At 41.2% G+C, this 243,408-nt stretch overlaps 2 protein-coding genes across 3 annotated transcripts; one reads left to right on the top strand and one right to left on the bottom strand.

Moving 5' to 3' along the window:
- Nucleotides 1-43,516: 43,516 nt before the first annotated feature.
- On the top strand, nucleotides 43,517-74,949 carry CHST7 (carbohydrate sulfotransferase 7). Of its 2 annotated transcripts, none has more exons than XM_081222944.1 (2): nucleotides 43,517-45,140; nucleotides 69,481-74,949. In XM_081222944.1, the coding sequence occupies exon 1, from the start codon at nucleotides 43,646-43,648 to the stop codon at nucleotides 45,107-45,109; it is 1,464 nt and encodes a 487-aa protein (XP_081079070.1). In that variant the 5' UTR covers nucleotides 43,517-43,645; the 3' UTR covers nucleotides 45,110-45,140; nucleotides 69,481-74,949. The 2 variants fall into 2 exon arrangements, with proteins under 2 accessions (XP_081079070.1, XP_081079071.1); XM_081222945.1 differs by lacking the exon at nucleotides 69,481-74,949 and adding an exon at nucleotides 46,706-47,239.
- On the bottom strand, nucleotides 70,457-214,016 carry SLC9A7 (solute carrier family 9 member A7). Its single transcript, XM_081222946.1, has 17 exons — nucleotides 213,615-214,016; nucleotides 143,927-144,126; nucleotides 142,110-142,187; nucleotides 136,503-136,579; nucleotides 133,407-133,519; nucleotides 120,805-120,910; nucleotides 120,320-120,472; nucleotides 119,270-119,394; nucleotides 117,935-118,023; nucleotides 117,729-117,842; nucleotides 115,357-115,468; nucleotides 112,320-112,473; nucleotides 104,167-104,226; nucleotides 97,107-97,170; nucleotides 87,805-87,887; nucleotides 80,075-80,180; nucleotides 70,457-76,369 (listed from the first exon to the last, which is right to left on the bottom strand). The coding sequence occupies exons 1-17, from the start codon at nucleotides 213,940-213,942 to the stop codon at nucleotides 76,148-76,150; spliced, it is 2,184 nt and encodes a 727-aa protein (XP_081079072.1). The 5' UTR covers nucleotides 213,943-214,016; the 3' UTR covers nucleotides 70,457-76,147.
- Nucleotides 214,017-243,408: the final 29,392 nt, after the last annotated feature.

Raw genomic sequence — 243,408 nt, 5'->3', positions numbered from 1 at the left:
CACAGCAGGAGAAGCCACCACAATGAGAAGCCCGTGCACCGCAACGAAGAGTAGCCCCCACTCACCGCAACTAGAGAAAGCCTGTGTGCAACAACAATGACCCAATGCAGCCAAAAATAAAATAAAGTAAATTTTTAAAATAATAACAATAAGATGGGGGAATTCCCTTAAAAAATGCTTGATTCTTTAAGAAACAAAGGATAACCTATAAATTACAATTATTTAGATTTTATTAAATTATCTGTTGATGAATAAAGTATGAGGTATGCTTAAAAGAGTATAGAGGAGATTCATATTTCTATTTTATATGAGTTTTCTGAGTAAGAACACATCCCTCCCATCCACATTCACTATATTCACAGGGTTTCTGAAGTATGAATTCTCTCATGCTTGGTAGTGGCAACAGTGCAGCCACATCTAAAGGATTTCCCAGATTTAATACATTTGTAGGATTCTCTCCAGCAAGAATTCTCATATCTCAGCAACGTAGAGGTCATGTCTGCAGGCATTCCCTCATTCATGTCATTTACAGAGTTTCACTTAAGTATGAATGCTACGATGTTGAGTAAGATATGGGGATTGGCTAATTCAACACATTTGCAGGATTTCTCTCTGATATGAATTCTCTAATGTTGAGTAAGAAGTGCATATTGGCTAAGGTCTTTCCATGTTCCTTACTTTAATAAGGTTTCTATTCAGTAGAAAGTTTATAGTGCTGAATAAGTTGTGATCCAGAACTAAATGCATTTGCAAATTGATTTGAATTGTACATTTTCTCTACACCATGTTTTCTCTGATGTTTACGCTGAGCATTAACTAAGTCTTTGCCATTTCTCAAGTTTATAGGATTTTACTCAAAATAAATCTTTGTCCTTGAGCACAAGAGTAGAATTCTCTCTTTTTTTAAACATGCTGGGTTCTTTTTTAAAATTATTCATTTATTTATTTTTGGCCACACCACACGGGCATCTGGGATCTTAGTTCACTGACTGGGGATGGAAGCCAGGCCCATGGCTGTGGAAGTGCAGAGCCCTAACCACTGGACCGCCAGGGAATTCCCAAGAGTAGACTTCTCTTCACGCTCATTATATTTCAAGGGTTTTTCTTTAGCATAAGCAACTTTGTTTTATTGGGAGTAAATTTATTTGGGTAAAAATTAATACAGTATTAATATATAATACATATATATATCATATATATCACATATATAATATTGTTTTATTGGGAATAAATTTATATGGGAATTTTTTTATCATATATATAATACTGAGTTTCTCTAATTCCTTTTGTGAAAATGCTCTTGAATCACTGGCTTCAAATGGAAACCTTTACCAGGTTTGTTACATTTGCCTCTTTTTTCCCCAGTTTTTTCTTTAGCATAGATAACTTTTACCTGAAATGCCTCCCTTTTCCCCTGTGCATCTCAAATTAACCTTTGCATTGTCACTTTTTTTCTGAAATGAAAATTGTATCATTGTTAATATGCACAGATACCCTAGCTAGATACCAACTAGGGACTTTGTAGAATCAAGATTAGCCATCATGTACATGTCAATGATAACTAGTAAAATATATGTACTAGGAAGAATGATGCACATCAAAAAGCAAGAATTCAACTATAAATAAACCTAAGAAGATTGTATGTCATCTATATAAAAGAGAATAAATAAACTGTATTCATGAATGCAGACTCAATACTGTAAAACCCCAATTGTCCATAAACCTAATCCATGAATTTCAGGCAATTTGAATCAATATTCTAAATAGGATCAGGGGCCTTTGGTACAATTCTTCATTTTAATTGGCAGGAAAAAATATATATGAAAGCAGCCAAGGGTATTTTGAGGATAGTTATAATAAGGGAAGACATATAAGATATTATACTCCATTATAAGCTACAGTAAATAAAACATGTAGCATAGAGCAGAATTAAAGAAATCACTGAAACAGAATAAAAAATCCAGAATCAGTGTCAAGTATATGAAATACTAAATGAAGTTTAGCTAACAATAGTGTGAAAAAACTAAGAAATTGAGAGGGGACTTTGCCTTACTGTATATAAAGTTATAAATCTAGTTAAACTAGGTTATGATGGTTGATGAAAAAGTCAGTGGAAGGCAGAGGTCCAATGCATAGCCATGCATATATGGAAAATAACATGACAAATGCGTTGTTCCAAGTTTGTGGAAACTGATAGTGCTGATATGATGTAAATCTATTTGTAAGGGAAAAAAATTCTGGACCCCTAAATCATATCGTATACAATGACAAACTCCAGATGGATTAAAATTAAATATGACAAAATAATAAAATGTCATAATGAAATATAGGAAAATATCATGAAACATTGTGATGGAGGATAAATAGGAACAACTCAGAAGCCATAAAGTAAATCCTAGACCTCATTAAAACATCTTTAAAACCAAAAAAAAAAATTAAAAGGTAAGATGTACATTGGGGGGACTTCCCTCGTGGTGCAGTGGTTAAGAATCTGCCTGCCAATGCAGGGGACACAGCCCTAGCCTGGGAAGATCCCACATGCCGCGGAGCAACTAAGCCCGTGCGGCACAACTACTGAGCCTGCGCTCTAGAGCTGGTGAGCCACAACTACTGAAGCCTGCGTGCCTAAAGCCTGTGCTTTGCAACAAGAGGCCACCACAATGAGAAGCCCGTGCGCCACAACAAAGAGTAGCCCCCGCTCGTCACAACTAGAGAAACCCCAGGCACAGCAACAAAGACCCAACACAGCCAAAAATAATAAATAAATAAATAAATAAATTTTTTTAAAAAGATGTACATTGGGGAAAATATTTGCAACACTTACAACAGAGCTACTATTCCTAATAAAAATATCCCCACAAACTGTTGTAAGAGAGAATAGAAAAATAGAAAATTGGACAAAGAATATGAAGAAGCTAGTCACAGAATAAGAAAAAAGTTGTAACTATTTTGAATTAGTTTTTCTTTTGGATGGTATACCATGTGGATATAATCTTCAAAGGAATAAAGTTCATATTTATGAGGGGGAGGTGTGCTCAATCTCATATTTGCATCTCTGACTCCGAATTCTTTCTAAACTATAATCTTACATTTCCTACTGCACATAATGCTTGGGAATCTAATTCACACCTCAAACCTATTAAAAGCCAAACAACTCATCATATTTTTAATCAGAGTAACATGCAATCATTGTATTAAATTAATGAGAAGAAACTGGAACTCGCCTACTTTTCTGGTGGGAATATATTGAATAAAAAGATACAGCCACTTGGGAAGACAGTTTGGCAGTCCCTCAAAAGATTAAACAGAGTTACCATATGGCCCAGCAATTTCACTCCTAGGTGTATACCCAAGGAAACTGAAAAATATGTTCACCAAAAAAACTTGTTGTACATAAACGTTCAGAGCAACATCATTCCTAATAACCAAAAAGTGGAAACAAACCAAATGTCAATCAACTGATAAATGGATAAACAAAATGTGTATCCATACAATGAAATATTACTTAACCATAAAAAGGAATGAAGTACTGATACAATGTGCAATGTGTATGAACCATTATAAGTTAAAGAAGTCAAATACTACTCAGCCATGAAAAAGAATGAAATTCTGCCATTTGCAACAACATGGATGGACTTGGAGGGTATTATGCTAAGTGAAATAAATCAGAGAAAGATAAATACTATATGAAATCACTTATATGTGGATTCTAAAAAATTAATGAATATAACAAAACAGAAACAGATATAGACAACAAAATACCAGTGGGGAAAGGGAATGGGGTAGGGGCAAGATAAGGGTAGAGGATTAAGAGGCACAAGCTACTATGTATAAAATCAATAAGCTACAAGGATGTATGGTACATCACAGGGAATATAGCCAACATTTTATAATAACTATACATGAAATATAACCTTTAAAAATCGAATCACTGTGTTGTACACCTGAAACATATACTATTGTACATCAACTATACCTCAGTTAAAAAAAGAAGACAGACACAAAAAGCCACCTATTCTATGATTCCATTGATACGAAATATCCAGAATAGACAAGTCCCTAGAGACAAAAGTAGATTAGTTTCCAGTGGCTGAGGGGAGGGGGAAGTGGAGAGTGGCTATTAATGGTTTATTAATTTACTAGGGCTGCCATAACAAAGTACCACAACTGGGTGGCTTAAACAACAGAAATTCATTGTCTCATAATTCTGGAAACTAGAGGTCTGAGATCAAGGTGTTGGCAGTGCCCATGTTCCCCGTGGAGGCACTAGAGAAGTGTCTGCCCCAGGCCTTTCTCCCAACTTCTGGTAGTTCCTTGGCTTGTGGCAGCATAATACTAATCTTCACGTGGTGTTCTCCCTGTGTGTGTGTCTTTTTGTGTCCAAATTTCCCCTTTTTATAAGGACATCAGTCACATTGGATTAGGGACCCACCCTACTCCAGTATGATTTCATATTAACTAATTCCATCTGCAATTACCCTATTTCCAAATAAGGACACTTTCTGAAGTAGGGCTTCAACATGAAATTTGGAGAACAAACACAATTCAACCTGTAACAAATGGGTATGGAGTTTCTTTTGGGGATGATGGAAGTGTTCTGGGAATTACTGAGTGGTGGTAGTTGCACAACATTGTGAACATACTATAAACCACTGAATTGAACATTGTAATGGTGAATTTTGTGTTATGTGAATTAAATTTCAATTAAAAATTGCTCCCCAAAAAAACCTTAACCCTCTGGCAAGGTTGTCTTTTTCAAGCCTGGGTGCAATGTTATTCCTCACAATTTACGTAGAATATAAGCTCCTGTGAGGACAAGGATTTTTGTGTAATCTGTATCTTAGTGCCTAGTATACTGCTGGAAACATCATAGATGATGAATAAATATTTGTTGAATTAATAGATAAATAAATGAGTGTTTTATACCATGTCTTAAAATTGTGCATCCGAGAGGTAAAATATCTTAAATATGTAACCTTTAAAATTAATCTGGTTTTAAATACGACAGTCAAACAGTGCCTTAATAGTCTTCTCATTGCAGAAATCTTGTTGCAGCCTTAGTAGAGAGGGATGGCAAAGTCTAATTCAGGGTCATCACTGCTCAAAGAGCTTTTTAGCTGAAAATAGAGAAAAGTAGCAAAACTCATCATCTCTAAAAAATTTCTCTCAAATGGATCATCTCCCTTGTTCCTACTCTGTTAATACTTGCTTTGTGGGACTTCCCTGGTGGCACAGTGGATAAGACTCCATGCTCCCAGCGCAGGGGGCCCAGGTTCAATCCCTGGTCAGGGAACTAGACCCCACATGCATGCCGCAACTAAGAGTTCACATGCCACTACTAAGGAGCCCACATGTTGCAACTAAGGAGCCCACAAGCCGCAACTAAGGAGCCCACCTGCCACAACTAAGACCCTAAATAAAATATTTTTAAAAAAAGACTTGCTTTGTGATTCCCATTTTCTCAGCTAGAAGCCAGAAGGCTAGGGAGCCTGGTGGATGCAGAGGAGAGGCTCCTAAGACACACAAAGCAGGGTAGAGAAGGTTGGTGAGTGAAACTGTAGAAGAAAAGGGGATTATTCAGCACAGACATGATTTAGTAGAGTTGTTAACATTTGGAACCCTATGTTGATTGGTGAATTGTACTAAGTCTTCATGGAGTTGGAAAGGCCCTTCAGTGTTATCCCTAATTGAAGCAAAGGTGCCAGGCCTTGAAACAGTTGTTGGATGTGGAGATGGGGCATGACTTTCCATTAGATGACTTTCTTGAGCCAAGGGCAAGTCCTGAGAGAGACTCAGCTGAGAGTTATTGGCTGCTGAGTCTCTAAGCAGCTGAGAGAATGAGTAACTTAGTCCTAAAGGGGGAGACATCTGAGAGGTACACTACTGCATACACTACAGTATATTACATTTCCTATCAAGGCCATGTGATTCTTCTGAGATGGAGGGAGTGGATGATGGTTGGAAGTAATGAAACTGGAGCCAGAATGAGAGCCAAGGAATGATAGAAAGGGAAGGCAAGGAGAATTAAAGGCTGAAGAACAAGTGATTGGTTCTTTAGATTTTCAGTGATTGATGAGCTCTTTCCCTTATAGTGGCCTCCTATGAGTGAAAATGGGTGACTTCATATCCTCCACCGGAGTTCTGCTGTGAACCCAGATAGGCAGACAAGAAGAAAAGCCTGTCAAAAGAATCTGGAGGAAGAAAATTTTCCTAAGGCAGATTTTATTTGGTTTGGTTTTGTTCTCATCAGTCCCTATTATGCCATTGTCAAATGCCTACTTCATCTAACACAAGTCAAGCCCTGGTCAAAAGGATGAATTCCTAGTTTGCTAAGGATTTTTATTGTGAATGGGTGTCAAATATTTTTTGAATTGTTTTTCATCAATTGATCTTATCAGGTCATCTTTTTCTTTAAATTGTTAATATGATACATTACATTGATTTTCAAATGTCAAACCTTCCTTGCATACCTGGAATAAACCCATACAGTCATGGTAATTATTATTTTTTTATATATTGCTGGATTCAATTTGTTAGTATTATGTTGGGGATTTTTGCATCCCTTGCTCATGAGAGATATTGGTATATACTTTATTTGTAATTGATTCTGTTGCCTGGGTTAGAGCACTCAAGTCTTACATTTCCTTTCCAGGAGCTTCCAACATCCTTGCGGTCTAACCTTAAAGTGACTGCATATCTCTTGCCCAATTCCAAAGCTCTTACATCAACATGCTGTACCTATCACTAGATTTACATAGCAACTAGACTCTTGAAAAGGGAATACTAATCAAATGCTTTACTCAAAATGAATTTTTTTCAAAGCCAATACATAAGAAGTAATAAACACTTTCGACTGTATAAAAAAGAGCTAAGTGACCTACACCCTGTTTTCTCCCCATCACATTTATATAATCAATAAATAAAGCATTTATAAGGAAATGTGAACATATTAACAATGCTTAGTCATGACACTGACAATGCCTAGTCCAACTATCAGCCTCACAGGCATATAGCCTATGGTTGTATTCATCTTCTTCTCCTTGGCATCACAATCTCTGTATTTCTCAGACCCGGGGCCATTCTTCCATCTTGGTGACCTGGTCTTGTCTTGGTCAGACTGCAGTGAGTCCCTTGTCTTCCCAAGAGTCACCATGGAACAGTGATTAAAAGCATGTTGTGTGGAGCCAAACTGCCTGAGTTTGAAGCCTGGCTCGGCCACTTACTAGCAGCATGGTCTTAGGCAAGTTACCTAAACTCTCTGTGCCTCAGTTTTCTCATCTATATTATTATGACAATAGTAAGTGTACCTACTTCTTAGGGCTATTGTGGAAACTAAATGGAGTTAATATCCATAAAGTATTTAGAACAGTGTCTGATATACAGTAAACACCATTATAAGTGTTAGCTATTAATGTCATTGGGGGACAGGCAATATTATCAGGCAGTCTTTTGACCCCCATTTGGCCATATAAGAATGGGCCTTGGGCTTGGAACACTTCCTTACCAAGAGATAAAGAGCCCATACAACCTCTGCTTGAGTGAATATCTTTCCCTGTTGCCAGCTCAATGTATGCTCCTTTGTACCACTTAAGCATGTGTGTCATATGGCACCTGGCCAACCCCACTGCTGTATCTGTCCAATGAGGGGAGGGGACAGGGCCTTTTACTAAGGTACAAGAGAGGTGTGCAAAGGCAAATTGCCCTGAGTCAGCTGTGGAGAGAGACCCAGTGGCCATGGGGGACCAACACCCACTACTGAAGCTGATCTTGCTGTCTCTTCTCTATGTAAGTAAAGTACTGTTGCATACAGTACTTGACTGCATTGTATTTTCCTTGGTGACTCCAATACCAAGATGCAGTGAGCAGAAGTGTTTGGAATCCTCACCTGGGACTGGTAACCAGTACACAGTGTTCTGCTCAACAAAAACAAAACAAAACAAAAAATTCTACTCAGGGGAATTCCCTGGTGATCCATAGGTTAGATCTCTGTGCTTTCACTGCCGAGGGCATGGGTTCAATCCCTGGTCAGGGAACTAAGGTCCCACAAGCCAGGGCAGCCAAAAAAATTTTCCACTCAGGAAGTTCATTTGCAAGAATGACAGGTAAGCCTGGGAGGCTCTAGTGTCATGAACTCCTGGCTTCAGTTCTAGCTCAAGCCAGTAGGAACTAAGTCACCCTGACTCAGCCACTAACTCCTCACAAGGTGTCTCCCCAGCATGAGAAAACCAAATGAGCAAGGGTATGAACACATGTCTCAAAGCCTGAACAAATGTTAACTCAAAAAACAAGCAAAGAGCCTCACATCCATGTCCTTTCTGAGAATGTTCCTTTGGTAATGAGGCTTTTCTGCAGAGTTGTTGAGAGTCCCCTGTCTGGTATCTTGAATCCAGCCAGAGTCCTAGTAGGATTGACACTCACAAGTGCAGTAGGAGGAGGGGAACTTTGCTGTATTTTTTTGGTGGGTAGTTCAGGGTAATGAATTAATATTTGTTGAGTGAGCATCCACCTCTACTACACTACTGTGTGAGGTCCTATAACAAGTATAGAACAGACAATGAGTTGTTAAACATAAGATAATTGAGCATAAGACAAAGCTCTTGGCATAGAGAGTCTTCCAGTAGGGCTGGAACCTGTCTAACAATGCTACATCTACAGGAGAATAATAAATGCCTTAAGGGGGACTTAAGGGGGAAGAACAAAAGAGCTTCAACAGAAAATTGGGGAAGCCTCCATAGAAGAAGTGATATTTGAGCAGGGCCTTGAAAAATGGCCAGGGTTTAGCATGCAGAGATGGGAATGGGAGTGAGAGGAAAGAAGGGTATTACAGGCAAAGGAAAGATTGGGTTGGCCAAGAAGTTCGTTCAGGTTTTTCCATACCACGTTATGGAAAAACAAGAACTTGTTGGCCAACCCAATAGCTTGAATAAACTACAGAGGTGAAAATGAGTGAAGGGCGTTTGTGTAGGAAACCCAGAGTTGGTATGAAAGGAATGGGGAGAGTTAGGCTGAAAAGATGACTTTGACCAGACTTGATAGTACTTAAATGCTAGACTAAGTTAGATTTCGGGTTTTAGACATTGGATACAACTGAAGGATTAAGAGAGAGGGCAGGCCTGGATGAGAGTTACACTTTAGAAAGTTAACCCGCTGAGGGGGACCTTCAAGATGGCAGAGGAGTAAGACATGGAGACCACCTTCCTCCCCACAAATACATCAGAAATACATCTACGTGTGGAACAACTCCTACAGAACACCTACTGAACGCTGGCAGAAGACCTCAGACCTCCCAAAAGGCAAGAAACTCCCCACATACCTGGGTAGGGCAACAGAAAAAAGAAAAAACAGAGACAAAAGAATAGGGATGGGACCTGCACCTCTGGGAGGGAGCTGTGAAGGAGGAAAGGTTTCCACACACTAGGAAGACCCTTCACTGGTGGAGCTGGGGGGTGGGTAGGGGGGAAACTTCGGAGCCACGGAGGAGAGCACAGCAATAGGGTGCAGAGGGCAAAGTGGAGAGATTCCCACAGACAGGATCAGTGCCAACCAGCACTCACCAGCCTGACGGGCTTGTCTGCTCACCCGCCGGGGGTGGGGTGCGGGCTGGGAGCTGAGGCTCGGGCTTCGGCAGAGGTCAGATCCCAGGGAGAGGACTGGGGTTGGCTGCGTGAACACAGCCTGAAGGGGGCTAGTGTACCACAGCTAGCTGGGAGGGAGTCCGGGAAAAAGTCTGGAACTGCCTAAGAGGCAAGAGACCATTGTTTTGGGGTGCGCGAGGAGAGGGGATTCCTTCCCTGTGTGCCCACAGAAGGCAGAGCACCACTTAAGCAAGCTCCAGAGACGGGGGCGAGCCGCGGCTATCACCTCAGACCCCAGAGACAGTCATGAAATGCTAAGGCTGCTGCTGCAGCCACCAAGAAGCCTGTGCGCAAGCACAGGTCACTCTCCACACCTCCCCTCCCGGGAGCCTGTGCAGCCCGCCACTGCCAGGGTCCCGGGATCCAGGGACAACTTCCCCGGGAGAACCCATGGCACGCCTCAGGCTGTTGCAATGTCATGCTGGCCTCTGCTGCTGCAGGCTCGCCCCGCATTCAAATTATGACTACCATACCCCTTCCTCTCCCTGGCCTGAGAGAGCAGCAGAGCCCTAATCAGCCGCTGCTTTAACCCCGTCCTGTCTGGGCAGGGAACAGACACCTGAGGGCACCTACACAGAGAGGCAGGGCCAAAACCAAAGCTGAACCCCAGGAGGTGTGCAGACAAAAAAGAGAAAGGGCAATTTCTCCGTGCAGCCTCAGGAGCAGTGGATGAAATCCCCAAAATCAACTTGATGAACCCGGCATCCATATCACTAATCAGGTTAATACAAATCAAAACAACAATGAGATACCACTTTTACCCATTAGGATGGCTATTATTAAAAAAAAATAGACAAACAGAAAATAACAAGTGTTGGCCAAAGATGTGGACAAATCAGAACCCTTGTGCATTGCTAGTGGGAATATAAAGCGATGCAGATGTTGTGGAAAACATTATGGCTATTTCTCAAGAAAAAAATAAGTTAAGTGTAGAATTACCATACGATCCAGTAATCCCACTTATGGGTATCTACACAAAAGAACTGAAAGCAAGGACTCAAACAGATATTTGTACACCATTGTTCATAACAACATTATTCACAATAGCCAAAAGGTAGAAACAACCCAAAGGTCCATCAGTGGATGAATAGGTAACCAAAATGTGGTATATATATACAGTAGAATATCCTTCAGCATTAAAAAGGAATGAACCTTGAGAATATTATCAGTTGAACAAGCCAGACACAAAAGGATGAATACTGTATGATTCCACTTATACGAAGTACATAGAATAGTCATATTCATAGAGACAGAAAGTTGAAAGGTGGCTTCCAGGTTTGGGTAGGGGGTAGAGATGAGAAATTATTGTCTAAGGGGTACATAGTTGCAGTTTGAGAAGATGAAAAAGTTCTGGAGATGGATAGTGGTGATGGTTGTATAGCAATGTGAATGTACTTAATGCCACTGAACAGCACACTTAAAAAGAGTTAAAATGGCAAATTTTATGTTATGTATATCTTACCACATTAAAAAAAAACAACGTTAAGCTGGCAATAGTGTGGAGAGAAAATTGAGGCAAGGAGTTCTGCCAGGAGGAAATGGCCAGGCTCCAGATTTGACACAATGAAACCTGGACCACAACTCTCCGAATGCAGAGAGGAGCCCCCTGGGCCTTTCTCAATTTGCAAACACTTGGAGGTTGGCATTTAGACATGAACTATTTGTTCGCTGTTATCTAGTGAAGAAATAGTCTACAGTCAACACATGATTACTTGTGCTTCCTGGACTGTATCTATTTTTGATTGAAACAACTGACTTAAAATTCTAAGTGTTATCATTGCAGTAGCAAAGTTTTTTAAACAACTCTATTGAGGTATAATTACCATACTACAAAATTCACCTCTTTTAAGTGTACTTCTTCTTTTCAAATCACCATTTATTTATTTTCTTGTCTAATTGCCCTGGCTAAAACATCTGCTACCATGCGGAACAGAAGTGGTGAGAGCAAACATCTTGTCTTGCTCCTGCTTAGGGAGAAAACTTCCAGTCTCACCATTAATATGATGTTAGCTGTGCATTTTTCATTGATATCTTTTATCAGTTTGAGGAAGATTCCTTCTATTCTTAGTGTGTTGAGTGGTTTTACCATGAAAGGGTGTTAGCTATTGTCAATTTTTATCTACATCTAGGGAGATAATCATGTGGTTTGGGCTTTATTCTGTTAATACGTTGTGTTACACTGATTGATTGATTGATTTTTTGTTTGTTAAATCACAACCTTGCATTTCTAGGATAAATTCCACTTGGTCATGGCATGTAATCCTTCTTACACATTGCTGGATTTGGTTTGTTAGTATTTTGTTTCAGAGGTTTTTGTGTGTCTGTATTTATAAATGATAATTGGTCTGGAGTTTTCTTGCCTGGTTTTGGTATCATAAAATAAGTTGGGATGTATACCCTACTCTTCTATTTTTTGAAAGTTTGTGAGTGTTAATTCTGTAAATGTTTGGTAGAATTCACCAGAGAAGTCATCTGGTCCTGCGCTTTTCTTTGTGAGAAGCTTTTTGAAAATTACTGATTCAATATCCTTACTTTTTATTGGTCCATTCACATTTTCTATTTCTTCTTGAGAAAGTGTCAGAAGTTTGTGTCTTTCTAAGAATTTGTCTATTTTATATTGGTTATCTAATTTGTTGGCATACAATTGTTCAAGTATTCCTTTATAATCCTCTTTATTTCTGTAAGGTCAATAGTAAAGTCCCCTCTTTCATTCCTGATTCAATAATTTGAGTTTGGTCTCTTTTTTTCTACCTAAAGGTTTATCAGTTTTGTTGATCGTTTCAACAAAGTAACTTTTAGTTTTGTTGATTTTCTGTGGTGTTTTTCTAATCTCTATTTTATTTATCTCCTCATTAATATTATTTCCTTTCTCCTGCTTTCTTTGGGTTTTTGTGTGCTCTTCTTTTTTTCTAGTTTCTTAAAGTGGAAGGTTAGGTTGTTGGTTTGACATTTCTCTAGGGACTTCTTCTGAGACCCATGTGTTATTTGCAAGTGTGTAATTTTATCTTCAAACATTTGGGGATTTCCCAGCTACCTCTGTTATTGGTTTCTAGTTTAAATCTATTGTAGTCAGAAAGCATACTTTGTATGATTTGTATTCTTCCAATTATGTTACAGTGTGTCTGTGGCCCGGTATGTAGTCTATCCTGGTGAATGTTCCATGTGAGCTTGAGAAGAAAGTATATTCTGCTGCTGCTGGATGAAGTATTCTGTAAGTGTCAGTTAGATTCAGTTGATTGATGGTGCCTTTCATTTCAACCATATCCTTACTGATTTTCTTGTGGCTGGACCTGTCGATTATTGATACAGGAATGTTGGAGTTGATGACGTATTTAAGATCATTTAAAAATCAAAATGGAGTAACTATAGTCATAGTCCAGGCATCCAAAATGGAGCCAGGTGGCCATTGTGGATGCGGTTTCAGACACAGTCCTGTATCACTAAGAACTTGAATTTTCTGAACTGTACCAAATTCAAGGACACCACCAGCCATTTTCAAAACAATATCTGCTAGGAAATGTCATCTGTGAGTACAGATAGTTATACTTTTTCCTTTCCAATTTGGATGCCTTTTATTTCTTTTTCTTGCCTAATTGCTCTGGCTAGAATTTCCAGAACAATGTTGAATAGCAGTGGCAAAAGCAGACATCCTTGTCTTGTTCCTGACTGTAGGTGGAAAGCTTTTAGTATTTCACCTTGGAATATGATATTAGCTGTGGTTTTTCAAAAATGTCCTTTATTTATTTTTTTAATAAATTTATTTATTTTATGTATTTTTTATTTTTGGCTGCATTGGGTCTTTGTTGCTGTGCGTGGGCTTTCTCTAGTTGCGGTGAGCAGTGGCTACTCTTCATTGCGGTGTGCGGGCTTCTCATTGTGGTTGCTTCTCTTGTTGTGGAGCACAGGCTCTAGGTGCACAGGCTTCAGTAGTTGTGGCTCGCGGGTTCTAGAGCACAGGCTCAGTAGTTGTGGCGCATGGGCTTAGTTGCTCTGCGGCATGTGGGATCTTCCCGGACCAGGGCTCGAACCCGTGTCCCCTGCATTGGCAGATGGATTCTTAACCACTGTGCCACCAGGGAAGCCCCAAATGCCCTTTATTATGTTAAGGAAATTTCCTTCTATTCCTAGTTTACTGATGATTTTTTATCATAAGAGGGTGTTGGGTTATGTCAAATGCTTTTTCTGCATCCACTGAGATTATCATGTGTTTTTTTCCTTTATTCTGTGAACACATTTTTGACTGGAGACATATTACGGCCACAGGCCTTAGTTTCTGCAAAAATCCCCTGGTCAATAATGTGTTAATATGGCATATTACATTGATTGATTTTCATATGTTGAACCACCCTAACATCCCTCGAATAAATCCTGCTTAGTCATGGTGTATAACCCTTTTAATATGCTGCTGGATTTGATTTGCTACTATTTTGTTGAGGATTTTTTCATCTATATTCATAAAAGATAATCATCTGTAATTTTCCTTTCTTGGACTTCCTTTGTGTGGGATTGATATCAGAGTGAAATAGGAAGTGTTACCTCATAGAGTGAGTTAGGAAGTGTTACCTCCTCTTCTATTTTTTAAACAGTTGGAGAAGTATTGGTGTTAATTCTTTAAATGTTTGGTAGAAGTCACCAATGAAGCCATCTGGTCCTGGACTTTTCTTTTCTTTGGTTTTTTGGGGGTTTCTTTGGGGTTTTTTTGCTTTTGCTTTTTTTTGTTTTCTTGTTTTTAATATCCATATCCATATATATATATGTATATATATATATATATATACATATATATATATATAATATATATATATATATATATATATATTTACAAACCCTTGTGTCAAGGGCTGACCTTCAATAGATACCAGTGAGGGAGCTGATCTGCTACATTTGAAACCCTGATCCAGAAGAGGTCATCTACTAATGGTTTAGCACCAGGTTCCCCACAAACAGTGCAATTGTGTGATGGGTGAGGGGGCAGCTTCCTTTCTGGCTGCATCCTGTTTCCCAGGACAAAGGGCTCTCCACACTGGACACCTGATGGGCCAAATGGGGACAGTGGGGGGCCAGCTGTCTGAGGCCAACCAAGGCTCTGGACTTTTCTTTGATGGAAGTTTTGGACTACTGATTCAATCACTTTACTTGTTACATACCTGTTGAGATTTTTAATTTCTTCTTGAAACAGTTTTGGTAATTTTTGTGTCTCTAGGAATTTGTTTGTTTCACCTAGGTTACCTAATTTTTTGCTGTACAGTTTTCCATAGTATACTCTTATAATATTTTTTATTTCTGTAAGGTCAGTAATGATGTCCTCACTTTCATTTCTGATTTTAGTTATTTTCATCTTTTCTCCCTTTTTTCTTAAAGTCTAGCTACAGGTTTGTCAACTTTGTTGGTATTTTCAATGAATCAATTTTTAGTTTAGTTGATTTCTTTACTGTTTTTCTATTCTCTATTTTATTTATCTCTGCTCTAATCATTATTATTTCCTTCCTTCTACTAGTTTTGGATTTAGCTTGCTTTTCCTTTTCTAGTTTCTCAAGGTGTGAAGTTACGTTATTAATTTGAGATCTTTATTTTTTACTGTAGTCATTTACAGGTATTAATTTTCCTCTGAGCACTGCTTTTGCTGCATCCCTTTAGGGTTGATATGCCATGTTTTTATTCTCATTCAGTTCAAAGTATTTTTCAATTTCTCGTTATTTCTTCTTTGACCAATTGGTTGTTTAATTTCCACATATTTGTGAATTTTTTGGTTTTCCTTGTTATTAATTTTTAGTTTCATTTCATTGTGGTTGCAAAAGATACCTTGTATGATTTTAATCTTTTTAAAATTTATTAAGACTTGTTTTGTGGCCTAGCATGCTGCCTATCTTAGAAAATGTTCCCTGTAAACTTTAGAAGAACATGTACTCTGTTGTTGGTGGTGGGCTGTTCTATATGTGTCTGTTAGTTTTAGTTGCTTGATAGTGTTATTCAGTCTTCTATTTCCTGGCTGAACTTCTGTCTAGTTGTTCCATCCATTATTGAAAGTGAGGTATTGAAGTCTAGAACTATTATTTCTCCTTTCAAAAAATGTCTATTTCTCCTATCAATGCTCTCAATTTTTTAAATATATTTTTGGGTCCTGTTTTCGAGCGTGAATATGTTTATAATTTTGTATTATCTTGATTGATTGACATTTTATCAATATGTAATATCCTTCTTTTTCTCTTGTAACAAATTTTGACTTAAAGTCTATTTTGTCTGATATTAGTATAGCCACCTCATACCTTTTGGTTACTATTATCAAGGGATGTTGTTTTCTATCCTTTCACTTTACCCCATATGTAGGTTTGGTTTTTTTTAATCTAAATCAAGTCTCCTTAAATAAGGAGCTTGGGATTAACATATACACACCACTATATATAAAATAGATAACCAACAAGGACCTACTGTATAACACAGGGAACTATACTCAATATTCTGTAATAACCTATATGGGTAAAGAATCTGAAAAAGAATGAATATATGTATATGTATAACTGAATCACTTTGCTATACACCTGAAACTAACACAACATTGTAAATCAACTATACTCCAATAAAATTTTAAAAAATAAATAAATTGAGGGAGTTCGCTGGTGGCCTAGGGGTTAGGATTCCAGGCCTTCACTGGCAGTGCCCAGGTTCAATCCCTGGTTGGGGAACTGAGATTCCCTACAAACCATGTGGTGTGAGAAAGAAAGGGAGAGAGGGAGGGAGGGAGGGAGGGAAGGAGGAAGGAAGGAAAGAAGAAAATTGAGTGTCCTGTAGACAGTATATTGTTAGGTCATGTTCTTGGGTTTTTAAAAAATACATTCTACCAATGTCTGCCTTGTAATTGGATAGTTTAATCCATTTATTTCTAAAGTAATTACTGATGAGGAAGGACTTCCTTCTGTCATTTTACTACTTGTTTTCTATATATCATTTTTGTTCCTCAGTTCATTCATTTCTGCTTTCTTTTGTATTTCACTGATATTTTTCTCCTAGGCTACTGTTTTGATTACTTCCTCATTTCCTTTTCTGTATATTTTAAAGTTATTTTCCTAATGGTTATCTTGGTGAGTGCAATTAACATCCTAAATTTGTAACAATATTGTTTGAATTGATAACAACTTAGCTTCAATAGCATATTAAACTCTACATATATATAGCTCTATTCCATCCCACTTTGTTGTCATTGTCACAAATTGCATCTTTAAACACTGTGTGCCCATTCACACAGACTTATATTTATTTCTTATGCATTTGTCTTTTAAATCATACGGTAAAACTAAGAGGAGTTCCATACCAAGCATACAATCATACTGGCTTTTGTGTATGTGTGTGTGTGTGTGTGTGTATTTTTGCCACACCATGCAGCTTGTGGGATCCTAGTTCACTGACCAGGGATTGAACCTGGGCCCTCAGCAGTGAAAGCACAGGGTTCCAACCACTGGACCACCAGGGAACTCCCCAGACTTTTATATCCACCTAGGTAGTTACCTGTACTGGTATTCTTCATGTGGCTCTTTTTTTTTTTTTTTTTTTTTTTGGCTGCATTGGGTCTTCATTGCTGCACGCAGGCTTTCTCTAGTTGTGGACAGTGGGGGCTACTCTTCATTTCCGTATGTGGGCTTCTCATAGTGGTGGCTTCTCTTGTTGCGGAGCATGGGCTCTAGACATGTGGGCTCAGTAATTGTGGCATGCAGGCCCTAGAGTGTGTGGGCTTCAGTAATTGTGGTGCATGGGCTTAGTTGCTCTGTGGCATGTGGAATCTTCCCAGACCAGGGATTGAACCATGTCCCCTGCGTTGGCAGGCAGATTCTTAACCATTGTACCACCAGGGAAGTCCTTCTTCATATGGTTTTAAGTTACTGTCTAGGGCCCTTTCATGACATCCTGAAAGACTCTTTCAGTACTTTTTTTAGGGCAGGTCTACTAGCAACAAACTTCTTCAGCTTTTGTTTACCAGGGAATCTTTTGATTTCTCTTTGGATACTTTTGCCAGATATAGCGTTATTGTTTTTTTTTTTCTTTCAACATTTTAAATATGTCATCCCAATGCATTATGACCTCCATATTTTTTATGAGAAATTGGCTCTTAACCTTATTAAGCATCCCTTTTACATGACATGTCACTTATCTCTTGCTGTTTTGTTGATTTTCTCTGTGCTCTTCAACATTTTGATTATAATGTTTCAGTGTGGATCTCTTTGAGTCTATCTTACTTGGGCAAACTCTCCCCAGGACTTTTTCTTGTGTTTTGTGGGCTGCAGTCATTTACTCATTTAGTGACTTTTCCACTTTTTTATTTTATTTATTATTATTATTATTTTTGCAAAGACTGTATTCTTAATCATGTGTGGTCACTGGAGTCTCCATTCCATTATCTCAGCAGTCAGCCAGCAAAATTGAAGAGACATCTTTAGATGCATGGAGCTTTAAAAAAAATCTCTTGGTCTTTGCAGACTGACTCTGAGCTAGGACACAACTTTAACATTTAGTCAAGCTACTTATACTCTACCTTAGCTCTCACCTCCTGCTACATGGAGACCAAAGTTCAGTCAGATATAAAAGCCTGTTGTCCTCTCAGGTCTTTTCTAAGCATGTGTCCAATCCTGGGCATGTGTGTGGCCCTCCAGATTCACTGGTATATGCAAGAGCCCTTCAAAGCCCTTATTCTCCTATGTATCTTCTCTAAGGCTTTTAAGTCTGAATGCTGCTTGCCCCTTGCACTGTCCTTTGCCTCAGGTAGCTGTGAGGAGGATGTACTTTTAAGTGCTTTTGACAAATGCCACCCAGGAGTCACTCCAGCCCTGAAAAATCTCCAAGGGAGGTGAAACAAAAGGAAGACTTTAAGCTGAACCCTCAGGGAAACACCAGATAGGTAAAAATACACAACCACTGTTCTTTAAGAACACTTGTACTATCCCCTCTGGTACCAGAAATCCACAGCAGTAAGGCCACTGTCTCCACAACCACTTCCAAGCTGGGGCATGGGGGATGGTAGGTGAGTAAACAAAAATGCCACAATGATCTCTTACCAAAATTTAGCAGCCTCTTTTCCCATTAATCGCTCCTATGGTTGTTGTAAGTTTTTTAGATTCCAGAGTTCCAAATGAGTTGATTTGGATCATTTTTGTCAGCTTAATCATCGCTTCTGTGGAGGGATGAATCCTTGGAGCTCCCTTCTCCACTGTTTCAATGATGTTACTCTCTCTAGCATTAAAAAATATGCTTTTAGTTTTAATCTCTGTTGTGACATTACATATCACATATCTAGTCTTGCTGTTGTGCAGTTTTTCCATTAGAGCCTTTACCATCATAACTTTTTTTTTTTTTTTTGGCCACGCCACATGGCTTGTGAGATCTTTGTTCCCTGACCAGGGATCGAACCTGGGCCCCAGCAGTGAAAGTGCCAAGTCCTAACCATAGGACCACCAGGGAATTCCTTATCATAACTTTTAATCATACTTCTTTTTTGATAATAGCTTTATTGAGATCTAATTTATATACCATACAATTCATACATTTAAAGTGTACAACTCAATGGTTTCTAGTAAGTTCACAGAGTTGTGCAACTATCACCCACAATCAACTTTAGAACATTGTTATAAACACAAAAAGAAATCTTGTACCCTTTAGCTGTAACTCTCCCACAACCCCACTACCCTCCCCAGCCCTAGGCAACCACTAACCTGCTTTATGTCTCTATAGATTTGCCAATTCTGGAGATTTCATAAAAATGGAATAATATACTATGTGGTCTTTTGTGACTGGCTTCTTTAACTTAGCATGAAGTTTTCAAAGTTCATCCAAGTTGTAGCATGTATCAACAATTAATCTCTTTTTATGGCTGAGTAATATTCCATTGTATGGATATACCATATTTGTCCATTCATCAATTGATGGACACTTGGGTTGTTTCCACTGTGGGCCAGTATGAATATTGCTGCCATGAATATTCATGTACAAGTTTTTGTGTTGACATGTGTCTTTATTATACTTAAAGGTGGAATGGCTGAGTCAAATATTAATTCTATGTTTAACTTTTTGAGGAACTGCCAGAATGTTTTCCAAAGTGGGTACATCATTTTACATTCCCACCAGCAGTGTATGTAGCTTCTGATTTCTGCATATCCTTGCCAACACTTGTTCCTATCTGACTTTGACAATGGCTATCCTAGGCAGTGTGAATTGATATCTCATTGTGATTTTTATTTGCATTTCCCTGAAGGGTAATGATGTTGAGCATATTTTCATGTACTTATGGGACATTTCTATACCTTCTTTGGAGATATGTCTATTCAGATCCTTTACCCATTGCCTTTATTTTTGAAATATGGTTTTGCTGGATATAGAATTCTGGCTAACATACTTTTTCTCCTGCCACTTTAAATACATCATACCACCACCTTCTGGCCTCCATTGTTGCTGATGAGAAGTCACTGTGATTCCCTTATATGTGATGTGGTTCCCTTGTACCTGATGAGTCATTTTTCTCTTGTGGCTTTCAGGATTTTTTCTTTGACTTTTAACAGTTTAAATATGATATGTTTAGGTATAGAGTTCTTTCTGTTTATCCTACAGCGAATTCATTAATGTTATTGTATGTGTAGATTAATGTTTTTCATCAAATTTGGGATAGTTTTAGCCATTACTTCTGAAACATTTTTTCTGCCCCTTTCTTTCCTCCCCTTCTGGCCAACTTCCAGAGTCCCAAAGAAGTTGGTGCATTTTTTCATTTGTTTATTTTTGTTTTTGTTTTTCTGCAATTTTGTTAGTTTTATCATCGCTTTTTGAGGAACGGATTTGTTGAGCTTCTCACTAACCTATTTTGGAAGTCCCACCTCTAGAGGAGCTCATTTTAATACCTAATATACTTCCATGTCAAGTGGAAGTCAAACAGCTGAAAACAGAAGGCAAGTGGTCCTGAGAAATAACTGCTTGTTAAAACATTTTAAAGGATACTTGAATTGAATTGCCCATTGAAGAAAACCTATTTTCAAACAAACCAGAGTGGTGAGTAATATTTATTAATACTTGTGTGATTTGGTAATTATTCACCAGCTGAACTAGTGTAATCATCTTACTAAAAGTTCTATAGTTCAAAGTAGTTAATCATGTTGACTAGAAATAACACTTCACACAACAAAGTTGAATTGACATATTTTCTTCCTCCAGCAGATGGTGACATTTTATAGATTATGGATAAATTGTCCAGAAGGACCAGCAAGCTAAGTGACTAAAATAGACTTGCATCTATTTCATTTCTTCTTTATCTACATCTTGAATTCATTTACAAAAAAGCATTCCTCAAGAAGCTACATCTATCAAAGTAGTCTAAGAACAATAAAAAATCATGACTAATATATACAGTAAAAATTTCAACTGCTTCAGTGCTGAGTTACATAGCGTTTTTAATCAGCTATTTTCTCATTTGGCATCAGGGCACATCAGCCTGCCTATATACAAAAATAGATCAGCAAGGACAGAATGTTCAAGTGGGTAAATTTGTCTTTAAATAATGTCCACCTCTGATTTATCTTTGTTTCTTTCTTCCATGGAGGTCCCTCGTTCCTCTCAGTCTCCCAAATTAGTTCTTTAGAATCAATTCTCCCTTCCTTTAAACTCAACACATTAATGTTTACTTCCCTAGTTTCTAACCTACAGTATAGAATCTAATTAAAATTAATTCTTAGGTGTATGTAATTAGTTGTCACAGCTTAATGTGCTAACTATACTGAGGATTTTAAATACACTAGTTCAAACCAAACATCAATTGAACATATATTTCAAGGTTTCTTGTGGAGCTCAGAGTCCATCTAGTAAGGGAAACAAACTCAAACAGTAGGTAAGAGGTATTTTAATGCACGTGTGCACAAGATTCCATGGGAACCCAGAATGTGAATCGTTAATTCTGTTGAAGGAACTTTATATGTGAGTTTCAAACCTCAGTGCCATACCATAGACTGAGATGGGCAAAGGGCATTTCAGGCAGAGGGAACAACTTGAACTCAGATTTAGAAGCATCAAACTACTTGGCATTTTTGCTAAACCCAGAACAGTCTTGTTTGAATACACAGCATAAAACACAGTGTGCCAACAGAACTGGAATGGTGGATGGGAGAGGAAGAGGAAGGAAATGGGGGAAAGTGAGACTGTAGAGGTAGGTTGGTGCCAGACTGTGAAACCCTTAGAAGGCATGCTAAAGAGTAATGACAGCTCTATGAAAAACCTTATGAGGTGTACTAAGGAGTGTGGACTTGACCTTGTGAGCCTCAGAGAGCTGTATTTTAAAAGCAGTGAGGGATGGAAGCAGAGAGACCAATTGAAAGGTGACAAATCGCACAAAGCCTGAGAGAAATAACACAGTGTGGATTGATGAGTGGTGACATCTTTCAGTGAAAAGTGTCAATGATGAAGGCAAGTGTAAGAGACATTAACATGGTAGACTTCTGGGCTGAGGCGAATGGCTGGATGTGGTGCCTGAGAAAAGGGGAGGCATGCCCAAAGATGACTGTGAGGTTTCTAATTCTGCCATCTTGGTGCCTAATGATAGCATTATTCAAAACACGAAATTCATGAAGAATAGCAAATTCGTAGAGGGCTGCAGAGGATTTGGTTGGGGACAAAATGAATTTGAGATGCTTGCAGGCATCCAGGTGGAGGTGCTGAGACAGAAGTGGAAATATGAGTCTCATTGGAGTTCAAGAGAGAAACCTGGAAATGGCATTTGAGTGAACACTGTAAACTTGCTGGGAGAGGCCATGGTAATGGAGTCTCAGGTGGTTGAGTGCAATGAGAAGAGGGGTCCGAGGAGATTAAGAAGGAGGAGCTTGAGCGGTAGCAAGGAATAGAGTTGTGTTTGAAGAGGAAAGATGGTAACTAACCCTCCTCTCACAGTGTAACCTCCATATTTGTGGGAGATGGAGTGGTATACAGTGATATCCTAACAATATTTCTAGAATAATCCCTGCCTCACTTTGGCCAGAGCTTGGAAGACTGTCCATGCCAGAAAGTCAACATCTTAAGAATGTGAAGTGAGAGTATTATGAAAGATGCCCTGACCTACACTGTGTACTTAATTAATTTTTCTTTTCTGATGAGAAAAAAATTAACAAACTTAACTAAGTTCCATTAAAATCTATGTTTTCCTCCTCACAAGATAAATTACACATATTACAACAAGGAAGGAAAATGTGTAAAATTGGGAAAATTCCTGTGAGAAGACACTCTTCACCCAGAAAATACATTTATTTGCTGATTTAAGTTTCTATCAGAACATACAGAGGGACCTGGGAAATGAGTTGTAATTGGATTTCAACAGGAATCCACCCTTTCTGCCTTTGTCGATGTCAGAGCGTGTGGTGGATGCTGTCCAGATTCTCCTTCAGGAATAAAGAAAATGTTCCCCAGCTGCTGGGAGTGGTGCCCACAGAGAGCCCTCAGCTGCCAGCCCCTTCAGAGATTGCCTTGGCTGAAGAGAACTGTCTCACCCAAAGTCAGAGCCTTCTATGGATCGGCCTGAAACTAATAACCGAATGACAGGGGACCTGTTCCCTCAACTTGGGACAACTCTCAATAGCCATTCCATCTTCAAAGGTCACCATGTGGTACACCAAAAGAGTCGTTGGGCTCCTATTGTAAGCCAGCTTCTCCCTCTTTCCAATCCTGCATCCTTCCATTCCGTTCAATAGACGTTGATGCCTCTGATAAATCTCCTGCATGCTAATCTCTATCTCAGAGTCTGCGTCAACAGAAGACTCAACCTATAACAGGGGTGAACTCATAGAGCATACACATGGGTTGCAGGCAAACCCTAGGCCCACCTTTTCATCCATTTGAGCTTGGTCATTGGGAGAATGCAGGGCTAGAAATACCTGGATTTCTTAATTTTATTTTTAAATTAACCTACAGTAAAACTTACTCTTTGGGGCATACAGTTTTATGAGTTTTGACAAATGCACCAAGTCATGTAACCACAACCAAGATACAGAATAGTTATAATTACCACCACGCCCCAAACTCCCTCATCTGTCACTTTATAATCAGTTCCTCTACTCTGTCCTTAATCCCTGACAACCACTAATCTCTTCTATCAATATACTTATGCATATTCCGGAATGTAATATAAATGGAATCATACAGAATGTAGACTTTTGAGCCTGGTTTCCTTCACACAGAATAATGCATTTGAGATTCATCCATGTTGTGTATTATCAACAGTGTATTCTTTTTTATTGTTGAGTAGTATTTCATTGTATAGATCACCACACTTTGTTTCTCCATCCACCAACTGAAGGACATTTAGGTTGTTTCCAATTTTTAGCAACTATTACAAAAACTGCTATATTCACGTAGAGGATTTGGTTTGAACATCAGTTTTCATTTCTTTTGGGTAAATATGTTGCCGTGGAATTGATGGGTCATGTAGTAAGTGTATTTTTAACTTTATAAGAAACTGCCAAACTGTTTTTCCAAACTGTTTGAACCACTTTTACACTCCTGCCAGCAATGTGTTAGAGTTCTAATTGTGCTACAACCTTGCCAGCTGCTGTTATTGCCAGGTTTTTTTTAAGCCATTATAATAGGCATTCAGTGGCATTTCATTGTGGTTTTAATTTGCATTTTACTATCAATGTTGAGCATCTTTTCTTACAGGAAATGCAGTGGAATATCTTCCTTGGTGCAGTGTCTGTTCAAATCTTTTGTGCATTTTCATATTGGGCTTTTTGTTTCCTTACTGTTGAACTTCGAGAGTTCTTTGTATATTCTAGTTATGTCTTTTGTCAAAGATGTTACTTATAAATATTTTCTCCCAATATATAGCTTTTAGTTTTACCCTCTTAACAGCATCTTTTGTTGAGCAAAAATTTTTACCTTTCATGAAGTCCAACGTATCAAATTTTAATTTTATAGATGGTGCTTTTGGTGTCATATCTAAGAATTCTTGTGCCCAGGGCACAAAGATTTTTTCTATGTTTTCTTCTAAAAGTTTTACATCTTACATTTAGGTCTACGATTGATTTTGAGTGAATTTTTGTAAAAAGTGTGAGGTATGTGTTGAGGTTCATTTATTACATATGGATGCCCAATTGTTCCAGTACCATTTTAAAAAAAGTTTTATTGAAGTATAGTTGAGTTACAATGTTTTGTTAATCTCTTCTGTACAGCAGAGTGACTCAGTTATATATATATATATATATATATATATTTCTTTTTCATATTTTTTTCATATTCCTTTCCATTATGGTTTGTCAAAGGATATTGAACATAGTTCCCTGTGCTATACAGTAGGACCTTGTTTTCTATTCATCCTATATATAATAGTTTGTCTCTGGTAATCCCAAACTCCCAATCCTTCCCTCCCCTACCAGCCCTCCCCCTTGGCAACCACATGTCTATTCTCTATATCTGTGAGTCTGTTTTTGTTTTGTAGATATGTTGTTTTGTATCATATTTTAGATTCCACATATAAGTGATATCATATGGTATTTGTCTTTCTCTTTCTGACTTACTTCTCTCAGTATGATAATCTCTAGGTCCATCCATGTTGCTGCAAATGACATTATTTCATTCTTTTTATGCCTGAGTAATATTCTATTGTATATATATACTACATCTTCTTTATCCATTCATCTGTCAATGGACATTTAAGTTGTTTCCATATCTTGGTTATTGTAAATAGTGCTGCTATGAACATAGGGGTGCACGTATCTTTTCGAATTACAGTTTTGTCTAGGTATATGCCCAGGAGTGGGATTGTAGGATCATATGGTAACTCTACTTTTAGTTTTTTGAGGAACCTCCATATGTTTTCCACAGTGGATGCACCAATTTATATTCCCACCAACAGTATAGAAGGGTTCCATTTTCTACACACCCTCTGCAGTATTTATTATTTGTGGGCTTTTTAGTGATGGCCATTGTGACTTGTGTGAGGTGGTACCTCATTATAGTGTTGATTTACATTTCTCTAATAATTAGCGATGTTGAGCATCTTTTCATGTGCCTATTGTCCATCTGTATGTCTTCTTTGGAAAAATGTCTATTTAGGTCTTCTGCCCGTTTTTCAATTGGGTTGTTTGTTTTTTTATTATTGAGTTGTATGAGCTGATTGTATATTTTGGAAATTAAGCCCTTGTCGGTTGCATTGTTTGCAAATATTTTCTCCCATTTCATAGGTTGTCTTTTCATTTTGTTTATGGTTTCCTTTACTGTGCAAAAGCTTGTAAGTTTGATTAGGTCCCATTTGTTTATTTTTGTTTTTATTTCTAGTGTCTTGGGAGACTGACCTAAGAAAACATTGGTACGATTTATGTCAGAGAATATTTTACCTGTGATCTCTTCTAGGAGTTTTATGGTGTGACATCTTATGTTTAAGTCTTTAAGCCATTTTGAGTTTATTTTTGTGCATGGTGTGGGGGTGTGTTCTAACTTCATTGATTTATATGCAGCTGTCCAACTTTCCCAGCACCACTTGCTGAAGAGACTTTTTCCCATTTTATATTCTTGCCTCCTTTGTCAAAGATTAATTGATTGTATGTGTATGGATGTTTTCATGGGCTCTTTATTCTGTTCCACTGATCTGTATGTTTTTGTGCCAATACCACACTGTTTTGATTACTGTAGCTTTGTAGTATTGTCTGAAGTCTGGGAGGGTTATGCCTCCTGCTTTGTTCTTTTTCCTCAAGATTGCTTTGGCAATTCTGGGTCTTTTATGGTTTCATGTAAATTTTATGATTCTCTGGCTTTGCTAACCAGAAATTCTACCTAGAAAATTTTTAATGTTCTATTAAATAATTCTTGAGAGGAAGGGAAATTAAAAAATGAAATAATAGAATTAATTTAAAAATAATGCTAATAAAAACACTACATATCAGAAATTATTGGATATAATTTTTTAAATGATTGGATGAAATCCCATACCCTTAAACAATATCAATAAATAACAACAAATGAATAATATCCATACTAATAACATGAAAAAATGAAAACATGAAAATGTATGAATTAAATTCCCAACTCAGGGACTTACCTGGTGGTCCAGTGGTTAAGACTCCACACTTCCAGTTCAGAGGGTGTGGGTCTGATCCCTGATCACAGAACTAAGATCCCACATGCTGTGTGGCCAAAAAAAAAAAAAGAATATATATACATATATATATATATATATATATATATATATATATATATATATATATATACACACACACACACATATATAAATTCCCAACTCAAAACACTAGAAAAAGAGCAACAAAGTAAACAAAGTAAAAGCACAGGGAGGAAAGAATAAAGATAAAAGCAGAAATTAATGAGATTAAAAAATAGAAAAACAATATTTTTACATCTAATTAGTAAATCAAAAGCCTGTTTTTCTTGAATAAATTAGTAAAATAGACAAACCACTATTGTACTAATAGTTCCAGTTTAATGTTAAATATTTGTGGAGATAATGGGTATCCTTATCTTGTTCCTGATCTTAGCAGAAGTTTCCCTAGTGTTCCAAGAAAAAAAAAAGGTGGCAGACGTATACAAAGTTAGAAATGACATGAGGGAAATAATCATTGAAATAGAAGAAATTTTTTTTAATCATGAGGACTTTCATAGACGTCTATGCAAATAAATTTGAAAACAGATGAAATAGATAAGTTTCTAGGAAAATACAGTTGCTAAAATTGACCCCTTTAGAGAGACAAAGCTTAAACATATCAATTTCTTTAAAGTTATAAAAGAACTCTTCCACAAAAAAGCAGTTGCCGCAGATGGTTTCACAGGAGAATTCTGCCAAACATCCATAGACAGGACTGTTCAAATAGTACATAAATTATTCCATAGCATGGAAAATGAAGGAGAACCTTTACTTTCTTTTTATGAAGCAAGTATAATCTTGATACCTAAACCTTATAAAGACAGCATAAAAAATCACAAATTAAATCACTTTTATGGATATTGGTGCAAAAATACTAAATAAAAAATAAGCACACGTGATCCAACATGACATTAGTAAGTAATACTCCATGTCTAACTGGGATTTAATCCTGAAATGAAAGGTTGGTTCAATATTATGAAATTCATTAATATAACATATTAACACATCTGAGAAGAAAAATTATTTGATTATCTCCATTGATGTGAAAAAAGCCTTTGACAGAATTTAACTTTATTTCCTAATTTTAAAAACACTCAAGAAAATAGAAATTTATGGATACTTCCTTTACATACTTCCCAGCATCTCAGGAATTTCTGTTAAGATCAGGAACAAGGTAAGGATACCCATTATCTCCACGACTATTTAACACTAAAGTGAAGGAATTAGCCAATAGAATTAGACAAGAGAAATTAATTAGAGGCATAAGAGTTTGAAAAACAGAAATAAAACTATTTCTATTTGCAGATGACATGATAGTAAACCTGGAGGCCCCTACAGAGTCAATAATAAAAACTAACTCAAACAATGAAAGAATTCAGTAGTTAGCAGGATATAAAATTAACATAAAGGAATCAGCTGCTTCATGTAAACAATAACCTGTTAGCAAATGTAATCTTAGAGAAAAATCCATTTACAATAGCAACAAATAAGATAAAATACTTGAGAATAAGTTGAACAAGGAATATGCTAATCTATACAATGAAAACCTTAAAACACTCCTGAATGACACAAAAGTAGTCTTGAGCAAATGGAAAGACATTCCTTTATCTTGGATAGGACAAGTCAATATCATAAAGACAATTCTCCTCCCTAAGTTATTTTAAAAATTTACCACACTCTCAATAAAAATACCAATAAGTTTTATTCTGGACCTAGACAAGTTGACCCTAAAATTTATATGGAAAAACAAATTTGTGAGAATAACAAAATGGTCTAAGTTTTTTGAACTGGCCAGGTTCTCTTCTGCTGCTCCATTGCCACCTTATTTAATTGGGTTCTTCTCCATCTTCAGATCTCAGCTCGAGTGTCCCTTCTGGGAAGGCTTTACTACACACACACACACACACACACACACACACACACACACACACAGTCTAAGGCAGGCATTTTGTTATACACTCTCACAGAACTGTGTTCCTCTCCTTCATAGCACTTGGCTCAATTTGGAGTTATTTACACACTGGGGGATTTATCTGGTTAAAGCTGGTCTCCTCTCCTAGGCTGGAAAGGACAAGAGAGGAGAGACAGGGACTGTTTTCCTCACCATGTATCTCTTCAGCCCAGCACAAACCTAGGTGTAAATGCATGATTGCATTTGGTAAATATTTTTGAATAAATATCAAGACATGAAAAAAATACAAAGGAAAGTTCCAGCCATTTTTGAGGAAGTTTGGTCTCCAGTCCAGGGTTTTTAAAGGATTAAAGATGTGCTCTTAGCACCCCTGTTTATAATGTTTGAAACCTCATGAAAAAGAGAAAATGTAGCAGAATAAATGAATCAAAAGGAATCATTTTTTTTTCTTTTTCCCACCTCAACCATTGGCCTCATTTTTCCTCAGCCAGGCCTGGAGTTTCTGCTTTCCCAGGCTCTCTCCATCCTTTCCTTTCCTACTGCCATCTACTTCAAATCCTCCTCCCCTTCCCTCCCAGTATGTCTTCTTGCCTCCATCTCAATCCACTGGACTCCAGCAAGACTATTTTTGGAAAGTCATTTCTGCTAATATTACTTACTCCCTCAATAAAAATAGTCAGTGGTTTGCTTTCAAAGACCAAATGCAAAAGCACTTCCTGCAGCAGTCACCTATGTGCTTGACACCATGATAAGCTCTGGCATTCAACACCCCTAACCACACAATTTACAAGCTTTAATGATTTGAGTCTTTATCCAAAGGCCCATTGGAAGCCATGACAGACTCCAAGCCCAGGAGTGACAGGACTGGAATAAATCACTGATTCAAAATCAGAGGAGAGGGGACTTCCCTGGTGGCCCAGTGGTTAAGACTCCGCTTCCACTGCAGGGGGCGCGGGTTCCATCCCTGGTCGGGGAACTAAGATCCTGCATGCTGCGAGGCTCGGCCAAACTACGATTAAAAAAAAAAAACAGGGCTTCCCTGGTGGCGCAGTGGTTGAGAGTCCGCCTGACGATGCAGGGGACATGGGTTCGTGCCCCGGTCCAGGAGGATCCCACATGCCACTGAGCGGCTGGGCCCGTGAGCCATGGCCGCTGAGCCTGCGCGTCCGGAGCCTGTGCTCCACAACGGGAGAGGCCGTGGCAGTGAGCGGCCCGCGTATCGCAAACAAAACAAAACAAAACAAAACAAAAAACAGAGGAGAGCAGAGTGGAGACAGAGACCAGCTAAGCAGTTTCTACAGTGCTCCAGGGGACAGAGGGTGCTCACCTGGGCTAGGCTGGTGGTAGTGGCAATGAAGAGAGGTAAACAAATTAAAGGGATATGAGGAGGTAAAACCAACCTGCCTTGGTGATGGATTGGATTGAAGAAGGTGGGGCTGAGAAAGAGGGAGGTGCCAAGACCAACTCCTACATTTTTGACTGCGTAATAAAATAGATGGTTTTCCCATTCACATATTAAACTTGAGATGACCAAGAGGGATTGTCAAGCAGGCAACTAGATTTCTAGGTCTGGAGCTCCAAGGAGGAATCTGGGCCAGAAATGTCGATCTGGGGTTATTGAAGAAACCACAGAGAAGGAAAAGGGCCTAGGGCTGAGCCTGAAGGAATTCTAAACATTCTAACATTGAATGACCAGGCAGAGGCGGGTGAGCTTCTCACAACAAAGACAGTAACCTAATACTTGAATCTTACTCCACGTCATGCTCTGGGGTTCTATTTATATCTATCTAGCTAGCTATCTGTATTATAAGATTTAATTCTTACAATAACCCTACAGGGTAGGTACTTTTAGGGTCACTGTTTTACAGAGCCCGGTCTCCCAAGCACTGTGCTGTGAAGGTGCAGCTATGAATCGGGAGGAGAGCTGAGCAAAGGGCGTGTTGCCAAAGTTGAAAGAAGAGAGAGTTTGTAGGCGGGAGCTGTCAACAGTGTAAAGGCTACTGCAAGGTCAAATAGGCGAGACATTGAAAATGTCCTCTGGATTCAATAACACAGAAGCTATTAATAAGCTTAGAAAGAGCTGTTTAGGTAGCAATATGGGGTCGGAATCCAGACTGGACTGTGCTGAGAATGAGTAGGAGATGACAGCAGGGAGGGAACAAGTACAGACAACTCCACCGAGACGCTGGGCTGTGAGGAGCGGGCAGAGAAACTGGTGACAGCAGGTGGAGGGTGTGGCGCGGATGCCTGGCAGGAGGATGCAAGTGCCGGCTGGAATCCAGCCAGGCTCTGCATCCAGCTGTTAACTTGGGCCTGGGGCTGTGGCCTGAAGGCAGGGGTGCTTTTATTTTTACTGTGGTCAGTCCTCCTTTCTGCAATTCCTCTGTCTGGAGGGGGCACCTTCTGATCCCCATAAAGGTGTTGAATGTGTTAGCAGCAGCTGTGCTACATGAAGCTGTGGATCAATGGGACTTTAAAAAGAAAAAGAGAGACATTTAACTATGTTGAATTCTCACATTGGTGAGAATAATCTGGTTGAAAGAGTGTGGTTGAATTAACAGGAGGGAGAAGTGTTGACTCAAGGGGAGAGGGGCCTACCCTATTCTACCAGAAAGAAGAAAAAAGGGGTGGCAGGTTCACTAACTTAGGTGTGATAGAAGTCACTTTGTAGAAAACAACGTTATGGGTTTGTTAATTGACTGTTGGGGTGACAGACAAGTGACCTTGATGATTCCTAGTGTTTCTCTACTCTTAGGGCTGTACAGTTAATCTGGGGTCTTAGGATCACTGGGTTTTGGTTCACATGGTTGCCGCTGACATGTCGCCATCACTCTCTCTGTGACCCTTCTGCTGCCTCCCAGCTGTGCCTGTCAAGATGAACCATGCAGCCACTCCTCCTTGAGTACTGCTCTTCCCTGATGCGTGGCCAGGAAGAAGAGCTCAGGTACTCTCTGCTCTGGGGGCGTAGACCTTTCTCTCTCCCTTCCCCCACCCCCAGCCTAGGGGAGGGGCCCATGGAGCACTGCTCTTTCCTCTGCTTCTCCAAGATATTTTATCTAAGCCCTCACACCTTCTCTGTATCAGCTAGTTTTTGCTGTGTAACAACCCCCTAAAACTTAGCATCTTAAAATCCACAGCTGTTATTTCTCACAACTCTGTGGGTCAGCTTGGTGATTCTCCTGGTTTGGTTCAACTTGAATGGGGCTGGACAGTGTTGCCTCTTTTCAAAGCATGCTTCTCAGACCAGCAGTACCCAGGAGCTTATTAGAAATGTAGACTCTCTAGCCCCACCCTAGGCCTAATGAATCAGTTTTGGCATTTGGCAAGATCCCCAGGTGGGTTATGTATAAAGTTTGGGAAGCACTGATCTAAGATATCCTCCCTCACCTGTTGGGTGGTTGGCATGCTGGTTGGTCTGGGGGCCTCAGCTGGGATGGCTTACTCTCTGGTCCATGCAGCTACCCAGGCTTCTTCACACGGTGATCTCAGGGTTCCCAAGAGCAGCAAGAGGGCAACCTCCAAAGTGCAAGCATTTTTCAAGCCTCTGCTTGTTTCATGTTTGCTACTGTCCCATTGGCCAATGCAAGTCACAAGGCCATCCTAGAGTCAGTGTGGGAAGGCAATACCAAAGGACATGGAGAGAGGAGGGGAAAACTTTGTGGTTATTTTAAAAACCTACCTACCACACTCTCCAGTACTGGAGTTTAGGCTTTTGGAAAGAAACACCAGCGACCTTCTGCATTCTGCCCATCCACATCCCTCCCTACAGGTGAGCACAGAGTCACTTACTTGCTTAAAAAAGGAGAGAAGGGAAAAGTGAAAACATAAGGAAGGAAAAAGTTATAGATTAATATTGGAAAATAATATCCTTGCAAAGGACAAGATGGGTACAGAAGTAAATGGATGTATGAATCTGACAGTGGACAGTTGAGATTCTCCAACCATTTCATATTCTCTATGAAGTAAGAGGTAAGGTCACCTGTTGAGAATGGGGACGGGGGTGGAGGGCAAAGAGGGATAACAGAGCAGACCTCTCCTCAGAGAAGAGGTTTGAAATAGTCACAATTGAACTTGAGACTGGGAACTGACATGAAAAGCACAGGACTGGGACTTCCCTGGTGGTGCAGTGGTTAAGAATCCACGTGCAAATGCAGGGGACATGGGTTTGATCCCTGGTCTAGGAAGATCCCACATGCTGTGGAGCCACTAAGGCCATGCGCCACAACTACTGAGCCTGTACTCTAGGGCCTGCGAGCCACAACTACTGAGCCTGCATGCCACAACTACTGAAGCCCACACGCCAAGAGCCCATGCTCCGCAGCAAAGAGAAGCCACCGCAATGAGAAGCCCTTGCACCGCAACAAAGAGTAGCCCCCCCTTGCCACAACTATAGAAAGCCCCTGCTCACCGCAACTATAGAAAGCCCCCGCACAGCAATGAAGACCCAATGAGGCCAAAAATAAATAAATTTATTTATTAAAAAAGAAAGAAAAGCACAGGATTTCAGGGACCATTTAGGTTGATGCTTATGACTTTATCTTGGTGCCAATCTGTCCTTTGGGGAAACTTTTTGCAACAGTGTTGGCAGGCACAGAGAAAGCCAAAAGCAGGGTTTGGGGGATGTTGCTAAGTGAGTAATAAAAAGACAGAGGGTCAGGGAGCTCAGGTTATTGGTAGAAGTGTTACTAAAAATAATGGTCTGGAGCATGGGAGACCTTCAAGATAGCGGAGGAGTAAGACGTGGAGATCACCTTCTTCCCCACAGATACATCAGAAATTCATCTACACGTGGAACAACTCCTACAGAACACCTACTGAACGCTGGCAGAAGACCTCAGACCTTCCAAAAGGCAAGAAACTCCCCACGTACCTGGGTAACGCAAAAGAAAAAAGAATAAACAGAGACAAAACGATAGGGACGGGACCTGCACCAGTGGGAGGGAGCCGTGAAGGAGGAAAGGCTTCCACACACTAGGAGCCCCTTCACGGGCGGAGACTGCAGGTGGCGGAGGGGGAAAGCTTCGGAGCCGCGGAGGAGAGCTTACCAACAGGGGTGCGGAGGGCAAAGCGGAGAGATTCTCGCACAGAGGATTGGTGCCGACTGGCACTCACCAGCCCCAGAGGCTTGTCTGCTCATCCGGCGGGGCGGGCGGGGCTGGAAGCTGAGGCTCAGGCTTCATTCAGAGCGCAGGGAGAGGACTGGGGCTGGCGGCATGAACACAGCCTGCAGGGGGCTAGTGTGCCACGGCTAGCCGGGAGGGAGTCCGGGAAAAAGTCTGGACCTGCCGAAGAGGCAAGAGACCATTGTTTCGGGGTGCGCGAGGAAAGGGGATTCAGAGCACTGCTAAAAGGAGCTCCAGAGATGGGCGTGAGCTGCAGCTATCAGCGCGGACCCCAGAGACGGGCATGAGATGCTAAGGCTGCTGCTGCCAACAAGAAGCCTGTGTGTGAGCAGAGGTCACTCTCCACACCTCCCCTCCCAGGAGCCTATGCAGCCCTCCACTGCCAGGGTCCCGTGATCCATGGACAACTTACCTGGGAGAATGCACTGCGTGCCTCAGGCTGGTGCAATGTCCCGCTGGCCTTTGCTGCCGCAGGCTCGCCCCGCCTCCGTACCCCTCCCTCCCCCGGGCCTGAGTGAGCCAGAGTCCCGAAGCGGCTGCTCCTTTAACCCCGTCCTGTCTGAGCGAAGAACAGACGCCCTCCAGCAATCTACATGCAGAGGCGGGGCCAAATCCAAAGCTGAGACCCGGGAGCTGTGAGAATAAAGAAGAGAAAGGGAAATCTCTCCCAGCAGCCTCAGGAGCAGAGGATTAAATCTCTACAATCAACTGGATGTACCCTGCATCGGTGGAATACCTGAATAGACAACGAATCATCCCAAAACTGAGGCGGTGGAGTTTGGGAGCAACTTTTGCTGTATGCGACTGACTAGTTTCTGGTTTTATGTTTATCTCAGTTTAGTATTTAGAGTTTATTATAATTGGTAGATTTGTTTATTGATTTGGTTGATCTCTTCCTTATTTTTTATATATAGATATATATATATTTTCCTTTTTCTCTTTTTGTGAGGGTGTATGTGTATGCTTCTTTGTGTGATTTTCTCTATATAGCTTTGCTTTTACCATTTGTCCTACGGTTCTGTCTGTTTTTTTTTTTTTTTGGTTTTTTTAAAGTATACTTTTTAGCACTTGTTATCACTGGTGGATTTGTTTTTTGGTTTTGTTTTTCTCTTCTTTCTTTCTTTCTTTTTTCTTAATTACTTTTTAATTTTTAAATTATTTTTTATTTTAGTAACTATTTCTTTTTATTTTCTTTATTTCTTCCTTCCTTCCTTCCTTCCTTCCATTCTTCCTTTCTTTCTTTCTCCCTCCCTTTTCTTCTGAGCCGTGTAGCTGACAGGGTCTTGGTACTCCATCCAGGTGTCAGACCTGTGCCTCTGAGGTGGGAGAGCAGAATTCAGGACACTGGTCCACCAGAGATCTCCCAGCTCCACATAATATCAAACAGCGAAAGCTTTCCCAGAGATCTCCATCTCAATGCTAAGACCCAGCTCCACTCAACAGCCAGCAAGCTACAGTGCTGGACACCCTATGCCAAACAACTAGCAAGACAGGAACACAACCCCACCCATTGGCAGAGAGGCTGCCTAAAATCATAAGGTCACAGACACCCCAAAACACACCACCGGACACGGTCCTGCCCACCAGAAATACAAGATTCAGCCTCATCCACCAGAACACAGGCACGAGTCCCCTCCACCAGGAAGCCTACACAACCCACTGAACCAACCTTAGCCACTGGGGGCAGACACCAAAAACAATGGAAACAATGAACCTGCAGCCTGCAAAAAGGAGACCCCAAACACAGTAAGTTACGCAACATGAGAAGACAGAGCAACACATAGCAGATGAAGGAGCAAAGTCAAAACCCACCAGACCAAACAAATGAAGAGGAAATAGGCAGTCTACATGAAAAAGAATTCAGAGCAATGAGAGTAAAGATGATACAAAATCTTGGAAATAGAATGGAGAAAATACAAGAAACATTTAACAAGGACCTAGAAGAACTAAAGAGCAAACAAACAATGATGAACAACACAATAAGTGAAATTACAAATTCTCTAGAGGGAATCAATTGTAGAAGAACTGAGGCAGAAGAACGGATAAGTGACATGGAAGATAAAATAGTGGAAATAACTGATGCAGAGCAAAATAAAGAAAAAACAATGAAAAGAATTGAGGACAGTCTCAGAGACCTCTGGGACAACATTAAACAAACCAACATTCAAATTATAGGGGTCCCAGAGAAGAAGAGAAAAAGAAAGGGACTGAGAAAATATTTGAAGAGATTATAGTTGAAAACTTCCCTAATATGGGAAAGGAAATAGATAATCAAGTCCAGGAAGCACAGAGAGTCCCATACAGGATAAATCCAAGGAGAAACATACGAAGACACATACTAATCAAACTATCAAAATTAAATACAAAGAAAACATATTAAAAGCAGCAAGGGAAAAACAACAAATAACATACAAGGGAATCCCCATCAGGTTAACAGCTGATCTTTCAGCAGAAACTCTGCAAGGGAGAAAAGAGTGGCAGGACATATTTAAAGTGAGGAAAGGGAAAAACCTACAACCAAGAATACTCTAACCAGCAAGGATCTCATTCACATTCGATGGAGAAATTAAAACCTTTACAGACAAGCAAAAGCTAAGAGAACTCAGCACCACAAAACCAGATTTACAACAAATGCTAAAGGAACTTCTGTAGGCAGGAAACACAGCAGAAGGAAAAGACCTACAATAATAAACCCAAAACAATTAAGAAAATGGTAATAGGAATATACACATCAATAATTACCTTAAGTGTAAATGGATTAAATGTTCCAACCAAAAGACACAGGCTTGCTGAATGGATACAAAAACAAGACCCGTATATATGCTGTCTACAAGACACCCACTTCAGAACTAGGGACACATACAGACTGAAAGGGAGGGGATGGAAAAAGATATTCCATGCAAATGGAAATCAAAAGAAAGCTGGAGTAGCAATTCTCATATCAGACAAAATAGACCTTAACATAAAGGCTAGTACAAGGGACAAAGAAGGACACTACATAATGATGAAGGGATCAATCCAAGAAAAAGATATAACAATTATAAATATTTATGCACCCAACATAGGAGCACCTCAATACATAAGGCATATGCTAACAGCCATAAAAGGGGAAATAGAGAGTAACACAACCATAGTAGGGGAATTTAACACCCCACTATCACCAATGGACAGATCATCAAAAATGAAAATAAATAAGGAAACACGAGCTTTAAATGATACATTAAAAAGGATGGACTTAATTGATATTTGTAGGACATTCCATCCCAAAACAACAGAATACACTTTCATGTAAAGTGCTCATGGAACATTCTCCAGGATAGATCATATCTTGGGTCACAAATCAAGCCTTGGTAAATTTAAGAAAATTGAAATTGTATCAAGTATCTTTTCCGACCACAATGCTATGAGACTAGATATCAATTACAGGAAAAGATCTGTAAAAAATACAAAAACACGGAGGCTAAAGAATACACTATTTAATAACCAAGAGATCACTGAAGAAATCAAACGGGACATCAAAAAATATCTAGAAACAAATAACAACGAACACACGATGACCCAAAACCTATGGGATGCAGCAAAAGCAGCTCTAAGAGGGAAGTTTATAGCAATACAATCCTATCTCAAGAAACAAGAAACATCTCAAATAAACAACCTAACCTTACACCTAAAGCAATTAGAGAAAGAAGAACAAAAAACCCCAACGGCAGCAGAAGGAAAGAAATCATAAAGATCAGATCAGAAATAAATCAAAAAGAAATGAAGAAAACAAAAGCAAAGATCAATAAAACTAAAAGCTGGTTCTTTGAGAAGATAAACAAAATTGAGAAAACATTAGCCAGACTCATCAAGCAAAAAAGGGAGAAGACTCAAATCAATAAAATTAGAAATGAAAAAGAAGTAACAACTGACACTGCAGAAATACAAAGGATCATGAGAGATTACTACAAGCAACTATATCCCAATAAAATGGACAACCTGGAAGAAATGGAAAAATTCGTAGAAAAGCACAACCTTCCAAGACTGAACAAGGAAGAAATAGAAAACATAAACAGAACAATCACAAGCACTGAAATTGAGACTGTGATTAAAATCTTCCAACAAGCAAAAGCCCAGGACCAGATGGCTTCTGGGGAAAATTCTATCAAACATTTAGAGAAGAGCTAACACCTTTCCTTCTCAAACTCTTCCAAAATATAGCATAGGGAGGAACACTCCCAAACTTATTCTACAAGGTCACCATCACCATGACACCAAAACCAAAGAAAGAGGTCACAAAGAAAGATAACTACAGGCCAAAATCACTGATGAACATAGATGCAAAAATCCTCAACAAAATACTAGCAAACAGACTCCAACAGCACATTAAAAGGATCATACACCATGATCAAGTGGGGTTTATCCCAGGAATGCAAGGATTCTTCAATATATGCAAAGCAAGCAATGTGATACACCATATTAACAAAGTGAAGGAGAAAAACCATATGATCATCTCAATAGATGCAGAAAAAGCTTTTGACAATATTCAACACCCATTTATGATAAAAACCCTCCAGAAAGTAGGCATAGAGGGAACTTACCACAACATAATAAAGGCCATATATGACAGCCCCAGAGCCAACATTATTCTCAATGGTGAAAAACTGAAAGCATTTCCTCTAAGATCAGGAACAAAACAAGGTTGTCCACTCTCACCGCTATTATTCAACATTGTTTTGGAAGTTTTAGCCACAGCAATCAGAGAAGAAAAGGAAATAAAAGGAATCCAAATTGGAAAAGAAGTAAAGCTGTCACTGTTTGCAGATGACACGATACTATACGTACAGAATCCTAAAGATGCTACCAGAAAACTACTAGAGCTAATCAATGAATTTGGTAAAGTAGCAGGATACAAAATTAATGCACAGAAATCTCTTGCATCCCTATACATTAATGATGAAAAATCTGAAAGACAAATTAAGGAAACACTCCCATTTCCCACTGCAACAAAAAGAATAAAATAACTAGGAATAAACCTACCTAAGGAGACAAAAGACCTGTATGCAGGAAACTGTAAGACACTAATGAAAGAAATTAAAGATGATACAAACAGATAGAGAGATATACCGTGTTCTTGGATTAGAAGAATCAACATTCTGAAAATGACTGTACTACCCAAAGCAATCTACAGATTCAATGCAATCCCTATCAAACTACCACTGGCATTTTTCACAGAAGTAGAACAAAAAATTTCAGAATTGTATGGAAACACAAAAGACCCTGCATAGCCAAAGCAACCTTGAGAAAGAAAAACGGAGCTTGGGGAATCAGGCTCCCAGACTTCAGACTATACTACAAAGCTATAGTAATCAAGACAGTGTGGTACTGGCACAAAAACAGAAATATAGATCAATGGAACAGGACAGAAAGCCCAGAGATAAAGTCACGTACATATGGTCACCTTAGTTTTGATAAAGGAGGCAAGAATATACAATGGCGAAAAGACAGCCTCTTCAGTAAGTGGTGCTGGGAAAACTGGACAGCTACCTGTAAAAGAATGAAATTAGAACACTCCCTAACACCATAGAAAAAATAAACTCAAGGGCTTCCCTGGTGGCGCAGTGGTTGAGAGTCCGCCTGCCGATGCAGAGGACACAGGTTCGTGCCCCAGTCTGGGAAGATCCCACATGCCGTGGAGCGGCTAGGCTCATGAGCCATGGCTGCTGAGCCTGCACATCCGGAGACTGTGGTCTGCAATAGGAGAAGCCATGACAGTGAGAGGCCAGCGTACCGCAAAAAAAATAATAATAATAAAATAAAATAATAATAATAATAAACTCAAAATGGCTTAAAGACATAAATGTAAGTCCAGACAGTATAAAACTCTTGGAGGAAAACATAGGCAGAACACTCTATGACATAAATCACAGCAAGATCGTTTTTGACCCACCTCCTAGAGGTATGGAAATAAAAACAAAAATAAACAAATGGGACCTAATGAAACTTAACAACTTTTGCACAGCAAAGGAAACCATAAAAAAGATGAAAAGATAACCATCAGAACGGGAGAAAATATTTGCAAATGAAGCAACTGACAAAAGATTAATCTCCAAAATTTACAAGCAGCTCATGCAGCTCAAAATCAAAAAAACAAACAACCCAATCCAAAAGTGGGCAGAAGAACTAAATAGACATTTCTCCACAGAAGATATACAGATTGCCAACAAACACATGAAGGGATGCTCAACATCATTAATCATTAGAGAAATGCAAATCAAAACTACAATGCGATATCATCTCACACAGGTCAGAATGGCCACCATCAAAAAATCTAGAAACATTAAATGCTGGAGAGGGTGTGGAGAACAGGGAACACTCTTGCACTGCTGGTGGGAATGTGAATTGGTACAGCCACTATGGAGAACAGTATGGAGGTTCCTTAAAAAGCCACAAATAGAACTACCATACGACCCAGCAGTCCCACTACTGGGCATATACCCTGAGAAAACCATAATTCAAAAAGAGTCATGTACCACAATGTGCATTGCAGCTGTACTTAGAACATCCAGGACACGGAAGCAACCTAAGTGTCCATCAGCACATGAATGGATAAAGAAGATGTGGCACATATATACAGTGGGATATTACTCAGCCATAAAAGAAACGAAACTGAGCTATTTGTGGTGAGGTGGATGGACCTAGAATCTGTCATCCAGAGTGAAGTAAGTCAGAAAGAGAAAAACAAATACCATATGCTAACACATATATATGGAATCTTAAAAAAAACAACAAAGGTTATGAAGAACCTAGGGGCAAGGCGGGAATAAAGACACAGACCTACTAGAGAATGGACTTGAGGATACGGGGAGGGGGAAGGGTAAGCTGGGACGAAGTGAGAGAGTGGCATGGACATATATACACTACCAAACGTAAAATCGATAGCTCGTGGGAAGCAGTTGCATAGCACAAGGAGATAAGCTCGGTGCTTTGTGACCACCTAGAGGGGTGGGATAGGGAGGGTACGAGGGAGGGACATGCAAGAGGGAAGAGATATGGGGATATATGTATATGTATAACTGATTCACTTTGTTATAAAGCAGAAACTAACACACCGTTGTAAAGCAATTATGCTCCAATAAAAACGTTAAAAAATAAAACCCACAAAACTAAAAATAGAACTACCACACAACCCAGCAATCCCCCTACTGGGCATACACCCTGTGAAAACCATAATTTAAAAAGAATCATGTACAACAATGTTCACTGCAGTCTATTTACAATAGCCAGGACATGGAAGCAACCTAAGTGTCCATCGACAGATGAATTGCTAAAGAAGATGTGGCACATATATACAATGGAATATTACTCAGCCATAAACGGAAACAAAATTGAGTTATTTGTAGTGAGGTGGATAGTCCTAGAGACTGTCATACAGAGTGAAGTAAGTCAGAAAGAGAAAAATAAATACCGTATGCTAACACATATATATGGAATGTAAAAAAAAAAGTTCTGAAGAACCTAGGGGTAGGACTGGAATAAAGACAGATACATAGAGAATGGACTTGAGGACACGGGGATGGGGAAGGGTAAGCTGGGACGAAGTGAGAGAGTGGCATGGACATATATACACTACCAAATGTAAAATAGACAGCTAGTGGGAAGCAGCCCCGTAGCACAGGGAGATCAGCTCAGTGCTTTGTGACCACCTAGAGGGGTGGGATAGGGAGGGTACGAGGGAGGGACACGCAAGAGGGAAGAGATATGGGGATATATGTATATGTATAGCTGATTCACTTTGTTATAAAGCAGAAACTAACACACCACTGTAAAGCAATTATACTCTAATAAAGGTGTTAAGAAAAAAATAATAGTCTGGGGGCTTCCCTGGTGGCGCAGTGCTTAAGAATCTGCCTGCCAGTGCAGGGGACACGGGTTCAATCCCTGGTCCAGGAAATCCCACATGCCGCAGAGCAACTAAGCCCATGTGCCACAACTCCTGAGCCTGCACTGTAAAGCCTGGGAACCACAACTACTGAAGCCTGTGCACCCTAGAGCCCACGTGTCACAACTACTGAGCCCACGTGCCACAACTACTGAAGCCCACACGCTCTAGGGCCCACGTGCTGCAAGTACTGAGCTGCATGCTGCAACTACTGAAGCCTGCACACCTAGAGCCCGTGCTCCGCAGCAAGAGAAGCCACCACAATAAGCCTGTGCACCACAGCGAAGAGTAGCCCCTGCTCGCTGCAATTAGAGAAAAGCCTGTGCACAGCAACAAAAACCCAATGCAGCCATAAAAATTAATTGATTAATAAAATAAAAATAATGGTCTGGGGTCTCTTAGCTGAATATGAAAAATTGAGAAGGAAGTGGGGATAGTGGTCAATGAGGTTGGAAAATAGAGAGGATTTGAACCAGTGGCTGAAAGGAGAGGGAATTGTGGACAAAAAGCAGGATGCCTGAGCTAGTGATTTCAGAGGTGGAGTCGTTGCTGTGATGAAAAAGACTAGAGGAGAAGATCTTTGGAGATATTTTCACTTTTCCAGTTTGAACACCTTCCCTGGTGGAGATGAGTGCATTTGCTTTCTAACCTCATTAACCTTACAACACCTTCCCCAAGGGGGTGTTCATTATCCTCCCGAAACAGAGCAAAAAGTAACGTTTTTAGTTCTCTTTTGGATTTCAGGCACTCTAAGCTTAATCTGCCTCTTGGACTTCCTGTCACTTTTTCACCCATCCTTGAGTCCATGTTCCTCCTTATGGTTCCTTTTATTTTTTTTAACTTTTTATTTCATATTGGAGTATAGCCGATTAATTATGTTGTGATAGTTTCAGGTGCACAGCAAAGGGACTCAGCCATACATACACATGTATCCATTTTCCTTATGGGTCCTTGTAAACACTGAGCTCCTGAGAAATTCCACCATCCTACCACTCTGATTCTGTAAATGTCTTTTGCTCATGTGTGTCATAATAGGCTAGGTTATTCTGTGCTAACAAAGGACCCCAAAATCTCAGGCTGGAAGGTATGGAGGCACTAAAACTTATCCGCATTTTACAAATGAGTAAACTGATCTTCAGGGTGTCTGTAAAACGTGCATGGCCCTCAGCAGGCAAAACCCTAGGAAGACAACACTTATATTTCCGCAAAGAAGACTACACCTTAACAATTAAATGCTCTGCGTGAACGCAGTTGTGCTTCCAATTCCTCTGGACCACGAGGCACTATGCAATCTGCGTCTTTATGCTAATGGAGAAGTGCTCCCATCCAGAACTCAGTAACACCCACCCCGGGGCTGACGGGGGCGCTGGATATAGATAGTGACCAGGGGCCCCATTCTAAATAGTGTGGAGGCGAGTCTGCTTACGACAGAGATGGTCAAGCTGGGGACATAAAACAGGAGAGACAGTGGAGTTCTCCGGGTGGGGTCCACGTCCTGTCACTGGGTACATTCTGTACACACGAGCCCCTCCCTTGCCTGCACTCAATTCATGAAGACTTGACTTCATCACGGAGGGGTTGGGGAAAGGTGGGGTCTGGCTCCGTGCGCCCCAGCCGTCGTCCCCCACCCCGCGGCAACCCCTCCCAGATCTGGCAGAGCCCTGGACGAACCCCAGCGGGTAGAGAGGCGGGGAGAAGCTGCGGGGTGGAAGGCGGGGCGGACCGCTGCCTAGCCGGCCAATAGGCGGCTCTCCAGCGCAGAGCCTGGAGAGGGCAGGGGATTCGCCACTAGCACCACCGCCTCCAGAGTTTCCCTTGTGGATGCACAGCCCCAGTGACTCCGCTCCTCCCGGCGCAGAGGGGCCCCAAGAGGCCGGAGGAGCGCACTCGGGACGGGATTTCCGAGGAAAGGGAGAGGAAGGGCGCCCCACCCGCTCTGGAGGGGTTCCGTGAACGATGAAGGGCCGGCGGCGGCGGCGGCGCCGAGAGTACTGCAAGTTCGCGCTGCTGTTGGTGCTGTACACGCTGGTGCTGCTGCTCGTCCCCTCTGTCCTGGACGGCGGCCGCGACGGGGACAAGGGCGCTGGGCACTGCCCGGGCCTGCAGCGCAGCCTGGGAGTGTGGAGCCTGGAGGCGGCGGCGGCAGGCGAGCGCGAGCAGGGCTCGGAGGCGCGGCCCGCCGCGGAGGAGGACGCGGGCTGGTCCCCCAGGTCCCAGGGCAACCTCAACAGCGCTGTCGGGGAGGCGGCGTCTCGCGAAAAGCAACACATCTATGTACACGCCACCTGGCGCACGGGCTCGTCGTTCCTGGGTGAGCTCTTTAACCAGCACCCGGACGTTTTCTACTTGTACGAGCCCATGTGGCATCTGTGGCAGGCGCTGTATCCGGGAGACGCCGAGAGCCTGCAGGGCGCGCTGCGCGACATGCTGCGCTCGCTCTTCCGCTGCGACTTCTCGGTGCTGCAGCTGTACGCGCCGCCGGGGGATTCCGCCGCGCGCGCCCCGGACGCGGCCAATCTCACCACGGCTGCCCTCTTTCGCTGGCGGACCAACAAGGTCATCTGCTCGCCGCCGCTGTGCCCCGGCGCGCCCCGGGCCCGCGCCGAGGTCGGCCTCGTCGAGGACACCGCCTGCGAGCGCAGCTGCCCACCCGTGGCTCTCCGAGCCCTGGAGGCCGAGTGCCGCAAGTATCCGGTGGTGGTCATCAAGGACGTGCGCCTCCTCGACCTGGGCGTGCTGGTGCCCCTGCTGCGCGACCCCGGCCTCAACCTGAAGGTGGTGCAGCTTTTCCGCGACCCGCGGGCCGTGCACAACTCGCGCCTCAAGTCTCGGCAGGGGCTGCTGCGCGAGAGCATCCAAGTGCTGCGCACCCGCCAGAGGGGCGACCGCTTCCACCGCGTGCTGCTGGCGCACGGCATGGGCGCTCGACCCGGGGGCCCGTCCCGTGCACTGCCTGCCGCCCCGCGCGCCGACTTCTTCCTGACCGGCGCGCTCGAGGTGATCTGCGAAGCCTGGCTGCGCGACCTACTGTTCGCGCGCGGCGCGCCAGCTTGGCTACGGCGCCGCTACCTGAGGCTGCGCTACGAGGACCTGGTGCGGCAGCCGCGCGCCCAGCTGCGCCGCCTGCAGCGCTTCGCCGGGCTGCGCGCGCTCGCCGCGCTCGACGCCTTCGCGCTCAACATGACGCGCGGCGCAGCCTACGGCGCGGACCGGCCCTTCCACCTGTCGGCGCGCGATGCTCGCGAGGCCGTGCACGCCTGGCGCGAGCGCCTGAGCCGAGAGCAGGTGCGCCAGGTGGAGGCCGCATGCGCCCCAGCCATGCGCCTGCTGGCTTACCCTCGCAGCTGGGAAGACGGTAACGCCGAGCCGTCCGAGGACGAGGAGACGCCGCTGGAGACGGAGGCCGACGGCGCCACGTAGCCCTGCTCCCGCGCCCCCGGGACGGATCCGGGTAAGGTGGCCCCCGGCAGGCTAGGGTCAGGAAAGGGTCTTGGGGAGCTTGGATCAGCCTTCAGGGGGAGGGGAGGGATGCCATCTCAGATCGATCTCACCTGATGAAAATAGATCCGAGCGGTAGGGGAAGTCCAGCTGGGAGCATTTGGGAGAGTCATTGGGATCTCTAGCATAGCCCCCTGCCTTCTCAGAGGAAGATCCAGAGAAGCGAGAGGTTAATTATGGCTAAGGCGGAACGCAGGTCTCCACACTACCAGTTTCCCCTATGAAGTAAAAGGTAGGATCGTCTGTGGAGAATGAGGAATGGGGGAAGGAGAGGGAAGAGGGATATCACGGGTCTGAGCAGAGTAGAGAAGGTTTGAAAGTCACAATGAAACTTGAGACTGGGAATTGACATGAAAAGTACAGAATTTCGGGGACCATATGAGGTCCATGATTATGATTTTATCTTGATGCCACTAGGTCCTGTGGGGAAACCTTTTGCAGCAGTGTTTGCAGGCACAGGGAAAACCAAAAGCAAAATTGGGGGGAAAGTTATTGACTCTTATCCTACCTACCCCTAATCTGTTTCATATTTCTTTGCCTCTGCCTCTCTCACGTGCAGACTCCGAGCCTTTCTTTCGGATTTACCAAACATACAGTCATAGGCCTCTCTTGCAACAGCTTTTGCACATGTGTGTGCCTCAGGCTCTGGTATACTGGCGTGGAATGGACTTTGCTTTCCCCTGGCTCGAGGGGTGGCTCCCCCCACCTCCCACCTCCGCCCCCAATGGCTGGCGCTCTCAGGATATTTGACCATATTCCGTTCGCGTCAGGTCACAAAAGCTGCCTGGTCTGCTTCCTCTAGTGCGGCCAGAACCTCAGGGCTGGGCTTCCCTTACTCTGCCAGATCCGCTTGAGAGATGGAACCTTGGATTGGCAGTAGCAGCTTTGGCTGTGACTGCTGAAGGAGCTTTGTGAAAAGACATTCCCTTTCCGCACCCCCCCCCCATTTTTTCCCTTTCTCTGTAAAGCATATATCCTAAGATATCCTAAGATGCCAAAATGGGGCTTAAATGATCTCAAAATGTGTTCAGTGTCTGGGTCAGTCTGTGGCCTGTTCATTGGGATGAGGGAAGTTTGTTCTACGTGATGTTGACCTCAGGAGTCTAGTTAGTGGCATGGGAATGCGATTTCCCAAACTTTGTGTGAGCTGGAAGAGTGCAGCCTTCTGCACTGTGCAGTCCAGAGGAGGAAAAGCAGTGCCGGGTGGGCGGAAATGACTTAAGTTTCCATTCATTAGTTTATAGTGTAATTCAGTATTCCTCTGGGATGAAGCTCTGAGGACAATAGTCGAAGACGTTAATGAAGATGGATTTTGTTGTTGTGAATAGAGCCAGGGTTTCAGAGTGATTTCGGAAGCTGATTTTTCTCCTAGTGATCAAGTGGTTTTCTTAGTCAGTTTCTGTAATTGCTTAGGAAGTCTGTGTTCTTTCCTGATTTCCAAGTGAAGGTAAAAGACACAGGGTGACTTGTCACATTTTAACAAAAACATCCTTTCATCTGCTAATCCTGTATTTACAGATGTAACATAATGGGTCTCCAATCCTCCTTCACCAGTCTGAGGGAACGCCTCTCCAGGACAAATGGCTGCAGCATTTTATGGTTTTAAGAATTGACAACCTCCCAGAAACTTTGACTCTTTTTTTTTTCATTTTTACTAACATTTGGCACTGACTGGGGTGTGAGGTAAGAAAGTGAATAGAGAGGATGGTTAGAGGACACAGTCTTCATCCTCTAGGAGGTTGGAGTCTGTGCACGTGACAGTGACTATGGGGCCAGACATCGGTGCTGCTGTTTGGAAGAGCCGATGGGGCTTCCTTTGCAGGGCTGAAGGGACATTTGGGAACAAGCTTTAAGCTCTTTCAAACTCTGGTGACTGAGCTCTTCCTCCCACATTTCTGCTGGAATTATCGGGCACTTAACATGTCACCACCAACCAGTGGATTTATCAAAATGCTTGTATTTCTGGTTCCGAGAAAGATAATGTTACCAACCAACTGATGAGTTTCCAAAAGTCTGTCACGCTCCACTCTAGGAATGGGAAGGGGATGGATCCTCAGGTGCCATGTGTTGAGTTAGGCATTGTGGATATATCATTACTGTGACTGTCGATGAAAATAATCAATAAACAATCTATAATAAGAATAGAAAAGAGTTTTATTTGAGCCAAACTGAAGACTATAGCCCCGAAGACAGTCAGATAACTTTGAGGAACTGCTCCGGAGAAGCTTGGTTTTCAGACCAGTTTTACATCTTGTCAGAACAAAACCACTAAGCAACTCAGGGATCCGTTCCTTCAAGGTTTCCAAAAACAAACAGACAAACAAAACAAAACAAAACAGATCAGCACGTACACCAGGAGCCAGTATGCCCTCAGCACCTGGGAAGGGAGCCTTATCATCGAAGGAGTACCAGCAGTGGCATCCCAGGAAGGAAGGCATTTAATCTTTATTTTTAATGCAGACATTCTTTACTTCTAGTCAATGCGCCCTTTTCTTTAATAATTAAAGTAGAAGTACCATGTACGTTTGATAGGCCACAAACAGGCTGTTTTAGTTAGCATCACATTCGGGTTAAATCATGTATAAGCCAGAATGACTTCCCCATACCTCCATATGTGAACATTTCTTTCATCATGACATATTACCAGTTTTACAGATGAGAAATCAGAGATTCAGAGAAGTCAGGTACCTTGCCCAAAGTCACACCTGGGCTGCTGGGCTGCTGAGCTGAGTGTTAGACCCCAGAGCTCAGAATCTCTCCATTATAACACACCCTCACCTGCCCCCCCTTTACCGTCCCCTGGCACCCTTTTGACACTGCAGCCAGGCTTAGTGGCTAGTCTAGGGTGAGAACCACACTTAGCTTTATTACTAACAAACACTGAACAAACCAATAAAATATCCCTGAGCGCTGCCAACAGCACCTACACGGGAGAGCCCCTGACTCTATAGCCGTCCTCCTCATGGCTGTCCTTCACTTGGGGCACCTGAGCACCCTTGGGGCACCCTTGGCTCAGCAGTGAAGAGGGACTGCACGTGAATTAACCTGAGTGACTTCTGGATGCTCCAGACCTGACAGCCAGGATTTGGCAGGGAGGGAGTCAGTGTGCTTTTTTTCAGGGCTGGATGGGGACCGCAACACCAAACCAAGTCACCGAGGACCCCAGGCCCTTTCCATCTTTTTCATCTTCTTGGCTTTCGTTCACCAACTTATCTTCCCACTGTCACAAGATGGTAACCTCAACAAGAAGCATCACTTCCTCACCCAACCACACAGGGCTGTGAAAATGCAGAAAGGAAGGAAGGTGGCTACTAAGGGGTAGCGTTTTCCCTCATGTATCTCTCTTTCCTCCAATCTGGTTATAAAACCATCCCCAGAACCCCCTACCCCAGTCGACTTCCTTTTATGTCTCACTGGCTAGAACTGGGTCACGTGTTCTACCCTAGTCCAGTAGTTGGTGAGAGGGAAGGGGGTTGTCATGATTGGCTTAGACCAGCGGGTTCTCAGCCCTGGCTGAACATTACAGTCACCTGAGGAGCTTTTTTGTTCTTATGTCAATATTAAAAAACCTCCATCCTCAGAGATTCTGATTTAATTGGTCTGGGGTGGGATCCTGTTATATAATTTCTGTATAATCCCCCAGGGGATTGGATAGTGCAGCCAAAGTTGAGAGCCACCTACTTGGACCAGTCATGCTTCATCCCCTGGGCTGAGCCCTTGCCACTGGAACAAGATGAGGATGCGGACTAAAGTTGATGAGCAGTGCACTGTCTGCCGTAGTCATTTATGTGAAAGAACTTGGAGCTGTGAAATACCAAGCAGCTGTAGGGTGTTAATATGGAAACGTCTTAAATTATTCACGGCTCCATTTATCACCCTCTCACATTCCTTCAAATGCTTTGTTGTCTGTATCTCCTTATCTATAATCCATCATGGTACACTATCCACTACCATTCTGAACAGACTCATGAGCTGTCCTGTCCTTTTCAGCATGTATCTGTTTGACCTCTGCCCTTGGTAGGACCCAAGATTTCATTTCATTAGGCATTTAAGACATCTTGGTCTTTGCTCTTCACAAGATAGATGGACCCTCTGAATGAAATTAGGAAGGGAGGTAAGTGCACTGTAACCGAAACCCCAACAATCAGAAAGCATTCTTTCTAAGGAAATCATCCGAACAAAAAGAAATGAGCAGCCATCACCAAATCCCTAACAAAGCATTTTGAAAGTCATTCTATTTTAGTAAAGCCAAATGGCTTATGTATAAAAATCACTGAAAGGGAAATCTCTTGCTTAAACAGCAGTCTGTACTGCTAAAGAACAGGCATTTGTTAAACATTGTTCCTGCCTAGAATTTCTCATTCAACAAAATTTGTTCAAATTCCTAATTGTAGTAAAAGAATGAAACTAGAACACTCCCTAACACCATGCACAAAAATAAACTGAAAATGGATTAAAGACCTAAATGTAAGGCCAGACACTATCAAACTCTTAGAGGAAAACATAGGCGGAACACTCCATGACATAAATCACAGCAAGATCCTTTTTGACCCACCTCCTAGAGAAATGGAAATAAAAACAAAAATAAACAAATGGGACCTAATGAAACTCCAGAGCTTTTGCACAGTAAAGGAAACCATAAACAAGACGAAAAGACAACCCTCAGAATGGGAGAAGATATTTGCAAATGAAGCAACTGACAAAGGATTAATCTTCAAAATTTACAAGCAGCTCATGCAGCTCAATATCAAAAAAACAAACAACCCAACCCAAAAATGGGCAGAAGACCTAAATAGACATTTCTCCACAGAAGATATACAGACTGCCAACAAACACATGAAAGGATGCTCAACATCACTAATCATTAGAGAAATGCAAATCAAAACTGCAACGAGGTGTCATCTCACACCAGTCAGAATGGCCATCATCAAAAAATCTAGAAACAATAAATGCTGGAGAGGGTGTGGAGAAAAGGGAACCCTCTTGCACTGTTGGTGGGAATGTAAATTGATACAGCCACTATGGAGAACAGTATGGAGGTTCCTTTAAAAACTAAAAATAGAACTACCATATGATCCAGCAATCCCCCTACTGGGCACATACCCTGAGAAAACCATAATTCAAAAAGCGTCATGCACCACAATGTTCATTGCAGCACTATTTACAATAGCCAGGACATGGAAGCAACCTAAGTGTCCATTGAGAGGTGAATAGATAAAGATGTGGCACATATATACAATGGAATATTACTCAGCTATAAAAAGAAATGAAATTGTGTTATTTGTAGCGAGGTGGATGGACGTAGAGACTCATACAGAGTGAAGTAAGTCAGAAAGGGAAAACAAATACCGTATGCTAACATATTTGGAATCTAAAAAACTGGTTCTGAAGAATGTAGGGGCAGGACAGGATTAAAGACACAGATGTAGAGAATGGACTTGAGGACACGTGGAGGGGGAAGGGTAAGCTGGGACGAAGTGAGAGAGTGGCATGGACATATATACACTACCAAACGTAAAATAGATAGCTAGTGGGAAGCAGCCGCATAGCACAGGGAGATCAGCTCGGTGCTTTGTGACCACCTAGAGGGGTGGGATAGAGAGGGTGGGAGGGAGACGCAAGAAGGAGGAGATATGGGGATGTATGTATATGTATAGTTGATTCACTTTGTTATAAAGCAGAAAGTAACACACCATTGTAAAGCAATTATACTCCAATAAAGATGTTAAAATAATTCCTAATTGTAAATTAATGTAGGTACTGTGTTCAAACCAGAGGGCTAGAAGTTAGGATGCTGTGTGTGTGTGTGTGTGTATGTATGTGTGTACATATAGATAGGTACTTGAGTGGCAGGCATGCAGTAAGGTGCGAGCAATTTTTTAAAACACATCCACATCCAAATTATTATTGCCCCCTTGTGAGGTTAGTGCTGCCTTTGACCAAGACATTCTTGGAGCTCCCCCTTGGGGCTGCCTTCCCAGGCAGGACCCCCTCAGTTCATGGTGGATTTAACGTTTAGGAAAAATCAAGGCTCATCAAATGTGGCGAGTGAAGCAGGGGAGGAGGCTGGTCCTGCGAACTGAGGTGTGGCCATAGAGTAGTAGCAGTCATTCCTTGGCTCATATGAAATCAGTTTTTATATTAGGGTACAGGAACCCAGGCATCAGAGCCTGGCTTTCCTGGTTACTACATGATTGACCTTGGCAAGTCCCTAAACCATTCTGGCTTTAGTGTTCTACCAATAAGAAGATGCGGTTGAATTAAGAGGATTTACAAGTTTTCTTGGCACTAAGTGGGGGTGTGTGTGACATTTATCGAGTGCCTATTTTGTGTACTGTGTTACTAGCTTAGTGCATGTTGTCCAAGTTAGTCCTCATCTTAGCTTTATGAGGTACATAGTTTCCCCATTGTATGGATGGTGAAACAAGCTCAGAGAGGTTGGGTAATTGCTAAGGATAACACAGCCAGAGGATTAAAATTAGGTGCTCTCTATTTTGAAACTAGTGTTAAAAATTTTTTAGGAATAATATAAGCACGTGGTGAAAAAAGAGTTCAACAGTTTAGGAGGATATAAAATACCTGCCAGGCTCACTTCATAGAAGTAACCACTACGTTTCTTGTGATATATGTCTAGAAATATTTTATGCAAATTCAAACAGAAGTATGTAGGCTTTTTATACTTAAATCTTTTCATTTTTAATTCCTTAAAATTTAAAAATTGAGATCTGACATAACATTATATTAGTTTCGGGTGTACAACATAATGGTTCACTCTTTGTATATATTGCAGTAGATCTCCACAGTTAGTCTAGTTACTATCCATCACCACACAAAGTTATGTAGATTTTTTTCTTATGATGAGAAATTTTAAGATCCACTTTCTTAATAACTTTAAAATATATGGGAATTCCCTGGCGGTCGAGTGGTTAGGACTCCATGCTCTCACTGCTGAGGGCCTGGGTTTGATCCCTGGTTGAGGAACTGAGATCCCACAAGCCGTGCGGCATGGCCAAAAATAATAATAATAACACACACACACAGCTTTATTAACTGTAGTCACCATGCTGTACATTACATATCCCTGACGTATTTATTTTATACCTGGGAGTTTATACCTTTTGACCCCTTCACCCAGTGCCTTTGGCAACCACCAGTCTGTTCTTTGCATCTGCAAGTTCATGGGTTTTGGGGTGGGGGGCGGAGGGCTAGATTCCACATATAAGTGACATCATACAGTATTTGTCTTTCTCTTTCTGACTTATTTCACTTAGCATAATGTCCTCAAGGTCCATCCATGTTGTCACAAGTGGTGATATTTCATTCTTTTTTTATGGCTGAATAATAGTCCCTTGTACACGTATATACCACATTTGCTTTATCCATTCATCCACTGATGAACACATTTCCATATCTTGGCTATTGTAAATAATGCTGCAGTGACCATGGGAGTACAGATATCTTTTTTTTTTTTTTTTTTTGCTGTACGCAGGCCTCTCACTGTTGTGGCCTCTCCCATTGCGGAGCACAGGCTCCAGATGCGCAGGCTCAGCGGCCATGGCTCATGGGCCCAGCCGCTCCGCGGCATGTGGGATCTTCCCAGACTGGGGCACGAACCCGCGTCCCCTGCATTGTCAGGCGGACTCCCAACCACTGCGCCACCAGGGAAGCCCCAGATATCTTTTTTTTAAAATTAGTTTCTGCTTTATAACAAAGTGAATCAGTCATACATATACATCTGTTCCCATATCCCTTCCCTCTTGCGTCTCCCTCCCTCCCCCCCTCCCTATCCCACCCCTCCAGGCGGTCACAAAGCACCGAGCTGAGATATCTTTTTGAGTTAGTGTTTTCATTTCCTTTGGGTAAATACCCAGCCGTGGAATTGCTAGATCATATGATGGTTCTATGTTTAACTTTTTGAGGTGCTTCCATCCCATCTTCCATAGTGGCTGCACCAATTCACATTCCCAGAATTCTTGGGTGACAGGGAGGGGCACTTTGTTGTACTGGATTTCTATCATCTACTTAAAGTCCAGAAACGTGATGTCAAAGATGAGGTTATCAAAACCGTGCCTTTGAAGAAGTTGGTGGAGAGAATTCGAATTCGCGAGTCCCAGATTCTAAATGATGAGGTAATCACTATCTTGGATAAGTACTGGAAGTTGTGCTATGGAGAGAACACGGCCATGGGGCACGTTCACCGCTCTCAGCCACCCATCTACCAGTCCCTGGCCAGCAGCTGAGGGCACGTATATCACCTGTTTTTTTTTTAAATAAATAAATAAATTTATTTATTTTTGGCTAAGTTGGGTCTTTGTCGCTGCGCACGGGCTTTCTCTAGTTGCAACGAGCGGGGGTCTACTCTTCGTTAGGTGCACGGGCTTCTCGTTGCGGTGGCTTCTCTTGTTGCGGAGCTTCTCTTCTTCAGTAGTTGTGGCTCGTGGGCTCGAGAGTGCAGGCTCAGTAGTTGTGGTGCACGGGCTTCGTTGCTCCATCGGCATGTGGGATCTTCCCAGACAAGGGCTCAAACCCGTGTCCCCTACATTGGCAGGTGGACTCCCAAACACTGTGCCACCAGGGAAGCCCTATCACCTGTTTTTGAAGAGTCCCAATACTGACTACATTTAATAACTATAAGGGCATGTTTTTCGTTCTATAAATTGTTTAGTGAGAATTTTAGGGAAGATTTTTCAGTATCTTTGCGCCAGTTAACGTGGGATGCTTTTTGTTTTTTTGGCTGTACGGCTTGCAGAATGTTAGTTACCCCACCGAGGATCAAACCTGGGTCCCCTGCAGTGGAAGCACAGAGTCCTAACCATTGGACCACTGGGGAATTCCCTAAAGTGGCATGCTTTTCAATCTAAAAAGCTTAATTTTATAAAATTGACTTACTTTTCTAGACTAAAATTGTATACGCTTTTGGTAATTGGAAACTCTGAGAATATTGGCTGCTCATTGTTGCCATTGTGTTCTTACAAAATTATTTTCCTTTTTGATTTTTTTTGTGCGGTACACGGGCCTCTCACTGTTGTGGCCTCTCCCGTTGCGGAGCACAGGCTCTGGACGCGCAGGCTCAGCGGCCATGGCTCACGGGCCCAGCCGCTCCGCGGCATGTGGGATCTTCCCGGACGGGGGCACGAACCCGTGTCCCCTGCATCAGCAGGCAGACTCTCAACCACTGCGCCACCAGGGAAGCCCTTATTTTCCATTTTTTATGGAATGTTCCCACAGCTAGTTGTGTCATAAGGTACTGCTCAGTTCATCCATTTATCCTTTGGCAAAGGGTCAGTAATGTTTAGAGAAAGATTTGTGGACTTAAACAAGAAACTTAATGCCAGCGAATTGATTTAAAATCCTTTACCGATTAGCATTAAACTTAATGATTAAGTATTTCGCTTTTGTTTAGGGATTTTTCTGAGGGTTTTTTGTGAAGAATCTTTTCTAAGTCATTCTTCCCTTCCCTTTTTTGTGTCATTGTTTCAGAAAATAGTGAACTCAAGTCCTCTGCTTTCTCTAAATCCAGTTGTGACAAAAGCTAACTTGTGAGGTATGATTTAAAGGTTACAGAGATAAAACTAATGAAACCTAAAAAAGACAAAAAGTTCCTATGTCGTCTTCTTTTCAGTGACTGTCTAGTATTTCATTGTAGGAATGTATTGTAACATATTTAACCAGTTCCTAGTCCCGACATTTCATTGCTGCATTTTTCATAGCATCTTTTGCATACATGTAAGTATATCTGTAAGCAAAATTTCTGTAGTAGGGTGACGGTATAGAGCAAAATGTATACATTTTGAGAGGTTAAGTTGTTCAACGTTGCACCAACATCTGCCCCCACCAGCTGTTTCTTGGAGTGTCTGCTTCCTAGACTTTCAACAACAAGCGTTTTATCTATTTTTTTTTCAACATGGCTAGTGTGATAGGTGGAAAACCCTTTCTCCCAGCGCCCTGGCCCTCTCTGACCCTACAGTTCATCCCAGGTGGTGAATAAATGCCTCCCACATCAGGTTGTGATAACCAGATGCCAAGATGAAATTCATTCCTTAGTCCTTCTTCGATGCACCTGGGTTTGCAAAGTGTCACTTCTGTGGCTCTTTTGAAGGACTGGACACATCTTGAAATCAAAGTGATCATCCCTTTATAAAACCACACTTACACAGGACATCAGGTTGTAGCAAGCTTCTTACTTAAGCTGAACTCCTGCTACTGCTGCAGGGGATTGTACCTAGTGACTTGAACTTCAGCTATTTCGGGACACTATCAGTGGGGAACTGAGGCTGATTTTAAATGAGGTTGAACTCTATACATTTTCTCTCTACTCCTGAGAGCCCTCTTTATTGGGGGAGGGGGAGGGGGTGGAAGGCAGAAGTGCCCATTTGCAGTTGTTGAGGCAGGATTCAGAGGATTTTCAAAGAGGCTTTTTTAGTCTGGGCAGGGATTTGTTTCCCATGAATACAAATGTAATATAAATAATTGGGAGTGATGCTTTTAAAAAACATTTATAAGGGGCTGGCTTAAAATTCCTCAGTCCAAACAGCACAGAAAAGACTGAAACTGAAAAAAAGCTAAACGGGCCTTGCTTTTTTGTGTCCAGTCGAACGAGGTGACGGATAAATGAACCTCTGTCTCTGTGAGGTCTCCTGGCCCTTCATCCTCTCACTTCGTAATGGAACCTGAGGAACTTGCTCTATTGAAAGAACCATTTCTGCTCAGGTGCAGTATAAAATAAGAACAGTAGGGACTAAGAAACAGCTGTGGCCCAAGTTCAAGAACACAGGGAAGTGGAGAACTACTGGGGAGTTGAACAGGAAGCAGTTTCAGTCGGAGCAAAGTTGCTGAGCTCAGTGATGTCTTCATGGGAATGGGAAGCCTTCAGCTCTGCTGCAGCCCACAGGCACCAAGCCAGAGGCCGTCAGTCCACTGGATGCTGAGAAGACATTGGAACGGCAGCTGGCAGTGAATGTTTTGAAATCTGGGGGGTTAAGGGGCGGTGGAAGACCACCACCACGCTTGACTTCAATGATGACCACAGTGAGCAAATTTCTCCTCCCCTGAAATGGATGCAGCAGGGGGCTTGGCTGTAGAGTCACATTCTAAAAAGAGCCACTGAGGTAGACTTGTGTTTTTCACTCTTGGACTGGAAGCCCTTTCTTTTAAGTCTTACCTTCAGGCAGAGGTGTTAGAAGGAGCCCCGAAGGCACAAGGAGAGTTGTGAGAATGCAGGGCAGTCTCTGGGCCCTGCCAGCAAGAAGCCTCAAATCTGGCATGAAATCCAAACGCTTGGAGGGCCAGCTTGGACAGATGAATCTTGTGTGATTAAGATGGTTTGGTCACAGTAACCAGCAGGCTGGAAAGAGAAACCAGCGTAACTGAAAGGCTGAAGTAGAACATTACAGAAGCGTTTGTAAGCTATGGGGAGCGGGTGGGGACTCGAGACTCTTGAGTTCTTTTGTAAAGATGATGAACTGGGGAAAGTTAGGAACAGCACAACTGGGAGGCTGGCTGAAGCAGTCCTGACATACATACAGATCAAGTGAACATCAAGGAAAAAATGTCCCAGGACTTTGAGGGTCACTTTCCCCATGACTGAGACCAGACATTACCAAAAAGGACTCATTACTGCCTCGGAGAGCTTATGGGAACAGTAAGCCAAAAATACTAAAACCAAGATAATGTTTTAAAAATAGGACTTCCTTTTAAACAGCCTAGAGCTGGCGTATGTTAAATATACAGATTTTAGAAGCAATAAAATAGATGCTGTCTCTTCCTGTAATAAAGGATATCGCTAACAGGGATGTGAGAAGGAAAAACAATACATTTTTCAGGTTCTGCAAACAACAAAAAAGTTAAACTTTGTTGCCTTTTCTGTGCGCTCCCCTCCCCCACCCCATCCCCCCAGCTGGGAATTGCCAAGGGGACTCTTTTACAAAAAGGAGATGGTTGGCTAAAAATAAACACACAGCCCTACCGAAGACCAACAAAACTCCCAGCATTATCGAATGCCTTTTAGATTTATTTTTATTTCTCAGCAATCAAAGGGAAGGAGAAATCATTCTGAGCTCAGGAAAAGTCCATGTCCTTCTCCTAAGTGTGGCAATCTCTGGCAATCCTACAGGCCCAGGAGAAGACTGGTGTACGGCTTGCCAGTGTCCTGTGAGAACGTGAACCTGCTCTTGGCCATGGGGCCATTTCATCCCTGCCAGACTGTGCACAGCGTTAGGAAAGGGTGGCACAGACACAGTGCCTCGCTCCACAGGGAGAGAGAACCAGAAGTGATGGGCTAGACTTGCGGTGACACACAAACTCTGTCCCCTGACTAGCCATCCTGAAGCTGATCGGGAGTGGCCCTAGTGCCCCCCACTCCATTTGGCCCCCTGTAGAGGCCAAAGGGCTGCCTGAATGGTAGGTCCAAGCTTCCCAACCCTGTGCCCTCACTAAGCCCTGCCAACCCCACTTGGTAGATGGCAAACATCTACAAGTGGGCGGTCAAATATATATTATAAAATACTGACTCCGTTCCTTTATTTGAGTTGGGAACGACTTTACTCACAAAAGCAAGTAGGTACACCAATTAAAATTGTATCTTGGAGCAGCTCAATGAAAGGAAAACAACAAAAGTCAACTAGCCAAACTCACGTCTTTCCAAGTTTTATTAACACTGGTTTGGAGCGCATTCCTTTTGTTCTGAAGTGAGCTCCAAAATTTAGGAAATTTGTAGCGGGGGGTGGGTATGATAAAATTGGAAACGTGTTATTATTTTATTCTCTTCTATTGGGGAAATGTCATGGCCATTCCGTTTTTGCACTGGCTGACTCTGGGTCTTGACTAATGAGTCCCATGGAATGAGGTTTTATTCTGAATTCCAGAGCAGAGCAGTGAGTCCTCTTCTCCCACTGGAGGCAGGGAGGGATGGGGATGCAGCTCAACTCTGGACATGGGCTGCCCAGGGTCAGGCAAGTGGCTTCTCCCCTAGTTTCCCCCTTTACTCCCCAGGCAAGAGTTTTGTTTGTTAGTGGGTTTTCTTTTTAAAGATTTCTTTGAATGTGGACCATTTTTAAAGTCTTTATTAAATTTGTGACAATATTGCTTCTGTTTTATGTTTTCGTTTTTGGGCGGCAAGGCATGTGGGGATCTTAGCTCCCGGACCAGGGATCGAACCCACACCCCCTGCATTGGAAGGCGAAGTCTTAACCACTGGACGGCCAGGGGAGTCCCTTATTTTTCTTTTAAACTCCGTCTCTGTTTTCATCTAAAGGGAGAGTTGTTTCATGTATTAAATAGAACTGAAACTAGTATTGACTAATGCAAAGATACTGGTGCCCCCTGCCACTGCTACTTAGTTTTTCAGATTGAAAGTCTGGAAACGATTTATAACATGTATGCTGCTTCAAGTACATTTCTAGGCTATTTGGGGGTGTGGTTGTATTAGCAAACTCCATGTTTCCTGTTCCATTTTGCTTTAGAGTCACAGGGAGGGAACGCTTGCACTTTGACATTTCTGGTATTTCAAGTATTATTTTAACATTATCCCTAGGCAGCTCCCTTAAAAAAAAAGACAACTTAATGGCTCTATTGTCACAAACTTTGTCAGTTATTTCCGTTTTCCTTAGCACTGCATTTCACTAATTGGGGGTGAAAACAGGAAGGTGAAGAAAGCTTTACCAAGGTTAACATAAACTTAGATGGTAACATCACTCACAGGGGGCTGTTCCAGAGTAGGATATTGGGAGATGACACCCCCCCACACACACAAAACACGTCGCCCTTGAAAAGGAGGCTAATGCCTGTCCTCGGCTCATTTGTTCTGCAGCAGGTCCGGGAGGAAGGCTGTTACAATAGGCTGGAAAGTAATTCCCCCGAGATAACGGGACCCACTGAATACCCGGAAACCTCAGCTCCCGCAGCCAAAGTGCCAGGTCCCTGCACCAACTTTTAGCATCTGTGTAGTGGCTTCTGGTGGGGAACCTGGGGCACCTCACCTGGCACAAGTGTGTGGGCAGGGACAGGTGAAACCAAGAAAACTGGAAGGAAAGAGGGGCTAGTAGAAATCTACAAGTGCAATTCAAGGAGGGGAGGGAGGTGCCCATGCCGGTTCGCAGAGCCACCGGCGACGCCCAGGGATCGGTATCTGACTTGAAACGGGCCAGGAAGGCCACTGAAAGAGGCAAGTTCATTTGGCCCAATCTTCTGTTCTCAACCTTGAAAGCCGGCAGGAAGTTGATTCTTCCTCCTCCCCCATCCCAGCTTCAAACGTTGAAAAAAGTTTGATTAAAATGCTAAGAGTGTGTCTTCCTGGGTTATTCCACCCGGGGAGCCTCAGCCAAGCCAACTGCAGGCAATCACAGCCTGGAATGACGTTTCCCTTTGATGGCAATGAGGCTATTAGTAGGTCAATCAGCTGCAGTTAGGGCCCGGCTGGTCATTTAAGTACTCAGGGGAACTGTAGCAAAGGAGATAAAATACACCCAACTCATGGGAGTATGACTTTGAATCTTTAAGTAAACAATCCATTTTTTAAAAGTGCAAGTGAATTTGTGGATTAATTTGAGTATTAATTAAGCCATTAAGGAATGACTTCACACTTCAATGCCACATATTAAAAAAAATAACCTTTTATACATGCTTCACAAAACAATATACAGAAATCTCTGTAATACTGGAAATTAATTGCACCAAGACAGTTTTTAAAATTATCTATTCTCTATTATCATACAGGATAGGTCTTTAAATAGTTTTGACTTCAGAATGACCAGAAGGGTCTACACCATTTCAGGCGGTTCAGGCAATAGTAAACATTCTCCCCAGACGCTGGACAAGCGGAAATAATTTTAACCAAGAAGTTTAGTAGCTTAAAATTTACTTCTACATTGTTAAAAATCTAGCAGTTGTAAAAAGGGCAAAGCTGGCTACTTGGTAACTGTAGCTGGCTGATAACCTGAGCGTTCACTTTTAAACTATGCACGCAAACTTGAATACTTCATTGCTCCAAACGAATCAGGCCCCATAGTATTAAGAAGAGTGGGGTCTGGAGTTAATTAAATTCTTAATCCTACATCTAAGGAGCTTAAGAATTTGGGGGATCATCACACTAAGAATTCATGGACATGTTAATGTTTTAAACACAACCAAAAGTAATTAAAAATGGGAGGAAATTAACTGATAGTTTTTGTAGGGTCTACTTGGAGGTGAAGTCAGAACTGGAAGGTATTTGAGCATCCCTGCCCTGGTGTGGTGACATTCAGGAACTGAGACCAAACCAGAACGGGAATCCATTTCTGATGTGAAGGAAGGGCCTTGTGGGGTTGCTGCCTGGGCCCAGCCTGGCTTAGCAGGACTTCAGAATTGTTCTTCAAATACCCCAGAGGCAGTAATAGATCTTTGGGGGCACCTGTTTCTCCTCTCCTCCCACCTTGTACTGCTGAGTGATTTGATAAAAAAAAATTGGACTTATAAAAAGCAGCTTTTCAGGTAGACTTTAAAATTTTTTTTAAAGAAGGTTTTTAATAAAAGGACTTAAAGAGTGCTTATGGGTCCAGAGGTTGGGCTGATAGTATCTCCATAAACATCTGTCAGGACATGGGATATGATCAGGCAACATTTAGCACTTGGTTAGTTTTTGACAGAAAGCCACCCTGAGTTACTACCAAGTGTTCTCAGTCTTTAAAATGACCCAAATGGAGAGCTGAATGCATTGTACAAAGAAAGAGTGACAGAGGAAAACTTTTTATTTTGAAATAACTATAGACTCATGGGAGGTTGCAAAAATAGTACAGAGAGGTCCAGTGTACCCTTCACCCAGCTTTTCCCAAAGGTAACGTGTTACACATCTTACACATAGATCAATATCAACATCATGAAATTGACATTGGTACAATCTACAGGCCTTATTTAGTTTTTAACAGTTTTTACGTACACTCGTTTTGTGTGTATGTGTGTGCATAGATCTGTGTGATTTTATCACATATATGTAAACATCACCACAATCAAGATACAGAACTGTTCCATCAGCAAAAAGAAACTCTCTTGTGCTATCCCTTTATAGTCACATACCCTACCTCATCCCACCCCTTTCCCTGGCAAACACTAATCTGTACCCCATCTCTGTAATTGTGTTATTTCAAGATTGTTATACAAATGGAATCATACAATATATAACGTTTTGAGATTGTCTGTTTTCATTGAGCGTAATTCTCTGGATATCCATCCAGGTTGTTGCATGTATCAAGAATTCATTCCTTTTCATTGCTGAGTAGTTTTCCATGGTATGGGTGTACCACAATTTGTTTAACCATTAACCCCTTTGAAGGGCACTTGGATTGTTTCCAGTTTTGGACTATTACAAATATAGCTGCAATGAATATTTGGGTATAGGTTTTTGTGTGGATGTAAAATTTCTTTTCTCTGAATGAATGCCCAGGAGTGGAATTGCTGGTTTGTGTGGTATATGTATGTTTAGTTTTATAAGAAACTACCAAACTGTTTTTCAGGGTGGCTGTACCATTTTACATTCCCACCAGCAATGTACAAGAGAGAAATTTCTGTGCAGCCTCGCCAGTATTTGGTATTGTTGCTATGTTGTATCTTAGCTGTTCTAATAGGTATGAAGTGGTATGTTATTGTACTCTTCATTTGCATTTTCCTAGTGGCTAGTGATGTTGAACATCTTTTTGTGTGCTTATTTGCCATCCATATCTCCTCTTTGGTGAAATGTTGGTTCAGGTGTTTTGCCCACTTACTAACTGGATTGTTTTTTACTCTTGAATTTTGAGAGTGACTGGTATATTCTAGATAAAAGCCCTTTGTCAGATATGTGGTTGCAGATATTTTCTCTCAGACTGTATCTTGTCTTTTCATCCTCTTAACAAGATCTTTTGCAGAGCAGTTTTAAAATTTTGATGAAATCCAATTTATCATTTTTTCTTTTGTAGACTGTGCATTTGATGTCACGTCTAAGAACTGCCTGTCCCTCACCAGTATCACACTGTTTTGATTAATGTCATTAGATGTAGCTTAATATTGAATAGAGTGACTATTCCTACTTTATTCTTTTCCAGAAAGGTTTTAGCTATTCTAGTTTTTTTGCCTCTCCATATAAATTTTAGAATAAGCTTCTCTGTATGTATAAAAGGCATTGATAGAATTTGATAGGAATATTGTTAAAACTCTAAATTAATTTGGGGAAAAATGACATCTTTACTTGAGTCTTCCAATCCATGAACATAGTTATATCTATTGATTTAGATTGTTTGATTTCTTTTATTGGTGTTTTGTAGTTTTTGGCATACAGGTCCTTTATTGTTTTGTTAGATTTATACCTAAGTGTTTAATTTGAGCGATTATAAATAGCATGAGTTTTTAAATTTCATTTCAAGATGTTCATTTCTAGTATATATAAAGTTGATTTTTTAATATTAATCTTGTAGCCTGCAAATCTGCTGAATTCACTTATTAGTTCTAGGAGTTTGTTTTGTATTCCTTGGGATTTTCTATGTACATAATCATATAAACACAAATAAGGACTGTTTTCTTTCTTTCTTTCCAATCAATATGGCTTTTCTTTTTCTTGCCTTATTTAATTGGCTAGAACTTCTAGCACTATGTTGAATAAGGATGGTAAGTGCAGACACCTTTGTGTTCTTCCTGATCTTAAGGGGGAAGTATTCAGTCTTTCACCATAAATAATGAGGTTAGATGTCTGTTTACGTAGATTTTTTTAACATCTTTATTGGAGTATAATTGCTTTACAATGTTGTGTTAGTTTCTGCTTTATAACAAAGTGAATCAGCTACACATATACATATATCCCCATATCTCCTCCCTCTTGCATCTCCCTATCCCACCCACCCTATCCCACCCCTCTAAGTGGTAACAAAGCACCCAGCTGATCTCCCTATGCTATGCAACTGCTTCCCAGTAGCTATCTATTTTACATTTGGTAGTATATATAAGTCCATGCCACTCTCTCACTTCGTCCCAGCTTACCCTTCCCCCTCCCCATGTCCTCAAGTCCATTCTCTACGTCTGCGTCTTTATTCCTGTCCTGCCCCATGGGTTCTTCAGAACCATTTATTTTCTTTTTAGATTCCATATATACTTGTTAGCATACAGTATTTTGTTTTTCTCTTTCTGACTTACTTCACTCTGTACAGACTCTAGGGCCATCCACCTCACTACAAATAACTCAAATTTCATTTCTTTTTATGGCTGAGTAATATTCCATTGTATATATGTGCCACATCTTTATCCATTCATCTGGTTTATGTAGATTTTTAAAATTAAGTTGAGGAAGTTGTCCTCTATCCCTAGTTTGCTGAGAATTTTTATCATGAATGGGTGTTAAATTTTGTCAATTTGTTAAATTTTGTCAGTTTCTTGAGGTAGGTGCTTAGATTACTGATTTGAGACCGTTCTTCTTTTCTAATGTAAGCATCTAATACTATAAATTTCCCTCTCAGTACTCCTTTGGCTGTGTGTCACAAATTTTGGTGTGTTGCATTTTCATTTTCATTTAATATATTGTTGTTGTCTAACTTCCCATGGATTATTTAGAAGTATGTTCTTTAATTTCCAAGAGTCTGGAGAATTTCCTCCTATCTTTTTGTTATAGATTTCTAGTTTGATTCTATCAGGGTTAGAGAATGCATTCTGTATTATTATTTCAATTCCTTTAAATTTGTTCAGGTTTGTTTTATGAAACAGGATATGGTTTATGTTGGGAATGTTCCATGCATGCTTAAAAAGAATGTGTTTCTACTGTTATTAGGTGGAATGGTGTATAAATGTCAGTTCAAACGTTTGGTTGATGGTGTTGTTTAGTTCTCTATCATTGATGTTCTGTCTAGTAATTCCATCAACTGTTGAGAAAGAGGTATTGAAGTTTCTAACTATAAATGTGGACATGTCTATTTCTCCTTTCTATTCTTTTAGTTTTTGCTTCAAGGAATTTTAAGTTCTGTTGTTTGCTATACACATACACATTTAGGATTGTTATTGTCTTCTTGGTGGGTTGAACATTTTGCTATTATGTACTGTCCTTCATTGTCCCTGGTAATTTTCTTTGCTCCAAAGTCTATTTTATCTGATATTAATATAACCACTCTTGCTTTATTTTGATTAATATTTGTATGGTTATCTTTTTCATCCTTTTACTTTCAACCTACCTATATCATATCTGAAATGAATTTTATATGTTTTATATGAACATATAGATGGGTCATGTTTTCAAAACCATTCTGCTGGTCTTTTTTGTGTACCATATTTGTGTTTTTTGACCATTTATATTTAATGTAATTATTGATATTATAGTGCTTAAGCTTGCCATTTTAAAAACTTGATTTCAGTTTCTTCCCTCTATTTTTTGTTCCTATTTCCCTTTTTGTGCCTTCCTATGCATTACTTGAATGTTTATTAGGATTTTTATTTATTTGCAGTGTTTTTAAGTATATATCTTTGTATGTTTGTTTTACTGGCTTCTTTTCTTATTGAAATATAGTTGATTCACAATGTTGTGTTAGTTTCAGGTGTACAGCACAGTGATTCAGATATATATATCTATATATATAGATATCTATATATATAGATATATATATAGATATATATATATAGATATATATATAGATAGATATATGTTAATCCCAACCTAATTTATTCCTCCCCAACCCCTTTCCCCTTTGGTAACCGTAAGTTTGTTTTCTATTGTCTGTGGGTCTATTTCTGTTTTGTAAGACAGTTCATTTGTATTTCTTTTTTTTTTAGATTCCACATATAAGTGATATCATATGATAATTGTCTTTCTCTGTCTGGTTTACTTCACTTAGTATGATAATCTCTATGTCCATCTATGTTTCTGCAAATGGCATAAGTTCATTCTTTTTCATGGCTGAGTAATATATATATATATATATATATATATATATATATATATATACCACATCTTCTTTATCCATTCATCTGTTGATGGACATTTAGGTTACTTCTATGTCTTGGCTATTGTAAATAGTGCTTCAGTAAATATTGGGGTGCATGAATCTTTTTGAATTATAATTTTCTCCAGATATATGCCCAGGAGTGGGATTGCAGGATCATATGGTAGCTCTATTTTTAGTTTTCTAAGGAACCTCCATACTGTTCTCCATAGTGGCTGTACCAATTTACATTCCCACCAACAGGGTAGGAGGGTTCCTTTTTCTCCACACCCTCTCCAGCATTTATTATTTGTAGACTTTTTTTAAACAGCTAATTCATTTAATGTAACACTATTTTTTAAATTAATTTTTATTGGAGTATAGTTGCTTTACAATGCTGTGTTAGTTTCTACTGTACCTCAAAGTGAATCAGCTATACGTATACATATATCCCCTCTTTTTTTGGATTTCCTTCCCATTTAGGTCACCACAGAGCTTTGCGTAGAGTTTCCTGAACTATACAGTAGGTTCTAATTAGTTAGTAGTGTATATATGTCAAACCCAATCTCCCAATTCATCCCATCCCCCCTTTCCCCCTTTGCTGTCCATACGTTTGTTCTCTACATCTGTGTCTCTATTTCTGCTTTGCATATAAGATCTTCTATACCATTTTTCTAGATTGCACATATATGTGTTAATATACGATATTTGTCTTTCTCTTTCTGACTTACTTCACTCTGTATGACTGTCTCTAGGTCCATCCATGTCTCTAGAAATGGCCCATTTCATTCCTTTTTATGGCTGAGTAATATTCCATTGTATATATGTACCACATCTTCTTTATGCATTCCTCTGTTGATGGACATTTAGGTTGCTTCCATGTCCTGGCTATCATAAATAGTGCTACAATGAACATTAGGGTGCATGTGTCTTTTTGAATTATGGTTTTCTCTGGGTATATGCCCAGTAGTGGAATTGCTGGGTCATATGGTAGTTCTATTTGTAGTTTTTCAAGGAACCTCCATACTGTTCTCCATAGTGGCTGTACCAATTCACATTCCCACCAGCAGTGCAAGAGGGTTCCCTTCTCTCCACACCCTCTCCAGCATTTATTGTTTGTAGGTTTTTTTTTTTTTAAATTTATTTCTTTATTTTTGGCTGTGTTGGGTCTTCGTTTCTGTGCGAGGGCTTTCTCCAGTTGCGGCAAGCGGGGGCCACCCCTCATCGTGGTGCGCGGGCCTCTCACTATTGCGGCCTCTCGTTGCAGAGCGCAGGCTCCAGATGCACAGGCTCAGTAGTTGTGACTCACGGGCCCAGTTGCTCCGCGGCATGTGGGATCTTCCCGGACCAGGGCTCGAACCCGAGTCCCCTGCATTGGCAGGCAGACTCTCAACCACTGCACCACCAGGGAAGCCCCTGTTTGTAGGTTTTTTGATGATGGCCATTCTGACCAGAGTGATGTGATACCTCATTGTAGTTTTGATTTGCATTTCTCTAATAATTAGCAATGTTGAACATTTTTTCATGTGCCTGTTGGCCACTGTATGTCTTCTTTGGAGAAATGTCTATTTAGATCTTCAGCCCCTTTTTTGATTGGGTATTTTTTTTTGATATTGAGCTGTATGAGCTGTTTGTATATTTTGGAAATTAATCCCTTGTTGGTTGCATCATTAGCAAATATTTTCTCCCATTCTGTTGGTTGTCTTTTCGTTGTGTTTATGGTTTTCTTTGCTGCACAAAAAAGTGGCTTCTTTAAGTTACACATATGTAACTAATCACAACCTACTGGTCTCAACATTTTACTACCACCTCAAGTGAAGTGTAGAAACTTTATGTCCATTTAGGTTCCATTATCCTGTGCCCTTTATAATTCTCTTATAATATTTTCTCTCTGTATATTGAGAACTACATCATACAATGTTATAATTTTTTGCCTCAACTGTCAAACATAATTTTTTAAACTCAGGAGAATAGTCTATTAAATTTACTTGTATTTTATCCTTTCTGTTCTTTCTTCATTCATGATGTTTCAAGTTTCCTTCTTTTATCCTTTCATTTCTGCTGGAAGAACTTCCTTTAGCAGTTCTTTTACAGCAGTTCTATTGGCAAAAAATTCTCTTAGTTTCCTTCATCTGAGAATGTCTTTATTTCACATTCATTCCTGAAGGATATTAGCATGGAATACAGAAGTATGAGTTGACAGTTATTTTCTTTCAGCTCTTGAAAAATGTCATGCCACTTCCTTCTGGCCTCCATGGTTTCAGATATGAAATCCACTGACATTCAAATCATGTTTCCATAAGTAATGCATCATTTCTCTCTAGTTGCTTTCAAGATTTTTTCTTTGTCTTTACTTTCCTGAAATTTGATTATGCTGTATCTTGGTGTAGATTTCTTTGGGGTTTTGTTGGGGTTCACCCAACCTCTTGAATCTGTAGGTCTTTTGCCGAATGTGGGAAATTTTTAGCCGTATTTATTCAAGTACTTTTCCAGCCTCAATCACTATTCCCTCTTTCTGGAACTCTGATTAAAAAAAAATGAACACTAGATCATCTACTGTAGTACCACAGGTCCCTGATGCCCTGTTCATCTTTTTTCACTCTACTTTCTCTCTTTTGTTCAGATTGGGTAATTTCTATAGTTATATTTTCAGACTCACTAATTCTTTACTCTGTCATCTGTATTCTGAAATTGGCCCATCCAGTGAGCTTTTAAAATTTTGGTTACTGTATTTTACAGTTCTAAATTTTCCATTTGGTTCCTCTTTCGTTTTTGTATTATATTTCTTTGCCAGGAATTTTTTTTTTTTTGCTTCAAGTGTGTAACTGCTAATTGAAGTATTTTTACGATGGTAGCTTAAAATCTTTCTTGGATAATTTCAGTATCTGTGTTGTTTCAGTGTTGGCATCTGTCAGGTGTCATCTCTCATTCAAGTCAAAATCTCCCTGGTTCTTGGTTTGATAAGTTATTTTTTTATTGTATCCTAAACATTTGGCATACATTTGAACATATATTATGAATCTCTGAATTTTATTTATTTATTTTAGCAGGCTTCCACTGACACTGTGCTGGTAGAAGGGGTGCATCACCTGGTTATTGCCAGGTGGGGGTGGTAGTCCAGAAGCCCTGGCTTCCCACTAGGCCTCTGCTGACAGGAGGGGGGATTTTTTTTTGAGGTGCTTGGGTTCTTTCTAGGCTGACCCTTTCCCTGCCCTTTGGCTAGAGAAAACAGGCTTTTCATGGGGCTTTTATGGTCTATGGCCATTGGTATTTCTGGCCTGCTGGATTCTTCAGCATCCATCCTAGGATACTGAGGCAAAAAGAAAACCCAGGCAACTCACACCTGTGTTGTTCCTCAACTCCCAAGGTCCCTAGTCAGTCCAGCTTGTTTTCCCTATCCTTCAGAGTCGTATCTTCATTTTATAAATATATTTGGGAATTTTAGTTACACTTTGTGGGAGGAATAAGGAGAAATGCATCTATTCTACCCTACCTGGAACCACAGTCAGCCTGCCTGGAAATTGGTTTTTATTAAACTAAATTCAACTGAATTGACATGCTGGCTCTTTCTTTATGTAAATAACCAGTACTAACAGAATGGTAAAGGTCATGAGACAGGCCTCAAGGCATTTATGAAATCAGTTCTTGCCTAATGCTTAATGTGAATCTTTATTGCATTTTTAATCACCTTGAAAGTGCTCCTTACCCAAACTCTGCTGCATCAGTAGTTCTATCAAGTTTCACTACATTAGAAAATGATGTCAAATTTGGCACATATCCGGGATCAGAGGAAGGATCACAAGAAAGCCAGAAACTGGTGGCAGAAGTAGCATGAACATCGTCAGTTCACCCTTTGCCGCTCCCATAGAGTGATGCAGCAGTGTGTTGTAATGGAAGATGGAAAAAGCCCAGATCCCACAGAGGTAGGAAGCTGGGCTCATTGCTTATATACAGCCTCAGTTTTACAGAACAGCTGATCATTGTTGGCATGATTTATTTCACACATATGAACCAGTACACAAGTGAAAGGTGGATGGTTACATGGTCGGTGCCTAAAGGTACAGCTTCAGTCCCAGCCCTTACCCCACTCTACCCAGGTCTCAGAAAGTTCTCAACAGGTGCCCCACAGCAGCAGCTGCAGAAAGCACAGTCACACTAAGAGAGGTGCCCCCATCTTTTCCCTGTCTTTATCCTCACCAAACACCTCTTGGGTCACAAGCAGAAATGATAGATACTGATTCTGTATGGGTCTACAGCATTGGATAATGCAGCTTAGGGTAGGGAAGATTACAGGTTTCATATTTAAGAGGCCTTATATCGTCAAGGTTCAACAGGCTTTCCATGGAGTTCTGTGTTCTGAAGTTCAAACATCCTTTGTTCCTTCCCTTCCAGGTCAGTCACCACGAACCAGGGCACTCAGCACGTTGTCCCAGCATTGGGGAAGCCACGCTGTGGAGGCAGTCTATCACACTGTCAGAGACTGGGGCTTGACTTGGTACCAACTGCTGTGCTATTCTGCGGAGCAGGAATATCATGAGCTGTTCAATAATGACGGACACATTGGTTGAAATGAAGTTTCCAGTAAGGAAGTGACAGTGCAATGTGGATAATTATGGCAATAAAATAGGAAGAGCTTTAGTTCCCAGCCTGACCCTGCCTCTGCTGGAGCCATGTCAACAAGGCGTTCTCAGAACAAAGAAGAGATGTGATTTGGTACCATTTCCCATCAGCAGGTGTCTGGACAAAACATCAATGTGAAAAAGGTTCAAGTGCAGTCCTGTGTTTCTTGATTAAATTACTTAATATTAAATAAAAGGTCTGGGTGGTATTTTTTAAAATCTGACTCATCCAGCTCTAATTCAAATAGCTCCCCTCACCCTGACCCTTGAATGGATTTTTAAAAAGTAATTTCTCTCCCTGGGGTGGGAGAACCCTAATGAACTGAAAGAAATTGTTGCTTTTAAATTGTTCTATCTGATGTTTTTGTAAATTTATTATTAAATGACTCTGGAGTCACTGTTAATGACAAGATTTGTTTTTGCTTTGTTATGATGTAGTTCAGTTGCATGGTTTAGGGAAAAGCTAGTCTACATACAAAAGAATACAAAGACTATGAAGGAAACTATAGCGAGCTCAATAATCTTAGCAACTAGCCAACACTCAAAGCCTCTTAAAGATGATTGCAGGCCGGGAGAAATCACAGGCAGAGACCAGGTTTAAAGTGTTTCTTTTAATCCTAAGGCACATTTTTAACATCTAAAAAAAATCTGTTGCTGTGATTTTTAGATCTAATTTTAAAACTAAAAATTTTCAAGCATCTAAATTAGGGGTCAGCAAAAAACTTTTCTGTAAAGACCCTGATAGTAAATAGCTCAGGCTTTATGAGCAGCTAGTTGTTCACTGCGGTTACAACTCCTCAGCTCTGCGTGAAAGCAGTCACAGACAATATGCAAATGAGTGAGTGGAGTGTGTGCCAATAAAACTTTATTTACAAAAACAAGCAGTAGGCTGGATTTGGTCCAGGGGCTGCCGTAATTTGTCAGTCTCTGTTCTGAATGAAGTTGGAGAGGAATAGCTTCCACCCAGAACAGAACCTCTCTGTGAGGGAAAGAAACAGACTAAGAACAGGATCATACTGCATTCTTCTACTAACAGACAATACTTTTAGAAATACAAAGCAAGATGAGCTCACCCAGTTAATCTTTTTATTTTGAGTTTTGTTAAAAAAAAAAGCTTTGAGAAAAATGTGTTAAATATCAGTAAAGGGCAGGAAAACATGTAGCTAGCTTTATAATATCAATCTAAACATACACACAAAGGCAAACATTAAGTAAAATGCTAGGGAAAGGGAGCACTTTGGGGGCCTAACTCCAGTTTTTCTTATTGCACATAAAGGTTGCTGATAACTCCAAGTCTTCACTTTTTCACAGTTAGACATACTTTAATATTATTTTATATAACATGTTTATATAACATCCTATGTTAATTTTATAAAGCCACCAGTTTGCTACTGTTGCATGGAAGTAAAAGACAAAAATTTCCCCAATTACAGTATGTAAGCTCTCTATAAAAAAATTCCCCAGAAGGTCACATCAGCCCATATTAAATTCATCCTATTCTATTTAAAAAACTGCTTTTCAGCTATTAAATGAATCTTGGTGGCCTTCCCATTTAATCATTTTAATGGACATAGTAAAACTTCCTAAGTAAGAAGTACCAGATGTATTTTATGTAAAAAATAAAAAACCTAGGAGGTGACCCTACCATGAAGTCATACTTCGAATGAGTGATTTCAGTGACAAATTCCAAATCCATAGACTTAACACCTGCATGACTGAAAATCATCCCACTGCTTCTCCAAAGCCCACAGCTGGAATAATCACAACTAAAGTCAACCCCCAAATGTCCATGCAGCTAGATACTCACCCAGTAACACTGGGATCTTAACTTTTTTGAAGTGCTTTAGACAGCAGATGTAGAGTTCTTCATGCTGTTTCCAAGTCCTTTTCCACCTGAGTTCCCCCAACACATACAGGCCCAGATAATTTTCCACTGGCCAAGAGTTGAGCTGACCATGACACGTGGCAGTTCTGTGAACCCATTTGAAAAGGTGGCCATCAGGATGAGAAGGTAACCTCTCCCTCTCCCGAGCACTCTCACGTCTGGTACACACCTTTACAAAGGGCAGCAGAACAGGCAGCCCTTCCTTCTCATCTTTTCCAAGGCTCATGTAGCAGAAAACTGGCTGCCTGTGTGCGCCATGTGGGCCATGGTTAGACTATACCCTGCTTACAAAAATAAAACTGACATCAAAAACTTTGGTTTTGCTCTTTACAATTTCTGCTAGCACTGGCTGACAAGATGGGTTTGTTAATTTATAAAAACTCTGCTTATGAAACTTGGAACTGGAAAAAAAAATGGTTTCTTTCTAAGTCTCGTTTTGAAAGGATTGTCAAAGAGCCTACTTGCTTTTCCTCGTCAGACACTAGCATTGGTTTCCAGAATATTTCGCTGTAGATTGTTCTTATTAGGTTTTAGAAAGAGGGAAGGTCTTTTGAGGTATCCACATGGTGAAAGCAGCATTCAGGTGGGTCGTTTCTAAACTCTAACTCTTGGCCACTAGATGCCCTCAATTTACTGTATCAGAATGCAGCAATTGACACTGGTGAGCCAGATTCTCACTTAAAAAAACAACAGAAGAGATCAGAATTCAATGATACCAGTCTACTGTATTTGACAGACTAGCTCCTACACTAATTCACCTACAGAAGCAACATCAAAAAGCAGGCACGAAACCTGTCAAGTGTCCCATTTCTGAAGTGGAATAAGGAGTCATATACTTACTGAATCAGAAAGCTGACTTTCCAGATGCTCTCAGTCCAGATTGCATTTTATAGCAGATAGGAAAATCAGCTTTCTGATCTACCTCTTAGAACTCGCAATGGATACCAAGGTAGGTTTCCAAGCGGATGATTTTCCCCTCTGATGAGTTGCTTGTTTGCCCTGCCAGCAACCTCCCCTGAGCGCATCAGCGGTGTTTCTACATTTAGCAATCATTTTGTTCACATTAAATAGCTGACATGATAACATTAACTTCCACTCTGGACATGGAAAGGGAGAGCTATGATGGGGGGTGGGAGGTGTGTGCGTGAAACAGACTTCTGTTTTGGAAAGAACCATTACTTCTTTGCCCGAGACTGAAATGTTCGCGGATAGCTGAGATAACATTTTTTCAGGTTTTCTAAAGAGATTTTGTCAACCGAACCATGAAGGACATTTTCAGGTCTAGAGAGCATGGCGTAAAGAGCGCCTTGCTGTTTGCTTGATGAAACATTTGATGTCACAGTGTGATTTGGGGCTGCAGGGCATCAATGCTTTGTCTGGTCACTCTGAGAGTCCTGATGGTCAGAGTCCACTTAATCACATACGCCCTTCCTATACCTGTTTCCTAGGAAGAAATAGCAAATTTCTTTAAATTCCAAATTTCCTTCTTTAGTTCAGTTCTCCTTGTAGTCCCCAAAAAGAGTATGAAAAGGAATTGCAGGCGTTTTTGTCTTTCCTGTGTCGGTGCTATACAAAAGTTTGCATCTCCTTAATTACCTGCTACTGGCACCACCTCCACGTGACAGCAAAGTGATCACAACTTTCCACTTAATACGGGGCCTCTGCTCAGGCAATAAATGGGCCCATCCTTATCCTGAGGAGTCCAGCGTGGATGCAGGCATGGGGACAAGCGAAGTGTGAAGAGAAAGAAAGTTCACTTGACTGCAGTGGGGACTATTAATATAATCTCAGGTTAAACTGCAAAGATACCATCTCAGAAACCTTCACATTTGATTAGTCTGCAGCTCAGTTAAGACAAAACCCCTTTTTTCCCACAGATGGGGGCAAAGATGACAGGTTTTTAATCCCCCCTGCCAAACATACACTCAAGTCGCCCATCTCTCCTTCTCACGCTCTAAGGTTTTCAAAAGTGACCTTTTAGGTTGCACTTTAAGAGGTACATTCTTGACTTCTGCAAAGATTAGCATGAAACTCTCACAGCTGCCCAGTATGTATTACCGATCAACAACTGTTTGTTCCACATGACTAACAACTAAAACAAAACGTTCATTGCTAGGCCATTCTTTAAGGTTCCAAATAGGGTCCACTGCAAGTTCTAGACTAGAGGCTCTCAACCCTAGCTGTGCATTAGAATCCTTGAGGATCTAGAACAAAGCATGCCAGCCAGGCCCCACCCCAAACCTACTGAATCTGAATCTCTGAGGGTAGGGCCCTGGCATCAATCATTTTAAAAACTGGCCAGGTAATCCTAATGTGCAGCCAGGGTTGAGAACCTGTGCTCTAGAGCATTCGACTACTGAACTGTCATCCCCCCAACCCAGAACAAACATGTTTATAAGATGACTTGGGATTACTCTCTCAGGGGAACTTTCTTCAGCTGGATGCACCATTACTTAGCAGTTTCGATCTGATTTCTGCCAGACTGGCAACAGACACTCAGCCTTGAGTGAGGTAATTTCAGGCCTACTTTTTTGCCACTCAGCACAGGCATGAGGTTTCTGAGAGGTGGAAGCATGTTGATGAGTGGACTCACTTCCCATGACCCCTGGTAAGGTCAGGATTAATCTCCACATCTTGCAAACCAAAATTAGGACGACAGGTCAGTGACTTACTCTGATCCACTCAATAAAAAATCCAACCACATAATTACAAACCTAGCTAACTTGTAGCCTTAGCAGATCTCCATTTACTTAGATTTAAGTAGGTTAGAATAAAATGTTTGCAGTGAAGAGGACAAAGCCCATGGATGACCATAAAATCAAAATGGACTTTAGTGTAAATATGAAGGAAAGAGGGGAATAAAAATGATTCAATTATATTATATTGAACCATATGAAATTGCCCTATTTTTTTAAATGGTTGAATGTCAGCAATTTCATATGGCCTAACCTAATAATAAAATTTTCCTGGTTTGCACAAATTATCAATTCAAAAACAAAGTATCAAGTAATGTCTTATTTAAAAATTAACCATTAAAAATGCGAGTCAAGAAGATTAAATGACTGACTTCATTATGGGTGTCCTAGACTGAACTGGGCCACTATTTTGTCTGCCATAATAAGAAAAATGCCCACATTTTATGAAATCATTTTTTAGAAATTGGGTTTTCAAATATACTAGCACTGAAGCATAGAGACAGGGGGAGAATCTCAAACTTGGTTTCCAAGAGTTCTCTCAGTATTTCACCTACTGCAGGTGCGGGCAGGTGGAAGAGCTCATCCACAAAGAACCCAATCTAAAACCCTAAATTTTAAACCACACTTACACATTAAGCTGGTGCAAGGCTCCCCAGATGCCTTCTCTACATGGCATTCAATGTCAAGACATCTGGATTCTTAATCTGTCTATGGTAGACAGAACCTTCCATCAAGTTGAATAATGCTGAACTTTTCATTGACTTGCCTCTGATTCCCCATGTGGCCACTGAACTCTCATGTATTTATTAGCTCAAAGTTTGGAATTCTACTCAGTCGTAAGAATACTATTTTGTATTTTCTTTGCAGTTAGTTTTGTTTGCAGTGAGATTTCTTCCCTCCGAATACTAGCTTGTTCCCTCTTAGGCTTCTTACTGCCTTCTCTTCCCTAGGTAAAATTGCACCCCACAAGTTGTGGTGTTATTTCTAAACCCACAATAGAATCCAGTCCTATTCATCGTTTTCCAGGCAGTCAGCTCATATGGGAGCCTTCAAGAACTGACTGATTTTTGCCATGATATCACCATCAGTTTCTAAACAGTTTCTCCTGTCCTCAGATTAATTAAAAACAACAGTATAACACTATTTTGCCTTTGGTTTCAAACATTACAGTAACTTCTTCTTTATGGAGATTTCCAGAGAAGGAATTGGAATTTGTTCCCCCATGTTGAAATGTTCATGGACATATTTTCCAATCTTCAGTCTAGAGGAAACACAGGTAGCCAAAAAGGGCAGGAATCCTGATAGGAGGGTGCAGTCACGCAGCCTCGCTGCTGGAGCCTCCACTCAAACTGCTTTTTCGTGTTTTCTGGCCCGTTTAACACCAGCTTCTCACAATCCTTGGAGGTCCAGTCTCAATTGCCTTCCTTCACGGTCTTTTTCTAGCCTGTTCCCCCCTTGCTATTCCTACAACCAGCTAGACCTGCATCGCTATGTCTGGATATGAAGCCTCTCCTGGGAAGAACCCCCAGGAGTTCTTCAACCTGCCACACCTTGTTCAGATCTGCAGGTGAATGAATGAAGAGAGCATTAAAGCATGCTATTAGTTTGTTTGTTTGTTTAACTCTGAACAGTGCACTACTATGTGAACAAAGTGGGAATAGGTCTGCATTTGTCTTGATTTAGAGACACTTTAGCCCCACCAGCTGCATCTTGGGTTAAATTTTAAATGTGAAGATATCTTCAGACCCCAATAAAATAGAAGTGTTTAGTTCCATTCAGTCAAGGCCCCACATCAAGCTCGCAGCCATCCTCACCCCGCCAGTGGGCCTACCCCGTCACTCAGGGCTCGGGGTGGGGAGTCACGCATTATCCTCCAGGGGAAACACCAGGCGGGTGCCCCGGCTGGAAACCTTCTGCTCTCCCATTCCCAGGTCTCGTTCCAGCACCTCCTCGGCACTTGTGGGGGCTGCGTGGGAGCCTGAGGAGCCGTTCGCAGTCACTGTGCTGTCCCCATAGGTCAAGGTGAGGTCGCCCTCGGTCAGGATGAAATCAGAGTCTTCCTCTCTCAGCGGCTCTTGGTTCTGAAATGTGCAACAAACACCATGAACATCAACAAATGGAAGACCACTATTTTCCCGGGCTGAAGCCAACCCCAACCTCAGCTCCTCATCTGAAAAAAGGGATCATAAAACTTGCCTGCCTTGAGCCTCTAGCATGATAACTGGATGTAAACTGTAGAGTGCTAGTCAATGTAAGGCTGTTGCTGAACCGGCACTTCAAACACCAGAAAGCAGTTCTGATTTTAAACGCCTGACAGCTTGGGAACAAAAAGTGACAAAAGGGAAGAAAGGGAGATCAGCTCCAATTTTCGGCTTCCCAACCCACAAAGGTAGGAAGGAGTAAGGTCCCTGGGCAAACCTACAAATAGGTTTCAAGTCCTCTCTTCTTTGGGAAGGTTTTCCGGGGGTGGAGGAAGCCTCCTGCCCTGTACAAACCACCCTAAACCCACCTGGTTTACAGTTGAACTACTCTTTGTCCTAGTCAGCAATTCAGGGAAGAGGATAAGCCATAATTAGGATTTCCTTCCTGTCCCCACAGGAACACCCTGATGGGAAGGAAGCCCTCAGGTGGATGAAGTGAGGGACAGAGAGGGAGGGGACGTTTTCTCGAGCACCTATTCTACGCCTGCCAGGAACATCACAGAAGTTCTCATTTGATCCTCACCCCTTCCCTATGAAGGGCACAAACACTTGGGTCACAGAGAAGAAAACCTGAGAGAACCCATGGAATTTGCCTGTGGCTGTCCAGCTGCTTGGAAGCAGAGTTAGGATTTATGCTATCCCTAGACTGGTTCTACCCACATAAAAGATGTGAAAAATCACCCCGTCGGGAAGAGGACTGGTGGGGCATCTCATGCTAGGCAGCGGTGGTAGCAGAACAGACAAGGCTGAGCAAAGCAGGCTAAGTGGCAGCCACTTGAAACTACGAGACTACGGGGAGAGTGTCAGGAAGCAGCGTGAAGTCAGGCACAACCTTTCACCCTCTGATGGTTTAACAAGCAAAGCAAGGGGTGGTACACTCCCCGCGCCCCCGCTGCATGGCCGTCAAACACGGGGAGCTTCTTCCTTGAATGGCAAACATATGCTTCCAAGCTGCTCCATGTAAACGGTTCTTTCTCTCCTATTTCCCATCTACCTTCAAAGTGCATTCGCGGTCCTTCGGCCTCTACACGACAGGGTCTCCTTGGTGTGGGATGCTGAGCCTGCCTCCCTGACAGCCACGTGGCCCCCACTCAGTCTCGCTGCCCGAGGCTGGGGTAGATTCTCCCGTGTCCGGGCCAGGGATCCCCATCTATGTGAGAAACCACCGAACAGCAGTGATCTCCTCCTCTTCCTGGCGCCCTTGCTTGAGCTGCTGACCTCTTAGGAGGTGCTAGATGAACGCCTGTTAAATGCACCGACCCAGGGAGGACCCGTGGGTTCTGGCCCATCTCTGGGCACGTAAGGGTGACAAGCACATGCTTGTTTTCTGCACTGTTTCTCAGTGACGTCGGCTTCTCCACTCTCCACAGTGTGGCTCCACTTAACCAGGGCTCCGACTTTTTTAACAGGCAAGCACACAAGCCCTCTTGATTGCTGCCTCCAACCCTCACCGGAATGAGGCAGGGAGCAAATGTACAGTTCAATGAACATCCTCGACTCGGGCAGAGCATAATTCTAAAGCTCACTCCAAACTCCCCAATTTCCTCTTCCCCATTAGTAGTTCTGAAAGTCCTGAAACTCCATCTGTTCCATGATGGTTTTCTTAACAACAGATGACATCATGTTCCCTGTCTTAGCACGTTCTATTTCTCCCATTCATACATGTGCTAAGTAATGTTTTTGTTCATCTCTGTCAAAATTTCTCTCCCAGGGCTCCTTAGTTCCCAGTGTTCAGGAGAAGACTCTCCTGGCACGTATTTTGCCGATTCGAGGTTAGGAGCCACACGGGGACAGAGAGGAATACAGAACAACTGCATGTGCGGGGAATTCTGCAAATGGAGCCAAGCCCCTCCCTCCCCAGCAGCACAGAGGAACCCCCAGATGGAAGCTCCAGTGTGGCCCACTCTGACCCCACGCAGTGGGAAGCAGGGCCAAAATTGTCCCATTCTATGATGAAACTCACAAGTCCAGACAAATAGTACCCCAGGTAAGGTCACTCAGAAACAAGGACGTAGTAAAACCCAGTGGAGAGGGATTTCCAGATGGAAGCTTAAGGAATGTTCTATGCTGACGACAAAACCATCCCACACCCTCAAATTCCAGATGACAGGATTGACAAAAGTTTTGTTCAGCTGAAGGTTTGTGTAATTACATAACTAGCTGTCCAGTGAGGGCTGCTATGGAAATGGAGTGAAATAACCCTGCAAACACCTGCAAGCAAGAGTGTCATGGGAATGTGTGCATTTAAATATCCACAGATCATTTTCATTAGTGGAAGAACAATGTTTTCTAGGCGGTTCTCAAACCTAAATTTCGTTTAGAGTTAGTGGAAATGAGGAATAACGAACATCTTCCATATCTCCCAAAGAATCTTGGTGAAGTATAAAACGCCCTACAGGTGATGGGGGGGCCACCCAAAAGTGTGTCAAACAGCCCAGAGAATGGCTCATCTGATGCCCTCACCCGGCACTAGACTCCACATGGAGCCCCCTCCATTCTCTCACCTCTGGCTTCCTCAGTTAAACTTCCAAAGACTCTCTGCTCTCAGTCTCTCAGTAGCAGGCCTCTCCGTGTCTGGAGGTGGCTGGGACCCCAGTCAGGACCCCAGCCCAAGGTAGTAGCAGCAGAATGGAGGGTGGTTCTTGCCTGTAGCCCAAGTCACCGCATCTTGGGTTGGCTGTGGGAGTCCACAGCCAAAACATTACCCAGGAAGCAAACCTTGGGCAGGCTCTGGAAGCGGTGAGGGGAGCACTTTCAATTTAAGTCCCTGGAAGTATATTGAGTTTATGCTGAGTTCAAAGTAGGCCAAATACCCCTAACTGATGTGTGAGGAATAGTTGGTAAGCTTCCGATTAGGTAAGGTTTTTATGAAGTTTTCATAGTGGGTTAGTTACTTTACTATTACAGAGACATGAAAGGTGACCCTTGTAAAACCTAAGTAAGAAGGAAGGCTTTAGAAACTGGTTAAAAGAGACTAGAGCTAGAAGGCAAAGAAACACGTAAGCCCAGTGAAACAAAATCAAACAGTGTAATCAATTGGAGCTTCTTTAGTGGGAGAAGTGAGGATGCCGAGTCACTACCCTTTGTTTCTGATGATAAAACACATCCAAGTGGCCCACACTGTCACTTTACACAGAGGTCCAAACTGAGCAAACTATTCAGCATTCAAAAAAAGACAGAGTTATTAAATAAAATGGGATGGGAAATTATAAAAGTAACTTTTTAATCTATTGGTCTGTATCCTTCCAACATAAAAGGAAAGGTAATTAGCATTATTACCTAGGCTCATATTCCACTAAAAACTCACCATAAGCATTAAAAATCACTTTACAAAACCGGGAGCAGTTCTAAGGAAATGGTGTTCTTGGCATCTGACCCATTTTTTGTAATTTAAAAACAGTTTATCAGAGGTGGCACGGGAATTCCATTTGTATATGGGGAGGGGCTGGGGAGGCTGGAAGCCTCAACTATTTCTAAGAGACGGAGACATTGATGCTGTTCTCTGTCACGTTTGGTGGAAATTCAAAGCAAAGGCCATAGCAGAACTGCAGTGTTACCATGGCAACCCGGCCATGCTGTACTTACCTCGTACACCTGGGGACTGGTCAGACATCGAGCGAGCAAGCCACACCAGGCTGGGAGAGTGGTGGTTAATGGGGGGCCACTGTGTGTGAGGATGGGCTTCAAGTAACTTTAAAAAGAGAATTAAGGAAAAGTGCCTGCAAAGAAAACACACACCCAACAAAATGTGTTTAGAAATCCCAAAGAGTAAATCATCTGGCATTCTACCCCCAAAAAGCCTCTTTTCCCCCATTTTACCAGTACAATACAGAAAGTACCTGTAGTCTGCAACAGTCTGAATCCAAGATTAAACTATGCCCCATCAGCCTTAAATGTTAACTGTTAACTTTCAGGTTTGCGGTTCCTCATTTTCAGTTACAAAGAATATCTGATTAATTAGAACACCCTTCTGCCTTCTTTGTTATGCTGAATGAGAATTCTGGTTTTGATCAGCCTTCCAGCTTTTGACACACAACCAGCTCATGTTTTGGAAACAGGAAATCGTGTAGCTGGAGTGGAGATGTTACAGCCCCTGGGTCCCCTCTCCCCAGAGGTCACATGGTGGAAATGTTCGAGGTGGACAGGACCTGAGAGGACTCGGCAAAAGGCAAAATGGTTTCACGAAGGTCACTCAGACCTCAACCTCCCACCTTCCCATACAGGACTATTCTACCCTCTACCCGCTGCCTCTCTCCCAGACTCTCCAACACAGTTTCTCCACCTCGACACTAGTGGCATTGTGGGCCAGATCACCCTTTGTCGTAGGGGGCTGTCCTGCGTTGTAGGATGTCTAGCAGCATCTCTGGCCTCTACCCACTAGAGCACCCCCAACCCTTCCCTCAGGTGTGACAACAAAAATGTCTCCTGACATGGCTCAGTGTCCCCTGAGAAGCAAACCTGCCCTCAATTGAGCCCCCTGTTCTAACATGAAGGTCAACTGTTCTGTGGAGACCGGCTCAGGGTTTGCCAATCTACGGATATTTGTGCTGGCAAATGTGCAGCCCTGTGTCACATTACAATGGAGCTGGGATCATTTCTGATACCCAGAGCCGAAGCAATGTGGAAAAGGTGGAGACCTACAGGGCCAACTCAAATGCAGGAATGGCCAAGAGACTTTAAAGGCAGGTGAGAAGGAGTCACAGCTGTCTGTACCCAAGCAGATGACTGCTCCTAGCACCATCACTTCCTGTCTTCATTCAGAGCAGCACGAGAGAGAAAAGGCTTCTCTACAGGAGGAGATGGAAGGGTGACCCCTGGGTAAAATTTTGACTGGGAATTACTCATCAAAGGAGGATGTGTGGGCTCTGCTGGGACTCTATAAGCAGAACAAGCCCCCTCTGACTGCTGTCCTCATTCCTAGAAACAGCCCCTACAGGCCTATCAGTTTTCTTGTGTCTTCAGCTCAGAAGCTGACAGCAGCTGGATTTGCAGAATGACTAATACAAAAGAGTTCCAGGGAACCCAGAGGCTACCTTTCAGTTCCCTGTCTTGGGCAGTTCAAAGACAAGCTCGCTCTTCCCAAATACAGAAGGCCCTCTAACAACTTCTTTAAAAGAGAAAAAATATTTACAGATAGATTTTAAATATTCAGATTGTTGGAAGGGCAAAAATGAAATATCAAGCCTCCCTCCCACCCAGTCTTTCTGGTAATTTACCATTACAACTTTATAGAATACAGTTTTTTCCGCCTATTTCCTGATTTATAAACTGTAGTCAGCTTTTAGCTCCCTTTTATGAAGGATGGTAAATTTAATTCATTTACATTCCTGCCTCTTTTCAATTTTTTCCTTTCTAATTTTTATTTATAATTAATTTTATACTGTAGGTATATAACATTTGCATTCTGTAACTAATAAGCAAATATCTGCTTTATCTATGGATTGAGCCTAATGTTAAAGACCAATAAGCACCACTTGTAAAAATGTAATTTATGAATATTATTCACTGTAACCAAGCAGAGTGGTTGGAATACTATTAAAGGAAATGTAATACAATGTCATTTAAACTTTGTTAGAAAAGAACATTTGAGTATCTTGCAAAAAAAAAGATCTTTTAATTTCTTTTTGATTGTGTTCACTTCTTCTGGGTTACAACAAATCACTGTCCCTTTAGTTGGATTTTGTTTTGTTTAGTCCTTATGTTATTTTCCCCCCTTCTTATAGAGTCTGCACGGTGCTAAACTTTCTGAATTCTTGCATGTCTGAAAGCCACCCTCCTTTTTTTTTGCTCTTTTTTTTTTTTTTTTTTTTTTTTTTTTTGCGGTACGCGGGCCTCTCACTGTTGTGGCTTCTCCCCCCGCGGAGCACAGGCTCCAGACGCACAGGCTCAGCAGCCATGGCTCACGGGCCCAGCCGCTCTGCGGCACGTGGGATCTTCCCGGACCGGGGCACGAACCCACGTCCCCTGCATCGGCAGGCGGACTCTCAACCAGTGCGCCACCAGGGAAGCCCTTTGCTCATTTTTGATTAACAGTTTGGGTATAGAATTCTAAGCTCAGAAAAATTTTTTTCATCCTAGGACTTTCATTTTGTTGATGGTTTCCTTTGATTTGCAGAAATTTTTTAGTTTGATGTAAAAAATTTTACACGTGTTTATTTTTGCTTTTGTTGCCTGCGCTTTTGGTGTCAAACTCAACAACAACAACAAATCAGTGCCAAGACCAATGTCAAGGAGCTTTTCCCCTTTGTTTTCATCTCGGAGTTTTATGGTTTCAGGTCTTACATTTAAGTTTTTAATCCATTTTGAGTTGACTTTTATGAGTGGTATAAGATGAGGTCCAGTTTCATTCTTTTGCATGTGGCTGTCCAGTTTTCCTAGCACCATTTATTAAAGAGACTGCCCTTTCCCCATTGTGTTTCCTTGGCATGTTGGTCTTGACTCTATATGCAAGGGTTTATTTCTGGACTTCTTATTCTGTTCCTTTGATCTGTGTGTCTGTTTTTATGCCAGTGCCATACTTTTTTGATTACTGTAACTTTGTAATATAATTTGAAATCAGGAAGTGTGATGCCTCCACCTCTGTTCTTTTCCCTCAAGATGGCTTTAGCTACTTAGGTTCTTTCGTGGTTCCATACAAATTTTAGGATGGTTTTTCTTTTTCTGTGAAAAATACCATCAGAGTTTTGATAGAGAGTATACTGAACCTGTAGGTCGCTTTGGGCAGTGTGGACATTTTAACAATATTAATTCTTCCAATCCATGAACACAGGTATTTTTCCGTTTACTTGTGTCTTCTTCAATTTCTTTTGTCAATGTTCTTTAATTTTCAGTATATAAATCTTCACTCCTTGGTTAAATTTATTCCTAAGTATTTTATTGTTTCTGATGCTACTGTAATGGAATTGTTTGCTTAATTTCTTTTTTGGATAGTTCATTGTTAGTATATAGAAATGCAACTGAGTTTTGTATGCTGATATTATCTCCTGTAACTTTAGTGATTTAGTTTAAAAGCTTCAAACAATTTCCTGGTAGAATCTTTAGGGTTTTCTATATGTGAGATCATGTCATCTGCAGAGACAATTTTACTTCTACTTTTCTGATTTGTATGCCTTTTATTTCTTTTTCTTGCCTAACTGCTCTGGTTAGGATTTCCAGTACTGTGTTGAATAGACGTGGCAACAGTGCACAACCTTGCCTTGCTCCAGATCTGACAGGAAAAGCTTTCAGCTTTTCACCATTGAGTATCACATTAGCTGTGGGTTTGTCATATGTGGCCTTTATTATGTTGAGGTACATTCCATCTATACCTAATTTGTTGAGAGTTTTTATCATAAAAGAATGCTGGATTTTGTCAAATGTTTTTTTCTGCATCTACTGAGATGATCACATGATTTTTATTTTGTTAATGTGGTGTTCACATTGATTATGTGGCATCCCCCAGGGATAAATCCCACTTGATTATGATGTCTGATCCTTTTAATGTGCTATAGAATTCAGTTTTTTAGTATTTTGTTGAAGATTTTTACGTCTATGTTCACCAGGGATACTGGCCTGTAATTTTCTTTTCTTGTAGTGTCCTTGGTGGGCTTTAATATCAGGGCCATGCTGTCCTCAAAAAATGAATTTGGGAGTATTCCCCCATCTTCAATTTTTTGGAAGAGTTTGAGAAGAGTTAATTCTTTTTTTCTTTTTTCTTTTTTTTTTTTTTTTTGGCTGCACCGCATGGCTTGTGGGATCTTAGTTCCCCCACCAGGGATTGAACCTGGGCTCTCGGCAGTGAGAGCCTGGAGTCCTAACCACTGGACCTCCAGGGAATTCCTGGATTAATTCTTCTTTAAATGGTTGGTAGAATTCACCAGTGAAGCCATATAGTCCTGGGCTTTTCTTTGCTGTGAGGTTTTAAATTACTGATTCAATGTCCTTACTTGTATTGTTGGTCTGTTCAGATTTTCTATTTCTTCATGATCCAGTCTTGGTAAGTTGCATGTTTCTAGGAGTTTATCCATTTCTTTTAGGTAATACGATTTTTGGTGAATAATTGTTCACAGTAGTCTCTTATGAGCCTATATATTTCTGTGGTATTAGTTATAATGTCTCCTCTTTCATTTGATGTTATTTACTTGAGTCTTCTTCTTCTTAGTCTAACTAAATGCTTATCAATTTTGTTCATCTTTTCAAAAAACCAACTTTTAGTTTCGTTGATATTTTCTATTGTTTTCTGAGTCTCTATTTTATTTACTTCTGCTCTGGCCTTTGTTATTTCCTTCCTTCTACTAATTTTGGGCTTTGTTTGTTCTTCTTTTTCTAGTTCCTTGAAGAGTAAAGTTAGGTTGTTTCAGATCTTCCTTTTTTCTTAATGTATCACTTAATGTATCACTTATCACTATGAGTCAAAACTGCTTTTGTTGCATCCCATAAGTTTTCCTGTGTTGTGTTTCCATTTTCATTAGTCTCAAGATAATTTTTAAATTTCTCTTCTGATTTCTCCATTGACCCATTGATTATTTAGGAGTGTGTTGTTTAATGTCCACATATTTTTGAACTTTCCAGTTTTTCTCCTGCTACTGATTTCTAGTTTCATACTATTGTGGTTGGAAAAGATACTTGGTATGATTTCAATTTTCATAAGTTTGCTAAGACTTGTTTTGTGACCCAACATATGATCTATCCTGGAGAATGTTCCATGTGCACTTGAGGAGAATGTATATTCTGTTGTTGGATGGAATGTTCTGTATATGCCTAAATGTCATTTAGTCTAAAATGTAGTTCAAGCCCAATGTTTCCTTATTCATTTGCTGTCCAAATGATCTATCACTTTAGCTTTTCATCACTCTCCTGTGAACTCTCTCCAATTTTCTCTACATTCTTTCCAAGCCCAGTGAGTAACATGCATTCTGAATTACAATGTAGACAAAGTTCATATGACTTAAAAAAAATCCCTGGGGGTTCTATTTTAGTTAATAGCAAACAAGGTAATTTGAGCCATCTTTTCCACTGAGGCTAACTAGAAAAGCTGGGAAAATAAAACACAACAAAATGTTCTGCTTAATGGCATCAGAAAGCTACCATGGCAGTGAAGAGGGCCAGAGTCTGGAAAAGGAAATCCAAGAGGTGAGCCCTGTATACAGTGAGCCACGATTTCCCTAAAAGCACCTGAGAAGCTAAGCAGAGCATCTGGAAGACTCACAAAACAGAGTGAATCTGACAAAAACTGGAGTCCAGGGTCTTCTGAGGAAGTCTACATAAATACTCTAGACTCTAGGTTGGAACCCTAGAAGAAAGGGCACACAGAAAACAGATTAACCCTCACAGGAACTGAAGCCCAGATTCATATCACCTTTATTCCCGATTGGATTAAAGTGATCTGGAATTGCTAATTCCCCTAACCTTGCCACTGACCAGATGTAAGGTAAATCATCTCTGAAAGATGAAAGATGATAACCTCATCTAGAACATCTCAAATTATCTCTATACATTTTCATTGCTCATGTCTGTCACTTATTTAAAAAAAAACAAACACAGATGTACAGAAGGTAAACAATAAAGCTCCTAGAAGATATCATAGGAAATTGGCTTTATGACTTTGGAGTAGACAAAGATTTCTAAAACAGAACACAAACAATAATAACCAGAACAGATAAGATCAAGAAATTGGATTGGACCTTTTGTTCATCAAAAGATTCTATCTAAAAGTGAAAAGGCAAGTCACAAGTAGAGAAGGTATTTTTATCACATATAACTAGCAAAATACTCATATCTAGAATACATAGGAACTCTTAAAATCGGTAATAAAAAGGCCAATGACCCAAGAGAAAAATGGGAAGAGACTTGAACAGGCACTTCACAAAGGAACATACCAAAGGGTCAGTAAATATATGGTAAGGTGCTCAACCTCATTAGTCACTAGGTAAATGCAAATTAAAACCACAAAGGAGTATAATCTATAAAAATATTGAATCACTGTGTTGTACACCTGAAACTAATATAATATGTAAATCAACTATACTTCCATTTAAAAAAACCACAATAAAATACCACTACAAATCCACTAGAAAGGCTAAAATTAACAAGACTGGCAATACCAACCATCAGTGAGGATGTGGAGCAAATGGAACTCTCATACACTAGAGGTAAGTGTGAAAAGTGGTACCACCATTTTATAAAACGGTTTGACACCATCTTCTAAAGTTGAACCTTTGCATGTCCTATGACTCAGCAATTTCACTCCTGGGTATAGTCCCAAGAAAAATGTATGTATACATGCACCAAAAGACATGTATAAGAATGTTCATAGCGGTATTTTTCATCGTAGCTCCAAATTAGAAATAATCTACATGTTCATCAATAGGATGATAAATAAATTATGATAGTCATACAATGAAATACTATACAGCAATGAAAATAGATGAACTAGAGCTACAACATGGATGAATCACACAAATAATGTCAAGCCAAACAAACCAGATACTAAAATATAAACACTCTATAATCATATTTATACAAAGTTCAGAAACAGGTAATATTATTAAGTGTTGCTAAAGTCAGGAGAGTGGCTACATTTGGGGAGGAGAAAGGGGCAGTAATTGGGTTATGGCATGAGGGGAACTGGTAATTTTGTGTTTCGTGACCTGTTTGGTATTGAGTGTACTTATTTTGCAATAACTCGCAGAGCAATTATGATTTATGTACTTTCCTATACATATTCTTTACGTCAGTAAAAAATTTTAAATACTTTCAAAGTCTCCAAAGACCATATATAAGCTACCTACCCATTTGACTGCTATGTCAACCTAAGAAGCCATGAAAGTGTAACTTCTTGGTTTTTAATTTTTCACCTGGGGCCAAGTGAATCTACTAGAACAGAGTCTGCCTTGCATGTGGTCCAGTTAAGGCCAGGATCAGACTTGGCCAGACTCAGTTCAGCCAATAGGAATCATCCTCTCCACATGGATTAACTGGCCAACCTCCACTTCCCTTCCTGACCACAGCATGGTTCAAGTGGAATTTTAACTAATTCACCTACACAGGCATATTTCCCTTGGACACAAAGCTCTGAAGAGCCACGTGAGTCTACCAGGCTGTGGACTGGCTACCCTAATGATGTGCAAACAAACATTCCTCTTGGCCAGAGAGATGCTCGTTATGACTGCCTGTGGTTGAATGATCATTGCAGGTGTCCCAAGAGAGGACTGACTACACCTGTAGCAGCAAGCACACATCTTTCCTTGCTCATCAGAAGTCATTCACTGACAACTCAACAAGAGGATTTCATCACTGATGTTTCACAAATACAGGGAATCCTCATAAAAGGATACTTGTGGTCAAAGCTGTACCACAGCCTGAATAGCCATGCACTCTCCTGCTTTGTCCGGTTTCCTCTGGCAGTATCTGGACCATCCTAGGAACAAACAAGAAGAAAGATACTTAGTTGCAGAAAAGGCATTGAAATAGGGGGAAAAGCTTCCCTTTTAACCATAACCTTTAGAGATTTTGAGCTCAGAGTCAAACATCCTGTATCACCAAAATTTCAAAGATTTATCGGGAGGTAATATTTTAAAAGAAATCAAATAAATCCAAAAGGCAGACAAATCAATCCCCAAAGAAACAGGCTTGGTTATGTCTGAGGGTAGACCAACTCAATGTAGTATAAAATTTCTTTTGGCATTTTTACTGTAATTTTCCTCAGAGTGTCTTTTTTTGTGTGTGTGTGATGTGTGGGCCTCTCACTGTTGTGGCCTCTCCCACTGCGGAGCACAGGCTCCGGATGCGCAGGCCCAGCAGCCATGGCTCACGGGCCCAGCCGCTCCGCGGCATGTGGGATCCTCCCGGACCGGGGCATGAGCCCGTGTCCCCTGCACCAGCAGGTGGACTCCCAACCACTGCGCCACCAGGGAAGCCCCTCAGAGTGTCTTTTAGCAGGTTAATTACCCTAAAGTAGTCTAGATCCTAACAGGCCAAAATTGATTTATAGAGAAGATTAAAGAAAGCGTCTGTAAAACCAACTTTCCAGGTCCCCCACAGCTGGCCTGGGGAAATCACGCTTGGTTGAGTTTCCTGACAAACCAGCCAAGGACTCTTTGTGGTCCTCACCCAGGCACCTGCATTGTGTTCCAGGCAGTTAGTAACTTGCCCTCCCAGCTTTAGGAAGGGGGGCGGGGGTGGGAAGGGGAAAGGGAGCCAGAATCAGCATCTCTGTTATTTTCTCTGCCCTCAAGTAGTACGCTCCTTTACTACTCCTCTCATGCCTTTCCAATTCAAACATCCCCATCATTTCATTTTCAAAGTAACTGGCACAATCAAGCATTCATTTGTGGTTTAGGAAATCTGTTCTGTGCGAGTAGGATAAGCAGCACAATTGATATTAAAAAGTGGGCTGATGGCAGCAGTCTGAGGGCAGTGCTGGGGTTCTATATTGCTGGATGACAAGCTCTGAAAGTACAGGCTGCTTGTGAAGCGCAGCCATTTTTATCATCCTCCTCTTGAATGTTCTAGGGAGAGGCAGCTCTACAAGTAAGGGGCAATCAAGAATAACCAAATAGGACTTCCCTGGCGGCGCAGTGGTTGAGAGTCCGCCTGCCGATGCAGGGGACACGGGTTCGTGCCCCAGTCCGGGAAGATCCCACATGCCGCGGAGCGGCTGGGCCCGTGAGCCATGGCCGCTGAGCCTGCGCGTCCGGAGCCTGTGCTCCGCAACGGGAGAGGCCACAACAGTGAGAGGCCCGCGTACCAAAAAAAAAAAAAAAAAAAAAAAAAAAGAATAACCAAATAAAAGTTGAGTCAACGATTACAAGTATGTAGTTCCAAATCTCCGTGGGTGTAAATTCTACCTGTAGTAGAGACGCCAAGAAGGAGTCAGAAATCTCTGAGAAGGTAAGTAAGATACAGACAAGCATAGGGAGGGAAGTTAGCAAGCACTATTTAAATTCCTAATATTTCCAACGGCAAAGATGACTTTTAAAAACAGAGTCCCCACGGTATCTGAGGAATGTTTAGTGACATATATGCAAATGGCTTAGTTAAATGGGCCCTTCTGTGGATGAGGAAATAAAAAGGAGAGACCCCAGAGACCAACTTTATTTCACATTTTAATAAATCACATAGGGAAAAGGGGGCACAGAAATGTCTCTATTTGCAGAAAACAATCATTCCTTCAGGTAATTGATTGCTAGCCCAATGACAACTCTAGGGAGATTTCGAAATGCCACACGACTGAGTGGAAAGGTGGTAGATGACTTTTTTGAGAGATGACCGCTTTACGAAAAAAATTAAATGCTTCTTTATAAAGTGATAGGCTCTAAGCTCTTGGTTCTAAGTGCCTGTAGAATCTTACTAAAGAAAAAACTAGCAAGATGATAAACATCTTCTGGAAGGATGCTATAAACCATTGGGCATAAGACAAGTTCCCCAAAGTCACTTTTGTCTGCTCTTCCACTAAAATGACAATAAAAATGGCAAACCCCTATTCTGTCATCCTAACCTCTGCATTATCAAATCACAGTGCATTCTCATCACCTGAAACACTTAAGTTCTTGTCATCTCACCTTAAGGAAGCTACAGGAGACTGACCTATATAAGCCCCAAGAGGGACAATGAAAATGAGTAAAGCAAGGGAAAGGCTTTTTTTTTGAAGGCAAATTAAGAAAAGGTCTTCTCAGGCTACAAAGAGATATGCCTACAGTCCACAAATAAGATAAAGCGACCTTAGAAATGTAAGACACTAAGAGCCAACCCTGAAAGGTTACAAATTCAGGGCAAATAAAAAGTGCAACTCTGTAACGGGGGTGTTAAACAACTTCTTATTCTAAGAGATGGGGCCAGAAGTATGATTATGTACAGGAAGAACTTGGATAAATCCACATATAGAGGCTTTGGGGAAATCGGGGAGGGTCTGTGGAACAGGACTGATTTTTTTAAGCTGACCCAGAAGACAACCAACAACTGCTTCCTAGCATGATTTGGGTGGCTACCATTCACAAGCCAGCCAGCCCTTCCTGCGGGTTCAAAGCAGGGGTCGGTGTGGGTGCAGGTGATCCTACAGTAGGTGGGTCGCCTGCCTGGGCTGCCCAGAGAAAAAGCGGGGACTTGGCTCTCCCACCATGCCCTCCTCAAAACCTCCATCCCCACCAGGACGGTTCACCCCCCCCCCATGTCTTCAGTTCAGCCTGCTTCTAGAATCCAGAACACCCTTGCATACTCTCACCTTCTTCCACCCACAACACCTACCTGGCTGATCCCTATTCATCTTTCAAGGCTGTGCACAAGGTTGGCATCTCTGAGAAATGTTTCAAAGGCAATGGAGTGCTCCAAGAGGCATAGGTGTAACCATCACAGGCTTTCTCAACAGACTACCTGGGTCCAAGTCCTAGCTCTACTCCTGACTGTGCCTTTGCCCTGCTGTGTGACTCTGGACAAGTTTAAATTGAGACATAATCGACATAGAACGTTGCATATGTTTAAGGTGTACACCAGTGTTGGTTTGATATGTTTATATACTGCAGTTTGATTACCACCGTAGGTTAGCTAATGCCTCTATCCTGTCACATAATTACCATTTCTATTTTGTGGTGAGCACAATTAAGATCTAGTCTCTTAGCAACTTTATAGTTTATAATATAGTATTGTCGACTACATTCACTATGCTGTACATTAGCTCTCCAGAACTTGTTTATCTACTAGTTGCAAGTGTGTACCCTTAAACATCTCCCCAAATCTCCCCCTCCCCCATCCCCCAGCCCCTGGTAACCACCATTCTGCTCTCTGTCCTTATGAGTTACACAAGGGATTTTAAAACATTTTACTGAAATTGTTAATAGAGAAGCCCCTTCGGGAAAATAAATACCACTAGCTCTGCTTATCACCAATTTTTGAGCATGAAACAATGAATGGCTATTTCTCCTGCATTCATTAAGCACCTACTGTGTGCCAGGTACCATGCTGGGTGCTGGAAACACAAAGAGGAATGAGACCCCGCACCTGCCACTTGAGGAGCACATTTCCAGACGGGGAGACATCAACAGACAGATACATATGGGATGAAGAAAAAGAAAGCAGATTGAAGACCTGGGGAGTGGCAAAAGGTCCTATTTTGAAATAATTTTTCTAGAACTAATGAATAATGATTTCTGGGTAGAGTTATATTTCATTCCATTCTTATTGTTAAGAGATGTATTTTTTATGTTAAGGTCATTACAATAATGAGAACAGCTTATTTTTTTTTTCAGAGATGGAGCAGAATACTGCCCCTGCCCCCCAAAGATTTCTACATCCTAATCCCTGGAGCCTGAGTCTGTTAACGTTACACGGCTAAAGGGGCTTTGTGGGTGGACTTAAGGTTTTCCAGGTAGGCCCAGTATAATCACATGGGCCCTGAAAAGTGGACAAGGGCGGGGGAAGAGAGTCAGAGAGATGTGGAGGGAGAAGAGGCAGGAGAGATTCAGAGCATGAAGTTTTCATAGTTGGAAGTGGAGGGGGTCAAGAGCCAGGAAACACGAGTGCTTCTAGGATCTAAGCTTGACTCCTGGCCAATGGCTGGCAAGGAAACAGGACCTCAGTCCTACAAGCACATGGAAGGGAATTCTACCAACAACCCGAAGGAGACTGGAAGTGGCTTCTCCCCCAGAGCCCAACCCCACTGACACCTTGATTTTGGCTTTAAGAGACCTAAAAGAGAGAAATCAGTAGAACCCACCAGACTTCTGACCTACAGAACTATAAGACTGTGTTGTTTTAAGCCACCGAGTTTGTGGCAATTTGTTACAGCAATGATATGAAACTAATGCAGAGCAAAAGAGTACATAATTGATGCAACCCGATTTGGGTCTTTCTCATGTCCCTGGGATGATGGGGCCAAGATTTCTCAGAAGCGGGTAACACAGGGTTTAAAAACAGGGAATTAAGAGCTCCACACTGCCTCCACCAGGGCTTCTCAAATTGTAAAGTGCACACAACCCTCCTGGGCACCCTGTTAAAGTGAACATTCTGATTCTGTGGGTTCAGGTGGGGCCTGAGAGTCTGCATTTCTAACGAGCTCTCTGGTGATGCCCGGGCTGCTGTCCATGGGGACACTCGGAACAGCAGGGGGAGGTTCACGGTCCCTCTTGGAGAAGCAGACAAAGCCCTCCACCATCTCACCTCTGCCACTCTCCACCCTTATCCTGTATCACATTGTCACTAAGCCCTTAAAGACAGAAATTCATCTGTCGTGTTTGCAAATGTATTCCCAGAGCCTGCAAGAATGTCTGAAATATAACAGATGCTCCATAAATATTTGTCAAATGAATGAATAAATGTTAATTTTGAACTTCTAAGACAAAAAAAAAGGAATAGCAGAAAGGGAAATCAGGGGCCAAGGGAGGCCATCAGAAAAATTAAAAAGTGTGGTGGGGAAGGCAGTCAGAGAGTAGTAATCTGAGGAAAGGCACTTCAGCAACTGTTTGAAGTTAAAGATTTAAGGGACTGGATGTCAGATTTTAGCCTGGAAGGAAACTGGGGGAGGACCCAGGAACAAACAAATCCAACTTGCCCAGAAAGGTATATGTGAATGCAACTATAAACAGCTTGAGTTTCTGCAGTTTTCAGGTACACACACACACACACACACACACACACACACACACCCCACAAGCACAGTGGTTTCCCTTCCCCCACATTCCACTAATATCCTGCTTGTGACCTTGTCCTGCTGAGATGACAGAGGCGGGATACATTCAGATTCGTGTTCCTGCCTACTCCAAAGCGGCCTCATCAATGAGCGTGCTTCTGTAAACTTGGGGAAGGAAGTGAATGATGTGTCTGCGTGTCCGGCCAACATAAATCTCAGCTGCATCTGGCATGAAAAATCCCCCCTTGAATGGGTTGGGAGGCCACCCCCAGGCCCAGGCAGCTTGCCTCCAGCTGGGCCTGTTTTTGTTTTGGTTGCAAAGTCACCAAGACCTCCACAGAAACAAAGCAGCTGAGTATTTTGTTTTGTTTTGTCCTAATGAGTCAAACTTGCCAGGGACATGAAGCTGAAGCCTATCCACAATATTCTCATGCTTCCCTCACACAGAGCCAAAAGTTCTGGCCAACAGCTCCCTTCTTTCGCCCACATGAGCTAATATTCTGTGGCTCTGTAGCCATGACTCTACTTATAACCTTGGGCTTCTAGGACCGGTGAGGAAAATTGTGCTCCTTATAAACTGTGCTTTCCCATCAAATATCACTTTTTTGGGGCTTCCCTGGTGGCACGGTGGTTGAGAGTCCACCTGCCGATGCAGGGGACGCGGGTTCGTGCCCCGGTCCAGGAGGATCCCACATGCCGTGGAGCGGCCGGGCCCGTGAGCCATGGCCGCTGAGCCTGCGCGTCCGTGAGCCTGTGCTCCGCAACGGGAGAGGCCACAGCAGTGAGAGGGCCCGCATACCGCAAAAAAAAAAAAAATCACTTTTTTGTTTGTTTGTTTGCTTTTAGCAAGATGGGGAACAAACATCTGGACTTCCCCCACCTCTGATTTCAGTTTCATGACAACATTGAGCATGTGACCTGGATCCATTTCAGCGGAAGCTGCAAGGAACCCAGGGTTTCACCCAAAACTGAGAAGCCCATTTAGTTCTCTGTTTTACTGGTTTCTCATGACCACTGAGCACTCCCAGCCCTGTTGTTAATGGCTTACTGGATCAAGAAGTCAGGCCAGAAGGACTTGGAGAAATGAGGCCCTTTCTGCATGAGGGCATGAGTCATTTTTCAGAAGGTGTCCTGAAGAACTGAACTTGAAGTTTGCCTTTTTTTTTCCAGTCTGACAGCAATCTTTTTTTTAACATCTTTATTGGAGTATAATTGCTTTACAGTGGTGTGTTAGTTTCTGCTTTATAACAAAGTGAATCAGTTATACATATACATATGTTCCCATATCTCTTCCCTCTGACAGCAATCTTGAAAGACTTTCAAAATGCCAACAGAACTGCCTTTGAGGGCCCTCTGCACGACTGCGTATGAGGTTTGGAAGGAGGGCGGTCAAAGCGAAGCTGTGACACAGCTCCTGACCAGGGCTGGCCAAAGGGGTGCCATTGGGAGTGCAGCGGAAGTGGCTACCATCTGCCTGGTCAAAATTGGCCCAAAGGGCGGTTTCCAATGTTCACCCTGCCTGAGGCTGGGGGTGCTACCTTAGCTATCACTGCATGGACTAAATGCACTGCCAGAACCCTTAGCATTTAGGACCCACTGCTTTTCAAACATTTCCACAGCAAGTTTGTTACTAAGTCTAGTTACAAGCCCACTGTCTCTGAGACATAGTACGTTCAGCTACATGAAACCAACCGAACCATTTCACATATTTCCTTTCACAGATGCTTGAGTCCAGAGGCAGGAGCAATGGAAAATAGCAAAATGGCCGGGGGGGGGGGGGCGGTGTTGACCAACTTGGAACTGTCAAGATGAAATTGCCCCAAACCCTCGATATCCACCTGGCAGTGACCTGTTTTTCTTACAAAATTAACTTGACTGGCCACAGGTCTATGGAGGATGTGTATCCTACCAGAGCCATTATTTTCCCTTCGGTGAAATGAGGATGTCCATCATGAATTTCACCCAGGTTTCCTCAGATCCCAGTTTGGGGGAACCCAAACTGTCAGACTCTAAATTGGCTGCCAGGTGCACAGTTCCTGAACCCCTGTTTTCTAAAGTCCTTAATCAAAGCTCGAGTCAAATAGCAACTTTTCAAAAAGAGCTTCTCATTGAAACCACATGTTCCCAACTGGCACAATGGCCAATTCTAATATAGCTGCAAAGGTCTTCTGGAGCACCGTTAAACTGGGCACCAAATCTCCAAGTGAAGCTCACTGAACGCTCTTCCCAAAATGCCTAGAACTCTCAGAGGTCATGGCTGTGTGTCCCTTAAGGGGCATCAACCCAAGAATGGCTCATCAGGCTGTAACCACCCTCAGAGAAAGCTGTGGTGGCACCCCTGGGCCCCACACGGCACCACATTTTGCGAGATGTGTTAAATCTGATTTGGTAGCTGGAGTCATTTAGAAGATCCTAGGGAATCTAAGACATGCAGACTGGATTTGGGATTAAGTGCAATGATGAGTGTGATGCAAAGTTGACTGAAAGAAAAAGAAACACTCAACGTGGCTTTGTGGACAACACATGTACGTGGTAAGTGAAGCTTCCCAGGCCCTGTGCTGCTCTCACTCCCCCATCTTCCCAACAAATACCGATCAGGCCCCCCATGGACCAGGCACTGTGCTCAGCACTGGGTATTCTATGCTGAACAAAACAGTTCTTCACTCCCAAGGCCAAATAATAACATTTTGGAAACAAATCTCTGCTCCTATCGTGAGTTTCCCTTCCCCCACCTTGCCTGCCCAGGAAATGCTGGCCTGGGGAAGGAGCAAAACCTGGAGGCAGAATGAGCCCACCAGCCCCACAACAGGGCTGATACAGCAGCTTTAGAACATGGCTGCCACTTCGCTTATGCTCCTCCCATCCAGAGGTGATGGTCTCTATCTCCTCCCACTGAATCTGGGCTGGCCCTAGCAACTTGTTGTAATCACGGAAGTGATGCTGTGTGACTCCCCAGGTTAGGCCAGAAAGGGCCACATAGTCTCCAACCTGCTTGCTGGGACACGGGCTTTTGGAAGCCTGAGCCATCACATAAGAAGTCCCATACCCTGAGGCCATGGAGAAGCCATCACAGGCATTCTAGTCGCCGGTCCTAGTCTGAGTCCTCCCAGCCCAGGCACCAGACATATGAGCGAATGAGCCTTTGGATGATTCCAGCTCCCAGTTGTTGAGTTACCCCCAGGTTTCTTCATGGAGCAAAGGCAAGCTGTCCCGACTATGCCCTTTCCAAACCTAGAGAATGCATGTGGATACGAAATTGTTGTTCACTTTCCTTCCTATGTTTGGGGCAGTGCATTATGCTGCAAGAATGACCGGAGCAGATGGCAAAACCAAGGACGAGCACGTGCCTCTTCCCCCACCATCCCCACCCCCGCCCCACCCCGGTCTCCATCAGGATTCTCTGTCGCAGCAGGAACTCTTCCCTGCTGTCACACGAGATGCGGCCAATAGCGCTCTTGCCCTCACCTGCTTCTACAGCTTCCACTCCAGGCTGTCACTGCCACCACGATCCTGCCCAAACCTTAACCGTTAGCCTTGCTGTGACCTTCATCGCCTATGGGGCTGAGGGCTGCTGCTCTGCTACTGCCGCGCCGTCACCCAGCATCCCTCCTCTCTTGCTCAGATTCCCTGGGCTGGAGAGTTGATCACATCCCTCTCCTTCCCAGAACCAGTTACCACGAGCCAACCGCCAATGTATCCATACATCCATTCTTGGAAGGTAGGGAGTCAGCTTAAACACACTTTTTGGCCCCTTAATATGTTGTTTAAGAACAGGGACTTTGGACTCAAATCCTGCCTCCATCATTTTCTAATTCTCTGACCTTAGATGACTTACTTCAACTCTCAAACTTCAGCTTCTAATCTGTAAACTGGGGATAACAGTTCCTATTCATAAGGTTTTTGTCAAGACCACAATGAGGGAATCCACGTAAACTGCTTGGCGTGTAGTAAACGTTCAATAAATTTTAGCTACTTTTAATAACACCTCCCTGGGAAGAAGCATCTCTTGTGACTTACCCCTTGTAAGACTTGGAAGCTGTCATTGTTGGGTGGTGGGTCTTGATCTGGATCAACACCAACTCTATAAGTCATCAGAGAGAAAGACAAGGAGAAAAACAGAGAGTATTAGCTTGGACCATAGTGGCCAGGCTGGCTGAAAGTAGCCAAGAGGCTGACCATCTTCCCAAGGTGGAAGGAGTGGTTAGCTAAAAGAAGGGGAAGGCTGTCATGCAAAAGTCGTGCGAAAGAGGTCATACACCACGTCAGATCCCAGGGGTAGGCCGGGCAATCAACCTGTGTGCTGACACCTTAAGCAAGACCTCTGGGGAACGGCACCAGCGGGCAAACTGTCCGCCTGCCCTCCTGCACCAGATGGTCCCAGGTAGCAAAAGGTGGGTCCTGCCGCCCCAGGCCTCTTCCTCTCTGCTGCTTCCTTACTCCCCTCTGACCTGCTTTTATTTCCTAACCTTTTGTTATGGAATTTTTCATATATCCAGGTAAGTTTTGAAAGAATTTATAGTGAATACCTGTATACCCCTCACCTAGATTCTACCATTAACATTTTGCTGTATTTTCTTTATTACATACCTAGCCCTCTCTCTATCATCCACCTTATTTTTTGGATGAATTCAAATAAAGTCGCAGACATCCGTACACTTCCCCTAAATATTTCAGCATGCATATCATTAACTTTCTATCCTGGTGGCCCCGCATCCTCCTGCAGCACAGATGACCTGAGAACTCACACGTTTGAGATCAGCAACTGAAGACAGAAAGAAAAAGCAAGGTGGCACAATCCACTTATAACGAATTCCATGAAAGCACTAGGGTAAGCGGACTTGGCTTAGCAACATACCAACTGTTGCCCTATGTATCTGTTAATTCTGTATCCTTGAACCTTCCTCATTGTAAGGCAGAGAACTGTGGCACTGATGACATGGATGACATGTTCCCTCCAATATTGCAAAGAGTGGCTGGGATCATAAAAGCCAAATAGAAAACACAGCTTTCAGCAGGTCTGATTTGAGCTTGAAGAGAGGTGCTGAATGGCCTCAACCACGTGTGTTATTTGCTGTCTGGCACCAGGGCGCTGACTCCGATGAGCAGACAGTGGATGTGCAAAGCCCCATGTGTGCCTTGTTTTTCCTCCTCTCCCTCCCGCTTCTCCACCTGTGATGCCCAGGATATATCTTGAGAAAAGAGACTAATGGAAAGGAGGAATAGAAGACAACACAGACATACTGGCAGCCTCCACTGTTTTACTCCAGGCTTGCCGAGCACTAAGCCAAGGTGCGTGCCCCCTGGACAGGGGTGAGGAGATACAGAAGGAAAGAGAACAGTCATCCCATATTTTGAAGGCAAAGTTTAAAAACCACGAGATGAATTCATGCATTCAGCAAATATTTACTGAGTGCCTACCAAGCCAGGCCCTGTTCTGAGCACTCTGTTAAAACCTATACTGTACTTGGCACCAGATTTCCTCCCCACAGGCCTGAGGTTTGATGGAATCTTTGTAGTGAATTAGATTGACTTTGCTGTGTCTAGAGGTCAATTTCTGGCAGGAGTTTCTGAGGCCTGGAGGCTTGACCTCATAGCTGGACATTATCCAGGGACTTTTTTTTGTGTGTGTGTGGTACGTGGGCCTCTCACTGTTGTGGGCTCTCCCGTTGCGGAGCACAGGCTCCGGACGCGCAGGCTCAGCGGCCATGGCTCACAGGCCCAGCCGCTCCGCGGCACGTGGGACCTTCCCGGACCGGGGCACGAACCCGCGTCCCCTGCATCGGCAGGCGGACTCTCAACCACTGCGCCACCAGGGAAGCCCCTATCCAGGGACTTCTAAGCAACAAACCTCACAGAGATTTTTTTGGAAATGAAATATTCTGGGGCCCCAGGACTACCCACAGAGGTCACACGAGAGCCTCAGTGCTCCCAAAGTGTCTAACATACTGAAGTGGTAGAGGAGAGGTCACACTGAATTCCTAGCTGTTGATCTTTAACTCTCACCTGTTTTGAGAGTCTCTAATGTACGTTCCATAGAGAAATGTCCTCTATATGGTGTCAGATCTGTAAGACCAACAGCTAGGAATCCAACATTAGGTCTTGTTCTGTGGATTCTACAGCCGCATGGAGCTACTTCATGGCAGACTAATTTGCATAGATGAGCTCCCCAGTAAAGCCTCAGAGAGAGGGGCAGAGTACTGGTTGCCAGTCTGTCTCCCAGACAGCCTACCGGAATGCCTGGTGACACGGCAGCCTTCTGCCTAACCACAGAGAGGCTACTGTGGGGCAGGAGCAACGAGATGATGTGACCTGAAGGGCACGGCAGGCAGGATGGCCAAGAGCACAGCAGCTCATACCTGCCACGGACAGTCTCTCCTTTCTCTACTGTGAATTCTGAAACAGGTGTATTGCCTTTGTAAGTGGCTTCCACGCAGTAAAGATAAAACAAATGGATTTTATCAGCCTAGGTGAAATAGGAAACCTATGGGTAAGAGAAAAGGCTTAAGTGTGCCTTGTCCTACAATGAAGAAAATAAAGCCAAACATAATAAAAGCTTCCAAATGAAGTCTAGCCCCCTCTATTCTTTCAACTAATCTCTGCTAGGAGAAAAAAAAAATTGTTTAACAAGAATTAAAATAAATTCTGTTTAACAAGAACTGTTTAGAAAGACCAGGTTTTGACTATTTTCATTCAAGTCCTGGAAACATAAGAGGAATTCATCTATTATCCTGGGCCCACATGGCCAGGCCAGAATTCAAACAATGGAGTACGAAACATTGGAATAACCTGATAAACTCACAAAATCAGGGCCACCCTAACCTCATCCCAAACTGGTTCGACATTTTGCTTGGGGGAACTTGAGAGTGATTCTAGATGTACATCATCCAACAGAACTTTCCGCAGTGATGGCAGTATTCTAGATCTGCACTGTCCAATGTGGTAGCCACCAGCCACATGTGGCCACTGTGCACTTGAAATGTAGTTAATATGACTGAGGAACTACATTTTAAGTTTTATTTCATTTTAATTAATTTAAATTTAAACAGCCACATGTGTCTAGTGGCTACCAAATTGCACACTGCAGATTCTAGAAAGTACTAATTCCAGCCATGTCTCTCTAGCATCACTTTTTTCTCTGCCAAAAAAAATGACAACTATCTGCTTCCTTCTGCCTTCTCAGTGATAATACCCAAGATTCCTGCTGGGATCCTGTGGAGATGCAACTCTGTAGTCCCACAAATATTAAGTAAAAATTTGCTTGAACTGATTACTTAGACAATGGAGAGATTTCTCACTTCCTCGGTATAGAAAATAAGATTGAAAACCCGCTGAAAGCTCTTCTATACAGATAATTGTCATAAACATGAAAGGAATGACAGGATTAGAAAATCACCACTTGCCCCTCACAGTGTAATAATTGTTTGGAGACAATTTTACCAGTGGGTAAAAGGTTGTTGGGAATTTGACTATTCATATGATGTTAAAGGATCACTCTACAGGTAACTTTTTAGTTACAAAGGGAAAACAGTGCTCTTATGGAGAGACCTGGTGTCTAAAGTGATCAAATTTAACATCACTAATAAAAGGCCAGTCTGACAACATGCACCACCTGATATGATGCAACAAGAAAGTACAACATCACTTTTACATTATTTTTGGCCCCCCCAAAAAATGATTATCTATCTCTACTCAAGAGGAAAACAAATTTAAAAAATCCACTTTGTAGGGCATTATGCAAGACAATTATCCTGAAAATCCTGACTCCTTAAAAAAAAAAACTCTCAATGTCATAAGAGACAAAAAAGAGGAGGGGAGGATTGTTCTAGATTAAAAGAGACTAAAGGGGCTTCCCTGGTGGCGCAGAGGTTAAGAATCCACCTGCCAATGCAAGGGACACGGGTTCGAGCCCTGGTCCGGGAAGATCCCACGTGCCGCGGAGCAACTAAGCCCACGTGCCACAACCACTGAGCCTGCGCTCTAGAACCTGTGAGCCACAGCTGCTGAGCCTGCGCACCTAGAGCCATGCTCCGCAACAAGAGATGCCACCGCAATGAGTAACGAAGACCCAAGGCAACCAAAAATAAATAAATTAATTTAAAAAAAAAGAGACTACAGAGGTGACAACCAGGTCAGTCAGAGCACACAGTGGCAAGGAGCGGGGGGAGGGGCACGGAGCCACCACGGGCCTGAATTTAAAAAAAAAAAAAAAAGCCAAAGGAAACTTTGATTGGATCCTGGATCCTGTGTGTGTGTATAAAATTCATGTTACTTTCTCAGGTGTGATAGATATACTGTGATTATGTAGAAGACTAGATTCCTAGGGGATACATGCTGCAGTATTTAGGGGTAGAAAGTCATGATGTCTATAACGTACTCTGAGGTACTCGGAAATGGTTGAGAGAGAGAGAGAGAGAGAAAATGACACAAAAATGTATGACAAAATGTTAACAAATGGCCCATCCAGGTTAGAACTTGGATATTCATTGCTCCATTCTTTCAGCTTCTTTTACAGATTTAAAATTTTTCACAACTTAAAAACAATATTTAATTATATCTTTGGTGAAAATGTTTCACAAATACGTGAGTACAATTTCCTGTCTCTATAATTTAATCTAATTTACTAATAATGATGATTCGGGATCCTCATGTTACTCCAGGGTCTGAAAAATCACAAATTGTAAAGAGTCATGGACATAGGGTGCTATAATAGGTAAATAGGTAGATACAGTCTAGTAATTACATGGGTTTTTAAATCCCAGATAAATCTTACAATATTCTGTTGAGGTTTTTCTCCTAAAAGTGAAGGGCAAGGAGAAAAATGCTAGTTAACTGAAACATGTGGTTAACTAAATTCCAACCAAGACAGCCATCCTCAGATCTGGTTGTGCACATCCCCTGGAAACCTGCAGTTCTGAGCACAGGCCTACCCAGAGCCCCCGTTCCTTGCTTTTCCCTCCCTCTGCTATGGCAGTTCTGATCCTTGCTGCAGCCACTTGCTATCAACTACCTGCCTGAGATGCAGCCCAACTCCTGGCCCACTCAGAGCCTCCAAAGACCTCTGGGGCCCTCCCACAGGTGGAGTAACTTGGGAGGGCCCCTTGGAGGGTCTCGGAGGTCCCTGCTACTGACATAAGTGCTGAATAGGAGAAAGTAAACCTGCTTCCCAGCTTGCTACTGGGTTTTAAATGCCTAAAGAAAACAGACCAGGGGACTTGCGACATAGTCGGTGTTCTGCGATTTCTTTCCCCATTCAAGGCTGTTTACTTCAGGACAATCGAATGATTACTTTTCTGGCAGGGTTGATGGTCTCTTGGACCAATCCCCAAGGATGATAATGGACCTCACAAAGGGCCTCACCCTTGGGGCAGGGTGTGTGGTGGTGTGCTGGGCAGCAAGAAAGACCAGGTACAGTATTTTAAGTACAGTGCTTCAGAAGACTGAGGGTTCGTTAACTTTCTGAAATTCCTGGTTTCAGGAAACTGTCCACAATATATATTTCCCTCCTGACCTGTTACAACGCTTTTGATCTAGGCCACTATATAAATCTAAAACTTCTGTGCTGTTTTATTACATCATATTTTAGCACTCCCCTGATACATCAGGGTTGAGCTCATCTAAGCACATACAACAGTCTTTTCTTCCAGAATGAATTGAATTATCCTTACTTTCATTAAGAATAAGACAAATGTGGTAATCCCATACCAAATGAGAAAATAAAGCTATCACACTGATGTGCTCATTCTGGAATGAATACAAAAAATGAATCATTTCCCTTTTGATATAGTTTGTACATTCTGATTAACCACCATATAAAATGCCATGAAATCTCAGAAATTTTAGAAGCTAGATTTAATCAACAGGTTTTTACTTTTTAATTGGAATGGCTGAGGTCCTAAATAATTTGGGGAATATGAGACACACACTTTCATATAAAACCTTGAACAACAAACAGATCATTATCTGAATTCTCTCATGTCCCAAGTGTAATAACTTGCACTTTGCCTGAGGGACCTCCCTTCTTGAAGGCTGGATATTTCAAAGGAAAGGATTTCCCCTGCTACTTAACTGGAAGTTACAGTCAGGTCTCTGAAAATGAATCTCTGTGTGTGTGTGTGTGCATGTGTGCGTGTGTGTGTGTATGTGTGTGTATTTTAAACAGTAGAAAAAAGTGTGAATCCAGGGAACTTAAATGCTTCAATTAATTGTATGCATGTCATTACAGTTTACATTGGGGCCTGGCAATATCCCAAGATTCATGCCCCATGACAGGTACTGCTGCTTTTACCACTGTCCTCAGAGAGTAAAACACTTTCACAACGAGAAGAACAGAGTTCAAGCCTGTTTTGTGTTTGATTTATCTACCAGCACCCAGAATCAGATCAGGAAGAAAGCATGCCAGTTAAAGATATGGAAAGGAAAGAAGAAACACTAAAGTCTTTACTCTGATAGCCCAACATCACCACCCTGAGGCATAATCAAATCATAAACTTGGATGGACACTGAGAAACAAATTGCATTAGAAGAGTCTTTCATTATCTTCTGATTTCAAGAAAAATCTGTTTTTTGTATCTTCTGATTCACCATGATAAGGTACAAGTACACAAATTCATACTTAAAAAGTAAAACAGCATTGGTGCTTAATTAAAATGGTATAAACCATACCCCAGTCACGGCTGAAATACAAAATTCGAGTTCTCTTTATGAGTTAAAAGATCTTGTTTACTAGATCACAAGCAGAATTTTGTGGGGAAAGCGTTTGCGGCTCTGAAAATGGGCTGCTCTTAACACTAAGCTCAGCTGTACATGGAGAGACTCGCCAACTCCAGCTTTGGTGCCACACACTGTCCAAAATGGGGCGAGGGGGGACAGACTCTCAAGAACACCAACACATCCATCAGCCCAGAGGAGGGTAGAATAATAGAATAATGATTAACCGGACCTCCTGCCCCTTTTCAAAAAGGTTGGCGCACACGGGGAAGGAAGAAAGAGACAAACAGCATAAAGAGAAACATCTCAGGTTAGAAAGAGGAGAAAAGCCAGGCCCAGTTAATTTGTTTCTGAGGATGCCCTGTGTCACCTGAAGTACTGCCAGCGGTGTTCGTTCTGGTCCTCTTCGGAGGGCTCCTCGACGCCAACTCTGGGCAGCAGAAGAAGGGAACGTGAGTGTGACGGGGACAACAGGGGAACTAGGAGCTCCGGGCACATGACCTGGACCACGTCCATCAAAGAATAAAATCCGCACCCCCTCTTAAACTGTCCCCCTGTTCTCTAAAATCCAGAGAGGCTGCTAAATTTACATCAAAAGCAACAATGTTAGCAGCTAGCCAGGTCAAATGAGGATTGATTAGGAATGAAGACAAGCCTCTCAAAATATAACGTAATAAAATCAGAGTAATAAATGCAACTCATAGAAAATGACTTCATACAATTTTTCAGGAATTCATCTGTTTTATAAAGCAAGACACATCCATACAAAAACTAGAAAACAGAAAGTTGTTATTAAACATATATTTGAAGTGTTTACACGCAGTTTTACACATATTTGACAGAAAGAACACTGTATCGCTGAAAACAGCAAAAACAGAAGATAAAATGGCCTTTTTTTCTAGACAAGTAATCACACTGTCCATGGGCTGTATCCGAAGGTCGGGAACCCAACTTCTGCTATTCTCTTTACCTGATGGCTTCAGGAGTTGACACGGTCTATTTGCACCTCCCTTAATAATTGCCGGGTTATTCAGACTACATTTGAATTACACCATCATACTAAGAGCAGGGTTTCACAACCTCAGCACTACTGACTGACATTTTGGGCTGTGGCCTCTACCTGCAATATAGCACCAGTAGCACCCCCCTCCAGCTGGAGCAACCAAAAATGTCTCCAAACATTGCCAAATGTCCTGAGAGGGCAAAACTGCCCATAGCTGAGAACCTCTACTCTAAGTCCTGCATTCTCAGTGGGGGGTGATATAGACCCCAGGCACATGAAAATCGGTTCTTATGGGACAAAAAGTTTTTTTAGATATTACAGATATCTAAATTTTTTAGATATTACCTAATTTTTTTAGATATTTTTTAGATATTACAGTGGTTTGTAGCCCTCTAAAGCACCATAGTACATAAACAGATATATAGACCTGTGGTATTAAAATTTCAGTGGAAGAGGTAGATAAAAAGAACATTTTTAAAGGCTCTTATTCAGAGGAGCACTGATGGAAAAAAAAGGTTGAGAAACACTGTGCTAGACAATGCCCAAATACTCATGCTACTAATATGCCCTGAAAAAAGCAAGTGAGAACATGATGCTTCTTAAGGTGGTACTTTTAATGAGGTATATGTTCAGAATGTGACTTAAACCAGACTATAGTATTGAAAAATTATAACAAATTCCAGAAGAGCAAGCTGGATTCCATTAATGTACGATTCACTAGTAATAATAATAGTAATAGCAGCAGTATTAAGGTTATGATTAGCAATGATAATGTCATAGCTAAAATACACTAAATGCTTTCCATGTGCCAGATGGTACATTTAATGGCAGAATTCTTTATCATGTTTATTTGGTATCACATTTTTTCTTCACACTGTTGCCATCCCCATTTACCCAGACAGGAAACTGAGAGCAAGAGAGGTTAAATAAGTTGCCCAAGGTCACAAAGGTAGAAAATGATGGAACCAAGATTGCAACTGAAGCTGTTAGATCCCAGAGCCCTACCTCTACCCCTTACAGGATATTGCCTTTGACTACAAGGTGGCGTCTTTAAATTCTTTAAAAATATCCAGTAACAAATGCTATTACATAAAGATCTCAGGGCTTCTCCCTGCCTTTATTCCTTAATTTATCTTTAAAGAGCTTTATCTTAAACTCCCAGTGTGACAGGATTATACCTAGCAGAGTGATCTTACTTGTCCTTGAGTGATTGTATTGCTGCACTCTGGAGTATGAAGGTTATCCTGTTCATTTGGCTGCCTGGGTGTATGCCATTAACCCCCCACCACAATCACCACCACTTCATTGGTGTGTCACTTGAAGCTGGGCCTTCCAAGAGGACAGCCACCATGCCACCAAAATGTGCTCAGGACATAGATGAGGCTCATCTGCTGAATCTGCGCATCTGATGGTTTTTTCAAGTTGCCAAAATTACAACCTTTGTGAACAACAACAACTTGCTCAAGAGACTAAGAAAAATAGTATGTAGTTTGTATATTACCAGAAAGCAATTTCAGCATTTTGCCATTATGTTTTAAAATAGCAATCACATGCTCAACATCACTAATTATTAGAGAAATGCAGATCAAAACTACAATGAGGTATTACCTCACCCCAGTCAGAATGGCCATCATTAAAAAGTCTACGAATAATAAATGCTGGAGAGGGTGTGGAGAAAAGGGAACCCTCCTCCACCGTTGGTGGGAATGTAAATTGGTGCAGCCACTATGGAGAACAGTATGGAGGTTCCTTAAAAACTAAAAGTAGAATTACTGTATGATCTAGCAATCCCACTCCTGGGCATATATCAGGAGAAAACTATAATTCGAAAAGATACATGCGGGAGTTCCCTGGTGGCTCCCATGGTTAGGATTCCGGGCTTTCACGGCTCTGACCCCGGTTCAATCCCTGGTTGAGAAACTGAGATCCCACAAGCCGTGTGGTGTGACCAAAAAACAAAACAAAACAAAACAATACACATGCACCCCAATGTTCATTGCAGCACTATTTACAATAGCCAAGACATGGAAGCAACCTAAATGTCCATCAACAGAGGAATGGATAAAGAAGATGTGATAATATGAACATAACACACACACACACACACACACACACACACACACACACACACACGATGGAATATTACTCAGCCACGAAAAAGAATGAAATAATGCCATTTGCAGCAACATGGATGGTGAATCACTTTGCTGTACTACTGAAACTAATACAACATTGTAATAAATTAACTATATTTCAATTTTTTAATGGTTAAAGAAATAATTAAAAAAAAATAGCAGGGCTTCCCTGGTGGCGCAGTGGTTGAGAGTTCGCCTGCCGATGCAGGGGACACGGGTTCGTGCCCCGGTCCGGGAGGATCCCACATGCCACGGAGCGGCTGCACCTGTGAGCCATGGCCGCTGAGCCTGCGCGTCCGGAGCCTATGCTCCGCGATGGGAAAGGCCACAACAGTGAGAGGCCCGTGTACCGCAAAAAAAAAAAACAAAAAAAAAACAAAATAGCAATCACAAAATTCCAATTTAAAAAGATAAGTTGGATTTCTGGAAAGCAGTGACCTGGCTTTGGATTTGTGGTTATATTCATTTTATATTATACACAGACTAGAAATTAGCCATGGTTAAAAGTCATAGCTAACTCCTAATTATTTATGGAGGAACTCCAAGTCCTACCCTGGGCTTCTGACTTCTGGGCAGCCACTTAGCAGCTGATCAGGACCTCTGTCAGCAGCCTGGAGAAGTAAGAAACAACTAGGTACTGATCTTACTGAGGTTACAGATGTCAAAACACCACACTGAACTTCAGGGGGTTTCCGAATCATTTTAGAATAAGAACCTGGTCCACATAAATGATTCGTGGCCATTAAGTAACACCATAAGCACAAGCCACAAAAACCAATCAGTCTCATTACCTTACTTCTGAGGGAATTTCTTTTGATGTAATCTCCGTAAATGTCAGTTTCTACCTCTAACATATCACTATTTATACACATTTGAAAAAAACGCAATGAACTGACACCATATGTATTTTTCACCAATGGCACACTTTGCTTCATTACACTATCTGGGTAGAGTTGGACAGAAAGAAGGAACTAATAAAGATAGAAGCAGATTGAAATTGAAAACAGAGAAACAATACAGAAAATCAATGAAATAAAAAGCTAGTTCTTTGAAAAGATCATTAAAATTGACAAACCTCTAGCAAGACTGAAAGAAAAAAAAAGAGAGAGAAGATGCAAATTACTAATACTGTGTCATGAATGAAACATGGGATATCACTACAGATCTCACAGACATAAAAACAATAATAAGGTTATGCTATGAACAACATAAACATGACAATTAGATGAAAATGACCAATTTCACAAACTGCCACAACTCACCAATATGAGATATAGCTGTTAAAGAAACTGGCTTCATAATTTATATAATAAAACTTCTGGAAAAGAAGACTCCAGGACCAGTCGGTTTCACTGGAGGATTCCATAAAACCTTCAGGAAGAATTAATACCAATTCTAAACAACCTCTTCCAGAAAACAGAAGAGTAGGAAATATGTCCCAACTCACTTTGAGAGGCCAGATTACCCTGATATCAAATCAAAGGCAGTATGAAAAAAGAACACTACAGACCGGTATCCCAAATCCTTAACAACATGTTAGTTAATAGAATTCAGCAGTATGTAAAACATTTATTTATACACCACAACCAAGTGGGGTTTAACAAGCAAGGTTGGTTCCATATTTGAAAATTACTCAATGTAACCTATCATATTAACAGGCTAAACAAGAAAAATCATATGATCATATCAATTGATACAGAAAAGCATTTGATAAAATTCAACATCTGTTCATGATAAAACTCTCAGAAAACTAGCAATAGATGGGAACTTCCTCAACTTGATGATGAACATCTACAAAAACCCTACAGCTAACATCACACTTACTGGCGAAAGACTGAATGCTTTCCCCTTAAGATCGGGAACAAAGCAAGGATGTCTGCTCACATCACTCTTATTTAACATAGTACTGATGGTCCTAGCCAGAGCAATAAGTTAAGAGAAGGAAATAGCACACTGGTTGGAAAGGAAAAAATGAAACTGTCTCTATTTGCAAATGATCTGATGGTCTACATAGAAAGTCCCAAAGAATTTATAAAACCAAAAACAAACTCTCCTAGAACGAATAAGTGAAATTGGCAAGGTGTCAGGATACAAGGTCAACCTACAAAAACCAGTCGTATTTCTATATCCTGGCAATGAACACACAGAAAGTGAAACTGAAGATAGAATAACATTTAAAATAGCTCAAAATGAAGAAGAAATACTCAAGACGTAACTCTAACACACACAGGCATTCTATGCTGAAAACTATAAAATACTGCTAAAAGAAATCAAAGAAGACATAAATAAATGGAGAAATGTGCCATTTTCATGGATTGGAAGACTGAATAAGGTAAAGATGTCAATTCTCCCCAAACTGATATACAGGTTTAACACAATTCCTATGAAAATCCCAGCACAAGGTTTTTTTTAAGATGTAGACAAGCTTATTCTAAAATGTATATAGAAAGGAATTAGAAGAAGAGCTATGACAATTTTGAAAAAGAATAAAGTGGGAGGACCCACTCTGCCTGATGCTCAAGCTTATTATATAACCATAGTTATCAAAGTGTGGTACTGGTGGAGGTACAGACACATAAATCAACAGAGCAGAACAGAAACAGACCCGAATGCATACAGCCAACTGATTCCTGGCAAAGGAGAAAAAGTAATTCAATGGAGTAAGGACAGTCTCTCTTACAAATTGTGCTGGAACAACTAGATAGCCATAGTCAAAAAAATAAAATAAAACCTCAACCTAAACCTCATGTCTAATATAAAAATTAACTTAAGATGGATCATAGATTTAAATGTAAAGCATAAAACTAAAAAACTTTTAGAAGATAACACAGAAGAAAATCTTTGGGACCTAGGGCTTGATGAAGAGTCCTTAGACATAACACCAAAACCATGATGTTAAAAATAAATAAATAAATAAGTAAATAAATAAGTTGCATTTCATTAAAATTAAAAGTTCTGCTCTATGACAGACTGTTAAAAGGGTTAAAAGACAAGCTGCAGACTAGGAGAAAATATTTGCAAACCACATATCTGATAACAGACTAGTATCTAGAACAAATAAAGAATTGACAAAACTCAATTAAAAAAACAAATAATCTAATTAGAAAATGGACAAAAACCTTGAACAGATATTTCACCATTGCTTATTTGAATGGCAAATAAGCACATGAAGAGATATTCAACATCATCAGCCATGAGAAATACAAATTAAGACCACAATGAGGTATCCCCACATACCTATTAGAACAACTAAAATAAAAAAGTGTCAACAGCAAATGCTGGCAAGGATATGGGAGAAACTGGATCCCTCATACGCAGTCATTTCCTGACCTCTCACCATGTGCTAGCTGTTATGTTCTAAGTGCTATCTATATACCCCATTAATATTTTCACAACAATCCAATTATTATATGTGTACATAGACAGCTTGAACACATCAGGGAAAGTAGCCCACGCTCCCGGCTCTGGGTAGGACTACTTCAATGGCTCATTTTTTGAAAAGGGTTATGAGAAGTGCAAAATGTCACAAGTCAACTGTCTACTCTCAGTGGAAAGTTATTTGGTCCTGTATGTGTTGCCAGGGGGGCGGGTCAGAAAAGAACTTATGAAATAGCCTGAAAAACAAACACGATTTAACCAGGCTCTGAGCATCCAGGGCACCTACTGGGTAACCAGATAAATAGGAGCAGGAAGTAATCTCAGAGAGGTCACCAAATGCAAAGATTCTCAACTCTGTGCAGGGTAAACCTCCTTTCTTGCTCTTATTTTGCTACACAGAACAAAGATGATACCATCTTATGTCTCAAGTTTAAAGCCAAAAATCTGTACATTTTCTTCTTCGGATTCCTACTTCCACAGATGAATTATTTTCCCTAATATGACTCTTGACATTCACTCCAGGAAACTGAAATTTTAATCATCCTGAATTTTACAACATGCAAACGGTCCCTAACACAGCAAGCCTTTTGGGCAGTATAGCACAATAGCTAAGAGTGTACCTGGGTTCAAATCCCAGCTTGCCCACTTAAAGCTTTGTGACCTTGGGCAAGTTATTGCTCTATGCCTCAGTTTCCTCAGCTCTAAAATGAAATAGTAGTAGCTCCCTTATAGGAATGCTATGAGGATTATCTTAATGTATGTGTTGGCATCTCAACCAACAACTGCAGCACAAACGTTAGCTATTGTAAGACTCTTACTGATAAGCCCACCCAGGTTCTGCAGACCCACTCAGATCTGAGGCTGAGACCCACTAACCCAGAAATGGTGCAGCCGGCAGTGGCCACGCCCAGGAATCCCTGCCTCCCATCAATATAAAAGTTCCAGAAGAGGGAGACTATTCTCTCAAATCCCAGTTTCCTCCCTGACCCCAAGGATGACTGCAAGATCCTTGTCGGTTTCTCCCTCCTCCAAGCTAGGTGTACTCCGCAGTTGTCAGCCCTGAGCAAACTAACAGCCAGCAGAGAAAGAGAAAAAAAACATTGCCATCTTGTGGCTTTTCAGAGAATTCTTCACACCTATGCGCCACCCAAGTCTTCTCATTCCCAGCATGTTCACCCTTTGCAGATCTGAAACTGAGGCAAGTGGCAAGAGCACTTTCGATGACGCACAGGACACACTTAGAGCTGCAGGGACCTGGAGAAAAGGTGACAGCATGCTTTTATTTAACGTGAAGGAATACGGAGGCCGAAAGGCATGAGGAACTTGTCTTAAACCAGGGTCAGAGTTAGGCTGTGGGTCTCCTGAACCCTGTTCCAACGTCCTCTTTACTGTAAGGTGCTGGAGCTCACAGGCACAGTTTGCAATTCAAATGCTCTTAAAAAAAATCAGACTTGGGTCAATGACTCTCCATCCTGACACAGCTACAAAACCACAGGCCGGGGATGTCCATGAGGCTGCAAGAAGTGAGGGTTATGCAGGAAATGTCACCTCTTCTGTGCACTAAAGCAAGAAGAGACGCAGCATACAGTTTCCTCCTAAAACAAAACTCTAATGGCCTCCCTTTATTTCCAGCTGATGAGCTTAGTTTTCAAGGCCTTAGGTTTGATTTCAAAGGAATGTGAAATGCCAGACATTGCCAGCAGCTATGTTTATTCTCTCTCCTGCAGCTTTAAGACTTTTTGAATTCTTGCCCTAATGTCGCGGCACTAGCAAAGTCCAGGTGTTTCTAATTCCTTGTGTTTTTGTACCCACAAACAGCTTAATGATTTTTTTTCTCGTGGAAAATTCAATACTCTGAATTTGTATTTATTGTTTTTTAATTTTTAATCCTTCCCCAAACAAAACAAGAAACTATAAAAGCCTCCATGCACTAAGCTGTATGTAGCACCCCCTGCATGGGAATAGTGACATAGTTAGGCACAAAACTGGCCTGAGTTTCAAACCGACCTTATATTAAGCCACGACAACATGGGCGTCGTGCCTCCACCAATGATCCAGACAGTGAAGAAGACAATGAGCAGGGTGGTCGTGAACATCATCTGGCGTGCGTAGGATGCCGTGTCTCGGATGGCCAGTGCAAATGCCATCGCTCCCCTGAGGCCTGCAGGGACCAAAGAGGAAGCTCTCCTGTCATAAGGATAAATAACAATGTGTCCTCAAATCCACTGCTGCCACTTGGGGCTAATAAATTGTATCTGCTTATGCTTCAGGAGTCGAGTTGTTTTATACAGAAAATAATTTTAAAGGAATAGGATTTCCTCCTATTTGAAGTTTTCTTTTGCAAAATGCCCAAATGCAATGAGAAAAACACTGCACCGCTTTGTATAGCACATTTTAGAATAATAATACTCTTTTATTACTGAAATAATTCTCCTGCTAATAACATGAACCAAAAAGAAATATAAATAAGAAATAATCATATAAGCTCTCTGAGTCTGTGATCCAAGTACTACCCAAGCACTATACAGTCATTATAAACTTAAGAAGCAGGCTAGGTATGAGTATGAGAAATGCACAAAACAGCTCAGCATTTCCTTAGCAAAGCCAGGCAGAGAAGTAACAATATAACCTGATCTATATCAGGAGTTGGTGAGTTTTCTGTAAAGTGTCAGATACTATTTTAGGCTTTGTGGGCCAAGAGGAAAAACCAAGGATGTTATGTAGGTACTTACATAAAAGAGAGAAAACAAATTTCCACAAAATTTTATTGACAAAAACCAAGAGCATAATAAGTACTATAAGTATAATATATAAGTACCATGTTATAAAACTATAATAAGTAATTATAATAAGCAATAATAATTATTATAATAATGAGTTCAATTTATTGTAATCCAGGTCTACTAGTGAAAAGAATGGAATTCTTCTGGGGGTGGGAGATTTCAGTTAATTGGGTTTCAAAGTTAGTGTCCCCTATCATCAAATAGGTTGCAAATATTCATCTGTAAAAGCCATTCTTAGCCCATGGGGTAGATGAAAACAGGCAGCAACCAAATTGGCTGACCCGTGGTCTACAGCCACATTTTTATGTTCTAGAGCTTCTCCTTCTAAGCTCTTTTGTTCCTTCCCCATACCATGCTCCTAATTTGTTCTATAGTAAAGACTTAATCCATGGTCTTTAATAGCTATCTAGTATAAATTCCTATTCACCATGGGTAAGACTGTGTGTATATTATGAGAATGAAAAATTAATACTCAGTATATTTATTCACATATTTTCCCACCTTTTCCAATAATTTCACAATTTCATTAACCTGAGAACTTCACAACAATTCACTAAAGAAGAGTGATTCAGTAAAATGTACATTAAAAAATAGAGCAAAGTCGATGTTCTCTATTAATCTGTCCTAGTCAAATATTGACACACATCTAGACCATCCTACAGCCAGCTACGACACCACTTAATATTTAAACCTTTAAATGGACGTTGTCTCAAAGAAGAAAACTTGAGGGCCAGAGAGAGACAACGTGTGCTCCATTCTTCTTTATTAGGTAAACACTGTAAGCAATATGAAGGTGAAACCTCAGGTATTTCTTTCATCGCCTTGAAGAATGAGTTCCTTTTGAAAGCCAGATTTCTCCCAGCAGAAAATAATTTTGATAGGAGATATCTTTAAACAGCACTGTGTACTTCTCAGTCTTTTAGCACAGAAGATAATGAACACACTTAAAACTTTATCTAGGTGACTGAGCTATCTCCAATTCATCTTTCTCTTTCCACTGGCATTTTTCTAGTATGTATGGACGATCTGGTCTGTCACTGCCCTCCTCAGAAGCCTCTAATGTTTCCCAGCTGCTCTTGGATAAAAGCCCAACTCCTTGGCATAGCACTGGAGCTTCTCCGTGGTCTAGACTCCAGCAATGATTCTCAAAGTGTGGTGCTCAAACCAGCTGCAACAGCAGCAGCAGCCGAGAAGATGTTAGAGATGCAGATTCTCGGGGCTCACCCCGTACCCTCAGAATCACACTCTGGTGGTGGGGCCCAGCAATCTGCTTTTAACCGGACCAACAGGTGATTCAGATGCAACCTGAAGGCTTGCGCCAGTTTACATGCAATTTCCCTTTCCAACCTCACCCTCGTTCTGCATTATCCCATGTGTCTCACATTTAAACCAGACTGCTACCCTACCCTGAAAAAGCCACACACAGCAATGCTTTCCCGCCCTTCCAACCTGCCACCTCCTGAAATGCCACTGCATCCAAGCCCAGTTCGAAGGCTACCCCTTGGCGAAGATGGGCCTGGGCCCTGCTTTTCTTTTGTGCAATTTACCAGCCTCTCTTGGGAGAAACTTAGCTCTTTGTACACCTGTCTCCCCCCAGTGGACTGTGAGCTCCTGGAAGGAGGTGGGTTTCTGTATCCTCCACAACCTTGAAGTGTGACGTATATAACGAGGATGCTCAACAAATGTGTGTCAGAGTGAAAGGAAATCATTAAGGCGGGCTGTGTACTTAAGTACAGATGCAAGCAAGGACTAGACAAAGCAACTGCTTTGCTGAGCAGTGCCTGCTGGTGTGATTTCAGTGTGACTCTCTGAGGCCTCCAAGAACTACTGTGTGGCAGTAAAGGGCTGCTACTCACTTTGCCTCTTGTACAGCCCCTCCCCCTTCCCGGACAGAGGCACCTTTAAGGGTCACGGTGGCCTTTTGCCTATCTCCTCCCTCTGCTCTACAGAGATGCTCTTACTTGGGTCTCGTCTATAAAGTCGGATGCTTTCCACTCTCACTGCACCATCTGCCTCATGCCAATTGCTCTCTCCTTCTTTATCTCCACATATTTCTTTATTGTCCTTTGTCCCCTCAGTGGCTTCTCCACTCTTCTCAGCTTTGTAGTGAAGAGGAAGCATTTGGGAGACAGTGTAAGTCAAGCAGAACTATCACAGCTGTTGTCTTCCAGTTTGGGGTGCATCTTGCTAATGTGAGTATATTTTATTTCTTTTACTCCATAGAAAGTTAATAAAACTCATTTTATTTACATTTTTTTTACCTGAAAACATCATCATGTGTTGAAAATTCCAGCCGATCTTGTGCCTTCTGCCCAAGTTGAGGAAGAAGGAGAGCGGGTAGATGTGTGCAGCTCTGCCCAGGAAGATGGCAACCTGGTCGCCAGGTGGAGGTTAAGGGCCCAACAGGTTCTCAGGATGGCACTTGCACACAACCTGTGACTGAGCAGAAAATTTTAGGAATGCCATGACACCTTGCTGTGATCAGGAGAGTTGCACAGAGAAGGCAGGCTGTCTCATTTCCCGCCAAACAAGTCTCAGCAGCAAGTGGGATTCCACTGGCCAATTTTCCCAACCTCCTGACTCAGAGAGACAATTCTTGGCCTGTTAAACACACTGTTGTAACTTCCTGATTTGATTAAACTGATATGGACCAAGTCTCCGACCTACCTAAAAATGAGTCCAGAAATAAGCTAAGGTGCCATGGCTGGGGTGGGGAGTTAAGAGAAGCAAAGAGCGTGCTGGACTCTATTGGAAGAAAAAAAATCACAAGAAGAAAAAATTACTACCCCCTGAGTCAAACTATAGAGAAAAAGCTCAGTGGGTGAGCTCATAAGCTTTGGTTGGAAGTAAACATCAGGGGTTTGTATGACCAGGAAGATCCTACAAATAAGAGGTGGGGAAACTTACAGTATTCCTACCATGAAGACATATTCATATTCCTCACAAGGATCAGCCTGGGGAGATTTCTCTGCCTAAGAGGCTAACATATCTTTGGGGAGGTAAAAGATGGCAACGGAGGAGTGTGGAAGAGGAACTCTTACTGTGCGAACCAAAGAATTCAGGGAAACCGGTCATTCGTCACTTGCTGAGTTTAGAACAGAGCCCAGCAGAGAGATGCACACTGCCCTGGTCATAGGAGGAAACCACTGTGGGAACCAGAGGAACAGGGAGCTTCCGTTTCGACCAGCCGGAGCTGCAGCTGTCTCAGACAGAGGTGAGGGTGGGACTGTCTTCTGCCTTCTCTAGGATAAAATACGAACTACTTTTCTTCTTTTATCGTTCTCTGTTTTTTCCCTTTTTGCTACTGTTTTGTTTTCTTTTTCACAGAAGGAAAGAGGTCGTGCTTATAACATTCTATCCCAGGAGCCACGCATAAGTCCGCAAGTGGAAGCGGCCTTCAGGATTCACAGAGGCCCCGGCTCCCCCTTGAACAAGGCCCCCACGCTGTAAACAAGGCAGCACTCTCACTATCTCTCACAGGATGCCGTGCTAAGAATACAAATCAAAATGACATGTCAGGTCTTTCTTAAGAATAAAAGCACTGATCCGCTGGATCTTTAGCTCTTGGTCTGTTGAGTGTGTAAATCTAAGAAATGAGCCCCAGTTGAAGCAGATAATACTCTAACTGGCAGGACTCTGGCATGGCATTAGGCCACTGTCGCTCTCTAGCTGCTTGGTGAGTATCATTTATACCTGCACAATAAATGAGAAGCCCAGAAGAGAAAAATACTCCTTTTTGGGGGGGCCAGCATCCCAAGATCTAAGGATACCCATGAGACCTCAGAAAAGGCAAAAGGGAATAACCAGCAATAGTGGACACCTGCTCAGAATTTGGAACACCAGGCTGAGCTGAACTGCTATAGTTCCAAGGCCCAGAAGAGTTCACTTTAATGAAAACAATAGGATCTGAGGCCAACTGAGCAAAGCTCTCAGCTGTCCACACACTGCTGGGCATTCGTATCTCTCCTCACTTGAGAGGAGCCAACCCCCAAAACTGTGTCTCTCTTCCAAAAACTGCTCTCACGATGGGACTAAATCAAAGAACCCAGTATTTCTCCATTTCATCTGCCCTTCCTCTCCATTTCTTTTTTTTTTTCTTTTTTTTTTTTTGCGTTAAAGAAAAGGGTCACCGTACGGAAGCTCGGGTGAAAGCGTGCACACTGCCTGCAGGCTGCCCTGGGTGGCGAGAGGAAGGGCTGCTTGCAACCACGTGCAGCTGAGAGCAAGAGACACAGAACCTTCAGGTCTTCCAAACGGGGAAGCTCCTGGATTGGAATTCACGTGGCGATGAGAAAAAAAACAATTTGGGGGACTGACACGGGTTGCCGATTTTTAGCTCTGCTAGGAAGGGTGCTTTAAAAAAAAAACTACCACCTGCCAATCACCAGTGTAACAGAAAGGCCACCTTACACAGAAAATGCAGAAAGGGCAACCCTAGAATCAACACTGGTCCTTGAAATCAAATACACCTAGCTTTATATTTACCACTTAAGCCTTCTTTTTCTCATCATAAAAACACCATGAACCAGTGCTGGCTCAGTCACCTCCCCGCCAAACCAGAAATTATTGTTACAGCTTCCGCAGCCGTGGTTGTCTTTCCGTGTAGAAAATGGGGGAACCAAAAAAAGGATACAAAAGCTCCAACGATGAAAACGGGGCTGAAAACGTGCTTCTGGAAGGTAAACAGCGCCAGGCCCATGTAGGAGAAGATGAAGTTCTCTGCCAGGAAGTGTAACACCTCAAAGAGCTGCACAAAAAGGGAAAAGGAAGCCGTAAACCCTGTGGGTCCCCTCCCTTGTATTCGCAGGCCACTTGTGGGGACACAGGCCTCTCCCTCACCTGCTTCGTTCGACTTCTTGATTCCACCGACAGATTGTTGTAGGTGTAATGAGCTTGTGTGATTCCACAGAAAAGGACAGCTACAACACCTGGCAAGAGAGTTAAAAAAAAATCAATGGAGGGAAAAAAAGAAGCAGAAAAAAATTCTCCTTGAAACAAAAAGTTAAGGTAGGCAAGCCCAGCATATCCAACTTCCTGAAAGTTTTTGAAAATTTCCTATTACTGAAAGCTCCCTCTGCCCACACTTCTCATATCAACCTTTGCTTCTCCCAACCCTGCCCTCCTTCAAAGACAAGGCCCCTGATTTCCCCCTTGTTCCAGTTTTAAGAGCATTCTCTCCCCTCTTCTAAACTCCTACTGAATTGGCCATCTCTATATGGCATTTAGCATTCATTCCCTCCAAGAGACTGTGAAGTGTGCGCCCATCACACACTTTTGTCATATTCCTCTCTGTTCACTGAATGAATGAATTTAATTTCAAACAAATGCTTTATATTTTTGCATGGTCCAGGGCTTCAGACAAAATGGATCCAGAGTACTAGTCCAATTATCCTGGCCCTGATAATCTAGATTTCTGGTTAACGGTGACTATTTTGCTGTGTAAGACAATTAACACACCTGGGACTTTGCCTATATATTTACAGATGACTGTCAAGTTTTAAAGGAAGTGAGGCATATAAAGATATGCTGCAATATTTTGAAAAGACGATAAAAAGGACTTCCGAATTACCTGGATTATGTATAGTAACTGTACTTGAGTTTTCTAATAGAAAAATCCAATGATTTATTTTTTTTAATGAGGGAATGTGAGGAACTAAAACCACATGATCACTCACACTAATAATCTGTGAAACGGGCACCATAAAAACACAGTATTGAAAAGCAATGATTAAACAGACCAGAAACAAAACAAGGAAAAATAGTGCTCACACTCGTCTGAGTAGAAGCAAAATTACCTTTAGAAGGATATGTATTTTGCTTGTTATTGCTACTGTTTGCAAAATAACGAAGCAATCCAGGGGAGGATACAAATAAGGTGTTAATATATTCAGTAACTTTTGCAGCTAAGTATCTACTTATAGTTAGAATGAGTACTCAAGGATGTAACTGAGTTTGAAACAATAAAGCTTATCCTTTAAAAAATATGTAGCTCTGGGAAACTAAATTATTCATAAGGCAGAACACCAGCCTTGCTCAGCAGTCCTCCATATGGACACTCCGTGAGTGGTTTATCAACTCTGGGCAGCAGCTATTTAAGAATTCTTCGCTCCCCTCAAGCTCCCACAGCCTCCACCACAGTGAGGGGAAGGGTGGCCAAGGGCAGAGGAAACCCACCGGTAAACCCACAGGCTTCTGCCAAGAGGAAGGTGCTCCACGACATCAGGAAGAAGAGCGCCGTCTCCAGCAGGGGGAAGCAGTGCAGCTTGGTAAACTTGGTCACGTCAGCTCCTGTCAAGGAACTGTCTCCAGCAACAAGCATCAGGGTCACCGAGAACCACACTCTCTTAGCCCAGGACCCCTCCCTAAGGGCTACCCTTTCCCTTCAGCTCTTCCTTTGGGGCCCCAGAGCTGCTGCTTGGTTTTTAAAGTAAAGAAAATGAAGCTTCCCAGTAGAATAGAGGTTTCCAAGGGCTGGGAGAGGGGAGGATATAGGGATCATATTGTTTAATGAGCACACACTTTCTGCTGGGGATGACGAAGAAGGTTCGGGAAATAGTGGGGATGGTTACACAACATCGTGGATGCACCTAAGGCCACTGAATTGTACACTTAAAATGGTTAAATCTTAACCTGTGGAAGGCTTGCCTGCTCATTCTGCACTTTGCTTTTATGTTGGTTGGTTTGTTGGTTGGTTGGTTTTTAAGTCAACATTGTACAGTCCTTGGCTTAAGGAAGGCCACCTTGCTGTAATTCCCCCAGATAGTCCCTGGCTACTTACGGCCACGTTAGCCCCATATGGCCTGGAACGCTGGACAACAGCAGTCAGGCTGTGGCTAAAGTACTTCACAGCCTGCTTCCTCCCAGCCTCCTGAGAGGTGGTCCCTGATTCCCAGCCTCCTCCTGGCTCTTCCACTCTTTCCGCCCCACCACCCCCCCAAAAAAAACTGAGGCTTCCCCCAAGCTCCTATCTCCGACAGGTTTATAGGAAGGACAGAAAACACAAAGGTGAGGACAGAGCTAAGCCACGAGCTCCACTCTCAAACATTTTCTCAAACTCTTAGCTAGGCCACTGACGGTCATGTTTCACCAAAGGGTGACATTTCAGGAGCCCCCAGCCCCCCGTGGAACAATTAATTTAAGATTCATTTCTGAAAGAAGAACTGAGAACTTTCTTTTCCCAAGTGCAATGCCACATAGTCATACTTCGGCAGGGGCAGAAACTACAAAAAGGATATTAGAGCAGTCACAACACCAGTCACAGCTCCCATGGTAAAAGAGCCACTAAATATACCTAGAAAAATGCCAACTGACTTAAAAAAGGCAGCAGCATCAAAGGCGTGAGTGTTCAGCCCCGCTGGCTGGTAGGCAACAATAGACCTGGAGTTTAAAGAGAGAGTTAAAAAACACTAAGCTGGTTTTACACCATGGTACTTACAAATATCGACAAACATAGGTATCTACACTCTGCAGATCCCTCCCCATGGTGTATTCATTTAATTTAATCTGCAGTCACCATGTTATAATGGTATCGGTATTCCAACCACTGCCAACTGGACAAAGCAACATAACTTTATCAACTAAGTCTATAAAGCTCATTTAGAAGAGCACCCAATTCAAAATTTAACACATTTAAGATGGGCCTCTGATTTTAGCCCAGAGCATTCAGGAAGCCAGAGTCTCTCTTCCCAGGCAGAAATATTGTTACTTACGAGGACAGTACAATGGCAACAGCATCATTTAGGACACTTTCTCCAAACAGAAGTGCGTAAAGGTCCACATCTGCGTGCAATTCATTAAATATCGCCAGTACAGTCACTAAAACATGGGCCAAAAGCATACAAATTAGTTGTGGTTTCTGACTTTAAGCCATTGATAACAAATTCATAGAAGCAATTCTTATCTTTGGTGGGACAGGGTGGTTTGGAAGACAGTAAGGGAGTCAAAGATGGGTCCTCTGTCTACGGCAGAAATGAAAATGGCAATCTTCCTAATCTTTTTGTTGTTGTTGTTTATTTTTGTTTTGTTTTTTTTTGCAGTACGCGGGCCTCTCACTGTTGTGGTCTCTCCCGTTGTGAGGCACAGGCTCCGGATGCGCAGGCTCAGCGGCCATGGCTCACGGGCCCAGCCACTCGGCGGCATGTTGGATCTTCCCAGACCGGGGCACGAACCCGTGTCCCCTGCATCCCCAGGCGGACTCTCAACCACTGCGCCACCAGGGAAGCCCCAATCTTCCTAATCTTAATGAGGAGTGATATGATGCTTGATTCTAATAACACTGTGCTCTCAACTGTAATCCCATCACACTTTGAAAACACTTCTATTACAGAACGTAAAAAATAATCACAATTAATGTGACTTGGCTCTACTGGTGGGGTGAAATCTCTTTGAAGGCAGAAACCCTATTTTTTACTTTATTGAAGTATAGTTGATTTACAAAGTTGTGTTAGTTTTAGGTTACAGCAAAGTGATATCTGAATACACACCCACACACATACACATTCTTTTTCGTATTCTTTTCCATTATGGTTTATCACAGATACTGAATATAGTTCCCTGTGCTAGTTTATCCATTCTATTGATATATATAACAGTTTGCATCTGCTAATCCAAATCTCCCACTCCATCCCTCCCCCACCTTCCTCTCCTTTGGCAACCACAAATCTGTTCTCTATGTCTGTGAGTCTCTTTCTGTTTCGTAGATAGGTTCGTTCACGTCATATTTTAGATTCCAAATATAAGTGATATCATATGGTATTTGCCTTTCTCTTTCTGACTTACTTCACTTAGTATGATAGTCTCTAGGTCCATCCATGTTGCTGCAAAGAAAGCCTATTTTATTTTACTTTATTTTTTATTTTTTTTGAATTAATTAACTAATTTATTTTTGGCTGCATTGGGTCTTTGCTGCTGCGTGCGGGCTTTCTCTAGTTGTGGTGAGCAGGGACTACTCTTTGTCACGGTGTGCAGGCTTCTCATTGTGGTGGCTTCTCTTGCTGCGGAGCATGGGCTCTAGGCACGCGGGCTCAGTAGTTGTGGCTCGCAGGCTCTAGAGTGCAGGCTCAGTAGTTGTGGCGCACAGGCTTAGTTGCTCCGCAGCATGTGGGAGCCTCCCGAACCAGGGATCGAACCCATGTCCCCTGCATTGGCAGGCGGATGCTTAATCACTGTGCCACCAGGGAAGTCCCATAAGTACCATTTTTATCTCAAAATCTTAGTGGTAAAGCATTGGAAAAAGGACTCTGCAAAAGGGAAGATCATAAACCTGGGCTTGCTGGGGATCTGAAGAGCATGTAAACTTGGTGCTAGCTGGCTCTGCCATGCTCCCAAACTATAAGATTAAAGTGCAGGTTTAATTTCCTGGTAATTTGTCATCAGCCCAGACTTACACCTTTTAATATCCAAAAGATACAATAAAAAGTTTATTCAAAAATTTGTAATATAAGAGAATGGACTTGAGGATATGGGGAGGGGGAAGGGTAAGCTGTGACAAAGTGAGAGAGTGGCATGGACATATATATACACTACCAAACATAAAATAGATAGCTGGTGGGAAGCAGCCGCAGAGCACAGGGAGATAAGCTTGGTGCTTTGTGACCACCTAGAGGGGTGGGATAGGGAGACTGGGAGGGAGGGAAGCGCAAGAGGGAAGAGATATGGGAACATATACATATGTAGAACTGATTCACTTTGTTATAAAGCAGAAACTAACACACCATTGTAAAGCAATTATACTCCAATAAAGATGTTAGAAAAAGAATATAATCTGGAAAAAAATAACGTAATACTTTGCTGTACACCTAAAACTAATGTAACATTACATATTAACTATACTAATTAAAAATGAAAAAAAACATAATGGGGGAAAATGCCTATTTCTGGTCATTCAAGTTTGAGTTTAGAGCTAACAAAATCAATTTCTCTTTAAATGTCTGTTAATGACCACCAGGAATAAAAAGAAAGAACATGGAAATAGAAACCCTATTTTATTGATCACTGTGCTCCAGCATAGGGTCGGGGCACAGTGAAGGTTTAATAAAGAATTATGAAATAACGAAAGTCTTCATTTATAACAGAGTATACAAAATTACACTTCTCACAGTTTTCACATTTCATAGACATTTAAAACTCAGCTATTTTCGATTAGGAACCAAGATGGCAGAGTAGAAGGACATGCTCTCACTCCCTCTTGCGAGAACACCGGAATCACAACTAGCTGCTGGACAATCATCCACAGGAAGACACTGGAACTCACCAAAAAAGATACCCCACATCCAAATACAAAGAAGAAGCCACAATGAGATGGTAGAAGGGGTGCAATCACAGTAAAATCAAATCCCATAACTGCTGGGTGGCTGACTCACAGACTGGAGAACACTTATATCACAGAAGTCCACCCACTGGAGTGAAGGTTCTGAGCCCCACGTCAGGCTTCCCAACCTGGGGGTCCAGCAACGGGAGGAGGAATTCCTAGAGAATCAGACTTTGAAGCCTAGTGGGAATTGACTGCAGGACTTTGACAGGACTGGGGGAGACAGAGACTCCACTCTTGGAGGGCACACACAAACTAGTGTGCACATCGGAACCCAGGGGAAGGAGCAGTGACCCCATAGGAGACTGAACCAGACCTACCTGCTAGTGTTGGAGGGTCTCCTGCAGAGGCGGGGGGTGGCTGTGGCTCACCATGGGGACAAGGACAGTGGCAGCAGAAGCACTGGGAAGTACTCCTTGGCGTGAGCCGTCCCAGAGTCTGCCATTAGCCCCACCAAAGAGCCCAGGTGGGCTCCAGTGTTGGGTGGCCTCAGGCCAAACAACAAACAGGGAAGGAACCCAGCCCCACCCAACAGCAGTCAAGGAGATTAAAGCTTTACTGAGCTCTGCCCACCAGAGCAACAGTCAGCTCTACCCACCACCAGTCCCTCCCATCAGGAAACTTGCACAAGCATCTTAGATAGCCTCATCCACCAGAGGGCAGACAGCAAAAGCAAGAAGAACTACAATCCTGCACCCTGGGGAACAAAAACCACATTCACAGAAAGAAAGATAGACAAGATGAAAAAGCAGAGGGTTATGTACCAGATGAAGAAACAAGATAAAGAAGATAAAGAAGATAAAGAAACAAGATAAAGAAGAAACAAGATCTCCAAAATATATAAACAGGTCATCCAGCTCAATATGAAAGCAACAAACAACCCAATCCAAAAATGGGCAGAAGACCGAAACAGACATTTCTCCAAGGAAGACATACAGATGGCCAACAAGCACATGAAAAGCTGTTCAACATCACTAATTATTAGAGAAATGCAAAGCAAAATTACAATGAGGTATCACCTCACACCAGTTAGAATGGGCATCATCAGAAAATCTATAAACAACAAATGCTGGAGAGGGTGTGGAGAAAAGGGAACCCTCTTGCACTGTTGGTGGGAATGTAAGTTGATACAGCCACAATGGAGAACAGTATGGAGGTTCCTTAAAAAAACTAAAAATAGAATTACCATATGACCCAGCAATCCCACTACTGGGCATATACCCAGAGAAAACCATAATTCAAAAAGACACATGCACCCCAATGTTCATTGCAGCACTATTTACAATAGCCAGGTCATGGAAGCAACCTAAATGCCCATCGACAGATGAATGGATAAAGAAGATGTGGTACATATATACAATGGAATATTACTCAGCCATAAAAAAGAATGAAATTGGGTCATTTGTTGAGATGTGGATGGACCTAGAGACTGTCATACAGAGTGAAGTAAGTCAGAAAGAGAAAAACAAATATCGTACATTAACGCATATATGTGGAACCTAGAAAATGGTACAGATGAACCGGTTTGCAGGGCAGAAATTGAGACACAGATGTAGAGAACAAATGTATGGACACCAAGGGGGGAAAGCGGCAGGGGGATGGGGATCGTGGTGTGATGAATTGGGCAATTGAGATTGGCATGTATACACTGATGTGTATAAAACTGATGACTAATAAGGACCTGCTGTATAAAATTACATTAAAAAGTTTTTAAAAAATCATCTATTTTCCAGACCAGCAGCTCTCATACTTTTGATCTCAGGACTTCTTTACACCCTTAGAAAATTTTGAGGCCCCAAAGAGCTTTAGTTTTGTGGGGTATAGGTATCAACATTTACTGTATTGAATTAAACAAAAAATTAAATATTTATTCATTTAAATTACTAGTAAAACCATTATATGTTAACATATTTTTAATGAAAACTAATTATATTTTCCAAAACAAAAAAAAATAGTGAGAAGAGAGCCACTGTTTTACATTTTCTCAGATCTCTTTAACATCTGAAGTAATGGAAGACAGATGGTTCTCATATCTGTTTCTGCATTCGATCAACAGAGAGTCAGTATCACACATTATATAGCCCCTGGAAAACTCCACTCAATGGTACACTTGTGAAAGAACGTAAGTAAAAAAGACAAATGATGTACTACTATTATTATTAAATCAGTTTTGACTTTATGGACCCACCTGAAAGGGCTTTGGAGTTTCTCAACTTCAGTTCTACTGATATTCGGGGCCATATAACTCTGTCGTGGGGGCTGTCCTGTGCATCATAAGACAGTTTAGCAGCATCCCTGACCTCTACCCACAAGATACCAGTAGCACTGCACATTCTCCCCTGCCAAGTTGTGACAACTAAAAATGCCTCCAGACATTGCCAAATGTCTGTTGGGCGGGGTGGGGGGTGGGGGGAGGGGTGTGGTGCAGAATCACCCCCGGTTGAGAACCACTGCTCTAAATGTATACATGCAGGCGGGGTTCTCTTTCAACACTCACACCCAACTACCTTCTGCTTTGTTAGTTTCTGCCATAAGGACCTGAAAAACTAAACTCACTTCTTCAGCTTCCCTTGCAGTGAGTGCCACTTTTGCTGCCTGGAAGAGGGTGGAGACTGGACGCAGTACAGTTGTCTTGCCTCCACGGGGCAACTAAGGTGTGTCTGAAAGCCAAGGGTAATGCCCTAGAAAGACTGAGTGCCTGGATGCCTGATTGTAGTGGCAGCCATGGCACCAGCTCGGAGCCGTTAGCCAAGTTAAATAGCTCTCTGTTTAAGCTAGTATTCGCCAGATTTTTCTGTTATTTGCAGCCAAACGCATTACTAACTGATACTATTAGAAAACAAAACCAAACAAATATTTAGCACTATTATAAGCCAACCACTCTTGTAACCATCATCCAGTTCAGGAAATGGAACTTTGCCAACCCCCACAGAAGCCCCCCCACAATATGTTCCATCCCCATCTCAAGCCCTTCCTTCACTCAAAAGTAACCAGTAACCTGATTTATAGGAATCATTTCCTTGCATTTCCTTATAGTTTGACCACTGATGTATATTCCTTGACACTATCATTCAGGGTCTTCCCATTTTCAAATTTATTGTTTTAATACTTTACATCTCTTTTTCTCCATGGGTTCCCCCTCCATTCCTTTCTGTCAGCTCTCTTTTCATAACGTCCTATTGTGTAGTCCTCTCATTTCTGAATTTTCCAATCCTGATGTATACAGTTCTTTTATAACTTCTATCATTTTCTTAACTTCCTTTAGCTTCTGTTGGAATGTTAATAAAGTTTCATCTGCTTTGGGACCCTCTTCTTCTGGTATGACTTCATTATCTGTAACTTTATTCTTCATAGGGGTTATCCCCATTCTTTCTTATATTTACATGAAGTCCAACCTCAATCCATTTCTGCTGCCCATATTAAGTGAGGTGGGTAGGGTGTAGAAGGCCCAGAACAGCTTTTCCAGTTTCATGGCTCTAGGGCTCCCTCTTCTGGTTTTACATTGAAGTATTAAAAATATGGCCCAGAGGCATAGCCACCCAGAGGTGTAGCCAATACTCAGATCAGACTTCCTCTGGTCTTCTCCATTATTACTATCTGAGCTTTCTTTCTCCTTTAATGCCCCATCAATCAAGGTCTGTGGTCCGAGCAGGTCATTTTTAGGGAGTGGCTCTGTCCTTGCAGAGAGATCTTCTACAAGGGATTTCCTGAGAGGTCTGAGGGCCCAGGTCACTCCAGCAGCCTCACACCTCCTCCAGTCTCCTTGCCCTCTCCCACAAATTAGAGCCTGAAAAGCCTCCTCCCAATATTCACTGCTGTTATCCAATACGACCATAAAATTCTTTGCTCCCAGTGGGGATCCCTCCTTCTGAGTGTGAATACTTGTGGGAAATTTCTAGGTTCCCTGACAATCAAAATGACCAGCAGCCCCCTCTTTCCTTTGCTTCCTCCAGCACAGCTGCTGTTCTTATCCCTAAGTCTCACTGCTACAGGTAGTTTGACCCCTCCAGTTGATAACTGGGGATTCATGGAGATACTCTGTCAGCTAGTAGAGTCTGTGTTTTCTTTTTTGCTGTCTTGCTTTCTCTATTTTTGTTAGGGATTAAGGGAGATTCTGAAACCACTTCCCATCACGCCTTTCTTTTCAAAAAGTTTAACTCATTTATTAAGAGTAAACAAAAAATAATTTGGAGTTGAAAAATGTCAACTATATCATGAGGCTGCTCCAGATAATCATAAATCTAGGCAATAAAACCACTACTCTAAGCTTTCAGATGCTAACCAGACATCAACTGGGGGCATCACCAGCAGGCATACTTCCTAAAGGACAGACATGTCTTCTGCATAAAACAAGACACAAACAAGGTCAATCTCTTTCTTCCACCCTTGAAAACAATTTATCAAGTTACACAACAGGAAAAATCTTTAGGGATTAGGCTAAAAAAAGTTCTTGTTTTCTGGATTATTTATTACATGAACGATATGTGTGGCTCCTTACATAAAACCTGTGATGGTTAATTTTACTTGTCAACTTGACTGGACCATGGTGTGCCCAGATATTCGATTGAACATTATTCTGGATGTGTCTGTGAGGTTCTGGATGAGATTAACATTTGAATCAGTAGACTGAGTAAAGCAGATGGCCCTCTCAATGAGGGTGGGACTCATGTGGTCTGTTGAAGGTTTCACTAGAACAAAAAGGCAGAGTAAGGGAGAATTCACTTTCTCTGCCTGTCTTTGGACCCAGACTGGAACTACAGCATTGGCTCTCCTGGTTCTCAAGCCTTTGCACTGCAGATCTTGAGACTTCTTAGCCTCCATAATCACATGAACCAATTCCTTACAATCGAGCAGTCAATCAATCAATATGTCTCTTTCCCTCTCCCCCTCACACACACATATGTCCCCTATTTATTCTGTTTCTTTGAAGAAACCTGACTAATACAAAACCTCTAAGTTTATCATTATATGACACAAGAATTGTCTTGTTTTGAACCCAATGTTGAAGAAAAATTAACAATGATAATAATAACAATTATTAAGGTCTTATCGGGAAGCAGGCACTATGCTAAACATTTTACAGTCTCATTTAGTCCTCATAAAAACCCTAGGAAGGCAGTAGTATCATATCTCCCAATTTAGAGATGAGAAAACAGGCCCTGTGTGGTGGGCTGCTTTCTGCTGCCGTAACAAACTTCCCAAAATCTCAGTGGTCAAACCCGAGAGAAATTTTATCTATTACTCATGCAGTATGTCCACTGGGGGTTGGCACCAGAGGCCTCTGTTCACATCAGTCAGTCAGTCACTCAGGGACTCAAGACTGGTGGAGGCTAATCTCAACGAACAGAGCACAGGGCTGGCAGCCCAGGACACCTGGGTCCCAGGACTTTATCAGCGAGGGTTCTGGCAGGAAACAGATGAGTAATCTGAGGAGTGTTTATAAAAGGCATTATTTATAGAAGTGTGTAGAGAGCACGGGAGAGGGGGAGGGCAGCACCTGTGGCTGAAAACAGGGAGCTTTTATACCATCCCTAGGCTCAAAGGGTCCAGGGAAGGAGTGGTTGCCAGAACCAGGAGCTGTGTGGAGAGGGTCACCCAACAGGAACTGTGACCTTTGTTCAAGGGACACAGCCAGCCCACAGGGACCCTGCATGTCTAGCCTCCTCCTAGTCTCCCACTGGTGCTCTCCCCGTGGACAAATCCAATGGGAAAGTAGAAGGCAATCTTCCATACCAGTCAGCCTCCCAGTGCCAAGAAGAGAGTGGGGAAGGGTAGTGTGGAAATGTGGAGGGGCAAACGGAAGCCATCCAATAGTGCACAGCAAAGTCCAAAGACAGAGTAAAGCGAAGCCTTGAGTACATGATTTTCAAAACCCCCTTTGACTTTTAAAGACTATTTCCCTAAAATACTACTACTGTACCAGTAGTAAGATAATAATAATAATGTGTAGTTAACTCATTTATGACAATAAACACTAGCTCTGCATAATTAATAATGAACACTTTGTACTGGTCTGAATTTGGCTGTTCTGAATTTCAATTTCTCATTCTCCCTGCCCACCACCTTAGAAAGCAAGGCAGGAAGTCGGCCATGTCCCTCCTGGGCAAGCCTGTGCCCAACCAAGATGAGGACTACGGGTGCGGACAACCAGAAGGTGATGCGGGGGTGGGGGTAGGAAGGGGATGACAGACTGGGTGAGTGGCTCCCCCCACAGCTGGACCCCTGCAATCAGAGAGAACAAGGTCACGGCAGCTGTTTCCAACTGGGCATGGACTGAGAAATTACAATTCACTGACTGAGGACTGCTGGTACAGGTATCTAAAAAGCAGTGGGAAAAATGAAAGAATAGTGGAAAGAGAAAGAAGGAAAAATCAAGAACCTGACTTTGTTCCTTCAACTAACTTTCCCTGAACACTCCATCTGTGTACTAAAGAGTACTTAGCACTTGCAAACGCTCAGCACAAAGCGGCAAGTAATGTTATGTAGAAAACAGACCTGACTCAAGAGCTGGGGGAGCTACTGACTGAAGCAGTAAAGGAAGAATAACCTGGCAGGTGGCAGATTTGAACTCAGTCTCCAAGACTAAGCAAAAGGCTGACCAGCCTGGGTGGTGCAACTAGAGAATTACTCTCTGACAGCACAGATCACAGCTTTTGAAACCTGTGAGTGGGTCTGATTGACTCGAGGGGTGTAAAAGTGACAGGATTACAGTGAGAGGAATCACTGCATAATGGTTCACAGGAAGGAATGGCGCTCATTTTCTCTGGTAGCTGCTTATGAATGTAGCAATACTACAGGTTGGAAACTTATATTCTCTTTCTTGAATTGTGGATCCATTTAAGTAACAGTTCACAAAGATGGCACGTGGCACCCATGACACATAACCACGGAATGGAGAGGGCTCCTGGTCACAGAGCAGCCTATAGCATACCACGCACAGGCTGCCCCCATCAACGGAAAGACCAAACACAAGAGCCAAGTACAGTGAAATCAGGGACAAGGACTCTTACTCTTTCATATCCATCAATACCACTACATATCCCAATACCAGAATTTCTGTTTGATGCACCAGGCACAAGAAGTCAATGTGGTCTTATGGTTCCCCTCTAACTCTGCACTTAAAGTTTTTATTTCTTTTATGGCCCAGGTTCTCAAACAACAGATGTTTAGAAAGCTGGTAAAACACTTTTAATTTACAAAAATATTCTACATTTCCGAAAGATTTCCATTAAAAAGAAGTTAAAGTTAATGTCCTGATGTTTAATAAGTTTAAAGTTTCAATTTTCTAGAACTTTCATTTCTATAAAACCCTTACTGTGCCAATCTTCACAGGACAAATAAAAATGGTGTGTCATGGTAATACCTTCCATTATTTTCTACCACAGCATGGACACATTAAAGTGAAGTAAACAATTACAAAGATAATCTGGAAAAATAAGCCTTTCTATCCAATTAAATGAAGCGACACTAATGGCTCAGAAAACAGTATCAGTAATCTTTATGTTACACTAACTTCCCTTGCTTATTGGTGGTACTAGTAAGATTTTAGTAATAAAGTTATAGATGCGTATAGTTAGTAATATATTTTCAGAGACACTAAACACCTTTCTTAAACTTATATAGAATCATTTCTCGACACACATTTGGAGATGTCAGACATTGTAGTGTTAGAATAATAAAGCTACTTTTTTTTTTTTTTTTCTTTTTGTGGTATGCGGGCCTCTCACTGTTGTGGCCTCTCCCGTTGCGGAGCACAGGCTCCGGACGCGCAGGCCCAGCGGCCACGGCTCACGGGCCCAGCCGCTCCGCGGCATATGGGATCCTCCCAGACCGGGGCACGAACCCGTATCCCCTGCATCGGCAGGCGGACTCTCAACCACTGCGCCACCAGGGAGGCCCAATAAAGCTACTTTTCACAGTGCTTAGGTTAAGTGGTAACCTGTTATTAAACACACACACACACACACACACACACACACAGGTAAAACAGAGAAATCTCTGCCTGAGTCAGAAGATGTTGATAGAGACCAACATAATCAGCCGATGCTATGCTCAACACTTTACATGCATTATCTCATTTAATCTTCACAGTAGCCCTCACAATAGGAAACAGGTACCATTATTCCTACTTCATAAATGAGAAAACTGATGCTCAGGAGATAAAGTGTGCCCAGGCCACCCGCTTAGTGACTGGCAGGGCTAGAACTCAAACCACCACCTGCAACTCCACATCCCACATTCCTCTCACAAACAAGGGAGCTTCAACCAGCCAAGTCTTCAGTATCAATTTACTAGAGTGTAAGAAAACAAGGAGGTGAGAGGGACTTCCCTGGTGGTCCAGTGGTTAGGACTTCACGCTTCCACTGCATGGGGTATGGGTTCGATCCCTGGTCAGGGAACTAAGATCCCACATGCCTCGTGGTGCAGCCAAAAAAAAAAAAAGGAACAAAAATTTTTTAAAAACATTAAAAACAATAGGGGGGCGGTGAGAGAGATCAACGGTTTTTGGATCATCAAGATTTTTCAGAGCTACACAACTGTCTAGAGTTGTGCTATCCAATGCGGTAGCCACTAGCCACATGTAGCCATTTAAACTTAAATTACTGAGCATAAAGTTCAAAAATCAGTTCTTCTGTTGCACTATCCCACATTTCAAGTGCTCAACAGCCACCACATGTAGCTACTGGCTACCATAAAGGATTGGGAAGACTATAGAACATTTCTATCATCACAGAAAGGTCTATTGGGTAGCGCTGATCTAAAGGACCCCCCAAGAGGCACGGTGAAGTGGAGGTGGGGCATGGTGGGAATCTGTATATCTTAGAGATCATTACTGCCCAGAATGTTAGAGGACATCATAGACAATGAAAAGACCTTTCCATCTGTACTGTAAGAACAAGATCAGCTCTTTCTCCATAAATTCTTTCCCTGCAATGGCACTCTCAGTAGTTAACACTAGAGGAAAGAATAGCCATAACTACTTTATATGAACCGATTCAATTATGGGTTCCAACTTGGAGAGGAGAGCTTGTTTGTTTGTTTTGAGCTGCAGGGGAGGAAGGGTATATAATAATTCCACTGTTAAGAACTGGTTCAACTAACACTTGAAAAATACAAGGTAAGAGATTTATGAATAGGAACCACATCACAGTGTGCAGGAACATCGCACAAAAGGACTTTACAAATTAAATTACATTCACTACAGGTACTGGTGTGCATTTCTACTAAGCAAAGGTATTATTTAAACCAAATGATACGTTTCCTAAAAGAACGCAAAAGCACAACACTGAGAAAAAAGACAGTCTAAGTGTAAAAATTATGACTAAATTAGACATTCTAAAATGACAGACAAAAGGGAAATACAGGTGGCAGCAACCCAAGTGCTTGTTGGCAGATGGATAGATAAACAAGATGCAGTATATTCATACAATCGAGTATTATTCAGGTTTAAAAGGAAGGAAATTCTGGCACATGTTACAACATAGATGAATCTTGAGGACATTATGCTAATGAAATAAGCCAGACACAAAAAGACAACTTCTGATGATTCCACTTATATGAGGTATCTACAGTAGTCAAACTCATAGAGACAGAAAGTAGAATGGTGGTTGCCCAGGACTGGGGGATGGGGTGGGGGGAGGATAGGGAGATGTTGCTTAATGGGTATAGAGTTTCAGTTTTGCAAGATGAAAAAATTCTGGAGATTGGTTGCACAACAATGTGAATATACTCAACACTGCTGAACTATACACCTGAAGATGATTAAGATGGTAAATTTTATGTCTTTTTTTTATAATAATAATAAGAAGAAGAAGAAAAGGGAAATGCAGGCCCTTCTTAGAAAAGCCATCTAAGTCTGTTAGACCACTTACTGGTCTCTTCCTCCACTGTTCCATGTTAATACTACAGTCTCCCTACTGTAATGAAAGTTAATGATTGCTCTGAACTTTTTAAGATTTAAATAATAAAACATCATAATGATAAGGCCAAATATGCAAATACCTGGGTCAGTAGCAGAGATAACTGCTCCAAAAAAGAGACAATCCGTGTAGTAAAATTTATCCGAGAGCTGCCCCACAATCTTCATGAGCTTCACCACACCATACATGAGATTTCTGTAAGAAGGGAAGGTAAACTATGTCAGAAGGAAAAAAATAGAAAAGAAAACCCATCTAATCGAGTAACCTGGCATATGAGCAAGCAGAGGAGTACTAGAATACTGTACTTCCAAAGACGTTTGTGAAAACATCGGACAGCTGCTGTGCTTGGACACTTACCAGGAACATGTGCAAATAAGACTTTGGCACCAAGTAATGGTCTGCAGTTAATGTCATCTTGCTGAAATATCTGAACACTCCATTTAAAAAAACTGTGCTTATTTACAACTATAAAGTATGATCCTCAATTAGCAATAGTTAGGGCATTTTAAGCAACTGGGTCATAGGGAAGAAAGCAAGAGAAAGAACCCTGCAAAATGGGTAATGAATTGCTACAAAACTCCCAGGATTCTAAGACAATGCATTTAAAGTCATGGAAATGAGTGGACTGGATGAAGCTGGAGAGAAAAAAAAATGGGTTGGCCACAAAGATCCAACTGGTCAACCTTCTCTGCCAATAATTATTTCAAAGAAGGGAAGAGAGGCAAAACTCTTTGAACATCCCATTAAAATATCAGCATACTCATTGACATACCTGGCTTCTCACTCTTTGCATGGGTTAGGCAGGCCAGCAGCAGCCCTCTTTATACTGTGCAGAATGTGATATGGCCCAAGAAGGACCACCAAGTTAATATTTCAAGTTGGCCAGAGCACATTTCCTACAGGACAGCTGACAAATTGGGAGGAGTGAAGAGTGTTAAAAGGCCTAGTACATGTTATTAAGGGTGTGTGTGTGTGTGTGTGTGTGTGTGTGTGTGTGTGTGTGTGTGTGTGTGTGTGTGTGTGTGTGTGTGTGTGTGTGTGTGTGTGTGTGTGTGTGTGTGTGTGTGTGTGTGTGTGTGTGTGTGTGTGTGTTGGTAACAGCTGTAGGGATTAGGGGAATAAAAACAACCACAGAATAAAGATAAATTAAGAAAATCCCATTTACAACGGCATCGAAAAGAATAAAATGCCAAAAATAAATAGCCACAGAATAGACTCATTGTACCCTACAGCCAACCCCCAATAATAAGATTCTTAAAGGCCAAGACCATATCATTGCTCATCTTTGTACCTTAGGTGTCTAGAACAGTAGATTGACGAAGCTAGAAGTTCAAGAACTATTTGCAGAATTGAATCCTTTTGAGAATAAATAGCTATAACTTAGTGTTTGCCTACTGTGTGCCAGACATTGACACTGTTCCAGACACCTAAACAGCTATATTTCAATTCACAGAAATTCTATGATACAGAGTTGATTTGCTCTTTGTTGCTTATCAAAGGCTTCTTTCACCTACCTTTTAAATATTTCTTAAAACTAGACCTTCCTCTCCATTTCCTTCTATCATAAGCTTAGATCTGAGCAATAGACTTCTCCATGGTAGCGTTTTCCCTATAGTCACCAATACCAGTTATCTAACCTGTCACTCTTCAATGGCTTGTCTCTCTTAAAGGACGAAGTCCAAGCCCCTCCTGTTTTGGTGGCATAAAAGGATCCTGCTTTCATCTCCAGCTTTCCAGCTAATTTTTTTTTAATTAACTAAAGTTCACATTTCAGTCAGATTTCCTTAGTTTTTACCTAATATCCCTTTTCTGTTCCAGGATTCCATCCAGGATACCACATTACATTTAGTCATCACATCTCTTTTGTCTCCTCTTGGCTATGACAGTTTCTCAGACTTTGCTTGTTTTTGATGACCTTGGCAGTTGGGGAGGAGTACTGGTCAGGTATTTTGCAGAATGTGGGACTTGTCTGATTTTTTTTTCTCATGATTAGACTGAGGTAATGTGATTTTGGGAGGAAGACACAGCGGTTAAGTGCCATTCTCATCACAGATATCAAAGGTACAGCATATCAACATGATTTACCAATTTTGGTGTTAATCTTGATCATCTAGCTGAGGCAGTGTTTGCCAGGTTTCTCCTCTGTAAAGCTACTCTTTCTTCTTCCTTTGCATGCTGTACTCTTTGGAAGGAAGTCACTACGCACAGCCCACAATCAAAGGGGGGAAGGCCCAAGCTTCATCTCCTTGAGGGGGACTGTATCTGCATAAATTATTTGGAATTCTTCTGCACAGATTTGTCACTTCTCCCCCATTTATTTATTCATCCAATCATTTATTTATATCAGTATAGACTCAAATATATTTGTTTTATACTTTGGGTGATGATCCAAAACAATGTTATTTCTTTTGTTGTTCTTTAGCCATTAGGGAGGGGGCGGTTTCAGGTTGGCTCTGTGTCCCTTTGACATGCTCCATATCCTTTTTGTTTGTTTTCTGAGCATTTCCTTACTCCCTGACACTATAAGATGCTCCATTGTCATTTTGTATATTTGCTGCCCCAGCCCTAGAATCAGCCATTTCTGCAAGGGGCCCTGGTTCTTTTCATTGAAGAATGCTATTAGAAACTAAGATCTGGGGACTAGGTTTTATTTTATTTCAATGTTAATGAATCTTACTTTCAATTTAAATAGCCACATGTGGCTCATAGCTACCACACTGGACAATGTAACTCTAGATCTTAATTACAATCATCATAAACATCAAAATACTGGACTCTGGCCCTTGCCAGGGGCTGAGGGGTGGAGGAAATGGGGAGGTGTTGCTCAAAGGGTACAAACTTCCAGTAACAAGATGAATAAGTTTGGGGATCTAATGTACAACATAGTGATTATAGCTAATGATACTGTACCACATACTTGAATGTTGCTAACATGTTCTCACCACAAAAAAAGAAATGGTAACCATGTGACCGGATGAAGGTGGTAGCTAATACTATGGTGGTAATCATTTTGCGATTTATAAATGTGTCAAATCAACACACTGTATACCCTACACTTACACAATGTTATGTGTCAATTATATCTCAATAAAGCTGGGGAAAATATTGGATTCTGTGGACCCATGTGGATCTCATCTCTTTGGAAGTGTGGTAATTTGGTTATATGACAGTCACTTACCCGATAATGAAGCAGGAAACGGCAGTCCCCAAGAAGGCATAGGCCAGAATAGACCCAAGGTTTCTGAAAAAGTGTCTCTGAATAAAACAAAAAAGCAGGAATCACACTGTGAATTTTGACAGTGAACATTAGAAACACTACAAGTCTCTAAAAAGTGAAACTTTACTTACTGCTTCCATTATATTAATTAACAACTGAAGTTACTCCTGAATAATGCTATTTAGCCTTAGGAAATCATGGTTTTAAGATATCCTTTGTCCTACCAATCAGTGAGCAAGCAAGCAAGGCCTTAGTAAATTTCAGAAAAAACTACTCTGGCTGATTATATTAAATTACAATTTGTGTGTTTTGTGTGTGTGTGTGTGTGTGTGTGTGTGTGTGTGAGTATGTGTGTGTAAGTAGACCAATCATTTTCACAGATTTCACCCAAACTATTTTACCCTAGTGATTCAACTAGTCACTTCCAGTTCTGGTGGTACCTTAGAAGAACATTACAGATATAAGTTTGAAACTAATAAGCTATGAAAGTGCTAAGGAGCTTTCTGGTTAACTCAGCATCAGAGGCGTCTTCTGATATTCATCTGAATTAATCTTTGGAGCCTGGGAAAGAGGGAAAATAGAGATAGGTGTGGAGAAACAAGAAACAGGTAGTTCATCTAAGATGGGCAAATTTATAAGTATGTGTACACACACACACACACACACACACACACAAATTTACTTCTCATAAATCACTGGGCCTGTGGATATTCTGATGGGGAAAATCCTTGTTCTTGGGACCCTGAGACATGATCCTTACTTCTCAAGGCATAAAGCTGTTCACACTGGACAATCATAACTATTTAACAAAAACAGACGAACAAAATCCCCTAAACACCCTAATTAAACAGGAACCAGGAACACTTTATCTAGAAATTTTAAAAGGCAGGAGAGCCCCAGCATGTGAGCTAAGCACCATCAGGGAAAGAGAGGGCACAGAAGAAGCACTCAGCCTGGATCAAGCAGCCATCATGAAGTCTGAACAGACAAAGGGCTGCAGGCGACCACTGGCTTGCATTCCAGACAGAGGACCTAAGACCTTGGCTTCAGCCTTCCCCAATGCCTGCCCATCTCTGAGGCTGTGAAGAAGGCATCAAAGAACCCCTAGTGCCCCTAAACCACCTGCTCAGAACAGACTCCTTCAAGGGCTTCCCACACTGACAGTCATCAAATGAAGGTACTGCCTGTACATATTATAGACGCATTATGTTTGCCTCCTAAATCAGTCATTGTCCTCAGTCTTTTTTTAATGCTAATGCATTTATATGCCACTGTTTTGAAAAAAAAAGTAGACTTCAAAAAAAGTCAACAACTGTGACCTACTTGCCTTTAAAAGCTCCATCAAGTGCTTAAACCAGGGAGGGAGTGCATCAAGGACAAGACATGAGACCAATGAAACCCATGCAAAGTATCCAGGAGCAAAATTTTAATCCTAGATGTGCTTTCCCCTGCCACTCGGCTTTCTTTTGGGTAATCATTCCTATGGTTGGTTTGAATATATTAAGTAAATTTGTATTTATGATATTAGCCAAAGCAGAAAATTAGAAATGTAAATCTACCACCAAAAATGCATTCATGATATATTCTAAAATCACACACACACACACAAATTACCCATCCCATTCATATCTCTTGATATGAACTGGAATTTTATTGCACCTTGAAAAGGTATAACATGCCACTTATTTGTATATTATTACACCTAGTATTTCATTATACACTTCATAGTTTACAAAGTACTTTCGCATATTAGCTCATCCAATTCTCACAACAACCTCATCATGAAGGTGTTTTTTGGACCATTTTATATGAGAGACAACTAAGGCTCAAAAGTGTGATGTGAGCTGCCTGAAGTCACATGTCTACCAAACCGCAGCACCAGAACTGGAAAGCAGGTCTTCTGACCCCAAGGCATTGCACTCTCACCGCACAAGATGCCCTTCTTGATTCCCACCACATCCTTTTGGGGAAGAAGGACAGGAGGTGTCTAGTGGAATCCTGTATCTTTCATCATCTTCTTATTTGGCCTTAACAGTTCACAGTCACGTGTGGTTCACATGGCCATGACTGGTTCAGTCTCTCCCTTCTTTTCCCTTTCCATTATAGAATAGCAAAAAGAAACAAAAGGAGATGACATGCCCTGGTAAAGCCTTTGAGAATATAAACCTAAAACAGATCAGGATGAGAAGGTTTGCATTCAATGAAAATCCACCTGGCATCCCAATTCCTAGTTGTACCATTCTAAGCCTTACATTCCTATTCCTTGGGAAACCTTATCATCGCCCATTCCCCTGACAAATTTGAACATGGTGTGTGTGTGTATTGGGGGAAATTCACAAAACATGAAAGCTTCTATAGGTGAATTCTTTCCCTGCCAATGCCCTCTAAGCAAACTGAGTGGTAGCACAAAATTAGAGCTAAGACCATGGTACTTTTTTCAAGTTAGAAAAAAGAAGGCCCATGTCTGAATGACAACTACATGTACATAGGTCAAAGGGTATGAATCTGTTTACATACCAGAGGTTAAATGGTGAAACACTTATTACACATTTAATTGGGAACATTTAATCAGAGATGGCAACCACATAAGTACCAACTATTTAGGTGCCTGATTAAAAAGGAAAGAGACTAAACTAAGAGCTAATAATAAACTTTAAGACTAGCATTTCAAAAACAACTTAAATTGGTAACTGGCAAAGCCTGTTATTTTTCTTCTGAGAAAATGAAACTGACAAAGGGAAGGCTCTGCAAACACTAAGGTTTTTTTTAGCCATTAGAGTGGCTTTCACAACCAATGGTTTGGTTTCATTTTAAAGCAACTATGACCTTGATTATACATTAAGATTAGTTATTTAAAATATCAAATTATTCATCACCCATTTGATCTTAAGAGCAGCTCCCAAACTCTTTATTCAGATAAAGAATACCATTATTTATACCTGTAAGATCATCTACCATTTTTTACATGTCAATAGCTGACATATAGATTCACATTACTTTGGCAACCTCATAAATAAGTCAGAAAAAGGATACTTTTTTGGTACAGAAAACCTGTATCTGGAAAGAATGTAACACAGAGGAACAATTCTAGGCCCTCCAGTCAGAGACAGACAGGGATAACCTTGACTCAGTCCTGCACCACCTACATAACCTCAAACGTCACTTAATCGTTCTCAATTTGGCTTCATCATCAGTAAAATGCAGGACGTTCTCTACATGTCTGAGTGTCCAGATGTGCATTGGGCTGGTGTGCAGAAACACAGCCTCCTGCTCCTCAAGCATCCATTGTGGAGAGGGGACTTAAGTTCCATCCCTCCTCCCTTGGAGGTGATGCAGTAAGAAGGGGCCATGTGATCTCTGAAGGAGGAGATTGGCTTGACCCTGACTTGTAGCCTTGACTCTCTTACGAAAAGTGGGGGAGTGCTCTTGCTCCTATGGCCTCCATGCTATGAGCAAAAGAGGCAGCCTTTGGCAGGCCCAGCAATTTCTAGGATCTCTCCATTTCAGCCTCCCTATCTGTGACTGTGACCGACTTGGTGGCTAAAGAGCATCTGTCTTCAGTACATGAGGTCGGCAGTAAGGAGCCCCATTACCAAGGGCTAAACTATATCATCCAAGATGCGTCACCAGGGACTTTGGGTCATAAATTGATCATTCAGTTGCCAGTTAGCTCATTGTGTCTGTTTATAAATGAGTTGGAAACCTGGGGGAGAAGGGGTGTGAGGTAATCTACCACCCTCACATTCTTACAGAGTTTCTGTGATGATCAGAAATAACGTATGTAAAAACCGAAATAAAGGATATATGCAAAGTTCTTTATATCATATACTCCATAAATAACTATATTTGTGTGGGTTGGTAAGAGTTTAAAAACCTTCTGAAAACTGCAGAGTTGCTTTGACAGAAGAACCAGCCTGATGGGCAGGCACCCTCTCATAAAATGAGTTGTGACTGTTCCCTCCTCTGTGTTCTGAAAGATTTTGTGTAGGACTCATTATTTCTTCCTTAAATGCTAGATAGAATTCACCAGTGAAGCCATCTGGGCTTATATAAAGGCTTTTAACTATGAACTCAGTTTATTTCATTAATATAGGGCTGTTGAAGCTTTTCATCTCTTCTTGGGTCAGTTTTGGTAATTTGTGCCTTTTGAGAAATTCATCCATTTCACCTGGGTTGTCCAATTTATTGGTACAAAGCTGTTCATATTATTCTCTTATTGTCCTCTTAATGTATGAAGGGTCTATACTGATGTCCCCTCTTTCATTCCTGATATAGGTAATTTGTTTCTTTCCTCTTTTTTTTTTACCTTGATTGATCTATCTAGAGGTTTATCAACTTTGAAGGCATTCTCTACTTCCTAAGGATGCTACTGAGTTTTATTGGCAGCCAAGATCTCTCTTCTCTAGGCTCAGTGAAAAGGTTTCCTTTAGTCCCCTTTCAGAAAGACAGCTGAAACAAGGTCCTTGGCTGTTATCTGAAGTAGGCCTTTTTGGAGGCTAAATTTTCACAGAATAGTCCCACAATGGGGAGGAAGGGAGCCACTCACACTATTTATAAAGGTATTTGGTATTTTAAATATCTAGGGGCTTAGGCCCAACCTTGCTGCTGAACACAATGACCCTCCCTCAATAATGATATTTTTTAAACTTTTTACTTTGGAGTAATTATAGGTTCACAGAAGTTGCAAAAATAGTGCAGAGAGGTCCCGTGGTACCTTGACACATTTTCCTCCACTGGTTATATCTCACATAATTGTAGTGCAATATCAAAACCAGGAAACTGAAATTGGTACAACGTGTGTGCATAGTTCTATGTCATTTTATCACATGTGTAGATTCTTGTAACCACCACTGCAATCAAGATGCAGAACTGTTCCACTCCCTCATGCTACCCACTTTATAGTCACAGCCACCCCCTCCCCTTCTCATCCCCACCATCCCTAACCCCTGGCAACCAATAATTTGTTCTCCATCCCTATAATTTTGTCATTTCTAGAATGCTATATAAATGAAACCATATAGTATGTGACCTTTTGAGACTGGATTTTTTTCACTCAGCATAATGCCTTTGAGATCCATCCAGGCTGTTTTGTGTATCAATAGTTTGTTCCATTTTATTGCTGAGTAGTATCCATGGTATGGATGCTTCTTTAACCATTCACCTATTGTAGGACATTTTGTTTGTTTCCAGTTTGGGGCTATTACAAATAAAGTTGTTATGAACAACCATGTACAGTTTCTTGTGTAAACCGAAGTTTTCATCTCTCTGGGATAAATCCTCATAAATAAAATCGCTGGGTCATATGGTAATTTCAACTTTAGTTTTATAAGAAACTGCAAACATGTTTTCCAGAGTGGTCATACCATTTTACATTCCCACCAGCAATGGATGAGAGTTCTAGACTTTAAAACAGAAATGAGTCACTGATGATGAGTCAACTGTAGTCTCTGAGTGGGTACAGAACACAGTAATAAGCAATCTGAGAGAAGGAAAAAAACTAGAATATTGTGCAGGAAAATTAAAGCAGAGATTCCCATGCTTTAAGAAATACTGGCAAAAATTCCTTACCTTCTTTAAACTGTATCCAGCATGGAAAATAATTGGAGGCAGTAGAATGTTGAAAAAGACCTCTGGATCAAATGTTACCTAAAAGTTTAAAAAGAAAAAAAGCCAATTTTTTTTGTTGAATACCAATTGCTGCCATAATATTTGCTTAATATTTTAAGCCACTGACTAAAGTTTGAATATTTAAAACAAATGACATAAATGTGAAAAATCACAGACTCAGCACAGTAGAGAAGCCACAGTTCCCATGAGCACTGGCCTGTTCTTCTCCACACAGTACTTCTGCCTTCTACTCTTGGTGTGTTGTTGAATATGTATTAAGACACAACAATTCAATGCAATTTTGAGAACTCACAGAAAGCTTCTGGTCAATGTTCTTAAACAAGAAATGAAAACATCTTGATTTTTATCAAACCTTTATAAAGGTTCAACTACAATAAAAGATGCAGTCATGATTCTTTATTAATTTCCTGTATCCTACCACATAATGATTTATAGAAGTAATCTTACTGAATTTAAGTCTCTTTTGAGTGACCAGCCATTTGTGATACGTAATGTGGACTAGATCAAAGTCTCCAGTGGTGCTAGTGACTTCCTGAATATCAACATAAATTCATCAACTCTAAGGGGACTAAAACTATCTGTAGGCAATCAGGGAAATCACTCTGAAACTATCAGCAAAGCCTTATCACATCCAGAAAAGAATTAAACATTCTATAAAGCCTCCTAACCTTTTTAAAGAATTTGTTCATGTTGGTAGATTAACTGGCTCTTATTTCAATTAATTATTTTAAATCTCCATTCTAATTATTAAATGTAAACAGCCATTAGTGTGGTATTACACTGGGTATCTTTCTCAGTTGCATTTAATTTCACAAATGTTTATGGAAATCCCATGCATTCTTATGAAGGGTTGAGAGCAAAGAGCTCACTAGGACCGCCCTTAGGGACAGAGAGAAGATGGGCATGTTGAACGCTCCAGGTTGAGAATAATTTTCTTTAAGGATTATGGCAGATCCTGAGAACAATAATAATTTAATTTTTGGAGCACAGGCTACACTCTTTGACTGCAAGCTTTCACATATTAAAGGGGTCTCCCACAACTTGGATCCCCAGACTTTATACGGAAGCCCTCCTGCTGATAAGCCCGGGTCTATAAGGTACTAGAATGTATGTGGATAAATACAGATGTTGTGCTTATCCTGGAAATCACCCAAGTGAAGTGAAGAGATATATAACCCCTTTTCCTGTGGAGTATTTTAGCTACCCCCAACATTAAATGAAAAACAACATATGGACTCAAATTCTAAGACAACAAGACATTTTTCCTCTGAAGATTCATGAAGCCTTTGGCATCAATCACCAATGAGAGTGGGAAACTCAATAAATGTTTGTAGAATATGGTAAAATAACCAACCACAAAGAAGTAAGAGTAACACTTCTGAACACTGATTATAACAAGCTAAAAGAAAAATAAGAAACCAATCTTAATTTAAGAAAGAAACAATCTCATCCCTAAACCATAACAAGAGTAAGAGACATAATCAAAAAGAGATGGGAGTTGGAGAGAGGAGCTGAGTGGGATGTACGAACCCACTGCACCATTGGTGGCCCACATCAGTCTGACAAAGCTAAAAGGCTCAAGTTCAAATCTGGTTCCTTCTCCTCATCACAGTCCAAAAGCTTCCTAGCCAAACTGACAGCCAGGAATGTTACTGATGTTCCAGGAGTGTGAAAAGATTTCTGTTCACAAAGTTGAGACAGAATCGGAAAATCAAAAACCACGTCAGGACCAAAGTGGCTGAGTGGCCCGAGCTCACCTTCCTCAGCATGTCATTCTGCTCTACACTGTTGACCTTGCCAGGGCTGATTTCTCCTTTCAGGGTGTATTCGAAGAACTTCCCACTGACATTCACTAATAAGGTGCTGAAGGCCCTGTCTTCCTGAGTGCAGCTGAGTGACTTGTCATGACCACTGGTGGCAGTGGTGCCATACCTCAGGATCACCCCGACGATGAGCCCTGAAACAGAGTGGAAGAAAACATCAGGCCTGTGGAAGGACACAGAGAGCGTGGGAATAATGGCAACAACTAAGAAACTCTGAAGTAATCTTAGAGACCAGGTAGATGATGTGTATTTTAGGGACAACTACACAGTCCTTCAAAAGGGTTAAAAATCCATCTATTCTGGTCTGAGTCCCTCAGCCACCAAGATGACAAGGTAGGACAGTACCTTTCGGGATTATGACAGTACTCTGAGTACTATGAACCACTGATCATGTCTCATTTCTCAGGTTTCTGCTGGAGGAAGGTGGGGTGATAAGAGGCAAAGTTTTTTTCTGCCTAGCACAGCACAAAGCAGAACCACTGAGCTCTTTGATTTGCACCAGCAGCATCCCTCAGGCCATCCGCCAGCGAGGACAAGGCCTCGGGAATTTCTAGTTGTTACAAATGCAATTTGTTTTGCCACACACTAGAGGAAGGGGAAAAAAAGAAAAGAAATGCTTTTGCTGAGGTCATTTCAAGTATTGGGTATCATGGAGAAAATAATTACATCCCTTAGGGAGCTAAACAGCACAGTGCCAATTTTCGCAGTCATGATTCAGGGACTGGAGAGCTGGCTTCTTGGGGCTATGCCATTGACACAGCTAGCATAATTAGCTGCAAGTCTTTCCGTCTCATTTTGTTCTTAGCAGGGTTTTCCCTTTAGGAGGAAAAAACCAGCAAAATTGTGTGTAAGCATTTAATTCCATGAGTTATGAAGAAATGTTGCTCCCCTGGTTCTGAACATGAGTCACACATGCCCAAGTAAAAGTGAGGGAAATGTGAAAAAAAAGAAAACATAAATAACCACCAGACACTTTCCACAATTCTCTTAGGTGGAAGACTTCAGACTTCTCTCTATATTCAGTTCTTTGCTGGCAATATTAAGAGAGAGAATGGTAAAATGCTCCCCCATCTCATTTTGCCATTAATGGAGAAAGTTATATGAGAAAAAGAAAGAAAATGTTTATTATATCCTATGTATAATGTTCTACAATGTCTCTTATCACCAAGACATATGAGAACCCACAAGACATTGTTGAAGAACAAATAATATATAAAATCCAGACAGATATAATTTTTTAAGCCAACCTCTGTGCTCTGTGTCTGTATTGCTTTATTATTGTTGTTGCAGTTGTTGTTGTTAAAGACCTGTACGAACATACCTGAACTTTGCTGACTTTTGTGAAAAAATAAAGTTGTAAAATTTTACTACAAATTAAAAATGAGGTTCTTAATAATCTCAATTTGAGAGCTTGGTCTCTGTGCTCTGGAAGGTACACACATGGTTACCATTTGGCAGCCAATCAAATAGACTGGGGTCCTGAGCAGTCTCTTTTTCTGGCTTGACTGTGCCAACTCTAAGGGAAATTTGTCATACGAGGTGCCCATAAGGGGCCTTTGTCATCCTCACCTTCGTTGTGTCAACCTGTACAACGAAGGTCCTTTACTCTCTTAGACTATTTTGGGGAGTAAATTTTCTAGATCTTGTGAAGGCTGCATCCTTTGCACTCTCTTGTGGGGACACCTCTAGCGTGTTATTGATTTGTGTCACTATTAACATATATCTCATCAATGGCCAGACAATGGATCCTTTAAATTGGGGAAATGTCTAAATTTGTGAATTTTTAGAGCGCTCTCATAAACAGCCATTTTATTGGTACCTATGAAAAAACAAATTAGAAGGTGGTAAAAAAAAATAGCTAACCTAAGAGCTCCCTCAGTTTAAAACAAAACAAAACAAAAAAAACAGTTTGGGAAGCCTCATTTGTGTTCTCAACTTACCCTCAATGGGTCTTACAGATGCTAATGAACAGGAGATTAATTGTTAATTAGGTTGATTAACAGAAAAATAGGAACCTGAGAGAAAGTCTATTGATTTCTTTCCAAAAAGGTGAAAATTTTAAAGGGACTCATCCCAAAAGGATAAAAATCTTTAGATGGTTATTAAGAAATGGGATAAATAAAACAGATGTTAATGGGATTAAAACAAAACGTTTTGATACAACACTACCTAAGGTTGGATGGGCCAAAGGGACCCCCTATGGTCCCCAACATTAAAGGGACCCAAACAAGTCCACTCTATTTACCCCAGTTAAATATATATATGCTTTTTACCCAATTGTAACCCAATTTTTACCCAATGTGTAACCAGGCCTCTTGACAAAATTAATGATGGCTAAACATCTTGAGATAGTAGATCATACATTTAACTCTATATAGAATTAATTGTAATAGTGCAACTCTAGATGTGGGATGAAGCAACAAGGGAAAATGTCCCCTGGATCATAACAAACTAGTAAAACAGAAGATCCAGAGAATTTTAGGTTATTAACAGGGCCTAATACAAAATTTAGCACATTGAGTGGCCTATCAACACAATCCTCATCTGATCTAGGAATGCGCCTTCTTAGCACCTTGGGACAAATTGGTCAAGAAATGCCTCCCAGGGCTTCCCTGGTGGCGCAGTGGTTGAGAGTCTGCCTGCCGATGCAGGGGACATGGGTTCGTGCCCCGGTCTGGGAGGATCCCACATGCCGTGGAGCGGCTGGGCCCGTGAGCCATGGCCGCTGGGCCTGCGCATCTGGAGCCTGTGCTCCACAGTGGGGGAGGCCACAGCAGTGAGAGGCCCGCTTACCGCAAAAAAAAAAAAAAGAAATGCCTCCCAAACCTTGGTCTAATTTACGACTAAGAGGAGGCGCTGTGGAAAAAAAAATGTTGCCTGCCATTCCAGTAAACAAAGAATATTGCCGGCCATCAGCTGCCAATGTAACCGCGCCCTCCCCCAACCCAAGGTGTGCCCTGGGGAGACTTCAGATGGAGAAAAACATGATATGCACATAGATAGTTAAAATGCATATCAAAGGAATAATTTCAATGAGCCAGACTCTTGCATCTTCGCAGACATAGAAAAGCGCCAAATTCATTAACTTGACAGGTCTGGTTTTTGTGATCTTTTGATGTTCAACTACACATTGTTTTTTTTTTTTTTTCCTGCAAAAACTCCTATATATCCTGGCTCCTCCCTTACCTCTTTGGAACAGATCCTCCGAGCTATCTGAGAGGCTGTTTCCTGGGCTGTATAGTACTCAGTAAGGTCCCTGAATAAAACACGTTTTTCTTCAGTTAACAGTGTCTTCATCAGGAAACCAAAATAAGTCATATACAAAAGGCTATCCTTCTCCCAAATCAATAGCTGCTTTACATAACTCACTGTTTCTTTTCTGTACTAGCCTCATTATTTGCAGACCTAACTAAAAAAATAAACCACAATAGCACAGGGTCTTCACAATGACAACTATTCTAACAAAAGAGGAGTTGTGATACTGTGATTTATAATAAGAAATATATATTTGGTCTTTGTCCCAGTTTCCTGGTACAGAGCTCCTAACCCCCCCCAAGCTCTGAAGTGCTAAGTGTCTTTTTGTATGCTAATGAGATGGCTGGTGGCTGGGGGTTCCTGGCTTAGCCTCAGAATGAGGGCTGGTTGCCAGGGGAACCAACCAGGTGATTAGAGAGTTGGAACTTTTTAAATTATTTATTTATTTATTTAGGCTGCTGCACGGTCTTCATTGTGGCATGCGGGATCTTTTTAGTTGCGGCATGAGGACTTCTTAGTTGCGGCATGCAGACTCTTAGTTATGGCATGCAATCTCTTAGTTGCAGCATGCATGCAGGATCTAGTTCCCCAACCAGGGATCGAACCTGGGCCCCCTGCACTGGGAGCACGGAGTCTTACCCACTGGATGACCAGGGCAGTCCCCAGAGTTGGAACTTTTAATTCCACCCCACCCCTGACCTCCATGCAGGGAAGAGGAGCTAGAGGTTAATTGGATCACTAATGGCCAATGATTTAATTAATTATACCTATGTAATGAAGCCTCAATAAAAATCCCCAAAGTACACAGGTTCAGAGAAGTTCTGGGTTGCTGCACACGTGGAGCGCCAGACAGGGTAGCTCACCCAAAGAGGGCATGGAAGCTCCATGTCCCTTTCCACATACCTTACCTTATACATCTCTTCCATCTGGCGGTTCCTAAGTTATACCCTTTGATAATAAACCAGCAATATAGTTAAGTAAATGGGCTTCCTGAGTTCTTTGAGCTATTTTAGCAAATGATCAAAGCTAAGGAGGGGAACATGAGAACCTCTGATTTATAGCCAGTTGGTCAGAAGTTCAGGTGATAACCTGGACTTGTGACTAACCTCTGAAGTGAGAGGGGCAGGGGTCTTATGAGGCCTGTGGGATCTGATGCTATTTCCAAGTAGATAGTGTCAGAGTTGAGTTAAATTGTGGGATACTCAGTCGGTATCTACTAGAGAGCTGGAGAATTGCTTTGGTGTGAGAAAACTCCCACACATGTGGTCACAGAAATGTTCAGTAAGAGTATTGAGAGCAGAAGGGAAACAGGAGATTTTTCCTTACAGGAGGCTTTTATTTGCAGACAAATTCCTCAACTACAGGAAATACCCTTGGAGTCTCTCTCTGTAATCATCACCATCATACGTAGGAGCATTATTAGATGACGAATATTAAAAATAATAGTACATACTTATAAAATCTTTCCCTCCCTACCCGGGTCCAATGTGCCCATGCTAAAGATGTGATGGAGACAGTGAAGGTGATGATGCTGCCCCCTTGTGTTAAAATATGGCAACAAAGCCCCCTCACAGCAAAGATACAGGTTAAAACGTCCTAATTGATAGTTTTGACCAAAAATATACCAAGCAACAGGATTTGCTGCTAATTCAAGGTAGAGTTTGAGTAGCTCCTCAGACATTTAGATTCATATTTATTACCACTCTAGTCCATGGCACAAAAGGACAGTCATTGCTATATTAAGTTCACGTGTGGCATCTTCCACTTCAAGAAAGAATAAGACATTAGGACTGCAGAGGGGTATTTTAGTGAGAATATAACAAAGACTTGGAAAAAACATGAATGGCATATTTTCATCTTCTAGATATGGAAGACATCCTCTGACAGGGAACTATAAAGGGGTCATAACTACAAGGAATTAGAATTTGACATTAGATATTTTTCAAAGCTCAGAAACTTCAGTATTCCCAAAAAAATGATGGAGAACAAGAGGCATTAATAACTTTACTGGATCAACATCATAGTGTTTCAGATTACATAGAGCAGTAATCAACTGTGTGTGGGCCAGAAAAATATCACATGTCAGCTGATGAAAAGAGACTCACTGATTTCACAGGTATATGACTAATGCTAGGAAAGAATTTAGTTTTGAACTTTTACAGAAAGCAAATATACATGAAATTCCTTTGACATCTGATGTAGCTTAAAGCAACATGGGGAACTCCAAAGGTGCAAAAATTCAAGACATTTTCAGTAGAAAAAACTCAAGACTGTTTCAACTTTTGAGTATGAAAAAACTCCTGTATTTGCATATTGTGCTGATGGTATACAACTGCCAACTTTTCTAACGTTTAAAAGAAACACATAACCAAAAAAAGAACCCTATGTACAATTTATGCATATGCCCATCGGTGGTATGAGGAAGGAATTTAATTATGGACAAAGCATTGTTCAAAAATGCTATGAGGCCATTAAAGGAACTAGCCCCACTAGTCTGGTGCCAGTTTCTGCTTTTGTGACTCAGGTTGTTGGGAAGACAGTTGAACAAATCGACACTCAGCTGTAATTCTAGACAGCTATCCACCTGCTGCAATATTTAAATGTCTCTATTAATAAGCCTTTGTTAAGGAGTTGGAAACAGGTGCATGGATGCACTGTTCTCTAACAAGACTCCACCTTCCCTTATATGAGCTACTGGGAGCAGATGATCATCAGTTCGGTTTGGCCACCGCTATGGGGATTTTTACAGCACTGTAGTTGTTCTGAGTTCTAAAGCTTCATCTGAAATTCTGAGAAAAGAAAGCATCCCATTCCACATCCCGTTACACAGTGTTTGAAGAGAGTGATAACTATGTCTAATTGAGCAAATAAAGAAGATGCAATGGATGCCAGCAGTGACAATGATTTTTCAGGTTTGGGGGTCATTTAAGCGACTCTGGTTTTAAGAATGTATGTTACAGCCTTTTCAATATCCTTTTCTACTTGTTCTATTACTTATTAGGCAGCTATGCTATTCATTGATATATTCGTTTCAAGGAGAATTCATTTAAAATATTTTTGTTACTTGTTTTGAATATGTAGTGAAATACTTTTTAAAAACATTTTTTGTGTGTGTGGTATGCGGGCCTCTCACTGTTGTGGCCTCTCCCATTGCGGAGCACAGGCTCTGGACACGCAGGCTCAGCGGCCATGGCTCACAGGCCCAGCCGCTCCGCGGCATGTGGGATCTTCCCAGACCGGGGCACGAACCCGTGTCCCCTGCATCGGCAGGCGGACTCTCAACCACCGTGCCACCAGGGAAGCCCTAAAAACAATTTTATTGAGGTACAATTTACATATCATAAAATTCCTCATTTTAAGTGTACAATTCAATGATTTTATTATATTCACAGAGTTGTGCAATTATCACAATCTAATTTGGAACATTTCCTTTTGCAGTCACTCTCTGTTTCCCACTCCCAGCCCCAGGCAACTGATCTATTTTCTCTCTATAGATTTGCCTTTTCTGGACATTTCATACAAATGGAATCATGCAATATGTACTCTTTTGTGTCTGGCTTCTTTGTCTTAGCATACTGTTTTCAAGGCTCACCCAGTGTGGAAGAAAGGTATTAGTACTTCATTACTTTTTATTGTTGAATAGTATTCCATTGTATGGATATACCATATTTTGTTTATCCATTCACCAGTTGATGAGCATTTGCGTTGGTTCCACTTTTCTGCTATTATGAATAATGCTACTATGAACATTTGCATACAAGTCTGTATGGACATATGTTTTCATTTCTCTAGGGTTGAAACCTAGGAGCAGAACTGCTGTGTCATATGGTAAATCTATGTTTACTACTTTAAGAAACTGTCGAACTGTTTTCCATTTGGGAAACTGTATACCATTTTATACAATTTATATCCCCACCAGCAAAGTATGAGAGTTATAGGTTGTTTACATGCTCTACAACACTTGTTATTGTCTTTTGATTGTATGTATTTTAGAGTGTTAAGTGATATCTCACTGTGGTTTTAATTTGCATTTCCCTAATGCCTAATGATGTCAAGCATACTTTTGGCTATCACAAATAAGGCTGCTATGAACATCCATAAAACAGGGTTTTATGTGAACATGTTTTCAATTCTCTAGGGCAAGTACCCAGAGTGGGATTGCTCAGTCATTGGGCAAGTGTATGTTTAACTTTATAAGAGTTGGTCAAATCATTTCCCAGAGTTACTATACCATTTTGCAACAATCTACCCAGTGCCAAGCAATGTATGAGAGTTCTAGTTGCTTCAAATCTGATAACTCTTGACAATACAACAGAAAATCTGTGAATCGCCAATCAGCCAGCCAACGCTATTCTGATAAAGCTTGACTTTAATTAAAGAAATAAACTGAGTCTGTAGCCCTTCAAGACAAATGTTCTGTCTTGCTTCCATCAGTATATGAGATACTAAAATAGTGAAAATCAGGCCCATTAGCCAAGAGTTCAACCTCCAATCCAATGTTCCTCTTCTTCAACAGCTAAAATTCCAAAGATTTGATTAAAACCAACATGCAACAAGTTTATGTGAGTCAAAAAACACCATCATTTCTAAGTAGTTTCCCTAAATATGGAATGTCACAGTTAAGAATAAGAGGAAGAAAATGACTTTAGGTCTTAGATATCTACTTGGGAAAACAAGATATGGAAAAATCATTATATCGTCCCATGAAGTTCTTGGGACACCAGGAACATCTCATCATTGCTGTGCTGCACAGCATTTCTCTGTGGGTGACCAGATACCACATACCTTCTGACAGTCTTTACAAAATGGAGATGCCCATTCTAGTATATAATGGAAGAGTGGGAGAGTCTTTCATTGAAAACTAGGAACCAAGGAGGCAGACTTGGACTCAATGACTGAACTTTTTTTTAAATAGATCTTTACTGGATTATAATTGCTTCACAATACTGTCTTAGTTTCTGTTGTACAACAAAGTGAATCAGCCATATGCATATATATATCCCCACATCCTCTCCCTCTTGAGCCTCCCTCCCACCCTCCCTATCCCACCCCTCTAGGTCATCGCAAAGCACCGAGTTGATCTCCCTGTGCTATACTGCTGCTTCCCGCTAGCTAACTATTTTACATTTGGTAGTGTACATAGGCCGTTGTTATTCTCACTTCGCCCCAGCTTCTCCCCCACCGCCCCCGTGTCCTCAAGTCCATTCTCTATGCCTACGTCTTTATTCCTGCCTGCCACTAGGTTCATCAGTACCATTTTTTTTTAGATTCCATATATATGCGTTAGCATACGGCATTTGTTTTTCTCTTTCTGATTTACTTCACTCTGTATGACAGACTCTAGATCCATCCACCTCACTACAAATAACTCAAGTTCGTTTCTTTTTATGGCTCAGTAATATTCCATTGTATATACATGCCACATCTTCTTTATCCATTCATCTGGATGACTGAACTTTTAACTAGAGTCCAATATGGTACCCAAGTATAAACTGATTACACTTGCCTCATTCTAGGAGGGGTCTCTGCTGGCTCAACACCTCCAGGGCCTGGAGAGATTATTTCTGTCTAATCCAGGGCTACAGTCTCAGGAAGCCATTGTTGCCACACACCCAAACCACACTCTCCAAGCTCTATCCACCTGGCTCCTTTATCTCCCAATTGGTTCCAAATTTTGATAACAGAGAGAGTATCACTAATTCAACCCCTCAAATCCCAAGCAATATGGATGACCACTCAAATTCTTAAACATATTTTCTTTAAAATGCTTTTAAAATAAAATTCACAGATTTTGAGAAAATAATGGGAGGCTAGCAGATTACTGGATAATGTCTAAGGACCTTAAGTCAGGTATTTAAATATTTGATTCTGCCTCATACTCTGACATTTCCCAAAGTCAAGGACAGTGTACTTGTGGCTGAATCATCACTCAACACATTTTAATTGCTGTTTTGTGTATTCCCCCTTTAATTAAAACACACTAATCAAGTTCAAGTCAACTGCCAAAGGACTACAAATGTTACTACAGCAGATTATCACACATTTTCCTGACCCGTTTGCCACTCTTTAAAGGTCCAGGACAAGACTTTCAGCTAAACATCAGCTACCTTTTGAAATAAATGAATCAATCTTTCCTCTGAGCCTCTGCCTGGAACTCTCTTCCCACTCTCTGCTCCCTAACCATCTTCATTGGGTTAACTCCTACTCATCCTTCAAGTCACAATGTAGATATCACTTCTTCCTGGCAGGGAAGCCCTTCCTGATACCTCAGGACTGGGTTGGATTCTCCACAATCAGGGCTGCCCTCACAGACTTCAACATGAAAGAGGCTCCCTGGAATTGTTCAGGGCACAATGTACACAACCGTATGTGGCAACCCATCTCATCATGCATTTCTGGAACAGTCTCTGATAGTGACTACGTTATCAGAACAATGATTGCACTGCACTGTGACTGCCATTTAAGTGCCTGTCCCTCATCCCCAGGGCTAATTTTCCTGAAGGCAATGCTCAATGAGTACTCACCATCCATCCCTACATCTGACTACCACAACCACCCAGCAAACGACAAGAGACTACGGAGACATGAGCCAGTAGCCATGTGTTAACAAGGAATTACTCCATTTGAGTTATAAGAAAAGAGCCTTAGTTCTGACGCCTAAGGAAGCAACTACATATTTTCAGCCTCTTACCTGCCATTAAATTCAAGGATGCCCACCTTTATCAGCCTTTATAATTTGGCCCAAATTAATGAATACAATTCCAGTACTCTCATAGGTTAAAAAACTTCCAATAATTTTGAGGCATATTACAGAATCTACTTCCTAGAAGCCCTGGATTTAAACAACACTGCAAATAAACAAATGCATGAATCACAGTTATCTTAGAGAGCCATGAAACTGGAACATACAATAGTAACTCCATTTGCTGCTCTAGTTACTCCAATTACTAAGGGATGGTTGAGTCTTAAACTGAAATACATGCAAATATACAGATATACACAACTGAAAAGGGCGGGTTTGGAGAACACATGGTAAAATAAATGAACAAAACAGAGCTTGTGTGTACTTACCTCAATTTTTGATGGTATATATATTTTTAAAAACTATTTAAGAATTCACCTGAATTCAAAGACTATCAACCAAAATAAACTATCTGCAATGGACTGACTGTGTCCTCTCAAACTCAAACTCAAACTCTCAAATATATGCTGAAGCCCTAACCCCCAAAGTGATTGTATTTGGAGATCAAGCTTTGAGGAGGTAATTAAGGTTAGAGGAGGTCATATGGGTGGGGTCTTAATCCAATAGAATTAGTGGCCTTATAAGAAGAGGAAGAGAAATCTCTCTCTCTCTCTGTGCACATGCACAGAGGAAAGGCCAAGTGAGCACACAGTGAAAAGGTGGCTTATCCAACAAGCCAGGAAGAAAGGCCTCACCAGAACCCAACCCTGGTGGCACCCAGATCTCAGACTTCCAGCCTGTGAGAAAATAAATTTCTACAGTTTAAGCCACCTAGTCTGTGGTATTTTGTTATGGTAGCCCATATAGACTAGTATACTGTCTTTTTGAGAAACTGCAGGTGGTTTCTCTGGACCATCAGCAATACCTACCTCTACAGCTAACTCACATCCCACCTGCCAACCAGGAAACATTTCTTTTACAGATGAGAAGTTAAGCTCTCACTGCTGTAATACAGGGTCCCTAAACCCTACTCCAGAAATGTCTTTTGCTTATTTGTTTTGCTCTTCCCATACCACCATCATGAGTTTTCTTAATCTTCCAAAGGAGACTTACACCATGTTGACCTCCTGACATGAAGTCCCACTTTTGTAGAAAGTATTATCTTATGGCTCTAACCAAGAAATTACCACACCTCTGTTCTCCCTGATCAAACCTGATAGGGCCAGACCCAAGTTTAATTTTCATTAATGCTTTTAAAACATCACACACTTGGGAAGATCCTGAAAATGTTTAGAAATTTAGTCATAGTCACACAATACATAATTTTTTACTTAGGTGACCAATACAACAATTCAGAAAAGGGGGACGGGACTTCCCTGGTGGCACGGTGGTTAAGAATCCGCCTGCCAATGCAGGGGACACGGGTTCGATCCCTGGTCCAGGAAGATCCCACATGCCACGGAGCAACTAAGCCCGTGCGCCACAACTACTGAGACTGCGCTCTAGAGCCCACGAGCCACAACTACTGAAGCCCGCATGCTCTAGGGCCCACATGCCGCAACTACTGAGCCCGTGAGCTGCAACTACTGAAGCCCATGTGCCTAGAGCCCGTGTTCCGCAACAAGAGAAGCCACCACAATGAGAAGCCCGTGCACCGCAACGAAGAGTAGCCTCTGCTCGCCATGACTAGAGAAAGCCTGTGCGCAGCAACAAAGACCCAATGAAGCTAAAAATAAATAAAGAAAAGGCGGGGGGGGGACAAAGGTTTAAGTTCAAATTGATTAATTACATATACTAGTAAGATAACTATAATAAGACTACAGGGTATCCTTTAAAAAATTTTTATTATGAATTATATTAGATACCTAAAAGTAGAGGTATAGTATATATAAGGGATAAAGAATAATATAATTGGGAAGGAATATACAAGGGGGTTCAAAGGTACAGGTAATTTTCTGTTTCATAAGCTGGACAGTAAACACAGGTGTTTATTCCATTTTTTATCTGTACATAAGTTATATATAGTATTTCAAATATTTACTATATTTCACAAGAATTTATTAGGACAAGAATGGTCTGCCAGTCATCTACATGGCTTTCACTCAGCTTAATCAACAGTGCATTACCAAGAGAGCTAAGAACCCTTCGTACGCTTCCCAATCAATCCCCCCACTTCCTCCCACTCCACTGCCTGGAAACCACTAACTTCAATCTGGTGTTGATTATGCCCTTAGAGTTTAAATTACGGATAAATATATTGTTTAATTTTGCATGTCTTTGAATTATGTATGGTATGAGTTATCCTGGAACTTGCTTTTTTTCACCCCTCAATATGCTTGTAAGTGTCATCCATATTGACATGTGGCTCTGGTTCATGTGGTCTCGCTGCTGTGTAGTATTTCAGTATATGGGTACACTTTCCTTCTGCCTCTCTGTGCCCCTTCCTGGATAATGCTTCAGATACATTGTCTGGTTCACCAATTCTCTCTTCAGTTCTTTACCCTCTCCATTGGGTTTGTAGTTTCAATGACTATTTTCAATTTCTTGAAATTCTATTTGGTTCTTTACCAAATACACCTGACTTTCTGTGAGTTAACAGAATCTGGACTAAGAGTTGAAAACAGTATCTACAATCCTCAGCTCTGCACCTTGTGGCTGCTGCTCACTTATTCCAATCTATGTCATGGAATGGATAACAACACATTATTATAAAAGGCCTACATGTCTCCTCCAAAGGGTAATGGCTAAATAAAGTCTTACCCCCTCACAAAGTCGGGAACACGGTCATCACTCAATAAATGTTTGCTGAAAGAATGAGATAATGGAAATCAAAAACTATAATTTGACTACAAATAATATTAACAGATTATACACATAGGGAAGCATCAGTTCCCTAAATTATGAAGATAATGCCTTTTTCCCTTTCAATTTATGTCTGGGTTTTGGCAGGCAATGAAACAGTATCTGGAAAGATTAGATTTCTGTATTTTTGTTGCAATTTCTTGAGTCATGAAATTGGTGTCTGGGAAGTATCAAAGTCAACACTAATGACACAACAAGAAACACTTCACACCATATACCCAGCAAAATCCTTTATGTGTTTATGTGAGCAGAATAAAATGTAATTACTCACTGGGTTTAATTCAGTCCAGCTGAAAACCATACATTATTTAACAGCCTACTTGATAAAATTATTTTAAAACAAAACACAGAGTGGAGAAGAAAATCTGATTTTCTACCAGATTTTCTCTGATAGAAAATCTGTTGTTCATCCTTCTAAGAGTTGGTACCAAACAGATATACTCTACATTCCAAGAGGGGAGGGCTCTGGGCTGGGTGCTGAGGAGACTTTGAGCTGGCTGGGACACAGCACCTCCCCCCTCAGCCCCCCACCAGCCCACCCTGGGGAACACATAATTAACAATGAATTCAGAGGCATAAAAAGGCGGCCCAGTGAGGAACAGAATGAATAATTCTTTCAGGTGAAAAAATAGTTCAGGAAAACTTCACAGAAAAGGTGACTTCTCAGTTGGGCCTTTCAAGATGAGTCAGACTTATTCTGATGAAAGAAGAGGGGGGTGTGAACTATATTTCAGAGAAAGCCCTCAGCATGAGGTGGGAAAGTGAACACTGACTAGAGCAGCAAGGCTGGGGAGAAGGGGGAAGGTGAAGACTGAGCATCAAGGAGGGAGGAAGATGGTGAGCCATCTCCTTAAGCCAAGCTCACAAGAGCAGACTTCAGCCCACAGGGCCACAGAGACTTCTGGGCTAAGAAGGGGCATGATCGGGCCTGACTTTTGGAAGATACCATAGTAGCAATACAGAGAATTAACTGCTGGATAGAGAGGCTACAAGAATAAGAACTTCATCAGGCTTTCCTAAAAACATCTGCCTCTCAGGGGAAAAATATCAAAATCATTCCTCCAATTAAGAAGATCCCTACATTATCCCATCGGCCTCCACCTCTTTCTTTTGTTCAAGTGCTGGTTATCATTCGGGTTCACACAAATAGGACCCAGAATGCTCTGAAAAGTTACCCACTCAAACCTACAGATTAAGACAGATTTAGGAGTTACAGAGACAAAGCAACCAAATGTAGTTGTAGGGACCTTATTTGCATCTTAAATCAAATTGCAAAAAGAGAAGAGTCAATTGGGGAAATGTGAACTCACCGGATATTTGGCAAATATTATGAAATTACTGTTATTTTTGAAGGGTGATAATGTATTGTGGCTATGTTTTTTAAAGATTCTTTATCTTTTGGAGATAAATGCAAAAATATTTACAAATAAAATTTGGGATTTTGTGTCAGTGACATGGGGAGGGGTAGCCGTGGGGGATATAGATGAAACATGATTGACTATGAGCTGGTAATTAACAACGCTGTGTAATGGGGACATGGGGTTTGGTTTATTATACTTCTCTGTATGTGTGTGTTTTGCATACCACCAAGCAATTCTCCAATACCAGCTGGGTTTCCTATAATTCAACTCAATTTTGACACTATCTACCTAGAGATAGTATCAGATCCCACAGGTTAAGGGCTCAGTCCCACGATACTCCCCCAACCCCACTTCAGATGCCAATCACAAGTCCAGGTTATTCACCTGTCCTTCTGACCAACTGGCTATAGATCAGTGGCCTCCACAACACCCTCTCTGGGTTGGATTAATTTGCTAGAGAGGCTCACAGAACTCAGAGGAACATTTTACTTACTAATTTACTGGCTTATCATAAAAGGATATAACTCAGAAATAGCCAGATGGAAGGGATGCTTAGGGCAAGGTATGTGGGAAGGGTTGCAGAGCTTCCATGCCCTCTCTGAGCATGACACCCTCCCAGCACCTCCACATGTTCACCAACCCAGAAGATCTACAACCTTGTCCTTCTGGTTTTTTAATGGAAGCTTCATTATATAGGCATGATTGACTAAATCATTGGCCATTGGTGACTGAACTCAATCTCCAGCCTCACTCCCCCTCCTCAGAAGTCAGGGGGGTGGGACTGAAAGTCCCACCCCTATAATCACTAGCTGGTTTCCTTGGCAACCAGCACCCACCCTAAGGTGCTTTCCAAAAGTCACCTCATTAACATAAACTGAGGTGTGGTTGAAAGGGGCTTGTTATGAATATCAAGATGCCATTCTAGCTCTTATTACTTAGGAAATTCCAAGGCTTTTAGGCTCGGTGCCAGAAACAAAGAAACCAAATATATATTTCTTATTATAAATCACACTATCATAATATTTTGTTATATTGTGGTTTACTGTCTTGACATTTATGTGTTTGAAATTTTCCATAATAAAAACTGAAAAAAGTCATCCACCCAACTTGAAGCTTTAAAGCAGACTCTAGCAACTATAGTTCTAAGACAGTCTTCTCCCCCATGCTCCAGAACCTTATCCAAATTTCTGCTCCACATCTCCCTAACACCTCTAACTCAATAGGTCTGAGAGGTGATTCTCACCCCTCCCTGTAAACATCGCTTCTCGCCCCCATTCCCTGTCCCTGTGAGACCAGATACCTTCAAGTCATCCTTATCTCATTCATTCACAAGGCAGTCATCTAGTTCTGCACAAGTAGCAACAATTCTTCTCACATAAACTTTTTTTTGACAACCTCCTCGCCTCCCTGCACCCATCTCATGCTCCTCAGCAGTCCACCTCAAAACCACTGCAAGGATGGCAATTCTAAAATACACATCTCTGCCAAGCTTCGAGCCTTCTGATGGCTCCTTGCCATCTATAGCACAAAAGTCTCCACTTCTGAGCAAAGCACACTCTGTTGATTTCTTTGTGTTTATCAGGCCCTGAGGTTTTCCTGATACCATCTTAGTGAATCCAGTTCTCACAAAGGACACGAAACCCATTTTAGAGCTCATTATCTGACTAGTGAGTGGCACAGCCAGTTCACCTCTGACAGCCACAGTCATAACGAGGGATCTCCTGAGGCGGGGTGGCCAGGCAGCCCTTACCAGAAAGCCAGTGTCGCCATTCAGCCAGCAACCCCCCAGTTCTATATTCATGCCATGGCCCCCCCAACTGCCCCCACGAGAGATGGGACCCAAGGCTCATATATTCACAGCGGCTGGCTGACTAGATAGGCAAAATGTGGCCACAAAACAGAATTTTGCTCTGTGTGAATAAATGATCTATTTAAGGTGCAAACTCAAACCCAATCAACTGTCCTCCTCCTTAATATCAGAGTGACAGCTCCTAAGCAAAGGAATCCAGATATTAACCATAAAAGGAGGAGAAATTAAGCCACTAAAAAGGATATACTTTCTGGTAAGAATAACAAATAGGCGTATGAATCACCTTTATAAAAAGCACTCAAAATAGGTTAGCAAAATTCAAGTGGAGAGTGTTTGGAGAATATGCCAGCCACTGGAGAGCAGAGCCCAAGATGTCTTTTTCCAATACCATCCACCATGTTGTCTATTTCTTCTTTCCATGTGCCTCTCAGTCACTCAGCCCCAAACTATAGCTTTTTTTTTTTTTTTTTGCAGACAGATGAAAAATGTCTCCCTAGCCTCAAAGCACTGATACTAATTAACACTGAACAGAAGAAAGTGAAATCTACGATTGGTGACAATAATCAATTTAATGACAACACACACAATTGGTACCTCTCCGGATTATACATTCAACAAATATTCATTGAGTAGCTTACCACATGCCAGGCACTGGGAGTACAGCATTCAACAAGAGTGACAAAAATCCTGCCCTCGTAGGGCTTACAGTCTACTGGGGAAAAGAATGTTTTAAAAACAAGATAAATAAGTTAAATAGTACATTGTAAGTACTAGGGAGGAAATAAAGGAGGGAAGGAGCACAGGTGGTGTTGTGGATGGTCCTGAGGTAAGACAGTGATGCAATATTACAGAGCAAAGAAGAGGTGATAAACCGTCCTAAATATAACAGGTTATCTGCTCTTCTCCTTGCCATTATATTCTCCACCAGTTATGTCTGTCCATGTTTTTAAAAACAAAATGCCCGCATCTTAATTACTGAAACTGACAAAAATAAAACAGTGTTCATCTCATCATTTGACAAACACATAATGAGAACCCACTCTATGTATAAGACTGTGAAAAGCACTAAAGGGGACAGACCAGAAATAGTACACGATAACTCCCGCCCTCTGAGAGTCCATAATCCAATTGAAGGCAAAATGCAGAAAAGAAAAAAAAGCACTAGAGAGAGAATGCATCTATCATCCTTCTAGTTATATTCCAGCAGTGGACGCTCATGGTTCTCAGAAGAATCATGAAGCAGTCAAATGCTGTGTGGGCAGGGAGGTCACCTCACTGTCTATCGGGGTGCCGATGGCAGCCTACTGTAACAGAAAGGAAAGGCCTGCTGCAAAATACACCGTGAAGGATAAGTCAATGGAATATGATGATTAAGAAGATATGAATGAGGCAAAAGGACAAAAGAGAAATAAAAGAAAACACCAAGGCTTTGAGCTTAGGTGGCTGGTAAGATGTGGAACCATTTATAGAAATGAGAATGTTCAGTGGGAAAGCTGGTATTAAAAAATGAAAGGTGCCCATCCTTCTCAAACTCTTCCAGAAAACTGCGGAGGAAGGAACACTCCCAAACTCATTCTATGAGGCCACTATCACCCTGATACCAAAACCAGACAAAGATACTACAAAAAAAGAAAATTACAGACCAATATCACTGATGAATATAGATGCAAAAAGCCTCAACAAAATACTAGCAAACAAAATCCAACAACACATTAAAAGGATCATACACCATGATCAAGTGGGATTTCTCCCAGGGATGCAAGGATTGTTCAAAATATGCAAATCAATCAATGTGATACACCATATTAACAAACTGAAGAATAAAAACCATATGATCATCTCAATAGATGCAGAAAAGGTTCTGACAAAATTCAACACCCACTTATGATAAAAACTCTCCAGAAAGTGGGCGTAGAGGGAACCTACCTCAACATAATAAAGGCCATATACGACAAACCCACAGCAAACATCATTCTCAATGGTGAAAAACTGAAAGCATTTCCTCTAAGATCAGGGACAAGACAAGGATGTCCACTCTCACCACTATTATTCAACATAGTTTTGGAAGTCCTAGCCATAGCAATCAGAGAAGAAAAAGAAATAAAATGAATACAAATTGGAAAAGAAGAAGTAAAACTGTCACTGTTTACAGATGACATGATACTGTACATAGAAAATCCTAAAGATGCCACCAGAAAACTACTAGAGCTAATCAATGAATTTGGTAAAGTTGCAGGATACAAAATTAATGCACAGAAATCTCTTGCATTCCTATACACGAATGATGAAAAATCTGAAAGAGAAATTAAGGAAACACTCCCCTTTACCATTGCAACAAAAAGAATAAAATACCTAGGAATAAACCTACCTAGGGAGACAAAAGACCTGTATGCAGAAAACTATAAGAAACTAATGAAAGAAATTAAAGATGATACCAACAGATGGAGAGGTATACCATGTTCTTGGATTGGAAGAATCAATATTGTGAAAATGACTATACTACCCAAAGCAATCTACAGATTCAATGCAATCCCTATCAAATTACCAATGGCATTTTTTATGGAACTAGAACAAAAATTCTTAAAATTTGTGTGGAGACACAAAAGACGCCGAATAGCCAAAGCAGTCTTGAGGGAAATAAACGGAGCTGGACTCCCTGACTTCAGACTATACTACAAAGCTACAGTAATCAAGACAATATGGTACTGGCACAAAAACAGAAACATAGATCAATGGAACAAGATAGAAAGCCCAGAGGTAAACCCACACACCTATCGTCAACTAATCTATGACAAAGGAGGCAAGGATATACAATGGAGAAAAGACAGTCTCTTCAATAAGTGGTGCTGGGAAAACTGGACAGCTACATGTAAAAGAATGAGATTAGATCACTCCCTAACACCATACACAAAAATAAGCTCAAAATGGATTAAAGACCCAAATGTAAGACCAGACACTATAAAACTCTTAGAGGAAAACATAGGAAGGACACTCTTTGACATAAATCACAGCAAGATCTTTTTTGATCCAACTCCTAGAGTAATGGAAATAAAAACAAAAATAAACAAATGGGACCTAATGAAACTTCAAAGCTTTTGCACAGCAAAGGAAACCATAAACAAGACAAAAAGACAACCCTTAGAATGGGAGAAAATATTTGCAAATGAATCAACGGACAAAGGATTAATCTCCAAAATATATAAACAGCTCCTGCAGTTCAATATTAAAAAAACCAAACAACCCAATCCAAAAATGGGCAGAAGACCTAAATAGACATTTCTCCAAAGAAGACATAAAGATGGCCAAGAAGCACATGAAAAGCTGCTCAACATCACTAATTATTAGAGAAATGTAAATCAAAACTACAATGAGGGGCCTCCCTGGTGGCGCAGTGGTTGAGAGTCCGCCTGCCGATGCAGGGGATACGGGTTCGTGCCCCGGTCTGGGAGGATCCCATATGCCGCGGAGCGGCTGGGCCCGTGAGCCATGGCCGCTGGGCCTGCGCATCCGGAGCCTGTGCTCCGCAACGGGAGAGGCCACAACAGTGAGAGGCCCGCATACCGCAAAAAAAAAAAAAAAAAAAAAAAAAAAAAACCTACAATGAGGTATCACCTCACACCAGTTAGAATGGGCATCATCAGAAAATCTACAAACAACAAATACTGGAGAGGATGTGGAGAAAAGGGAACCCTCTTGCACTGTTGGTGGGAATGTAAGTTGATACAGCCACTATGGAGAACAGTATGGAGGTTCCTTAAAAAACTAAAAACAGAATTACCATATGATCCAGCAATCCCACTACTGGGCATACACCCAGAGAAAACCATAATTCAAAAAGACACATGCACCCCAATGTTCATGGCAGCACTATTTACAATAGCCAGGTCATGGAAGCAACCTAAATGCCCATCGACAGACAAATGGATAAAGAAGATGTGGTACATATATACAATGGAATATTACTCAGCCATGAAAAGGAACGAAATTGGGTCATTTGTTGAGACATGGATGGATCTAGAGACTGTCATACTGAGCAAAGTAAGTCAAAAAGAGAAAAACAAATAGCGTATATTAACGCATATATGTGGAGCCTAGAAAAATGGTACAGATAAACCGGTTTGCAGGGCAGAAACTGAGACACAGATGTGGAGAACAAACATATGGACACCAAGTGGGGAAAGCAGTGGGGTGTGGGGGTGGTGGTGTGATGAATTGGGCAATTGGGATTGACATGTATACACTGATGTGTATAAAATTGATGACTAATAAGGACCTGCTGTATAAAAAAATAAATTAAATTAAATTTTAAAAAAAAAATTAAATGGAAGGTGCCAACTCTGTCATCACATACACTGATTTCAGAGCATGGCACATTCAGGGGGAAATGGCCCAAATGAGGAGAGCATTTGCTTCCAAGGAAGAGAATGGGATATATTTCTGTCCAGCAACAAAGGGAGGCCTATTTTTCAGCTGTCTTCTCTTGGAACTTTTGAATTTTGTACTATGATATGTATTACCTTATGAAAAATTAATTTTAAAAAGTGGTGAGGGCTTCCCTGGTGGCACAGTGGTTGAGAGTCCGCCTGCCGATGCAGGGGACACGGGTTTGTGTCCCGGGCCGGGAAGATCCCACATGCCTCGGAGCAGCTGGGCCCGTGAGCCATGGCCGCTGAGCCTGCGCGTCCGGAGCCTGTGCTCCGCAACGGGAGAGGCCACAACAGTGTGAGGCCCGCGTACCGCAAAAAAAAAAAAAAAAAGTGGTGAGTGGGACTCCCCTGGTGGCACAGTGGTTAAGAATCTGCCTGCCAATGCAGGGGACACGGGTTCGAGCCCTGGTCCGGAAAGATCCCACATGCCACGGAGCAACTAAGCCCATGCACCACAACTACTGAGCCTGCACTCTAGAGTCCACGAGCCACAACTACTGAGCCCGCATGCTGCAACTACTGAAGCCCACGTGCCTAGAGCCCGTGCTTTGCAACAAGAGAAGCCACTGCAATGAGAAGCCCGCGCACCGCAATGAAGAGTAGCCTCTGCTCACCACAACTAGAGAAGGCCTGCGCACAGCAACGCAATGCAGCCAAAAATAAAAAATTAAAAAGAAAAGTGGTGAGTTTCAGGACTGTATTGTAGGAATTACATTTTTTCCTGATTTATTATTATCATATAAATCAGTTTTCCTACATGTATGTGTAAAGTAATACCCATACATATACATACACACATTTTTAAAAGACAGCAATATAAAATCGTAAAAAACAGAAAGCAAAATCCTATGTACTCCACCTTCCAAAATAACCTCTGTTAACATGTGGACTGAATACAAAGACCTGTAAGGCAGATATGCAAAAATGACATCTGAAGCCACAGATCAGAGAATGAAAGAAAGTTATCAGAACAAGGACTGGCCCTTGGGCACCTCCACATTTAGGCAAACAGAGTGAAAGGAGGGACAACTGGGCAGACAGAAGATCCTCCTGTGTGACGGGAAGAACCTCTTTCAAAAATACTACTGAAAGCATCATGAATGTACCTGGAATAGGGGAGCAGAAGTGAGGGCCCCCACAGATGTAAAGGTAAGAGAATGAAGGCTTTCCTCAGAGTTAGCCAACAACTGCCATACATTGGATGTGACTAGCAAATTGTGGGAGTAAACCAGATTAGCTGTTCATGTGTCCTGAAGAGCCTGGGAATCCCCAAACCACAAGGTGACCTAAATCTGAGATTCACTGGAGGGAAATCCAGTCCATCATGTGGTATCTAGTATGGAAAAGTAACATGGAAAAAAAAGAAGAAAAGCAAACCTCCAAAAGTCAGATGGTGAGACTATCCATGCAACCACTGGCTGATGGAAAGGATACAGTGCCTGCACTGGACTGGCAGCGGGGTCAGGGGGTAGGCGACAAGCCTATCCCTAGCAAGGACATGGGTTCACTAGCCTTTTCTAGTCTGTATATAAACATAGCATAATGCCTCTGTTCTTATTCTGTCCTAAACAACCTTCTGACGACAACCGAGGGTCCCCTGCTGCTGGTCTACACAAAGAAAACGCTCTGCTCTGCCTGAATGTACATTCTGCTATGCTGCAGAGTCAACTCCCTTACCATAAATTAATAAACTGGCACTCTGGCTTAGGTACAGGCTCTCTGAGCCTGACCAACATAAGCCTGGCCCTGAGAGACAGAGTCACTCAGGCTGCTGATGATTGCAGCGTTTGAGCAGGCAATGTCCTTATCTAGAGTCTGGACCAAGGTACATGCTACCAGTGTGACTTATTGCAGCCTGCCAGCCTTCTCCTAGCAACATCTGTGCCACAGGCCTTAACATCGAACTGCAAAAGCGTCTATTCTCCCAGTTCTATTTCGCAGCTCGCTCCTCTCATGACAACGGCAGCTGTGTTCTCCATGTCTGTTTTAAGGGTGATTAGATAACACCAATATTTTCTGCTAACCCAGTCACTTTATACAGGGGTAAAAGTCACTGTTAAAAGCCATCAGAAAACAGCTTGGTATAAAGCAATCGCAAAAATCTCAGATATACAGACTCTTCATCCTTCATTACTGAATTAACTGTCCTACTCGGACATGGCTGACTGAGCAGCACACACAGAAGAGAGAGAACCCCTTACGGCTTAGTCTATACAGAGCAAGCAGGCTGTATTCCCCGCCCAAGTCCCATTCTCTCCTTTCTGCCTCCAAGACAACCATCGCTCATGTTACTTTATGTCCCGTCCAAGGTTTACTAAATATCCATAAATATCCATAAATATATAATATTCTTTTGCTTCTTTTAACTTATATAAATAGTATCATATAGAATTAGGAAACAGGTTCAGCTGCTGGAACAAAGACCCAAATAATAGTGGCTTAATTGAGACAAGAGTTTATTTTTCTCTCACGTAAGAGTCAGAGTATAAATATTTCTGGGATAAAATAGTGGCTCCCCAGTCTTACTGCTCTACCATCCATGGGGTGTTGCCCTCACCATCAGGCCCACATTTCAGTGAGAGAGAACTGAGACCAGGACAAGGAAAGGCTCTCCCTTTCTCTTTATGGGGACAGCCTCTAAACTGCACACACTACTTCCACTCACACCCTCACACCTCGCTGGCCAGGACCTGGTCACGTGGTCACATCTGGCTGTAAGAGAGGTTAGAAAACAAAGTCTTCTTTCTGGAAAGCCATTTGTTCTTCTAAAATTCCATGTATATGGAAGAAATAGAAAGCAGATACATGGGGACAAGTAGCATTCTCTACCATAGTTACTGGATGGATTCTGCTGCATCTCCCTTTTTTCGCTCAAATATGACATTTTTTTGATGTTTTTGAGAGTTACCCATGTTCGAAACATACAAGTTCATGCACATTCACTGCTGTTCAGTTGTATGCCGTGCACCTTATAAGGGTCACGTGACAGATCTGCTTTACAATTTAGGATCTATGAATCCTAAATTAGGATTTATGAATACACTACATTTATTAAACTTTTCCCCTATTGCTAAGCACCTGGGTCTTTTAAACACTTAAATTACAGTGTTTGGATCACATCAGGGGAAATGTTATGTCAGTTAAATGCTAAACTATATGGAGTATAGTACTTGAATATGTATTCAGAACACTCTGATTGCTTCTAAAGCCTTTAAGGTACCCTACAGCAAGCCAATTAAAATAGAAAACGATAATATTAACTACACTGTACATAAAAGGAAGAATTAAACCTATGGTGTTCCTTGACTTTCTGTTGCTGTAGTCAAGCATTACACGGTTTCTGGGTTTCTTGACAACTGAAATAAAAAGGAAACTTGTGTTCTATTTGATTCACATCATCTGATAAAAGGAAATAAACCAGTTAAGTAAAACAGATGTTTGCTTAATCCTAATTCTAAAACAAATCTGTCACAAGAGCCCTTGTCCAAGGCTCAAATAGCATGAAAGGATAATGTCTTTCACATCCAGTTACACAAAAAATGCACAAGGCTTCTCCAGGAGAATGTTTCCTTGGTTGACCCTTAACAGAAGACTTAACATTAAAATTTTTCCACAGAGGGTCAGGGTAGTGCCCCAGGTTCAACATGAGATTCCTGCCTGGAGGAGGACATCCATGAGGACCTGACCACTCAGGAAAGGCCAATTCTCCCCCAGAGCCTGGTGGCTTCCCTGTGGTTTGGTACTTTTGGAGATCATACTATTAGTGACTCTGGTATAATTAGGGGATTTTCTCTCTCCTGTAATTTACTCAAGGTTTCAAACCATTTTGGAGAAGTGAAAGGATACTGGTTATTTCTGTGGTTTTTTTTTCATGACTGTAAAACACCCAAATATAGTATCTTCCTTTTCATTTTTACTCATATTAAGTAGTTACTTTTTCTAAACCACAGTTATAATACACTACCCCAACGTTGTTTGCTTCTCCTTATTACTCTAATTTGCCCCAAACAGAAAAGGTACATTTTAGTATGTTACAACAGTTTCAAATCAATTAGTGCAGGATAAGAAATACTTATTGAATACCCAATTTGTACTAAGGATTTTACCTAACAATATTCTCTCTTAATTTTCACCATAACTTTATGAAGTAAGGATCGTTAACACTACTTTACAGTTAAGAAAACTAGATCTTCAAGAGTAAATAATTTGCCTAAGGTCACAAAGCTGGTCTGGTCACAAAAACTATAGAACTAGGATTCAAACTCATATACTTCAATTCCAAAGCCAGAATTCTTTCTGCTATTTCCTGATGCCTCCCAGATGACAAATGAATTGTAGGAAAAATTTTGCTCAACTTTATAAATAATATATTACCTATTTTATTGAACCCCTAAACCTCCCCTCAACACAGGCTACTCTCTATAATCTGGCCATAATGACTGTCCCTCCCCCCAATCGTATTTCCTACTATGCTCTACAGGGATCTCTTCCCTCAATCTGACCTGACAGGTTTCATCATTGCCTCCACATTTACAGACCACACATTTATTCAGCAAATATTTTTTCAGCTTCTACTATGTCCTATGCACTGTTCTAGTCTTTGGGGACACATATCAGTGAACAAAACAAAGAGAAAGTCCTGCTCTCATGGAACCTTACTTATAGTAGAGGGAGAAACACAAGAAACAAACTTAGTAAATTACATAAGTAAAGAACATGGTAAGTGCTATGGCAAAAAATAAAGCAGAGAAAGGGTTAAAGAGAGTAGTGTGGGGTGGAAGATTGTGATTTTAGAAAGAACCAAGAGAAACTCCAGAAGAGAAAAACATAACCTTAGAATTTTTGTTTCATTTTCAAGTTCAACAGCAGACTAGACACAGTGGAAGAGAGAACTGGCAAACTGGAAGATAAATGTGTTGAAAGAGATTCATTCATCAAGCAAGTTAATATTTATTGAACACCTACCATATATCAGACATTGTGCTAGATGCAATTACTCCACCTTTATACCTTCACAAACTTTCTTTTCATCTGGATTACATTCCCAGGTTAAACCTCAACTTTCTAAAGTCTACTCAAGTTTCTTGTTCATGTTGATATCTTATTTCTCTGAACAATTACTCTACTTATCATTTTAAGATAATAAATATTTGGGAATTACCTGGCGGTCCAGTGGGTAGGACTTCATGCTTCCACTGCAGGGGGTGTGGGTTCGATCCCTGGTCAGGAAACAAATATCCCACAAGCTGCACGACGCAGCCAAAACAAAAAAAATTTATTTGTATCACAGATCAGACCAGTTCTTAAATTATTCCATATCCCTAACTAGACTTTAAACTCCTTAAGGATTAGTTCTACAGATAAGATTTCTTTTACATCTCCCACTTGGAACAGCACAGTACATACAGTAGGCACTCAATAAACATCTGACTGTCCAATCACTACTAATTAGCTAGTTAACCCTGGGCATATTGCTTGAACCCTCTTGGGCCTCAATTTTCCTTCCTGGCAGCCAAGGTTAAGTGAGCTCTATTTGCAAAGCCAGAACTGACAGGCAGCTCTGCTTAAGCAAGGTTAAGTAGGTGAATTTTGGCCTCAACCTGACTGAGTTCAAATCTCTGCTTCTCAATTACTTCTCAATTGATGGTTTTTGGGTAAACTACTTATCATACCTTGGCTTCCTCATTTGTAAAGTAGATGTGTTAATAACAGTACCTGCCTCATAATGTTGAGGTAATATTTGTAACCAAGGACACTATCTGTGACTGGAAAATGTAAGAATTGTGCTCAGAATACACTCATATCAAGGAAACAACACCAGAAGCTCTGAGATAAGTGTGGACAATAAAGAACCAATGGGATCAGGGCTTCCCTGGTGGCGCAGGGGTTGAGAGTCCACCTGCCAATGCAGGGGACACGGGTTTGTGCCCTGGTCCGGGAAGATCCCACATGCCGCGGAGCGGCTGGGCCCGTGAGCCATGGCCGCTGAGCCTGCGCGTCCAGAGCCTATGCTCTGCAACGGGAGAGGCCACAACAGTGAGAGGCCCGCGTACCACACACACACAAAAAAAGAACCAATGGGATCAAATGTCTAAAAGTATTGAGCTCCTGTAAACTGTCCTATCAGAATAGTTAACTATAAATGCCTCCTGCCATCTACTTTCTTCTCATCCTCTAATCAAATCTACTTGTCATCAAAAAGTCAATTAAGGGACTTCCCTGGTGGTCCAGTGGTAAAGAATCTCCCTTCCAGTGCAGGGGATGTGGGTTTGGCCTTGGTCAGGGAACCAAGACCCCACGTGATGCGGGGTAACTAAGCCCGTGCACCACAACTACTGAGCTCATGCACCTCAATGAGAGAGCCCGCACACTCTGGAGCCTGCGTGCCACAACTAGAGAGAAGCCTGCACGCCATAAGGAAGAGCCCGCGTGCCTCAACAACCCGATGCAGCCAAAAAAAGAGAAAAAGTCAATTAAGATAACATTCCTCAATATTATCTTTAAATTACTGTCATTACAACCGTCTAATTTTCTAAAGTTTAATTGTATATTCTATCAGCTACATCATGGACTAAATCTATCTGGAGGATGGCTGGGGATTAACCACAGTATATATTATTTCTAGGTTCTCATTTTTGTTGAAGTATGAACTTCAAAGAGTTAAAAACAAGATTCTCATTAAAATGCATAGTGAACAAATGTCAAAAATATTTAACTACTTAATTAGGGAACAGGCAGAATGGTAAAAAGCTGGTTTCAAGGAGGAAAGGAAAGATCAGTATATTCAGCCAATGGAAGAAAGAATGCAGAAAAAAAAGATTGCTAAACTAGATTTTAAAATACTGATTTCTATGGTCTGAATGTGTGTCCCTCTCCTTTGCTCCCACAATTCATATGTTGAAATCCTAACCCCCAAAGGTGATATAGTAGATGAGGGTTTTGGAAGGTGCTTAAGTCTCATGAATCAGATTAGTGTTTTCTAAAAGAGGTTCCAGAGAGATCCCTGCCACCGTATGACTTGACTGAACAGCTTCTTCTCTATAATGGCTCAAGTGCAGTTAGCTCCTGGAAATGGCCGCAATATTGTTAATAACTATACTGTGGTTCATTGATCCTAAAATTAAAATATGAGTCCATTAATATAAGTTGTGGATCTAATCAAATTTCTGTGAGGGCACCATCATCCCTGGTCAGTTAAGAATGACAAATGCCACATATGGTCTATTTTTCAGTCTTGAGAAGTCCTTACATATACATTACTTAATATTATTCCTGGCAAAAGCCCTCCAAGGTAGGCAGTGCACATATTAGCCTTATTTTGTAAATCAAGATGCTGGAATCTACAGATAGTAAGTGGTCTGCTCAAGTACAGGTGGGTATTGAAGAGTGAAGCAATGACTCAGACCCAAGACTTTTGACTCCTAAGCCAGTGCTCATATGCACAGAAGTGGATGCACAATACATCTCCAAGTGGCTAACTGGTTAAGTGAACATTTGCAGGGCCTTAAAGGGCTCTGCCTTCCAGTAACTTCTGGTAACATATGCTTATTTTTAGAGTACTTAAGCTCATAGCAAATGGAAATCAGTCAAGAAAGGACTCCCTGTTACCTGCATTACTCAGCCACTAGATGCTGAAGGCCCTGACATGACTAAGGCAGGATCCTACTCAGTAAGACAAGAAGCCTAGCACAGAGCAGGAGCCCGGCAGTACAGGCAAGGGCTAAGGAAGCACAGAGGAGGGGAAGTAAATACCTTTCCCAAATCTGCTCTCAAACTCCCCACTGACTCACCCTGAAAAACACTTGAAATATTGAACTGTAAGAGATCCAAGCCTATTGTGAAGGCACTAATTCTTCTCATTCAAAATACTCAGCAGCAGGAAATTGGAGGTCTAACTGATTTACACCCAAACAGGAAGGGTTGACTCTGATATCAATAAGCAAATAATTCCCAAATGACTTTCAAACCCTATTTGAAGCTGTTTTGATCATGCTTTAGTTTTTCTTGATTTTTTTTTCTTTTCTTTTCTTTTTCTTTCTGTTTCTCATTCCAGTTCCTTGCTGTTTGGGAAAGGGAGGACCACCCTGTCCTGAAGTCAGTTGGCTTCCAGATAAAGCCAGAAGTCTGACCATAAAGATATGGGCTGCCCAGGACAAAAACAAAACAAAACCCCTAGGTCTGTATTCCCTACACTGTACATTTCATCCGTGTGCCTCATTTATTTTGCAACTGGAAATCTGTACCTCTTAATCTCCCTCACCTATTTCTCTTCTCCCCTCACCCTCATACATATACCACATCTTCTCTATCCATCAGTAATTGTACAATATCTCCATAGGGTGACAGATGGTAATTAGACTTATCCTGGTGATCATTTTGAAATGTACAAAAATATCAAATCGCTAAGCTGTATAACAAGAACTAACATAGTGGTGTAGGTCAATTACACTTCAAAAACAAACAAACTCATAGAGAAAGAGATCAGATTTGTGGTTACCAGAGGAGGGCTGGGTCAGGGGGGAGGAGGAGGAACTGGATGAAAGTAGTCAAAAGGTACAAATTTCCAGGTATAAGATAAATAAGTACCAGGGATATAATGTACAACATGATAAATGTAATTAACACTGCTCTGTTATATATGAACGTTATTAAGAGAGTAAATCCCAAGAGTTCTCATTACAAGGAAAAAAAAGTTTTTCTATTTCTTCAATTTTGTATCTGTATGAGATGACGAATGTTTACTAATCATTTCATGATGTATATAAGTCAAATCATTATGCTGTACACCTTAAACTTATACAGCGTTGTGTATCAATTTTCTCTCAATAAAACTGGAAGAAAAAAAAGAGCTTAAAGCAACAAAAAAAGAGAATAAACTTTAAAGACACTTAATGTGGATGTAATATTTAACTCTTTATGTAATTATAAAATAAACAAATGATAACTTAAAAAAACCTAGTCCTGGTTCTCCATCCTGGACATTTGGTCACATGAGTTATGCCAAAGCAGTCACTAGAATAATCTAATTGCATTTTCCCCACAAATAATGAAATAATTGGGAAGGGGGTGTCATATTCTTGAGCATTGCAGACAGGAGCTATGTCATAAAAAGCAAAGTTGCAGCTACAGTGTATATTCCTGGAAAATACTCCAAAGGTGCTCCAAGTAATATAAAATGGTCATATATAGTATAGACATTAATTATACAAAGGGTCAAGTGATTAGAAATCCCACTTAGTACCACAAAAATTGCCCTAATATTTCTCTTGTTAATTTATATTATGTTTGGGTAATAAAGTGTTAAAGTCACTGAGAAAAAAATACTGTTCAAGGAAGTCTAAGCAGTCCTCTTCTTAAATATCCTAATAAATACTGACGTAGGGTCATCCAAAATCTTCATTCTCCTTAGAAACATACTTTAATATATATCCAACTGATTAAAATGACTTAAAGTAAAAACACAAATCTAGTTAAAAGATTAATGAATACAGTAAGAAAAAGAACAGAAAAAAATCCATAATCGAAAAAAAGAAAAAAAGTTATCTGAGGAAAACCATAGAAAATAAGCTTAAAATTCTGTGCTTTTTGCTGACAAGAGCAAAGTGAAAAGACAAGAATAAACATGAGTTTCATTATCTAGCCTAAGGGTTAATAAATTTTTTTATTGTTGTTATAGTTACTTTTTTTATTTTTTAGATTCCACATATAAGTGATATCATACAGTATTTGTCTTTCTGTGTCTGACTTATTTCACTAAGCATTATACCCTCCAAGTCCACACATGTTGTTGCTAATGTCAGTGTCGATGGACACCTAGGTTGCTTCCATACCTTGGCTATTGTAAATAATGCTGCCATGAACGTTGGGGTACATGTATCTTTTCGAATTAGTGTTTTTGTTTTCTTAAGATATATATCCAGGAATGGAACTGCTGGATCATATGGTAGTTCTAGTTTTCATTTCTTTTGTTTTAACTTTTTATTTTATATCGGAGTATAGCCAATAAACAATGTTGTGATAGTTTCAGGTGCACAGTAAAGCAACTCAGCCATAGATACTAAGGGTTGATTAAATTAAAAAAATTATTTTGTTGGTCCTGTGCTCTAAGAAGAATCTGTCTCAGGGTCTTTGTGGAAATTGAGGGGAAGAGGACCACTATGGTCAACAATAGCCTTAATAACATTTTTCTCCAAAACGCAAAGGTATTCCATATATACGTAGCCCTCAGAGAAAACTAAAGACATGATGTCAATTTGATTCTATAAGGACAACTCTGGGGGTGGAACACTGGAGGACAAAATACTATGGTCCAATCTTTCATTTCCTGGTGTTGTAGGCTGAAATTTTTTTTAAAGAATTAATAGGGACTTCCCTGGTGGTCCAGTGGTTAAGACGCCATGCTTCCACTGCAGGGGGTGCAGGTTCGATCCCTGGTCGGGGAGCTAAGATCCCACATGCCGTGAAGCACGGCCAAAAAAAAAAAAAAAAAAAAAGAATTAATAAGTAATATATTCCTTAAGAACATTCTCAAATTCTAAAATTTTCAGCCAGGCTTCTGACACATGCAGGATGAATGACCAACATGACTAAGATCATTACTGAGGACCTCAATAGCTGTTTATTTAAAAGCTCTATAAGCTACAGTTTCCAAGTGTATATTCTTGCCTGCTAAAGAAAGGTTCTTAAATCACAAACAAGATTTCCTCAGAAAGCAACTCTGGTTCAAGCACTTGAGCAATTACTTGATTCAAGCACAAAAGCCTGGTACCACTGAGGGGCACTGCATCACCTCCACAGCTATCATTTCCCAGTCTTGCCAACCCTGCTTCTTAAGTACTCACTGTTCCTGCTCATCATAGCAAGTTAGTAGTTCAACTTACTAACATTACTTTGGTTCAGTCTCCTGCCTGGACTTTCCACAATAATTTCTTAACTTTCCTCTCTGCTAACCTGGTTCCCTAATCATCCATTCTCCAACCACCACCAGACTAACTTCTCTGAATCACAAATAAGGCTAGTCATGTTATAGTCCTGCTTAAAATTCTTCAGTGACTTCATTGCCCATGGAAAAGAAACCCAAGCTTCTTAACATGGCATTCAAGGCCCACAAAGACCTGGCATCTGCTACCTCTCCAGTTTCACTTTCTACCACCATCTGCCCCTCACACATAAACACTCGTCCTATTCAACACCTCAGAGATGGACTTCCCTGGTTGTCCAGTGGTTAAGACTCTGCACTTCCAATGCAGGGGACACAGGTTTGATCCCCCGTCATGGAACTAAGATCCCACATGCCATGCAGCGTGGCTAAAAAATAAAATAAAAAACAAAAACAAAAACAAAAAAAACACCTCAGAGTACCCCTCACTCACCTTGCTATCATCCTGACAATGATGTCCTCTAAGACCTTCCTCACAGCATTGGCAGAGAGGAGAAAAGGAAAAAAAAAAAAAGAGAGAGAGAGAGAAAAAAAAAGGAAGACAAGAAAAAATGGAGAAGAAGGGAATCTCAGCTAAGGGGGCCTCTCATCCAAATAAACCCTGGGGATCTCTGAGATGATGTATCAAAGCAAAACCACCTACACATAAAGACTGCCAAGGCTATATACTGAATTCCCAGAGCAAAATCTCTCCAAAAAGTGATAAAGCATCATATGAGTGGATGTTAAAGATGAAGTCTCCTGATACATGAAAACCCAAACTTAGGAATAAACAAATTGAAGAAAGGACTTCAAATCACATTCTCACAAGATGATTAGCTCTGGTCCAAATACATACGATGATATTAATAGTGCTTTTAAAATATATTTCCTGTGTTGATTATCTTACTGATCCTATTTGAAGATATAATTTGATTTAACTTTGAGTTGTTCTTACAAAATTCTAGTAAATATTTTTATTCTTAAATGAGTTTAATATAACAGCCTGCTTAGGTTCAAGTGTTCCAACAGATAATGTTCTTTTCACTTCTAAAATTAAATTACTCAATGAGAACTGCCAGAAAGAGACTTTATTAATAATTCTCCAGAATGATAGAGAACACACAAGATATGTTTCCATTTTACCACTCTAATCAGCTAGCAGAAGAGTGGAATTTTCAAAGATGCAAATAGTTCACCTAGGTCATGTTACCCTGGATAGAAATCAGAGCTGAAAGGGAATAGGAGACTGAGGGAAAAGAGCACATCCCTCAGCCTCTGGTTTCTCTGGTTTACAAAGCTAGAGCAAATGGTCCTCTTTCTTTAAATTCATCCATTCAGCTTTCAAGAAATAAGTAAGTTAGCTTTGAAATTCAGTTTCCTGTAAAGTCATCTTCAGATGCTTCACAGTTTTAAATTATTATAAGTATCACAACACAGCTTGGATTCCAAAGTGAAGGGCCAGGATTGAGAAAAGACCCTCCCCTCCATGCATCACCATCCAACCCACTGCAGACTATGGAGACTCTCAGTCAGCCAGTATTGGAGCCATCACGAAGAAGAAGGCCACCATGGGCCTTGCCTTTATGGACCTTGTGGTCTAGTGCAGGTAGGGAGGCGTAGCCAATAAAAAAGTAAATCAAGGGCTTCCCTGGTGGCGCAGTGGTTGAGAGTCCGCCTGCCGATGCAGGGGACACGGGTTCGTGCCCTGGTCTGGGAAGATCCCACATGCCGCAGAGCGGCTGGGCCCGTGAGCCATGGCTGCTGAGCGTGCGCGTCTGGAGCCTGTGCTCCGCAACGGGAGAGGCCACAACAGTGAGAGGTCCGCATACCGCAAAAAATAAAAAAATAAAATAAAATAAAATAAAAAAGTAAATCAAGAGAAGAGATGATTATGTATTGTGCTAAGTGCCGTCAGTGAAAGCAGTTGATGACATGCACCAACAAGGGGCACTTTTTTATCCATTTTGCTTCCTACATTCTCAATAAACATATAACTTCATGGTTTGGACTATTAATTGCACAAACACTAGAACAAACATGGATTTTCTATTCTAGTCTAAGGGTTGATAAACCAAAAATCTATTTTGATGATCCTGTGCTCTATGAAAAATTGCCTCTGGTTTTTTGTGGAGGGGTGGGTGACTGGGTACCAGGATCAGCAACAGTCTTTCTTAGTGGTACTTTGCCACAAAATGCAAAGGTGTTCCACACATGAGTAGCCTATGAACACAGGTTTCAAAATAAGCATAAAGCCTTAACTTAGAGTTTAATTATACTTTAGAGTCATCACTACCTTAATGTTTAAACATCTGTTTAAGTCCTCCTAATAAGGGAGAAATGCCTGTTTGTTTATGGCTTTTCTAAATATAAATGCAGTGATCTACGGCTTTAAAAAAACACTTTGTTACAATGTTAGTTAATCTAGCTAATAAGAGTTATATGCAGAAAATGGAACATAAGATAAGAGTAATAGAGGTTTTTCATGTACAAGTAAAAACTGTTTCCTCCCCAAATCTTAGCTACCTGAATTATTCTAAGGTTATTTGTAAAAACTAAGGTTCAGTGAGGCAAGAAAAGAGTTTTATCAACCCCACTTATGACATTTAATTTAAGCATTTCACACAAAGAATTGGAGTATTAAAGAAAGTAACCAAAAAAGAGATAGATGCTGATCACAAAGCCTTTTCACAGGCACATATACCAATAAAACCATGAAAAATAGCATTAAATAAGTGATCTGAGCCCTCCAAAACTTTATATACAAAGTTACTCCTTTGTGTCTGCGGGTCATTGTAACAATGAGACTGTAATTTACTAGATGCCGTTCACAAGTTCTGCTGTGGGCTCAAAGCAGAGGTATGGGGGGGGACCTCCAGAAGATTCTTCCACAGTAAGCAGTAACCTTCTGTCATTTTAGGCCACCACACAGAAATAACTGTCACTCACAGCTTCAGTCACAGAGTGGGATGTATCATTCTTCATCCGGTACAAAATAGGACAATGAAAATACCAATAACTTGGTCAATACTGTGGACAAAAAAATGTTGCCTGCCATTTCAGTAAACAAAGAATGTTGCCTGCCATTCAGGTACCCAAATGTTGCCGGCCACCCTGAGGGGAATTCAGGATGGGGGAAAATCAGGATACTGGCCCTAAATAGTTAAGATGCATATCAAAGGAATAATTTGATATTATCAATAAGCATAGACTCCGGCATCTTTCCACACCTAGAAAAAGCACACTAAAACCATTAACTTGAGAGGTCTGTTTTTTGTGACCAGCAGTAATCTTTTGATGTGCGACTACATGGTTTTTTTGGTTGGTTTGTTTGGGTTTTTTTATTTTTTGTTTTTTTAGCAAAAACTCCTATATGTATATCCTGGCTCCTCCCTTACCTCTTTGTATCAGTTCTTCAGAGAGCCTGTGAGAGGCCGTCTCCCAGTAAGGTCTCGAAATAGAACATAACTCTCAACTCTCACGTTCTGTGGGTTTTTTTCAGTTGACAATATATTTCAGCAACCCTTGGTCAGCCAGCAGTGAGAGGAAGCTGAGGTGCTGTGATAAAACATCAGGCTGCTTGCAATGTCGACCTAGAAACCAAATCACTGCTTTGTAGCAAAGAAGAAAAATCATGATACAAAAGCCACATTCAATCTACCCACCTAGCAAAAGAAAGATGAATAAAATACATAAATCACTACCACACGTAACTGGAGGGCTTGATATGAGAAGTAATAAATTACATTGGGCTGGCCAAAAAGTTCCTTCGGGTTTTTGGTAGCATCTTACAGAAAAACCCAAACGAACTTTTTGGCCAACCCAATAAAATAATATAATGTGGTATTATAAGGCTCATCTTGGAAAAGGAACAATTTGCTTTCTTTGCTGTGACTAAAGGGCCTGGGTTGGGCAGTCCGTGTATTAACAATGAGATTTCTCACAAGAAAAGGCAAAAAACCTCAACAGAGCAATGTCTGAAGCCCTGAGCCAGCCCCAAGTGCACACCCATTGCTCAGAGCTTGCCTGGGTTTCCTCCCAAAGCAAACTCCCTCACTCTCCTATGAAGAGGCGAAGCAGGAGACTGCAGAAGCATCACAGCCGTGAGCCCTGCAAAAGATGCCAAGAGGAACTTTGAGGAAAGTGCTGCCTCGATAGCAGAGGGCGTCAACAGATGTGAAGTGAGGCCCTATAACTGTAGCATAAGCCTTCCCTTGGCTTGTACAGGGGTATAAGCCAAGGAGTAGGTGCTCTCCTCACCCATGTAAGGAATCCGTGCTCCCTAGAAACTGCCCAATGACATAACTCTGTACAGCTGTAACCTGCATGAGCGTTCTGACTCAGTCATCAACGATAACCTTAAAAAAAACAACTAATAGTTCCATTCTTTTGCTATGATGAAGAATGCAGAAGAGAAGCTAGAGGAATTGGAATGGTTCAAAGTAGGGATTCTGGAGCCAGACTGCCCGGGTTCAAATCTCAGCTTAAGGGACTTCCCTGGTGGTCCAGTGGTTAAGAATCTGCCTTCCAAGGCAGGGGACACGGGTTCAATCCCTGGTCAGGGAACTGGAATACCACATGCCTTGGGACAACTAAGCCTATGCACTATAACTACTGAGCCCACGAGCCACAACTAGAGAGAGAAGCCCGTGCACCACAACAAAAGATCCCGCATGCTGCAAAGAAGATCCTGTGTGCCGCAACTAAGACCCGATGCAGCCAAATAAATAAATAAATATAAAATAAAATAAATATCAAAAAAATCTCAGCTTCACCATTTACTAAGCTGGATGACCTCAGCCAAGTTACTTCTTTTTGCCTCAATTTTCTCATCAGTAAATGCTAAGTGGCATTGTGTTGTTATGAGGAATTGAGTTCATATTTATAAAGTGCCCGGAATAGTACTTGGCACATATTGAGAGCACTGTTTATTAAAATTTTAATTAAATTTTAAAAAGTAAAATAAAATAAAATAATGAAATAAAATATAAATGTTTACACAGCTAGGAAGAACCCCTGACCCCATTCAGACCTCTCATCAGAGCTGTAGTTGGAGTTCTGTTCTCCCTTCTGCCCCAGACCACTTAACACAACTGCTAACGGGAGTCTCAGTGCCCATGATGGGTACAGATATTCACTATTCTCACCTTCTCGTTGCTATAACCCTGATTCAGGTCCTCCTCATCCCCAACACAACCACTCTAAAGGCATCTCCCCAGCTCGTACCACTAACCTCTCATTCCCAGGCAGCAGTGCAGTCGCAGTGATGGGTTCAAGCTTGCAATCAGACTCCCAAGACCCAAACAGGTTTTCAGTTAATACAACATTTACTTCACTTTAGAGTAGGATATGGACAGGAAATACATCAGGGACAGCAGCTTCATCTCCATGGGAAGCCATCCCAGTACACAGTTCTTCTGTCCCCTCACCCACACCAGTGGTGAATGACTGCCACAGTGGGAGCCAAGACGTTTGGGGGTCTTGTTGAGACACTACAGCCCATTTTCCCATCAGTCTTTTATACCATCCTCTGCAGGCTAAAGGTCCACACTCCAGCTGACACATCCCCAAGCCAGGTGCAGCTCCATACAACAACCAAGGCAGACACAATATCCCCCAATTACCTTAACTCAACTGTTTCCAAAGACACAGAGTATGGGAGACCAAGATCATTCTTAAGGCAGGTCTAAATCAACCCAAACCTTTGCTCACAAATGCCAACCCATCTTCTAACAGAACAGAGCCTCAAAACTCCAAAAGGGCAAATGAGGTCCACAAAGAATTCTGTTCCCTGAATCCTATGTTTCCTGTGTTATGCCCTACAGGGATCCCCACATGCCCTAACCTCAGCCACACAGCCTGACCTGGCTTTCGGTGCACCATAGACAGTTGTGTTCCATTCAGTGTCAACTCCTTGGGCGCAGAACCTTTTTCTTTATTTCCTCTTCCCACTACCCAGCACCGCAGCATAGTCTCTTAAACCTGAAAAACTCAGCAAAACATTAACTGCATTTAAGCAACTAATAAAGCTGGGTCATCCAAAGAAGACATACAGATGGCCAAGAGGCACATGAAAAGCTGCTCAACATCACTAATTATTAGAAAAATGCAAATCAAAACTACAATGAGGTATCACCTCATACCGGTTAGAATGGGCATCATCAGGAAACCTACAAGCAACAAATGTGGGAGATGGTGTGGAGAAAAGGGAACCCTCTTGCATTGTTGGTGGGAATGTAAATTGATATAGCCACTATCTGTATCAACTGGAGAAGAGTATGGAGGTTCCTTAAAAAACTAAAATTAGAACTACCATATGACCCAGCAGTCCCACTACTGGGCATATACCCAGAGAAAACCATAATTCAAAAAGACACATGCACCCCAGTGTTCACTGCAGCACTGTTTACAATAGCCAGGACATGGAAGCAACCTAAATGCCCATCGACAGACAAATGGATAAAGAAGATGTGGTACATATATACAATGGAATATTACTCAGCCATAAAAAGGAATGAAATTGGGTCATCTGTAGAGACGTGCATGGACCTAGAGACTGTCATACATACTGAAGTAAGTCAGAAAGAGGAAAACAAATATCGTATGTTAACATATATTTGTGGAATCTAGAAAAATGGTACAGATGAACCAGTTTTCAAGGCAGAAATAGAGACACAGATGTAGAGAACAAACGTATGGACACCAAGGGGGGAAAGCGAGGGCGGGGTGGTGGTGGTGGGATGAATTGGGAGATTGGGATTGACATTTACATACCAATATGTATAAAATAGATAACTAATAAGAACCTGCTGTATAAAATAAAACTCAAATAAATAAATAAAATAAAGCTGGGTCACAATTATTCTGCTACAGTGAAGGAATGTTACGTCATTTTAAAAGTCTCAGTGTCTGGATGACAGTGAGGACACACATGAAATGTTAAAGACCAAAAGCCTAATCCAAACCACTCTCTCGATTTTTCTGTTTCTCTTGCTGGAAGAAGCAGCTCCAGAGGGATCATAAAGCTAATTTCTTAATAACCTCCTCCACATAGCACTCCCATAGCAGTCCTTGTGAGAAGGGTCTGTGTCCCTGTACAATAAATAGCCACAAATACTTGGGTAGTCAACATATGACTTAATTTTGTGAAAATCGAGGTTGGGCTTACTTGGGTCTCTTTATGGAAAGATTGAAATCTGTAATTAATAAACAATACCAAAATAAACACAAAGAACTAATCAGTATAAATGAGGGATGTCCCAAAGTTTGACTCAGGTACAAATCAGCTTCAGTCTTCAGAAGTAACTGAATGTCTCCCTCAATGGCATTTTGGGTATTCCTTAACTGTTAGTGATCAACGACCATGTGATAGTAAGATATAGAATGTCATCACATGTGACCGGCATATCAACATGAGTAATATAAACAAGGCATGTCTTTTGTATTTAAAGTCTATTTGTAATTTGGAGTACAGATTGCCTTATGTGTTTTACATGTAGAAATTCTACCAGTCTCTTGAGTGATATATTCATCTTTATTATTGTAAAAATAAATGTTGATAAATGACTAGGAGAGCTGTTGATTTTATATACAAAACAGTTAACTTATTAATAATGCATTAAGATGAACACAAAAAAGTACAAACCATAAAGGGAAAAACTGACAAATCGGACTTTATCAAAATCTAAAACTTTTACTCTTCAAAAGGCACTGCTAAGGAAATGAAAAAACAAGCCACAGACAGGGAGAAAATACTGCAAACCCCTTATCTGATAAAGAATTTGTACCCAAAAAATATAAAAGCACAACTCAAGAAGACCAAAAGAAAAAAGAAGATTAAAAATGGGCCAAAAAAATATGAACAGAGCACAACAAGGTATACAGATGGCAAATAAGCACAAGAAAAGAAGTTCCACATCATTGATCATTAGGGAGATGCAAATTAAAACAACAATAAGATACCACTTCACACTAGAATGGCTAAAATTAAAAATTCCTAAATAAGAAAAATTGGTAAGGCTGTGGAGCAATCTTCCACACTGCTGCTGGGAATGCAAAATGTTCAGTCCCTTTGAAAAAGGTTGCCAGGTTTTTCTAAAGTTAAACATACACTTATCATACAACCCAGAAATCTCACTCTTGGGTGTTTATCCAACAGAAATGAAAACACATGCCCACACAAAGACGTGTAGGCAAATGTTCAGAGCAGCTTTATTTATAATACCCAGAACTGAAAACAACCCAAATGTTCAACGAATGGTGAATGTGCAAGTAAACCATGATGCATCCATGCAATGGAATACTGCTCAGTAATAACAAAGAAACAGACTACTGATACACACCACAACATGGATGAACTGCAAAAGTATTTTGCTAGGTGAAAGAAGCTAGACACAAAAGGGTACCTAATATATGACTTCATTCACTTGAAGTTTTAGAAAAGGCTAAACTACAGGGACAGAAAACAGACCAGTAGTTGCCGAGGGCTAGGATAGGAGGAGGGCATGCTCTGCAAAGATGCACAAGGACTTTCTGGGGGATAGATGTTCTATATCTTGATTTTGGTGGTGGTCACACAAGTGTATGTGTATGGGAAGACTCACCAAACTGTATACATAAAAAGAACGAATCTTATTGTATGAAAGTATATCTCAATAAACCTGACTTTTAAAAAGGAATGCATTGGGCTTCCCTGGTGGCGCAGTGGTTGAGAGTCCGCCTGCCGATGCAGGGGACACGGGTTCGTGCCCCGGTCTGGGAAGATCCCACATGCCGCAGAGCGGCTGGGCCCGTGAGCCATGGCTGCTGAGCCTGCGCGTCCGGAGCCTGTGCTCTGCAAGGGGAGAGGCCACAACAGTGAGAGGCCCGCCTACCGCAAAAAAAAAAAAAAAAAAAGGAATGCATTAAGAAATAAACGGGTAAACAGTGAAGGTTGAACGAACAGTACAATCACTAAATAACTTAAGGAAAAACAATATATCTGGTTAAGTCAAAAATATCTAAAAGTTTCAGTAACAACACAAGATACAATAATAGACATTAGGTTATAATTCTAATCTTTGTAGAATTGTTTGGTACCATTGACATCACAAAACAAACTTCTAGAATTGCATTTAATTTCTAGTTATCTCTTTGGTATCACACAAATACGACCTAATGAACTCCCCCATGCAATCTAGCAGCTGACAGTGCTGAGAAATTACACTCTGTAATGTCAAACTTTGAAAACATGACAACTGACATTTTTAATAAAACTGCAATAATATTGCATCCCTGAATAAAATATAGATTTAGTAAACTCAGAGATTCATTTTAAGTTGGTGATACTTTGGTTTGGTCTTGGCCAAATACGAATTTTCAACACTTCCCATTCAACAATTAGCCAAAATAGTTATTCAGTGTTATCTCTAATACAAGTGATCAATCTGTTAACTTTAAGGATGCCAAGTTTTTGGTTCATGACAAGCCAGCCTCCACCAAACCAATATCAAAATACACTCTGGTGTGAGATGATATCTCATTGTAGCTTTGATTTGCATTTCTCTAATGATTAATGATGTTGAGCATTCTTTCATGTGTTTGTTGGCAGTCTGAATATCTTCTTTGGAGAAATGCCTATTTAAGTCTTCTGCCCATTTTTGGATTGGGTTGTTTGTTTTTTTGCTATTGAGCTGCATGAGCTGTTTATAAATTTTGGAGATTAATCCTTTGTCAGTTGCTTCATTTGCACATATATACAATGGAATATTACACAGCCATAAAAAGAAACGAAACTGAGCTATTTGTAATGAGGTGGATAGACCTAGAGTCTGTCATACAGAGTGAAGTAAGTCAGAAAGAGAAAGACAAATACCGTATGCTAACACATATATATGGAATTTAAGAAAAAAAAATGTCATGAAGAACCTAGGGGTAAAACAGGAATAAAGACACAGACCTACTGAGAATGGACTTGAGGATATGGGGAGGGGGAAGGGTAAGCTGTGACAAAGCGAAAGAGAGGCATGGACATATATACACTACCAAACGTAAGGTAGATAGATAGTGGGAAGCAGCCGCATAGCACAGGGAGATCAGCTCGGTGCTTTGTGACCGCCTGGAGGGGTGGGATAGGGAGGGTGGGAGGGAGGGAGACGCAAGAGGGAAGGGATGTGGGAACAGATGTATATGTATGACTGATTCACTTTGTTATAAAGCAGAAACTAATAAAAAAATACACTCTGGGTTTTGCCTTCTCTGCCTTCAAGCACTTATGCTAACATCTACACTAGAAACCCTAAGCCATTTTCAGTACTTTGATTTTTTTTACATTAATTTTCAAGATACTTCATTTCAAGGCAGAAATATAGTAAAAAGCATTTGACAATTTTCAGGAAATATCCTGGGCTGTGAAAATGAGAGTAAAGAAAATGAAAAATAATGTGGCTAAGCAAATTTAAATGAAAAGTATTCCAGAACAACAATACAACTTAAAGATATAATGGACAAGAAGACCTCATTTATATTAACAAAAATATAAAATATCTAGGTTTAAGGTTAACAAGAAGGGTGCAAAACTTAAGAGGAAAACTCAAAAATACTCCTGAAGAACACAAAAGTCTTGAAAAGTAGAAAGGCATAGGAGGTCCTTGAATAGGAAGAATCAACACTGTAAAAATTATTCTTCCCACACTGATTCATAAATTCAAGGCTATCCCAATAAAAATACCAATAGGCATTTGGGTAGGAACTAGAGAATTCTAGAGTAATATGCAAAACTAAACAGACAAGAACCAGGGAAAACTCAAGGGGAAAAATGAGCAATGAGGGACATTAGCCCTAACATATTTTAAAATATTCTAAGGGCTGAAACCATTGGAACTATTTAATACTGGTACAGTAATAATATTGCTGGCATTAATTCATGAATAGAATCATACCAATGGACCAGAATAGAAATTTAGGATATGATAGAGAAGGCATCTCAAATCAGCAGGGTCGATATGAACTTTTTAGTAACTGATGATGGGACAACTAAGTAGATATTTGGGGAGAATCTTTCTAACGATGAAGTCCAGACATCTTAAGAGTAAAAACTGAAAACTCTGACTACTTGATAGCAAAAACAGAAAACTTCTAAGAGGAGGAAAACACATAATCAAGGTTTAAAAAAAAGATAAACTGAAAAATATATTTGCAATCCATCACAGATAAGGGGGCTAATCTCCCTAATATATTAAAAAGGTCCTACACGGAAGCAACCTAAGTGTCCACTGACAGATGAATGGATAAAGAAGATGTGGCACATATATACAATGGAATATTACTCAGCTATAAAAGGAAATGAAATTGAGTTATTTGTGGTGAGGTGGATGGACCTAGAGTCTGTCATACAGAGTGAAGTAAGTCAGAAAGAGAAAAACAAATACGGTATGCTAACACATATACATGGAATGTAAAAAAATAAAGGTCTGAAGAACCTAGGGGCAGGACAGGAATAAAGACACAGACATAGAGAATGGACTTGAGGACATGGGGAGTCAGAAGGGTAAGCTGGGACGAAGTGAGAGAGTGGCATGGACATGTATATACTACCAAATGTAAAATAGCTAGCTAGTGGGAAGCAGCCGCATAGCACAGGGGAGATCAGCTCGGTGCTTTGTGACCACCTAGAGGGGCAGGATAGGGAGGGTGGGAGGGAGACGCGAGAGGGAGGAGATATGGGGTTATATGTATATGTATAGCTGATTCACTTTGTTATAAAGCAGAAACTAACACACCATTATAAAGCAATTATACTCCAATAAAGATGTTAAAAGAAGTCCTAGAATCAAGAAACAGACAAGTCCATAGGAAAAAACAGGTAAAGAATATAAATAGGCATTTCACAAGAAAAAAATAGAAATGGCTCTTAACCTCTTGAAAAGATATTCATCATTATTTATAAGAGAAATGCAAATTAAATGACACTGAGATACCATTCTTATCTCTCAAATTGACAAAAATCCAAAAGTTTGACAACACATTCTTTTGGCAACACTGGGAAAATGGGCACTTTCATTGCTGGTAAGAGTGAAAAATGGTACAACTTCTAATGAAAAGAATCTGGCAATATCACCCAAAATTGCAAATGTATTTACCTTTTGAGCCAGCAATCTTACTTCTAGGAATCTATGCCACAGATACAACCACACATGTACAAGATGCTCAGGGTTATCCAGTGCAGTATTGCTTGGTGACAGTAAGACCGTAAACCATCCTAGTGTCCACCACCAAAGGACTAAATTATGGTACATCCACACAATAGAATACCTTGCAGCTATAAAAGAAAATGGGGAAGACTTCTTTGTTTTAATATGGCAACATCTCTAGGATAACTTAAATGAAAAATACAAGATGCACTACAGGACACATGGTATATACTACCTTTTATAGAGGAAGGGTGCAAATTAGAACATATATTTGTTATTTGCTTATATTTATGTGAAGAAATACAGGAAAGACAAACAAAAGTGGTTACTACAATGTCAAGGAGAAATGAATACAGGGGGATGCAGCATACATTTTCTTTTTTTTTAACATCTTTATTGGAGCATAACTGCTTTACGATGGTGTGTTAGTTTCTGCTTTATAACAAAGTGAATCAGCTATACATATACATATATCCCCATATCTCCTCTCTCTTGCATCTCCCTCCCAGCTTCCCTATCCCACCCCTCTAGGTGGTCACAAAGCACCAAGCTGATTTCCCTGTGCTATGTGGCTGCTTCCCACTATCTATCTATTTTACATTTGGTAGTGTATATATGTCCATGTCACTCTCTCACTTCGTCCCAGTTTACCCTTCCCCCTCCTCATGTCCTCAAGTCCCTTCTCTAAGTCTGTGTCTTTATTCTTGTCCTGCCCCTAGGTTTATCAGAACCAACCTTTTTTTTTTTAGATTCCATATATATGTGTTAGCATATGGTATTTGTTTTGCTATTTCTGACTTCACTCTGTATGATAGACTCTAGGTCCATGCACCTCACTACAAATAACTGTTTCATCTCCTTTCATGGCTGAGTAATATTCCATTGTATATATGTGCCACATCTTTATCCACTCATCTGTCGATGGACACTTAGGTTGCTTCCATGTCCTGGCTATTGTAAATAGAGCTGCAATGAACATTTTGGTACATGACTCTTTTTGAATTATGGTTTTCTCAGGGTATATGCCCAGTAGTGGGATTGCTGGGTCATATGGTAGTTCTATTTTTAGTTTTTTAAGGAACTTCCACACTGTTCTCCATAGCGGCTGTATCAATTCACATTCCCACCAACAGTGCAAGAGGGTTCCCTTTTCTCCACACCCTCTCCAGCATTTAATGTTTGTAGATTTTTTGATGATGGCCATTCTGACTGGTGTGAGGTGATACCTCATTGTAGTTTTGATTTCATTTCTCTAATGATTAGTGATGTTCAGCATCGTTTCATGTGTTTGTTGGCAATCTGTATATCTTCCTTGCAGAAATGTCTATTTAGGTCTTCTGCCCATTTCTGGATTGGGTTGTTTGGTTTTTGTGCTATTGAGCTGCGTGAGGTGCTTATAAATTTTGGAAATTAATCCTTTGTCAGTTGCTTCATTTGGAAATATCTTCTCCCATTCTGAGGGCTGTCTTTTGGTCTTCTTTATCCTTTCCTTTGCTGTGCAAAAGCTTTCAAGTTTCATCAGGTCCCATTGGTTTATTTTTGTTTTTATTTCCATTTCTCTAGGAGGTGGGTCAAAAAGGATCTTGCTGTGATTTATGTCATAGAGTGTTCTGCCTATGTTTTCCTCTAAGAGTTTTATAGTGTCTGCCCTTACATTTAGGCTTTAATCCATTTGGAGTTTATTTTTGTGTATGGCATTAGGAAGTGTTCTAATTTCATTCTTTTACATGTAGCTGTCCAGTTCTCCCAGCACCACTTACTGAAGAGGCTGTCATTTCTCCCTTGTATATTCTTGCCTCCATTAGCAAAGATAAGGTGACCATATGTGTGTGGGTTTAGCTCTGGGCTTTCTATCCTGTTCCATTGATCTATACTTCTGTTTTGTGCCAGTACCAGACTGTCTTGATTACTGCAGCTTTGTAGTACAGTCTGAAGTCAGGGAGCATGATTCCTCCAGCTCCGTTTTTCTTTCTCAAGATTGCTTTTGCTATTTGGGGTCTTTTGTGTTTCCATACAAATTGTGAAATTTTTTGTTCTAATTCTGTGAAAAATGCCACTGAATCTGTAGATAGCTTTGGGTAGTATAGTCATTTTCACAATGTTGATTCTTCCAATCCAAGAACATGGTATATCTCTCCATCTGTTTGTATCGTCTTTAATTTCTTTCATCAGTGTCTTATAGTTTTCTGCGTACAGGTCTTTTGTCTCCTTAGGTAGGTTTATTCCTAGTTATTTTTTTCTTTTTGTTGCAATGGTAAATGGGAGTGTTTGCTTAATTTCTCTTTCAGATATTATATCATTAGTGTATAGGAATGCAAGAGATTTCTGTGCATTAATTTTGTATCCTGCTACTTTACCAAATTCATTGATTAGCTCTAGTAGTTTTCTGGTAGCATCTTTAGGATTCTCTATGTATAGCATCATGTCTTCTGCAAACAGTGACAGTTTTACTTCTTTTCCGATTTGGATTCCTTTTATTTCGTTTCTTCTCTGATTGCTGTGGCTAAAACTTCCAAAACTATGTTGAATAATAGCAGGGGAAGTGGGCAACCTTGTCTTGTTCCTGATCTTAGAGAAAATGGTTTGTTTTTCACCATTGAGAACGATGTTGGCTGTAGGTTTCTCATATATGGCCTTTATTATGTTGAGGTAGGTTCCCTCTATGCCTGTTTTCTGGAGAGTTTTTATCATAAATGGGTGTTGAATTTTGTCAAAAGCTTTTTCTGCATCTGTTGAGATGATCATATGGTTTTTATCCTTCAATTTGTTAATACAGTGTATCACATTGATTGATTTGCGTATATTGAAGAATCCTTGCATTCCTGGGATAAACCCCACTTGATCATGGTGTATGATCCTTTTAATGTGCTGTTGGAGTCTGTTTGCTAGTATTTTGTTGAAGATTTTTGCATCTATGTTCATCAGTGATATTGGCCTGTAGTTTTCTTTCTTTGTGACATCTTTGTCTGGTTTTGGTATCAGCATGATGGTAGCCTCCTAGAATGAGTTTGGTAGTGTTCCTCCTTCTGCTATATTTTGAAAGAGTTTGAGAAGGATAGGTGTTAGCTCTTCTGTAAATGTTTGATAGAATTCGCCTGTGAAGCCATCGGGTCCTGGGCTTTTGTTTGTTGGAAGAATTTTAATCACAGTCTCAATTTCAGTGCTTGTGATTGGTCTGTTTATATTTTCTATTTCTTCCTAGTTCAGTCTTGGAAGGTTGTGCTTTTCTAAGAATTTGTCCATTTCTTCCAGGTTGTCCATTTTACTGGCATATAGTTGCTTGCAGTAATCTCTCCTGATCGTTTGTATTTCTGCAGTGTCAGTTGTTACTTCTTTTTCATTTCTAATTCTGTTGATTTGGGTCTTCTCCCTTTTTTTCTTGGTGAGTCTGGCTAATGGTTTATCAATTTTGTTTACCTTTACAAAGAACCAGCTTTTAGCTTTATTGATATTTGCTATTGTTTCCTTCATTTCTTTTTCATTTATTTCTGATCTGATCTTTAAGATTTCTTTCCTTCTCCTAACCTCAGGGTTATTTTTGTTCTTCTTTCTCTAATTGCTTTAGGTATAAGGTTAGGTATCTGTTCCCCATCCCGACAGCAGGGGGTTAAAACAGTGGCTGATTAGGGGGCTCTTGCTCATTCAGGCCTGGGGGAGGGAGGGGTATTGTGGTTATAATTGGAATGCGGGGAGAGCCTGCAGTGGCAGAGACCAGCATGACGTTGCAACAGCCTGAGGTGCACCGTGTGTTCTCCCAGGGAAGTTGTCCCTGGATCACAGGACCCTGGCAGTGGCGGGCTGCATAGGCTCCTGGGAGGGGAGGTGTGGATAGTGACCTGTGCTTGCACACAGGCTTCTTGGTGGCTGCAGCAGCAGCCTTAGCCTCCCATACCCGTCTCTGGGGTCCACGCTGATAGCCGTAGCTCGTGCCCATCTCTGGAGCTCCTTTAGGCGGTGCTCTGAATCCCCTCTCCTTACGCACCCCAAAACAACGGTCTCTTGCCTCTTAGGCAGGTCCGGATTCTTTCCTGGACTCCCTCACGGCTAGCTGTGGTGCACTAGCCCCCTTCAGGCTGTGTTCATGCAGCCAACCCCAGTCCTCTCCCTGGGATCTGACCTCCAAAGCCCAAGCCTCAGCTCCCAGCCCCTGCCCGTCCCAGTGGGTGAGCAGACAAGCCTCTCAGGCTGGTGAGTGCTAGTCAGCATGGATCCTTTGTTCAAGAATGTCTCCACTTTGCCTTCTGCACTCCTGTTGCTGTGCTCTCCTTCGTGGCTCCAAAGCTTCCACCTGCCCATCTCCCGTCTCCACCAGTGAAGGGGCTTCCTAGTGTGTGGAAACTTTTCCTCCTTCACAGCTCCCTCCCAGAGGTGCAGGCCCCATCCCTATTCTTTTGTCTGTTTTTTCTTTTTTCTTTTGCCCTACCCAGGTACATGGGAATTTTCTTGCCTTTTGGGAAGTCTGCGGTCTTCTACCAGCATTCAGCAGGTGTTCTGTAGGAGTTGTTCTACATGTAGATTTATTTTTGATGTATTTGTGGGGAGGAAGGTGATCTCCACATCTTATTCTTCCGCCATCTTGAAGGTCTCACTGGGGCATACATTTTCAATGTGTCTCCTTTAAGTTTCTTTTCTATTTGGACCATGTAAATGTATTACCTATTCAAAATTTTTTTAATATTTGCAAAAGAGACTCAGGAAGGGCAAAAAATAATAACAATAAAATTATTAAGAGCTACATATACTTGTTATAAAACTATATAGACTATTTAAATTATTACTAAATTTCTTTTGTTGTTCTTGAGTCCAACTTCAATTACTTTTTGGTCAGAGAACATTCTTTATGATTTCAATCTTTTAAAATTTAATAAGACTTGTTTTATGGCCAAGCATATGATCTATTCTGTAGAATGTTCCATGTCTGCTTAAAGAGGACGTGTATTTTACTGTTGCTGGGTAGACTGTTCTATAAATGCCAGTTAGGTCAAGTAGGTTGATGGTGTTGTTTAAATTTTCTGTAACCTTGCTAACTGTTCATGCAGGTGCTCTTTCAATTATTGAGAGAAAGGTATAGAAGTCCCTACCCATTATTGTTGAATTGCATCTCTCTTTTCAAGTCTGTCCATTTTTGTTTCATGTGTTTTGGAGCTGTTTTTAGGTGTGTACACATTCATGATTTTTATATCTTCCTGATGGCATTATGAAGCGTCCCTCTTTATCTACAATAATATTTCTTATTTTAAAGTCTATCTTGTCTGATAACATAGCTACTCCAGTGCTTTTATGATTAGCATTAGCTGGCATGTATTTTTCCATCCTTTTACTTTCAACCTCTGTGTGCATGTGTGTGTGTGTGTGTGTGTGTGAATCTAAAGCGTAGTACTCAGCAGGGAGCAATTTTGTCCCCCGAGTGACATCTGGCAATAGCTGGAGAAATATATGTTTATCACAATTGCTTGGCTACTACTGATATATAATGGATAAAGACCAGGGATGCTACTAAATACCCTACAATGCACAGGATAGCCCCCATAACCAAGAATTATCCAGTCCAAAATTTCAATGGTACAAGGCTGATAAACCTCATCTAAAGTATGTCTTTTAGACAGCATAGAGTTGAATCTCAGGTTTTTCTCCTAGTGTGACAATGTCTGCCTTTTGATTGCAGTGTTTAGTCGTCACATTTAATGGTTGGATTTATGACTGCCACATTTGCTATTTATTTTCTATGTTTCATGCCCTTTTGGTTCTTTCTTACTTTCTCACTGCTTTCTTGTGTGCATGCGCATGCTTTCTCTGTCTCTCTCTCTCTCTATATATATATATATATAATTTGTGTGTATGTGGAATTTCAATTCCTTTTTTTTACTGTATTTTTGAATTATTTTTTATTTCCATAGTGGGTGTTCCAGGGATTACAATAGTCATCTTGATCGCAATCTACTTCAGTGTGATGCTAATTTAATTCCAGTAAAATATTGAAACTTTCTTTGCTTGTTAGCTTCATTTCCATGTGATTCTCTACTGAAACGTAATGAAAACATTCCATTTTTAAAACAAATTGTGATGGGCAATGAAAAGTGGATACTGTACGATAATGTGGAACGGAAGAGATCATGGGGCAAGCGAAATGAACCACCATCAACCACACCAAATGCTGGTCGTCATCCAAAGAAGGTAAGGTGTATATGGTGGGATTGGAAGGGAGTCCTCTATTATAAGTTCCTTCCGGAAAACCAAATGATTAATTCTACAAGTACTGTTCCCATTTAGACCAACTGAAAGCAGCACTCGACAAAAAGCATCCGGAATTAGTCAAAAGAAAACATATAATCTTCCATCAGGATAACGCAAGGCTGCATGTTTCTTTGATGACCAGGCAAAAACTGTTACAGCTTATCTGGGAAGTCCTGATTCATCTGCCGTATTCACCAGACATTGTACCTTCAGATTTCCATTTATTTCAGTCTTTACAAAATTCTCTTAATGGGAAAAATTTCAATTCCCTGGAAGACTGTAAAAGGCACCTGGACCAGTTCTTTGCTCAAAAAGATAAAAAGTTTTGGGAAGATGGAATTATGAAGTTGCCTGAAAAACGGCAGAAGGTAGTGGAATAAAATGAATACATTGTTCAATAAAGTTCTTCGTGAAAATGAAAAATGTCTTTTAGTTTTACTTAAAAACCGAAGGAACTTTTTGGCCAACCCAGTATTTTCTGTTTCTATACATTTGCCTTTTCTAAACATTTCATCTAAATGGAATCACACAGTAGGCAACCTTTGTGCATGACTTCTTCCATTTAGCATAATGTTGAGGTTCATTCATGTTTTAGCATGAATCACTACTTCATTCTTTTTAATCTCTAAATAGTATAAACAGTCCTGCATGGTAGTGGGAACTGCAAAAATGACTATGCAAGCTGAAAGCAAGAAAAGCAAACTTAATAATCAATGGGGAAAATATAATCGTTCAGTGATCTTTAAAAAATGTCATCAAAACATTAAAGACTCTTACTCTTGGCTACAAATGTAAAGAGAAATGAAAAGGTAGTAAAACTTATATTTATTTAGTACCCTGTAAGTTAAAACACCAAAAATATTAAGAATTAAAGGGTTTTTTCTTGGGACTTCCCTGGTGGACCAGTGGGTAAGACTCCACACTCCCAATGCAGGGGGCCCAGGTTCAATCCCTGGTTGGGAAACTAGATCCCACATGCATGCCACAATTAAGAGTCCGCATGCCGCAACTAAGGGTCCGCATGCCGCAACTAAGACCTGGTGTAGCCACAATAAATAAATAAATATTTTTAAAGGGGTTATTTCTTTGTAGAAAACTTATCAAAAGTAGTCTGAACAGTGCTTGCTTGCTTTCTCTCACTGTATAACTTATTGTACAACACAGAGGGATACAGAGTAAGTGTCTTCTCTATGCCTTGGTGAACTGTCACACTCCTTTCTAGGTTAGGATCAGCTTTCACATTATAGCCTTAGCACTTTCCATGTCTTGAAATCTCTCCAACAGCTCCTTCAATATGAAGAGCTTTTGCTGGCATCACTTCCTCTGGATTGTCATCCTTTTCATCACAACCACTTTGCTCATTTACATCAGTAAGTTCTTCACTAAGTTCATCTGGCTGTATATTTAGAGTTTCTCGAATGGTGGCAGTGTCAACATTTCTGCTATCAGCCCTTTCTTCTATTATTCCATTTATGTTTGATACAAATTTCAGTGTTGTTACTTTTCATTTCTCTGCTGCACTTTCATCTTTGTTGGCCAATTCCCTCTTTCAGCTACCCATTTTTGTAAAATGTCACATGGATTTATCACTGGGAGACAAGGAGGCAACCCAACTGCATGCTTTGCTGTCTGTGTGTGAACTGAATAACAGGTGGGCAGTGAGCATGGACAGACTTTGAAAGACTGGTCACTCATCTTGATGTCCATCTGTTATTTATGTAATACAAAGAGCTAGCAGGAAAGTCTGAACTTTGTGCAGTTAATCACAGTTAATATACCATGGTAACAGAAATTTGAACTGTGTTGTTAGGGACTGATGTTATTTAACTAAACCATGGTAACTGAAATTCCTACAATATCAGACTGATGCAAAGTGAGGACTACCTATGTTTTGGGTGGGTAGGACTTCTACCTTGCTTCTAACCAAAAGAATATGGCAAAGGTGATGGGATATCATTCCTGCAATTATGTTATATTATATGAAAAAGGTGAAATGATTTTTCAGATAAAATTCAAGTCCCTAATCTTCCTTGTTACAAAGTCTACTTTATTTGAGATTAACCTAGCTACTTCAGCTTTCTTTCATTTAGCATTTGCATGGTGTATCTTTATCCTTCCTTTTACTTTGAATCTATGTCTTTATATTTAAAGTGGGTTTCAGGACTTCCCTGGTGGTCCAGTGGGTAAGACTCCAAGCTCCCAATGCAGGGGGAGCCTGGGTTCGACCCCTAGTCGGGGAACTAGATCCTGCATGCATGCAGCAACTAAGGAGTCCGCATGCCGCAACTAAAAAAGATCCCGCATGCCACAACAAAGATCCTGAGTGCTGCAACTAAGACCCTGTGTGGCCAAAATTAATTAATTAATTAAAGTGGGTTTCTTGTAAACAGCATCCATGTTATGTCTTTTTTTAAAATCCAATCTGATGATCTCTTTCAGACCATTCACATTTTCACATTTAAAGTGATTACTGATATGGTAGGGTTAAAATCTATCTTGTTAGCTGTTTTTTATTTGTTCCATTTGTTCTTCATTTCTTTTTTTCCTCTCTTTCTGCTTTCTCTAGGTCTTATTTAGTATTTCTTATGATTCCATTTTATCAGTTCTATTGCTATGTTTACTTAATGCTTGTTAGCTTGGTAGTGGGGAGGTGGGAGATGGGGGCAGTCTCTTCTGTTCCGGTCAATCATCAATATTAGATAAGTACTGTGGCCCTGGGTCTTGGGGTTGTGGCCTCCATAAGCATGTGATCCTCTTCCAAGCAAAATTCTGTGCCCAGAATTATGGTATTCCTTTCCTTCCCTAAGAGTAGAGCTTCTTTGTTTTTCCTGTTCTTTCCCAGATGCAGTGGGTTTCTACCAGTCTTTGTTCCCCTTCTTCCTGCAGATTAAGACTTTTGTTCCTTTGGGAGATGAGGAGACGTGTCTAGGCAGATTTTGGCAGTGGCTGTTGTTCTGCTATCCTAGCCAGCACATGGGGGACACTTTCTCAGGAGTCTCCCTGATCTTCCCTGTGAGCACCTGGTGGGGATTCTGAAGGAAAAGTCTGCAAGACAGAACCTTCTATATCTATGGCCCCCAACCTTTAGTAATTCATTAACAATTTAATCTTATTGGCTTATATGACATTGGCAGTGTCTATCCCAGGTAAGCAAATGCTCACGTGCTATTTCTCCCTGCAGTGGCACCTGCATTTCTCCTGATTTGGGGTTAGGTGTAAGCCCGGAAACCTTAGTTTTACACTGGGTTCAAGAAAAGTCATTAATTTGCAATTTGTCCAGCTTTTTTCTTGTTGTAAGGATGGGAACTCTACAGTCCACATGTCTGAGCTGAAACCAGAAGGCTGTTGATTAGTTTTACAAGTGTAGTTATATCTTATATGCAGCCTTTTCCCACAAAGTCTAGATATTTGAAATATTAAAAGACTGTGTCAAGCAAAGTATAATGTACTAACAATTCGCTGAACATTTTGTTAATCCAACAGACTGGATATTCTTATAGTGTTAATACCCAATCAAGGATCCTGATCAGTTTGAAATAACTGATATTCTTGCCTGGGTTGCAATAATTTCAATTAAAAAAAGAACTGGGCTTCCCTGGTGGCGCAGTGGTTGAGAGTCTGCCTGCCGATGCAGGGGACACGGGTTCGTGCCCCGGTCCGGGAAGATCCCACATGCCGCAGAGAGGCTGGGACTGTGAGCCATGGCCGCTGAGCCTGCACGTCCGGAGCCTGTGCTCCGCAACGGGAGAGGCCACAACAGTGAGAGACCTGCGTATCGCAAAAAAAAAAAAAAAAAAAAAGGAACTTATTGGGAACTCCCTGGTAGTTCAGTGGTTAGGACTTGGCACTTTCACTGCCGTGGCCCAGGTTCAATCCCTGGTCAGGGAACTAAGATCCTGCAAGCTGCGTGGCACGGCCAAATAAAAAATTAAAGTTAAAAAAAATAAAAAGGGTCCTCCTGTCTCTCCTCATATCTACCACCACTTCCTCTCCCTAAATAATATATAATAACTCAATCAAACAGCATCAGTAGATAAGCTTAAAAAATAGCTGATATGGGGTTTGTTAATGCATAAACTTAACATTTCAAATGTGAACAACTGTTTATCATAATTACCTCATCTCATCCTTTAAGCAGATATTATCATAGCAAATGTAGCTTGTGCCTCAACACCTAGCTTACTTTCCCCCAGACTGCTGATAGGAATACTGGCTCTTTTGATCCTGACCATGCAGCTTCCCTCCTCCCTTCTGGACCATATCTAGGTATTGGACATACTGCATATCAGAATGGGCATTCAATCTGAGGAAGGACCTTCACACCAGTCCTGAGCTGATGTGCCCTCAGATCCACTTTCTGCCCTTTGCTGCTCTGCTATGTGTTGCAGGGGACGGGAAAAGAGGGGGGACTCCTGTAAACTACTTTTCCAGGCCCCCTTGCAAGTGGCTTCCAGTTAAATTAATCCAATGGGTGGCACTGATAAGAGACTAGAGGGTGAGAGGAATGAAGTCAGGGTATCTCAGGCGACCTCACTCCCGGGCTCTGGTAACACCACCTTCTCCCTATGTCCGCCCCAGGGGTGACAGTGGCTTCCTGCTGTTCCTTATCTCTAGGTCTCTTCAATGCACGCTGGTTGGCTTCTCAGCTCTTCCAATGCCTTGGTTCACAGTTGTCTCCTACTGTACTACTTGCCTCTTTTTTCCTGAGTGGACTGGGATTGGGACTTCATCTGCCACATCAGAGCTTCACTCTTTACCAGATTTCCCCACAATGAATAAAAATCACTACTGCAAAGGAAAAAAAAATGTTGCCTGCCATTCCAATTCTGCAAGGATCAAGCCATTAGCCACTGCAGTCGCCCACCAGTTCATACATATTCTAGCTCCTCCATTACCTTTTAGTAGCAGTTCCTCAGAGCTATCTGAGAGGTGGTCTCTCAGGCTAAAGTCCCCGAATAAAACTTAACTCACAACTTTCACGTCGTGCATTTTTCTTTCAGGCAACACTACAGTATTACCATCTTGTTTGTGTCTCTCTCCAGTGCCATCATAAACACTCTGCACAACACTGCCATTGAAAAGAGACAATTCTCTCATTCATGTCACTGAAGAGAATCACTCTGGTCCATTCATAGCCTACTCTGTTAATGAATGCAATTGTTTCCTTCCCCAGTTCTCTCAACAGCAAAAATGTACAGTAGCCAACAGATTCCTAGACTAGAATAAGATCATCCACGGTAGGCTTGTTTTAAATGTGTGTCTATGTGTATATAAAAATGCATAACTGCGTAAAAACACAGACACACACATGAAGTCCACAGTTCAAGAAAAATAGAACAAAAAGAGTCTGTATGGGGGTTACCATGACAAAAAAGGAAGACCAAAACTCCTTCATGGAATTAAGGCTTCCACTTCCAGACAAGAAAGAGAAAGAGGGATTGGAATTATCTTCATGCCTGAAACAAAAACAAACATAAATACATGAAATAATGGTTTTCAAGACACTGGACATCAGGCAATGAAGAAGAGTGATCCCTGAGAGATGGGGGGAAATGAGGTAAGCCCTTGATTGCTCCAGCTTACTGCCTTAAGAGCGTTTCCAAGCCACAAAACAGGGAGGGGAAACAGAGACAAAGTCTAGCCAACTCCTGAAACTGACAATGCTGGGATTCTGGATACAAAAGCAGCTAAAGTTCTCAGGACTGAGTACCAGAAAGGAGACCTAAAGAGAGAAAGAATCCTGGAGATCCACAGGGGGTCTCTACCTCAGGTATTCAGAAGAGATCAACATATGCATATGAGGGGAAAGAATAACCTGAAAGGACTATGAATACAGGGTTTCTTTGGGGGAGGGAGTGATAAAAATGCCCTAAAATTATGGTGAATAATTGATAGATCTACATAGGAAATCATTAAGAATATAGAAGATTTGAGCTAAAGCAATTTTGTAAAAGAATAAAATTGGAGGACTCACACTACCCAATTTTAAGATGTACTACAAAGCGGCAGCAAGCAAGACAGTATAGAACTGGCACAAAGCTAGACACAGGTGTCAGTGGAACACAGGAGAAGGTCCAGAAAAACATCCATACAGATATGGGCAATTGAGGGAATTCCCTGGCAGTCCAGTGGTTAGAACTCTGCACTTTCACTACCAAGGGCCCGGGTTCAATCCCTGGTCGGGGAACTAAGATCCTGCAAGCTGCGTGGTGTGCCCCCCCCCCACCAAAAAAATATATATGTATTTCATATTACATATCCAACAAAAAACTTGATTCCAGAATATATAAAAAAACTTTCAAAATTCAAAGAAAACAATACAATTAGAAAATGGGCAAAAGATTTGAACAGTCACTTCACCAAAAAGAATATGTGAATGGCAAATAAGCAGATGAAAAGATGTTCAGCATCAGGGAAATGCAAATTAAAACCACGATGAGATACCACTACACATTTATTAGAATGGCTAAAATTAAAAATACTAACAATACTAAGTGCTGAAGAGAATGTGGAGCAACTGGAACGCTTACACCTTGCTAGCTGGAATGTACAGCTACTCCAGAAAACAGTTTGGCAGTTTCCTTATAAAGTTAAATATATGCTTACCCTATGACCCATCAGTCCCACTCCTGGGTATTTACCATAGAAAAATGGAAACCTACATTCACACAAAAACCTGTATACTAATATTTATAGTAGCTCTATTCATAATCACAAAAAAACTGGAAACAACCTAAATGTCCCTCAACTTGCAAACAAATAAACTATGGTATATCCATAAAATGGAAGCAATAAAAATGAACTAATTATAGACACGTAACAACATGGATAAATCTCAAAGGCCTTATGCTGAGTAAAAAAGCTAATCCCAGAAGGTTACATACTGAAAGATTCCATTTATGTTGACATTTGAAAAGACAAAACAAGAGTGATGGAGAACAGATCAGTGGTTGTCAGTAGGGTGGTAACATGGGTTTTTTAGGGTGAAGGAACTAATATTCACCTCAATTGTGGTGATGGTTACACATATCTATATATACTGTAAAATTCATAAAACTGTATGTCAAAAGTCAATATTACTTATGATAATTTTTCAAATAAAATTAATAAATCTAAAAAAGTAAAGATTTTAAAAATAAAAGTGGGACTTTCCTGGCGGTCCAGTGATTAAGACTCCACGCTTCCAGTGCAGGGGGCACGGGTTTGATTCCTGGTCGGGAAACTAAGATCCTGAATGCCACGAGGCGTGGCCAAAAAAAAAAAAGTGTCTTGATACCAAAGAACCCCCAGGAACACAAAAAGCTAACAGTCAATTGATAACACAGGAAAAAGTTAACATAATAGGCCTGATGTTGCTATTTCTAGGAGGCCCTGCTTGTATGACTGATCCATGCAATAGGAACTTGGCCTGTAAAATATCCCCTATGCTACTAATTGAGAAGGTTGTTTTATGTGCCTGGAATGCTGAATATGGCCATAACAGCCTTGCTAGATAGTTTCTGCAAATGTAATTCATAGAGAACACCTGCTTTCTTCTGGGAATCAGAAATTTCAGTAACAGTACCTAATCAGTCCCCAATTAAAAAAAAAAAAAACTCCGAGCCTTGAGCAAGCTTCCCTAGGCAGAAACACTGTGCAGGCACTGCTGTATTTAATTGCTGGAGGAAGCAGCTTGTTCTGTGAAACCCCACCCCTTTGGGAGCCCACATCTAGACTCTTCCAGACTCCACCCATTATGTCTTTTTCCCTTGCTGATCCTGCTGTGTATCCTTTCACTGTAACAAACCATAGCAGTGACTACAAATGTCTCTAAATCCCATGAGTCTTTCTAGCAAATCACCAAATGTGTGGGTGATCGTCAAATGCCCAAAACAGGTACTTTAAATCTTAACCCTTTCCTCAAACCCTTTTTTTGGATCTGTACTGCCTACCCTTTAGCCTCTCCTAGAATCCCAAGCAGTGCCATATCCACTGTAGTCTTGAACATCTGCATTAGGCCCTTGAAAGAGCCTCATATGTGACGCCCGAGTTCCAAGTGGAACTCAGAGCCTGGTGTAAATGTTACAATTAGGTTCAGCAGCAAAAAACAAAGACCCATTTCTCTCTCACTTACAAGGAGTCCAAAAGTATGTAGTCCAAGCCTGGCATGGCAGCTCTATGCTATCAGAGACCTCAGCTCCATCTAACTGTATTGCCAGAAATGCCTTCCATTCCCAAGGCTACCTCTTGATCCAACATGACTGCTGGAGATCTAGCCATAACATCCACCACATTCAAGATAACAGAAGGCATGGCAGAAGAAGGGCATGCTCCCTTCCTTTTAAGGATACTTTGCACTAACCCCACACAACATTTCTTCTAGTCTTTAAGCCAGAACTTGGTCATATGACCATACCTAACTGCAAGAGAGGCCAGGAAATGCAGTGCTTTCATAGCACAGAAATATGCTGAGCTAAACTCAGGGTTCCATTAGAAAGATGAAAGGGAGAATGGATATTGGGAGGTAACTGGAGTCTCTGCTACACCTAGTTAGTTCTACACTCAAAACAAAGTAATCTGTGAATCAACTGTTTTAATAACCTAAGATAATTTGAGGTCAACGTGTCTTTACCTAAAATGTGTTACAGAGGTAGATATGGAGAAGAGTGATGAGAAAAGATTTGTTGAGTATAAACCTAAACTGCTACTTCTTTCTTCTGCCTGCTCAAATATACTGTTGAGCCCCTCAGGAGGAAATGAACACATTCCTAGAAAGACACAAACTATCAAAAACTGACTCGAAATAGAAAATCTGAATAGATAACAAGGAGATTGAATCAATAATCAAAAACCTCCCCAAAAAGAAAAGCTCAGAACCACATGGCTTCACTGTTGAATTCTACCAAACATTTAAAGAAAAACTAACACCAATTCTTCTCAAACTTCCCAAAAGTTGAAAAAGAGTGAACATTTCCTGACTCTAGGAGGCCAGCATTACCCTGATACCAAAGCCAGACAAACACATGACAAGGACAGCTACAGACCAACAGTCCCTATGAATACGGATGCAAATATCCTCAACAAAATACTAGTAAACAGAATTCAGCAGCATATTAAAAGAATTACACCCCATGACCCAATGTAATTTATCCCAGGAATGCAAAGGTGGCTCAATATATGAAAGTCAATCAATGTAATATACCACATTAACAGAATGAAGAGAAAAACCCACATCATCACCTCAATTGATGCAGAAAAAGCATTTGACAAATCTAACACCTTTTCATTATAAAATACCCAATAAACTACAAATAAAAAGGAATTTTCAATATGATAAAGGTCATATGTGAAGAAAACACATCTAACATCATACTCAATAATGAAAGACTTAAACCTTTTCCCCTAAAATCAAGAACAAGACAAAGATGCCTGCTTTCACCACTTCTATTCAACATAGTACTGGATGTTCTAACCAGAGCAATTAGGCGAGAATGGGAAATAAAAGGCATCCAAATTGGAAAGGAAGAAGTAAAACTGTCTCCATTGGCAGATGACATGATCTTACACACATAAAACCCTAAAGAATAGACACACACACACACACACACACACACACACACACACTGTTAGAGATAATAAACAAATTCAACAAAGCTGCAGGATATAAAATCAATACCAAAAAAAAATCAGTCATACTTCTATATATTAGTAATGAACAATCCAAAAAGGAAATTAAGAAAATAACAACATATACAAAAATTAACTAAAAACAGATCAAAGATCTAAATTTAAAAGTTAAAACAGGGAATTCCCTGGTGGTCCAGTGGTTAGGGCTTGGCACTTTCACTGCCAGGGCCAGGTTTGATCCCTGGTCAGGGAACTAAGATCTTGTAAGCCACGTGGTATGGCCAAATAAATAAATAAACAAATAAATAAATAAAAGCTAAAACTATAAAACTCTTGGGAGAAAATATAGGAGGAAAGCTTCATGGCACTGGATTTTGCAATGAATACGATACCAAAAGCACAGGAACAAAAGAAAAAATAGATAAACTGAACTTCATCAAAATTAAAACTTTTGCACATCAAAGGACACTATCATAGAGTGAAAAGGCAACCCAATGGATAGGAGAAATATTTACAAATCATATATCTGATAAGAGAATAATATCCAGAATATGTAGAGAACTACAACTCAACAACAAAAAATAACCAAATTTTTTAAATAGACAGAGGCTTGAATGAACATTTCTCCAAAGAAGATATACAAATGGCCAACGAGCACATGAAAAGATGCTCAACATCATTAGTCCTTAGGGAAGCATCAATCAAACCCATAATAAACTACCACTTCACAACTACTAGGGTGACTATTAAAAAAAAACAGAAAATAAGTAGGAAAGGATGTGGCGATATTGGAACCCTTGTGCATTGTGGTGGTAACGTAAAATACTGCAGCCACTTTGGAAAACAGTTTAGTGGTTCCTCAAAAATTTAAACACAGACTTACCCTACAACCCAGGAATTCCACTTCTAGGTATATACTCAAAAGAACTGAAAATAGAAACTCAAACAGACACTTGTATGCAAATGTTCATACCAGTATTATACCACCAATAGCCAAAAGGTGGAAACAACCCAGGTGTCCCTGAACTGATGGCTGGATACACAAAATGTAGCGTATATATACAATGGGATACTATTCAGCCATAGAAAGGAATGAAGTTCATGTACCTGCTACAACATGGATGAACCTTGAAAATATTATTTTAAGTGAAACAGATCAAATATTGTATGAATACACTTATATGAAATCTCTAGAATAGGCAAATTCATAGAGACAGAAAGTAGATTAAAGGTTATCAGGGGCTAGGGTGAGGGAGGAATGGGGCATTATTATTTAATGAGTACAAGGTTTCTATTTGGGGTGATGAAAAAATTTTGGGAATAGTGGTGATGGTCACACAATTTTATGAACATTATTAATGCTAGTGAATTATACAGTTAAAATAATTTAAATGACATTTTATGTTATATATATTTTACCACAATAAAAAGAGAAAGAAAAACCCACCATGTGGCTTATTAGCTAAATATACAATTTTCTGCAAACACATACTCACCTATCCCTTCATTCTCCTTTCTTAAACAGTTCGTCGTGATTCAAGCAGATGTTTTCACAAAGGTTTCCTTCTCAGAAACTTCACTCTTAGTGTGAATCCGGGGCACAACAACTTGAAGGAAGGACCTTTAATGCTAAGCAGTATTACAGCATCTCATTTTTTGTTAGACAAAGTAGAATCCATTAAACAACTATTCCCATAGCACCTACTATGGGTTAGGCACTGTTCTAGGGGCAGAGACAGAGCAAACAAAAGAGACATTCCTGCCTGCACTAGGCTTCTTTCTCATGTATTGTGCTTTGGAAAATCTCTCCAGGAGACTATGATATACCTGTGACAACTAGCACAGTAAGAGCAGGGAGACCCGAGTGCTTGACAGACCCAGTTCTACCCGCTTCCCCACCTCTGTGATAGCGATGTCTAGAGATGAGAAAACTTTTAAGCAACTGCTCCCACCTGAGAAGGCCTAGTGCAGCCACTCTGATCATCGCTTGACTACATTCCTCCATAACACTGGGAGACTTCTGTCATACTGTCTTAGTTCAGGCTGCTATAACAAAGTACCATAGACTGTGCAGCCTATAAACCAGAGAAATTTATTTCTCCCAGTTCTGGAGGCTGAAGTCCAAGATCAGGGTACCAGTATGTTCGGGTTCTGATGAGAGTCCTCTTCTGGATTGTACACTGACACCTTCTCATTGTATCCTCACATGGTGGAGAGTTCTCTGGGGCCTCTTTTTAAGGGCACTAATCCCATTCATGAGGGCTCCACCTTCATGACCTAATTACTTCCCAAAGGCCAAATGTCCCAAATCATCACACTGGGAGTTAGGACTTCAACATATGATTTTTGAGAGGCCACAAATGTTCAGTCCATAACACATATCAATGGAGTAACACCTGGAATGTGGCCTTTGGGGAACAAATGAGCAGGTATGTTGGGTTTACTTGGATTCAAGGGCCCCAGACAGATCTAGCATAGGAAAATTGATTCTTCCAAACTGGCCAGCCTCACCCCTTGCAGCTGTACACTGGAGTTTGGAGACAAAGCCCCAGCTAATAATAAAGGGTCACTTTGCTTTGTTTTATACTCTGGGCATGGATTTCCCTCAAAGACCTCCTGGAACCAGGTAATCAGAGCACGATTCAGGTTCTGCTCTATCCTGGCTAAACACATCCTCAACCTATTGATCTCATCCTTTAATAGATGCCCATTTACCAATCTCAAACATGTGACTCTAAACAAATGAGGTACTAAGCCTAACTTTCAATTTCTTCATCTCGCAGAATGGGGCCAATAATACGGTCTTCATACATTTGATGTGAAGGTTAAATGGCTTAAAGTATGCAAAATACTTAATATGGTGCTTGACTATTATAGCAGGTGCTCAATAAACAGTTGCTATTTTTTCCTGCATTTATTTAATTACAAGCAACATAGTGAATGTATTTAAAGGGTGAAAACTTAAATATTCTAGAGCAGTGAGTTTCAAACTTCAGTATTTAAAAGAAAAAAACCTTGGTAGTGTATTGAATGACAGATTTCTGGGCCCCACTGAGACATTCTCAGTCAGTCTGGGGCCAGACATGCTATTTTTAACAAGCTCCCAGGTAATGCTGATAGGTCTATTGAAACAACTTCATAAACTGAAGATGAATGCCCTCTTCAAACTGGATCACTTAAAATACAAAATTTAGTTTATCAACAGTTGACAACAACAAGAAATATGCATGCAAATCCTCCTACCTCTCTTTTCTGGATTATGTATTACAAAGTACTCATCAAATACTTCATCAGAGATAGGCTAGCTGCTTTCCAAACCTGTTCCTCTTACTCCAACTAGACGATATTTCCCTGCCTCCCTTCCAGTTAGATGTGGCCTCGTGACCAAATTCTGTCCAACAGAAGCAGCAAAGCCATGTGCAACACTTACAGGCTTAGTGTGTAAGGCTTCCCCATATTATCTTCTTTTTCTTGCCTCATTCGTTGGCTGGAGGGAGAGGATTCCAAAGCCCCAAGGGATGGGGAAGCCACAAGATGGAAGACACCTGGTCCCTGAATCACCACATGGAGAGCCACCTGCCAGACCCTTGCACTGGCCCATTACATGAGTAAAAAATGAACTTTTCTCTAGTTAGGCCACGGAAATTTGGGGTTGGTCTATTATAACAGCTAGCATTACCCTAATACAAATATTCACATTGATTAAAAGAGAAGGAGCATGGGCTTTCCTGGTGACGCAGTGGTTGAGAGTCTGCCTGCCGATGCAGAGGACACGGGTTTGTGCCCGGGTCCGCCGCGGAGCGGCTGGGCCCATGAGCCATGGCCGTTAAGCCTGCACGTCCGGAGCCTGCTCCACAATGGGAGAGGGCACAACAGTGAGAGGCCCGCGTACCGCAAAAAAAAAAAAAAAAAAAAAAAAAAAAGAAAAGAAAGACAGGGAGCATGATTTAACCAAAAGAGAAAAGTCTCCTAACATATACTCTCTTCTAAGTGGAACAGAGGCAGTTTTTCAAAAGACATGTGAACCTAAAAATCAAACCAAAAAACTGAAATGAAAAAGAAGTCATGTAAGCCTAACATCATCTCATGCAATTTTTTTCGACTGAACTTTTTGAAAGTTGCATACGTTAGGACTCATACACTTCACCCCTAAATACTTCAGCCTACATCTCCAAATAAGTACATTCTCCTATATAAATAACCTTAATTATCACACCTAAGAAAATAACAGTAATTTCCTAATCATCTAATACCAAGTCCACATTCAAATATCCCCAACTGTCCCCAAAACATTTTTATAGCTCATTTTCATAAACCAGGAGCCAATCAACTGTCCTGTGCTACATTTGGTTATGTCTCTTTGGTCTCCATTAACTCAAAACACTGTCTTAGTCTGCTCAGGCTGCTAGAACAAAATACCACAGACTGGGGCTTAAACAGCATTTATTTCTCACAGTTCTGGAGGCTGGGAAGTCCAAGATCAAGGTGCTGGCAGATTTGGTGTCTGGTTAGGATGCTCTTCCTGGCTTGTAGGTTGCTGCCTTCTTGCTGTATCCTCACATGATAGAAGAGAGAGGGCACTGATCCCATCATGGAGACTCTGCCGTCATGACCCCATCTAAACCTAATCTCCTCCCAATGGCCCCACTTTCAAAGACCATCACATTGGGGATTGGGACTTCAACATATGAATTTTGAGAGGACACAATTCAGTCACTTATCTTGCCTTTCTGTTTCCCTTGACATAGACTTTTTGAAGAAACCAGGACCAACTGTCTTGTAGACTGTCCCATATTTTGGATATGCCCGTTTTCACATGGTATCTTATAACTTATTTCTCTATCCCCTATATTTCCTATAAACTGGAATATGTGCCTAAACCTGGATTAGATTCAGATGAAACATTTTGAGGATGAATACTACATAGGTAAAGCTGTATGCTTCCTCTTGCAACACATCAGGAGGCATATAATACCAGATAGTTCCACAAGGACCAAGGATAAATTTGATGACTTGAGTATAAGATGGTGACTGCCAGACCTCTCCACTGTAAAGGTACCTTCTTTCCTTTGTGATAGGTAAGTAATCTGTGGGGTGATACTCAGTACCACGCAAGTACCATGTTCCCCAACAACCTCTCACCTATGGCTCTGGAATTCACTGAAAATCCTTGTCTAAATCAACTGTCCTTGGGGCTGTGAAATGGTGATTTCTAATTACATCATTCCAAAAAGGTTCTAAGAAATGCTTTCAGGAAATGTCATTTTTCTAATTTTAAGACACATTTTCCTTCCATTTCTAACTTTTAAATAACTAACGTTACCGAACCACACAACTTATAATCTATTTCTAATGCATTTTTGCTACAAAAAAGGTGTTTGCTTTATTTTTTTAATTTTTATTTTATATTGGAGTATAGTTGATTAACAATGTTGTGTTAGTTTTGGGTGTACAGCAAAGTGATTCAGTTATACATATACATGCATCTATTCTTTGTTTGCTTTACTTTTAAACGTTTTAATTGCAAAAGTAGTGTGTCAGTGTTATAGAAATGTCAGGCCATTCAGAAGAGTACAAAAGGAAAAGTAACATCTCCCCTCTCTCCCTCCCAACAACAGGTCCCACTGTCAAAGGATAACCACTGCTAAGTTTGTGCATCCTTCCAGAGCACACATATCATATATAAATATATATGCATCATGTTTATGTATATACATCATATGACTTTCAAAAAAATAAATGAGATACTATACATACTGCTCTGTGCCTTGTTTTTTCCCACAACACTATGTGTGGGCAGCTGCCCTAAAAGGACATCTCAAAACACCTCTTTTTCCCAGCTGCATAGTATTCCTTAGTGGGAATGTGCTGTAGTTTAACCAGTTCCCTCTTAATGAGTACTGCAACTTGTTTCTGCTGTAACAAATATTGCCATCTATATAACGTAACATGCTAGTGCATGTATTTCTGAAAAATAAAGTCCAAAAATGGAGACTGCTGGATAAAAGAGTAGAATAGCTACCCTGTAAATTTTTTTCTAAGTATTAACAAATAGCCCACCAAAAATTATGATTCTCATCACTCCCACTAACTGTATCCTAATGCATTTTAAAATTACAGCAGGTCTCTGCTCAAGGAGCAATGCTGGCCAAAGAATCACAAATCTAAATTGAAAATGAGAACTAATATTTACCAAGTAAGTACCAGACACTGCATTTGACCTTTACAATATCACAATAATACAAAAATTCTGTGAGGTGAGTGGCATTGTCTCCATTTTTGAAAAGAGGAATCTAAGGCTCAGAGAGCTTGCCCAATGTTACACAGCTTTATAAGTAACAGGGCCAACATTTGAACCCAGGGGATCTGGTACCAAACCGAGACTATACAGAACTTCCCCAAACTAGGGCCAAAGTAAAGGGCTCTTTAAAATAAATAAATAAATAAGGGCTCCGGATTAACCAGGAAGAGGGTTGATCTGAAATGTTTGCTCACAGGCTCAAATGTTAATTTCATGCTACTGCAAAAAGCCATATTTCCTCTTTCAGACTTTGGCTTTGAACCCAACCTCAGCCTGTGCTTAGGAATCCAGCTTCAACAAAACAACAATGAGCCCACGGACCACAGAACCTGGAGGGGCTGACCAACATGTACTTGGAAAGTTGACAGGCATGGAGGAGGGGGAAGCCAGAAGCAGGTGGTGGGCTAGCATGGCAAAGTTAGATATTCTGGACCCATATCAATTGTCACAAAAACATTATGGGGGAAGTGGAACCACTGTACACACGAGAGAGAACCACAATTAACTGACACAGTTTGTTTATGACACCTTTCCCTGCCTCAGACACTTGCTGTTTCTGCTGCACAGACATGCGGGGCTCGGTAACTTCAGGATGGCACTTAATCACGTACCGAGCCAGACAGCTGGGAGCTCCCTGCCCTGACAAAACAGGTTAGACTGGTGAAAGGCAAGCACCTTACCCACTGCCCTGCAGCTCCCATCGCAGGGTCTGGGGGCTGCCTTCAACGTCCCTGGAGAGTCTAGTCTTTGGTCACCTTCCCTTGTAGCTGCCTGGACCAGTGGCCAGGGAGGAGGAGTGCTTCTAACTGTCCCTTGGTGAGTAGGGGAACTCCTTTCTATTTAAATGCTAAGCATTCACAGAGTGTCTCTTCTTGTCCTTAGGTCCTTTGGGATCTATCTGTACACACCGCTCCTAAAGTAACATCAACTCTTTTGGGGGGATAGTGGGATAAAAGGAGAGAGGAAGAGGAGGGAAAATCTCTTCCCCTTTCCCTGTTTTGTCTCCCTTCCAAACACAGGGTTCCAAAAGTTTCATGGGTACAGTCAACAACTGAAAGATCACAGAAAACTGGTAACAATGTGATTTGAATAGGGAGAAGCGGGCATCAAACTGGATGATTTGAGGAGCATCTTAAAATGCCACAACAATGCCACAGAATGGAGGCGTGGACATGCTATTAGGTGATTCCACTTCCAAAGTTAAAAAGAAAGCACAAAAGGGTATAAAGTGATGTCTCCCTCCCACCCCTATGCCCCACCCACCTAGTTCCTCCCCCACAAGGAAACCAATGGTACTAGTCTATTGCATGTCCTTCCAGAGATATTTTACAACTACACCAGCAAATACATATATCATCACATTTTAATATATTACTATATATTAATACATTGTGTCATATATATATCACAACTTATTTTAAATATTAAAGCCTTCCCTCTCAAAGTACAACTTAAATATTTTTAAAGTGGCAGGAATTAGATTTTTTTTAATTTCAAAGTAAAGAGTTGAAATTCGCAGCTGAACTCTTTTCACTCATGAAAACTTACGAACATTTAAAAGTTAAATTGGTCACCTCCATAAATTAAGTTGGGCACCCAGCACACAGCAGATACTTAACAAATGTTTCCTTAGATCTTTTTGTCCTTTATTACTCAGAGGCAACAGGACAGTTACTCATTTCCTCTATTGATATCAAGAAGTGAAATCTGCTTTCTTACTATTAAGAAAGAGAAGTCCTGAAATCTGTACTGCATTCACATAAGTATTCAAAGATTTTCATACTGAATTTTAATCAGAATCCCTATCCCAATAGTCTAAGTATATACTGGCTAGTTAGCTTATCAAATGACTTTAGAATTCAGATTTGGGGGTGGGGGGGGACTTGAAACAGAAGACTAAATATCCCTGAGAAAAAGAGAAATATTTTCTCTCAATTATAGGCAACCCACACCAAAATATTAATATTTGGCAGAACCTAGGACATCTCACATTGACAAACAAATTTCTCAGTGCATTTCAAAGTAAGATTAAAAAACCCAAAGACACAGAACAAAATTACAGAGAATGCTATGAGAGGATGCTGCCTTTTCTGAACATCATCAATTAAACCAGATTTCCCCAAGACAAAATGAAACAGTACACTGGTAGCACAATCCCAATGACTAAAAGATTGAGATGGGTTTAAAAAGTACATATCCACAAAGGAAAATTCCACTGTTGTTTTCAAGCCTTAAGATAAAGGTGACTGAGCTGCTAAGAACATGGAGTACTCCTCAGAAAATCCATTTTTAAATCCCATTTCCACGCACTTGAGCATGTATTTACAAGCCTGTCAAATCTACCTTTTAAAAGCATTTCACACTGTACTTTAATGAATTGGATCTAAGGGCTATAAAATAAAAATATTTTCATGGCTATCTATATACATATAAAGGCAATGTTCATTTGCACTATGGCAGAGTCAATCGCCTGAAATGACAACATGCTTCAACTCCCCACTCTGCTACCTGCTCAGGAAACCTTCGAGCTTACCTGCAGCCTGGGCATCAGTCGTCACCGACTGACACAAACCACAAAGCTAAAGAACGGCCAGGTTTGTGTTCACACCTATAATTTGCAATAACCAAACTCAGTTTTAGATCTGGTCCTGTTTCAATTCAAGACCTGTTTAGGCCACTACCTCTTTAAAACTAGAGGGCTCCCTGATAGTACTTCATAACCTTGGTGGCCATGAGCCTGGGCTGTCAACAGTCAAGAACCATGAGAAGCAAGGCCCAGGGCCAAGGGTAATTGTCACATTAAAGATTGAGGCGTCTGCTTTCCATTCTCTATCAGAGAACCCTGAATGGAAATTGAGTGGAGAGATCCCTCCAGTATAAGGGATGAAGTCAAATGTTCCCTACTGGGAACAGTCGTGAAGTGGGCTCATCTATTTCACGTGATGATGCTAACCCGGGCCTTATCTCCACTGAACTAAATTCAAAAAGAGAATACTTGGTTCCAGTTTGGAGTCAAGTCATGGTGGGCGGGGGTGGGGGCGGAGGGGGGGCATGGCGGGGGAAGAGGGATGATTCAGATTGTGGCTGACATCCATGTAGTAACGGAAGATTTGTGCTGACCACTGTGCATGTAAAACACCGTGTGCCATTGAATCCAGAACAGGATGGTGGCATTAGCCCACCTTTCACAACAAAAGAAGGCTGACTCCAGAATTAAAACCACTACTTTTCCTCTTCATACACCCTCAAATGTATCTTCGAAGTCGCGTCCTTCTCACAATCTGAGGAATAGGAAAGCTCCTCTTAGCTTAGAGAAGGCAAGTAACTGGGTATAACTTCCCACCTGGACATAAGGGTGGGAGGCGTGCCCATCTCTCCGACTAGGCCCGCCATGGCGGTGCACCACTCTTAAGTCCTGGACCACGCTCACCTTTCACAGTGCTTCAAGCTTCGACTTTATTCACAAGAGATCCGGGAACACAGATGTCAGAAGTGGGCGCCCACCCAGGTTGACCATGGACGCGGCGGCATCCACCAAGCCCCGTCAGCCGCTACCCAAGCCGAGGAACGCTCAGCCTTCGCCCCACCCTCACGGTGGCCTGCTTCCTGGGGCGGTGCGGTCCCTGGGAGGTCACCCACCTCCCGCCACCGCACACACCCTGTGGAGCCGAACTGGGGCGGGGGCGCGAGAGGGGGCGAAGCTGAGACAGAACCGACCGGACAGAACCAGGCCACCCCGGTGCCTTTCATTTTCCCGGTTCCCCCTGAAGAAACGTCGAAATGGAGTGGAATTCTTTCTCATGGTAATAGGGAGCCCGAAAATGCAGACAGTTGACCTTGGGAACCAAGACCGTCGCAGCGGGAAACGGAAAAGAAACGAAACACGTCGGCAACTGAAGGGGGTGCACAAGGCGGCGACGGGGGGCGGGGGGGAGCGCAGCAGCCCGGGCGGCCGAGGGGAGTCGGGGACGGTGGGCGCGGGTACGGGGTGCTCACCGTAGATCATGGCCAGCCCGGTCTCGTGCAGGAAGCGCACCCGGCGGTGCTTGAAGAGCCAGATGGTGAGGATGGTGAGCGTGAGCAGCAGGATGAAGGTGAGCAGGCTCACGCTGTCCTGCCGGTGGCTCTCCTCCGCCTCCTTCTCCGTGGCGAGCTCCTCCATGGCGCTGCTGTCCTCGGCCGCCGCCCCAGAGGAGGAGGCCGAGGCCGCCGCGCGTAGCCCCCGACCCAGCAGCAGCGGGAGCAGTGGCAGCAGCAGCAGCCGCGGTGGCAGCGCCCGAACCACCCGCTCCGGGCCGAGGCGTGCCGCGTCACCAGGCTCCATGGCCCCAGCGCCGCCCGCGCGCCTCCTGCGCGCTGGGACCGGCAGCCCGCGCCGTCGGCGGCTTCCCGTGGCGCCGCCGACCTGCCCGAGTGGCCGCTGAAGCCGCAGCTCCTCCTCCCGCTCGCGCCGGGGCCGGGGCCGCGCCGGGAGCCGCGCTGGGGGAGGGGCGCGCGCAGTGCGCAGGATCCCCAAGCACCGCCCCCCGCCCGCGCACCTGTCCGGCCCCCGGTTGCGCGCGCCCGCCCTGCCGCCTCCCCAGCGGGGTCGCCTGTCGCCCTCCAGCCTGCGGGCGGGGCCGCTGGCCCCTCGCCTTCTGCGCTCCTCGCCCGGTCCCCGCGTACCTGGCCAGGCCGTCTGGGCTCGCGGGGCCACTTCCTGGGCACTCGCCGCCGCGCTTCGTAAACGGGACGCCAGAGGTCGCCCGTGCCTGGCAGGAGCATCCTCTTGGATGTGCGGTCTCGAGTCTTGTGTCTGGGACCACTCCAAGTATTTGATCTCCTGCCAGTGTGTAGCCGCCCTGGGCCCAGTAAAGTGGGGACTCTGGAGAAGCCGAGGAGCCTCGAAGCCACGTTACCCCCTACACCTCTCTTCCCACGTCTCTCAGAGTGCCTTCCAGCATTCCGGGCTTCCCAGAATCCGCCAGGCTTCATTCAAACCTCGGCTTTAGCCTGACCCAAAGTGAGGACCGATAAGGGGTTGAAATGAGGGAAGAGCGTTAAAATAGCACCTTTACCACTTGGCAAGTAGACTGACTTCTTATTCTGGACTGTGTAACTAACCCTCAGGGGGAAGCGGGTTGAACCAGAAGGAACTGGACACTTGCCATTCCAGGTAGATGAGCAGCAGGTGTTTGGGGAGGGGCAACTACCCTAATGGCCCTTTTATGTTGACCTGTTGGTAGCCCAGGGAGTTTTTGGTGATTCTTAAGACCGGGCCCAGGTCTGGAAAAAAAAATCGTAAAGTGGACTCTAAATGATAAAGCCTCTTGGAACAAATCCTCAGGAGCAAGAATTTTCAATCTACCTTGTTCCTCTGGTCAAGGAAGAAAAGAGAGATTGAGTTAATCATTGAATTCTCAGCGCCTAGCACTGTGCTCATAAGCATTTATTGAACCACTCTGAAATCCGTACCAACTGTCCAAGTTTTGTCTCCCAGAGGAGTCTGCATTTTTAAGAGGATTCATTGAAGAGAGCAATGCTTAACTAAAAGGAGTAGGAATACGGTAGAGATGGTATTAGGTAGGAAAGATACGTGGAGCACTGCAGACTTCCTGGATCCCCTCTAGGTGAGCACGCTGCCAAGGCTACCCAGTACCTTCTTTGCAGCAGGGGAATCTCTTCATCTAGATTTTAGCTAGCATCTCTCCCCATTCCTCCAGACTGTCACACAGCCCCTACAAAATCAATATACCTTGAAGTTCCTTGCAGGTTCCCAATGAAACTGCAAACACTAAAAATGTGGATAGTCACAGAGAAAGTTAACCAATGGGAAAACTTGATCTAAGTTCTGGAGACTCACTAAAAGCCATGTTTGCTGAAAATCTAATTTCTGGAGAGTCACTAAAAGCCATGTTCACTGAGCATAAATATTTAATATCACAGCCTCTTGGATTCCCAAAAGTCAAGGGAAAAGCTTCTCTCTATAGGTAACACTGAGGACAACTCAGGAGCTACCTTAAAAGTACAGATTTCTGGGCTTCCCGGGTGGCGCAGTGGTTGAGAGTCTGCCTGCCGATGCAGAGGACACGGGCTCACGCCCCGGTCTGGGAAGATCACACATGCCGTGGAGCGGCTAGGCCCGTGAGCCATGGCCGCTGAGCCTGCACGTCTGGAGCCTGTGCTCCGCAACGGGAGAGGCCACAACAGTGAGAGGCCCGCGTACCGCAAAAAAAAAAAAAAAAAAAAAAAGGAAAGATTTCGTAGTACTTATGGCAGGTCGTGTTTTCCAAAAGCGCCAGAAACCGTGTTTCCAATCCCACATGTTCTTCCAGAACTTTTCCACTCCCGCATTAAGAGGTGGCATCTATGTCCACCACCCCTTGAACCTCGGTAGACCCTTACGACTGCCTCAAAGAATAGAATGTAGTAACTTGTAAATCTACGTCATAAAAGGCAATCGGGTTCCTGCCTGGCTCACTCTTTTTTTTTTTTTCAAGTTCACAGATTTTTTTTATTAGTTTCTGCTTTATAACAAAGTGAATCAGTCATACATATACATCTGTTCCCACATCCCTTCCCTCATGCATCTCCCTCCCTCCCACCCTCCCCATCCCACCCCTCCAGGCGGTCACAAAGCACCGAGCTGATCTCCCTGTGCTCTGCGGCTGCTTCCCACTATCTATCTACCTTATGTTTGGTAGTGTATATATGTCCATGCCTCTCCTTCGCTTTGTCACAGCTTACCCTTCCCCCTCCCCATATCCTCAAGTCCATTCTCAAGTAGGTCTGTGTCTTTATTCCCGTTTTACCCCTAGGTTCGTCATGACATTTTTTTTAATTCCGTATATATGTGTTAGCATACGGTATTTGTCTTTCTCTTTCTGACTTACTTCACTCTGTATGACAGACTCTAGGTCTATCCACCTCATTACAAATAGCTCAGTTTCGTTTCTTTTTATGGCTGAGTAATATTCCATTGTATATATGTGCCACATCTTCTTTATCCATTCATCCGATGATGGACACTTAGGTTGTTTCCAGCTCCGGGCTATTGTGAATAGAGCTGCAATGAACATTTTGGTAGATGTCTCTTTTGGAATTATGGTTTTCTCAGGGTATATGCCTAGTAGTGGGATTGCTGGGTCATATGGTAGTTCTATTTTTAGTTTTTTAAGGAACCTCCATACTGTTCTCCACAGTGGCTGTACCAATTCACATTCCCACCAGCAGTGCAAGAGGGTTCCCTTTTCTCCACACCCTCTCCAGCATTTATTGTTTCTAGATTTCTTGATGATGGCCATTCTGACTGGTGTGAGATGATATCTCATTGTACTTTTGATTTGCATTTCTCTAATGATTAATGATGTTGAGCATTCTTTCATGTATTTGTTGGCAGTCTGTATATCTTCTTTGGAGAAATGCCTATTTAAGTCTTCTGCCCATTTTTGGATTGGGTTGTTTGTTTTTTTGCTATTGAGCTGCATGAGCTGTTTATAAATTTTGGAGATTAATCCTTTGTCAGTTGCTTCATTTGCAAATATTTTCTCCCATTCTGAGGGTTGTCTTTTGGTCTTGTTTATGGTTTCCTTTGCTGTGCAAAAGCTTTGAAGTTTCATTAGGTCCCATTTGTTTATCTTTGTTTTTATTTCCATTTCTCTAGGAGGTGGGTCCAAAAGGATCTTGCTGTGATTTATGTCATAGAGTCTGGCTCACTCTTAATGCTCTTGCTCTCCACTCACTTTGGAGCCCTGAGCTTCCATGTAAGAAATCTAGACCATAATGAGATATCACCTCACACCTGTCAGAATGGCTATTATCAAAAAGACAAGAGATCATTAATGCTGGTGAGGATGTGGAGAAAAGGGAACCCTTGTGCACTGTTGGTGGAGTGTAAATTGGTGCTGCTACTATGAAAAACAGTACTGAGGGTCCTCAAAAAACTAAAAATAGGACTATCATATGATCCAGCAATCCCACTCCTGGGTATATATCCAAAGAAATTGAAATCAGGATCTCATCGAGATATCTGTGCTTCCATGTTCATTGCAGCATTACTCACAATAGCCAAGATATGGAAACAACTTAGGTGTCTGTCAACAGATGAATGGATAAAGAAGACGTGGTATATACATACACCGTGGAATATTATTCAGCCATGAGAAAGAAGGAAATCCTGCCATTTGCAAAAACACGGATGGACCTTGAGGGTGTTATGCTAACTGAAATAAGTCAGAGAGAGAAAAACAAATACCATATGATCTTACTTATATGTAGAATCTAAAAAAACCAAATTGATAGAAACAGAGAGTAGAGTGGTGGTTACCAGGGTCTGGGGGGTGGAAGAGACGGAGAGATGTTGGTCAAAGAGTACATACTTCCAGCTATAAGATAAACAAGTTCTGGGAATCTAATGTACAGCATGGTGGTTATAGATAATAATACTGTACTATATACTTGAAAGTTGCTAAAAGAGTAGAGCTTAAACGTTCTCACCACAAAAAAAGCAATGGTAATTATGTGACAGGATGGAGGCATTAGCTAATGCTATGGTGGTAATCATATTGCAATATATATGTGTATCAAATCAACATGTTGTATTCCTTAAACTTACACAATGTTATATGTCAGTCATACCTCAATAAAGCTGGAAAAAAAAGAAATCTATCTATCTTGAAGGTTCCACGCTGGAGAAACCATGGAGAGACCACATAGCAGTAGAGACAGACACCACAGAAGCCAAACTTTTTGAATGTTCCCAGACCAAATGCCACACACATGAATGAGTGAGCCTTCAGATATCTCATTCCCAGATACTATTTTACTGTAAACATATGAGAGACCGCCCCCCACAAGGAAGAACCACTTAGCTGAGCCTAATCAATACCTGAATCTATGAGATAATAATAACATAATTTATGTTATCTTAAGCTACTAAGTTTGAGGGTGATTTCTCCCATAGCAATAGATAACCAGAAGAGTATAGTATATACTCTTTATAGTATAAAGTGGTTGCCTCAGGTAGAGTATGAAAAGATTAGTCCCAGCTATTCACAAATATACACCAAAGAAAACACTCCATTATCTATATATATTTATATATGAAAACAAATGTATATGATACAAGGGTTCTGATTCCAGTTAACACAGAATAATCACACTCAACCCATTCTCTCCCACTGAATGCAACTATAAAACCTGAACAGAATGCATGGAGCAGCTATTTGAGGACTCTAAAAAATGCACTGTACCAGGTAATTTGAGGAAAAACACCCGAATTTGAAGTAAAACAACTGGCAGCGAGTTTACAATTTTTTTCCCTCTGGTAGCCACTGGACTGGACTCAAGGCAGCCCAAAACCCAGTAGGGGGCATTGACATGGACAGAAAGCACAACAGGACGAGCAAGAAATAGATCTCCTAATGTTCAGAGAAAATAGCGAAGTACCATTTTTTCTTTTCTCCAATCTCTCACACCCTAGCCAATAGGCAATCCCCCTATGACAGCTGAATCAACTGTGACAATGGAGGGAGCAGTGCTCTCAAGTGCCTAAAATGACAAGGGAGGGGAGATCTTTCCTCTGATTGGAGTAGCTATGGTCCCAAGCCAGTGGGGCAACCCCCTATTTATATATATTTTTCTCTCTCTGCCCTCCTACTACTTGGCCCCAGACATGAGTGAAGTTGCAGGAAGTGCACGGCAGAGAGGAGTAAATAAAGACTCAGATTTCTTGCCAAAGAATTGAAAAGGGGAACTCCAAGGAGTAGCAAAGTAACAGGGAGATTATGCAGAGGGAGTTGCTTGGGAAAACAACCCTATCACATTGTTTTATGAGCTCCTAGATTCACCCCAACCTGCATGTGGATCTGATCTTACATAGCATACCAAGACTGTGGTAATTGAACTAAGAAACAGATCACCACCCAGATCCTAGACTAGCCACTGGTTAAAACACATGTGGGACAGATCTAAATAGCACTGTAAAACTTTTGAAAACTGAATTGACTTTGGAGCCATGATCCACAAAAGGCAGGTCAGAACTTACAATCTGGACCCTACCAAGTTGACTACAAGCTAAAACAAAAATATGAATATTCCTCCATGGGATTAAAACAAGATATAAAGCCCCATAACATAATAATTAAAATGTCCAGACTACAGCCCTAAATTATTTAGCACATGAAGAACCATAAGAATCTCAACTATTGATTGCTTATTGAAAAGGCGTTCAATAGACACCAGTGCTGAGATGACACATGACATAGCTATTGGAATTATCTAAAAAAGACTTTAAAGCAGCTATTATAAAAGTACTCCAACAATCGCTTCTCCACTTTTTGGCTAAGATCAAGTGTAAAAATGTTCCAACAATTTAAAGCAAACAGTCTTGAAATGAATATAAAGACAGAAAATCTCAGCAAAGGAGTAAACAATAAAGGAAGAGCCAAACTGAAATGTTATAACTGAAAAATATAATAACTGAAAATTTAAAGGTGACTAAATGGGCTCAGTAGCAGAATGAAGGTGAGTCAGTAAATTTGAAGACAGATCAATAGAAATTATCCAACTTGAACAACAGAGGAAAATTTGAGAAATAAATTAATATAGCCACAAAGACCTGTAGGATAATAACAAAAGGTCTAACATTCATGTGTTTGGAGTCCCAGGACAGGAAAAAGAGTGTGATACAGAAAAAAAAATATGTGAGCATATAATAACTAAAAACATTCCAAAGTTAGCAAAAGAAATAAACCTGCAGATTCAAGAACCCCAGCAAAGTCCAAACAGGGCAAACTCAAAAGAATCAGTGTCCACACATATTATATTCAAACTGTTGAAAAGAAAGACAAAGAAAATACATTGAAAGCAGAAAAATAGCAAATTACATTTAGAATAATGACAATTCAAATGACTATGGATTTCTCATCAGAAACCAAGGTGGTCATAAGGAAGTGCAGAACATTTTTAAAGTGCCGAAAGAACTGTCAACCCCAAATAATATATCCAGCAAAAATAGCTTTCAGGAGTAACAGTGAAATAAAAACATTCTCCAAAGCAGGAAAACTGAGAGAATCCATTGACAGCAGACCTGCTATAAAAGGATGGCTAAGAGAAGTTCTTCTCTTTAAAATAGGCTTTTTGAAAACAAAAATTATAACATGATCTAATGGGATTTTCAATATATGTGGATGTAATACACAAACAACCATAACATAAAGGGGTAAGGGGATAAAGGGACCTATATGTTAGTATGGTTTCTATATTCCACTTGAATTGGTAAAATATTGATTCTAGGTAGATTGTAAAAACTTAAGTATGTATTTTGTATTCCCTAGAATATACAAAGAGATAAAAATTTTAATAACACAATAGATGAATTAAATGGAATACTAAAACATTTTCAAAGGAACCCAAAAATAGGCAGGAAAGGGGAAATGGAGTAACAAAAATCAGAGAGAACAAAAGAAAACAAATAATAAAATGGTAGACATAAATCCAAACATATCAATAACTACATTAAAGGTAAATGGTCTATACAAATCAATTAAGAGAGAATGTCATAATGGATAAAAAACAAGACCCCAAAATAAGTGCCTAGAAATTCACTTCAAGTGCAGAAGCCAGCAAAGAGCAAGACAGCGGTGGCCTTGGAGTGGAATCGGGCCCGAGGAAGGGCCACTGGTTTATCACACCCAAGAAGGCAAGCACAGTGCAGCAGCAAAAGCTTGAGAAAAACCTAGCGGTCAGGATGTGGAAGAACATCAAACATGATGTGATAAAAGCCAGCACCAGGCTGCCCGAGAACCTGGCACTGTTGAAGACCCTCACCAAGAAGGCGGCAGCCTTCTCCTCCGCCAAGACACCTTCCTAAGGATGCTGCCCCAGTAGAGGCCATCACCGCAGTCCCCTCCTCTGTGCTCAGACCTATACAGGTAACTCCATACAGAGGAGGGGGCTTGCTCTGCAGAACCTTGGGTTGCGCCTTGAACTTTAGTGGGGGCCTGGCCCGTGAGCAAGTGATCAGCAGGTCTGAAGTACACTGCTTGGCTTCCCAGAGTGCTGAGGACTCCACACAGGCCAAGGCCAGGAGGGTGCCTTCAGCCACTTCCTATGTCCACCCTCCCCCTCCCCACATCCTTTCTCCACTGGTTTAACCCAGGGCAATAAACCTGACTTTGTCATTCAGAAAAGAAAGGAAGAAGTTCACTTCAAATATCCTGACATAGGTAGGTTTAAAGTAAAAGGATGGAAACATATATACCATGTAAACATGAATAACAGAAAGCTGGAGTGACTTTATTAATATCAGACTTAGACTTCCCAGCAAAGAAAATTACTAAGAACTAAGAGGGACATTACATAACAGTAACTGATCTATACACCAAGAAGACATTACAATCTGCGCTAGTTTTCTATTGCTGTGTAACAAATTACCCACAAACTGAGTGACTTAAAACAATGCACATCTGTTATCTGACAGATTTTGTAGGTCAGAAATCAGGGCACAGCTTAACTAGGTTCTCTGCTTCAGGTGCCTACAACCTAGGTATCAGCTAAGGGTGCAGTCTCATCATAAGCTTGACTGGGGAAAAATCCCCTTCCAAACTCATCCAGGTTTGGGGCAGAATTCATTTCCTTGCAGCAGTGTAACTAACTAAGGGCCCTAGATTTTTCTTGGCTGTCCTTTGGAAGCCACCCTCAGATATGAGAGGCCACCTGCAGTTCCTAGAGGCTGGCTGAAGCTCCTTGCCATGTGGGTTTCCTCAACATGGCTGCTTACTTCATCAGTCCAACAAAGATAATCTCTCACTCTAGTTTGCTAAAATGGAGTCTTATATAATGTGAAATAATTATGGGAGCGACATTTCATCATCTTTGCCATATAACATGACAATCAAGAGAGTGACATCCCATAACCTTTGCCATATTCTACCCATTAGAAGCAAGTCCCTGGTCCTGCCCCTGCTCAATGGGAGGGTATTACAAAGGCATGAACATCAAGAGGTTAGTTCATTTGGACACACATTCTTAGGGACTGCCCACCACACAGTTCTAGCTATGTGTGTGCATCAAATACCAGAGCTTTAAAATACATGAGGCAAAAGACGATAGAACTGAAAGGAGAAATAAACATGTCCACAATTAGAGTTGGAGATTTCAATACTCCTCTTTCTGTAATAGATAGAACTAATAGAAAATCTGCAAGGATATAGAAGATCTGAACAACACAATCAACCAACTGGATGTAATTGACATTTATGGAACGCTCCACCCAACAACAGCAGAATACACATTGTCTTTAAGTGCACGTGGAACAAAAGTCTGCAATCAGTTTCACTGGGCTAAATTCACTGGGCTAAATTCAGCAAGGCTGGTTCCTTTTGGAGGCTCAAGGGGAAAATCCATTTCCTTGCCTCTTCCAGCTAATGGAGCTGCATTACCTGCCTCATGGTCCTTTCCTCCATCTTCAAAATCAGCAATGTAGTGTCTTACTTCCATTGCCACATCTCCTACTTCCTCCTTTGACTTTCTTGCCTCCCTTTTTAAAGGACTCTTGTAAGTACATATGGGGCCCATTCAGACAATCCAGGTAATCTCCCCATCTCTAGATCTTTAACTTGATCATGTTTGCAGGGTCCCTTTTGCCAGTAGGGTAATATATCCACAGGTTCTGGAAATTAGGACATAGATATAGGAGGTCATAATTCAGCATACCACATATACTTGTTGAATAAATTGAACTCGTAGTAAAAAACATTCCAAAGAAGAATTCTACAGGCCCAGGTGGTTCCACTGGTAAATTCCACTGAAAATTTTTAAGAAGAAATAACACCAATACTACACAATCCCTCGGAGAAAATATAAGAGGACTGAACACTTCTCATTTTATGAGGCCAACATTACCCTGATACCAAAGCTGACAGACAGTTAAGAAAAGAAAGCTGCAGAACACTATCTCTCATGAACTTAGACATAAAACTCCCCAACAAAGTATTAGCAAATTGAATCTAACAAAAAAAAGAAGTATACATCATAACCAAGTGGTGTTTTTCCTGGGATTGCAAGGCTGGTTTAACATGAGACAATTAATCAATGAAATCTACCATATTAACTATCTAAAGAAAAACCACATGATCATATTGGTGCAGAGAAAGTATTTGACAAAATTGTTGACTTGTCCATTCATGATAACAACTTTCAGCAAAACAGAAATAAAAGGGAACTTCCTCAACTTGATAAAGACCATGTATAAAAACAAAAACAGGGCTTCCCTGGTGGCGCAGTGGTTGAGAGTCCGCCTGCCGATGCAGGGGACACAGGTTCATGCCCCGGTCCGGGAAGATCCCACATGCCGCGGAGCGGCTGGGCCCATGAGCCATGGCCGCTGAGCCTGCGTGTCCGGAGCCTGTGCTCCGCAACGGGAGAGGCCACAACAGTGAGAGGCCCGCGTACCGCAAAAAAAAAAAAAAAAAAAAAAAAAACACTACAGCTAACATCATTCTTAAGGTTAAAGACTGAATTATTTCCCCCTAAGATGAGGAAAGAGGCAGGAAGGTCCACTATCACCACTCCTATTCAACAGTGGAGTGAAACTCTTAGTCAGTGCAATAAGGCAGAAAAAAATAACAAAAGGCATAAAATCACAATATATAAATTTAAATCGAATAGTGAGGAAACAGAGGAACAAAAAACCCAGAAGAAACAAAATGAAAAGGAAGGGGGATAAAAGGAGTTCTCAAAGGATATTAGGATATTAGAAAATTTCTCCTATTCACAGATGGACATCATTGTCTACTTAGAAGATCCCAAGGAATAAAATCCTAGAACTATTGCTATGTACTAGCCATGTGCAATTTGAGGTAACAATTTTTAAATATATCATTCACAATGGTAGAAAATAAAACAAAATACTTAGATATAAATTTAACAAAACATGTTCAGGATCTATATGCCGAAAACTACAAAACGCTGATGAAAGAAATGAAAGAAGGCCTCAATAAATGGAGAGACATACCATGTTTATGTATCAGAAACCTAGCAAAGATGTTAATTCCCTCCAAACTGATGTACAGATTTAATGCAATTCCAGCCAACATCTATGAAGAAATTTTTGTAAATATAGACAAGGAAAATCTAAAATTAATAGGAACATCAAAGTAACTAGAATAGGCAAAACAAATTTTTAAAAGAAGAATAAAACTGGAGATCCCATACTACCCAATTTAAGAGGACTTATAAAGCTACTATATTAAGTAATAAGGCATAAAGCAATCAAGGCAAGGTATTATTGGCGAAAGAATAGATATATAGATCAATGGAATAGAATAGAGTCCAGACGTAGGTCTACACACAAATATGGTTAATTGATTTTTGACAAAAGTACATAAGCAATTCAATGGAGAAAGTACATTCTTTTCAACAAATGGTTTGAAATAATTAGATATTCATATGCCCCAAAAAATGAACTCAATTTAAAAATGGGCAAAAGACTTTGACACTTCACAAAAGAGGATATGTGGAGGACAAATAATGACATGAAAAGATGTTTAACGTCTGTAGCCATTAGAGAAATGAAAATTAATGCCATGATTACTACCTATTAGAATGGCTTAAGTAAAAAATGCTGACAATACCAAATAAAGTTGAGAAAGCAAAGTACCTAGAACTCTTGTACACTGCAGGTGGAAATGCAAACTGGTATAACCACGCTGGAAAATAGCTCGGCAGTTCCTTATAAAATTAATATATATTTACCCATAAAAGCAAGCAATCCCACTCCTAGGTATATATCCAAGAGGAATGAAACTTATGTTCATAAAAAACCTATATATATATAGTTAATCACCACTTTATTTGTAATACCCCTCAAACTGGAAACAACCCATATGTCCTTCAATGCATGAATAAACTCTAGTACATAACACAATGGAATACTACTCAACAATAAAAAGGACTAAACAATTGATATACCTAATAACTTGAATGAATCTCAGAGGCATTATGATGAGTGGCAGTCTCAAAGGTTGCATACTATATGAATCTACTTTTATGACATTCTCTTTTTTCCCAGCTTTATTGAGATATAATCAACACATAACATTGTAAGTTGAAGTGTACAATGTGTTGATTTGATACATTTATAAATTACAAAATGATTATCACCATAGTGTTAGCTACCACCTCCAACCCTTCACATAGTTTTTAGGACATTCTTGAAAAGACAAAACTATAGTTATGGAGAACAGATCAGTAGTTGCCAGGAGTTAGTAGGAGAAGAAGAGTGTAATTATAAACAGATAGCACAAGGGAGGTTTTTGGGGTGACAGAATTGCTCTGTATCCTGATTGTTGTAGTGGTTATATGAATCTGTATACATGCTAAATTCATACAAGTGTATATTAAAAAAATACATTTTATTGTGTGTTGATCTAAATAATTCCTCCACATCATGTGTTAACAAACCCTTTTGTTACCCTTGGACATTCTCCAATTTTATATTGGTTTAAGGAGGTCGTTAAGGCTTTAAGAAGTCCCCTAAACATTTCACAATATAAGTCAAACCTTTATGCTGTACACTTGAAACTCAGTGATGTATGTCAATTAGATCTCAGTGAAACTGGAAACAAATAAAAAGTAAAATAAAAACCATGATTTGGAAAAAAAAAGTCCCCTAGAGATATATCCTAAGTTCAGTTGCCCTGAAATGTGGCAGGATGTGGCAGGAAAGGAAAGCTGAACCCTTAAGTCCAGGCACATCCATAGGGTACTATGAAGTCTAAGGGCATAAATCTTAGCATCATGGTGAGGGACCTGTTTTCTAGAATTGGAAATCAAGTGTCCAAAATTAACTCTCTGATAGGTTTTCACAGATAAGCTGGAGAGTTACTAATTTACTGAGGATTTAATTAAAAAGAAAAAAACACTTCAAATATTTTCAACTAAGGACCCCAGTCTGGTGGAGGATGGTAGCTTCAGGCTGAGCACGAGATTCCTTGAACACCACCCTGTTTCCTCACCACCAACCAATCAGGAGAAAGTCACACACCCTGCAGCCCTCACCCCAAATTTTGCCTATAAAAGCTTCTCCCTGAAAATCATCAGAGAGTTTGGGGGTTTTTGAGCATGAGTCATCCATTCTCCTTGCTTGGCCCTGCAATAAATCATTCTCTGCTCCAAACTCCGACCTTTTGGTTTGTTTGGCCTCACTGTGCATCAGACACACAAACTTGCACTCAGTAACATTACCACAGGGGACTTCCCTGGTGGTCCGGTGGTGAAGAATCTGCCTTACAATGCAGGGGATGTGGGTTTGATCCCTGGTCAGGGAACTAAGATCCCACATGCCATGGGACAACTAAGCCTGCGCCACAACTATTGAGGTCGCGCACCTCAACTAGAGAGCCTACATGCTGCAAACTACAGAGCCCACACACTCTGGAACCCCCATGCCACAACTACAGAGCCCACGCACCCTGGAGCCTCCGCACCACAACTAGAGAGGGAAAGCCCACACTCCACAACTAGAGAGAAGCCCGCGTGCCACAATGAAGAGCCCGTGTGCTGTAATGAAAGATCCCATGTGCCTCAAGGAAGATCCTGCATGCCACAACTAAGATCCGATGCAAACAAAAATAAATTTAAAAATAATAAATTTTAAAAATAAAACAGAATAAAATAAATTACCACAGTAAAATCTAGCCTATACTGGCTAATACGTTTGTGATTTGTCCCCTGCCCACCTCTCTAGATTCATCTCTAACTGTGGACCCTACTCTCTTACTCTTCCCTAAGAGCATCAAGAAAGCTTAATGTCACTGGGCTGCTGCATATGCTGCTCTGTCTGCCTTATAATCATTTTGACCTGACACCTGCTGCCAGTAGTTGAAAGCCCAGTTCAGATGCTACCTATTCCAGGAAGCCTTGTTAATCTAGGTTAGGTCTGTTTCCTATATTTTCCCCTAATACCTTGTGATTAATTGTAATATGACCCTTCCCATGTTGCATCACATTATCTAATTATTTATTGATATCCCACTTTACATTAAGCTCTTTAGAGGCAGAAATTGAGTCTTTTTTGTTGTTGTTGTATTTTTTATTGTATTTTATATATATATATATATATATATATTTTTATATTTATCTCTAGCTAAATAATGCATTGAGCACAATGCCTGGTACATAGTAGATGTTCAAAAACATTTGCTGAATAAATGATTAAACATACATAAATAAACCAGATGATTTTTTTTAATGTTTAGCTATATACATATAATACAATTTAACTGGAAGTCACTTTGTGAATTCTATATTTTTCCAAGGTACCTCGTGTGGCTTTTTGATCATCTACTTTATTTAGAATTCATATCTTTTTAGTTATCACTTGCTTTTGTCTAATATATTTTCTGCCCCCTTCTTACTCTCATTGATCTATTTCTATGGAATCCTCTTACTTGATTTGTGTCAGTAAATATGTATAGTTAAAATTCAGTGCAGTCTTGGAAAACTGAAAGGATTTAAATATATTTTATGTATTTAATACTATAATACCCTTGTAACATATTCCAAATTAAAGTTACTTTTAAATATAAAAGAAAAGGTTTGGAGGTTTTTTTCAGCTATTTTATAATCCCCAAATTACAGTGCTCCATTTTTTCTTCTATTTCCAAAGGCCAAAAATCCCTCCCAATTCAAATTCAGTCTCAGTTCAGATTCTCTTGAAAAAAGGCAAAGTCATTTCTAGACACTCATTGTTTTATGTTTCTTATTAAACACATTGAAATTCCTCTAAATGTGAATCATTTAAGCAAAGCCTTGGGAAACCTCCAGATTCCTTTTAATTATCTTAAAGTAATCTGAAGATAGTTAAGCAAATGCTGGAGAGAATGCCCTTATTATCAAGATGTTTTAAAATTTTTAAAAAGAGCCTATTATGAGCTAAAGATACTCCTCAAAGCTTTTATTAACAGTTCAGGTTTGTCCCTTCTATCTGCCTGCTCCTGTCTCACTACATTAAGCAAAATGTTGGTATTGCATTTTTTAAGCTCCTTTTAGCATCCTCCAAATTTGGGCTTCCACCCAGGGATGGCTGCAGTGCACCACTCTGTGAGTTGATGACAGCTAAGGTCAAATAGCCCCTGGGGAACTTCTGTGGATGTGTTGACTACCACAAGTATAAACAGATGATCCTGTGGATGTGTTGACTACCACAAATATAAATAGATTATCCTTTCCGTAATGCAAGATGGGCAAAAAGACACAGAGAAGACTCAGGTACCATTACCTGCATAACTGCATGTAACCACACAGACTACCTGTTTATGATTCGGTAGCCATATTAGAAAAGTTCTGCCTCAGACTCTAGTCAGAGGTTAGCCACAGTATACCTTAGGAGTCCCCTCCACAGACGCCATCCTTCTTCCCATAGTGGTTGTAAACTTTTTCCTCTGACATGTACAGAAAAACTCATCAGTTAAAAGGAACTCATCAGGTTTATTAGAAATACTTTTGCTATAAGTAGCAGAAAATCTGTCTCCCAATGGCTACAGCAAATAGGAGTTTATCTTACTCATATAACAGGAGTTCTCTCTGTAGGAAGCTGCTAGTACAAGCTCAGTGCCTCAAGGATATAAGGACTGCATCTTCACACAGCCCAGCCTTTATGATTGAGTGACAAATACTGCAGGTAAAACCGAGTCCCCCCTAAAACTGAGCTCCCCTGCCAAGTTTATGATTAACTTCTCTATCCAAAACTTTATTCCCTTTCTTGTCACATCCCTGTTTCCCTTAGGATTGAGGAGTATCAAAGAAAAAGGGGGATTGAAACTGAGCAGGACCCTTCAGGGCCTTTCCGGGAACAAAAGCCCCTCTGTATCCCCTATTTCTTGTTTGTAGGAAAAAGGCTTTAGTCTCCTAGGTCTTCCCCAAGTTCCAAAGAGCAGACTTAAGCAGTTACTAATTAAGGAAATGAGGGAATGCAGAAACAAAGAAAAAGCAGTTAAAAAAGAAAAGTAATGATAATTTAAACAATAGTCAGCAATAAAACAGTCCTAGTTCCTCCTCAAGGAATATATATAACAATCTGACACACATCTTTGAGTTGCTCTGCAGGAACTAAGACCCCCTACCCAGTGGAGGATTATGACTACGTGCTGAGCACAAGCACATAGACCCCAGACTGATTGGAACCAGAAGGTTGATAACTGACATTCCTGAAACATCACCCTGTTACCTCACCACCAACCAATCAGAAGAAAGTCCACAAGCTGCAACCCTCACCCCAAATGTTGCCTTTAAAACCCCTTCCCTGAAAGCCATCAGGGAGTTCAGGCCTTTTGAGCATGAGCTGCCTGTTCTCCTTGCTTGGTGCCCTGCAATAAATGCTTGTACTTTCCTTCACCTCAACCTGGTGTCAGTAAATTGGCTGTGCTGTGCAGCGGTCAAGCGGACCCAAGTTCAGTTTGGTAAGACAGCTCCAACCATAGGGTCTAGGTTCAGAGCAGGAAGATGGGGGGAGGGCCCCTGCAGCCTCTCTCCTTTTATCAAGAAGGCAAAAGATTTTCTAGACCTATCTCTCTGAGTCCCAGCATACTTCAGCTTGGTCTCATCACCCGGAGCTTAAGTTACCACCTCTGGCTGCAAGAGAGGCTGACAAAACAAGGAGCGGGATTGTCACAATTGGCTTAGTGCAGTTGTGAAGCTGCTGCTTCATAGAAAATCAAGGATCCATTCATTAGCTACAAAGAGGGTACTTACACCAAGGTCTCGGGACTTGTACCAATGTCTGCCTCAGCAAGAATGTTCAGGAATATTATACCCAATTAAAAGGCCTTTGTTTAGAATGTGGCATGGAGTGGGGCAGGTACCATACCTGCTAAAAGGATTCTCCTCTTGTGTTCAGACATGAGAAAGAAACGAAGTACTGACATATGCTACAATATGCATTAACTTTGAAAACATGCTAAGTAAAGGAAGCCAGACACAAAAAGTCACATACTGTATGATTCCATTCATATGAAATATCCAGAATAGGTAAATCCATAGAGACTGAATGCAGGTTGGTGGTTACCAGGGGTGGGGGAGAAGGGGTACGACGGCAACTGCTAAATGGGTTCAGGTTCCACTGAGGTGATGAAGATGTTTTGGAACTAGAGAGATGATGTTTGCACAACATTGTGAATGCACTAAATGCCACTGAATTGTTCACTTTAAAATGGTTAATTTTATGTTTTGTGAATTTCACTCAATAAAAAAGGGTATTCTGTTGCCTTCTACTGAAAAAATGAATACCAGCTTTATGCAAATAATCTTTGTATAACATTTATTCTTCAGCTCCTACAAACTCATTTTGGCAGTAGTAGTTTCAATAAGAGCCACTGATTTGCAACCAAGGCAGAGATAACTAGTCAGCCTCCAATATCCCCTTCTTCTATCCTTTTCTCCTTAGTAACGGAAACCTGGTCAATGTGCCCAGCAAAAAAGCAAAAACAGAAAGCTATAATTTCCCAGCTTCTCTTGCAGCAAGCTATGGCTATAGGACTAAGTTCTGTTCAGTGAAATGTGAATGGAAGCATTGGGCGGGTCTCCCAGTTGGATCCCAGTTGGATCCTTGGATCCAGTGTATGACCATTTGTCCTACCTTTTTTTTTTTTTTTCTGTCTTCCAGCCTGCAAAACAGACTTGATGGATGAAGCATCACCTGCCAACTTGGACTGTGAAGTGACCTTGAAGATGGAAGCTGTGATCTGAGTATGGTAGGGCAAAAAGAGAAGAGACTGGAGATACTATACCATTCGTAGACAGCCTAGTTCCAGATTTCCTTTACCTGAGAGAAATGGGAGAGAAAGTTCTATCTTATTATTTGCTAAGGAAGCCAAAGCTTGTTGTTTACAAGCAAACTTAATTGTAACTGATACAGCAGCATAACCTCCTTCAGACAATCCTTCATTCTCTAACTTATTTAAGATCGTACAGCCCAGGGCTTCCCTGGTGGCTCAGTGGTTAAGAATCCACCTGACAATGCAGGGGACACGGGTTCAAGCCCTGGTCCAGGAAGATCCCACATGCCATGGAGCAACTAAGCCCATGCACCACAACTACTGAGCCTGCGCTCTAGAGCCCACAAGCCACAACTACTGAGCCGGCGTGCCACAACTACTGAAGCCCGGGTGCATAGAGCCCATGCTCCGCAACAAGAGAAGCCACCGCCATGAGAAGCCCACGCACCGCAATGAAGAGTAACCCAACTAGAGAAAGCCCACACACAGCAATGAAGACCCAACACAGCCAAAAATTAAATAAATAAGTAAATAAATTTATTAAAGAAAAAAAAAAGATCATACAGCCCAGAGCATGAGTAACATACTCCGCTCCAAGGTAAGAATGGACCTGCCTACAGGGCTATACCCTGTTCCATAACAGGCGTTGCTGCCACTTACCTGGTCTGTCTGATAAGAACACTAAGTGTACATTTCTATCAATATACCTCAGAGGTCACAGGTTGGCCAAACCCATTCCGTAAGTACATTTTGTTTGGCCATCACATTTGTTTATTTTATTATTACTACTGTTATTATTTTTTTATTATTTTTGAATTATACTTGAACATGGTAAGGGGGCATGTGCTCTCCAGTTTCCCATAATCCCCTCACTGTATTTTCTCAAGCTGAGTGCTTCACATCTGTACAGAACCTACTGGGCTCCTGAAGGCATTAATGAGAACTGTCCCTGGAAATGATTCATTCAACTTGATACTTAAGAAATAAAGGAAGTGGCGAGAATTAGTCAAGAATGTCTCAGCTTGAAATGATTCACTAACAATGAACTGAAGTCTGAATGTATTGATAGCAGACAATACAAAATATACCCCATGGCTCCAACGTTAATTTCAAATTTCTCTCTATGAAGAGAACGCCTTAGGATGTGATTAGGGAAGCATTTCTGTCTTAGTCCTGTTGAACTTCAATTCCACCGGTGTCAGAGTCTGTTTTCTTGTATCTGGACTTCAAAGATTTTCAGTCTGTCTTTATCAACCACAGGCAGTTCACAGATCAACTACGTGTCCAGGCTGCTAACTACTGCTGAATAGTTGCTGCTGAATGGATCGTTCAACTCTGGAATGTAAGTTGGTCCTACTTGCATGTAAGTTCTTTGAGGCCAGAAATCATGTCTGCTTTTCTCACTGCAGTCTCCCCAGCACCTAGCACACAGCGCCCGGTGCATAGCAGTCACCTAGGGCTTCGTGTATGGTTTTGCAGGTTGTTTCCTAGAGTGTGTGCCAAGAGGACAGCACATTAGCCAGGACTAAAATCCAGCCCTCCCTGCTCACCAAACCGGCGCCCTGGTGGGGGCTGCTTCCAGTTGGGAAGATGAGGGTTTTTCTAACTTGCACAAAGGTCCTCTGGGCTCCCCAAGCTAAGTGAGAAGAGCTACACTTGCCCAGAAAGTGAGCATTTTTGTAATTCACACAGAGGTTTCTTGTGGAATGGCAGCAGCTCTGGAGGCTCTCAAAAATAATTTTGATATGCTAAGGGAAATAAGTCAGAGAAAGACAAGTACTGTATGACATCATTTATGTATGGAATCTAAAAAATAAAGCAAACTAGTGAATATAACAGAAAAGAAGCAGACTCACAGATGTAGAGAGCAAACTAGTGGTTACCAGTGCGGGGGGAGCAATATAAGGGTGGGGGAGTGGGAAGTACAAACTATTGGGTGTAAGATAGGCTCAAGGATGTCTTGTATAACACGGGGAATATAGCCAATATTTTTTAATAACTGTAACTGGAACGTAACCTTTAAAATTGTATTAAAAACTTTTAATTTTTTAAAAAATAAAATAAAATACAAATAACTTTTAAATAAATAAATGCCCTCCTTCTATGAGCACTTTGTAATTCTGGCCACAGCCCCAGGTGGCCCCAGGAAGGGCAGCATGGGGCTTCCCACTGTTGTGTTTCTGCTCATTCCTATGTGTTTCACTTAGCGGTGGAACAACTTTTAGGCTGCATTATGTGGATCTACCATTGATAAACATGTGAGATGAAAAAGAAAACTACTGAAAAGCTATGTCCCAAAGGAACTTTCTGGGGTGATAATACTAATCTATATCTTGAATGTAGTTTGGGTTACACAGGTGTATGCTTTTTTCAAAACTCATGAAATGGTCCACTTAAGATGCATGCATTTTAATGTATGTAATTGTTATCTCAAATGAAAAAATTAACCATCAACAATATTAAACTCCAGTTAACTTTATGCATACCTAAGTACTTAAGAGGAGATGTACTGATATATGCAATGCATCAAAAATAAGATTGATGGATGATGAAGAGATAGATAATGTGATAAATCAAATATAATGAAAAATTAATTATAGAATCTAGATGGAGAGTATATGGGTGTTCACTGTAAAATTCTTTCAAATTTTCTGTGCTTGAAATTTTTCATAATAAAATATCAGGGAGAAAAAAGCTATGCCCCACAGTAGCAGATTGGATTATTGTGCCCACTCTTTACTCTCTCCCCTTATTAACATTATGTCACCACACCCTTTGCTATGTGACTTTTCAGAGACTCCCAGTAAAGTAGGTAGAGTAGATTTCCTTGCCCTATGGGCTTCTTCCTTGGTCATGTGACTTGCTTTGGCCAATGAGACAATAGCAAACACAGCATGAGCAGAGGCTCTAAATGTGTTTACTTGGCTTAGCCTGGCATCTTGTGCCTCCACCATCACCATGAAAAGAACATGACCCATGTCGCTGCTGTTATCAGATCTGAACTTAGCCTGCAGCCTGAGGCAGAACTGCCCAAACTAACCCTGAGGCCCGTGAGTGAGAAATAAATGCTTGTGTAAGACACTGAACTTTGGGATTGTTTGTTACACAGCATTATCACAGCAGAAACCTAATTACCCATTAGATCCATTCTGTCACAGAGGTTAAATGTTTCCATTGGAGAAATGGCTGTCCTTATCAAAATTCAGTGTCCTAATTTAGTGTCTGTGAGACCTATGGCTATACTGTCCTGGTGAGAGGCTGTGGTGGGGGAGGATTAAGGCTGACTTTGAAGTGTTCTGACCAGGACTGAGGCTAGGGCAGGTGCTTCTAACCAAGGCAAAGGGCACACCTAGAACAAGAGGGTAAATCAGGCCATATTCCCTCAGAATATGCTATATTGTCTCTTCGGTTACATTTTTGAGACAAACTTACATTTTCAGTGAAACAAGTGTACAAGTGTAACCACTCTTTGAAACTGGGTTGTGGAGCTAGTTGGAGTCAGAAGAGACTTTAAGGAAGATCTGTATTTACCTAATTGTACAGATGAGAAAACTGAGGGATAAATGCAACTGACCTATGCTTACACAGGTGATTGGTGGCAAATCAAGAATGAGAACCCAGGTCTCACTGTGTGATCCAGGTCCCAGACTGGCCTGGAAAAGCATTTAGCTAAATGATAGATTCTGCTTAAGAAACCCATAGGTTCTTACTGAAAACTCAACTGCTGTTTCTTTGCTCACCACTTGAGCCTGATTTGATATTTTAATCCTTTCATTGAAAGGGGCAAGAGCTTCCTTCCTAACAACATTTATTACACACACACTCACCAAGGCAACAAGGATTGGATTCTGAGTGACTGTGCTTGGTGGGGGGCAAACAGAAAGACACAGCTGACCAACTTGAAGTTTAAATTTTCTTACACCCTTGCTACTCAAAGTGTGGTCTGAGGAACGGCAGCATTGGATCCCGCTATAGAATCTTGGGCTCTATCCCAGACCTGAATCAGAATGTGCATTTCAACAGGAATCCCAGAGGATTCAAATGCATATTAAAGTTTGAGAACCACTGCTCTGTAACCTTTTGCGGTGGTTTTAAAACATGGCCCCAAATTATTTGACTTTCCTCCCATTGAGAGTTGGGGGGTGCTATGGTCTGAATGTTTGTGTCCTCCCCGCAAAGCTCGTATGTTGAAATCCTAATGCCCCAAAATGATGCTATTAGGAGGTGGGGGCTTTGGGAGGTGCTTGAGTCATGAGGGTGGAGCCTTCATGAATGTAATTAGTGCCTTACAAAAGAGACCCCAGAGAGCTCCCTCAACCCTTCCACCACATGAGGATACTACAGAAGGTGCCAGCTATGAACCAGAAAGCTGGCCCTTACCAGAATGTGACTATGCTGGTGCCTTGATCTTGGACTTCTCAGTCTCCAGAACTGTGAGAAATAAAATTTTATTTTGTTTATAAGAAAACCCAATCTGTGATATTTTGTTATAACAGCCTGAATGGACTAAGATAGGAGGGGTCTATGCCCCTCCCATTGATGCTGGGTGAGCCAGTGACTGCTTTAACCAATAGAGTATGGCACAAGTGACGCTGTGTGACTTCTGAGGCTAAGTCATGGTCTACCTTATTCACGGTAATATTCTCTCTTAGAGCCCTGAGCAGACATGTAAAAGTCCCTATCTTGAGGCCCCAGTGCTAGAGAGGCCACATGTAGATGCTCTAGTCAACAGTCCCAGCTGAGCCCAGCCTCTGAAGAACCATTTCTGTCAAGGTATCAGGCACATGAGTAGATCTATCTTAGACCCTCCAGCCCATCTGCTTGCTGCACATCATAGAAGGATTGCTGTCAATACCACGTGGAAGAGAAGAATCACCACAATAAACCATAAGAAATGATTGTTGGGTTGTTTTTTTTGACCACACCACATGGCATGCAGGATCTTAGTTCCCTGAACCTGTGTCCCCTGCAGTGGAAGTGCAGAATCTTAACCACTGGACTGCCAGGGAAGTCCAAGAAATGATTGTTGTTTTAAGGCAGAAAGTCTTGGGGGTACTTTATTATTCCACAACAGGCAACACAGTCCTCAAGCTTAGCTACACTCTGAACATCCCCCCTTGAGAATGAATGAATTGGTCAAGGGTACAGCCTGGGCACTGGGATTTTTAAAACCTCCCCAGGTAATTCCATTCCTCAACCATGCTTGAGAAGCCCTACTCTTTAAGGTATTATCATATTATCTTAGATCACTTAACCTTTCTGCACTTAAGTCTCTTGGATTTCATCAACTGAAAATGAGCATAATCACTTTTACACTGAATCACCTGGGTGATTCCAGCTGTCTGCCTGCCCCCTTGCCAGGCAGCTACCTAATCAGCTATTTTTCTTTAAGCATATGTGTAGTTTCTCAGTAATCCATGAGGGCCTAATAAATTTCGGTGTTGAGACACGCATTATAGATTGGCTGACTCAAACTCATTTTTCTCCTTGCCTACCTCTGCTATCAAGGCTATAAAAACTAAAAACTCCATTTCCCAATCTCCATTACAGTTAAGCCCTGTGACAAGTACAGATGATTTCTAGTTTTTCTTCTTCCTCTTCCTCCTTTTTCCTGATGGAATGCAGATATGATGGTTAGAGGTACAGCAGTCATTTGCAGCCACAAGTCAAGGAGCATGAGGATGGAGGCCTGCATATTAAGGATACCGGGGCAGAAATCTGAGGATTGCATCTTGCTAATCCTACCAGATGGCTTTATCAGTCTGGGCTGGCTACTATTTATATGATGTAGTAGCCACATTTGACTGTTTAAATTTTAATTAATTAAAAGTCAATAAAATTAAATGTTCAGTCCCTCAATCACACGACAAATTTCAAATCCTCAATAGCTATATGGAGCTAGTGGCTAATGTATTGAACAGCCAGAATTTTAGAACATTTTCATCATCAAGAAAGCTCTACTTGACAGTGTTGACCTAAAGCATCCCTAACGGATACAGTGTGTTTTGAAGGGAGCTCAGAAAAGGAAAGAGAGGTTTTAAAATCATCTTCCAAAGGCAAAATCATGTGTGCTTCCCTACAAAGGCTAGGTTTGTTTCTGACTAAAACTGAAGCTACAGGGTTTTATTTGGTCCCTCTTTTTGCCAAAAACAGTGAATAAAATCATGCTACCCTTCCAAACCAATCATGTTCCATGATCTCTCAAAGCCAGGAGGAAAAAAAATGTTTCTGCAATGATTTGAAGCAATAGTCAGAAATGGAAACAGGGAAATGATGAAGAGATGCAAGTAAAAAACAGAAAAGAATGAGCCAGAACAAAATAGAGATGATCTCTATTCTGTTTTCTAATAGCCATCCTTGAACAGTATATAATGGGCTTTCAGACCCACTGGATTTCAAGTGAAACCAGGTAATGGAAGAGGATTTTTATAGCGTAGTGGCCTCCGGGGTTTCTACATAATAGGCAGAGGCTAACACAATTAACTGCTGTAGCTTTGCATTGTTATGGGTGTCATCTAAAAGGTTTTTTCTGGGCCTCCCTGGTGGCGCAGTGGTTGAGAGTCCGCCTGCCGATGCAGGGGATACGGGTTCGTGCCCCGGTCTGGGAGGATCCCATATGCCGCGGAGCGGCTGGGCCCGTGAGCCATGGCCGCTGAGCCTGCGCATCCGGAGCCTGTGCCCCGCAACGGGAGAGGCCACAACAGTGAGAGGCCCGCGTACCGCAAAAAAAAAAAAAAAACAAAAAAACAAATAAAAGGTTTTTTCTTATTACAATATTGTAAAAATAAATAAATAAAGTCAAGAACAAAACAGAAAATCTCATATCCAAGTTATATTTATTTGAATCTTTCCTTCTTTCAGTTTTGATTAAATTGACTGAGATAAACTACCTCTTCTACCATCTGTGCATTAAAGTCAATGTCTAGGGCTTCCCTGGTGGCGCAGTTGTTGAGAACCTGCCTGCCAGTGCAGGGGACACGGGTTCGAACCCTGGTCTAGGAAGATCCCACATGCCGCGGAGCAACTAGGCCCGTGAGCCACAACTACTGAGCCTGCACGTCTGGAGCTTGTGCTCTGTAACAAGAGGCTGCGACCGTGAGAGGCCCACGCACCGCGATGAAGAGTAGCCCCCACTCGCCACAACTAGAGAAAGCCCTCGCACAGAAACGAAGACCCAACACAGCCAAAAAGAAAGAAAGAAAGAAAGAAGCTTTCATTAAAAAAAAAAAAAAAGTCAATGTCTATTCTCCAGGTGGGACAAAGCCATGTTTACAATCAAATGCAGGCACACAGGTTCACATTCATCATCACTTCTTCATGTGCAGCCTTCTACTTGCTTATGCATGAGTGTTTGTCCACCTCACCTGTTAGGATGACTATTAACCATAATGCAAAAAGATATACGTGAGCAAGCATGCGACTATGTCTTCTGACCAAGTTTCCTCCGTCCCCATATTCAGCCATACAGATCATAGAACTGTTATTAAAGTACTTCTCTCAGCCCTTCATTTCACCAAGTAGTGAAATATCCGGTGTCAATCATATACAAGCACTATAATTTATAGCAGGCATTATAGCTTAATGGAATCAACTTCAGGAATTAAACTCTTTTCTCTGAATATGGAGTATGTTGATGGTAAGTGTCCATATATCAAGGAAAAGTGACATTGATGAAAAATGCCAGAAGCTAACAAATGGAAAAGAAAGCTATAAACAATTGGTTTCCCTATATCTAATAATCACTCATTATTTTTTCATTGATTTAGGAAATATTTAATGAATTCCTCCTGTGTACAATGCTCTGCAATCAAGTTAGTGAATTCACCAAGTCAGAGCCCTGTCGTCAAAGACCTTATCATTCTTTACAAGTCGAGGCTCTTCTGCTCCAGCCACAGATGTAGGCTTTTCACAGAGCTAATGGCAAGGCTGGAATATCACACTCAGAAAATGAGCAGAGACCAAGGTAAGCAAGGCAGCCAGAACAGACCAAACTGTGCCCCCAAACCATTCCAACAGAAGCACCCCTGCTGCTTCCTGTGACTCCTGGAGGCTGGAGTGTAGACTGTGACCCTGGGGTCCTGGCATCTCAGTGGCAAACTGCCCTGGAGATTGGGCGTCGCTGTTGCCATTGCCACCACCACGGGACACATTCCTCACTGTTGCTAATTCTTCACCTCTCCCGCTTTCGATGCAGAGTACCAGGTGAGTGTGTTTCATTGGCTCAGCCTAGATCATGTGCCAGCCCCCTAGCTGCAAGGAAGGCAGGCAAAGCAAGCACCAGCTTTTCGAGCTCTGGTCCGGGAAGATCCCACGTGCCACAGAGCAACTAAGCCCGTGCACCCCAACTACTGAGCCTGTGCTCTAGAGCCTGTACTCCGCAACAAAGAGAAGCCACCGCCATGAGAAGCCCGTGCACTGCAACGAAGAGTAGCCCCCGCTCGCTGCAACTAGAGAAAGCCTGTGTGAAGCAACGAAGACCCAACACAGCTAAAAATAAATAAATAAACTTATGAAAAAAATTTATAGGATGAGCAGCAGAGGTAGGGTGTTCAGATATTGGGCAACATAACAATGAAAAATACGTTAAATGAGCTACATATAAAGTACAATGGGCATTCAAATGAAAGGTAGATCACTTCTAGCTCGTGCAATCAGAAAAATTTCTCCAAAAGATGATTTTTAAGGTGAATTTTATAGGACGGTATGATTTGGACTTGGGAAGATGTGGAGAAGAGCATTACAAGTGAGGGGGCAGCGTGAAAAAATAAATACACAGAGTTGGGAAAATGTGGAGGCAGGAAATGACAGGATTTTATTCCAACAAGCATTTATCAAACATATGATGTGTGCCAGGCACTCTGTTCAGCACTGGAGACTAAGACGTGAAAGGCACACTCTTTGCCCTTAGGTGTTCACAGTCTAGTGGGCAGAGACCACGTCAAACTAAAAAACTTCTGTACAGTAAAAGAAACCATCAACAAAGTGAAAAGGCAACTTATGGAGTGGGATAAAATATTCTCAAACTATCTATCTGATAAGGAGTTAATATCCAAAATGTATGAAGAACTCCAACTCAACAGCAAAATAACAATCCAATTTTTAAATGGGCAAAGGACTTAGACATTTCTCCAAAAAAAGACATACAGAATAGCCAACAGGTATATGAAAAGATGCTCAAAATCACTAATTATTGGGGAAGTGCAAATCAAAATAATAATGAGATATCACTTTACACCTGTTAGGATGGTTATTAACAACAGCAAAAAAAAAAAAGGTAAGTATTGGCAAAGATGTGGAGAAACTGGAACATTTGTACCCTGTTGGTGTGAATGTAAAATGGTGTAGCCACTATGGAAAATGGTACGGAGGTTCCTCAAAAAATTAAAAATAGAACTACCATATGATCCAGCTATCCCACTTCTGGGTATTTATCGAGAAGAATTGAAATCAGGATCTCAGAGATATATCTGCATTCCCACATTCATTGCAGCATTAGCCAAGATGTGAAAACAACCTAAATGTCCATCAACAGATGAATGGATACAGAGAATGTAATATAAACATACAATGTAATATTATTCAGCCTTAGAAAGGAATTAAATCCTGCCATATGTGACAACATGGATGAACCCGAACATTATGCTAAGTGAAAAAAGCCAATAACCGAAGGACGAATACTGCACGATACCACTTACATGAGGTATCTAAAATAGTCAAACATATAGAAACAGAGAGTAGAATGGTGGTTGCCAGGGGCTGGGGGAAGGGAGAAATGGGGAGTTGCTGTTCAGTGGGTATAAAGTTTCAGTCATGTAAGATGATTAAGTTATAGAGATCTGTTTTACAACATAGTGCCTATGGTTAAAATGACTGTATCATAGACTTAAAATTGTGTTAAGAATGTAGAGCTCATGTTAAATGTTCTTACCACACACAAAAAATTTTTAATACACCAGGATAAGTGCACTATACAGCTGAGGAATCACAGACCAGGGTCACTTAACCAGCCTCAAGAGAATTAGGGAAGGCTTCCCCAAGGTGGTGGGCTTCATGTGAAAGACAAGTCAGAATTAGCCAGGTGAAGAAGTAGCAGGTGTGGGTGTACTGAGGTTTGAAGGAATTCCTAGTAGAAGGAATAGCATTGTATTAGTTTGCTAGGGCTCCCATAATAGAATACCACAAACTGGATGGTTTAACAACAGACATTTATTATCTCACAGTTCTGGAGGCTGGAAGTCCAAGATCAAGGTGTCGGCAGAGCTGGCTTCTCCTGAGGCCTCTCTCCTTGGCTCTCAGGTGGCTGCCTACGCACTGCATCCTCACATGGTCAATGCTCTGTCTATGTTGTCTGTGTCCTAACCTCCTCTTCTTATCAGGACACCAGAAATATTGGATTCGGGCCCACTTATATGACCTCATTTTACATCAGTTGCCTCTTTAAAGGCTCTATCTCCAAATAAGTCACATTCTGAGGTCCTGAGGACTTTAACATATGAGTTTGGAGAGGGGACACAATTTGCAGCCCATGACAGGTATTCACAAAGTCATGGAGGTGAAAGGATGCATTGTATGCTTGGGCAATTGCAGGAAATTGGTATAGCCTGTGACTGAGTGGCGAATGATGAGGCACAACTGAGAAGTTTGGGTTTTACACGAAGGTGATGGGAAAATGTTGGGGAGCATCATGACTGGGTCGTGTTTTTGAAGGACCACTGATTGTGGTGGGACCAAAACCAGAAGCCAGGAAACGAGTTGTATCAGTTAGCTTTTTAATTTTTTTTTATTTTTTGCTGTGGCAGGAACTTAAGCCCAAACTTAATGGCTTAAAAAACCCCTCAAATTTATTTATCTCACTGTTTTGTGCTTAGGCAATTTGGGCTGGGCTCAGATGGGAAGTTCTGCTGATCTGGGCCAAGCTTGGCTTGAACCTGGTTGGGCTCATGCATTTGCTGTGAGTGGCTGGGTCAACTGGGGGCTGGCTGGTCCAGGATAGGTGAGATGGGATGGCTCATCTCTGTTCCACATGGTCTCTCAGCCTCCAGCAGGCTATTCTGGGTTTGCCCACATGGCAGTAGTGGTAGGGGTTCCCAGAGAAAGAGTGGAAGCACACAAGGTTCCATTAGCCTCTCATTTGAAATTCACACAATATTGCTTCAACTGCAAAGCAAGTGTCAGGGCCAGCCCAGAGTCAAGGACTGGAGAAAGAGATTCCATCTCTTGATGGAAGGAGCTGCAATTATTTGTGGCCATTTCTGCAATCCACTACAACAGCTGGGAGGTAACTTTTTGTAATTCAGAAGGAAATAAATGATCAGAACCAAACCAAGTTAATGACAGTGAGGATGGATGAGAGATTGACTTGGGACAAGTGACCAGACTTGGTGATTGAATGGGTCCCCTGGCTCTGACTTGAGCAGTGAAGAGATTGGTGACATCATTTGGAAGATGAGTGTGAAGAGAGGGGCTGGTCAATTTGCCCAGATCATATCATTAAATGCATTCAGATTAACCTCTGTTACAGTTCTCAACTCTTGCTCTTGCATGCACAGTCTTTATAGTTTGCTGTAACCATGGAACAGTGTTATCTGCTCATGAATGAGATAAGAATGTTAGTGGAAAGGATGGATACCTCTGGGTAGCAGTTTTCTGTTCCTCCAGCTAGAGAGAACTTTTACTGTGTTAAGCTGTAGAGAAATACTAGAGGATATGTTTTCCCAGTTTCAGGGCTTGCATCTAGGACTTTGCACATGCTGTTCCTTTTCCTTGAAATGCCTTACCACTCATTTCTTTGCCTGTCCCTTGTGTCTGCTTTTTTCTCATCTACCAAGTTTCAGTTTACATGTCATCCTCACAAAGAGACCTTTTCTGACGACCCTATCTAAATGCACACTACTCTTGCCAGTTACTTTCTATTACAGTGCCCTGTTTAATTCTTACTCAGCAAATTTCACATTTGCCATTTTGGTTTGGCTTATTTATGCATTTTGTGTCTCCCATTACTCTAAAATGCAAGATCTGAGATCAACGATATCATT

Source organism: Mesoplodon bidens (assembly GCF_964165515.1).
Source record: "Mesoplodon bidens genome assembly, chromosome: X".
Lineage (NCBI taxonomy): Eukaryota > Metazoa > Chordata > Mammalia > Artiodactyla > Ziphiidae > Mesoplodon > Mesoplodon bidens.
Note: the sequence above shows the minus strand (reverse complement) of the source record. Positions and strands in the feature narration are given on the sequence as shown.

Coding starts and splice junctions, on each gene's coding strand:
- CHST7 (XM_081222944.1), top strand. CDS start 43,646: ATGAAGGGCCGGCGGCGGCGGCGGCGCCGAGAGTACTGCAAGTTCGCG.
- SLC9A7 (XM_081222946.1), bottom strand. CDS start 213,942: ATGGAGCCTGGTGACGCGGCACGCCTCGGCCCGGAGCGGGTGGTTCGG. Junction 117,843..117,934: donor CAAGAAGTCGAACGAAGCAG/GTGAGGGAGAGG, acceptor CTTTTTGTGCAG/CTCTTTGAGGTGTTACACTT. Junction 112,474..115,356: donor ACACATGATGATGTTTTCAG/GTAAAAAAAATG, acceptor TGGTCCCTGCAG/GCCTCAGGGGAGCGATGGCA.